The sequence below is a fragment of the Numenius arquata genome, chromosome 7 (assembly GCF_964106895.1).
Source record: "Numenius arquata chromosome 7, bNumArq3.hap1.1, whole genome shotgun sequence".
Taxonomy (NCBI): Eukaryota; Metazoa; Chordata; class Aves; order Charadriiformes; family Scolopacidae; genus Numenius; species Numenius arquata.
In genome coordinates this window covers 6118566-6372126 of record NC_133582.1, presented here as the reverse complement: position 1 = coordinate 6372126, position 253561 = coordinate 6118566, and the positions used below count along the sequence as shown (strand labels likewise).

The following is a 253561-nucleotide window of genomic DNA, read 5'->3' as shown; positions in this document are numbered from 1 at the left end:
CGGGGAACTTAAAAAAACCGTGCCAGATATTTTCATATACGTGTGATTTATGAGCACAAATTAATGACAATCAAAGTGAGTTTTACTCACTCGTTTCTCTCATCTACAATATCATTGTGATAGTAAAATCCTAACATTAAATCCCAAACTGCTTTAGTTCTGGACCTGAAGAATGAATGTACTGAGACACAAATGGGAATTAACTTGCCTGGGGAAGCTGAGAAGTCTCTGTCCTTGGAGGTTTCCAGGACTCAGCAAAAAGCCGAGCTCTGAACCAGTGCTGGTGATAATCCCACTTCAAACTGGAGCCCGGACCAGGTTTAGCCTAACAGAGATCCTCCAGAGAGCCCTCCCAGGCACCACTCCTATTATTCTATGAATGCTAACATGCATTAATAGTTAAACCAGGCCTAAGATTATAAAGACTACCATTAAATATTGTATTTGAAAAGCATTAACCCTCACAAAACCCTGCTGACTATGGCAGACTGAAATGGAAAGCTTAAAACGCCCTCACTCTTAAATAATCAGACCAAACTACGGGGAAAAAAATCAAACGTGCTCTTCAAATGAAGTCATGCAGCGTCCCAACACTCACCAAAGGACAAGAAAATTCAGGCACAATTAAATTGCTTTATTGGTATCAACTCATCTTTAATCAGTGCTTCAGTTTCATTTTAATTCCAGCAATGATTACACCAAAATTAAGACCTACTTTTAGCACAGAAATGTTTAATTAAATGATCCTGGACACGATGCAGCCAACAGCTCCGGACAGAGAGCACTGAGAAGGCTGTCACACACATCAGCTTGTAGAGAAGACACCACCACAGCGCAGATCACTGTCACGGGGATCCCAACATTCCATCTCAAAAACAGCAAAGCGGCAAGTTAAGCCCTTCATGCAGGAGGAAATAAAAACCCACATACGCTAAGGAATTTCATAAACTAGCTTGGTAACCCAGAAAGTAATGAATTATAATTGTGTCTGAGAACCAGCAAGGCAGAGTTTAAATTAAAAGGAGAAATTTCCTTTGACCAACTTTGGACCAAATTTCAGTTGGATTTGGTATCCAGCTCACTATCCTGGACACACCTACAGCTCAGAGTCCAACCCTCATCTGTTTCACACATTGGTCTGTCAGAACGCTCTGCTAACGAAAGCACAGACACTGCTGTCAGGATGGACCATCTCGTAACCTGGAATACTTACGGCTGTGGTCAACTCTTCCAACAACTGGCCTGTAATACAAATCACTATTTATAGAATCATAGAATCGTCTAGGTTGGAAGAGACCCTTGGGATCATTGAGTCCAACCATCTACCCTACTCTACAAAGTTCTCCCCTATATCATATCCCCCAACACCACATCTAAACGGCTCTTAAACACACCCAGGGATGGTGACGCAACCACCTCCCTGGGCAGCCTATTCCAATGCCCGACCACTCTTTCTGTGAAAAATTCTTTCCTAATGTTCAGTCTAAACCTACCCTGTTGGAGCTTGAAGCCATTCCCTCTCGTTCTGTCATTAGTTACCTGTGCGAAGAGACCAGGACCAACCTCTCTACAGTGTCCTTTCAAGTAGTTGTAGAGAGTGATGAGGTCTCCCCTCAGCCTCCTCTTCCTCATACTAAACAGTCCCAGCTCCTTCAACCGCTCTTCATATGATTTGTTTTCCAGGCCCTTCACCAGCTTCGTTGCCCTCCTCTGCACTCGCTCCAGCACCTCGATATCTCTCTTGTATTGAGGTGCCCAAAACTGGACACGATACTCGAGGTGTGGCCTCACCAGTGCTGAGTACAGGGGGACAATCACCTCCCTACTTCTGCTGGTCACGCTATTTCTAATACAAGCCAGGATGCCATTGGCTTTCTGGGCCACCTGGGCACACTGCCGGCTCATATTCAGCCGCTTGTCAATTAGAACCCCCAGGTCTCTTTCTTCCAGGCAGCTTTCCAGCCACACCTCCCCAAGCCTGTAGCCATGCACGGGGTTGTTGTGGCCCAAGTGCAGAACCTGGCACTTGCCCTTGTTGAAACTTATGCCTCTGGTTCTTACAGAAACAGATCTGCAGCTACTTCCTTTCTCCAAAGACACCGAGCATTTCATGTATTAACGGTCTGTGCCCTATTACTACAAGCACAGAGTATCTGAAGTAGCACCTGAAAGTCAAAGTAGGTTGTCTACAACGTCTACTTGAGATACAAGCCGGCCTGGTCGGACTTCTTCCCTTCTAAGGGAAAGTCTCAACAGAATTCTTCAATAGCAGCTGGAGGTCTGTGCAACAGAAACAGAAACACAGAGGGAGTGCACAGTTAAACCAAGATAAGGAATCCGTTTTTTCCAAAATTAGAAATTCAATATAGAAAGTAATAAAATATAAATTCCAATTAGAATTCTAGAGTTTACCATTTAGAGACTAGTGCTGTTAAAAACAAGGTTTCTGAAATCATTTTGCGTGTTCTGACTTCCTGGGGAATACAGTTTGCCTGACTTATTTTCAGAAGCTTCCTATAATACCTATGCTTAGGAAAATGTTAACCAGTGAGCTGCTTCTTCACCCAGCCTGTCCGTTGACTCAGCAATTTGTATCTGAACAAAAGATTAGTTCCTTCTCTAAACTGAAAAAAACCCCAAAACATTCCTAAGAGGTTTGGACACACAGAACACCACCTAGATAAAATTTGCAACATTAATGTCTCTGGGAAGCAAAATAACAAGGATTAAAGAGACTAACAACACAACGCACAGAAAGGACAACCTGCAAGACTTAACGGATCTGCTGCTTAGGATGTGGGAACAAAGAGGTTTGAGAAGACAACTACTGCACAAGCAACACTCAGGGCAGGCTTCTCAGAGCTTACGACAAGGGTTTGCATGCAACCAGCTTAAGGGTACCTTCATTTACGGCTTCGTGGTACCACGCTTGCATCTTCGTGAAAAAGATTTCTACTGGATTAGCTGAATTTATGCACACCCTTCAGACCAGTTCAGGCAGTGCAACACCTTGTGTGGACACCTGTACTGCCTTAGAGCAGAACTTAAAAAAGATGCACATGCATTTTCCTGCAGCAGTTTAAATGTGTTAAACAAATAAACATTTAGTCGCTTTCCAGTTTTTGGATCAACAACTTCTCCACAACACCTCCAAAATTTATTAGGAGGAAGATCAACACATTTCAGGAAAACCAACCTTTACAGATCACGCTTCCGTACAAACCATTCTCTTCCATTGCTAGAAGCTACTTTTGTCAAAACCAAGCACCCTTCCAAACACACACCCTTCTCTCCAGTGGAATCAGCTCAGGTTTTTAGCCTCTATCTTGTCCCAAGAACAAGTGACTGGCCAGAGAAAAATGTTTCACAGATCAGATTTGGCCTATGATCACCGAGTGAACAGTGCTAATTTTAGAACAAAATTTTCCATGTAAATGCCATATTTCCCCTATAAGGAAGATTACTTCAGCAACACAGAAAATCACTGACAAAGGATCTATCATTTATTCAACACTGCAACTTAAAGACAGCATATTTGAGATCTCTCTGAAATTCATCACCATATTGAATACACCAAACATTACAGCTAGGTGAAATTGCACATTTTTGGAAGCAATGATGCTATTTGTTTCTCCTAAAGTCCAAAAAAAAAAAAAAATCATCAACATTACTTCAGCTATGTGTTTATCCAGCCCCTTCTGGGATTTAAATACAGCATCTCCATTAAGTCAATCCTACTGAGAGGGGTTTAATCAAGTTTAGTGCGATGCGCACGCTCCTACGCCGATGCCAGATTCTTTGTTAGGTTCCACTGGATTTATTTGTCCCTCCTCTTTTAGCTTCACCTGTCTAAAGTCTTCCCTGACTTCTTCTAGCAGACTCGGCTTGAAAATGACATCCAGCGCTGTCATTGCCAAAGCTTTTGCTGTGCGCAAAGCATAGAACTGAGCACTCTGTGACCCTGCAGAAAAAAAAGACAAATTTCAGGTTAGATTACTAATACTGGATACAAACCACTAGCTTACCACATAAGGCATTTTCTATAAAATAAAAATCTTCAAGTTTCAATTGCAAGAACAGCTTCTTAAAAAAAAAAAATCAATTTGCATGAACACAGCATGTCTATTTTCTGATTCCTCAAAACAAAGTTTCACATGGAAGTACTTAACTATCTGCAACTGGGGTAAATGGGAAAATGAGTGTTCATATTTTTGTTTTTTGAAAATGCAGAGTTTTATACCGTTATTTCTATTACACTTCCAGAGTATTGTGCTTTAGGAGTAACAGTTACTTTTATCTTTTGGCTCGTGTTTAGAAACTCTTCTGAATATGTTGCTAGGGATAATCCTTCTCATTCCTTCCGACTAGACGGTACACTAAGTCAGGCTTTTAGTACGAGGAGTGGTCATTCTTCCCATATACATTTAACTTCAAACACAAAACCCGAAATTCTACATTTTCCCAGCTTTTTTCTGCAACTCTACAATTAACTAAGTAAATTGTTTCAGGATTCATATTCAGCTCACATCCCATCATGCTTGAAGACAGCAACTCCATTTCTATACAGGTATTCACATGCAGCCACTTTCAGATCTAGTACTTACACTTTTATACACCTACTACACAGAAACTTTGAGTACCACAGAAGCACGCGAAAGCTTAATCCTCTAATTTGAAATATTTATAATTTCTAGATTTGCTGTAGTGTAGGGCCAGGAACATGCATAATCGTTCCAAATATAAATCTCTAACTTTTCACTTCCACTCACCCGCAGCTTCTGTGTACTGCTCAGTATGATTCAATGCATCAGAGCCGATATAAAAATAAGGATGAAGCCCAGGGACTACAAACGTAACATTTCCAAAGTCCGTGGAACCTAGAAGCAGCACAGAAGTTTTCTTAATGAATAAACATTGAAGAGTTTTGAATGCTGTAAGAAAATGTATGATAGGTATCTCCAGCCCATATCTAAAACAGAATATCCTTTGCCCCAAATACTAAAATAAATACATTTCTACTGAGTCATTATCCATTCAAAAATCTCCCATCACCGAGATGTTTTCCCTAACTAGCCATCTTCAGATGCTGCTCTCCAGTGCGCTTAGAATCATAGAATAGTAGAATTGTCTAGGTTGGAAGGGACCTTTAAGATCATCTAGTCCAACCATCAACCTAACCCTGATAAAAACCATCACTAAACCATGTCACTAAGCACCATGTCAACCCGTCTTTTAAATACCTCCAGGGATGGTGCCTCAACCACTTCCCTGGGCAGCCCATTCCAAGGTTTGATAACCCTTTCTGTGAAGAAATATTTCCCAATACCCAATCTGAACCTCCCCTGGTGCAACTTGAGGCCATTTCCTCTTGTCCTGTCGCCTGTGACTTGGGAGAAGAGACCGACCCCCACCTCTTCCTTTCAGGGAGTTGTGGAGAGCGAGGTGGTCTCCCCTCAGCCTCCTTTTCTCCAGGCTGAACACCCTCAGCTCCCTCAGCCTCTCCTCATAAGACTTATAGTCTGATCAATGCTGATGCTTCTGATCAATAATCATTTACTGGACTGCAAGGAAGACGTATCAGCATGTTCCTATTCCATTTACCATTTATTTTTTATCAAGCATCTCCTGACAGTAAACTGTTAATTCAGAAACAGTGAAAGCTGCAAACCTCAGAGCTTTAGGCAGTCCAGCTATTTTCCTGCAACAGCCCTTAGAACCAGTCTCAACAGTTACCGCTTTCTACCAGCCTGCAAGTATTCAGCATTAGGTAGGGGACTCTGAAGTAGGAACAATCTATCTTCAAACAAAAACAGACTGAAGACAACTATTTTTTTCCTTTGTTTTTCGATTATTCTCAGTTATGGAAACCTTAACAGTACAAGCACCCTTGAAATAACAAGATCAGAACTAAACTTCAGATAAAACGCTAGTGCTCTGTAGACAAAAAATATTCTTGACAGCAATGCAGCAGATTTTGATGATGATTCTTTCATGCCTGACTAGCACTTTCAGTATGTTAGCTAGTGATGGGACCCATCTCCAAGTACTGCCTTATCTATTTAAGGATACCATCCAGAAGTTGTAGATCCTTCATAGTAAATCATCCAAGAGTCTGCAACTACTTCCAGAGTGCCTTTCCCCCCCAACCCCCAAACAAGCAATAAATTCAGTATTTGTTAAAGTGACATTTAGAAGCTGGAGAAATCGACATGCCAGTTATTGTGAAATTTGGATACCAGAGGAAGCATTGTTTCATAGCAGGGAAAAATAGGGATGACCAACTAAGACCTCAATTAACTTTTTTCCGGCCAGAGTTGTAAGAATTTTTTTTCTTTAACAATGGTATATAAAATGACTGTTCCAAACATTTAGCATTATTTGTTACACATTAGGTAGCCTCCATACCATGATACTTTATGTAAACAAGATATTGCTAATGCCTTAAGACTTAGTAATGAAGTGATTGAAGAATATAGATTATAGTTATTAAAAGGGAGTCCACAGAGCCTACATTATGCGATCAAAGAGGACAAGACTAGCTTGCTATTTGCTCTGCCTACAGACAAATGGAAGCTGCAGTGCTTGTCCCAAAAAAAACCCCAACTTTTCCTATAAATTCAGTATGCATTTGAAGAAACTCCAACACCTGGCAGAGCAATAAGTTATTTTTATTTTCAGTAGTCTACACTATTGATCCATTCTTTGGTTGGTCTGGAAAGACAAATCAAAAGTCTACAAGTTCTGCCTACTCCAGACTGAAAGCCAGAATTCTTAACTTGCTTTACTACGTCCTAATACATGAGCTCCTGGAAAGATTGTGTTGGCCTTTTCCCCTCCTCTCACCCAGCAAATGCAGCATTAGCAATTTCAGTGAATCCCAACTCTCAGTCATGTAATTCCACTTAAAATTACATATATATCCAATCTGCTACCGGTTTACAAGTTATTTTTGCTGAACGTAATGGATTTCAACTTGGCATTTTCTACTAAGGTAGAGAGCTTACCAAGCCAAAATCCAGGCAGCTTTTAATAAAAATATGACAGCCCAATCTTCCCCTAGTGGCACGTTTAAATATCAGGCATTCCAATAGTTCCCATACAAACATCTGGAACTATATGCTTGCTAGAGACATAGAGATCGAGTTTCCTTCTAGAAGCATAAAAAACTCCTCTCCTCTATCATACCTAGCAGAATGTTTAAAAGGCATGTTTAAAACATCAAGGGTTCTGATAGTTTCCATACAATGCTTGAGATGTATGGATCAGGTTTCCTTCTAGAACCATGAAGCACAGTTATCAATGCAATATACAGACTTGTGCACTGTCTTCAACAGAAAGGTAGTGGGAGCTCCAGCCTCTCAAAAAACTATCCTGAAGCCTCTTCAAGTCACTGAACACATAATGGAAGCCAGTATTACCACAAACATGGAGGGGAAAATGCAAAAGATTCCAGAAAGCATTTACATACACCCCCAAGCTTCAAAAGTGCTATTTTCAAAACATACTGGCTCCTTCTTATGATTATCTATATCAGTCTGGTGCGCAGGAAGCCAATAAACCCCATGAATGCTAAAAATATCACAGTAAGTTACCACAAGCGTGGGTGCCTCAACTAAGGCACACTAAACTAAGCCATCTGCTGTGGGAGGTGATGGACATCCTGTAGCAGAGGTACCCCACCAGCAGAAGGAGAAACAGGTCATGGTACCACAGTACCTGGTGAAAGCTAACTGGGATTCACGTTATTTCACACCATTCTAGCTGTGTGCCAAAGGAGTGGAGCGTGCACAAGGCACACACAAAATAGTGTGACTCGATGGACTAAAGGAATTCTTCGTAACGCTTAGCTGCCTAGAGCGATACCTGTAAGCAGACCGATACTAATACCCATGGTAGAGGTGGCAGCGAGTACGCTCATCTGTTAACGACTTTTCTGCTGCACAGACATGGAGAAGCAACTGAGCTATCTTCCTTCCCTTTCAACAGAAGAAACTGATATCCTAAAAGAAAACATTGAAAACCGTATGAAAACTAAACAGAAATAGAGGTCTTGAAAAAGACGAGACAAACCACTCCACCCGTCCCAAAAAGGGCAGCATACAAAATTCCACTATGTCTCTGGAGACTGGGCTTTGTCATCAACTCCTGAATCCCCACTGCAAAAAAATTCAGAGAAGCAGCTGTGGAAAGAAAATTCAGTAAGGCCTACTGCAGTGTGCAATGAAAACATGACTGCTCAAGCACATTTTGACATTCGATAGGCAATTTAAGGACAGGAGAGGCATATGGATAGTTTCAGTTTAAGCAAGAGTTAATTTTTAACATTTAGCATACCATGTAACTTGCATAGAAAGCACTATTAGAACTAGGTGTTTCTACTAAGTTAATTCAAAGTCCTCTGAACCAGCATGATGACCACTATTCATGATCTTCACACTTAATACAATGGTTTGCGGGAAGCAGCACCAAGCTCCAGGAAGTTTCACTGCAGTAAACATTCTAAAATGAGGTTCCTCAGCACCCTTCTTAGGCTAAATGAGCAATGTAGTAAGTCTTACTTGTACCACACTGAATAAAGAAAAAAGAAATCTGCCTTTAGCTATAATTTGTTTTTAAACCCAAGACAATGAATCAATTAGAGAAAAATATGCTACTGTTGCCTTAATTTGGAAGGGAAGTAAGAAATAAGAAAAAAACCAACCAGAATACCATTAGATATGCTGTCTCCCCCACGCAAATGAAATTTTGGAGAAATCTATCGCCAAATACTAAGATCTCAACTATTCAACGATAATCTGTATTTAATATAGAGATCAGTACTACAATCAAACTAATTGGAATAACATTTTTTTACTGAAAACAATCTTTCTTTCTCAACAAAGGGAAAAACCTTTCACAAGTGGAATAAAAATATTTATATATACAGTTATGATCAGTAGTGAAGGCTATGAAGTATCAGCAGCAATTATAAGACTTGAACAGAGCTCCTGTAGAAAGATTCGGGTGAAAAAAACCCCACCTGTTAAGGGTAATGAAAAACCCACCTGAGTATTCAAGAATTCACATTCCTATTAGTATAGCTCTGAGAGACAAGAAAGTGAAATAGTTTGAGACATAGTCAAGACCCAGAAGTGAACATCTACTGGAACGGCATCCTTTGGAAAACTAATCTGTTGAACTCGTGAACTAAAATTAGAGGCACAGTATTACCTGTTAATGGAAAGAGGTTTAAATTAAGGTTATGAGATGCTTAAACTTCCATTTAAAAATCTCTTCAAAAACTCCCTCTAGAATATTAGTTAGATGCTAGTACACTTGTTTCCATGCAAACTTGGAAAATATTGTTAAGCAAGGTTCCTAAAAAATAAATCTCATCTTCATTCATAGCATAAACCAGGATTCTGTAATTCAAAACAACAGAATGAGCCACAATTCATTCCACGTCTTCATGTTCTCAGCAAGACAATTCTTATCTTTCCATCCTTCCATCCTCCTCTCCAACCAAACTGTTTCCTACTTGAAATATTTTCAGAAATATTATCAGAAAACGATCAGTGCTTTTCATACCTGTTGGGAAAATTTCTCAGCTTCTACAACAAATACAGAAACACAGGCCAGAAGGACGACCCTTTTACAAAGCCTCAATTTTTCTAATTTGGCTTTTTTTCTTCTGACCAGACTATGTTTAACCTACCTCTATCCCATTATTTTACACACTTGATCAATCTAAGCTTAAGTCATAACGAAAAAAACACCACTGATCGAGTTACCTGACAAACCATTCAAGATAGCGTCTTCTGATATAAACTCTATTCCGAGCTTCTTCCCATTCTCCTGGTAAGCTTTCTGCAGGCTCTTATTTGGAAGCACATTGTAGTAATCATTTTCACCACCTTTTATTTCCACCTAGACAAAAACACCCAAATGATTAGAAATTTTTCACCAACCTAAGCCAGTTTAGCGTAAACAATTTAAAGCCCGGAAAAGTTAAATACACGTCCATACATCAACCCCGTGTCAAAACAGACATAATTGCTAAGTCTCTTTCAAAAACATAGCATTCTGCCAAATATTAGCCTTGATCAAAACACAGCTGGTGTTCTGTCAAGCTTGCGCTAGACAGGCAAATTCCAGACACGTGGATTTCACAGAGCACATCTCCAAAATAGTAAGCAAGCATTTCCAGTAACAGCTTCTAATGATTTCCACTGCAGGTACTATTAAACTATGTAGAAAACAATTCAGTCTTTCACCAAATTCTATTTTACTGGTTTTGTTCAGAACACTTCCAGTAACGACAGCCCCATTCATGAAATGGTTTCACACAGGCAATAAATTTGAAAACAAATGAAAAAACATACCAATGTCAAATTTCAAAAGAGATCTTAACTTTCATTCTGCATAAAGCACACTTTATGAAATCCTTTTCTAATTAGAGTGGAGGGGCCATACCAGAAAAACAGCACCTAATGCCTCAAATAGACCTTAAAACTCACTGGCTCACATTCATACACACTATACCTATCTGTTCTGATGAACATAGACATTCTTTTCACAGCTGTGCTAGCCTTTGACCTGTAACTACAGAGCAGGTAGAACCACTCAGTATCTTAGCAATACTTCGCAAGGTAATGACATTGCTGGAACCAGCTACAGGAGAGACACTGCCACTTACTGAAAGCAAAAAAAAAGTAAGAAGAACGCTAATCAAAAAAATCACTCGATTTTTCACATCTGGTTGCTGCCTGCTGTTTAATGGGACAAAGGAAGCACAGGGATGCTCCAGTTCACCAAAAAAAGAGCTAAAGGTCCCATCCATCTTGAAGGGCCAGGAGGAGGATCTTAGAAAGTACAGACTGTTCAGACCATCCCACCCTCAAGCTCCTGGGGAGATTATAGAGCAAATAAATCCTCCTAAGACCCACATCCAGGCACACAAATCACAAGGCAATTGTGACTATCCAGCATAGATTCGTGGAAGAGCAGATGGTGCATGACCAAGCTTAGCTTTTCATGATGACAGGTCTGGCTCAGTGAACACAGAAGACATTCCGGCTCAAAGCATTATGATCAGTGGCACAAAAATCCAAATTGCTGCCTGTTACTTGTAGCATCCATCTGCAATCAATACTGGTGCCTTTACTGCTTTAATATCTTTATTATTGATGTAGACAACTGCTGTGAGACTACATCTGGTGTACTGCGTCCCGAACTCAAGACTAGAGCAAGTCCAGGGGAAGGCCATCAAGATGATTAGGGTACTGGAAAACATGAGATACAAGGAAAGGCTGAAAAAACTTGGTTTGTTGAGCCTTCAGAGAAGAAGGTTAAGCTGTCTACAGCTGCCAGATGGGGAGGATGGAGAGAAGACAGAACCAGACTTCTCAGAGATGCCCAGTGCTATGATGAGAGGCAACAAAGTAAATTCCTATTAGATACAAAAGAATCACAGAAGTTGGTTGATGTCAGAAAGCATCTCTGGAGGTCGTCTTCTCCAACTCCCCTGCTCAAGCAGGATCACCTAGAGCTGGTTGCCCAGAACCACATCAAGGCAGCTTTTGAGTATCTCCAAGGATGGAAACACCACAATCTCTCCAGGCAATCTGTTCCAGTGCTCACTCATCACAGTATAACTATCAGGAAAACCCTTGTTCACCATGATGGGGGTAGAGCACTGCTGAGACAGGTTGCAGAATTTCATCCTTGGAGATACTCAGAAGTCCACATGGCACTGGGCAATCCCCTCTCACTGGTCCTGCTCTGAACAGAGGGTCAGAGTAGATGACCTCTGGAGGTCTCTTTCAGTCTGGGTTATTCTATGATTCTGTGGCATTCTATTTATAAAATAAAGCTTTCTTTCAGGACACAAAGCAATAGAATAGCAAACAGTATCACTGACATTTTGATTTCTTTCAGGTAAACACCATGCAGACAAATGCTGTAAGCCTGGATTTCCTATTCTGCCCTACTTTATCTCCAGTGTAATAGAAACACATGACCATGAATAGATTCTTACTTTGCATCCTGTGGCCAGCGCTGCAGATTTGAAGCAGTTCTCAACCTTCTCTGTCAGAACAGAAAGATCTCTCATTGAAGGGGCGCGCAAGTAAAACTCTAGTTCAGTGTAAGAAGGAATGATGTTAGGTTTCACACCACCATTTTTTATTACACCTGCAGAAAGGGAAAATCATGTTACCAATCTTAAAATATAAATACTTGGCATCTTCAGACCTGTCATGAAACTCCTTGCTCAAGAACCAAATACATAAACAAACCCCATCAAAACATCAGCTGAGCATGAAACATACAAAGAATGTCAAAAATACAGTACACGGACAAAGTTTCTTCATCACATAGATTAAGTGGAACATGTACATGGTTTTTTTAGCACAATTTCATTACATTCTTTTGCTATCTGTTATAAACCTAAAGACAAACCAAACTAGCATTTGGAACTAATCCCCTGAAATTCAATGCATCAGAGTCATAAAGCAATTTGGCTGCCATTGGAAAAGGAAAAAAAAAAATGTTATAAAGGCTATCTTGTAGCCCAACTTCTAAAGGTCCCCTCAACTAGAACGTTTCCCACTTGTTTTACCAGCTTGGAGAGAAATTGATTAAATTGCATTTCTCAGCAATACTGGAATAATGAGTGAGTTGTACGGAGAGTTCATTAGATTCATCATACTAATTCTTCAGACATATTGGGGTGTATACTATAGGTACAGTTTTATTCAAGAGTGAACTTTGAGTTGAAAAGGAAAAGTGCGACAACTTTTTCCCTTAAGGAAAAGTGTGACAACTAGGTAGTTTTCAACTATGGATCAGAGGCATTACCATAAAAAACCCTAACGTACATATTTCAACAAAAAAAACCCCATTGTAGACCTTAATTCTACATTAGATTTCAATGCATTAACAGCTCATTGCTTTCAACAGGCTGCTTGTTTCCCTGGCCTCCTATCCTCAATTTATGTATGTGGAATAAGAATTGTTTTCTGTAGAACCTGAGAAATTATCTACCTTAAGCGGAAATACTGCACAAAGTTACTGACTGAGGCCTGAAAAGACAGCACTATCAGGATGCAAACAGGCAATAAATCTTTACTTTTTGGTGCATATTAAGACTATGAACTCCCCTCTCAAGTAAAACCTTTCCAGTCTTGAATACAGTCGAAGTAAACAGAGTGCTGAATTAAACCACTATCAGTACTAGCCCATAACAAAAGGAACAGCTCAGATGAGAGGAACAGACATCACAGAAAAGAATCAAGTAAGTATTCTCAAAAGAAGCAGCTTAGTGAGCTCTCATTTGTCTTCCAACACATTTGTAAATGGCACTGGATAGAGTCTAAGAGTATGCCTACACTCAAATTTCAAAGCAACTGTAATATGGCCTGGACAGCAGATCTAGCTTAAAAGTAAGGCTGCCTGCACACTACCAATAGCACCCAGTTTGCCCTGCTTCTAGATGGAACTTTTTTTCACAGCCTGTTTAATACAATTTCTTGAACAGAAAAAAAATATCCACATTCCTATTTTTCAAGCAGGGAACATTTACTCCACTCATAAGCAGGGAAGAAACAAACTTATCAAATATTAGACAGACTCAAACCAACATTGTTCAAATACAAAAAAATATTGCTTAGAAATTCTAGACTTCAAGTAATGGAAACCATTTCAGTTCTTGTTAGTGGGTTAACATTAAGACTTTTAGGATGGTTAAGTCAGCCATAGCTGTCACTCCAAGCCTGTGACACAAGACCTCCAACACACTGTTGTAAAGAAAGCATTCCTAAAAGTGAATCTCATTCCGGCTGCTTATACTTTCCCAAAGGTATTTTAAATATTTCCAGTTTGAAAACCAGGTTTATGACAGCACTTGTATCAACAGAGTAATTTCAGTTTTGCTGTGGTTCGGGAAGTGTTACCTCTAGGAGGCCTGTTTAGATACTTAGGGGTTTTTTCTTACATTACCCATGTAGCCTTTAGAAACCACCAAAAAAGTAGTATTTAAGGATTTAGGCTTAGATCCAATAGGTGGCTTAGACACCTCCAGTCTTAAACCTGCAACACATGAGTTTTGGACACCAAAACTCATCAAGTGCCTTGCTTCCTACAGAGCAATAAGACAGAGAACTAAGGGTATGCCCGCTGTCTGAAATTCGTTTGGGTGTGCTGCGTAGCAGAACTGCAAACATCTTCATCTACAGGCAAAAGCGTTAGGGGTTCCAGACTCTATCCAGATATCCTGGAGAGAAATACACACATATATTATATAGCGCAAGCAGCCAAGACATATAATAATCATTAGCTCAGAACTTCTGGAAGTGTTTTAAGTTCTTAACAAGTTTTCCAAGTAAACAGTTCTATGTTCCTAAGTTCTGTAAAAACGGCAAAGTTTCTTAATTTCAACTTGGAAAAAGTTGTGTTGGGTGTAATATGGAAAACTTGGGTTTATAGCTAAAGGGCAGCTTCCATCTCAACTTCTAAAACTTTCTCACTGTACAAAAAAAGAAATAGATGATGTTGAAGGAGTACAAATCAAGCTTAATGGTTAACATGTCTTACTGCAAATTGACCTTTTCTATTTCAAGGTCTACTAGATATTAAATATTAGGATCCAATGCACATCTAGTTGATTGGGCTACTAACCAGAACTACAGGCTTCTCCCATCACTTTCTTTTTTGAAGTTCAGCAAATAAACTTCACTTTTGTTCTTTTTCCCTTTCTGAACTGTAACTTCAAGTGCAAAGACTTAAAATTTGCCCAGCCTCTACCGAGGTACTGGTGTCCTCTCTTGAATCTGACCCATAAGCCTATTTTCAGAAGTTAGTTCTGGACACTGACATGATTTTAAAGATTATACACAAACTATTTAAATGAAATGGTGCTATTTTATAATATTTGAAGTGACTATACTAATTTAGTGCAACAATGCAGTATTTTAAATTGTGGGATTTTTTAAGTTAGTATTTCAACAGCCTAAACTCTTACTCGCTGTACATTAAATTTAATGAAGATCTCACCATGAACTCTCCAGGTCGGTTTCATTTGCTGTCTTAAAACAGACAGATTGTTGTATGCAAGAACAGCAGCATCTAATGCATTAACTCCTTCCCAAGGATAAGCAGCAGCATGAGAAGCTTTTCCATAGTATTTCACAGTCACACTAGGAAATAAAAGGCATTGCTTATTTGTTTTTCATTCGCTGAAAAAACCTCTAAAATAAAAAGTTCCTTTTGTTCACACAAATGCTTGTTATTTTTGTGCAGAACACTAAACAATTTACCTGGCACTACACTGTTGCAAAGTTGAACTATCTCTGAGTGCAGGAAGGTGCTGAAAGATTTCTAGAAAACCAATGAAACAAAAAAATATCAAGACCGTCAGACAAAAGAGCTACCAGTAACATATCACTATACAGCCTTTTCCTGAGAAGTACAGGCTTCACATAGTAATTAAACGTCTCCAACACTTTTTTTATACCTCCTGACTGTTCTGAGACTTGACATTACTGGCATTCTTCTCAAATAGAGGATAACAAACCCTTTTCTCTGATTCAAAATTAGAGGTTGATTGTCCTAATTCTTGTCAAACTTCAATAAAATGTGTACAGTACGTAAGTCAGCAAAAGCACATTGCTAAGATCACATACAAGCCATGTCTAAATAACAAAAGTCAAGTTTTAGCAGTGCAGTAAAGGCATAGCCTAGTATAAAATACACATTACCATGCTACAGCAAGGATATTCTTTCCCTGTACACCTCAAAAATTCTGGTAGAAGGGCTTGCCACAAGGAAGGTTAGCCTCCAACACATCCAGTAAGAATCATGCTTGGCTTCATCTTATGAGAGCCCTTTATATTAGCCTTACAAAGTAATCTAGCATTTCAAATTATATGAAAACTCTTCACATGAGAAGTAAATATGAAATACTGATAACTATACAAGGTATTACTACTAATCAAATACACAAATATTAGGATTTTTACCAATACTAGAGATTTTAACTAGAGAGCTCCCGAGACACACAAGCTGTCTCTTACCCAGCTAGGACAAGCCTCACTTGCTTGTCCCTCTGTCTTGTACAGATGCCAACTTCACCACTTGTCCTAAACTGACCCCTCACACTCTGAACCACACCACAGCTGTAAGTTAACACCAGAATGTAAATACTGGACAGCAAAGAGGGACACAATGGAGTGTACTGTTGCAGCAGAAAATGCCTCCTGCTACTGCCTGCAATCCAAATTAATTGTGGCCTTTTCCATCCCCCAAGACAACCACACATCCCATTCTGTAAAGTATGAGTTTTATTTAAAATTTATTATCATTATGAAATCAAGATAAAAAAACCTTATCCATTAACATCCCAAGTATTAGATCAAAACCCCTCAAATCAACTCACAAAGAAGGCAGGACAGATCCCTGGATATTCTCAAAAAAATGGCGAGAAGGCAGCGTAAAGCAGAAAGTCATGTTGCAATCTTTTTTTCCCCCACAAGAAACATGTGCTTCTTGTTAAAAAAAAATGTTCTTTCTTGTATTGCTGTTGCTACATAAATGTCACATACTCTCAGAAAAAACTCAACAGACTTTGGTGAATAACGAAACCCTAAGCCAGTTTAAGAATATTAGCAGAAGAATGTGGATCCTATTTCACCAACAATAAATAGGCTGATTAGATGAAGGATAAGTGAGTAGGAATCAGCAAATTTTGGTATGTATTCACCAGTTATCCCGGTATGTTAATTTTCCTTCAAGCACAAGACAGCTCCAAAGTTCGCAGATACAGTAATACTAGCAATTTTGTGTTCTTGGAAACAACCAAAAGATCAATTACAAATCATCAAAACAGTCTGTGCCTTTGGAATCTCATAATTATATAAATCATGAGATAAACTGAATATTTGAAGCTTTTGGAAATAGTAAACTGCTTTGGCTTAGTACTTCAGTTCCATGCCTCCTCCATACTCAAGGTTTAAAGGCTATTGAGGACTTTATCCTACAGCAGACCATCATCTCTGAAGGGAGATTTCCAGATCTTACTGCATCCAACTCAAAAGGCTATCGCAAAAGTTGAAAACTGCGCCTTGAAGATTATGAATATAATCATAAGGTAGAGCAACCAAAAGCCAAGCTGAGATAAGTCTTGAAGGATATAACAATAACCAGTTAAGACTCTTCAGAAACACGACAAAATACAGCAGAGGGCCAGCCAGGCAAGGAAGACCAGGTGTTGCCAATGTTGTCAGTTTCTACTGTAAAATTCAGTAAAAGAGTTTGTAAAAGCAAAATTATCCACCAGGAACAGCACTGGCGAAAGCAAAATGGCCAATAAAATCAAGCACACAGGTGCTGGAAGGTAGCACAACCAAGATGAAAACAGCAATCAGTACAAGTCAGAAATGGCTGGAAAACCAGTTATTTAAGTACTATAAAATTTAGTCGGAGACAGCCAAACATAACAGTTGGAAAAAAAGTGTCACACTGGAGGGAGGTTACTAGTGGAGTCTCTACAAGGTAAGACCTTGGGATCAAGAATCACTACTAACCGTGGCATAAAATGTAAAAGCAAAACCCGCTGATAGACTACTGCTGGGACGTTATGAAAACAGAAGAGGTTTATACTATCAAAGGGAGAACAGCATGGCCTTGCAGATTGGCAGAGCAAGAATAGAATTAAACTCAAAAATATTTTAACAAATCATGTACTTACAGACTAAGCATCTGTCTAAGAGTTGATTGCTTGAAAGTGACTGAAGAGGAAGCCCCAAACAGGCCAGCTGTGTCCAAAATGACAGAAAGACACTATGGTCCCAGCGTCAGCTGAGTAAGGTCTAAGGAAATTCCACCTCATGTACCGTGTACAATTCTGGTTATGCACATCCAGGAAGCAGTACTTCAAGACAAGTTAAGTCACTTCAAGTACAAATGAACAAGTACTGACGCTGAACAGCAGGGCTAATCAAAAGAAGGTAAAGCATAATTTCTGAAGAGTTATATGGCTAGCTGGCAAAAAAAAAAAAAAAAAAAGAGCCAAGTGAGGGCATGACTGCTGTCCATACTTACATATAGTAAGTAAACATGAAGGAGAGCCAAGAACTACACTGAATCAAACAAAAAGTTCATGTGAAAGTTAATAGATATAAAATGGCCATGGTTAAATTTAGGCTGGAAGTTAACAGGGATCTAAATAGCGTTCTGGCTCAGCTGGCTGTCTCTTTCGAAAGTGGGACAGAAAATCTGAAACACTTCCAAAACTGATTAAAATGCATACAGAGGACTACATGATCTAGTGCTCAGGAAGGCAAGGAACTATGATCCATCAGACACCCTCCAGGCGCACATTCTAAAATTTAAAGGACAGGTGGTTTTTAAACAAAACATTTTTTTTTTTTAATCTATGAGATATTCACAATAAAAAGAAACACCTAAAAACATCAGAAGAAAGAATGGATTTGGGGGACACGTGCAAGATTATCTCAGAGTAGTCATGAATCCTGAATGCTGAACTTTGGAAGAACAGCTCAGAATACCCAGAACATTGACCTGGCTCCTTAGCTGACTGCATATACTTAGTCTGAAGGGCACCTGAAAAGTCCCTGGCCCTAAGTTCAGCCCCTTCCCAAGCAGCTCAACTCAGGGAGGGGGGAAAAGGAGAATAACAACAAGGCCAACCCTTTCCACTGCTCACTCACTCGTGCTCGGCCACATCGGGCAGGTAAGCCGCGTTTTCTTGCGAGGGGTGTGCCATAAAAACCACATCCAGGCCGTCAAACGCTCCAGCGTTGATAAGGTCTATTTTGCCCCCTCCTTGCTCCTCCGCCGGCGTCCCCAGCACCGTGATCTGCAGCGGGAACACAGAGAGTTCAGGGGCCGACCGGGGGACCCACGGGGGGCCGGGGCCACAGCCTCCGACCTCAGGAGGGCTCTCACCTGGACAGCGAGGGGGGCCGGCTGCGGCAGGCTCTCCAGGGCGGCCTTCAGCCCCAGCGCGGCGGCGGCTCCCACCTCGGCGATGAGGTTGTGCCCGCAAGCGTGGCCGATGCCGGGTAAAGCGTCGTACTCGCAGAGGAAGGCGACGCGGAGCGGGCCGGGACCCGGGCCCTGAGGGGCAGCCGTGCCCCACTCGGCGCGGAAGGCCGTGCCCAGCTTATAGCGGGGCTGCACGGCCCAGGCGGCGCCCGGCAGCTCCCCGCTGGAGAAGAAGCGGGTCATGGCGTCGTGCGCCTGGTGCTCCTCGTAGGCCAGCTCGGGCCGGCTCCAGATGTGGCGGCTCAGCGCGCCCAGCCGCTCCGCGTTAAGCTCCACGCTGTCGCACGCCCGCTGCTTCAGCGTCTCCAGCGCCGGCAGCGCGGCGGCCGGGCCGTCCTCAGGCGGGTCCTGCGGTCTCATGAGGGAGCAGCGCAGCGGGCCCAGAACCTACCGACCACCTGCACCTGCTCACCTGTGTGTGAGCCAGAAGCCGGCGCAGGCCCCTTTTATAACCTCCTTCGCGCCGCGGGGCACGCTGGGAAACGTAGTTCATCCCCCAATACACGGTCTACTGGCGGCGCCAGGACGGAACTACCCGCCCCAGCGCGCCCCGCGGGGCGGCCCTAGCCCTGCCGGCGCCGCCGGGATGTGAGGTGCGGGCGGCTTGGGAGCGCTCGCGCTCCCACCCTGTGGTAAGAGGGCGGGCGGCCTTCCCGCTGCCACTTCACACTTTTAGCCGCTGTATTTTGCCGCTGCCTTCAAACACGCCTTGCTCAGATGAGTATTTGCCATCAAAACAAGCTAATGTAGATCTTCAGCTGCCCTCTGTGCGCCACTTCTCAGAGATCGCGTTCAAGTGCAAGATCCCAGAGTCATAGAATGATTCGAGTTGGAAGGGACCTTAAGGATCATCCAGTTCCAACCCCCCTGCCATGGGCAGGGACACCTCCCACCAGACCAGGTTGCTCAAAGCCCCATCCAGCCTGGCCTTGAACACCTCCAGGGATGGGGCATCCACAGCTTCTCTGGGCAACCTGTTCCAGTGTCTCACCACCCTCACGGGAAAGAATTTCTTCCTGATATATAGATACCAGGCCTTATAGTGGCCCTCAGATACTTCCAGTCCACAGGAAGGACATGGATCTCATGGAGCAGGTTCAGAGAAGGGCCACGAAGATGCTCAGAGGGCTGGAGCCCCTCTGCTGTGAGGACAGGCTGAGAGAGTTGGGCTTGCTCAGCCTGGAGAAGAGAAGGCTCCAGGCAGACTTTATAGCCCCTTCCAGTACCTAAAGGGGCCTACGGGAAAGCTGGAGAGGGATTTTTTACAAGGGCATATAACAATAGGCCAAAGGGTAATGGTTTCAAACTGGAAGAGGGTAGATTTAGATTAGATATTAAGAAGAAATTTTCACTATGAGCGTGGTGAGACTCTGGAACAGGTTGCACAGGGAAGTTGTTGATGCCCCATCCTTGGAGGTGCTCAAGGTCAGGTTTGATGGGACTTCCTAGTCTTGTTCTAATTCTGTCTCATCCTCCATATGTGTTTACTGTTTGTATGGAAGAACTATTGGATATTTACCCCAGAGATGGGATGGTACCTCTCAAATCAAGCAACAATTTTCTTGCTCCTTGTTTTAGAAAGCTTCAGTTCACAGTTACTACACTGTCATGGTTTTTTCTCCTACTTTAGGGGAAGACACCAGTCTTTCAACATTTTATGCTAGTTTGAAAATTCACTGAATGTCACCAGTAGGATGAAAACATTCATATTCAGAATTTTCATTTTCTATAGGTTGTGCCTTGGGTTATGATTATGAGAATGTTGTATTATAGTCAATATAAATTAAAAGTCTACAAAATGCAAAACATATACCCAAAACATGTTTTTCTGGTCTACTAGACATAAGAAAGAAAAATAAAATAAATGCATTTTTTAAAAACAATGTCAAAAATACTATGCTAATAATTTGTGTTAAACAAATTACAATGCAGTTTAGACTGTTAAAAATAGTTACTACAGAGAGGAAAAGCAATCCAGACAACATCACCGTTCTTTGGGAAAAGCAAGAATTGTTCATATATTTATTTGTAAGTAAACAAAATCAAACTTCGCAGCTGCTAATTCAATTCATATTCCTGGAATCAAGTTGTAAACAGATGCTTGTATTTTTGTTTTAGAGGGTGGATGAGGTTCGGTAGCTTTCCATTGGTCTAAAAGCAGGAACATGTGTTGTGGCCATAAAAAACTTGATGATCGAGTTTGCCACATCCCACATGAGCAACGTCAGGCATTTAGGTTGAAATCCAGATCAGACTGAACTCGGTGAAAGTTTCACTGTTAAATTCAGGGTGGCCTGGATTTCAAGCCAAAATCCAAAGCTTTTAAAACAATAGCACAAGTGAATATTAAAAACAAAAGCAGGCTGTTGCTGTGTGTAGGAGCTATACGCGGACTTGCCTAAAATAACATTCCAGTCTGGTTTACAAACAGCTTTATATTAGGAAGTATGTATCCAGACATACAATGCTATGAAAGTCTATTGTATGTTTAAAAAGAAAGCATGATAAGGGCTTCTTTGCTCAGATCACAATATCAATATCACCATAGGGCAGAAGAATTTTAAAGACCTCAGGAAAAGAAATGGCTTAAGTCACTGAAGCATGTTGTCTTATTTAACTGTTAATGGATCAAGGATGCCATTACGTCTTACACATTTCTTATCAGGGGAAAAGAAATGCAAGGGAAGTGGATTCAGAAAAGCAAAGCCTTCTCCCTATAGACATATCATTCCCACCACTTAAGAGTTAATCCCAGTCTGGTCAAAATTTCGTTGTCCAGAGCACACCGAGTCAGAAAATATGAGTTTAATGTTCCCCTCAGATTTGGTTACGTGGTGTACAAAATTTGGGATTAAATCTGAAATTCCTCACGCAGTGTGTTTAGTCCTCGCAACCTTTCTCATCTCCCTTTCCCAGTCACCTGTGCTATTTGACTTAGTGGTTGAGTCCTCACCATTTGTCCAAATGCTGTGAACCTGTACCCAAAAGGGCAAGGTAGAAGCTGTGCTTAGAGCTCAGATACATGCACTGAGAAGGCGGCCGTGGCTATTTGAGACAGCACTGCCCCTGTCTCCTTGTACCTGCCAAAGATGCCTGCCCCAGCTCTGGTGGCAGAATGAGGCACAAGTGTCTCTGAGCTGTTTCAGTGCAAAGTCTAAGGGCTTAACTCAAGCTGCCCCCACCCTGCCTTGGCATTTTATGCTTTAAACACTGGACTTTATCCTGAAGCAGCTTAGAATTATCTGTGTTTTCAGTCTGCTGACTCCATTGTGTGGGTGGTATCCTCTGGGAGAGAGGCAGTAATGTTTTTAAACCAACACAGTTATTTTCCAAACAACAGCTTCCGTGCCCCATTAGCCACAGAGGCCGGTATAAGCTTTGCTGGCTTTAGGCTGGTTTAACAAAACAGTGCACTTTTATCTGCTGCAGATTTTCATTTGCACTCTGAGAGCTGCAAGTATGCAGCCACGGCTTTCTTGTATTCTGTATTTTTGCTGATCTGGGGCGCAATTTTTTAACAAGAAACGTTTGTTAACTTCAAGAAGAGTTCAGAAATTGCCTAAGTATTGCCAATTAGGGCAGGGAGCTGTTTAAAAGACAGGGTAGATAAACTTGTATTTCTTTCTTCGGTTTGGCTCTCTGAAGAGTTACATGAAACTTATCAGCTGTTATGGGGTTCCTTGAAGTTTGAACAGCAGAACGTAAACAGAGAATTAAATGTCTGGTGTTACTGATATCCAATACTCTTAACACACAGTGCTTACTCACTGCTTGCTCTCTCTTCTATATTCAAACTTCTTTAACTTTTTAACAGCAAGGAAAGTGTCGAATACGAGAGATCTAACCTTGGAGAAAAATGCCTTGAGCTCCTCCCACTCCTCCAATAAAAAAATCCTGTCTCAACTATGCCCGTTTATTTCTTACACTGTTAAATTCACACTTCTATTTTATCCATTTAATCATTTAACTATTTAATAATTTTTAATATGGTGAGGTATTTCACATGATACTATAGGTCAAATGTTACATTTGTATGATTTCTGTAGTAGCAGCCTTATAATGCTATCCCAGCTTCAAAAAATCTGTGATGGAAATGGCCTGATCCCATAGATGTCCCATCAAGACACTTGGTGCTAAACCAGCTCCATTACTGACCCTACGAGCCTTTATTTGTTCTATTAGGAGCTCTGTCATTTGATTGTGTCTTAGATGTTTAGTTCCTTTCTCCCTCTAAAAGGCAGATTTTGCTTATTTAAAGTTAGGTACATTCTGCTATTCATTTCATAGCGTGACTTACTGAGTGGGCAGAGGGGAAGGAAAAAAGTGATCACAGGATGTAAACCTTAAGTCTCGTTGCCAAATCCTGTGGGAACGAGCTACCTCACCCCCAGGAAGGACAGGAGCCGGCACATCAGCAGTCACTGCTGGCTTTCCTGCTGTACGTTTGCCAGGTGACTGACACACTGCTTGTGTTGCGGGCAGCACAGAAAACAAGCGCACAGAAAACAGGCAGGGGTATAATGGTCAGAAACTGCAGGCCCTTTGCTCATCATCAGCAACTCCCCCTACTATCTGCAAAAGAGACAATTAATTCATCTCTGTATTTGTGAGACCAGGTGTTCTCCCTGTTAAATCTTTATTCAGCTAAAGAGAAAGTAAATCGCTGTTACACGAACCTCCACACATTTAATTGCTGCTCTCCTCTGTCAATTTTAAAAACGGCTGGTAATACTTTTAATATTTATGACAGTGCAAATGTATGTAAAAAAATGAAAGCTAGCCTGTGCTAAGCTTTTTAAAGTAAGGAAAAAAGTCTCATCTTTCCTCATGTTAAAATGTCCCTTTACTAATGTATATATGCCACCAGTTATTTACAGTGACATCCTATGTTGTTAGAAATATAGTTTAATTCTGCTATTGATTCAAACAGAACCACAGTCAGACCCCAGCTCTTTTAGTCCCTTGGAGGAAAATAGTATTTTTCAGCTCTTACAGATATTTATTTTTAATCCGTTGACTTTTTAAAGCATCACAGCTGTTTGCTCATAGACAGTGTCTTTTTTGTGGCTTAAACAGACAGGAGATGGCTGCTCAAACAATTAAATATTCCATTTCCTATTTTATTTAATTCCAGTTTACATATAGATGGAGACTCTTGTCTCATAAAAATATGTGAAAGCCTCTAGTTTGTTTCATACGAGCATACTATTTTACAGATAGGCAACAAAATTGTGATATATTTACATTCCACAGAAATCTTAAATGGATTACTTTAAAGCATCACAAATTACTATTAAGTACTTCGTCGTGGATTTAGTGGCACTGAGGAGCTATTGAGACAGAAAACCAGCAGCTTACTGTGTCTAATTGCAAATCTCTTTATCCCCAAAGCTTTTTTGTTATTAATTTTTTAAATCTGAAGTATGATACATTGCATAATCATAAATACACTTGTATTAAGTGTTGACATTTTCCATAATACCTTAGGAAATCACATTAAAAAGAGTCATTATTTTTGCTCCTATTACTGAACAGATTTGTACCAATCATGCAAATACAAACACAAGAAGCCTTGTGGGTGTTCATTAATAACCCTTATTTGCTTAAGGTATTCATTTCAAAGTAAATATTTGCAAAAGGATACTTTATCTATTCACAGTGGGAGTATGCCAAGCAATAACATGCTGGCAATAGCTATTATAACACACAATGAATTTTTTTAGTCCGTATTTAATGTGTGTGATATCACAAACTTAAATAAACACTTATAGAATATGTTTGCACTCACCACATACACTCCCGGGCTTCCTGCTGACAAGAAGACAATTACAGATATAGCGGATTTTTAGATTTGTTCGAGTTTATATCAGTTTTCTGGAAAAAAAAAACCCAAGCAGATAAGTGAAAAAGGAAAAAAAATAAATTTGTCTACAGGGTTATTAAAAAGAATCATATTTCCAGTTTGCATTGCTATAAACTTTGCTGACCTTGTGCATATGAGTAACTCACAAGAGTGCCGTTGGATTTTTTCAGGTCAATGTCACACACGTGCAGAACTCTGCCAGAGTTTTTGTGCCATTTGCACATGTGCAGTCATATACATCACTGTGAGATGAAACAAGTGTGTTTTCGTATTTTTAAAATCTGAGGAAACTAGGACATCCAGTATATCCAGAGAGCTGTAAAAAAGCACTGGAAATTGCAAACAGTTGTGGTCAAATTGTATCCCTGAGCAAACTAGCCCAATCCATTTTGGTTTCAACTAACGGTTAAAATGATTTCGAGATGAAGTCACGCGTTGTCCAATGACATCTGGCAAACTTGGGTAATAATGTCTTCTAGTTGTTTCTAGTGCAAGAGAGGTTGATCTTTAGTTACCCCAGCCTGCTCATCGTTGCCTGGAGTTAGGCTATTTCTTTCCTTTTTAAGCACATCACGGAGAATCTCAGTTGCAGTTTATTCAGGTGCTTCCTAACCTTATTACCTTTTCATAGTTCATTATAAATCTCAGAACTGGTCTGTGCATTTACGCTTTATAGAGCCCTGACTCTCCTTCTACTGTCCCAAATCTTGTCATGAAACAGGAGACAGAGGTGGCTCACCCTTAGCAGGTGGAAGATGGCTATACCTCAAACAGCATCCAGTTAGTAGCAAGGTTAATTAAATAATTTAAAAGTTCATCTCCTACATTCTCATGCACAATGTTCAGGCACCAGCAGGTACATGTGTGCTCTGTAGTATGTTTTATGTATGTTTTGCGTCACATGCACGTGACCCCCCCTCCCTTATCGGTGCAGTTTACTGTACCACGTACCAAAGGCTCTTGTTAGGGCTGGTGTGTGGTGGCAGCCATGCATCCCCTATTCACCCATGTTGAGAGGCGCCTTTTCAGAAGTCTCTTCAGATGTCATCACTTCAAATCAAGAGCACTATTAAAAAAAATAAATAAATTGATCCTTGCAGTGTGTGGGTAATCCATCCCCAACAGGCATGCGGGAGGGTACAGTCTGGAATTTCATGTCCACACAACTGTGGACGTGAAATGCTCTATATTTCACATGCTCACCACCGGAAAACAAGAGAAGCAAATTTAACTGGACCCGCTATATACCCATCTGGGACTGACTGCTGCCCTAAGCTTTCAACAAGACGGCTGGAGAAGCAGAAAGTAGACAGACAGAGGCACCCCTTTGCTGAAAGCAGTGTTGCCCAGGATTCACCACCAGCAAAAAACAGAGGCCCTTCTTGTTGCATTCCCTTCTCACTCAGTTATACTCACCTCTGGTACTTAACTCCAAGACCTGCACTCAGTTGCCAAAAACATTATTTGATTGAATGAGCTCTTGCGATTAGCATTCTCGGTATATACAACAGCTAGGTAGAGAAAAAGGGTATTAAAAATATATGTTAAACTGCAGGATACCATAGGGAAACTGGAAACTTCTAAGTGTCAACAGATGGGACAGGGTGACATACTTTGGAATAAATAAATGAAAAAATAAAATAAAAAGAAAAAAAAAAAAAAAGAGAGGCTAAAGTTGCTCTGGCAAGGAGAGCCTGTGCTGGTTCTGGGAAGCCGCAGCGCCTGGGGAGCGCAGGGGACTGACAATGGGGTGTCCTGAGGCTGCCAGGGGACTTCGCAGCCCTGGCAGCATTAGTAGGTGTTGGCTGTTCTGTAGCCTACTCAGTATGTGCCGGTAATATTAATCTGGGCTCCCCAGCAGCAGGTGCCTCTAAGGCTCTCTAGCGTGATTCCCTGGCATTCTCAGGAGTATAGAACACAACAGATTATAAAGTTGTTCGAGACTTAATAACCTTATGATAACCCATTCGCTGTCGTGAAATGAACACAACGAAGAATCTCACTAATATTTGGTATTTCATTTGAAGGGGATGTCTGTCCCCTTCTCAGAACTGTAAATTTGGGCTTATGCTTAAGTCTTTCCACTGGCAGGAGAAAATTTGGCCTGACACAGTGATGCTACAAGAACTCCATTAAATCAGAACGACTGCTCATGTGAGGAAGCAGAGTATAAAGAAGACCCTAGTTCCCATTTTTCTGTGTCTAGGTGAGATTTAGAGTGCCTGTGACACTGAAGCAGTCACGAGTGCATCCGGAACAGAGCTGAAGCTAAACTGTCAAGTCTTGCAAAACCTGTCAAAAGCTTTGCCAATTCCAAACAAAAAAATAAAAATAGCTAACTCGGCAAAAGGCCAGGCCGAGTGAGTGTGAAACGTGATCCATGCTCTGAACTTCAATTAGCTCGTCCAGGTTAGACGAACAGCCAGGCTTGTTTCACAGCATATTAGTAAAAACCTTGCGTTAAGCGCAGTGAAAGGTGATGCAGAGGTAAAGCAAACACAGTATCCATCTGGCATCTTGTATAGAAACTCTTTAAATAAAGTCAAAATTAAGTAAAAAGTGTATTTATGCATATAAAGTCATATTTTGCTGTAATGAAACCTTGCGTGTGTCTGAACACATCCCTTTTACATATTGCTCAATGATGTCTTCTTCATATTATAACTGTATTGTGAAAGGCTGTTGCATTAGAAGGCAAACCTCTCTACACTGGGAAGGAATTTGTCCCAGAAACAGATTTTATATTTAACCTCACTTTGGTTTTGACCAACTGGACTTATTTTTTGGGGGGAAAATAAGGGATATTGGATTCTTCTTCAGTTAAAAGTATTCAGGACATTTTGATATGCTGGAATAATTTTTTTTTTAATTCTCTGTGAAGGAGGATTTTCAGGTGTGATGATGTATGGCTTTTAGCTGAAATGTATTGATGAGGTGGTGTTGGTTATACAGTACAGGCACAGTCCGAGAATACGGTATGATTAGTTCTAAATTCATATAGAGTGAGATGGTATGTTAAAAATAACAATTAGGATGCTTTTAATAGTAAAGGAACTTTGAAAGGACTCATTTTTTCTTAATATTTTTGCCAATCGAGACATGGCTTGCTTTATATAGGTTGCCTGTAAATTCATGTAGCAGCTAATCTTTTTTAAAACTCATTTGTTACTTAATGGTTATCTAGTCTATGGAACATACTACTGCAAAATATCATCAAAGCTAAAATGCAGCAGGACTGAAAAGTATCACAATTTTTTTTATATTTATGAATACCATAATTAACCAAATGTATTACAAATATTTTTTAAGAAAAGAAGAGTTTGAAGGAGAGATGGAAAAGGATCAGATTTTATACCACTCTCTCAGAGCGTAGAGATTTCTTTGGAGGTAGATGACCTGGTGCCTCTCTCCTCTGTGCTGTGACTAGGTTAGTACTGACAATGGCAGGTACCAGCCTAGATAAACTAGTGAAATTCTGAGAGACAGAATTATTTGTTATCTCCTCCAAATCTGTAACAATAATTGCTAGAAATGAACGTGCCCCTTTGTGTTTGCTGACTGTTAAGTTGGGGCTGAAGTTAGACAGAGGTGTTTAACTTTCAGACCCTTGGTTTATGGCATATTCTACACTGTGTATCCTATGATAAAAACACAGGATAGAGAGGAACAACATAGAGTTTTACTCCTAGTTATTGCAATTTCCTCCAAAGTTCATAAGTTCACAGCAGGAAATATGTTCTTCTATATTTTTAAAACCCCAGGGACACAGTAATTAATACGTCATAAGTTTTTGTTTTACAAAATACACTATCTGCCAGAAGCGCACTGGATGTTTTCTTTTGGAAATGAAGGCTTCTTGCCTAATCCATTTTGTCTTCATCTTCCAGCTGCCTTTTTAGTAAAACATGAGCTGAAGAAAACCAAAACATTAACTTGTTTTGTTTTCTTCTTTCTCGTTTGCTATCTTTTCAGTGTTCTAATGCAGCAGCACAACAATAATTCAACAATATTTTAACCTAATAAATTAATGCCTGATGTTCACTTAAAATAAATGTATTACACTGAGCCACAAATACAGATTTGTGATACACGGCTGACTGTTCTCCGTCTGCAGAGCCTTTCCCTAAAACTGCCTGACGACATCCCGTAGATTATTCTGACTCACGGGGGTCTCACAAAGCCTCTGCTTAAGGCAGGTATTAGCAGTGGGCACCAAGTCCATGAAGCACCAGAGTAAAGCAGATGATGGGGAATTATTAACGGTGGTTGCATCTGCCTGTGAACTAATGAAAAATAAATACCGGGAAGGATTGATTTAATCTGTTTATATAACTCACTTTAAATTAACTTGCAATTAGTCCCTCACCAGGAATTACTCCGTGATTACACCCTCCAGCTACCTAATACAAGCCTGGGCTCTGTGCAAGGCTGTAATGTAATAAGGAGTGATGGGCCGCAGCTCCCAAAATGGGTCCTTTTGGGGCCACCCCGGCGAAATGCCAAAGCAAGCCACTAGAGGGAACTCGGCCCGCTCCCTACCGGACCCTGGCACTGCATTTTCCCTACTACTGACTTACTTGGACCTTTAAGCTATATGCATATGCTTTGAAGACACCTGCCACGGTAACTCCATCCGTTAAAGCAAATGTACCAGAGTTCTCCTGTATCACACACACACACACACACACACACAACGTGTTTCATCTTTTCTATTAGTGTAATGCAGTTTTTTAACTTTTTCTCCCTTAATTCTTTTATTTCCTCATCGTTTCTTTGTCTGCGTGGTGTCAATGTTCTCTGGAAGTGAACCAAAAAGTGACTGAATGTGCTCCTGGTTACCAGTGGGTGTGTAAAATGTGTTCCTTGCATTTCTGGCAAGGAAGGGACTTGGGAGTAGGAAATTAAGGAAGGGTGGAAACTTGCTAGAGGTCCTTAAAAGGTGAGGTCGGGGGGGCTGGCTGTAACCGAGGAAGACAATATGGAGAAAGGTTTCTAAGCGGGCAAAGAACTTCTTCCTTTGGTCATCAAGTATCAGCTTTCTGCTCCTTCATCTTCTTCAGTATCTTACGTCTGCCCAGAGGGAAAGCACCGTCCTTAGGGCTCAGCCCACAGAACCATCTCAGTAATGTTGAAAGTAAGCAAAGCTGTTCCTAAGAAAATTGTGACTAAGCTGACATTTGGATCAAGACTGCAAGGCTGGATCAAGGTTACTCTGACCCTGGCCCCAACATCTTCACATTGTGTCTCTGCAGCATTTGAAAAGCAAGGCATGTTTGTGTTAGAAAGTGATATAAAAATGCAACAGTTTGGAAGACTGCAAGTAATCATGAATTAAAAAAGGAATATAAACCATAAGATCCTCTCAAAGGAGCGGTGTAAACTCTTACCTTAAATCATCTAGGTCACAGCCAGGTCGGGAATGACAGCTAACCCCTGAACCATCACCGAACACACAGAAGGGCTCCATCCTACAAGCAGGAGACTGAGGGGTTTTGGACACATGCAACGAGCAGGGGCTGTACGTGTGATAAGCTCTCGATCAGTAGACCCAGCCTGGCAAATGAGATAAAAAGCCTCAGTTCACGAGTCTCAGAGCTGCAGACTGCATTTTTGTCTTCCTGGCCTCTCCGCCTGCCAGCAACCAGCCCAGGTCAGACCTCTCAGACTTCCTGATCTCTGATGAAACAATCCTTAATCTCTAATTGTTTGGGGTTTTTGAGTTGTGTTTGGCAGATGAATTCCATGGTATCTGTGTGGACCAGCTTATCAGAGCTGTTTCTAGACCTCCAGGATATCAAGCAGGGTATGTTATGGTTATTGAGGCTGTGCTACATGCTTGCCAGGTCAATTCATACTGTGTTGATAAGAAAAATCTCATGAGAATTATTGCTTCTTGTAAAAATCTAGCTGTCCTTCAAAAAAAAACAAAACAAAACATTCTGTCTTGGAGGAAACATCCTCTGAACACAGCAGATAAATGTGGCATACTCAAATTGGTTTTTCAGGTGAAAAAAAATTACATGTATGAACATTTGCCGGGAAGTGAGGGAAACCGAGAATGACAACCTGTTTTTAGGGGAAAATACAAGAGAAGATAAACTTGCAGCTGCAGTGAAGACTAAAGAAAACAGATAGTTGGGGAAGGGGATGAGAAGGCTCGAGGTCTTAAGAAGGACTGGCTGGTGGTAGAGAGAGACTGGGTCACCCACAAACTTCACCTTGTCCTCCTGTGGGAAGATCCTCTCTCTTGGGAAAGACTGGGCCTCTTTCTGTCTTCCAGGATCTCATGAGAGCCTAAAGATAAAGCAAATGTAAACTTGAGAAACTGTGAGGAGACACGGGGACGCCCATGGCCCTCTTGAGCCAGCTGCTGGCTGCAGCGGGTTTACAGAGCAGCAGAGAGCAGAAGGCAACAAGCCGAAACTTTTGCCTTATCATCAGCCTTCTCCCTGCTGGCTGCGGGGAGAGGACAGAGAGGATGAGTCGAAAAGGACAGCGGTGCGTGGATAGATTATATATTGTATCGAAGGGTCAAAAGCAAGGAGGGAGAAAAGTAGAATAGTCAAACTTTCACGTGCAAATTCCTCAAGCTGTCATGTAATAAAACAGTACACAACACCTAAACGTAGTCCGATTTATCTCACCAGAACATTATATTAATTGCATTTTAACATACTAGGCAGCAGGAAGACTTGAAGACCACATCGCAACCATGTGTGCTAGCAAAGGAAAAGCCTGGCTGCAGCTCCAGGAGCTGTTGGTTCTCTTCCTGGGGTCAGTGAAGAGCCTGCTGAGTGATCCAAAGTGAGCTAGTTCCCTTCTGAACACCCGTTTTTCCAGCTGTAAGAAACGTGAAGGCTGCTATCATGCACCTACATACTTTACCTGGCCACTTCTAAGAACCTGTGGAAACCTGAGACGAGTGAGCACTTGTACAGCACTTGAGACATGGAAAGCAGTGGCAGCCATGAGGAATGCTGCGCCAAGGTGCAGTTTCTACTCATGAATAATAAGTACTGATCAGAGAGAAAAACTCAGTCACAAGACCTGCCAGCTCATATTGTCTTTCCCAGATGGTCCCGGTCAATAAATGGTAGCAAGTTGCATTTCATCTAGTCATTAAAATTCCCCAGATTTGCAGTAACATCAGATATTTTGAAAGAGAATTTTTTTCTTGCAGTATCTTTCCTTCCCACGTAATTCAATGGCGACATCTATGCTGCTTCTCTCTTATCTCTTAGTTGACCTTGTTTTTCGGGGTGTTTTTTTCTACCTGTTTCATCAATAATTTTTTCCTTATCACTCGTAGTAAAAAAATGTATCAGCACTTTCTTTGGTGCTCACATACAAAGAATGTCTACAAATCTGGACAAGGTCTATCAATTTACTACTGCATTAATTCCTACAATGACCTATCGATATTCTAAATATGACAACATGCTCTTTCTGAATATTCTGATGCTACGAATGCAACTTACAAAAGCTTCATGCTATATATATATACACATATAAACAAATTACATATCTCAAGCTATATATTATTTTAAGTAAGGGCACACTTTGTTCTTTCTCGTGCAGCTATGTCCCCGGGCAATAAAGAGACAAGATTCAGGTGATGAGAGACAAGAGAAAGGCCTGACTCTTTATATTAAGCCCTTCATTGAATGTAGCTCTAGGCCTTGTTTCAGGGAATAAAAACCAAAGTAAATTGTGTTTTGATGGCTGTTGCTGTCACCACTTACAAGGACATTCACAAATTAAGGCTCACGGACCCACCTGATGAAAGCACACCGCTTCATTACAGGAGCAAATGACATATTTCATAGAAATAGCATCTGCTCAAAACTTTATGCTCCGTGACCGTAGGAACGGCAAAATGGCAATGATGATGACACCACTTCTTGAAATACAGACGGCCGTATACTGAACTACAACAAAAGGAGAGTCCTATAAATACAAGAAGAGTCCTTGATCCCAAAATACTTCCCCTTTCTGGTATAAATTACAGAAATCACACCAATTCGCCCACCAGTGGCAACCTACAGCGTAAGTCCAATAACCAGTGTCATTCTCAAAGCAAAGGCAAGGGTTTATCAACCACTGGGACCAAATGAGCACGTCTGCCACACACAAACCTGAATATGTGTTACTTGTAGTAGTGTCACTAGACCAACCTTCAATGAAAATACCAAAGCAGTGCTTCCAGCAGAGTCAGGGCTTTGTAAAATCTAAAAGGCCTATTTTTTGGGAGTTGAGTAAGTGGTATTTTGTCACCTCTTGGGAAAAGAAGCTATTGAGAGGAATGCTGACTTCAGTACAGGGGAAGAAGTGACCTACCTCTGCCAGGACGAGTTCGCTGTGCAAATTAATTCCTGAGGATTATTTTCTTGAATTCAGCTGAATTCTTGACCTTCCTGCCGTAGCTCTGATAACATTCTTCTACATTTTCAGTGCAAAACAGTAAGTTCATAGCCCTCTGCGTTGCTGATAACGTTCTGCTGCTCTACTCCAGTAGTTATGTCCTTTTATTGGATGATGTATTTCTCCTTAATTGATGGATGTTCCCTTCATTAACCTTTTCTACGGAATCGGCAACTAAAGATTTCCTGCTATCAAAAATATTTAACACTGTGGTTCCTGTTCAACAAGGTAGCATCAATTTTTCATATTAAATGTTAACATTTTACAGCCTTTGTCTTTTACTTGCTTACCCCTCAGCCTCTTTAGGGCAAGGACCAGCCTATTTGTATACATAAAACCTTAGAAATTACAACAGAAAGTGATTCACCTTAAATAGTTCAGTCAGGCAGGCACATATTTTGAAAAAAAAATTAAAGAATGCATTGTGAAACCAAAATTCGAAGAGTACAAGGGGTTGTAGAAAAAAATAAGGAATGTGTTTAATTGCATGATGGAAGTATCAAGACTTTCTATGCAGAAATGAAGCTGAACTTAGTTCCAACATTACAGTGAAAACCAATCTATAATCTTCAGGCTTCATATAATCTATAGGCTTCGTGTTTGATCTCAAAACTGGGTAAAGCAGAAAAAAAATCCTGAAGTGTGGCAGGTATCAAATGCTTTATAATGCAAAAGCTAAAAAAATACCCAAGAACTGCTTAAAATGACACCACTTGGTGATCACCTGATATTAATCAGCTGAAATAAAATTCAATTTATGGAGAAGTTCCAGCCTCATGCAGAGGCTACTTAAGAATTTAACAGCATCTCTGAAGAGATACTGGCGTAAGAGGAGTTCAAATGCACACAGGATTTCTAGCTCCTGTTGCATTAGGATACAGAGGCATTTTAGCTTTAGCTGAGCACCAAGCCAGCCGTAATTAACGAAGCTGTCTAATGGACTGAGACTTAGCCACGCATGAAAACCCAACAACAGATCCTTCTGCGCTCCGTGAAAGCTAATTTTTCAGGACTATAGTCGTTAACTCACAGTTGATTCCCCTGCCATTCTGCAGAGCCTTGCACCGAGGACAGTATGCATGAAAGATTTTCATTACCTAACCAAAATGCAGCACCTTCAGTTTCCTTACTCTGACTGAACTCATTAACAGACGGTTTATTTAACTCCTGTAGAGCAGACACACGAGCATCTGATCATAAAACAGAATGATAAGGGGTTGGAAAGGACCTCTGGAGATCATCTAGTCCAACCCTCCCAAATATCCACGAAGTTTATTCATTTGCTTCCTTAAATGCTGTTCACTTCTAAAGACTTTAGACTGTATTATTGCAAAGAAGTCCTCCAAACATTAATGTTTTTCTTTCACTTACTGGCTTCAAACTCAAATAGTATGTTCATGTAATACAATGCCTCGCCTGCAGGGAACTGGGATGAGAATCTGTCAAAGTGAAGGAAACGAAAGTGAAAATCCTGTAGAAAAATAAAGGAAAAAAAAACACATTGGAAAGCAGCAAATTAAGTGCAGAACATAGTGCCAAGAGATAACGACGTCCTGATTTTTCAGACAATCTTGTTGAAGCGTGCACTGCACGTAGGCCTGGTTTTATAATCCAGACCATTGGCCAGGAAGGGACTCAACTCAAAGACCTTAAGATAGAAACATGGAAGTGCTCCAAGGCTTCTGCCAGATCACACCAGGACCAGCTGTACTGATGCACAAATAAGCTAAATAAGCTTTTTTTTCTTTGGCACTGTTTGGAAACACCAGACTGTAGGTTGTTATCTTACTCTGATAACCTTTATGGACCAACAAGGTATGGAAATTTTTTAGTTTTTCAAGACTTTCAGAAGTCTCATCCAACAGCCTTAAGAGAACGGGATGAGGAGCCAAGAACTATCAGCGCTTGCATTTAAATGAATTTTGTAATCCCCAGGGACGTGTCAGCAAATCGGGGTGAAACAAAGAGGTACGTTACGCTGGTAAATTTTGTGGAGAATCACTCATGATTCAAACCACCTCATTTGATGTCAGCTCCAAGGGGGCAGGGAAGAAAAGAGGCTGGTAAACAGAGATAATCATCAGAGGGGGGAAAAAAAAAAAAGGATACCTCTTTTTATGCGATGCCAACCTCCACGGCTGATGTAAACTCCCTCTGGTCAAGCTGGTTATCAAGGCGATCAAAAGGTCATCTGAAAAAATTAACTATTGTCTAAAGCTACAGGGAACTGTTAAAGGCATTTTCCTTCGTGCTTGATGATATTTAGGAAAAAAAGAGGAGAAAAAAAAAAAAAAGGTAAAAAACCCCACACACCAGCAGATCAATACAGCACATACTAAATAGAGTGAACTGGGGCTCACAGGCTGAGTCATCCGTAGTGAGATTCCACCAGAATTTTAATTTGCCCTAAAATCTAAACAAGAAGGATTTTTTTTTCATTTTCAGAAGACATGCTTAACTATAGAGTATTTAGATTAGGCAGCAAACGGGGCTGTTGAAGCCACACATTTCCCTTCAGCATGTACCACCTAATCAAGAAATAGAGGTGTATTTTGCAAGATACCTGGAGTCTTTAGAGTGGACCAAAAAATTCTGTATGCACTCTTACCTTAGAGCCTTTGTAGTTCAACAACCTAATAGCATTGTGATGAAAAATTCTGCAACTATAGAATTAATTTCTATAAACAAAGCAAATAAATTCTGTTTTTTGACCCGTCCCATTTCAGGGCTGTGTTAATGAATATGGTCAATCCACAGGCACAGAAGAAAGCGATGGCACAAGGATAAGGAACCTAAAATGACATAGGGACAAAGGAAATATTTTTAAAAAACACAAGCAATTCTTAGAGAGCTATCAAAACTCTTAATTATTTGGATAGTTAAAGGCTGAGAAGGACAAAATATTCCTACTGATGCACTAGAAAGCAAGCCAGTATTTTTAAGTTCATGTACTTAAATTTCAACAGACACATACACACAAAAGAAAAACAGAGACATGCTTAAGGGGAGGCCAAATTGTTTTATTTAATTTTTTAGTGACCAATTAAGATTGTTGGCAGAAAGCTCTGCTTTTTTTTTTTCCTTTTTTTTTTTCTTTAAAGAAATCAGCAGTGCTCAAATAGACGGGTTGGAATTTTTCTCAAATTCCGGTTAATTTTAAAAACAAACAGATGAACAGGAATTCCAGATATTGTTTCCAAAGCAGAGAGCAAAACTTCACATTTGTATGAAAAATTCCATGTTTATACTTGACTGGGACACAGAATGTAGAACTGTTGTCAGTAGTGCATGAGTAAAACATTCACATTTGATCTGGAACCTTAAAATCAGAAAGCTGTACTCTCCTTTCGAAGTTTTCATTACCTTGTGCAAATCAAGTCAAGTCTTCATGTGTCAAGCACACACTTAAAATTGTCCATATTTTATATACAAGACATCTACCATTCAGGCAGTGCAAAATACATCCTTTCATAACAAAACTAAAATGTACCTCTCAAAGTATGAACAAGAATATACACATAATACATGATGTACACTATTTACACAACCATAAAAAATATAATACAAGGATTATTTTTTTTTTTATGTGATTATAAGACTTGACAGTCTTTTGCAATTTTTGTTGCAACAAGGCATGTTTTTGAGTTTCCTGGATGGAGTTTTTGCCAATTACTCAAGAGATCTTGGAAACTACGCTTGAACTTTTAGGAGAGTTTTCAAATGGACTGCCATCAACTCCCTGTTTTGGTCAGAGGGTTCAGCTGTGCCACCCACCCAGTGGCTGGGAGGCTTTGGAAGGACACTAGGAGATGGTGGGTCACTAAATTTTGCCCCAGCGTAATTTTCTTTTTGGTTCGCTTCGGTTAGGGTGATAGGTTTCTTGGACTTGGCGTTTCTGAAGTTCTCTGTGTTTTTAAGTGGCTTTTTCTCCTGCTTCTGAATAATTTCCGGCGATACAGAATCTTGCCAAAAGTTCTCTATGTTTTTTGCCGAGGTGATCTTTGTCAGCGGCACGTTACATTTACTCTTCTGCCTGTTTATCTTTGGTTGTTCACACAGATGTAAACCGTGAACAGGCTGGCTGTAGGAGACGGCAGCCTTCTCAGTTTTTCCCATCTTGTTCTTTAAGAACTGCAGAGACAAAAGAATTCGCGTCAACACACCACCCCTCTCCTCAGGAGGTGCCTCCAGCAGCGCACAGGCAGGGGGTACCACTCCAATGGCTCGCCCGCCCGCCTCACCCCGGGGAAAGGCGGGGGTAATTACGGCCGGGAGGGTAATGAGCCGCCCGCCGCCCCCGTCCCAGCTATCCCACATCTTGTACACCCCCTGCGTTAGCGCCTACGGAGCCCTCTCCGCCGGCGGAGGGACGGGGGAAGGACCCGCTGCCTCCTCAGCCGCCCTCCCGCCACCGCCGCCATGGGGCGCTGCACCCCGCGCACGTCCCGCCTTGCGCGCGCAGTGGGGGGGGGAGAGCTAAAAGGAGGGGGGAACGGCTGGCGGGCGGCCAACAGGCTAAATCCGGCTGTTGCTGGGGGCATCGGCGGGCGTCGATTGGTGGAGCCCCGCAGCCAATCACCGCTTGTCGTTTCACTCTCCTCTCCCTCCCCCCGCCCCGTCCGAACGGGCGTAACGGAAACTACCGGCCCCCCTCCCCGGGCTCACGGGGGGGGGGGGGGGCGAGAGGAGGGGGCCGCCCCCCTCGGCGGGGAGGATGGCGGCCTCCCGCCTCCTAGAGTGCGGGAGATGGGGCGCGGGGAAGGGAGGGAGCGAGCAGAAGTAGCGGAGCCCCGTCTTTACCTCCTTCCTGAGGGGTTTGCTGGGCGCGGGTCTGGAGGGGGCTGGTGCGGGGGACTCCTCCGGCGGGGCCGCTACCAGGCCGGCGGCGGCTGAGACCGTTGGGGCTGGGCGAGGGAGAAGTTCGCCCGGGCCGTGCGTTCCCAGCGGGGTCCTTCTCCCCAGGCCGGCGCGGTGCTGTTGGTACTGTTGGTAGCGGCTGGGCAGGAGCCCCGCGGGGCTGGGCCGGATCTTTCCCTTCCTCCGCCGGACTCTCTTCAGCGCGGGCCGGGCGCTGCCCCCCGGGCCCGCCAGGCAGCAGCTGGGCTGGTTCTCACAGTTGCTGTCTCCTCGCCTGAGGCGCTGGAGGAGAGCGGAGGGCAGCCGCCGGGGGTCTTCGGTGCCTGCCGAGATCCGAGCCAGGAAGGGCGGCGGCGCTGTGGTGGTGACCATGGTGGGACGTGGGTACCCAGAGCTGTAGCGGGGAGAGGGGTCGAGCCCGGGCGGCGGGGACGAGCGGATCGGGTCGCTGGGGAGTGTCTTGCCCGGGCTTTGTGGGCTGAGATGGTGGCGCAATCGGATCCGCTGCTAGGAGAACATGGCGGGGGAGTGAAGGCAGCAGCCAGCAGCGCCCCGGTGTTGTTACCCGAGCGGCGCCCGCCCCCTTCCGCCCCCCAGCCAATAGCCGTGCGAGGACGGCGCGAGCGGCGCGCCTCTCCAGCGGGCTCCGCCAATCGCGGCGAAACACCGGCCTCCCTGGCCCCGCCTCGGCTAATCAGAAACGACACAAACACTCGGGGCCACGCCCGCTTCCGCAGGCCGCCCAATCCGGGCGGACACAAACAGCGGGCACGCCCCAGTCTCCGAGTCACGGGCCCGCAGTGCGAAGCCAGCAAAAGGGGAGGGGCGGGTCTCCTTGCGAGAGCTGCCGGCCAATCGGGCGGCACACAAACACCCGCGGTCACGCCCCCGCACCCCTCATAGCCAATCGAAGGGGAGGTAAACAGGCGGCGGCGCGCCCCCTGCTGGGCGGCGGCGCGCCGGCGGGCAGGCACGCGTCGCCCGCCATGGAGGTGCCGGGTCTGCGGCCCGCGGCGGCCGCCGGGCTCCCGGCGGCGGCGGCGGCGGAGGAGGAGGCACCCGGCCGTGAGGCGGCGGGGCGGCGGAGCCTGGAGGCGCTGAGCCTGGCCGCCGCCGGCAGCGGGGCGGCGGCGGGGCGGCAGGTGCCGGAGGGGCGGCGGGCGACGCTGGCGAGCGCCCTGGAGCTGGAGGGGACGGTGCTGCGCGAAGGGCCCCTCACCCAGTTCGTGGCCAACAACTTGGAGCGGCGGATCCGGTTGAGCGGCGCTCCGCGGGGAGAACCGGCGGCGGCGGGGGGCGGCGGCAGCAGCGGCGGCGGCGGCGGCAGCTCCATCCCCGCCATCGACCCCGGAGCGCTGCAGGAGGTGGTGGCCCTGGCTGGGCAAGTGGCGGCGCAGGTGGACGAGCTGCTGCGTAACGTGCACTGCGGGCTGCAGGCCCTGACGGCCCTCAGCGTGGGCTGCATCCAGACCTACCGCGACGGGGTGGAGAGCCTGGGCGAGGCGGCCGACCTCAGCATCCGCGCCATGTACGCGCTGGTGGCCCGCTGCGAGGAGCTGGACCGCGCCATGCAGCCCGTGCCCGCCCTGGCCAAGCGCATCCGCGACATGAAGGGCACCCTGGAACGGCTGGAGGGGCTCTGCAAGTAACGCCGCCCTTCTCGCTGCCGCCGGCGTGCCCAGCCGGTGCCACCGGGGCTGGAAAAGCCGGGCCCCGGCCCTCGTGCCGGCGAGGCGCCCGTTTGGGCCTTCGCCGGGCGATGGAGCGGGGCTCGGCCGGCCTCGGCTGCTACTCGCCCCGCCGGGCTCCCCCGGGGGCTGCTGCTCTCCCTCTCCGGTAGCCCCCGCTGCCGGACCCCACACGGCATCTTCAGCTCTTCACCTCACGCATCCTTCCTCTCTCTCCGGGCCCCGCTCCGTGACCAGCCAACACCTGTGGCCGGCCAGTTCGCTGGCATTAACCTGGAGGAAGGGGAATTCTCTGCAACCGATGAAGGAAAGAGATCCTTTGGAAGTTGAAATGGTGCAGACGGTGCTTTTTAGCTTCAGTTCCATTAAAGAATTTGGATTCCACATGCCTTACGCTTTCTATTTATTGAGGTCTAGGAAAAACTAACCGATCTAAATTAAAAGCAGCTGTTAATATATATATATTTTTTTTTTTTTTTCTTTTCTTTTTAACCGGATTTGAAATTGTTGTGAATACTTGCTCGATGCTTTTCCAGGCATACATGCTTATTTGTAGTTGACTCGGTGCCTGACGAGTAATTCTCACTTCTGCTGTTACAGCAAACAAACACGCAGAGAGCACTGCTGTCTCATGCAGGACAGAGATGTAAGAGAAGATAAGAGGAAATTTAATATATATATAGCAAAGACACACGCTTTCTGAGAAGAATATAAAATCCGTGGAATATAACTGGAGATTCAGATAAGAACGAATCTATTTGCAAAGTCCTAAATAAAAGCCTTCAGATAAAATATGCTTTGCCTCGATTAGTCTCTACAGTTTTCACAGTGTGGAAGTTTAAAACAGCAGCACTGTGAGACATCCTGTGATTTTGTTTGGGTTTTTTTTTTTAATTGGGAAAATACCTATTTAATTAGATGAGGCACATGAATATGTAATGGCATTACATGGGTGTATGACTGACATAAAATGGGCACTTTGGGAGAATGTATTTGTATAACTTGAAGCTTTTGTATATGCATCACTGTATGCAGAAGTGATTTTGCTGTATCAGTAAGTATTTCCTCTGAGGCCTGAGAGTAGCCGAATTCTCTGCTCGCTACGGTTCCTATGCAACTCGCCTCTTAGATGATGCTCTTAGCCATCCATTTAGGTCACAAATGTCCTGGTAACAAGATTTCAGCAGAGAAATGATCACTGTGATCTTATGTATGCGTAATGGTGCTTTCGGTGACCGGCGGCTCCTAAAACCCTTGGAGCAAAGGTAGCCAGAAATACTACGTGAGTCCTGTAACTTTCGCTTGGAGGGCAGATAGGTTTATGTTGGGTGCAGCTGCCACCCCACCACAATCTCATTAAAAACACCGAGGGAGGGGCAGACGCTGGGATAGACTGCGCTTCTGTCTGTAGACAATATTAAATTGTAATAAAATAATTTGTTTTTATGCCACCCTGCTTTGCATAATACCCGTCTCTGGCCGATTTTGGGCTTCTCAACGTGGCCACGTCTCTCCCTTGGCAGGGGGATGTATTTCGTGTGTGGCCTTCCAGCCCTAGCAATGGGAGAAGGCTGCAATCGGGTGGTGCCAAGGTCACGATCTTTGCGGTCAACAGCTCTGGTGGGTGGTGCTGTCTTCTGGGGAACGGCTGTGGCTCCAGAAAGGGACCAGAGGTCTAATAGAGGTTAGCGGAGGAAAAAGGAGAACTTAACTGCTCCTGCCCTTGGGCCTGGAAGAGACGAAAGATTTCGTAACATCACAAGGAACAGCTGAAATCTTAGTAGTTTTGGGGTGTCGTTCTTGGGGAAGTTTGAACTTGTCTATCGTGGAGATGCAGGACTTTCGCTACGTATGTTTTGTATATGTCAAGAGTGAAAACCGAAGTTTGATCTTGCTTAACTTGAGAGTATTGTTGAAATGCACAGGGAAGACCTGCGAGCGTGTTTGTACAGTGACATCTCTACAGCTGTGCTTTATTCATACGGGCTATGGTGAAGCCTTTAAAGCATACGCATTTCAGGACGTTATTGGTTTTCGATAGCGTTTTATTTGCAGTCACCTGCGTTCGATGCTAATCCCCTGCTAAAATTGTCAAATCCGTAGAATAAAACGATTCCTTCTGCGTTTTTAATTGTTAGTGATTAGTTGTTGTTGAAGCGTTTCACTTCTTAATTACAGCTTTTCTTATTTGGTAAAATAATTTGAAGGCTAATTTAAAAAAAACTCTGCTGCTGCTGCATCTGCACGGAGACCCATTAATGTGATTGCAGAGCCGGTTTCAGTCCAGGTCCTCGGGCAGCAATTTCTGACAGTGATGTCATTCATGTGATGAAAAAGGGACGACTGGTGAATTACAAGCATGAGGGAAGCGGTAATTACCTTGTTTGGGTTTGTTTTTTAATATCTGTCTGAAAGCTTCAGCTTGTTTGAAGGGGGAAGGCTTCTCTGAGCTCGGTGAAGCGGCTCCTTGTTCCCAGGTGCACGTTTGCCGTCCCTGGGGCAGGCACGGCCGATGTGATGCCGGCCTGTTCTGTGCCACCGCGGTGGAGACCGATACCATTGCGTTCCTGCTATGGTTTAGAATCATAGAATGGTTAGAGTTGGAAGTGACCTTGAAGATCATTGAGTTCCAACCCCCCTGCCATGGGCAGGGACACCTCCCACCAGACCAGGTTGCTCAAAGCCCCGTCCAGCCTGGTCTTGAACACCTCCAGGGATGGGGCATCCACAGCTTCTCTGGGTTTCCAGCCCCTTCCCCCATCCATGCCGACCTCCGTTGCTGCAGGAATGGTGACCTTTGCCAGGTCTGTGTCAGTGCAGCTCTGGTGCCACCCTGGCCCTCAAAGTCCCACGCGAACCCTTCGTGAGCTACGTGCACCTCAGTAGTCACCTGGTCCTTCTCCAGCCAGTGACTTCTGAACTGCCTTTTTGATCCCAGTCCAGGCTTTCTTGCGCATATTCTGTGCTAATTCTGCCACTTTCCAACTTTTGGATGTTGAACACGAAAGCTTTCGGGTTCTTTTAGCCTTTTTTTTTTTTGCTTAATCGGTCAGTGAGCAGAGTAAATCCATGTTTGGGTTTTCCAAGAGCTTCAAATGGCTTGGCCTGTATTTTCTAGCTTAGTCACTCAGCTTTACAATTGGTCTTGTTTTCCTTTCCTCATCAGCTGCCAAGTGAACCTTTCATTGTAACAACATGGGCAAGGTCAAAGAAGAAAACTAACAGATGACGTGCGGAGCACTAAGCAAAGCCAGATCCAGAATTAGCCATGCGCCAGGAATGACTTCCCTGCTCCGGTAACTGCCAGTGACTCTGTTAGGAATTAGGTTACTCTGTTAGAATTAGGTTAGTTTGATAATTCTTTTTCTTTTTTTTTTTTTTTTGTTTGTTTTTTTTTGTTTGTTTGTTTTTTTTGTTTTTTTTTTCTTCAGGGCGAGTGTCGGATCTGACTATGGAAATCCTTTTTCTGATGAAGGTGTGGCTGGTTCTACCGCATTCAGGGCTTTTTCTCCCTTCCCTCCTTCAGGAGGTTTTATATTCCCTGACTCTGAACTGATTCCATACCCATGCTATTTAAAGGAGCTTTACCAGATAAAACCTCGTTCCAGCTGAAACAAACATCAGTCCCCGACAGCAGGAGCGAACATCACTGACATTTCACCTTTAAGCCTTTTTTTTCAGTGCTACTTAATCGCATCAGGTATTCAGTAAGTAAATATGTCAACTTTTTGTGTGTCTTGCTGCCAGCCAGCCACTAAAATACCCAAGTCTTCTGGCTGGAATGTCCAGATTTAGGGTGGTACTTACTCCCATGAGTAAGGTCTGGACCAAGGCCAGGCTGGCTGGGGCTTTGAGCAACCTGGTCTAGTGGGAGGTGTCCCTGCCTAGGTCGGGGGGGTTGGAACGCGATGATCTTTGAGGTCCCTTCCAACCCAAACCGTTCTATGAATCTATGACTTGAGTTACCAGCACGAGGAACAGCATGTGAGGTGAATCTGAGAGCATGCTACTGCGTAGCATCAGAGATGCAGCTGTTTTGAAAGGGTTTCAGATAGCATGGCTGTACTAACAGAAGACAAAAAACTTAACTTTAAAGCTTGAAAATTAGCAGCAGCTTTCCAGAGGAGTCGGTAGATCAGCTCTTGCAGCAAACTGTTGTTAGCTGAAACTGAAACGCCGCTGAGACGGAGGCCTCTTGCAATGGGTGTCACCCAAGATAAGACGGGTTCTTGCTGTCAGGTGCCACTCCACCTCCTCCTGATCCACACTGGTGTCTATGCCTGGAAAAAAAAAAAAAAAGCCTTTAAAAGATCAGCAGACTGTGTTTATGTTGCTGTCACAGCTTGCTTTTATTGCTAGGAAATTTCTTTGAGAAAAGGACATTCCTGTAAAAATCACAGCGGGTCCAATTAGTACATTTTTTGTGGATATTGTCTCCGCCTGTGGCCCCATCCAGGAAACATATGCTGGATCCTCCTGCCGTGCGCGTAGGAGCACGCATGGAAGAGAGGGGGATTTCTCCTGTAGAAAACTTAATGCAGTTATTGCATCAGATGCAGGAACAGGAACTCGTCTGGGTTTCGCATTTACGGCTCCGGCTTGGTGCCTGGGGAAAGCTTTTGTCCTCATTATTCTCTGCTGCTCAAGGCTCCAGAAGTAGAGACGTGATGGATGGAGCTGGGTACTGGGCTTCCACCTTAGAAGTCAAGATCCTCCTGCCCCCTGCCTCGACAACAGTAGCACTATGCCCTTATCTCGTAGCGGGAAAAACGATAATCAAAATCTCAAACTTTCCTGCAGTTCTGGTTCCCTCCTACTATTTATACATATTAGGAACAACGCAAAAAACAAACCAAAATTAAAAAAAATGTAACACATCCCCGCACACACCCCGGAGTGCTAGTTGATCTTCTTCCCAAATCTAAAAGGATGTGAATAGATTGGCAGTTTCATAAATGATAATAGTTATTAGCTGTCAAGGATAACGTGCTTGAGACAGGTCTCGCAGTAGTGTTGTTGAATCCTGATGAGACCTAAGAGAACCTGAATTTAAAGACAATAAAATACTACATTTTAATTGTAATATTGATAGGGTTGGAGATGGGGCAGTCTACACAACACTTGCGAAACTGGCATCTGCTGTTTGCTACAGCAGGGCTGGACTGCCACGTGCATCGGTCGCAGGAACAGTCATTAACTGGGAGAGCGGAAAAGCAGAGTTAAATTATTTTCCATGGTTAAATTATTCTTCATTATTTTCCGAGATTACAGCTAGAAAGCGCTGTCACTGTAATTGGTTCCAGAATTTGAGTTAATGTTGCTGTGATTAATTACCGTGAAGTACATTTGTTGAAAGTTGGTTTATTTCAGAGAAGGGTAATAATTTATGTCAATATTTTTATTCTCATGAATGCTAGTTATAGAGGGAAGAACCCTAGAATTTTGTCCAAGACTGTATTTCTTGTCTCGGTGTGACCAACCATGGTTTTTCCTTGTTTTCTTTATGGACAGCACTGGAAAAATTCCCAGCATTGAACTTGCTTGTAAGACAAAGAGCCATGTGAGTTGTTAGGAAGTGCTTCGTTAAGCACAGCTTCCTTGTCTGGAAGGAAGTACATGTAAATGAAGGGGGAAAAAATTCCACAAACTTGCTAGACAATCATTTCTAATTTTAGAGTGATGCAATGATCCTGGGTATCTGGTTTGGCACTGGGATTGTCTGACTACACTCAGTAGCGGAAAATCCAAAAAAAATCCCGATTTGAAATCTTAGCTTTTTAATAACCGAGCTCGCTTTCTATGGCCTAATATCAGCAGAGACTTTAACCAGCTGTCTTCACTCTAATGAGGTTTTTCTTGTCTGAACTTGAACTGTTGCCATTCAAGGAAACGGCTAACCTGAAAATAAACTCCTTTAAAGTCGAAGTATCATTTGACTTTGTTCCTCTTTCTGTTTTGACTGCCTACGCAATTTGTTTACTCGGTGGATTTTTTTGCTTCTTTTTTTTTCAGGCCGGGACTTTCCAGTGACGTGTCCTCAGCTGGAAGGAGAGGGGAGTTTCTCACCGTTGAGCAACCCTGGGATTTTCCATTTTCCAGAACTCTTCCCGCGTGCCATTTCTAGTTGATGATACGGTCCAGTTTGGTTTTGTTTCCCTCTTTAAAGAAAAGGAGATGTGCAACTACAAGCCTTTCATCTTTCCTGCTCTGATGTCAGCGGCTTTCTTTTGTCTGCTGAGAGCAACTGGAAAGTGATAAGAATGTTGTCCGTCCCCCCCCCCGCCATCTCCCCGTTCGTCATTTTCCCCAGCCATAAGCTGTACCGCGTTTCCCCTGGCAAAACCTGGTTCTGGACCTCATCAGTGTTATCGTATCATCCCACTTATCTTCTGTCTTCAGTTGCATGACTTACTGCATCAGTGGTGTTACGGTACTGCCAGGGCCCCAGTCTTCTTATTTACCTCGGTTATGTCCTCTTTTGGTTGCCCTTGCTGTTTTTCCTTCGTATTCTACCTCAAATTCAGAATGTTTATCTGCAAGGCCTGGCTGCCTACCCGACCTGCTCTCTTTTGATGTCACCCATTCCTTTCTTCTTTAAAATCTCGTGGTAAATTACCTTATGCTTGCTTTCGCTGTGCCTTCCTTGCTGCTGCCTCCTACAGAGCTCCTTGTATCCAGAATACCCACTCGTGATTTTAAATCAGCCCTCGGGGGCTGGCAACTCAGAAACTACAGATTCTTCCTTATTACGCTAAGCAGAATGCATTACAGGAAAACTAAACACCTGTAACAGAAGAGAGCTAGGACTTACTACTTGGTCCTGATCTGCTTTAATAAGACGCCAACACATGCAAATAAAACTGAACAAACTACTTGCGAAATAATACTGGTATAACGGCGTGTGCTGCGATGTATCTGGTGAGAGACGGGAAAGTCAATCAGCTGCTGCTTACAGAGGCTCTTGAGGGATACAGGGATACAGAGTACCAAATACCACGGGACGGGGAGAGGTGATGCAATATTTATAAAATACGTGCAAGTCCCCAAAGCAAACTGTGTTGTTTTTCCTTTTAATCATAGAAAGTTTAAGTAAATACTGGCATAAGGCTACTGCTAAATGGACTTGTGGAAGGTCTCCCTGCCTTCCTTTCGGCGTGTACACACACAGGGCTCTCACTGACTTTACCAAGAGCTGAATGTATTTATGCGGAAGTTACAAAACTTAATAGGATATGTTATATTTATTACTTGCAGCAAACCTTGGAAAGGAACAGCGGTAAAGAAGGATGGGCTTGAATATTAGGAGTACAGGGTATGCCAAAGCAGATCCCCCCCATTTGTTCACCAAGATTCAAGTGTATATACTTTAGTATGGCAAATAAATTCCCTTTTAGCAAGGGAATGCACGGTCATTTCAGGGACCTTCCCTTACTTTCAGGGATGCACGGTCAGTGAACAAATGCAAGTCATAATCAAAGGACTAATTCTACCTAAGTGTTAAAATGTCATTTGAAAACAAAAAATAATATTGAGCTGTACTTAGTTGAATAGCTGTAAAAAGCCAAGCTTGAAAGCTGTTAAAATTCAAGTTTTAATAGTGGCCAACTAGGCAGTTCTTAATAAGTATGTATAATCTTTTTATTAAAATACCTATCGGCAAAGACTTCAGTCCGACCAAACGCCAGGGTCTGTTTCTTACACTTTAACCGAACCGTGAGTGAGTGAGGTAGCTGATTTGGACATTCAGTAAAGCAGGAGTCATGGAACGTGTTTCCCTTACGTGTTAATGTAAACCAGAAAAATTGTGTAACTTGTTGATGACTACTGGAAGTTATGTAGCGCTGTAGAAATTGTTGGTTGCGGTATTCATTCATCAGCATTTACGGTTGTGAAATCCCAGGCACATAAGCCTTTGCCCTTGATTATTTACGAGCTGCGCTTCGAGATAGGGATGAACGCTTTGTCTCAGAAATAGTTAGGTTTCGCTAAGAGGAAGAAACACAGAGTGGGACAAAACTTCGTTTGTTACTCTACAGATCTGTAAGTGAGAGTTTGATTTCAAGGCCTTGCTGGTAGCCATTTGCATAATTCTTTGGAAACAAAAGTTTCCTGGGTCGAAGGTAGGCAGTCGACTTCTCGTTACACAACGTACCTTCAGCAGCACGACTTTGCCACTGCTGCCTGCTAGATAGCGTATCTTTAATTGGTATTTCTTCTGTGAAAAAGCAGCTGGACGATGCAAACACAGGGGAGTCATATCCAAAGGTTTCTCTGTTACACCATTTTATTTATTAGGATTTTTTTCTTCTGATTCCTTTTCATTTCTTATTACTTCCCTCGGGGAATGCCACGACTGAGCCCTTTTTTTTTTTTTTTCCATTCCCCGCAGTCCTTGGTTAGTAGATCTTTTAGTAGCTCGTTTTTTCTAGGCAGCGCTGCTGTTTTAAACTCCCTCTAACAATGTAAATCAACAAATATCCTTTGTGCACACACCGTCTTGGCACAGCCAGCGTGCCAGTAGGCTGAAATACTTCTATTTTAGAAACCTCCTCGGTGCTAGGCATGGCGTAAAGTGAATTTTCACTGCAGAAGAAGAGCGGTTTTGTGAGTCACTGTAGAAGTGGCGTGCCCCTAGGGCAGAAAAGGATCAGGGATCCCACGGGGAGATCTACAAGCCTGGCTCCAGGTCGCTTCTCTAGAAGTAAGAGGAAAGGATAAATAGGCCAGGTGTTAGATTGCCTGAATTGCCACGCATCTGCCAGGCTGGCAAGTACTCGCTGCAGCCGCTATCTCCTTCAATGACAGAAATTACTTTATCTCTGAGGTGATTAATACTGTCGGAACTGGATAAGCGTTTATTTCTCATGCTTTTGGATGTCATGGTTCAGGTAGAAGGAAATAATAGTTAACGTTAAACAGATGACGAATGTCATCGAACCATCCTTTGTAGCCCACACCCCATAAAAAAGAGAAAGCAATTGCCAGCTTTTGTACGTTGTGATTTTGCCACCCGAAGGTAAAAAAACTTCTTTATGGCGACAGTGGGTGTCAATGACAGATGGAAAAGAATATAGCTAGATCAGAAACAACGGTGGATGTGACCATAATTTGCTGACTGTGGTTATCTGAGAGCTGTCCTGAGATTATCTTTTCCACATTGGAAATCTTAAAAGATACAGCAAGAAAATTCCCACACCTTTGTTTTTTTGTTTTTTTTTCTTTCTATTAAAGTATGAGTGAAATGTGTGTTTGAAGATCAGGATTAATCACGTCAGCTGTATACTTTTATTAGATCAGCTTCACACGTTAAGCTGACCTGAATTTCCTTCAGATCCTTGGCAGATCACATATCTAAGAGAAACTGAGACCAGCTCCTCTCCTGCCCCAGCCCTGCCCATTTGTTCCCGACCGTCCACCGCATTTCCCTCTGAGTTTATCCAAGTGCTGCTTCTGCAGCCACATAACGAACCTGGGCGAGGAACTGGACCCGGCTGAGCCCAGCAGAGAGGGACGGGGGAGGCTTGTTTGCTTTTCGACCCCATTGATTCCCTGCCTGGTTTTGCTGCTCAGCTCGAGGGAGGAATCGGCGCGGAGAAGAAAGGGTGTCCGAGCCCGATGCTCTCAGCCCAGATGAGGAGAGAGCTCAGGGAGGGTCTGCAGCTGCTGCTGCTCAACTCATGGTGACCTACAGCCTGCGGTGGTTGGGTTCCTCCCAGGAAAGAGGCCCGTAACTAGAAGCAGGGTTGCACTGGAAAGCAGTCATTAAACAATGCCTTAGATTTTAATTTTGTGCCGTAAGATATATCAAAACTCATTTCTGCGTGGCTGAAACTTCAGCTACCAAGTGGGTAAAGAAGATTACCTAGCAACAGCTCTACCCTTTTCAAAGCTGGTACAAACGGTAGGGTAGGAAAGAGCAAGTAATGAAGTGGGTTGTGTTTCAGGAACAAAATGCCCTGTCTTTTCATTCTACCTGTTCCCTCTGTGGTACTCAATCAAATTTTGCATCTAAGAGACAAGCAATCAGAACAGGCTCCCCATTTTAAACCAGCACACCCTTGCTTATAACCAGCGTTGTGTCCACAGTGTTTAGACTCATTTGTGACTCTCTCTCTCTGTGTCATCGTTCAATAATTTACATTTAATAAATCGCTTTAATTCTATTCGTGACTCTCTGCTGTTGTGCTGCTGGCTTGTTTTTCTAATTCTCCGTGTTAGAGAACATGTACAGGTAGGGCCTGAGTCAGTCTGCCAAGACTGATAAAAGTCTTTCTCTGAAGTTTAGAAAGCTTAGAATGCGTCACGCAGCAGGTCTCTGACAAAACATCCAATTATAGTAAAAAAAATACAATACTAAACTCATTTTAGCAGATCTGAGTCCCAGTACGTGGAAGGGTATGTGGAGATTTTTCTCCCCAAAGGGATTTTTGAAAAGCAGTTTCTGTAGAGCAGAGGTAGATACAGGAATTCACAAAGTGACTTTTCTGCAGAAGTGTTAACATTTTCCATTAACAGCCCTTTCAGTGCATAAAGATCGTTAGCCAAACCCCAAAACTCCAAACTACTCAGAGCTCTAGGAAATCCATTTCAGGCAAATACAGAGTCATCTTTGTACCTCCTTCCCTTTCTCAAGGACCTTAATCTCTCTGAGTAACTCCCTAAAAGCCCATCTGGACAAGGATGGTTTCATACCCATTCTGAGCAAAGCTTTGAGTACAAGGATAATAGCTTTTTTTTTGGCGTTAATCTCAACTTAGTTACAGTGGGTAAAAACAGCCGTGGAAAGAAGCGGCATGGACTTCAACTGTAGCTCTACGAACACCAATGGACCACAGGCACTACGTTCTCTGAGGCAAAGTCCATTCCATAATGTTCACTGTGAGTTGTCACTGTGCTATGAAGCCTACAGTGGTAAGAATGTGAAAAAGGGAATGACAAGCATTTCTAATGGAAAATAAAACCCCTTTTCCTTTCTCTAAGGAATACTTGGAAGGCATGAATTTACAACCTATACGACGACATTGTCTGAAATGACATTTGCCAACTGATTCTTCAGGTTCCCTAGATCAGAGATGCTGCAGATGTATGTGCTGGGGTATTCCTCTTGCTCTCTACTTCCTTCCGAGTGAGGCTTTTTCGGGAAAGAGTCGCAAGTCTTCTTGTAAATCTTGTTCCACAGCGCATACTGACAGAAAGCAAAACTACCCTCACAAGGGCAACGACTGAGCATCTGATTTTATATATACATTTGCATACGTATATTTTACCGTACCTTAGTTTGTATACAATATAAATATATATTCAGATCTGATTTTCAAAAAGCCTGTGTGCCTGCCAGGCTGCTCAATTTGCTTTATTCTGTATTACTTTCCTTTGCCTTTGGCCAGTTTCTTGGGGTATTTTCAGGACTGCAAACACCTCAAGAGAGAGACTCTGGTCTTCATTTACATTTGTACAGTATGTTACGCATATTTTGTATAATAAAGCCATATAAACAAAAACAGGTCTGTGTGTATTTTCTCAGGTACCGTATTATAGTTCATAAATGTATTATTCTTCACAGGCTTTATACTCGCATATATCCATAGTGTACACACCTATAGGCACAAACTTACGATGCAGAAGGTCTGAGAGAGTGCCTATGGGTAACAATCATTTCTTTGTGTGACTGATCACACGAGAAAGAGATTTCTGCCAGCAGAGCAACCCAAAACTTGATCGTCACGTACGCAGGTTGGTAGGCTGAGATACCGACCCTCTCTTGGCTATTTTGGGCTGTAGAGGAGCGATAACCCTCTCGCAGCTACTGCCTGCCCCAGTCTGCCTCCCGCGCTGACCGGGACCTCAGTTACCCCGTTAGCTTTAACCACAGCCTCCATTCAGGGCAAGATTTTTAGCAAGGTGCCCGTCTTCGGGCAGTAGAGAAACTAGAAAGTGTAGCAATAGAAGGCTGGTTTACTTTGTGGAATTCAGTCACTCCCCAGCCCAGCTCCAAAGACTGTGAGTCACGCTTTCCACTTGCGTAAATTAGATAAGTTTCTCGTGTATTATGTCATGCTTTTCCCTACTGCTAGTCATTTTCCATCGTGAAATTTTAGGTGGTTGATTACTTTATCCATACTGAAATACTACTAAAGCACACTACTACAATACGATTTCATCTTATGCAGTAGACCATATATTCTTAAATGTTACATCTGGGTATTTTTTAGTGTAGATTTCCATTGAAAAATCACCCTTCACAGCTGATGTGAGTAAGGCCTCGGGTGTCTAGGTCAAGTGGTAAGAACTCTAAGGAGGCCCAGCCTTAGTCTCCCAGGAATGGCAAATATCTTGCTTATAAGCTCGTTGTCCAGCTGCTTATCCCTGCTACATCAAGCACAGCATCATCTCGGCTGCAGAGGAACAAGAGGAAGGGCATCTTGTTTTCCAGGCCTACAAGTCAGTGCTTGAACTCACAGCTGTCGTCCCTCTTCAAGAACAGCAACCCTCTGGACAGACAAACACCTTCTTCCCTCTGCACGGACACACGTCTTTCCAGTTCCTTCCCAGACGGTGGATCTGCCAAGTAAATCTCCTGCTAAGTAAATCACCTGCCAGGTTTGCACGTCAGAGCTAGGGCTGTTAATGTCCCCTGTGGTGTGAGGTTTACACGTCACCGCGAGAGCACACGCGTGTCTGGTGGCGTAGTCTGGTACCTTATGGTGACTCCCCCAAACACAATACCCGCTTCAGGGACCTGGATTTAAAGCAGCTCCATCCCAAGCTCACTGTCTGCTCCATGCTCATACAGAGATTTACTCCACAGGTCGAACTAACGCTGTAACACCTTAGAGGCTTGAGTTCAAAATGTCGTTATTCCCAGAATCAAACCCTGAAGGAAAACTTGAGATTTAAATAAAGACCTGAAAGCAAGCTGCTGATATTGCATCCATTAGTCTTATGGATGTTAGCTTTATTACTCTTACAGAAAGGAGGGTGTAGTCTATATTCTACTAAATGTCTGCGTTATAGAATCATAGAATCATAGAATTATATAGAACAGATAATCTGAACAGTTATCTTCTGTTGGAAATTTTATTGAGAACTGTATCATAATCTCGCACTAGGGAATGACTCCAGGAGTTGATTTTGCTGTCTTGTGCTGTTTCCTGTTTACTTTGGACAGGAAAAGTAACTGTACTTTAACTTACATCATTTTAAGTCTGTGAAGTTGTGGTGCCCCCTAATGTCTTGAAGACTAAAGACTGATAATTTTGTTGCTGGCTTCCTCTCAAAGCTCTCTATAGGAAGAATACTGTAAATGACATTTTAGTTTCTAAAATACATTGCAGCACTCAAAACTTTGTTTCAAAATCCCTTTTGGTATTGTATTTACTTAAGGAATAAAATCACTTTCTTTTTGAATCTTATTTTCATTTTCAAACCTGGAAAAATAATTTGTCTCAGAAGTTAGTTTCCTAATTATTTGTTGACACCCCACAAGTAAGCATGAATCAAAAAAATGTTGAACTCCTAGCATTTTATTTTGATTTTTAAAAGAGTCAGTGCATACTCAGCATTTTTAAATGTAGAAGCCAACATATGTATTAGGGAACTTAACCATAAGAAACCATAATATTAACTTTCACTTAAATCTGAAAGTGTTTTCATTGTACTGTTTTTTAGTTGTTGGGAGTTTTTTTGCTTCTGATACTATTAGAAACTAAGTACTATTGGCATAAAATAAGACTACAGTAACAAAGAAGTTAAAATATTTATGCAGATTTAGACAGCAGTCACCCCTCCCTACAAAAGCTTCACACATACTGAAAATAAATCAGTCATAAAGGAACACCGTACTAGTTACACATTTTGTCCTAAGTCAGTTTGCCATGAACATTAAAACCAATAAGCAAGGAGTCAATTAATTGAATCAGTAAATAAGTTCCACATACGATAACTTACAAGTTTATGGCATCGAGTTTCTTTCCAGGTGAGCACCTATACCATGAAGTGGAAAAACAAAACTGTATGAATCATGTTTGGATACAGTTAGCTTCTTTCACAATTACTTTCACTTAAGTAAATCCTGTTGTAGTCTCAGTTTAGCAAATAATCTGTTTGATCTTTGTTTTTTTAAAGAAAATGTATTTACTAGATAGAGTCAGAAGTGTCTGTTTCGTTGAACACCCTGAGGGAAGTTTTTATTTTCTTATTACATTCATTATTACCTTATGAACACATGGAAAATAATGTTATACTGAAACAGAACAGTAATGGGGTTGTTGACCTCTATCAATACAGAAAAGGGCAACGCCATGTGTTCTTCCTTCAGGCAAAATACACAATTTATCCACTTTGCGTAGAACAAGTAACTTCCATTATCTAGCTACTTACAATATTAATATATGCCATTCAAAGATTATTCATCAGCAACAATGTCGGTAAATGTTCAGTTTGTAATTAAGAAAAAAAGAGTTAAAGTGTGCGGGGGGGGGGGGTTGGTGTGGGTTCTTTTTTTATGGTTTTCAATCAAGGTAGAACAAAAATGCAGCTCTCCACTACCCGAAACAATATGGCTGAGCTGAAACCAAAGAAGTCAACATGCGTGTGGCACAGAGGATGAACCGCATCCTGGGAAAATGACTTCTTGATCATAGTGTCTGCTCTGCCAGGAAAAGGATTTAAATTGGTGAGCAGAAACGCGAGTAAGGATACAGGCATCTGAATGCCTCCAGATAAGAGAATCGATAGGCAGAAAAGAGGGAACGTTGTATCACAGACTATTAAAACATTTGCAGTTGCTTTCTCAAAGCAATCCTTAAAACAACCACTAAGGCCACCGCTGCCTTCCTTGTTCAAAGACAACTATGTTGGCTTTCAAAGTCGCATGATGACCCGAGGAACTCGGTGCCCTCTGCTGGTACAGCAGGAAATGTCCGTTCCCCAAGACTGATGTCACATGCAAACATCATCCTATGCCAGCATAAATGGTTTCCCAGAGTCCAACGTGGCAAAGTCCAGTGTAAACTACACATGCAGAACACCATAACGTCAGCTGTGAATAACCAAGTTCTCCAGACCAGGAGAACACCTCACCAAGGCAGCACTAGCGCAAGCTAAGAGTAAACAGAGCCACTTGGAATCTGCGTTGTATCTGTGAGGGGCAATGCAGCAACATATTCTCAAACATGGGAATACTCTGTTACTCTGCTGGAGAATACTGGTATTTTTGGGTGATTCAATTTTCCCAACATAAAATTCCCTAAGGAATACACTGAACAATGATGACAGGATTATTCCCTGCTTCTATATTCCCCATCCTATATTCCGCCTCTTAATGTCGTATTTATAGCATATTCACTCTTAAATAGATGAAAACCACCAATCCCCAGTCACCATCAACTGATCTACAGGACACCACTCCTCTTGCTCAATAGCAGCTCCGACACTGTTTTGTTGGGGAAAAAAAAGAAAAAGGAACAACCTGTTTCCTCCTTTCTCATTCAACGAACGGCTTCAAACTGTCCTGATTTTTGGTACCTGATGTGGAGCAAGACGGTGTGTGGCAAACAGTCCTAAGTGTCCTGTCAGGAAAAACCCTCCAGGGTGGAGAAGGGGCTCTGCTGAACATTACCCTGCTTTGCCAGAGGGACTTCCCCAATTCCGCTCAGCCAAAGGGCTAAACTATGGACGACGCCTGGCTAAGCTCATTTTGGCTGTAGGCTTCATTTTAACTCCCTACCTTACATTTAAAATTTCAAACAGTTTATTGGCCTTGCGCACTGCTAAATAAAACCAGATGTACACACCAGATGTACACATCCTCCCAGTTTAACTATACATCTTTACATGCTATTTTTGCTCCGGAGCTGTTAAGTTTGTTTTAAAAACATATCAGAATTTTAAAGCTATATGACGAGAACAGAAATTATTGCTCATTCATTACATATTTTTGTATTATTCTTCACCTCTGCAAATGGTTTCGTTCCTAATTTTGGCATACTGCTGACGTTACTGTACATTGCTCCTAATTTACTGAAATCAGAAACTGAGTATCTTGCAGTTGTTTGCTCTTTCTGAACACTCCTTGCACTCGAATTTCACTTTCTTTTCTGGCTGGTCTTCAGCACCACCTGGTGTCTGACTGTTGCTTGTTCGTTCTGTAACGGAAAAATCAACATCTGATTTCAAACAGCATAGAGTAATGTTTTAATGGAAGTCTATTTAACCGTTAGGGAAAATAATATAAAAGTAGCAAGACTTTTAATTTTAGCTAGAATGAGAAGATTAATGTCTGACGATGACAAGAGCCTTACAGGACAAAAGTCAGAAACTTCTAATGTAGTATAAGAATCTAGTGACTCAGATACACAAACTACTTAACTGACTACCCCAATTACTACTAGAGGATAGAAACTATGTCCAATAAAGTTTAGAGTGATAAAATGCAGCAGGAAACCATGCTTATAGAAAACCATAAAGTCCAGACAGAACAGTACTGAAAAGTAACTGGAAAATAAGCTATGAAATAAACATAATCTGTTGCTGTTGTTTCCTAACGCTTCACTGAAACCACCGGTACTGGTTTTGGCTGGGATAGTTAATTTTCTTCACAGTAGCTCACAGTGTGTTGCATTTCAGATTTGTAACCAAATCAGTGCTGATAACACAGGGATGTTGTAGCTAATGCTGAACTGAGCTTGAACAGCATCAAAAACTTTTCTCCTTCCCACACTGTCCTGCCAGCGAGCAGCCTGGGTGCGCACAAGGATTTGAGAGGGGACACAGCTGACCCCAACTGACCAAAGGGATATCCCAGGCTGAATGATGTGCTCAGTAATAAAAACTAGGAGGAAGAGGAAAGCGGGGGGAACATTTGGAGTTACGCTGTTTTCTTCCCAAGTAACCATTGTGAGTGATGAAGCCCAGCTTTCCTGGAAATGGCTAAACACCTGCCTGACGATGGGAAGTAGTGAAAGAATTCCTTATTTTTTCTTATCTCAACACACAAGTTTTCTCACTTTTACCCTTCCGATTCTCTCCCTCATCCTGCTGCAGGGGGGGAGCAAGTGGCTGCATAAAGCTTAGCTGCCTACTGGAGTTAAACCACACCACCATCTTAAATATTCATGTAGGAAAACACTGCCAGGCTACAGTAGACTGCTTTAAGCCCATGGAAAATTTTCACTGGGATTCTGTACAGAAACACAGTTTTTGTTACGTGGACCTATCTGCAAGCCTAATCTTTCTGCCCTTTTACAAAAGAGAAGGCCTGGTACAGAGGCATCTCTGCTACACGAGCAAACCTATTACCTGCAGACTATAATGGTTGCACTATTAGCTGGAGCAGGGATCCATCTATTTGTTTCCACCTCCAGTCCCACCTGTAAGGGAACATTCAAGGAAAACTAGAAGCAGGGCGTGCATGTATGTCCAAGCTTCCAGTTATTTGTAGCTCGGGACGCTTCCCAAGCCTGACGCAGACTGCTACTTTAACAGCCTGCAATTACTTTCTCTTTCAAAAACCTGCCCATTTTCCCCAGAAGCGCATGTAAACGCCTCCTCACGTTCACCTCATCGAGTGAAAAAACCTCCCACCGGGAATCTTTTCCCCGCCCCAACGCTCCTTTTTCGGAGACGGGGGAAACACAGCTCAGCCAAGGCCTCAGGCTCCTGTAGCTGCACAGCCCAGCACCGGCCTAGCGCTTTATTTCGCTCTCCCCGCTACCCCCACAACGACTGACGGGCCTGCGGCTGGCCGCGGAGCCCTTTCCCCGCTACCCCCAGCCCCTCCATAAGGCCCCGGCCCGGTAGCTGCCCCGGGAGCGGCGGGGCCGGGCCTCCCACCTCCGGCCCACTGAGCCTCCGGTCCTCACCCGGAAGCGGAAGCGGCGGCCGCGGTGCAGTGTGGGATAGCGGCGGCTGAGGCGGAGCTGGGTCTGAATGAAGGCGCCGCGGGCGAGGGGCCGCTGAGCGCCCCGGGGCCGCGCCCGCCCCGCACCCCGCGCCCCCTCCCTCCCCTCACCCCCGCGGGCGGGCGGGGGCCGCCCGGGCCCCCGCCATGTCCTACAACAAGATCCCGCCGCGCTGGCTCCACTGCCCCAGGAGGGGGCAGCCCGTGGCAGGTGAGCGCCCGGCCCGGCCCGGTCCTGCCCTGCCCCGCGGTGGCTGTGTGGCGGCAGCGGGGACGGCCCCCTCCCCTTCGCTACGCTCCCCTGCCCGTCCGTCCCGGCCCCTCAGCCCCCCGCTCCTTCTCAGCGCCGCGGGGGCCTCCGTGGGGCCGCCGCGGCCCCTCGCCCTCCGGCCCGGCCGGGGCTCTTTGTCCCGGCGCCGGGTGGCCATTGCCCCCTGGGCTCCGTGGGCCGGTGTTGGTCTCAGAGCTGTCCCGGGGTACCAGCCCCCTCCTGCCCACGGGAGCATTAATGCTGGGTTCTCGCTTCGCACTGGTTAAGTTTAGGGCTAAAACTTTTCCCGACCGTCACGTCTGATGAGAGAGCAGCAGCGCACCTCAGCCCTGACGAGAGTCCCCCCCGAGCAGCCTCTTCCTTCTTTGGTTTTGGTTTTTGTTTTTGTTTTTTTTTTTCCCTGAAGGCTCTGATGTTTATCAGTGTTGATCAGTTACTGAGCCGACTGACAGTGACCTGTAAGTCACTGGTGTGTTCCTAAGCTGTTTAGCTGGAGGATGAGTTTAAGTGCTCCTAAAGTTTTGTGTGTGTGTGCGTGTTTCAGGTTTTGTCAGTAATTGCTGTCATCTTTGATATTCTTACCCGTAACATGCTGTCTGTCTCGATTGTTGCTAGGTATCTAGTCTTGCTGGCACCTGGTGGCAGTGAATTAAGTATCATGTAAACACACATTTTTTGATTGTGAGTTAACTACTGTAATGACTTCAGATGAATGTTTCCCTTGCTACCTAGTATGAGATAAAGTAAACAAACTTTGCTCTTTTTAGATTTCTCAAGTTCTTTCCTTTTAAGGCAAGCAATTCCAAACTCCAGATTTTTTTCCCCAATATCTTCTAGTTTTCACTCCTTTCGTCTTCCTATATGTGATAATTTAAAGGTCTTTTTTTTTTTTTTTTTTTTCAAAACACAGCAAATGCTACTCAGCGTGCTATTCTAGATGGCACTGTACCACAATTTGCTTAACAGTTACAATTCCTGCGTTTTCTATCCCACGTTTCTACATCGTCTTCTTATGCTTTTTTGATGGCAGTTTGTTGTGGAACTGAAGACACTGAGGACTGTTTACAGGTTTATTTAGAACCTGGTGAGACATCTCAATAGGCGTAATCTTCCCATCAATATGCATTCTTTGGCATTTATCAGTATTTAATTTCAGTTGCTCATTTTGTGGGTTACTGGTTTCCCTCAAATTTCTAATAAGAGATTTGATAGCCGAAGTTGTTAGCCTTTGGCCATGGCAAAGATAGACCAATGAATCTTTATTCTTTGCTTTTCTACTCAGCAAGTTCTTGATCTCTAGAAGTTGTTGGTTTTGCTTGTTTGTCTTTTTTTTTTTTAAGCCATGGCTTCTCAAATATAGTAGCACAGAGTAAGCAAGAATGCAGTTCATCAGCATGTCATCTGCTGTGCCATCACCGCTTGTGTGTTTGTTTATTCAGCAACTGCAAGGTAATTCTTTTCCATTCAGTCCGATCATTTTCATTCTTGTGCGAGCACAAGAAGCTACTGCATTAAAAATGAAGGAAAGGGCTTGGTTCATTTTGTTGGTTGCTTTATTGTAATGTATTCTTACATTAGTTCATGTGATTCTTAGGGGTTTTGTGTGTACAATTTGCCAAAAGTCAGCTCTCTCTCCTTTTTTCTGTTATACATTCAAAGGCATCTAACAGTTTTATTGAGACATAATTTTTAGAGTTTATTGATGTTGGTGCGGTCTCCCAGAGGTGTTATATTCTAGTTTAATTAGCATTTCAATTGAATTTCTAAGCATCTGTATATGACTTGATTCCCATCTGATAGTATAATAATAATAATGTTGCTGAGCAAGGTTTGTCTGGCTTCTGTGGACTAATGTTCATCGAGTGTTTGGTCATGACCCTCTTGTCTTATGTTTGTAGTATCTAGAATTTCTTGTTGACCAAATACAGGTTCTCATGAGGCCTGGAGCTCTTCTGTTGGGTTAACAGGACCCATCATTCTGAATGAGGTGAATTGATGTGTTTCCCATTACTTTCCAGTTGACTTCTTTAAACATTGGTGTTTTGCTGCCACTTACTGGTTTTATTGCACAGCAGTTCAGAATGGGACATTTTCATGTTTATTGCATTGGGGTAGCACCTTAATCACGTACTTTATGAAAAGAGCTTGCCCTGAACTCTTAGATCTAAAGTCGTCAGGCTGCTTCAGCCTTACTGCCTTGGCATCGCCATCTCTGCAGGTACCTGCTTTTTATAAGCACTTTTTGTAACCCAGTCCTCTTTGCTTTAGCCATGGAGAGTGCTAGCAAGCTATTGAAAAAAAGACATGAGAATTGTCTTGGCAGTGTCTCTCAGTCTCCTTCTATTGATTCACATTAGTTAATCCTGTTCTAGACGTACCTGCGGCATGCAGAATGGTGAAATACTATTAAAAACATCCATATTGCATATGATTATAGAGAGAACACCTTAAACAGAAGAGTAACTCCTCTGGGTCAGGAAGTTGCTGAGCTGTAGCTTGTTGCAGTTGGGGAGAATAATCTGATGATGGATTGTCATTGTCACGGTTTTATACTCTTTCCTAGGCATCTGTTATTGACCTGTTTTGGTGATGAGTTTCTAGATGAAACAGATGCTTTGACCCAGCATAGCAGTTCTTGAAACAAAAGGCTGTTACTTTTTAGGGTGTTATTTGTTTTTTTTTTTTTATAAATTGTGGATTTTACTACTTCATCTTATTGGAATTTCCCTTTCTTAACCTTGTACACTTCACACAGTCTAGCCTTCCTCACCAGTGCTCAATCTAAACATACTGTAGTCATAAATGATTAGTGGCTACTGTCATGTATGGAGTTGATAGCTTCATATCAAAGAAAATTAAGCTAAATTAAGGGTAGTTTCAACTGTTATCGATACCTTTCCTGCTATTATTTTTTATTGAAGGTGAACTCTAAGTCTGCTCAGCATGTTGGTTTGAAATCACTAAATTGTATGTGTACTTATACATGAGTATACATAAAATACTGCAAAATTTTATTATCTTTCACAGGGAAGTTTTTACCCTTGAAGACAATGTTAGGACCAAGATATGATGATCAGGTTGCTGAAGAAAATCGTTTTCACCCAAGTATGTTATCCAACTACTTAAAGAGTCTGAAGGTAAAGTTAAATTTTCTATTAATTGAAACATTACTTTCATTATTAATGTTATTCAAATGTTGCTTTTCAGATTTAAGAAAAAAGTGGTTGATGGCTTCCTTTGGGACACCTGTACAGAATTCTTTTTTTTTTTTTTTTTTACATTTTCAGTTTTTCTCTCCAACTGCTGAATTTCTAAAAGTACTTTCTTGTAGACAAGAACTGTGCAAAGTCCTCCAGCTCATTCACTGTATTAGCAGCAAGAATCTCACTCTTCTCTGTTATTACTGTTGCATCTTGAAGAGATGTCATTGTCAAAATTCAGACAGTCTGACTTTGTAGTTTTACAAATGACTCTTGCGTATGGATATGTTAAGTTGCAATTTTGCTTACGGGAGTGAAAGCATTTAAAAGCGACAGGAGAATTTTGTAGAATGATTCTGTAGTTTCAGTGCATAATTTTATCCTTTTGATACCATAAAACATTCAAGGTATCTAACCAGTCATATCCAAGGATGGAAGAAAACAACTTATGGATTTTATCCAGTAGCTTCTTAGTGGAAAAAAAAAATGCATAAATACAAAAAAAATTAGGAGCATGGATTGGGATCCAGGAAGGTGGGTGAATGCCTTTATCATTGGGTTAGAAAGTTCTGCTTCTGGCTTATTTCTTCATTCTCTGTTTAGCCCATTTCTGTTTGTCTACTTCAACTTGCATGTTGCTCTGCACCGTAGCACAACTTCAGCAATAAAGGTGGGAAACAGGACTTTTCCATCCTTTCACATAGTGTAGAGGTCTGTGGAATGTTGTGCCCGGTCCAGTGCATGTGGGAAATGGGATTTTGAACCTCCCAGGCAAAGGAGGACCTAAAACCTAATTCTTTTAATCTGTTTATTAAATTGTTATATAGAATTTTAGCACTATTTTTTTTTTTACTATGTGTTTTATAAAACTAATTGTTAGTGGCATTTTTTGTTTTCTTTTTTTTTTTTTACTCTTGATCTAATTTAAATTAATTCTGAGCTTTTTTAACTGTATCAGAGCTTAAACATCAGAATCATCAGGTGACTAAAATATGGGAATCTTCATTTTATGAATCTTATTTAGGTTTAGGTATGAAGTAGATGGTGAGCTACTCAGTGTAGCTGTGATAACCTGTAGGCTAATGTGATAAGAAAGTACTATCAGTGAAGCAGATGTGTCTGTTCCCAGGTGCTTGAACTGGTAGGATTTTTCTTGTTAGAATTCTTGGATCTATGCATTTAAATTCTGCTTGAGTCCCTCTTTTATGCATTATGTTGTTTTTGACTATGACCGGCTTTAATGGACCCTGTTAGAATTTTTCCAAAACCAATCTTAATCATGGTTAAAAGTAACTTAAAATTCTGCGTATATTTTGAAGTTATAGAGAACTTAAGAGGCTTACTCAGAATTTCTGACTATTTGCTTGTTAGTAATTTGTCACCAAAGAAGAACGGTGAGCCTTCATAGCCTTTCCAGTAGGCGCATCAGTTAGTTGCAATACTAGAAATTCGTGATGTCTTCGGTGCCATCAGATGATTAGAAACTGATAGTACAATTACTAGCATGAGGATTCCCACTTCTATTTTGGTAACTTTGGTTAACAAGGAGAACATACAATTTCTCTCAAACTCCCTGTTTTCATCAAATTATATTGTCTTGATCCCTGGTATTGTTGCTGAATGTTTGTTATTTGAAAACATGTTTTTTTATTTGCTGAGATATGCAGTGGGCTACTGGAGTGCTATATTTGTAGAACAGCAGTTTGCCAACAATCTGGGCATGAGGTGAATGTGCAGTTGAGGAGATCTTGACAAATGAATTTTCCCAAGGAAGAAATAGCTCACTGTGCATGGTTCTCACCATTTTACTGCTAATACTTTGCAGAATGAATCACTTCTGAAACCTGGTTATTACTTAAGTCCATATAATTTATCTCCCAAATAAGAGACTTCAGCAGAAACTTTTACATATGGCTTTTGGTAATAGTGAGATATTGCTGCTGCCACAGATTTTTGAGGGTACCAGTTCAGCATTTAAGGCAACATCTGTCTGTGAGGAACTTTCTCTAACAAGCTTCCCATGCGATTTCTTTTACTCATGGAACCGGTTGCCGAAAATCTGAGTGTTAGAAACCAATTTGATGAGGGACAGCAACCCTCTTTTTCTTCTGATTGTCAATATTGTCATAGTATCTTATCGGTGTCATAAAAAATTTGCAGGAACAATTGGCGACAATGAAAAATTTTCTTATTTCTCGAGTAGGTACGTTAGTACTGTTTATGCTTTATAAAAGGTAGTTTTATTTCTGTTTTGAAGAGCTAGGACAGTGGTTGACTCAAAAGAATGTTTAGGCAATTAGCGTGCTCAAGTTACAATATTCTTATAAGGAAAACTAATTATCAGTTTTCAGCCACATTATTGTTTTCACAGATAAATTCAGACACTGATTTAAACTATTTTCCTCAAGTAAGAAATGCAAGAAAAAAAATCCCAGGTCTGGAGAAAATTCAGAGTATTGTAGTATGCTCTTTCCCTCCTGGGGAGGATATTTTCAAGTTCCAACATCTAATGAGAAACTTCTGGGGTCATCCAAGGGGAACTTTGCTAAGCCAATTTAATTGCACAGCAGCAGCAAAGGCATGCATAAGGCATTAGTAGCTGGAGGTAGCTGGAATGTGAGAAAGTGAGGAGGAAGGCTTTCGTAACCATAAGAGGACGTGGAGAATCTGGCCAAAATAAGTATGAGCAGAATGGAGGTGGTACAAAGATCATAGATAATTGGAATTTTGCCCTTGGGATCTACAGAACAACACCTCCATGTGAAGCAGCTGTTTCTGAACTGTATTCCAATAATAATTAGAATTTATCTTTTCTGAATTGTCTGGAAGCAGTGTTTTAATTTGTGATTCTCCCAACTGCACTGCTAAATTATTTCCAGCCTGTTGACTGTAAGGTAAATAAAAGCTGATCAAAATCCTGTTCATGAGTATGTGCTGGAGTTTTAAATATATTGAAGATACAGTATTCTATGTTTTCGCGAGCGTAACATGCTTCAATGTTAATGTATTTTTAAGTGCACTATTGGTGTACTTTTAAAAAAGAAAAAGCTAAGGAACAAGGGTTTTGCTAAACTACCACTCTTAAAATACCTTTTAAAAAGACACCTGGTTTCATGGTGAGCATCCTACTTGAAAGCATGACATTCAGCATTTTGACCAAAAGCAATTACTTGCAATTATAAGGCAGGAAACCAGGAATACTTTGAGTACACGTGTGTCAGTGAGCTGGTTTTGAACGGTACTACTGGGAGGTGTAATGTTGGTGGAAATTTTCTTTGGATCAAGGATCAACAGGATGCGCTTCACTGATGTTCTCTGTGTGTTGGATGCCACCCAGTGGAATTTCGGCGTTCCATCTTGCTTTTTAAAAACAGTAGCTTCTGCAAGGCTACTTTAAAAGATGTATTTTACAGCTATAAAAAACAAGGACTAAAAAAGTAAGTTCACGCACAAGGGGACACATTAGGGCAGAATGGAAAGGGCAGCCTGGATTCAGGTACCTCCTAACATCTGGGTGGTTGAAACTGCCACCTTAATTACTGATAGAGTGTTTGAAGATTTCAAGTTCGTTTATGTTTAGCTTTGAATAAAATGTTTCTAAGAATTTAAGTGAATTTTTGTTTTAAACTTTAAAGTATGTTTGTTTGTATTGAACTCTAATTTAGTGGATGGGTAAATGAAGAGTTATTTCTGAGAGTATACTTGTATATGAGTCTCAGTAGTTAATTTTTCTTATGGTACTTCCACTGTGCCGGTGTTTGATAAATGAAAACATAAGAGCACATGATTCTACCTTATTTGTCTTTTAACATGCTAAAATTATTCTTTATCAGATACCTTCCTGCTGTTAGCAGATTTTTCTTATTTAGAAACGTTGGTGTGAACAAACTGAAATTTTTGAATTGATGGCTAGCACTAATTCAGACACCAGCTTTCACAAAGAGACACAGATGACTGTGATGGGGGTAAAATCAAATTTATATAGATTTTATGAACTAATGCAATATTTGAGGACTATTAAACTTGCAACTGTAGCCTACTATTGTTTTTAATATGCACTGATATTTGAACCACATAAGTAAGTTTACTTGAATTTTTTTTTGTTTGGTGTTTTTTTTTTTTTTTTTTAGGTTAAAATGGGTTTACTGGTAGACTTGACCAACACCACTAGATTCTATGACAGGAATGATATAGAGAAGGAAGGGATTAAATATATAAAGCTCCAGTGTAAGGGGTAAGTTGTCCGCACTTTGTTAATATTTAGCTTTTAATTTGAAACATCACACTGAAATAATTAATCTTTTTTTTCTTCCCTTTCACGCAGTTGTCTCCTAACCTGTGTGTTCCTGTGTTTTTTCAGGCATGGTGAGTGCCCTACACCAGAGAATACAGAGACATTTATCCGTGTATGTGAACACTTCAGCGATAAGAATCCCTCAGAGCTTATAGGTATGTCTTCTTATATCCATCTTACATCCATCATTAATTTTTACTGTTAATTTCTTTCATATTTACTCATAACTGCAGTCAAGTTGCAGAAGGCAAAGGCAGGGACTGGGAGATTCTTCCCTATGAATTCCTAAGAATTCTATGATTCTTCTCAAAAAAGTTATACAAGTATGTGATGTAAAAAGTGATGAACTGCTCGATGAGCGTGAGTGGTGTCAGTCGTCAACAATATTTCAGCACTTGCACCAGAACTTGAAATATTGTTGATGACCGATCTCACTCTCATCGAGCAGTTCCTCATTTTTCACTCTCATTTAGCAGTTTCTCCACTTGGTCCTCCAACAATAATTCAGAACTTGAAATATTGTTATGGCCAGCAATTTATATGGAACATGGATAGCATGGTGATATCCTATAAATAGCAGACCCATTTAACTGCTACTTTAACTTTTAAAATGCCTTTTTTAGTATTGAGTCACTAACTTTTTGACTTCAATTAATTTTTGGAATGTTCTTCCATTATTTACATTGTTACACCTCTATGGAAAAAAAGTCAGAGTCAAGAAGAAAAGAATGTGTTGAATAAGCTTTTAAATAACCAGTGATTTAGGCTTTCATAGTAAAAGAGAAATTTTGGGATTTTTCATTTCCCTTCCATGATTTACTGAAAAGTTGTTTCTGGTTCTGGACATTTGTTTCCTCTGAGAGAGCATCAGACAAACTGGTGTGGAGGATATTTTTATCAAAAGCAGCCTGAGGCGGTGATAGTGCTGCACTCCATGCGATCTTTCCCTTCCGAGCTGTTGGGTTCATTGCTGAGATGGTTCTTATCTTTGTCATGTGTATAAAATTATTGACTTGACCTTCTAGCAGTAGCAGTGACAGCCTCAGGACTTAGTGTTATCAATTGAGTGGAATTTCATTTCCATTAGACATGATAGGGGAGCGTATAAAAGAAAAGATAGATATTCATCAAAAGATAGACATTTTGTCTGAATAAGCATCAAGTGAATTGTTGCTAAACTTACTTTCTAACTGTGGTAGAAAAATAAGGAAATTAATAAAAGATTAAGCAACTTGCTTCATGGTCACAACTGAAAAATATATTAATATTAAGAATACCTATGTTTGGAGTTAATGGAAACTTTAATAATCTGATAGTTATAATTTAAAATGCAGTATGAGGAAGAGGCAACATCCGGCCTGAATCCTTTACAACATTTGTAACACCACAAATTTTCAGCCTGGTTTGTTTATCACTAGATGGTGCTGTTGCCTTGAGGGGAAAAAAAAAGTTCTAATGCATTTGACTCTTCCCCTCCTTCCACTGGGGGATGAATTCAGTAAAATAGAGGCTGAAGATTTAATTCTTTTTTTCTTAGACTGAAAAGATAAGTAATTCAGGGTGATTATACTGTCGTATAGTTTTCTTTTTGTAGGCTTTTTTTTTTTTTCCGAATTAATAAGAGGTCTTAGCATGGTAATAGCAAATTTGAAATAGAATTGTGGTTTATTGACACCTCTTTCAAGTTTAGGTAGCGTAATCTGGCTATGGGTTTTTTTATGCCTGATGATGTGACATGAATGTAAGGCTTGTTGAATCCACTAAAAACACAATTATTGGATTTGATTGTATTGTCTCTGATAAGCATTTGAGCAGTCAATAAAAAATACTTTGAATCTTATCTGTATTAGCCATATTTCAGTTGCATTAAAGTTAGTGCTCTTGAGCTGGGATAAACTGAAGTATCCTATACTCTTGTTGCTAATAATTTGCAGAAAGTATATAATAATTTGCTTTTTGGGCTTATGTGCCTTACGGGATGGGAAGGGAGATAACTCTTTAAAGTTACTGATGAAAGTAGAAGGATTCAAAAACACACTTGTGAAACTAAAGCATGTTTGCTAAAACTACATGCAAATGATTATGCACTTTTCTTGTCTTGTTTAGGTGTCCATTGCACACATGGTTTCAACAGAACTGGATTTCTGATCTGTGCCTTTTTGGTTGAGAAGTTGGACTGGAGGTAACTTTGCATGTTAATTCCTAGGGTTTTGTGGGGAGTGACCGAAGGATCTTCTTCAGTATATTTCACTCATTGTCCTGACAGCCATTCTAATGTATTCACTGTTTAAAACTGCCTACTGATCTTAAGCAAAGGACCTGTACTAACATTATTCATATCCCTTGGTAGTTTAGCCTGTCTCTGTCGAGCTTTCCAGGTCCCGTAGGTCAAAATTCAGCTGTACCTGCTGTGTTGGGGCTTTTCTTGTATTGTGTCTCTTCCCTGTGACATGTCCCACAGTTTGAGTAAGACTATAGAGTTTGGAGATGCCTGAAAGATTATTTCTCTTACCTTTTTTCATGTAGGTTTGCATGTAAGCTCTTTTGGTTTCTTGAGTTCTAGAGAGATCAGCCAGAGCAACAGCAGAGTGAGCACCTTGCTTCTGAAGGGTCAGGGAGAGACAGAGTCCTTGTTTCCAGCTTGTTGTTTGACTAAAGTCTACATCATGCTTCTACACACACTCACCTGTTGGTTTTATGACTTAAAAATGTTCTTCGTAAAGAGTAGTGGTCTTTTTCAAATAGCATTAGTGTAAAAAAGAGAAAAATTGCCTGTACCATGCCGGTGGGCATGCCTTTTTTGTGTTTGGTAGTATTCACAAAACACTATTTCCTGCCTGACAGGGTCCCATGCAAGACTCGTTTCTTAACGAGCCCCTTAAGTCTTCTGGTGATATTTCTTGTGTGGTCCTTTAAGTAAAGAAAATCCTACACCTGTTGCTGCATTTTCTTATGACTGGAGATGCAGTTTATGTGGCGCTTAGCATGCCTGTGTGAGCTGTTTGCGAATAACTAGGTCGTTGCTGTCTGTTAGTAAACTTGGAGTAAAGGCATTGGAGTGATGGCGATAGAGCACTGTTAGAAGCAGGTGGCTGAATCTTAACAGAATCTTAGCTGAGTATAAGAAGTAGACACAGATACAAGTATCTTTACGGTATGATTCTAGTTGTTCCTATGAATTAGCAAATTTGTATGCTTTTTATCTAACAACTTAAAAGCAGGATGCAATATTAGAATCAGAATCAGTCCTTTGTTCTGAAGAGGAAATGCACTTGAATCTATTTGAAACTCCAGCTTCTATGTAGCCTCTCTTTATTTTCAAACCTCTGTGGGAAAAGCCGTAAAACTTAACAACCATATCTTTTTTTTTCTTTTTTTTTTTTTCTTCATTCAGCTAGTTAATTGTATTAATTCTGTTCATCTCTATCCGATTATTTTAACAGAACACCCAGCTATCACTTGGTAGGGAAAAATGTCCACAGCAAAAGAATGGGTTTTGGCAAGGTGGTAGTTAATGCTGAGCATTGTATCAAGATAAATCCAATTTGCTGTATCATTCTTTAAAATAAGGCACTATTACTTGCTGATGAGGAAATAAGATTTTCCTGATGGAAAAATCCATCTATATTCATTCCTTAAGCATATGATATAGGAGTGCTGCTGATGTATTGTGAATACTGAGATATATTTTGCAGTTAGTTTAAAGAAGGCTCTCCAGCTAGTGATCAAAAACCTTACTTGATTCTCTTTTTCACAACTCATTTTTACCAAAGACTGTTACGTTTCTAGAACTTGCAAAATATGTTTTCTTTCAATTAGGTTTTTGTGCTTGAAATCTGTGCTGCCTCTTTTGGCTTTCGTTGCCATCTATTTCAGAGCGGTATAGATGACTTCTAATGTTATCTAGGACAAATCTGAGTGTCTTTCAGGGCCCATCCATTGTGCTTTGTTTTGGCCTTTCAATGGCATTGATAACAGAAGATGTGAAACAATTTAAGAAAGATACCAAAATAAAAAACGTCTGGTGAGAATGAAATTAAGAGTCTTAGAAAACAGAATGAGGAAGGAAGATCCTTCTAAATAACTCAGTTTCTTAAACTGTTTTTTCTGAGATCTGATGACTGACCACCTGATAATCTCACTCCTGAAAATGTTTTGTTTTCTACTCTTACCAAAGATCAGAAAACAGAATCAAACTTACTGGTTCTGAGGAAGTGGTTCTTTGCCTCATAAAGTTCTCAGGCTCCTTCCTATACTGTACAAATAAGACAAAAAATGCATTTTGTATTTAAATTCTTTTTTCCGTTGTAGGCATATGTTTCCCTTGTTCCAGTAGCAGGCTATTTTCTTATCTGAAAAAAAGTTTTTTACTGCATGTCATATGTGCTTTTGTTCCAGCTTTAAGATATGTGCTTGTCAAGGAGCTTTATGGGGGCATGTACCTTTTGTGATTTCTCATCTCTTTTTATTTAGCAAGATTTCTAAACATTGGTCTACGGAGCATTACTAAATTGAAGACAGAATTATGTCCAGTGCTTTCTGTTCAACATTTTCATAGGATCTATGAAAATAGCCACAATAAAACCCTTGTGCTGTGCTCGCTGTTGTATAGTTCGCAGTGCTTTCCAGTTGGTTAGTAAAGGTGCATGACTGTTAGTTTTGGTTTCTTTTTTTTTTTGTTATCCAGCCTCCAGTTTATTAAAGCTCTTAAGATTAAGCGTTAGCTGCATAGTAAAAAGGCTTCTGAATTACAGGTTTTTATGAGAAACTTCCAGAAGGAGAAGTAATTTCAAAAGATTAGGATGCTTTTTCCCAATGTGACGCCAAAACCTCTAGTGAAAGGAAAGATAATTCATAGGGGGGAAAATGTAGCCGTATTTGAATTTCAACACTTCAATTTTTCTTCATTGAGTTTGTTCATCTTGTTCTTTGGTCTCTTTTGTCTTCGTTCAGTCCTTAAGTACTTACCTATGTGTCACCCATTCCTTTTCTGTAGCAATAATAAAAGTTTTACCTGGGTGACCAGCAGACCATGTTAGCTACGATAAAGAGATGAAGCAGTGCAAGCTACAGTTGCTTCTGAGAACATACGCGGCGCCTGCATAATTAGGCAGACTCTTGTGCAAGAGTAACTGTTGCCAGGCATGATATTTCAAATATAAGGAATGTTTTAGCAATTACCAGTTTGGAATTTTTTTTTAAATTCTTAGTCCAAATAAATCTTGTTTGTTAAGGCATAACATAACTAAAACATGTAAATTAATCATCCAGAGTAATTTTCAATTTTTTTTTGACAGTATTGAGGCTGCTGTGGCTACTTTTGCTCAGGCTAGACCACCAGGTATTTATAAAGGTGACTATTTGAAGGAATTATTTCGTCGTTATGGAGATGAAGATGATGCACCGTCACCACCTGAGCTACCAGAATGGTGCTTTGATGAAGATGAAGAGGAGGAGGATGATAATGGCAAAACAGGAGGCCCAGAATCAGAACCTGGATCATCAAGCTCTTCCTTTGGCAAGAGGAGAAAAGAACGTCTAAAACTGGTATTTTTGATTAAGAACTTTAGATTCTAATTTTAAACTTAATTTCATAAACTCATAGTCATCGGTTACTACATAATACATACGACACGAGTGTCAGTGATTTTGCAAATGAGGACTGGTGGTATTATCTTGAACAGGTAAAAACCAGATAGATTCGTTGTAAACTCTTGTGTTTCCTATATGAACCTTGAACTTAATATTCCACACCTCAACTATTCCAGTTGTAGCGATGACTTAATGGTTTTCTAATATAACATTTTATTTATTTTTTTTTTTAAGCTTGAGTTGAGATAATAAAGTGCTTTTTAATTTTTCACTGTCTTTAGAGGTGAAATGTTATGGAAGAGGTGTGTAAACAGTTTTTATTTATTTTTGTAGCCATGTGGATGAAACTCAACATTCTTTCAATTCAGTGCTCATTTTGGTGAATATTCTTACTTTTGAAAATTTTGAAAGATTGAGAATTAGATTAGCAAAAAGCAAGCTGAGCTTAAAAACCCCAAGGCAGGTGTGAAATTATATTTTGTTCAAAGCTGTTTAAACTGTTTAATGATAAGAGATAAGACTTATCACTTACTCTGATTTGTTTTGACATAAATTCACATAATTCTGGTGAAATAAGTTACTGTAGTTACTATAGTGTGGAACTAATACTCACATACAAAGAATATACTTGAATTGTCTGAAGAGTAGTGCTTGAATTGTCTGAAGCTCAGTTTTTTCCAAATTCCTAACTTTTTTTTTTATTTGCAGATAAAGTAGGGGAGAATATTGCTGAGTGCAAAAATAGATTCAGTTCCTGCATAATACTGAATTATTTTCCTTGTGTGCTGAGGTGTGTTTGTTTGCAAACACTTGGAAATCCTCATATGAAATATGCTGTGAAAATGCATTTTGTTGTTACTGCAGCTGTTCAACATCGTTTACAGATGGAGTATGGAAGAAATTAGCCTGAAAGGAATGTGAAATCTCATCTGAAGAAGCAAGATGAACTTTGAAAACTTTAAAATAAGCCATCAGCTGAAATAAAAAAGTTGCTTACACTGTAAAAAATCTGTAGTAGAAATATATTCAGGATATGGCAGCCACCTCCGTTAGCCTTGCAGTAAAACATTGATATCTAAAAAAATTTCTTTGGGATGATACCTCAAAACTATTTGTTTTGACTTGCCTTTTGATGTATTAGCGAATGAGGTGTGATGGTGAGGTCCAATGTTGGCCTTTTTTCAGCAAGTATAAAACTAAACTGGTCTGTTTAACAGGAATCACGATACTGGCTTCCCAGTCTTTTTCTTATCTGCCCACATAGTTTTTTGAAAGCTGGAAGCTAAATTATACGAATAAGCATATTAATAACTAAAAGTTAGTTATGAGTTAGATAATTTTTGAAAGAAATAATCATCTAGTTAATATGCATATTCGTATAATTCAGTTTTGCAGCTCTGGAGGAACATTCTTTGACACGAAGAGGAGGAACGGGGAGAATTCTTTACCATGGTTGTTGGCTGGCAGATTGGACTGCTTCTTAACTGAGTAGAGATGGATACAATCTGTTTGTGATTCCTTGTAAATATGCGATCTACAGGGGGAATGATTATCAGGTAAATACCTCTTGCTTAGATTTTCTTAATTTACTGTCTGATGGGCTAAATTTTCAGCGTTACAGCTGATTTCCTGTGGCAGATGTTTTCAGCATTCAAATACAACTCATCCTCTAAACACCTAGGGGTAGACAGTGCCAAACTAGAGGTGGTTGTTGTGATAGAGATGTTCTGAAATGTTTTCATTTTGATCCAAATCTTTGTGCAGATAAAAGAAAAACTTAGGGGTAGAGGAGGAAGCCTCTCCCAGGCATCTCTCTGGGATAATGAATAGTCAGAAGCAACTGCTGAGCTGGCCTGCAAAGTGCAGTTAGCAATCTGTCCTGGATGTGAGAAACTTTACTGCAGCGTCTTTCTCTAAAACTTCCATATTTTTATGTCAAAAAGTCTTGACAGTCTTTTTTTAATACGCTACAGAAACTGTGGGAACAGTTAGAACATAATACCATCACAGTTTCCTTTGTCATTGTGTGAGTGTAGTTGACAGCAGCAGTAGTTGCTACGAGGGTGGTGAGACCCTGGGGCAGGTTGCCCAGAGAAGCTGTGGATGCCCCATCCCTGGAGGTGTTCAAGACCAGGCTGGATGGGGCTTTGAGCAACCTGGTCTGGTGGGAGGTGTCCCTGCCCATGGCAGGGGGGTTGGAACCGGATGATCTTTAAGGTCCCTTCCAACCCAAACCATTCCATGATTCTGTAGTCTTGGATGCTACACAGGAAATCCAAACACGTTTTGACTTTGTCAGTGTGTGCTATAATGATTGTAGCATCAAAGCAACATTGTAAGTGGACACTTAAAACCTCACTTTAGGGAAAAAAACTCTTCAGGAAAAAAATACTTGATTTTGCAAATAGGATAAAAAGTTATAATTCTGAGCCAGAACCTTCAAACTTTTGGGTCAACCGGATCTTTTACTATTTATTAAGGAATGCCATCTGTTCTAGTCCGATGTAAGCTGCGTATTTCACAGGAAGTACAGGGTGTAATATGTAGTGCTTCTAAAATGGGTGGTTACATCTCAAACAATCTGGAAGAGATTGTAGCTGTTAATGATTTTTCTTCATGACTTTGAGTGCATGTGTCTTGCGGTCATCTGCAAGACAGAGAGAAACCACTAAACCTCATGGCTGACAGCGAGGAAAGTTATTATTTAACTATCGAAGTACTTTGATTCTAACTATTAGTAACTTTGTTTTTCTCTGTGTAATGTACTTCTTTTCCCCAGAGTTTAACCCCTGTACTTATTATTCTGCCCATGGGCATCTCTTGATGGATCTGATTTTGCAGCAGCATTTTTTCTACTTGAATACTGGTGTCATTTACTTTCAGCCTTTTCTTTTTCTACGTTATATGCCAATTTGTTCACTTTTTCCCTATAGTCCATATTTTTTATACTTCTGACCATTCTTGTAATTCTCTTCATTCTCTCACGTTGACCCACGTTTTTCTGAGACTGCAGTGTCCATAATTGAACTCCATCCTCTAGTTGAAGCCATCCTAGTGGCTAATAGGGAGGAATTAATTTCAGATATCTTCAGGCTAATACTTCTGTTTATGTATCTCAATATAATTGCCTTTTACAAGACACAATAATACTAATTCAGCTTTTGGTCTCTTGCTGCCTCCCTATTTTTTTTCTCTAATTATCTATCAGTGTGTGCTTGTATAATTGCTTATTCCTTATTAAGAGTAAGTAGAACTTTGTTTATACTGAATGCACAGTGTTTTTTTCCAGCCCATTCTTAAGGATAACACTGAATTCTGAAGCTACCATCACAGTCTGTATCCCTGATACTAAATTCATAGATGTAACAACAAAAAAAAAATGCTATGAGGAAATTTAGGGAAAATAAATTAATTCTCTTACACCTAAACCAGACCCTGCAGATCCTCCTCAATATATTCTTCCATTTTGTTAGTGAAACATAAACTCCTCTGAAACCTGGTTTTGAAGCAGGATGCTCTTCTTTTATAGAAGTTACATCTACCCCATGGTTTTTTTTGTTCTTCTATGAGAACAAGACAAGCAAACAAAAGACAAGCCAGGCTAAAAGCCAGCCTCAAAAGATTAGGTATTTCCTGCTTCTCCCAATGCTGTGAAGCCTGTTTCACCCCCAAACCCAAACGATAAGTTGAACACCGTTGCTACCGAGTGTCAGTCAGTATGATTTGCTGCATCTCTCTTGCTTGTAAATGCCTAGAGGCGGTTCTTGTGATGATCCTGTATTTCTAGGTATTGATCTGAGCTGATCAGTGTAACTCCCTGGCTCTCCCTCCCTCTTTTAGAAGATGCAGACTCTCTCTCTACCTGATACATTTTTAGGATGTTTCTTGCCCTCTGGAAGGCAGTCTCTGAGCATATTGGCACTCGATCAGGTCTGAGTGGTTGAAGGTGGCTATCGCCCAGGCCTGGTGGTAGCCACTAGGGTCAGAGAGGTGCGTGGCTGAGGTTGTTTCCACCCACCCACTCCTCCAGATGGTGTTTAGGGTCTGAACCAACACAAGATGATACACGTTGCCGCTTTTCCTTCAGGTGAAGTGATGGGTGGAGGGATATGGTGGCAAGTGAGGAGAGCTTGATTAGTACAGGTGGTGTGAAGGTTGTGCAGAGCATAGATCTATGGGCTTATAACTCCTGGCTTGGTAGCAGTGCTGAGGACCTGGGATAACCTACTTTTCACCCTGTGTCCTCAGCACTTCGCTCTGTTCCTGGCTCTCCCTTGTCCTCTACTTCTTTCAACCTGACAGGCTTACAGAGAGGGGTTACAAGGTACCTAATCAGGGGAATGAAGAAGCCTGTATGAAAACACAAAAGCTTGGCTTGTTTGTCAAATTATAAGCTGTACTTGTTTCCTTAATTCTTTCAAAATTACCCCCTTCATCCCCCCTGTAACCATATATATGTATGTATGTAATTATATACATCAAGTGCATATTGCCTGTGCAAGAGAATGTGTTGTGTTTGGTCAGGTGTTTAAAATCAATAAACAATTAAAAGCTGTTACAAGAAACCAGCAAACAAAGCGAAGTTACTAGAACTAAATGAGGATGTATAATGTCTATGTTATGAGAAGCTGATGTTTTGTAATTTTGAATAATTTATTCTAACTTTTTACCTTCCTTACCATATGGAGAATTTTCTAAATTGCTTAAAATTGTATGAAGCGTGAAAGCAGCACGTGGATGATTTTGGTTTGTAGGGAAACTTGACTGTACTACGCACCCTGACATTAGTGGCACCAAAACCAGAAAATCTGCAAGAGACCCTTTCAAATGGCAGGCACCAGTTTGGTGTATAGGACTTTTTCTTTTCTGGAAAGGCTTTCCTGTTGCCTGTCACAGAATCAGGATGGTAGGGGTTGGAAGGGACCTTCAGTGATCATCGAGTCCAACCCCGCTGCCAAAGCAGGGTCACCCAGAGCAGGTTGGACAGGAATGCATCCAGGCAGGTTTGGAATATCTCCAGAGGAGACTCCACAGCCTCTTTGGGCAGCCTGTTCCAGGGCTCTGTCACGCTCAAAGTAAAGAAGTTTTTCCTTATGTTCAGACGGAATTTCCCGTGCTCCAGCTTGTGCCTGTTGCCCATTGTCCTGTCACTGGGCACCACTGAGAAGAGTCTGGCCCCATCCTCTTGACACCCACCCTTTAGATATTAGTCAACATTGATGAGATCCCCTCTCAGTCTTCTCTTCTCCAGGCTAAACAGTCCCTGGTCTCTCAACCTTTCCTCATAGGAGAGATGCTTCATTCCCTTAATCATCTTTGTAGCCTTCGCTGCACTCTCTCCAGTAGTTCCCTGTCCTTGAACTGGACCCAGTATTCCAGTACTGTCTTTTGCTTTAATCTTCGCAGTTGTGCTGCCGTCACACTCTGCCGTTATTCTGAGAAGCAGAGCACAACCATCTTCCTTGATTTTTGTGGTGCTTTTAAGCACTGACTCAGAATTCAGACCCTGTTCTGGCCAGTCGTGTGTAGCTGCCTGCCTTCCTCGCCCCGTCTCCTGGGTGCTCTTGTACCTGCTGGTGCCCACATACGTAATATGGGATAAGTGAAAGTCTGTGGAGCTTAAGGTAATTAAAGTTATGATGTAGCTGATTTCCTTAGGATGTTCTGTTCTCAGAATACGATTTGGTGATGCAGCTGAGCCAATCTTAACCAAATGCATGCTGTGCTGAAAACTACAGTCCTGCTTTCCCTGCACTCCTTGTGTTCCTTCTGCTTCCCTTGTGCTGGTGCTACTGCTGACTCATGGCCAGCTAGTTTAGGATAGTAATTTGGCAGAAAATTACTAATTTATGATGTTATTTTTGTTAGCTTAGTTCCTAGACTCCTGACAGGTAGAACAGATGAGCGCCACGGCATGTGGAAAGGGAAGGGAGCAAAAAGGCTCCTCTCATCAGTAGCATGCAGCTAGATTTGTTAAGGCAAGCTTCAAGCATTTTTACAGAACAGATACGAAATACTTGTATCTCCATTTGCAGGATTCATAGTCCAACAGGTGGAAACTTCATACTTTGATCTCTTTAGTGTGCATTGAGAATTTATTTGAGGTGCTGTTGAAATATTTGGTCTATTTGGGATCCCTATTGCAGTTTTCAGCTTTGTAGACCTGGTGGCTTTATTGGGTTCCGTTGTGCAGAATTTGTTTTTATTCCACTTGGCGTCAAACTTTTTCTGGAATCCACAAGTTGTTTTAAAGTTCTTTTTAAAGTATTCTTTTATTGATCTCTCCTTAGGCTTTTCACTGGCATCCAGGATAGCACCTCCACTTTAGTAACCGGGTTTAGATTGAGAATAAAATTATGCAAGTATATTTTTACACAAATATTTTGTTACAAACAAGCTGTTGATGTTTTCTCTTTTGTTAAGAAGTTTGTCCTAGATCAACTGAGAACCCTTTAAGTTCGCTGCTGCATAAGTGCCTTCATTCTTTCAGTTGTTTTCCCTGCAGTGTAAGTTTAACCTTTGAGGCATATAACATGGTAGATCCATGTGATTGAACTTCTTGTACTGGAATTACCATCTAGGTCTGATAAAGTTAACATTTAATTGAAAACATGCATCTCAAAAGCTTGAAGGGAGAAAAATAAAACTTAATGTCTTCATCTGCTGAGATTTTTGTTTTAAAAAAACCAAAAACCAACAAAAATCTTGTGTCTAAAGATGTTTTCCAGTGACTTGAGTTCATTAGTTACCAAGCTACATATATTTTTCTCACGTTAGATCTCTACTCTTAGTGAGCAGCTCTCATTTCCATGAATCAAGGAAAGCATGGAATTGTTGGTCTAGAAATGCTGTTTACGTATTTAAAAAAATAATTTAACATTTCATAGGTTAATTTTGTCCTTAGTTTCCAGTTTACTTATTTTTAAGGCCATACTTTTTGACACGCTTAAAAGTGATGTCACAAAGGCTTCTGCCGGACAGTGTTTTGGGACCTTTAATGTACAGTGATTTGCTCCAGGCTTACAATACTGTTTAGGTTCAGGTTCTCATCCACAAATGGATCCTTATACTACCTTATTATTATATAATATTGTGTGTACTAAGGATGATTAATTTGATCCCTGCAAATTCCATATGTGACCAATTCACTGTTAAATACTTGATACTAGCCTAATTTGTTTTAAATAAAAACATTTTGGCTACAAATGAAAAATAGTGAGTCAGACTGATGCTGTAGCTTGACGTGGGAACTTTTCTTGAGAGTATTAGCTAAACGGTACCTATCCCTTACTATTTACCTCCTTTAATTTTTCTTTTTAATTTTTTTTTTTTCAGTTCCTGGGTTGATAATAAGGCTTACCAGTGAGTTTACTGGCAAAGCTCAGTAGATATATCTTAGTATTTGCGGGAGAATCTTTAAGGAATATTAAAGCTCGTGAAGGTCAAGTGTTGTAAAACCAGCTTTAATCTTGTATTGACATGTTCTGATCTGATTTTTGAGGGCTTAAACGCTAATTTTTAATTTTTTTTTTTTTTTTTATTTAGGGTGCAATTTTCTTGGAAGGAATAACAGTTAAATGCGTGACCCAGGTGACAACGCAACCAAAGTTAGGAGGAGTACAGCAAAAATGTCAGCAGTTCTGTGGATGGGAAGGGTATGTGAACATTTAGAATTTGTTTATTTATACTGTCTAGAAATAAGTGTTACATTTCTAGTTTTGCAGAAGGAAACAGCACGTTGTAAAAACAAAAAAAGGTGAGTAGTTTTGGATGGATTGTTTAGAACAAAAAGCAAGCCTCAAAAGCACTCAACAGTGAAACAGATGAGTCTTGCGTTGTACTATGTAATGGAATGATCAACTGCTGATACTAAGAAACAAGGTTCTAGAACTGCTTTTCCATTGAGGTGACAAGATGTTTTCAGGTTAATTATTGCCGTGCAAATACCAGACATAGTCTAGGCCAGGTATTTGTGTAAAATTTAGTGCTTGCTCAAGCAGTAGACTTATTTATACAGCTGCTGTTACCCTTGAGGTATAATACTCATTTTTATAGCCAACTTGGGATTTCTGTCCAATGCTAATGAGAACGTTGGTTTTAGTGTCTCAGATTTTGAAGTCCTCCTTTCCAAAGCTGACGGTCCAGTTGCTCACGGTGCTTCCTAACTTGCTGATGCTTATAGTTCTTCTAGTGGTTGTAATTTTGCTTTCAAATATCTCTTCCTCCAGACTTAAAACATAATTTAGTGTTTTGTCATGAACAAATATCCTTGTTCTTGCTAGACAGGCATTTGGTTCTTCTTACAAAATACCTTATTGGAGAAGATGTTCTAACTCTAAAGTTAACCTTGTAGCAAGTCTGCTACAAGGTGTGACTTAATGTTTGTGACTGTTTATTGCAGAACATTAATGACCATCATTTTTTTGGTGTTTTTTTTTTTTAAGGTCTGGATTCCCTGGAGCACAGCCTGTTTCCATGGACAAGCAAAATATTAAATTTTTGGAGCAGAAGCCATACAAAGTTAGCTGGAAAGCAGACGGCACTCGGTAAGTTCATTTTAAATGAAAAAGGAACACTGGGTAAATTGGGTAAACCGCTTGTATTCTCTGAGGAAAGTGAATTTGCTTGTACAAAGGACAAAGCAATTCTAACAACAAAACTGAACTGACTCCAGAGATTAACTTTTTTGCTATCGTGGTACCCAACATTTGCTGAAGTTTGTGGCCAAGTTTCTTTGTTGCAGCTGTTTGTTGGCTTGACTCTTAAATGTACAAACTTTTATTCTTTTCCATGAGCCTTGCCTGTCAGCCAAGACCTGCCACCGAGGTCTTAGAATAATCTTAGATAACAGTAAGAGTTTGTTAAGCTAAAGAATTTGTTTATAAAAGCTAAATTAAAACTTCTAGTTGATCCCTCAGAAGCTGACTAGAAATTTCATAGGTTTTTTGATTTATTTGTACTGTGATCCTTTGCTCAAACTTGTAGTTCTGGTCAGCCAGAGAGTCAATGGTTTCATCTTCCCCAGCCACTTCTCTTACATTCTTTGTAGGGGTGACTTTTTTTTTTTAATAACAGACTATAACCCGATGGGATTGGTGTGTTGAACCTCTTCAGTGTTGTTCTTTCCGATTTGAAATGCAACCTTGTATTTAATTTCTCCAGTATTTTCATGTTAGCATTTCAAAGTGGGAGAAATGCTGTACGTCATCAAATACAGAATGACAAAACACTTTTTTCTCTGATTGTGACTGGTTATAGATTAGTCTCAACTGCATGAAACTCAGTTGTTGAAATGTGCATCTAGTATCATCAGGTATCCTTTGGTTACTTTGTCTTGTATGAAAAAGCCATGTCACACCGGGTCTTTTGCCTCTACACCCAGCAGCTTGGATTGAGGTATAGAAAGTATTTGCTATTCACATTGAAATAAAACCCCAAGTGCCCAGTTTCCTTGTACTCTTGCAAAGAGGTACTGTGGCTCTTCATACAAACACATCATTCTTAAGTAAAATTCCAGACCTCTGAAATCGTGCTTATTTTCATAGGATTGAATATTTTTAGGTTTTATTTAGGCTGTTACATTTGTGACATTACAAGCATTTTCTTGAGGTTTTGAAATCATCATCAGTGGGGATTGATACTCTAACCTGCTGTTTTTCTTCAGTATTTCTGGTTTCAAAACTAAAATCAAGAATCCCAGATACTAACGGAACCGGTTTTAACTTACCCTACTCATAGCATTCAGATTGCAATCTTCCTTTTGTTGTGGGCATTATCTTAGGTAATTAATAATGTAATTTCTTACATCATAGTCAATAGTGTCTCAGTAACAGGAAGAATTTAAATTGTGTGACAGATCTCATTAATTTCAAGAAATTTCTAAATTTTATTTCTAAATAAATTTTATATTTTAAATATTTTAAATTTTATTTCTAAAAGATGTTCTTTGCATACACTAGTATTTAAGCAATTGAAATCTGCGCTAAGTGCAATGACTTTAGGTTTTATTCGCTCGGAGCAAATTAATAAATTTTAACCTGCTTTGACTTGATCAGAAAAAGCACAATTACCATGAATGTACACACGGCAAGAGGAGGACTGTTATGCTCATTTGTGCATAGTGCTTTAGACTAACAAGAGAGTTCAGTGTCCTACACTGTCAGTTAGAAGGCATCAGTTGTGTGGATGAGAAGTGTGCTTTCAAAAGGAGGAGGTAAGAATTGTTTTCAGACTGGTGAAGTTAAAATACCGGTTTTGTGTACAGACGGGGGCAGAAGCAGCATTCTCCCTTCCATATGCAGAGAGAACAAAGTAAAGTTTTGATACTGTCAACAAATGGTGTAGGCTGTCGTGTTCAGTTTTTCCTGCGTTCTTTGTTTTGTTAGGCTTGCTATCTTTAGTAATAAAATGGAATAGCCTAGGTAATGAAAAGCCTGGAAACTGGGGAACTGGATCTCTTAGGAGAATTGCCAAGTGGCTCCACATGGAGTCAGTCAGGATTCAGCACAATCCAGCAAGACTAAGCTGTCTCCTATAAAAAAGGTGTCTCTCATCTGTGGAGTTTGTGCTTCAAGGGTTTCTCAGCTTGGGCATGGTGCAAAAATACAAAGGAAGGCTTGCACTCAGTGTGGCATCCAAGCATTAAGAAATGGGTGGGAATATTTGGCTTATTAACACTGTCTGCCCGTATGCACAGGCACTCGAGTGATGCGCTGCGGGTGTTCTCAGGATGTGAGGTTACAGAAACACGGTGTCGGGAGATCCAGGCTTATTCTCAGAGCAGTGCAGCGTGTTCAAAAGCTGCTGAGCCTACGCAGGTAACCTTAGCCAACTTAAACTGACCATCCGAAGAACCAGATGGGAGTCTTTGCATTCATTATACTTTTAATCCACAGTCTAGATGTACTGCCCTTGGACTTGACTTGTAAAACTGTGAAAAGATGTTTACAAAGTATTAATGTCCTGTGCAGTGCAGATATTGGTCATCCTTGCCTTTTTTTCACAGCTTAGTCCTTCGGGAAGCCTTTGTTTTAGGGATTGGTTTACTCTGGTATTTCAGTATGTATTAAAGACGGTTTATGGAAATGTTTTTGTATCATTTAAGCCTATTGCTTCAAGAAATAGTAATAGCAGAAAATAATTCTGTTTTTAAGATAATTCTTTAGAGAAGGCCATTTGATATTAAAGGAAGAAAATTGCTTCATCTACAGTGTCTGTATTGTGTGTTGCCACTGAAGAATAATCTGTTCAAAACTGGGTCGTTCACTAATATGGACTGATATGTCTTAGAACAAATGCTAAGATGCTGTAAAATTACAATTAGTGCTATTCTATAGGGTTGTGAGCTGTGTTTCTGCATTTCTTTTTCTCTTTGTATTTTCAATATGAAGAGTCTATCTTTGTTGTATTATGTTGTTCATTAGGAAAATTGAAATCTTATAGAATATTCTTATTTTCTTGCTCAAATACACAGGATGTATATATTTTGAATGCTACTGAGTAGTAGTGCACCTGGAAGACTGCCTTTTGTGCAAGAAATAAAAGTGCACATGTAGTTTTTTTTATAGGAACCTTCAGTATTTTGGACATTCTATCCTGTGCTTTTTAGAGTTTTAGAATGGTGACAAAACAGGATGGATGAAGAATAAAACCGACGGAACTAAATAGCTCTTTTAAATATTCTCAAAACATAATAACTTGCAGTTGATTGTGGAGATACACAGACTGATAGGTATATTCAGAGAAGAAAATGGTGCTACAAAGATGCAGTGTTAATGAAATTCAGCTGAAGGAATGTTGCGGAAGAGAGATTAAAGATGAAAACCCGAGCTATTATTTGGACATTTAGGGGCTGTGCATGATAGCTGCCCTAATCAACAATGAAAAATGACTATGGCAGTTTCTACATTGGACATGCTTCTAATTATTTTGTTGTTCTCCAACGATCCGGACTCCATATGCAATTAAACAGATTTTCATTAATTATTCTGAATGCTGGTGTTGACAGGCGTGACCTTACTGAATTTAATATTAAGACATCAGTTAGCGCAGATCCATTTATGGATCCCTTGCTTACTTTATCCGGAGATGAAACCGCTGTCATCAAGTATCTCTGAAGCTATTCTGTTAAGTGTGATTTAGATGCAGCAGTCTAGGATTTGCCTATTACATTATTATTTGGCCGGAATACCTTTTGTTTTGTTTTGTTCTCTCTCTGCTTAAAAAGGCTCTGCTGTTTCATCAACCTGATTGGACTTAGAGAAAAGCAGATGCTCAGCTCATAACTTTATATTATACTTTCTCACTTAAATAAAACACTCTCATCTTGGTTAATAGCAATATTTGCTCAACTGAGCCAAACTTCTTAAATTTCACCCTTGTTAAATATCTGCATTTTATTTCTGCAGTAGTAGTTTTCTCTAGAGGTTTCATGACTGAAGCCTTTATTTGTAGATTGTCTTAACTGACGTGTAGTGCCAGTAATTTCATTGAGGTCTTTTACTTTTCTCCAAAGGCATTTGCTATTCCTGTATTTCAGCTGGAGCTGAACTTTCACCCTCCTGCTTTAACAGCTGGGTCGTTGGTGGGGTTTTTGGTGGTTTGTTTTTTGCTGGTAGAACAGTGCATGTTTTCTTGCTCTCTTAGTGTTGTTGTATTTTTCTGTCCACAATTTAAAAAAAAAAAGAAAGTATTTCCCTAAATGAAAGTGTTACTTACTATCTTGCATTGACTAAATAATATGAAATTGATCAGTTAAATTATTTGACAGTGATTCTATGAAATATTTTGAGGAAACTTACTGCAGCAGCGTCTTACACACTTTTGTAAATGTGTGGGTTCTGAGTCTGGTTTGGGTCAAAACTCATCCTTCTCCACTCTCCCAGAGCCCCGAGTTCAAAATCTTTTGACTATACAAAATACTACTTCAAACAAACACTGCTTCCCTCCTGTTTGTGTCCTGCCTATGTGTAAAGATTTGTACCTTTGCATCTCAGGTCTAGACAAATGGACTTTAAATTAAATGAGCTTTGAAGCTCACTTACCATTGGCTCTCTTTGGAAAAGTATTTCCTTTGTGCCAGCTGTTTGTGCGTATGTAAAAAAATTACATGCCACTCATTCTGTTTTGGGGGAAAAAACACCTCTACAATCGTACTGCTTTAAGTTATTATTATGAAAAATTAAATCACTCAAGTCTGCAGCTATTCTGACTGGTTTGGTGTGAATTCTGTCCTGTATATTTATTGGAACAGTTGTCAAACCTCTGGTGTTTTAAAAATAATTTTAATGCTAATCTATTCATAAGGCACAGAAATCTAAAGAGCAAATTTCCCACTTCTAAAATCATGCCTTTTGGCTTTGTTGAGACAAAATATGCGTTGTGTGTTAACCGTAGCTAGGAGGAATGTATGGCTTTACAATTGTATCCAGCTGTGTAGTGCTGTGTTTCCCAAATAGTCCTTGCTCTCTGAATAAGGTACTTGTGTCAGTGTGACCAGCACATACTGTATGACTCTGTATCATCAACTTGGTGCTGTAAAGTGATTAACCCAGGTGGTGAGCGGCTTGCTCTATCCCTTGATATGTATCTCATTAATAGTGTTTGTAGCAGATGTTTGTTCTAATGAGTGGAGCTGAATGTTCGTGCAGGAGTAGGGTTGGTAAAGTAATGAGGCACCAGTTTTTAAAAAAAGGCTGTTACCACTTAGAATAATAAAAAAGCTTTACAATGTCTGTGGAATAATTCAAATTAATACAATCAAACGGGACTAGGTTTTATAATGGTAAAATGTGACCTGAACTAAATGCAAGCTATTAAGGGGTGTAAGTTATTTTCCTACATTTGCATGAGTACCTTTTTATTTTTCACATCTGTACGCATGCAGGGTTAGTAAAAAATGATAAATACGATCATAATACTATGGCTATGCCAATTATGGTAAGGCAGCTATTTAAAAAAATGCAGAACAGTTAGTTCTTGCCAAAGGCTATTATGTTTGAAAAATATTCATGCAAATTTGATGGCTTGCAGATACCTAAATGCGAACAAGTAGATACAGAATGTAAAGCGGCTTTTTGAAAATTGCTGCTAATTGTCTAAAAGGTGTTTGTATCAAAATAGTTAGGAACATCTCTGAAGTTAGTTATTTTTTTTATGATTAGCAAATTACATTTTAGAAAGAAGGCCTGTTGCCTAAATAATTCTCATCTTCTTGGTATCATAATGCAAAATTAAAATAGTAAAGCTACACGTAATTTTGTGATAAAACTGCTGGCCAAATTTTTGGATTGTGTTTATTAATCAAATAATTAATTTACCCAAGAGCATAAGTCACTATATTATAAAACTTGTGATAGCTTCCTAGGTTTCTTTAGTTTAGCTTTTTGTACAAATTGAAGATAATTTCTATTTTTGTTAAGAACTTCAAAATTATTGGCAGTTGCAGCCACCTCAGAAACATATTTGTGACCATTACTTGAAGGAATTTCTACTGGGTGTGTTTTTAACTTTTCATGCATATTTTTAAAATGCAATGAAGATGAGGTGAAAGTTTCTCCCTGAATTTGCATGACTAAATACTTTTTTCTTTCCCAATTCTTTGATCCTTTACACGATGAGATGAAGCATATCCCTAATATGACAGGCTGTCCAAAAGTCCTTTGTGGCAAGAGTAACTTGTGAAAAAGTGATCATTGCTACAGAGCAGCTCTAAAAAAAAAAATGGAGAAAACTGGGAAACAGATTTTATTGTTTTAGAAATTAAGAGGTAAAAAAGACTAGCACAAAATTAGGTGGCAAAGAAGAAAAATTGTAGTCTGTCTGCAAAGGATTAAAGAAGAGAGAGTTGAATGGGTTCACGGAAAAACTGTGATCCCTGAGAAAAAGGGGGAGATTAGAGAGAAAGTTGGTACAACAACGAGAACAAAGGAGGACAGAGAAGATTGGAGAGTTGTACTACTCCAATTAAAAAACAAATCTATGCATTTGAGAACTCATTATTAAGAACAAGAAACCAGATCTAGAGAACAGAGAGGTTGTCTCTTGGGAGCAAATATATTAGTGTGGAGTTGAACTTGAAGGAGGCTGTTGGGAATGAGAAAGAGGACATAGATTAATTTTCAGATTGGTACAAATGACAGGACCAAATTCTTGTGAATGTGGAATTTTATGCCCAGTAGTGGAAAATGCCCAAAGTGGAGGTTTACACAATTTTTACTGGATTATTTCCTAATTTAGAGCAGGGGGACAAAAATGTAGGATGTTCAGATTTGACAGATGGCTTTGGAAGAGGTGCTAACAGGAAGGTTTAGGGCCATTCATTACTGCAAGGCATTTGTGGGTAAAGAGATTTTCTCAAGGTATGAGTATCAACTTTCTGGGCACCTTACTTTCTGACCCTAGATAGTAGGTAAATGAATTCTTATATATAGTGTTTTGAGTGTCTTGTCATTTAGTCATGTTTAGGATTATACATGTTTATGGTCTTGGAGTCAGGAAGGAGCATTTGCCTCCTCATGATAGGGTGGGATGAAGAACGCACACGAGAATCATTTGGGTGCTTTTAAATCACACGTTCCTTTCCTTTCCCTTCCTTCTCTCCCCACTTATCTTAAATACTTAAATCTTTATCAGTTCTGCAGCATTGGTTGGTAACGCTGTGTATCGCCTTCCTCTGTGGTTGGGGCACTTTTCTGTGGTCTGACACTTTAAAGGACACAAATGTTCAAGGGTTTGGACATCTACCCATCAGATTTTTCAGGACCAAATGGATTTTTTTATAGGAGTGTCAGGTTTTGTGAACAACAGAGCTTAACTCAAGTGTTTTGATTCCAAGTTAAATGAGTTTTATTCAAAGCATGTACTTATGGAACTATCAGCAATGGGCAAAGCCTCAACTGTTGAGTGCTAATTATACATCCTTCATGTGTGTAGGACAGCTACTCTTCAGACATTTGTTATTATCTCAAAGTAATAGTTGTAAGGGTTTTTCTATTATTTTCATGAAACTGTCAAAATGGGATGGTATTTAAAGAGAAGACTTGGAAAAAAACCCTTAATTTAAAGGGTGAAGTGGCTGTTGCTAATTCCCCTCTCCCTAATTCCGCAATGTTTTGTTTCACGCTATAATTTTACAGCATTTGGAAGGGAAATGCAGTTTTTGTTTACACGGCACAGTCCCTGGTGTTCCTTCTTTATAATTATTTTAACTAGTTCTTTAAAAGAAAACAAGCTGCCCGTATTTAAACTAGTTCTGTAGTTCTACTTTTACAGCAGGAAGAGCCTTGGTTTAGTACGAGTCTGGAATCCACATGGGATTTATTTCACTGACTTCATTTTGAATAACGTACTTAATTGGAGATGGCATTTATTTTGGCTGGAAACTGGAGTTGTGAAAGTTATTGAAACGGTTGTAATAAAGCATTTTTCCCCCATCCAGTCGAGGTTAAAAGCTATAAATACTTATTATAGACTACAGTACTAACCAGCTGTTAGGACCCTGCAGTTTAGTTTGAAGTGTACAATGATAAAGTTAATGTCAAGCTTCTGCAAAAGTATATAAAGGCCATATATATGATTCTGGGTTATAATGTATATGCTGCCTTTCTAATGATTGCTGAAAAGAGCAATTAATAGATGCTAAGCACTCTGAACAGCATTCCTCTTAATTTCCTGAAAAAAGCAGATGCCTAATTCATGGCTTTATTTTGTGTGTTTAGGTAGGAGAGGAAGAGAAGATGGGAGGGGGGACAGGAGTTACGTGTTTTGGGACTAGAAAATCGGGGGTTTAATAGCTGTGATGTGAGTCTTTGCTCACTCTGCATCTTAATAATTATCCCTTATAGTTGTGGTGGGCAATCAATTTAGGATTACAAGACTGATACCAGCCTGTTTCCCACGGCTTTAAAACCCATGAATATTGTATGCTTACTTGAGTTTTTGCTTGAGAGTGAATTGAAGTAAGATTAAGGGCACTTCCAGCACATTTAGCATGTCCTCTATCTCAGGGTAAAGACATTATAGCTCAGGGTGAAGAAGCTCTAGCACAAGGTGGCCTCATCATTTCTACCTGTTGACGTGTTGTCAAAGGGCTTGTTGTCCTTTTCTCCTTTTTTACCTATTGTACAGGGGATGAGACCATGCCTAGGCTTTCTGGTGGTCTCATAGCAGAAGAAAAGGAGTTGTCAGATTTTGGTAGCCAGACACATGGGCATCACCAGATAATTTATTGGTCCCGTTTAACTGTATTGACTGTGAATCAGGAGAGGTCTCTCTTGACCGAGAGGCTGTAGGTGAAACGAGACAGCACAGTGTCACAAGATGTTAGATTAATATCTAGAATTATTTGGTATAAATATTGTTACTCCTAAGAGGTTCCTCCAAGGCTGTATTATTTCAAGTAGAGATGTTGTCGTGGTTTCGGCCGAATCTACCAAAACCGAACTGACAGATGGCCCTTCCCTCTCCCTTCTCCCCCCCCCAAAAGAGGACAGAGGAGGAGAAAGAGAGAAGGAGATTCAGAAGTTTAGAATGAACTAAACTACTTTAATGAAGAATTAATATTAAAATAAAGAAGAAAATAATGAAATAGATACAATATACACAAAACCGTATCAAGCTCCCAGGATGACAGTCACGTCACCGGCAGGCACTGGGGAAGTTCCAGACTGGACTCAGTGACGGATGGGAACTGGATTCCAGCTCTGGAGTCAGGAACACACGGATCGGGATCAAAGACAGATGAACAGACAGAGTCCTCTCTGGATGTCGGCCATCGCAGGAAGGGGGCTGACCCTTTGATCCCTCAGCTTTTATACTGAGCATGGGGCAGATGGGATGGAATACCCCAGTTGGTCAGGTTTGGGTCACCTCTCCTGTCCCCTCCTCCCCACCGATGTGACCCCTCTACGTTTCTTCCATTTCTGACCCCCTAAGGGGGCAAATAACGAAATTGGCTGCCCTTGGTTGTTATGGCAATAAGGATAAGCAAGGGCCTCCCTGCACACCATCCCTTGGCATGGAGCACAGACATTGGTCTTATCATTCTGAGAACGAGCAGTTTTCTCCACAATATGCCGTTAATTTCAGAGAGTTAGAGGAGGCCTAGCTAGGATGGAAAGTTACAGAACAGAAAATTGGTTCGGTTTTACTTCAAACCGGGACATATGTATATTATAGACAAGGTCTGTTAGTTTCACAGCTGTTGGGCTAGGTTGAAATTTGTTTTTTATCTTAATACTGTGTTTGGAGCAGGTGGTTTGGGGGGGTGTTTTTATTTGGGAAGGTGGTGGTGGTGTATTTATTTATTTATTACTAAGGCACATCCGTATCACTTTGCTGCTTCTCCATCACCTGAAGTCTGTTTTTAAGATCATTGGATCAATGTAGAGGAATGTGTAAATAGGTGTGATAGAACACGCCATCCCCAGTCTGGATCCAAATGGACTCGAATGGCCAAAGGCGGCATTCTTACTCTGGGCTGCGGTTTCTCCTTTAGATGTGCTTGCAACAGCATCAAGACTCTGAAAAGAAGCGGTAGAAGGAAGCTGTTGTTTTTGTGTCCCTTTCCTAAGTGGTTAAGGAGCACTCCTGATGTGATGCCGTACGGAAGGGATATGTTGCGGAGCAGCAGGCTTGATGCTTCACAGTTCTGAAGCCTGTTGGCAGCTCACAAAGTTTTATGTTCACAATTCTGAGCTTTTTGAAAAGTACTACTTAACTGATAATTCATATATAACTGTTTGAATATTTGCACAGATTGTCTTCTAAGCAAGCTCTTTTGTTTATTTATAAATAGTTAATGCATTAAAATGCTTATTTTGTACCTTGTGCTGTGAATACTAATTTTAGAGTATTCAACTGTAGTCCTAAAATGTTCTAATTAGAACAAGATAAATGGTGTGCCTGTGTGTGTACCTGATGTTCAAGCGACAAGTATCGGTGATTACTGGTTTATTTATTTATTTTCCTTTCTCCCAGACCACTTCTGACAGTGGAACAGAGCGTCCTGTGCTGCCGGTTGTCTTGTGGGGATTACAGGCACATCCATGAAGTGTAATGGCTTAAACTTATTCTGGGAAGAATGACATTCAGTTTGCAAAGTCTAACTATACAAATATCTAAGGCAGCTCTTTCCCGTGGAGCTGATGATCTAATCTGTGAGCACAAATGGCAGTTGTGCTCTTCTGTGGCTTGTGCCTGTGACGTGGGCAGAATTGACCCAGCGTATGTTCTGGCATAAATCAGTTCAAAGTTAACTCCTTTTTTAAAGCTGTGATACTCTTTTTTTTTTTGACTGCTACGTTATGGGTCTCTGTGAGAGATGTGATGGTTCTCTTGCTTGGGGAAAGAAGGAGTGGAACTACTTGTCATCTCACACTAAATTAATTTGGTTTTCTTTCTCATACTGTTGTGTGACTGCTGCTTTGTGTATTTTTTTTTGACCCCATTGGTTCAGGCACGAATTTCCCTCTAAATTTCTAAGATATTTTCAGACTAAGATTTGTGGAGGGTTGATGGAGTCAAACAAGTTCAAGGAAGCTTGAAGCTCAATATTTGTGATAAATGATAATAATAAATTATAAGACAATTCTGTAGTTGAGTCAAGCTTGAGATACAATTTGTTCCATTAATCTTACAGTTTTTAAAAAAAGTAATCAGAACAATAGACTGCACAGTTGTTTTCCAATAGTATTCCTCCCTCAAATGTAGAAATGTACTTTAATTATGTACTTGACCACTTATCATCATTAAAAATTGGGTGAAACAAAAGGAATCTAGTATTTAAAATGTCTGTTAGTATACAGATCCTTTACTGAGTCACATCTTCTCTAGCTAGTTAACAATTCTTTTTTTGTTTTACACCAGATATATCATAATACACTGTAAGTACTCTTCAATATATAGTAGTTGTAGATTAAGTTACCCTTTGTTATAGGTCAAATAATGGTAACAAGACAACTTCCAATTTAACCCATAAGGTTTAATATCCTTTTAGAGCTAAAGAAGCAAAACCCCCACAGCACTCTAACTTAATTAAAACCCTGGAAAACAGTCAAGAAAAACACTGTAACTGGATAGTCTTTTTTAACCTTGCTAAATTCTTGGGTTTACCAGCTCTGCTGCAGAGTTTCAGATTCTAATAATACTTGGGATAGAAAAATGTAGTCTTACATTGGTTTTGAATTTGCCATCTGTTAAATTAATTAAAGGCATCTTTGTCCTTGATTTATAAAACAGGAAAAACTAAAGTTTGAGCTCAGCCTAAACTGTGTTACTTTAGCAGGAGAAATGATACCAATTTTCACACTTAGGCATTTTTCCATGCCCTACAGTATTACAGTTACCTCCTTTATTCAAAACTGACTTCCCTATTAATTCTCACAGGATCTGAGGTGAGGGGGCACCAGTAAGTTGTATAATGATGCAATGTTATTTCTGTACTATATACCATCCTATTGGTTATGTGACCTAATGATTTGGTTGCTGTTGTTTTTGACTGCAGGTGCATTTCTGTGCTCTCGCTGACCTCTAAAAAGTAGCTGCTGTATCAGCTTTCTCAGCTGACAGTTAATTTAGAACCTTGTACGATGGAGAAGTGTGGTCATATCTCTTTCTTCCTGCCTGTGTCTTGGTACCTTTTGGATATCGAAACTTGCATTGTTTGTTACTGTATTTTGGGCATTCTGAAGATTTCTGTAGTAAATGTTGTCATCTGCAGATTTGTTGCCTCACTTATGATGATTTTTCAGGGTCATAAAAGACACAAAAAAACCTTCTCTGGACCTTTGGTTGTCAAGGGGAGCAAATGAAAAGAGAAACCTGCATTCAGAGTTTAAAGGAGAGTAGTGGCAGGCAGGAATAAGAAAAAGAATTTGCTGTTGAGGGAGGTAATGGTGGAGGAGACTGGCGAGTAGTAAAGAATCGAAGACTGAATACCTCTCTAAGCTGTGGGGTATCTGTTACCCTACAGTGGTCACTTGCACAAAGTGTATGTATGTGGGGATTACCACCTTAATGAATTTTGTGGAAATGAAGTTCTGTGGTCTCATGAGCAGGATCACAGAATCAGAGAATGATATGGGGTTGGAAGGAACCTCTGGAGATCATCTAGTCCAACCTCCCTGCCAAAGCAGGTCCGCCTAGAGCAGGTTGCATAGGAACATGTCCAGGCGGGTTTGGAATGTCTCCAGAGACGGAGACTCCACCACCTCTCTGGGCAGCCTCTTCCAGTGCTCTGCCACCCTCAAAGTGAAGAAGTTTCTCCTCATGTTTAGATGGAACTTCTTATGTTCAAGTTTGTGCCCGTTTCCTCTGTAACTTTAACATCTCTGTCACTTTAACATCTAATGCAAGTTGAGTGTTTAGATCTGCATTGATGTAATAAGAGTTTAGGCAGCACAGTCACTGAAGCCTGGGGAACTATTTCTTTCACCCTAAAGTGGACACCTTACAATTATGGACTTTATCAGAAGCTGAATTCTGTCCTCTTTCAGGGGTGGAGAACTGGTGGAGAATTTTGACCAGTGACAAATCCAGGTGCTTCTGAATTTAATAAGAGGTACTTAGTAAACAGCAGCCTAATTACACAGTATTTTAATATTGAGAAAAAAATCTTCACTGTAGAAGATAAGTTTGGGTCACTGATGAAGAAGGCTTTGCTTTACGTTTAGAACGTTATAATTGTAATGAGAGGTAAAAATAGATCAATAATGTAGATTCTGTCTTTCTAAAATGACAGATTTGCATAAATTAAGGGAAGTCGTTAATGGAATTAGAAGGACTGAGGAACAGAGTCTTCAGTTTAGATGAAGAATGACATTTCTTCTGAGTTGAACTATTTTGGTAAGAACTTGTGTGCATGTAAAGGGAAAATAGTCTTTCGGACACAGTAATAGTGGTGGATTTCATGCTTCCAGACTTGACAAAATTTGGATTTATTATAAAGACTGAGGCTAATGAAGATTGCTCAAATTGTAAGACAGGCAAAGAATGGATTGAAAGAAAATGGCAGTGGATGGTTTTGGAAGATAATGTATGGAAAGCCACAAGCGGAGATCCTGAATATTAATTTTATATTGTCATTAAGAATTTTGAAACAGAAACCAAGTCTGTTCTGGCAAACAAATGAATTCACTGAGGAGCAGAATAATAAAACTGGAAGGATATTTAGTTGTAGAAAATGCAAGGTCATGAATAAGAAATATTGGAGCTGGAGGCTGTTAATTGGAAATGAACGTCAGTCAGAATCTAAGGGTTTGTTTTTTCTTGGTTTAAAATACTGGGGAGACTGTTGGTGGCAGAATTTAACCTAGAAGTATGTGAGAGAAGTATAAAGTGTTGGTATATTCAGAGCAGGCCAAGGGCCTGTGTGTGTTGGTTTTAAAAAATTTTGTTTAGAATTTGGATTATCAAGTCAAATACATAATTGTACAGCTGCTTATGTGTAGCAGTGTCTCTTGCTGGCTGATACGCTGTGTACTTGTGCAAATGAAAACACGTGTACAAGTTTGAAAATGGTATTTGCGACGGAGCTGACAGTGTGCTGATTAAAAAGACATCGTTTTCCTTTTGTTTGCACACTGAAAATAATATTATGAGTCTTCACATAACTTCCTGTGATAGTATCCCTGTATCCAGGCTTTGTCATCTTTCACGAGACATAGTTTGAAGCGACGAGCATTGCCAGCAGCAATTAATACAGGAGAAGAAAGCAAGCTGAGCCTCCCCCATTTATGGGGACGTTGGGGTGTATTGCTCCATCTGCCACAGGCCAACTTCAAACTCCGTCTCATTTAAACTGTTACTCCAGATCCGGCGCAGCCTGGATTGAGGCCAGGACATGGAACTGCTTAGTGACACAGATAGATGATCTCCTACTGTCAGTGGATAGAGGGCAGTCATTAATTTTCATTCTCCTGGCCCTTTCAGCAGCGTTTGGTGCGTCTGGCCAGAAGTTGCTGCTCTTGTGCCAGGTGGGAATTGGCACGGTCCAAAGTAAAGTGGCTTGGCCTCGTCCCAGGTGACCGACCTATGTAGCGGCGACGTGCTCGTGATGGGGAAGCGTTGCCAATCGTAAAAGGAAATTAAGAAATGGAAAGCGATATCTGCAGCAGGATTTCGTTGCTGCCTCTGCGTCAGCAAACTATTAGTGATGCTAATTGCTACTCTGAGTTGGGTAATGCTTATTTGTGTGGGAGGGCAGCGCTTTCCCAAGACTGAGTTCTCGGCTGTGTAATGAACTCCCCTGGGAACAGAGAGCTGCCGTGTATTTTTGCGCTAAGAGTTGATGATGGAATTTCATACATTTTGCATTCTTTCATGTAGTAATATAGACATACACATATTTTAAAAAGAACTTAAAAAAAAAACAAAGGGATGACAATGATACTGTGTCGAAATAAATAATCTTCTTTGATATAGCCCATCTAAAGAAATACTGTGGGGCAAAGAAAGCTCCGGCAGGAGCCGAATTTTTAAGCTTCCTTTAAAAAACATGCTAATCCATATGCTACTTGTAGCTTTTTTTCAGAAAATTAATTTTGTGTTGAACTCAAACTCAGAAGATGAGGTCTCAAAGTTTGAGGAAGCTATACTTAAGGTTTTAAAACTCCTATAAAGTGCAAAGTTAGCGTATGTAACTTTATTGCTAGGAAGGTTGCTGGGATTTTGGCTGAGGGAAATAAATTAAACGTAGGTAAGACACGTCATAAAATTGAAGTCAGTGGCAAACACCTGTGAACTTCTAGGAGATCAGTTTTACCGTAAATGTAAAGCGAACGCTATGCTGCATGTGAGTGTATGTATTGAGGAGTATTTTCAAAGCTGGCTTTATGAGCCCTAATGAACTGGGGAAGAGGACAGAGGCTGCGTGTGCTGGTGGGTGCAGGATTGGAGCTTGGGAGACACAGGTCTGTTCTTGTTCCTGACTCTGTAGGTTGAGGGAGACCAAATAACTTGCCTTAAATAATATTTTCCTGAAATGTACTATCAGATTTAATGGTGAAAAATACTAAACATCTGCATAAAGGAGAAACCTCAGTTTTTAATTTTCAATGTAGCTCAAGTAAGCTTCAGAATTATGTAAAAACAAAACAAACCCCCACCAAACAAAACAACAAAAAAACCCCCTAACTAACCAAAAAAAAACCCAACAAAAAAACTAAAAACTAAATAAAAAACCCAACCCAACAAAAAAACTCCTCAAAACACCGAAAAAACCCACAACCCAACAAAAAAACCCTCAAAAACCCCAAACCACCCTGCTCAAGAACCTCCCCCCCAGACTAAACTGAAAAAGGAAGTTTGATAAAATCATTCCTCTAACATGTATTTTGGGGCCAACTGATGTGGACTGCAGGAAGAAGATATACGTGGAGACAAACGAGCCTTTGAAACAGCTGCCTTTATTTGGGTATGCTAAAAAGAATTGATTTCTGAAGATAAAACTTTTCAAGATTATATTGGGTGGTTGACATTTTTTTGAAGTTTAAGGATTAAAGTTATTAACACTCTGGTAGGTGATTTGGAGATCTGCTTGTCTGATGCCAAGAGCCGTAACTCTTTGCTAATGAAATTTTCATCCTATTTCCTGAATTATCGTGTTAATACTAATGTCCGATTAGAATTAATAACAGACCTTGCCTCAGGACCAGAAGTGAATGAAAAATAGCTTCTAACGAAACCTTAGATTTTACCATTTCTATGACTTTAGATATTTTATCTGCTTGTGAGATTAATCTGTGCGGACACCGTGACCCTTTTTTCTTTACCTCGCTTGCCAGAACTTTTGTTGCACTGGAAGCTGGCTGGTTTGCAGTGGTTGGATTGGAGTTTGAAGAGATGATGTTTGCTGTTCAAACAGGATTCTCTGCTTTCCTGTGTAGTTATCGAAGGTGAACGAGCAGTTTTGTTACTGCTCTCATTGCTACTCTGCTCTTGCTCTTTTATTCACTTGTCTCATTTTAAATTCAGGCTGAGCCATCTGATACAGGACCATGTCACCTTGTGTACTTGCACGGACTCTAATATAATGGGGCCTGGTTACTAATTGGAGCTTTTGGGTGCTCACACAATAGAGATAATTAGTAATAAACGTACAGCTGTAACAGCAAGTAGTGTTCACAGTGTGCAATACAATGCGTGACAGTTAAGCTCCTGTGTGCTGGTTTAGTTCCTATTGAATGTGTTTGAGAAATCATCTTTCTTCTTTCTTGGCTACGTAGCGTTGCCCAGTGGTGCGCTCTCTATTCCACTGTAAGTGCTTACGCTGCTAATATCTTAATTAACTTCTTCAGCTATATCTGGTCAGGGCATATCCAAATAATATTCAGAAATGTACTCATCAGCAGTCTACGGGATTTCTCCAAGAAGTGTCATCTGGAGAAAACTTAAAGCCTGATGTTAAGCATGTGAACTTATGCTTTTTGAGCTAAAGAAGCAAACAAACAAAACCAACCTACCAACCAAACCCTCTCATTAATTAATAAATGCAGTTTCACCAAAATCTTGCCGTTGTTGCATACCTCTTTTGCTTCTTGCACATTTTCAGTTATCAGCCACTCATAGAGCATTTCTGGTTGTCAGTCCATCCTCGACCAAATTTCTTCTGTCTTATGTTGGTAAATAGAATTTTGACAAATTCAGAATTTTTTTTCAATAGTTTATTAAATTCTGGGGTGTAGGTGTTTTGAGTCTTTCAGCTTGAAAAAAAAAAAGAAAAAAACTAACCCCTTTCACAATAGACGTATCTGGGTCAGTCTAATGTCCTCCTGCAGACAACTCGTTCAGTTTCTATGTTTTCTATGTTAGGGAAATATATTATTGTGAGACCCATGACAAATCACAGAATCAGAGAATGATATGGGTTTGGAAGGGACCTCTGGAGATCATCTAGTCCAACTTCCCTGCCAAAGCAGGTCACCCAGAGCAGGTTGCACAGGAATGTGTCCAGGTGGGTTTGGAATGTCTCCAGAGATGGAGACTCCACCACCTCTCTGGGCAACCTGTTCCAGTGCTCTGCCACCCTCAAAGGGAAGAAGTTCCTCCTCATGTTTAGATGGAATTTCTTATGTTCAAGTTTGTGCCCATTCCCTCTTGTCCTGTCACTGGGCACCACTGAAAAAAGACTGGCCCCATCCTCCTGACACCCACCCTTTAAGTATTTATAGGCGTTGATCAGATCTCCCCTCAGTCTTCTTTTCTCCAGACTAAACAGACCCAAGTCCCTCAGCCTTTCCTCATCAGAGAGACGTTCCAGGCCCCTAATCATCTTTGTAGCCCTAATGGGCTATGTTAAGGTAATTTATTGTCCTGAGACCAAATTATTATTATTTTTCTTCAACTTAAGCCCATGCTGTTTCTCAGTAGTTCTCTTGAAGCAGGATATAATTGTGATTCCTGGTGATCTTTGATTGGAAATCTTTTGCAAGCAGTTTTAAGACTTACCATGGTCCCTGTCATTTAGAATTTATGGAATAAAGAGCTAACCGTGACAGATCTTAAAAAGGAAAGAGAGAAATCATGGGAGAAGAGATGTAACTTTAGTGCTGGGATTTGAAAAAGAGGGAGTAATAGTGGAGTTAAAAGAGGGAGTAATAAGCACTAGTGGTTGATGGGCTATCCAGCAACCAACTGATACTGATTTGAGTAGAAGATCTAGAGAAAGCACTGGTGTGTTAGTCTTAGTTTTGATGTTCGAGTAATAGATTTTCATGAAATCTTCTGTACGTTGCCTGAACCTGTAGATGTTTTAGGTGGCTGAAAACAAAGCTTTTAACTGTGTTGGGTTTTTTTTGATTCAAAGAAGTTGCAAGATCTCTTATTGTACCACATTGGTAGTGATGATGCAAGTATGGGGTTTTTTAAGTGCTAGGTCACTTGAAGCATTAGATGATGCTTTGTCATTGAAGCAAGTTACAATGAAAGCATGTACTTAAAACAGCAGTGAATATGGGAGTGCAGAGCAACCCAATTAAACTTATTTGTAAAAAAAATATGCACACTGCTTTACTTTTGTTAGTTACACACCTCTTCTTCCCTCCCCATGGTTTCTTTAATTTTTGAGAAAAACACAACATGCTCTTTTTACTTAGTTTTACTTTTGAATAAATTTACATGGCTTGAAAATGAACATTGTAGATTATTCTTGCTTCTAAAGCACTGGCGCCAAGTTATCTAGTTGAATGTATATTGAATTATATTTTTTTTTCCATAAAGCATCTCACATGCAGCTTTCAGTTCTCTTAATGTTGCATTGATTTAATTCTCTGTCCCGACTTTTTTCTGCTTATATTGAGTTTTGGGTGGTTTTTTTTTTTTTTTTTAACTGATTTGTAACATCTAGAAATACTCATCTTGCATGTGGAGAAATGCTAGTTGAGCTGATCTATAGTGAATTATGATTATGGTCATAATATTGGAGGAAAGTATTTATTTAAGCTGTAGGGACGGTGCTGTGCTCCCGTAGTCAGATCTACTGGTTTCTGGAGGCAGGATCTGTGCAGACAACAGCTACCTCTGCTGCCCCTGCGGAGCATTTGCCTGCGGGGTTTCTGGGGGATGCTTGCTGCTGGGTTTTGACAGCAGAGATCCGGTGGGCATTACTTGTAAAAGCCATGGTGATTTTTAGAAAAGACTACTCATAGCTTGTTATTTCTTCACAACTAAGACTTTCCAAGGAGAAATGGATGAATTATGAAAAGTACTGTTTCCCACCCTCCATCCCCCATATATCCAAAAACTTATACAAGCATGAGAAGTTCTTTGCCGAATGAATCTTCAAAATACGCTTGCTTTCTTTCAAAATATTCTGGTGTGGATGGTCAAACTCCTATAATCTTTTAATTTTAATCAAGTGTTTCCCTATTCTGTGTTGTCAAAGAAGCTGTGCTGCCATCCAAATGGGTAGTTGCTCTGGGAAGATTTGTGTCCCTTCGCTATTTATATCAGAGGCTATTCAAGAACATTAAACCTTGTGAACTTTTAGAACCGTTGAACTATCTTGACAGTTGGTGGTGCTCCTGTTTTCTTCTCTTCTGGGGTTTCTGTGATTTCGACTTTTCTCAGTCGAACTGTAATAACAATTGTTCTTCTGGCGCGTGTGTGCAAAGTGAAATGAAAGGATCAACGAAATAAAGCTCAGCTTAGAGTCATGCTCTCAGTTTTTGGGGCAGACCACCAACACGGTTAGTTATGGCATGATCAGGCATAAGTTCAATTACGGCAGCTCAAGTAGTAATTAGTAAAGCTGACATAACTCAGGTTTGACTGAGACAGCGAACTTGGACTTACTTCTGAGTCTTCATGTTATCTTTGTCTCTCGTACGCTTATTTTTTGCGCTGCTGCTACGCCATGGTGTTCCCTGTCTGATCATTCAGTCACATCTTGGTAACTATATTGTCCTCTTCACTGGCCTTACTAAGTACAGTCACATCTTGAAGGTTGCAAAAAGGCACTTTTGTGATCTTTCTTGCTTTGCCAGCCTTCTGCATCCCACAATTTCTATCTTCCTTTACCATACCAGAGTCGAAGATCTTTTAGCTGAATCTAACTGAATTAGCCTCATGTATTTCTTACAGCATTAAAACCTCTGTTATTTTTAATAGATTTTCAGGCGTTATTTTATCTGGACACAGCAATATACTTATATATTTTCTGAACTTGTATTTTTGAAGTATTTTCTTTGTGATAATTGCATTGAACTAAATTGTCTGTTTTCCTGAAGAAATAGGTTTAAACTTTTAACTGTAAAAAAATCCTTCTAACGTGCTTTTTTTTATAACATCTGTCATGATTGCTTTTTTTAGCACTTAATATAAATCAAAACAGTAGAGATTTAGAGGATATACCTCTAAGAATAACATCTTAACATTGCCTTTGCAGGTACATGATGCTGATTGATGGCAAGAATGAAGTTTATATGATTGATAGAGACAATTCGATTTTTCACGTATCTAATCTGGAATTTCCGTTTCGTAAAGATCTTCGCACACATCTAACAAACACTCTTCTGGATGGGGTAAGGACCATGCTGTGTAATTATTGTAACAATTTCAGTGCCGTTTTGCTTTCGTTCAGAAACGGGGCCAAGATTTTAGGCCTGGATCACTGAATCATGGGATTTCAGGTGTAATATAGATGCAGTCACTGGCTGAATGTGGGAATCTCACTTCATAAGTCATTTCTTATCTACAGAATAGCAATGATGACTACTCTGGGGGGAGCTGTTTGTCTTTGAAATAAATCAAGGTATTGAGATGACATTCTCTGAATATGAGAAAATGCTTGAAGAGAATCTAAAGAAATAAATGCAGAACCTCATCTCTTGCAGCTTTATATTTTGATACAATAAACGTGGTCAATTTAATCCAGCTAATGTAAATATTCCTAAAAACGAATAAAATTTCCATCATATTTTGATAGTCTTTTGTGAATTGATGTCTTTGTGTCTGTCACCTTTATTTTCAGCTCATCTGAATTATTGACTGTGATTTAGAGATGGTTTAGTTACGTTTGTTTAAGACTAAAACATTTCTAAGTCATCATGCTAATTTAAGTTATGTAAACTTGCTAACGAACTTTGTAAGCTAGTTGTGACACAAGCTGTAAAACATCTGTATTTGTTGTTTGAAGACTGGCCTGGAGTATTCTTGGTAAACATTTCAGAATGGTAGCCTCAAGAAGAGATTACTCCTTTCTTTGATCTCCCTGTTTTAGATGAGCAAAGGAACTTCATTAGCTCTTATCCTATATACCTGTCAATGTAGATGAACGCAGTTGCCTGTCACGTTGCATGGAGGATCACGACATTGCTGTCACTCTTCCTCGCTGAAGTGCTGGATATCTGAGATGATCTTCCATGTTGGTCTTCTGAAGCCTGATGCACCTTTCAGATACGGGAGATCATATTGTCATTGTTAACTTTCTTTCCTTTCTCAGGCCTTTGTTGTCAATATCCCTCTTGAAGTGTCACTTCTGTGAACAATCTGTCTTACTGAACACAAATTTACATGTGAAGCATGTATAAATCGAATCCGTGAGGATAATTATTGCACAGAACAATGTACTGTCTCAGGGACAGGGGAGGAGATAATGGAATATTTTCCACCACCTCTACTTCACTGAAAAATTGAGAGTGTAATGCAAGAAATGCCGTGCTGTCAGCTCAAAAGTCGTTGCGCAAGCTGTCATGTCTGGTAGGAGCCTCTTCAGCCAGGCAGCTTCCTAATGACATACATAATAGTATTCTTAATGATGTACATTAAGTTCCATACTGTTGAGATTAAAAGCCTGGTACTATTTTTTTTTTTTTTCCCCCCTGCTCTTTCTGAGGTTCTTGAGAAAGTAATGGTCCGTATGGTGCAATCCTAGGTGTTCTTCAAGCAAACTGCTGCTCTTTTTTTTTGAGGGTCAAAGCAGATGATTTAGTCAGGGTGGCTAACGTGTACCTGGTGGAAGACAGGGACGCCCATACATTGAGACATGTGCATAAGTGTGGCTGTGGGGCGTGGGAGAGGGGCTCTGAGCTGGTGCGTTGTGTTTCCCAGATTTATAGATTAGTTTCTTAAGAATAAATGAAGTTCTCTCAGTTACCCAGGACATGAACTATAACTTCACTTTAATTTGTTGTTTTGTAAAAGCTTGACTGTTACAGTGGATTTCAGTATTTCACCATATTGGCATAAATTAGTCTTATTGTGATTCCCCTACCCCTAGTTTTTCATGAAGTAGAAAGCAAAATGACATTAAATGAACAAGTATTGGTCGAATGAAGTACCTTGAGATTAAAAAAAAAACCTTTCAATGGATAAATACTTTCCATAGTACAGATTTCTAAATTTATTTAAGTATGGTCACTTAAAAAAAAAAAAAAAAGGCAAGCTGTTGATGGAATATTTTTCTTTTCAATTGAAGTTCCTTTCAACAGGTTTGAGAATGAAATTTGCCTATTATTTGAAGCATCAGAACAGCTTAACTTTGCAATTGAATATTTGTTTAATGTTGGTGCCAAGTGATAATTTCCATGACTGTTCCTTTACTCTGGATATAAGCGTGATTCCTTTCTTTTTTTTTTAATCCCTAGGAAGAAAAATTTGGCTTTTTTGTATTAACATATTTTGCTAATTAGTGCTGAAGGGCTGTTGAAGGTAATTCCTTAATTACAGGTTGAAGTAGTTCATACTTTCTACCCTTGAAGTAGCTTTCTCTCTCTGAGAATTAACGTATAGAACGAGGTGGCTCAATTTGCATTGCTTTACAGTAATCTTAAAAACTATGAGAAAGAAGGAAAGACAAAACAGAGATATCTGATACCGTGCAGCAAAACAACTTCTTGGGTTAAGAATACAAAAGATTAGGTAATTTCCCCTAACTTTATTTAGAATGACAGCATATATAAAACTTTCATAAAGGCAATTTCCATTCATTCAGTGATCTATTAACTTGCTGTAAGGCTTCTGGTGTAAGCCTTTCATGTGGTTGTCTTTGAGAATTTCATATGCATTTAGGGTTCACTTCCGGCTGAAATTACTTGCCAACAGTTCTTCCTGTGACCAGCTGGGTCATGAAAGATCTCCTGCAATAATACCCTTGTGCTCATCTCCAGCTCTTCAGTTGTGGTTGTTCTCCTGGCATGGAAGGAAGTTTTCTGCAAAGCTCATTACAGCCAATTTGAATATTACCTACAGGTGACAAGTATAATATGAAGTATTCCTTTAAGAAGCCAAATGTACTGCTATCTGAATGAATGCATAGGTTTTTGTTCAAGTGTTTGGGCTGTTGTGCAAGAAAACTTATTAGTTATTTTCAGGAACTTTCTTGGCATTCTGCTTAGTTTTGGAACAGCTGAGCAGATAGTGCAGAGGCATTCTTAGGCTTGGAATACTTCTTACAATTTTAATACAATTTTATATATATTTTATTTATATATAAAATATTGGTCACACTTGAAGACTTAGGATGGCCAAGGACTCCAAAAGTGACGAGCGAGATTGAGATTGATTTATAGTTTTGTATCAGTACAGACCTCACTTATTTGTGAGCTCTCTCAGAAATGGCATAACTTTTTTGAGTTTGCAAAGGCTGACACTTGGTGCAAAATCGATCTAAAAAAACCCAATAACTCTTTTTCATTCCTGAAAGATAGCAGTGGCTAGAATTGTGTTGAAGGTAAACGGACAAGGGAAAGGCAAGGCACGGCACGGGAGGAATAGGAACAAATAGATGTGTGATTAGGTCTGATTCCATACTTTGTCTCAGCAAAAAATACATTCTGCAAGTGGCTGGTAAAATGAGATCCTTTGCTTTGTAATTAAATTTTGGATTATTTTAAGTCCAAGTTGCTTGCTAGATACATGATTTAAGGAAAGAAAAAGTCCATGAGCGCTGTTCTTTTGGTATTTGTCCAGTTAAAAGCTCCTAGCGCAGTTGCTGTTTCTAATATGCTGTAAGACTGGTGCTCTGCAGCACCAGAAGATTAAGAAAAGGAGATTAATATCAGCACAGTTTTGCCAGATTACATCGAAGAAACTGGCCACTGGACCTTGTTCTGCAAGCCCACAGGCTAAGATAATACCTAAACTAGCAGCTAATGGACCAGTGGTAAAGATCATACTTACTAGCAGCGGTAATTTTAAAACACACTGTGGTGGCTGTAAATCTACATGGGGTCTATAAAGGGAAAGCAAAGGTGCAGGTGCATCTTGAGGATACTTTTGTGTTCTATTATCATGTCATGAGAGTGGGTTTGGGTTTAAGTTTTTAGTTATCTAAAAACTGGCTTAAATGCAGCCTTATAGTATCAGCTTATTACTCAGATGGGAATGAGTGAGTTCGGATGTGACCAGTTTCTCAAATACTACCTTTTCCCCCCAGTCTATGAACTTGCCTTTGAGGTTTACTCCCTGAGTCATTTTTCAATTCTCATAATTTCAAGGAAGATTCTGAAATCAGGCCGTTAAATAATGATGTGTTAGAGTATTTCTAATCCGAATCATTCGTATGATCACTTTACAGCTTTTGCCTTGTGACAGTTCTATTGGCGTAACTAATGGAGCAGTGAATGTTGTTGTCATGATGGAGATGAGCAGCGCAGGAATTTGTCATCTCTGCTGCTAAGGCATATTGTGCCATTGTTTATTTGCTCCGGTGGCTGAGATTTCAGTCAGGATGTGAAAAGGGAACAAGAGGCTGGGGAGGAAGAAAAGAAGCGAGGATGTGAGGAAAGATTTTATCAGTAATGGACTCAAAAAGGTTTATACATGTCTGAAGTACAGAAAAAGTTTCATTATAAAATTCATATTGTGTTAAAACTGAGCATTCTAGAGAAGGTTTAAAAAAAATCATTCTTGGTCCTCTTGGCTGTATTTTATAATTCTTCTTAAACTGAATATCCAGAGATTCGGATTTTGAAAATTAGGTGTAAAATCTTGTAATACCAGCCCTGAAATGTTTTCAGGGGTTTGCATTCAAATGCTCCCTTTGCATCAAAGCTGAGGCTCTGAATATGCATGCTGAGGAAATGAGTCCTTAAACCTTAAATATATGTTCAGTTAAATTAATTTTAAAAAATTGTTTCACCTGCTAATGTTGTTGAAACTGTAAAGAAATATGGTAGCATTCTTTTGTTTCAGTTTTACTTTGTTATTCAATTCACCTGATTCCTATCAGGAATTCTGGGTGGGGTTTTTTGCCCTTTTCTTTTTTCTTTCTTTTTTTTTTTTTTCTTTGCATTATATCTTTACACAGTCTTCCAAGTTTGAACATCATGCCTTCTGCCTTCTTTCTCTCTTACCTACTCCATCTGTTCTGGCAGTTAGTTATAAAATTTATCGTCAAAGAAGGCATTGCAGCGTTGCATCTGCTGTTCCTTTGATAGCTCACCCGTGTCTTACCTAAATTATGGAGAGGAACAGAACACCATCTTGTTACATCACTTATATGTCGACTTTTTGCAAATGTTTTTTGACAGTACCTGTAACTAAATGATTTTTTTAGAGTTAGGAATAAGAAATTGTAATGTTACAAAAGAATATTTTTTCACTCATGGAATTGATTTTTTAATTATTTTTTTTTAATGGTGTGGCAAGATGTGTAAGGTCACTTCAGGAAGTCATTCACACCACCTGCGAATGCTGCCTTTCGCTGTGAAAGCCCAGTCTCCATCTCAGTGTTGTGTTCTCAAGAGATGAGATTCCAAAATATTACAGAATCACAGAATCCTCATGGTTGGAAGGGACCTTTGAGATCGAGTCCAACCATACACACACACACACATACACACACACACAAACGAACAAAAAACGCCCCCAACAAACACCAAAAAAACCACAAAACAAAACACCCAACCCAACAATCTCGGGCACTAGAGCATGCCCTGAAGTGCCACGTCTACACGTTTCTGAAATACCTCCAGGGATGGCGACTCCACCACCTCCCTGGGCAGGCTGTTCCAGTGCCTGACCACTCTCTCAGTAAAGTCATTCTTCCTAATATCTAATCTAATCCTCCCCTGCCGCAACTTCAGACCATTTCCTCTGGTCCTGTCATTATTCCCTTGGGAGAAGAGGCCAACACCCACCTCTCTACACCCTCCTTTCAGGTAGTTGTAGAGGGCAATGAGGTCTCCCCTCAGCCTCCTCTTCTCCAAACTAAACATGCCCAGTTCCCTCAGCCTCTCCTCATATGACTTGTTCTCTAGACCCTGATTAAGTGGGCAACTTACAGTTCCCGATGGCTTTTGAGAACAACAGGTTCACGTCTTCTAGTTTAGTTTTAAATGCTTCAAGCTTTTTGTTTGCTTTTAAAGAATCCTGTGTTTTTACAACTGCTTGCTTATTTTTCAAAGCCCAATGTGGTTAAATACTCGGTAAGATTCAAGAAGCTTGGTATGTGCACAGACGGAAAATCAATCTTACATTGAGACTCTTGTTTGGGTTTACTTTGTAGAAGTTATGGATTCTAAGAGAAGTTAAAAAGTTGTAAAACGTAAAAATGCTACTGACCTGGCAAGAAACAAACTAAACAAAATAATTTAAGTTGACGTAAGGTTCTCTTTTGGAATAATTCTTGAGCTCACAATTCTGTTTTCGTAATGTTATAGGGAAATATTTTTACCATTTCCAATTGTTTTATCTTGTATGGGTGAATTTGGAATTTCAATTTGATACTGGCAGCAAAAAATCCTTAGCTGACACAACTAACTTTTAGCTTTAACTTCTTTTAGGGAGAAGATTGATTGCATTTAGAGAAGTGAATATTTCAAAGCTGTCTCTGAAAAAGATCTAGCGATTGGCTATTGTTACAATTTTCAGTCATGAATAATTTATATGAAACTAAATATTTTTAATTATTTTATCAAACTAATAGACTATGTCTAATTCATATCATAGGAAACCCGAGTTACAGATATAAGTACCCGCATGTTTTATATATATATGTGTGTATATATATATATATATATATATATATTTCTGTATGTAACACTAAGTTCAGGAAACACTTTAGTGTTTGGATGTTGATTGTTAATAGTCTTTCTTCTAGCTGGCAAGATGATTTTTAAGATGATTTACCAGTTTATATATTGAAAGTTGACTGATTTCATGTGATACAGATAGCATCTGTGGTATTTCCATTTGAGGAAACCCTACTGTTTAGTCACAATGCAACGTTCAAGCAAATTGCAGTTGTCAGTGCTGCCTCCTAGGACGCTGTTAACATGAAAAGATTCAACCTGAGCATAGAAAATGGATGTTAATGCTTGTTCTTTACTTCCTTGCTGTTGTAATTCTTATTGTAGGCAAGATTTCCAAAAGTGCTTGGTTGACTTAGGATCGCAGTTCTTACTACGGTTTCTAAAAGCTCATTATTCACTCAAGAAACGTAGTGATTTTGAAAGCTGCGGGGAAACTGATGTATAAATGTTGCAGATCAGAATGTGGAGCCTTAGTACAGCTTCCTGGCTTCTTACTGAATGCTTCAGGAGAGATTTAAGACCATAATAATAATTTTATAATCTTGTCCTATTGTAAAATCTTTCTGATAATAAAGATGTGGCCAGTGTTTGATTGCATCCCGCTTGCAGGTACATGCACTAAATATAAAAGTGTTGACATTCTTCTGTATTCGTGAAATAAATCTAAATGTTATCTCTTTTCTTTTAAGGAGATGATCATCGACAAGGTTAATGGACAGGTTGTCCCTCGGTACTTGATATATGACATTATTAAGTTTAATGTAAGTACTTCCGGATTTATTGCTTTTATCATTAGTTATTGATTCTCATTTCTATTTTAATCTTATTTGTCTAAGTAAGAGCTTCAGAGTAAATTTGAACACCAAAAGTGTGTGGGTATTTTGTAGCTTGATAACAAGCAATGCATCAGAATTAAGATTGAAAACGGCCTTATAATAGATGTGGATTTATTTCTACCTGCTCAAGAAAAGATGGCGGTTTGAAACAGTCTGGTAAACACTGTTGGAAGATTTCCCATTTCTAGAGCATGTTTGAACTATTTAGGCAGTGAAATCAAGAGGGGACGGAGAAGTTGGCCTGTAAGTCGTGTCTTTGTTACCAGAGCCATCCCAGTGCTCCTTGTTAGGCTGCTCCATTACCTCCTTCTCAAATTTCTCTTTGAAACCAGGCAACTGGTCCTCCGTAAAGTCCTCAACAGCAAGCTCTCCTCTTTTCACTGACTGTAGGCCAAATATGTAATAAAGAAATATATCGTAGCAGTCGTGGAAAAGGAGAAGGCTTTGTTGACAACCACAGTTAAAGTCTTCGTGGTCACAAGAAAAAGAGAAACTTTTTTTCTTGAAAGCAGCTCTCAAATATGGTAAAGGTTTGAACGTCACCATGTTATATATGTATGTTATCTTCTATAGATTTTATTTTTTATTTCTTGGGTTTTCCTCCAAAAGGTCGTGATATATGTGGAATTTGAAGTTAGCCAGGGGTCTTACGGCAGGGTGTCCTACTGGAGCTTATTTGAAGAACTAACCTTGACAACATGTTCTACTTGTTAACTCTTATGATGAAATAAATTTTCTAATGATTTCTCTGTTATGTCTAAGGAAGAGAAAATGTCCTTCAGGAAGGATCATTTTAACCTTGTATGTCTTTTTAAAACAATTCTTAAAATAATTTTGTGAAAACAAAAAGCATGTACTGGTTTTGGTTGGGACAGAGTGATCTTGATGATCTTTTCTTTAACCTTTTCTGAAGAGCAGGTGTTAGTTTCCTGGATCCCTCCTGTGGTTAGGACTTTTCAGTAAGCAAAAATTCCTTATAGACTTCTGAAAAATAGTCTTCTAAAACCACACCTGGGTTCTCATTTTTCCTTTACATTTTCTTACTTGTTCCTCCACCTGCGATTCAACGTTTGTTTACCTTCATGTCTTTCCTTATCTCTTCTCTCATTTTGTGTCTAACCTGCCATTCAAGTGTACAGTCTCTTTTTTCCCCCCAGTTTGGGATATTCATATGCTGTGTTAGTAAAATAACGCTTTCCAAAAGTTATAATTATTTTGATGAAAAATTTTTTTGGGGTGGAAGGGGTAGAAACTCATTGTACCAAATACTTAACATGAAGAACCCCATTTGGCAAACAAGAAAATTCATAAAAGGATTTCCAGAGGATTGTTAAAGTTTGGGAAGAGTCTGCTTTTGAACAGGGCTGTAAATGCATTAGAGCTTGTTTGGGGTTTGGTTTTTTTTTTGTTTGTTTATGTTTTAAATGCACTGGGAATGAGAGAGAGGAGTTAGTTACTACGTAATACTATTTTAATGTCAAGGACAAATTAAGATAATGTTATCAGTATGAGTACATGCAGGGCTTCAGCTGCAAGAAGTCATTAGCAACAGTCCTACTGCAAAGATTAAAAATCACAGTGGTTTTTAGGTTAATTTTAGAAGCTTAATTACAAAAATGGGCACCCGAGGATGTTTGGCTTGGCAAGAAGTGATCAACAGAATTTTATCACCAAGAGAGGTAAATGTATTGAAAACTTGTGTAACTGGCAAGAAAGGATAAGCTGCTTTTTAGTTGCATAAGTTAGATTTGTGTAAATTTTCCTTGCAGAGCTTCAAATCAAATAATTACACAAACCATCAGTCCTGTTGAAAAACAGAACATTCTCCCATCCCCCCAAAACAAATAATCCCCCCACTCCCAAAAAATACCCCAAACAACTTGACAGACAGCTACGGGAGGTGCTCTGGAATTCAACATCGCCCCTGTTGATCTTGAAAGTAGTTGTGTCTTCTGAAGGTGAAGGGTGGAGTTACTGTACTCACTGTCCATCGGGTGAGTTACAACATTTCCAGCATGTCCCTTGTCCCCTGTCTCGCCCTCCACAGTGGCTCAGTGTGCTCTGCTGTTAGAGACGTGACATTGCAGCTGGGGACATGCGGATACAAAGCCCGTATATGAACACCTGTGCCCAGGCAAACCTCATTTTTTAGTCAGGTCTAGGGAACTAGAGATATTTTCAGCTGACTTCATTCTCAAATGCTCAACCTGCTTTGCTTGTGCAGCGTCCATCCCATTCTAACTGAACATTACAAAGTTTTCTGACTTTGTTGGAATATTCCTTCTGAAATAGTGATAAGATGAGGGACAATGGCTTTAAGCTGAAAGAGAGAAGATTTACGTTAGATATCAGGAAGAAATTCTTTACTGTGGGGGTGGTGAGACACTGGAACAGGTTGCCCAGAGAAGCTGTGGATGCCCCATCCCTGGAAGTGTTCAAGACCAGGCTGGATGGGGCTTTGAGCAACCTGCTCTAGTGGGAGATGTCCTTGCCCATGGCAGGGGGGTTGGAACTAGATCGTCTTTAAGGTCCCTTCCAACTCGAACCGTTCTATGATTCTATGAAATACTGCATTCACAAATTCCCCATTGAGTCCCAAAGACTTATGTGCACTGTTAATACTGCTGAGAATTTGTGTGTTAGGATGACCAGCACTAACGCAAAAATACAGAAGCTAGTACTAAAATAAGGTAATATATACTTTTTCAGAACACACCATGTATTTATAGTAAGATATATGTCAACTTGTGCCTCTCACGATGACTGTAAATAGTACGGTGAAAGCTGTTAACATATATACAGAAAAATCATGGAATTTAATTTTAAATCACAGCAAAGTAATGTCATAATAATTAAAAATGTCCATATGTCATTTACCACAATATCACTTTGAACTATTCTCAGTGTATTTCTGAGAATTCATAATTCATAAATTCTGAGAATTTCATAACTCATTCTGTGATTTGGCCAGCATTATTGTCGTGCTTCAAAACTGCAGTGTACTCCATTCTTGTATTTATTTATAGTTCTTCATTATCTTGGTTTTAGGGGGTTAAAATTTGTGTTTGGAAGTGTAGCAATTGAGACAGGGTGACCTTATGTCTGTTCTATGCCATATTTCTCTGGCTTTTAACAAGGGGACATGCAGGACTGAAGACGGATACCTAAATGAAGCCCAAAAAGCTTATCCTGGCTTCTCTGTGTCTAGGTTAACTAAATCCCATGACTGTTGCCTTTTATGAGCAGAAATTGTGAGAGCACGTTTACTCTTAAAGCTGTATGCTTAAATTTTCAGCCTAAAAACCAAAAGATCCCAAACTATAAATAGTTGTGTTCAATTTGTCCCTGGCATCTCTGGCATTTAAAAAGTTAAGTGTTTTAGAGACCAATGTCAATTTGAGATTTAAGAGGAGCAGCAGTCTGCTTGTAACACATCAGCTGGGAGTAAAAGTAACGGTTTTCATTTTATGTACAATGCTATGATTTTGGGAGAACATCATGGAATCATGGAGCTGAGTGTCTCAGCACATCATGGGTTCTTTCTTCAGACTTAGTCAGGATTTCACCTGAACATGAACCAGGGGAGGTAAGGAAGTCTCCTTAAACAAGGGTGATGTGTTCATCAGGAGAGAATGGTAACACAAACTTGACAGTAAGTAGAGGCTATAGAAACAAATGAAAGAATCATAGAATGGTTAGAGTTGGAAGCGACCTTAAAGATCATCAAGTTCCAACCCCCTGCCATGGACAGGGACACCTCCCACCAGACCAGGTTGCTCAAAGCCCCATTCAGCCTGGTCCCGAACACCTCCAGGGATGGGGCAGCCACAGCTGCTGTGGGCAAAATAATAAGAAAATAATAAGGGAGAAAAATGAGAGAAAGTGAGTGGGCAAAGACCTGCCTTTTACAAATTTTGATCCGCATTGTTATCAGTGAGGCTTATTGTTACTTAGCTTTTCAATTTTGCTGTGCTATATCAGGAATAAACTACAACAGCCTTCTCAAAAGAACCAAAGGAAACTTAGAGAATAGACTGATTGAAATATGTAGTGTGTATTTGGCTCTAGATGTCTACACTGCAAAAGTCTTAGGAGGAATGGAAAATAAAAATTGAGTTTCAGTGATTTGGGAGAGACTGGAGTTCTTAGGGAAAGCATGGAAATAACCTATCTTGGCTCTCTCTTTCCATGATAAATTTTGTATTGAATTCTGATGCTTATTCCTTATAACTGCTGCAAAAGTCAGTCTTCAGGGTTGTTGATGGAACCCTTTGACTTTATTTCTTTTTTAATCACTGTTTCTGTGACAGCTCGTTTCTAGAAGCTGGTGGTAACACATCCCATTGTGTTACAAGAGCTGCCTGTGTCAGGAAAAACAAATGATTCTTTGGGAGATTAAGAAAGATCATTTTTGTTGTCATCTTCAGACTGAATCATGATGCTGGTTATTACTAATAGCAACTCAAAATCTGACATAGCTGTGTCACTGCTTTCATCCCACATGCTAAAATCAAATGCATAGAAGGGAAGTTATATGCTAGAGAAATAAGCCCGCCTTTCAACCTCAACTCTTTGAGGAATCCCAGAGCAATCCCTGCTTTTTCTTTTCTGCTTTGCTTGGTTCTTTCTATAACGAGCAACTCAGAGTATGTAAAATCAACTCTCAAAGCCCGTCTGAGAGACTGCAAACACCTATTCTAATAAATAAAACTTTGCAAGGTGTGGGGTCCTGCTGCTAAAACTTTGTCCTCTTTTTAAGTGGTTAAAATGGTCCCTGGCACAGTTTTGGCCCTGGCTGGCTACAGTGCTCTTGAGCAATTCTCAAGAACAGTTTGACATTGCTCAGGGACCATTTTCAGCAGGCGTTCTGAGATGTCGTCATCCTCCTTTGGAGAACAAGAGTGTGAATGTGGTCACACAGCTGGTGGCCTCAGGGGTAGAGATGAGGCCTTTGCTGTGTTGGTTGACGAGTGTAGATGTACCCAGAGCGTCTTGTAGTTCACGGACTTGGGGCTCTCCTCTCTGAAGTTCAGAAAGTGCTGTTCTGTGAATTGCCAGGTATTCTGATATTAATATGCCTTTAGGGTCTTAGGGCAGAAGAAAAGAAGGCTCCTTATATTGAAAAGAAGAGAGGAAATAAGGTGGAATAAAAAATAGTAATATATCATGACATACAGAAGAATTCTGTTACAGGGAGTAAAGGAAGATCCAAGAAGTGTCAAAACCAGTATGCCACTTCTGCTTATCTATGGAGATGGCGTCACCAATATGGGACAGATGTCATTATCCTGTCAAGTTGTGTTTGGCATGTGAAATGTCTCTAGAAGTAGAAATCAATTGTAACACAGTTTTTCTTTTCTTACAAACTAAATGGGTGGGTTTTTTTCTAAGAAGAATCTTTTTCTCATTGAAAAATGAGAAATTATTCACTTGCTTCCATTATTTCAACATATCTGTATTTATTTCATAGAATCGTGGAATCATAGAGTATCAGGTTGGAAGGGACCTCAAGGATCATCTAGTCCAACCTTTCTTGGTGAAAGCACAGTCTAGACAAGATAGCCCAGAATTGATGTCTGCCGGGTCTCTTAATGCCCTCGGATGGATATTTTCAAGGCCCATTGATTTGTAGGGGTCAAGCTCCTGTAATAGTTGGCTTTTAAAATTCTATCTGAGGGTTTTTTTTGTCCACATTTATGTCACTGGTTGCATGTGTGCTCTGCACACGAGATCTGGATTTTTCATATTCCTCTGAACATAAAAGGCTAATTCTTTACAGAGTTTAGTCTTAATGAGTACAGAGCTAAATCCCTGCGATGCCTGTTACTTTGTGGCTTCCTGATTTGTGTCTGTGTGTAGCTGAGTTCATTATTATAATAACTGTAACAGTATGGCATTACCTCTTTTACCTGAATAGTGAATAAAAGGTTCAAATTTGGTGGGTAATTCTAGTCTAACAGAGGAAGCTGTCAATAGGATAATTAGCAGTCCCAGAAGCAAATACAAGTAAATCCAAATCCTTGTTCATCAGACACAATCCACAAAAACATGTCTTCATTTTCCAATCATGTTTGAGACAGCTCTTCCTGAGAAACCTTGTTTTGAGAAGCTTTCTCTTAGATTCATTAGCTGCATGTAGATGTGCAGACACTAAATTTAAGCAACTATTCTTTTCCATAGTTAAGTAATAAAAAGCAACACTGGCATAATGTAGGGTCTAATTAATGCATTCTTAGCAAAGATGCTGAAATGAATAGTGCTTTCCTTTTCCTTTCTAACCCCAGCCTTTAAATTTTTAAACTCTAGCCAAGTTTTCATGAGACCAGATTGCAATGGTAAGAATAGAAGAGAGAGAATTTTGATTAAATTTCCTAATACTCTGTGCATTAAATTAAGTCAAGATCAAGATTTCTTTGGTTGTCATTATGCGTAACAATGCTGTAGCTATTAGATAAAATTTGTCATGGTAAACAGATCTGCTGGTCATAAATCCTGCCCACAGCCAATGTGCTCATTGAATTCATGCATGAAATTTTTTTGTTTTAAATCCCTGTAAAATATTACCGCGTCTGACTTTCCCATTACAAACCACATTTTAAAGTGATGTAAAGCTCACAGTACATGCTGTCTCTCATTTATTAGCCTGTTAACCTTATCTTAAAAATGTACCGTGAAAATTTCGAGGGCACAATCCAGAGATTGCAAGCGTTTAATTGCATCTTTTCTGTTTACAAACGCCTCTGGCTGCCAGTGACCCTTCCACTCTTAATTCTGAGATTTCTCAAAAGGTAGCACCTCAAAATACAGATTTAAATGCTTTTGTTACTAATTGGGGAATGTAGCGATGGGATGAGGTGTAACAGATTTAAACTGAAAGAGGGGAGGTTTAGATTAGATATTAGGAAGAAATTCTTTCCTGTGAGGGTGGTGAGACACTGGAACAGGTTGCCCAGAGAAGCTGTGGATGCCCCATCCCTGGAGGTGTCCAAGGCCAGGCTGGATGGGGCTTTGAGCAACCCGGTCTGGTGGGAGGTGTCCCTGCCCATGGCAGGAGGGTTGGAACTAGATCATCTTTAAGGTCCCTTCCAACCTGAACCATTCTATGATTCTAATAGTGCCCAGGGAAATGAGGATGTGGTGCATGTATTTACTCTTACATCCTTTCTATTCCTCCTTGATGAGACATAGCTAATAAGCGCCCAAATGTTTGTAACAGTGCTCTTACTGTGTGTTATGTTCTCAAAATCTGTATATATAACTTCATTCTATCATGGTTAAGAGGTGTCGAGTACATGAAATACAGAACATCTACTCACTTGTTTCTGGCTTTGCTTTCTGGTGTTGCACTGGGAGAGATGCATTGAGATTGCTTGTAGCTGTGCTGCTCTGACACCTTAATTCCAGAGCCTCTCCGCTGTTCCCACGTCTCTTGTTTGAGTTTGTGGGGTTACACAGCTGATAGAGTTGCTGCTTCCTCCTCCTCCTCCCATTTATATAATGCAGGTTACTGAGAGCAGGAACAACTTGGCCCGGTAGTATGTGTTGGTGTTCTTCAGGCTGTATGAATAGAGTAGCATTACAGATTTGGGAGGGAACAAATGGTGGGCAGGAGAGCTTAGGGAGTGGTGTGGCGGAAGCTTTTGGGTCTGCGGAGATGGATGGACAGAAACGCATCTTAGACTTTGAAAAAGACAACTGGCTTTCCTGCCTTATTTCCTTTCCCTCTTGATCATCTTTTATTCAGCATTGAAAACCTGACGTATATCTGAGCAGCAAAATTTGCAAATCTCCTTACCTATTTTGTAAAATTCCAAGGAGATAATTTGTGTTTTCTTCTCTGTTGCTCCTTGTGCTTGAGTAAAGGGCATATGCAACTGAAAAGTAGCTTTCTTCTGCATTTTTGCATCTCTCTTTTCAAAACTCTCTTTTGCTGTGATGCCTACAAAAAGTAAATTATTGCTGAAGAGTGATAACTAGTACATACTGACCAGGATATCATATTTCATGTTCTTAATTTTATGGGGTTTTTTACCTAATAAGCAGCTTGTTGTTGGGGAGCATTCTTTTGCATTGTAGTTAGTTTGAAGGTTGACTGTTTTACTTGCCGGTTGTGAAAAATACATCTGATTTCTTCCTTTCCCTTGCATCTTTCAGTTAGATCCTCCTTTCCCCAGCCCAGGGGGCACTGTGGATCGTAGTGAAGGTCGTTTGTTTTCCACGTTTGCCAAAATAAAGAATCCTTAATGGAATATTATATAAATGCGAAGGCAGTGTATTAACTTTTGTCGTGTCTTGTTTTATTCCCCATAGGTAAGTGTTTCCATACCTTGACGTGAAGCATGTCTCACAAGAACCTTTTTGAATGGCAGATTATCGCTAGTGTAATTGTCAGGGGAAGAGGCACAAAGTATTGCTCCTGGGAGAGAGATACGGGGACGAGTAGTTCTCCAAGAGCAGCTTTAGAAGTTGCCATGATAATAAATCATTTTTTTTGTTCTTAGAAGGTCTTTTTAAAAAGTTTTTCTCAGTATTTTTATTAAACAGTTTTCCACCTCTCACATTTTTAGCCTTAAAAAACATCACTTTTTATTTGCAATATTTGTTTATCTTCTTGTTGTGCTAGGAGCTGTAACATATAATTAAATAGAAAAACTGTATCCCTCAGTTTTTAACAGTCATTCTCATAGGAACTGCCAAGTGAAGTTAAACCCAACTTCTGTCTCAGGCAAGTACTCAGCTCTGGCAGTGATCACAACTGAAGTGGAAGGTGTGAAAAACTTTACAGTGGGGCAGGTTTTCCAGTTGCGTTATCATGTCGAGTTTCCTAAGTATTGGGAATGAAGTCTGACACAGGGCTTTTTTTGTCCAGTATATTTCAAAATAGGAAAAACTATAGGCAAAATAGAGGATGGTTGGAGGGATATCATATGGAAGCAGTGGGAGTGTGTTCAAATGTTCTCATGTCTTATTTTCCTAAATTAGTTTTAATTCCTTCTTTTCTAGAATTAATCTAGCCGTTTCATAAAATTTCATATTTTCAGCTTTCTCTGTCTCTTGCCTTCCCATCTTTTTCCTGTTTCTAGGGAAAAAGAACTAAAGGAAAAAAATAATCATTGTAATCAGAAGGAGGTACCAAATCTAAAATAACTATATAATTCAGGATGTGTTTTATGAAGGTGAAAGCAGGACCTCTGTAATATTTTCATTTCCATGGCATGTCTTGGTCCAGGAGAGAATGTGAAGGCCATATTGTTATCCTTTAGAGAATATTTCTCTTACTTAAAAGAAATATGAAGAGAAATGCCACTTTTCTTTTGAAATGAGTATAATAGTAGTTTATCAGTATTTTTTCACTCATAAGCTAAGCATGCATATGATGAACTAGATATGTTAAAGACAGATTGTGTACTGAAGTTATAGATCTTTTGTAAGTCTTTAGGAATATAAAATCTGTTACAAGCAGATCCTAAACTTTAGGAAAGGTTCTATCATGGTTTAGGTAGGGGGTTCCTTTTCTAAGATAGTATTTGTGAATCAGTGCTGATTATTGCTACTTTTTTTTTTTCCTCTTTTCTACTTTGTAGGAGACTTTATAATTACTGTAATAGGCAGTCTTATTTTAAATACTATGAAGTGATTTATATACTAAAAAAATCAGTGCCACAGTCTTTTCAAGTATGAAATGCCTTGAATAATGTCTTTAAGATGTAGAAATTTTCCCACGGTTCTTTAATTCTCTGGAGTGATAATTCTTTATCGTAAAGACAGCCCTGTAAAAACCCGGCACTGACTACTCGTACGAAGAGTCACGGTCAATGGCTGGTAGAAAGGAAGAGAGTGTGAGGAGAGTAGAAGCAGAAGGTGAAAATATTGGCTGGACCATCCAGTATTTTGCTATTAAGGTGGTAATGCCTCCGTAAGATGCACAACAACAGCACTAGGAAAAATAATTGGAGAAAAACAGAAGCAGTAAAACCCTGTGTTCGATCTTTTACTTTGCAAAAAACCTAAATTTACTGCAAAATAAAGTATTTAAATTTCTATTCCCCCGTGAGAACCAAATGCAATCTTTTTGTGTGTAAATATCCAATGATGATGATGGCAAATCTGTTTTATAGTCGTGAGTTATTAGAATTATGACTTTTACTTCTGTAATTAAAAATGGGAAGTTCACCTATTCCTCAGATTACTTGAGGGGAGGCAGCCAGTCTAGACGGAACATAATTCCTTTTGGTTTTAATCATTTCGATGCAGTAAAATCCCCTTATTGAGTTCTGTTTTTGAAGGCTCAGGAGGATTTATAAGGATTATAAAGATCCTAAATGAAGCCACTGTACATGCAATCAAACAATGAATTGGACTGAGTTGTCTGTGCTCCCAAAATAGCAACTACTAAGCGTTTGGTGCCTGACGGGAGCTTTGTTTTCAAAAGAGAGGACTTAGGTGTTTGTCCGTGGTAGATCCCTGTTTCCATAAATCTGCCTCTTTATCGCACAACGTAGATGGTGAGAACTGTAATTCAGTCATTTCAACTGATCGTTAATATTCTGCCTTATATATGTTACCTTTACACTGGTGAAGCAAACTTACCATCCGCTTGTCGTTGTAAGCTTTTGTGGCTTTTATCTTGAATTTGTACTATTTGTACTCTGTTTTGAGCAATCCAAGGAGGAGAAGAGTGAGGAAGGGAGCAATGTTTGTAGTACAATCTACTTTTCCTGTTTTGATCTTAGATATCTGTTTAGTCACAGTTTTGACAGTCCTGCTGTTTCGTTCAAGTTATGTTTGCTAATAAAATAAAAGTGTGGAGCTATATTTGTATGTTCTGTTAGGCCTTGATGTTTATGCATGGGCTACAGACTTCTTTCCTTTGTTGATTCATGCATATTTGAATTTGTTTTCAGTGATTTCTTTTAAAGGAAATACAAATAATTTAAGACGTGTCTTAAGCAATCTTTTTAATAGGTCTGGTTTCCCAAACCATTTTCTTTCTGTGATAAATCAAAGCAATGCTCTATTGTATAAGTTGACAACATATAAATAGTAATTATGTTCCTGCAGCACGTTGGTTGAATTGTTACAATTGAAACAGTATTTCACATGCTGTACCTCATTGGTAGCAAGATAAATTTTAGAAACTATTTTGAAACTGCTAAATTCCCTGCCGTTACTATATCCGTTTTGAATATTTGTGTGATAAAAGTTAGAAAAAAAATTTATAATGTATTTTCAGATTATAATATTTGTCTTGCCTTTTAGAAATGAAAAACTTAGTTGTAATTCTAGAAATTTGTTCATTTCTCTAATACTTTACTTTTAATCCTGTTTTAAAAAGAAAGCTTCATCAGCAGTTAAAATACCTTCAGTGATTGAATATAATAGTAATCTTATTTGCAGAATGAAACGGCACCTTCAGATTGGTTTTATATAAAAGCTATGTCTATCAAAAAGATAGCAGCATCTATAAAACCGCAGTGAGAAGAAATATGTGCCAGACCATTAATATAAAATGCAAAATATTAGACTGCATGGTCTTCAGAAGATGGGAGAACTAATAATGGGCTTTCGTTGGAGATGCAGATGTCAGCTGCGGGTGCCTTGAATTGTCACTAATAATGTTAACCACAGGGTAGAATATCAGCCTGAGCTTATTTTTTATTCTTCTCTCAAAATCATTAAAGCTAAGACAGTTGTGACATGTGTTCCGCTATGGCTCAATAAGTGAAGACGTGCGTGGAACGTATCTGCGTGTATGTGCTGAATTATTCATGTCTACGTTACTGCTCTGGGGAAGCAAATGGAGCGCGCTTTGCTGGCAGGTAGACTTCAAACCATATCTCACGGAGGGAGAGAATAAATATTCTCAGTTTATCCTGGCCCGAGCCAGTTATCAGCTGTATACACAGGCCCAGGCATTAGTTTTCTTTTTACTGTAGCTGCATTGGGAAAAAGCCAGATAAGCATCAAATTCTAAGAGAAAGTACTTTTCTGGGATTTAGCACCTACGTACCCCTTTTTGTTATTTGTGCTGCATCCATCTAGGTAAAGGACTTTCCATGTAAGTCTCACCGAATTTCCTGAGCTGTAGCCACAAGGTCAACCTTGGCGACAGGGGAAAGAAGGCTTAAACCCGGAGGGTGATGGCGGCTCTCCAGGGGTACCTTTCTTCTTGCGGAGAAAGAGGGGACTGAGACGAGACCAGGCTGGATGAGGCTTTGAGCAACCTGGTCTAGTGGGAGGTGTCCCTGCCCAGGGCAGGGGGTTGGAACTTGATGATCTTTAAGGTCCCTTCCAACCAAAACCATTCTATGATTCTGTGACTGGGTGTGCAGCAGAAATCCCATTACCCTCTTGGAAATCCTGTTACCCTCTTACACCCGTCTCAGCTATTCCTGCTGTCTTCCTGTATTTAATGACCTGGGATTTGAGTTACCAGCCCTTGTAGCCGTATCAGCATGGGGTTGTGACTTCAACACAGAGGTCTCTGTGAACTGAGTGTGGGCAGGAGCTACAGGAGGGGAATGGCCTGAGGATTGACCAAATCCAGTCTGTCAGCACCCATCTGGAGGAATGTTCTTGGGACTGTGGAGGTTTTTTTTTGTTCTTTTATATTTTTTTTAGCTCCTTACAGCAAATTAATTGCCTTCCAATTATGGAATATTGGAAGCTAATATACAATGGATATTAAACAAGCTGCAGACCCTGTTTTTCAGTATTTTTAAACATGTATTTCTTTTGTGGAACGCTGGGTTCTGTGATTTAATTGTGTATGGCTTCTATTGGGAAGTTGACTTGAAATACTGTAAGTTTAAATTTAGAAATGTTCAATCCTGGGTGGATTTCAAAGTTCTGTAGAGATCTCATTTTACGTTTGAGGATTGTGTTTAAAATCAAAACAATATTTTAAAATGTCACATCTGTTCTAAGCCCACTTCATGCTGTGACCTCTTGGTGCAACGCACAGTTTCAACAGGTGAAGGGGATTCAGCTGCCCAAGGAAGAGCTGTTGATCCAACGGATGGCTCCTCTCTTGAGGCTTGCCTAAACAAAATTTTGCTTACTTTTAATAACTGTGAGGAGGAAGTGTAACTTTCTAGCATGGATAGGAAACACATGGTACTTTTGGTTTATCCTTTGCTGACGAATTTATTTTAGGTTAAAAATGTCTAGAACAGAAATTATTTTCTAATGCGCTCCAGTAACTGCTGTTAGGCAGTGGTGGCCTTCATCCTTCTCAGACAAGTAAAAACTTGCGTATCGAAATAAAATCTCAAACATCTGAATGCTTAAATTAAAAAACCATCTCTGTTGCCTAAAAACATACTAGTATTTGTTGCCTGGGTTTAGATTATACACGCATCAATGTCTTGGTTTTGGACAACTTCTAAATGTGTGGTTTATATACTAAATAATCTCTTCCTGTTTTTGTCAAGGTCTGTGAATTATTTATTGCAGCCGACGTTACCCTCCTACTTATTTGCTAAAAGCTTGGATTTTACCGCTTGAAGGTTTTGGATCTGTCTGGGATAAATATGTTGTGTATTAGCAACACTTTTCTAGGATAAATACGTTGTATATTAGCAACATTTTTTGTAATTATAGCAAGTGTCTAATAACAAAAACTCCTCTTCCTTCAATATTGCTTTTATTCAGTATGTCCTGGATATAAATTCAATGTTATGTTAATTTTCTTATTGATAATGTCCTGTGCTTTGGGGAGGATGAAAAATTCCTTGACTTCTGAGTTTACTTGACTGATGAAGAAGTTGCTCGGCAGCATTATCTGTGTTTTCCCATCTCATATAATTTTATGTCAGCCCAGCTCTGACCTTTAGATGATGGAACCTAGTGGTAATATACCCTTCTGCTTAACAAGCTTTGAAATAAAAATATATGATTGGCAGAGCTGCAGGAAATAATTAGTTCCGAGTAGATGTGAGAAGTGAAAGGATTATGTAAAGGGAAAGAAAGTGATTCAGCTGGTTTATGGTGCATATGAAGTCGTCAGATTTTAATTTAACTATTAAGGGATTGAAATAAATTTAAGTCACTATGCGAAAGCATTTTTTTAATGAAGCGTTGTAAAGAAGGTCTCTAAATAACTTTACTGCTTATTGGAAGCTCAAATATTTGAAACATTAATTAGTTCATTTGCTCTTTCAGACCTACTCATAAAACGTGGCTGAGTGGAAAAGCTACTGTAGGGAGGAGAGAGCTTGTGCACCAGATCTTGCTGAAACTTACCTAGAGAACAGTTTATGGTGTTCATTGAAATAATAAACAATGTGTATACACATTTCCTAGGAAAGAATTCTTCCATCGGTTCTTCAGCCACTTGTTACAGAGGTCAAGATGTGTTTTTTGTGTTTTGATTCGATATAAAAAACAGGACAAGCTCAATCACTGTCTAGATGAGTTCTTGAGTATGGTGTACACAGGGAAGAAAGAAAGAAAGAACGATTTTGCAGAATTTTGATGTATGGCCCTTAAAAAAATCTGTGCATCGTGCAGCCGTGTTCTGCAATGAATGAATAAAGAGCGAGCTGCTTTCTTGCCTCTCGGATTTTCCCATGCTCTAGTTTTCCATTCATTTGAATGGCTCTTTACTATATGAAAGTAAAGCAGTGGTGAAGGCAAAGTTAACAGCCAGCTTTCTTCTTCACAATCGTGGATCAAAGAGCAGAGATGAGGAGACGTTTCACCCATGTTTCACTGGCTTTGTGCAAAATGTCCTTCGCCCCCAGGTGATGGTGGCTGTGCTGCCTCTCCTAGAGATTGAAGCTGAGTCCTGTAAGAAGGTGGTTGTGAATTACATGTGGTGTGGGGGCGATGCATAGTTCTTAAAGTTGTTGCAAGGAGCAATTGAGGACTTTTGATAGAGATGTAGCAAGGATCTAATGCTAGGAAAGAAATGTAAGAGAAACTTAATGAGCGTGAAATACAGAAGTTTCTGGTGAAAGACCAGGATGAGTTTGGGAGGAACTTGATTAAACTCATGTTGGTCTAAAAATGGCATTCCATTTTTCTCCTAATTAAGGTATCTATTCAGATACTACTCATTCTATCTCTTACTGTTGTATACATCATCAAGATGTCATTGATTTCCTTTGCATTCTTTCAGATTGACCACTTCTGATTCTCTTTGCACGTTAGAGCCGGGCTTTTTTTCCTTTTAGATTCTCTTTCCATTTCTCTTCTAGCTGTGTTTAGTACAGGAAATATCTGGTTGCTGGTTCTCCTGCTCCTCCGTACTGCTGCCGTTGATGATTAGAGTCCCATGTCTTCCCAGTGTCCTGTGCTCATTGCTTTCAACTTTTGAAAAATTCTAGTTTGGAAGCCAAAGCTCTGGGAGCTTATTCTCTGTGGACTGTGAAAGGGATGGTTTTTGAAAATTATTTTTTTGTGTGTGAATGGGGTGGCAAAATGAGGGATGATCTCATGTAAATAAGTTCCAGTGCTGTATTATGCTTGTATGCAAATCTAGGTGTTTTGTGCTTTATTGCTATGAAAGTAGCGTGTCTGATTGAAACTAACTTTAGAATTCATAAGTTGCCAGTTGCTTATTTTCTCTTAGAGGTATCTGCGGTATGTTCTCCTCACTATCTAATCCTCAAAATATAATAAATTCCATTATGGGCATTTATTAATCTGACAAATGCGCATTTTGAATGCTCATACTGATCTGATGCAACGCACCAAATGTATAAAGAGCAAGGTAAAGCTGCTGTTTTATTTCAGGTCTTGAAAGGTGAGAGTACACTACTGAGATCTAGAGAAGGGCTTTTACTACCTTTTTGGGACCAAGCCATCACGTATCTTGCAGGTTTTTGCAGCCACTGTTTATTGGCACATTTTCCAACTGCAGCTGTATTTTTCTCTTTTCTGTGACAGAAAGTGAACATTTATGTAATTAATGCTTCTTTCAAGGCATTAATATAGTACATTTAAAGCAGTGAGTTTGCTTAACTGTGTAAATCACATTGTTGCATTGTCATTTAAAGTATTATGAACAAAATGGGCTAAATGATTTCCGAGGAAAACTATGTGGAAAAGTATGTAGCTGCTATATCCAAAGCTATAATTTGGGAATATTTAAATTATTTTGCTTACTTTTAAAGGTATTTAGATATTTAACTCGTATATGTTTGAATATCTATGGTAGGTTTTTATCTTTCTATGAACTTTGATTTGATTAAACCTCTTGCAGCCCAAGACAAATGCTTGAAAACCAAGTATTTGGCAAAAACATGTAGTTATTTGATAATATTTTTATGTATCTGTATGATTCTAAATATCGTGTAAGGAAAAATTAGACTGTTAAATAATTTGGTGTTTGATTTTAATACCGATTTTTGTAACTTGGCAGGGACAGCCTGTTGGAGACTGTGATTTTAACGTTCGACTTGCATGTATAGAGAAAGAGATTATATTTCCACGACATGAAAAGATGAAAAATGGTCTCATCGACAAAGCACAGGAACCATTCAGTGTTCGAAACAAACCATTTTTCGACATCTATGCTTCAAGAAAGGTAAACTTGATTTCAGTTGTTTATGTTGTGGCACTGAAGGCAGCAAAGCAGTGTTGGGTATAGGTTTTTCCCTCAGCTTTTTTAGATTCCAGTGAGTTTCTTTGCTGGAACTGAGCATTCAGCACTGCTTGGGGGTTGATTGGTAGTGTGGGATACTCTGAAAATTGATTTTAGGCTACCTATTTCTTCTGAATTACCTCTTTCCCATATTTAAAACCTTTTTTTTTTTTTCAAAACCTAATTCTTTAGTTTTGTAATTTTGAATGATGATATGGAAGTTCATGGCTTTAGGTCTGAAATGTCTCTGTTCTGAAGGGAGTGTCTGAGAGCTATGGTATTTATACTGTCCTCCTTCATAGGTAAGAATATAATGTTCTTTTTACTTCTGGTCCCCATTTGGCCATAGTATAAGAATCACGAGCTGTGCTTGAACTCCCACATCATGTTCAGAAGTGATTACTAAGAGCCCATTCTAGTTAAAGTTTCCACATTTTAATTATTAAAATACTGCCCTGGGTCTTCTGAAGTAATGCATATGACTTGCAAATATGTATATGAGTTCCTGTCTTTCATTGTGCACTCTTTTCTTCACTATAGATGTATCCTAACATTCTGTAAAATACTTTCATTCTCTTCTGTGAATTAAGTGGCTCCTGGATAATACTTTCTTGTAGAGGAACCCATCGTTCCTCAGCACTGCAGTTAGAAGTAGTCCCGTGTCTCATCAACACAGAGCAACGAACATCAAATTGTTGGCTTCCATTTGCTTTTGTCATTTCCTTGACCCTGCAGCAGGTAACGAATCTCCCCCCAGGAGGAGCAGTTAATGGTATTTTGGCTAACCGAGAGCGACTGAAAAATAAATAAAGAGATAAGGCATAAGTTGGACTTCAAAAAAAACTGCCTGGCAGAGAGTAGCTGTCTTTGGAAAGCTGAAGTCACGAACAATTCTATGAGAAGTTTGTGTGGATAAAGCACTATAAATGTTTTGATCACTTGTCTGTATTTGTGTTGTTGCATTTTTGGGTTGTCTATTTAAGATCAACATTGTGAATTTGAAATAAATTATTCATGGTGCTAAAAAGGCCGTTTGTCCAGGGCACGTAATTTTGAGCTTGCAATTACAAGAAACTAGACCAAAAGGAACACCTCTTAAAATGATTTCTTACATAAATCAATAGTTTCTTGAAGTGTTCTGGAGTTCCAAGTTTTTTAACCTCATTTAAAAATCAGAGGAAGAACATGGTTGGAAGCATTCCTAGAAAAATTTCTAGGTAAAACACATCTGTATACAAACCTCATGCTAGTTCAATCTAATTGCCAGCATGACATGACTATTGAAATGGTCCTCTGCTTCCCCAAACCTGGGAAGTCAAAATTATGCTCAACGTCTTTCTCTTTCCTTTCTAAAGGAGATTTCGGAATTGTCCACGTGCATTCCAGTGTATTGGATTTTAACATTTCTGGTTGCGGCGCTTCTTAGTCAGCAATGAAATGATGCTATTTACTGGTCTTTCTTTGACTTTCTCAGAACTCTGAGCATAAACTCTTTAAGACATTGACTCTCTTATTACCCAGCAGTAAAGCATCAAATATGTTGGCAAGGAAAAAAAATTACACATGGCTGGAATTTGTTTCATAATAGACTTATAATTGCTTTTGACACTAATGCTTGGACAATAGTCCTTTATTTTGTCTTTGCCTTTGCCACCAGGTTTGATTAACTTGTGAATTATGGAATGAAGCAGTTATCTGGCCAATTTTCTTCGCTTTTGTGAAGGATATTCCTGTATGCAGCAGTAGGAGATGCACACAGAGAGCAGGAGAGGGTTAGAGTGGCTGGCAGCGCAGAGCGAATAGCCAGTGATATTTTTCTCTTATTTTAACCATTTCAAATCTTTATGAGTTATCTACTCAGTGTGTGTATTAGATCAAATTGGTAGGAAAACGAATCGATGAAGAGTAATATCCTGAGTTTTATCAAACTGTATGTTTTGAAAGATTATTTCTTTAACTAGGCCTCTTTTTGTCAGTTAACTTTCCCTCCAAGTTAGAGTGAGTAAAAGTCAACGGCCGGTTTGCACGACAGTTATATAGCACATTTTCTTTCTCTGAGGGTTCCTTTTCCTCAGAGAGTTTTCCTGCTTTTTTACGTGCGATGAATATACCATTGGAGTTGGAGAGAGCAGGGCATCTGAAAGTATGAAGCATGGCTATCTCTTTGTTTTTTCTTACTTACCTCAACCTTTTAAAATCAATATTTGAAGATGTCAGTAAGTCTGCAGTACCAGGTAAAACTTTAGGACATTGCAACCTGCATTTGAGGTTATTATGTTGCAAATGCAGTTCAGTGAACTAATTCTCACTCTAATGTGTTATCACTACCTTAAAAACATCTTTAAGATAAAAGTATCTATATGTTTTTAATTTATTGGAGTATTTGGGTTTGGTGTGGGATTTTTGGTGGATTTTTGTTCTTGGGGTTTCTTTTGGTGTGTGTTTGGTTTTGGGGTAGTTGTTTTAAGTGGTACTCAGGGCAGACTCTCTCAAGCTTTCTACATTTTGGGTTTGGAATAACCACAGCTTTTAAACTTTTCTTTTTGAACAGTGTATGTTATAGGTTTTAAACAATCCTTGTCCTCATTTAAAGTCACTGTTATCTAGTGATACATGTTCATTATACCACTGGTAAAACAAAACTTTTAATAGGCTCTAAATCTGATTATCGTTTTCAATAAGTAAGAAGTTTTATGTCAGTATTTAAGAATTGTTTGTATGCCCTATGGTAACTGTAAGGAGTTTTAGGTAATACTACCAGTATTGATGTAGAGTTTTATCTAAGGCAATATTGGTAAATGTTTAAGGGAAATCATTATGGATTCAAAATATATTTCAAATCTTTATCTGCTGAAAAGAATAGCATTCATAAAAATATATTCTGAATAATATGTAGACTACGAATTATTGTTGCTCTTACTTACCTCAAAAATACATGTTTTGATTCATTACTTCTGTGAGCTTGATGAGTGTGATTTCCTGTAACACTTCCTTAGGATAATGAAACAGGCATTACATCTTCATGTCCATCACAACTTCATGAACATAATTTTTCATTATATATGGTCAGAATAGACTATTGTTTTGAAGCATTTCCCTATTCTGAAAGAGGAGTATTTAAAAATAGTATTGCTTTGCCCAAAAGATTTTTTTCCTATGTTAATTCAGTCATCTCTGCAGCTATAGCAACACATGTACTCGTGACGACTAACACCTCATTAGTGTAGCTGAAAGAGCGAGCTGGGTTTCTCTTGCATCAATGACAAATGTCACGACAGGGTTTACCAGCTCCATGTGCAGCACAGCAAGGTCTGCAGGGAGACAAGGAATTCCATCCAGCTTCTAAGTCTGCTCCTGTTCAGATTGACTCAGCGTATCAGTCAGTCAGTCTCCAGAGATGGCGGCAGCTGAATGGATGCTAAAGGGCTGACAAATGGGACCTACTTAGGTAGATCCTTTCCTTATGTTTAATTAGCCATTTTTCTTCTTCTTCTCTAAGAACAGCAGGATCTTTCATCTTTAAAAAGGATCCTCTCTTTCTTGACTAGAGGTCCTTAAAGATTTACACCCTTAAGTGGTCTCAGAAAAGCTGTGTGTTTTCTTAAGCTTGGGTTTCTTCCCTACCTTGAGTTCTTGTGTTTCACAGACAGAAGATGTAGCTTCTCAGCTCACCCCCGAGGCTAGTTATATTCAAAGAAAGATCAATGGACATGAAACTCTTCGGTCACAGATAAGGCGGATCTCTGATTGCACCAGCATGTTCCAGACTGAAAAAGTGGAAAACCCATTGTGTTGGTCAGAATGGGTTTCATCAGAATTCTTTGGATAAGTCTTGAATTTTGGTTTTTTTTTTGAAGTGTAGCTGGGTTTTGCTTAGGGTCAAGAAAAGAATCAAGTGTCCTTCTGAATAACTGCAGCTGGAACAACACATCACATCTTACTTAAGTTTTGAGAAACTTCAGTTTTTGAAAAATGTTCCCAGGGCGCAGTTTGAACCTCGCAAAAGTGAATGTTGTAGACCCCTCCCTCCATCAGTCCTTTCTAGGACCCGAGTTAAGACATAGTGCTCCAAATCGAAAGCCCTTGTTGGCCATTCTTCTTATTAACAATAGCCCGTGTCAGTAAGTGTGTGATAGCTTGGGTGGATTGTAGGAAGATTACTCAAAAAGCCCAGGAGTCTCAGCGCTATATTTAATAGCAGAATAAATGGCTAAAACTTTTAATTATACCTGGAAAAAATGAAGGTTGTCCACACAGCTTTAGTTATTTTCAGTGAAAATGTGGAAGTAATTACTTGAAACAGCAGTAAACTTTGTACTGTGTTATATAATATGTCAAATAATGAAATTGTTCTTAGAGTTATGGATTTGGGACTTTAATACCAGAGTTAGAGTACTGGCTGGTTTTGGGTTTTGGTTTTAGTTTGTTTTTTTTCTAATCTCAAAATCAATTTGTGAAGTGAAATGCACTTTAAAAGTGCAATTATAAAGTATAGCAGCAATTATAGTTGTGCCTTGACATTGGTTGTTGGTACAAGATTTTGGAAATAACGGCTGTATCTTTACAATGTTTTATCTTTATAATGTTGTCTTGAATGTTATTTTAAGACGTTTTGGTGGGCTTTTCTTTGTTTTTTGTAAAACTGAGTTTTGGTGGTGAGAGGAAGAACAGAAAGGGACAGTCCCCTGGGGACACGTTGTATATTCTGGGAATCTATAAAAATGTTACCTTGTTGAACTTTGGTATTGATGGAGACAGCAGCATCCCTAACTTTGTCTGCCTCTATAATCAAAGAATCATTAAACACAGTTTACTCTTTTAGTGTCAGCTGGGAACACGTACTCTGTGAGCGATTTTGCTTTTTAATGTAATTTCCGGATTCTTTTAGAAAGGTATTTTTGAGGAATGCTGACTCTTTGCTGTTTGTCATGAACACTTGTATGATTGGTCACTTCTGTTGCATAGCTTGCTTTGTTTTCATTTATTAGCGTGCGTCAGAATTCAAGGAGATGACATGGTGAGATCTGCCAGCGCTCCCACCCATCACCTAAGGGTAGCGGCAGTCTGTGGAAGAAGTGGAGTTTTAGGCTTCCTTAATGCTAAAGTAGTAAAGACCAGTGAGGTTAATGCTTTATATGCTGCATATTCTTAGCCTTGGAGCCTTAGTTTTTAATTTATACAAATATTTTAGGATTTTCAACAAGGTCGTTATCTTCATTATATTGAACAGGAACATGGAAATAAATCAATACGGGTACATAGAAATAATCAAACTCTTGGAAATGATGCAAGCCTTGGCTTTCGTTGCCTAAACCAACTCCCAGTTCTTTTACAAGGCTTTTTTTGTGTGGATGGTTTGAGCTCAGATGTCATCTCTAAAGCCTATTGTCTAGTGAAAATGCTGTCTAGCAGGAGCAGAAAAGGAGTTCCTTTCTCTGCGGTCCATGGTCCCGTGGAGAATTGTGCCCATCACTCTCAGTGGAACAATCGGGCTAAAGGTTAAACAATGATACAGGTCAAATGAACAGCCTTTTTCAAATGTTAGCACACTGTACGTCAGTGACTTGTCAGTTTTTGACTATCACGTGATTTTAAAATGACAGCTTGTCCTAGAGGGATTAGAATGAAGGTGAGTAATCTCTGCTAGAAGATTACATGGTCTTAGGATCATCTTGAAACATTTCAGTCAAATCTATGAACTGACAGATGACTTACTTTGTTCTCCTAGTTTGACATTTGAATATTATTTTTTTAAAACTGCTTTTATTGTAGTTAGGAGAGGTGGAATGTTTAAAAGTTTATACCAATAAATGTATAGCTACTGTTGAGGGGGTTTGCTTTGGAAAATTAAGTGGCTGTGGACCTCTGAGGAAGGAGGAGATTGTGTAAGTACACAACTTGCTGATGGTGGTGTGAAGTGTTTTGCAGCTGAGGCAACTGGAAGCTGGTATAGAATCATAGAATCATCCAGGTTGGAAGAGACCCTTGGGATCATCGAGTCCAACCATCTACCCTACACTACAAAGTTCTCCCCTATATCATATCCCCCAACACCACATCTAAACGGCTCTTAAACACATCCAGGGATGGTGACGCAACCACCTCCCTGGGCAGCCTATTCCAATGCCCGACCACTTTTTCTGTGAAAAATTCTTTCCTAATGTTCAGTCTAAACCTACCCTGTTGGAGCTTGAAGCCATTCCCTCTCGTTCTGTCATTAATTACCTGTGTGAAGAGACCAGCACCAACCTCTCTACAGTGTCCTTTCAAGTAGTTGTAGGGAGTGATGAGGTCTCCCCTCAGCCTCCTCTTCCTCATACTAAACAGTCCCAAAACAGTCCCAAAAAACAGTATTTGCATGGCCTGAAAAAATGAACCCAGAAAAAAGGCAGTATATGTGGAATATAGCTCATCCACGTCTGCCGAGAGAGCTGTTAACCCAGAACTGACTGCAAATGACCACAAAGCCCTGTTCTTATGTTGCCAAGTAGCCCAGAGACAAAAATGTGGGGAAGATTTGCAGTCATGGGACAGGAAATGAAAGAACTCAATAGCAGCAATGGCAGCAGCAGAAGCGTCAAATAATATGTCTATTTATTGGAGATTTTGAATTCCGCATCTCCGTGGAGGGGGGAATGTTACCATCTGGAGGGTTTTTAATGCCAAAAAGACTTGTTTCCCCTGTTTTTATTTTTGTTTTTATTTTCTGTGCCTTAAGGAGTAGCTTGTTCGGCTCACCTTTCAGTCCTGCGCTTCCTGACCCAGAGTTGGCAGTCGCTCTTCGGTGTCTGGCCTACACCAATAGTCCTCGCTCCATCTGTTCTGTTCCAGGTTTTTGGCCTGTTTATCATCTCCTCTCCTTTTAATTATCTTCTAACCCATCTCCTCTCTACCATTTTGTTTCTGTTTGCTTTTATTTCTTTACTTTGTATATTTCTTCCTCACCAGAAATGAGAAGTCAAATGTTGTAAAAGCAACTCTGCCTTATTCCACCCTTAGATGCTTTTGTGCTGGTGGTTATCTTCACAAAAATTTTGTTTTTGAAGTGCTTTTCTTCCCGTAAATGCAAATAATGGTTGACCTGAGGAACCTAGTAAACAAGCAGTGAATAAGAAGCTGGAAAGATGTTACCTTATGCGTATATTAGAATTTGAAATCTTCACTTGGCAGCTTTCCTGTATCCCAGCATGTGGTATTTCAGCCTATTTTTCAAAATGGTTTTACCATGTGAATTTTAAAGGTAAGGACAGTCGGCCAGACCAAATGGAAGCTCTGTAAATTGTAATACGAAACAGAAGACCAAACTGTGGCTCTTGACCTGAATGTAGGTAACTACCACTTAGGATTTGGTGCTTGAACTGGAGCTATTTCGTGCAACCAGCTACAGCACTGGCTGGATACTGTTCGTTGAATGTAATTTCTGGCAGTGGGATGATGAGGGTAAGGACTTTGTAGGTCAGGGCTGGTGGGGTGTCCAGCTGCCTCTGGGCGTTCGTTTGCTTTCTGTGGGGCAGGGAGGCTGCAGTTACTTGGTTAGATTTGGTTTACACCAAAACGTTTTCCCTCCTGCTAGGGGGAGGAAAATGACTCAGCTGCGGCTGACTTTTCAGCCCCTTTGCTCTGATGGAGTCACTTGAGGAGACCCGTTCCTGAACAAGAATCTGTGTTCATTTCCTAGATTTAACAAAAGAACATTAGGCTATTTGGTTAGGGAAAGAGGGAAATAGTTTTTTGCTTTTGGTTTAAGAAATTACTCACAGATTAGTTACATTCCACATTTTTTTGAAAATTATATACTGAAGTTAAAACAGTCTTGAACATTCCCATGAAAGATTGTTTTCGTAACTAGTGGGCCATGTTGGATATTGCTAGTGGTACGAATTAAATTAATGTAGAAAAATTCAGATGTGGAATATGTAAGTGGAATACATAATTGAATTCTGACTTGCCAAACTGCAGTGTGGGAAAGAAAACAATGAAACTCGTGGAAAAATAAAAGCATTTGGATGAAGCATTATACTTGGTGCACATTGTAAGTTTAAATATCAGAACAGTAGATGTTCAATTTAGCTTTTAACATTAACTTTGAAAATGCTAACATTTTTGTAAATGATTTCTTTTGTATTTTGTTCAATGGAAATAATATTCCTTTCTAAGTAGGAAAAATGTCTTAACAGTGATTTCCCTTTTCAGTTTTGTGGTGTATTACCAAAACAGAGAAAATGAAAATCTGTTTGGACCTAATTACCAGTTGGTATCCCATTATGGGCAATTGAATTGGTGTATTTGATATCTTTGGAATTAGTTGGAGGACTCAGCTGTGGTGACTAAGTAGGTCACTCCACTCATTAATTGAGGGGCAACTGTTTAATATTGTCCGTTGTGCCACTTCACAGCCTGTCACTTCCCAAACTGCCTCCTGGCAATACAGCTCTGCAGGGAAGCCATCAGCCTCCTCGTGTTGGAATGATGTTCAAGAGACATGCGCTTCATTTGGATAAGATGAATAAGAGCACAAAGAAAATTGTAAAGATGGGGGTGAAATTTAAAGCAACTTATTATGATACAAGATTATAGGACATCCCTGCTCTCTCTTTCTTTTCTTGTGATATGCCCAATTTTGCAAAAAAATGCTGTGCAAAATTATCCTTTTTCTTTAAAATCAAGAAATAATAAAATCTTAGGATTTTACTGTTATGGCCTTGCAGTGGCAAGTTTTAATTTCAACTTTGTAGCAAATAAAGCTCTCAAGTGCCATTGCATAGCGGAAGAATCAGATGTTTTTAAACATTCAGAATATAATGTTAAATCTTTAATTTTTGTGTTAAAATTCCTGCATCAGTGCCCAGTAGAATACATTAGCCCAGTTTGAATCAGACATTGTAACAGTAAATGAAGGAAGATTTTATATTCCTGGATATCTGTTTTATGTCTAATTGAATTATTGTATATACAGATTTGTCTTTGTTGATGAGTCTTAGTGGAAATGCTTAATAAACATGATCCTTAATTATCTGATTTAATTAAAACAGGCCTGTACAAGTTCCTGACAACCAGAGACTGGATTATGTTGTAGCCATTTACACAGGGGCTGGATAGCAGATAAACCCTATCAAGTTTGTAACATTGGAAAATCATTTAGAGAACAAATTAAAATGTACTCAGCCCATTGCACTCAACTCAACGTCAGTTTTTCCTTTCACAGCAGAAGAACTTTTGAATGTTGTATTTGATGAAACCCAGAATATTAGGGAGATTCTAACCATTAGTGGGAGAACCTTGCTCAGTGGAGGAGATGGGTAACAGACTTTACTGAGTGTTTGCCGTCCATTCAGGAATATCACAGATTGTAGATCATTTGTAAATAGGTCAAAGAATTTGCTAGTGGCACCAACTAAACCTCCTCCAGCTCCAGCAGGATTCTAGTCTCAGGCAGGTCTGTTCTGGGGAAAGTGATGTGGACAAAATGCCAATCCCTAAAAGAAAAAACTGAAGGTACCTTGCAGGTTGAAATAGAGAACTGGCAAGAGCACAGTAAATTAAATGGCCAAGCTATGAAATATATTGCTCTGTTTCTTCATCAGGTAAAATAAATATGCTGTTTGGCAGTGGCGTTCCCTCAGAGCCTCGAGGAATCCATGTTTCTCCCATTTTGAAGCTATCACAGAAGTCAATTAAAGTTTCTTGAAGCAGCCTATTTCTCTTATTTGAAAGAAGCATTTGAAAACATCGTAGTTAATTGCTGTCAATTTCTCAATTGTGTTTTTGAGAAGAGATTGACAGGGAGAAATGCCTAATGCTTATTTTGAATTCAGGAATGCAGATGTGCTGTCAAATTAAGCATTAACACACATAGCGCTCCTGTTATTCTTGGGTATTGTTTTGCATATATTAGGTACATGACCTTTGGAGTTGTTCGCTCAGAACCAGCAAGCTGGTGATAGCTCAGTGGGACTCTTACTGCGGCGTGATCTACATTTTTCTAAAATGTCTCTATCCAAATAATTAAGGAACGTGGCATATAGCTAGCCTTAGTAGCATCTTTAAAGAGTGCAGTTAATGAATTAGCTGCAAAAGATTAAAAATAAAATAGAAACATTAATAGAACCATTTATTCCCTGCTACCACTGTTAATATATCTTATTGCTGTTCACTACAGCATTTTTTTCCCTTGTGACTGGGTGATGAAATCAAGCCAGTGCTGTTCTTCCACCTTCTCAGTATCGGAGGTTGCATCCCATCACAGACTGCAGTAACTTCCAGCTAATCATTCATCTGGAAATGGCTTTTCTTTAAATTGTTTAGGGGGGTAGTAGAAAAGATTTAAGAAGCAGGTTTCAAAAGATGATACATATGATTTCTCTTGCTTTAAGTTCCTCCTTGTGAAAGTGGCAGCGGTTCCAGTAGGGGCTGGGAAAGCTCTGAGAGTCCAGTGCGTGGAATAACTTGTTTTTTTGCAGAGGTGCCTCGATCGTGATACTAATCGGGTTGCAGATAGAAGGGAGAGTCTCTGGCTTTCTTGCTTGGAGATGTTGCTCGTTCCCCATCACATGAGTATAAACAGGAATTTCTATTGCCTTCCTGTTCTGGAAAGAATACATAGACCCTGGTAAGGACTTTTCTGCAAAATTGCTCTTCTGAAAGGCAATTGATGAAAAGTGGTTTCGTTAGTTAGAATGCTAATGCCTAGGCACTAGTAGTTCAGGTCCTTGTCAGTCATTGGCTCTGAAATTGTATGGGTTGAGGATGATATTGTAGAGTAATTATGGTTCTTTGGATTATGATGTTATTTATCATCTATAGCCTACTAGCATCAAGTCTTCAGAATACTTGGCTTTTCCATTAAGGCATTGAGGAGTCTGGGAGCCCTGCACATCATGCTCTTAGCCAGAAAACCGAACACTTGGAGCTGAAGTAGAGATCGCAAATTATGCTGGTGGCAGCCTGAATCCACAGCCTTTCGGCTTCATCCACTTAGAATGCAAGAGAGCCATTAAATGAGAATGTATTTATAATACATCTGAGAGGGCTGTTGTAGCTGTGATAGCTGCGAGATAAATAAATGTTTCTTTCAGTGCTCCTGCTGAGTTTCTAACTAGTTTTAGACCGGAGGAGAGTATGTAGGTGCCAGAGCAAACCCAGGTAGAATTAGATCACCTTCCTTTGTCTGTTGCCTCTTGAGGTTATTTCAGCCTTGCTGCTCCTACTGTTATTAGTGCAGAGCTCGTCAAGGGTCAGTGGAGGTGCCCAGGTGAGCTCCGCTGGTACCAGCTGAGTTCCCGTCCTGCTGCAGGAGCTGTGAACGGGCTCTACATGGGAGAGGTGACCCCTGGTAAAGCTACATGAGCTACTGGCTAGGGCCATATGTACTTGAATACTACGAGTGATGCTTTCAAGGATAAAGCAGAGTATTCTGTACAGGAATGCTTGCTGAAGATGATGAAGGAGTGTGGAAGGGAAGCTACACGTGCTCCTCTTGCAAAAGAATTTTTGTGACTAGAGGCTGGTCAATCTGTGAAGCTGAATTCAGTTGCACTAAACATGCCTTTGGTCAAGCTTGAAAATGAGAAAAGCCCACCTTTTTTTGGCTTTTTTGGCTTTTTTTGGCTACAAATTTCCTATCTTTAGCAGATCTTTTTGCGCTGGGTTCTGGTCTGGTGTGTTTAAAATTATTAGGGTAGCTCCCTTATGGAATTCTTAAAACGTTCTTCAGTGACCGGTTGTATCCACTATGCTTTTGTTGTGGCTGTTGGCTATTCCCACACCTAACAGATGGCACTCGCTTCGACTGACAAGCTGTGGGATAGCCAAGCATTACTAATAAAACCTATCACATGTTAAACTTGACCTGACATTAATCAAGTTTTGAATGCTACAAATGATTCATGGATAATAATTAGTCTCTTGATCATATTAGTGAACATCAGTCTCACATTGCTGCCATTATCTGCTTTCATTCTTATAGGGAACAAATCCATTGCAGTAATTAGGTGTTTTTAATGTCTTTTGAGCCAAAATGTTCTGTATGATTAACTTGGCAAAGAGGTTATTTTTAGCCTTTCAGTATGATTGGTTTCAGAGCTTCTAGTAAATTAACAAACTGAAAGGCTTCCCATAAAATACTATTTTTTAAAAAGTATGTACTTTTTAATTTTATCAACTGAGAAAATTCCCATGTGTCTTTCTGCAGTCATTTGATATAATTTTCATCACAATGTGATTCAGCTGTTGCCACAAATTACACAGTTCAAAATAGTGGTGATTTTGTTAAACAGATGAACCTTCGGAGTTTACTTTTACTCTTCTTGTTTAGTACTGAATTATTGGCTAACGTCAAGTGCTTTTAAAACGTAGGTACTCATAGAGACAAAATAACATTTATGGCTTTTCTCTGTTTTTATCTTGACTTAGAATCTTGAGTGGATGCCTGCATGAAAGCTAGGATTTTGAGCTTTAAGCATAAATTTTTTTAAAGGCTTTTCATGCAATTTGAATTATACACTGATTTTACAACCCAAGAGCATGAAATTTATTTTTAAGTAATGAGCAAGTGAGAAGTTTATACTTTGTGTTCCTTATGCAGTTAGGGCAAAGTAGATCATTCCACTGTTTTACTGAAAATGTAGCTGTTATTCTTCAATATGTGTTGGTTCTTAATGAGCACATAAATCTTCTTTAAATAATTACTTCTTAAGGAGTTAAGTTTTTAATTTATTTTCTACAGTTTTTGATCCTGCTCTTCCTTTATGCATATTTAAGGCTGTTAGCATGGGCCAGGAAATATTTTGTAACTTCATGATTTTTTTAGTATACTTAGCTTAATACTTTTAGTATTTTTAGCTTAAAAATATTTAGTATAAGCTGTGGTTTTCTGACTGTGCTCTCCGTTATCCTGCTGCATTTCCTTTTTTGCCTCTTTGTTGCTGGTTTCCCGGCAAACAAAAATTGAAAATCTTTACGATAAATATAGCCAAATACAATGAATAATTGAGGATACATTATAGAATTGGACCTGCTGTATTATAGAATTTACCCTGCTGTAAAGATGCACTTTAATTAATATGTTAAATAATGGTTTTTACCTCATTTATTTGATATTAGGTATCATATCGTATTTTTATTAGGAAATGAGAGTAGTGCAGAGGAAACTGGGTCATGTTACATTGATTAAAGATCTGCTCTTCAACACTTTTATAGGTGATTTGGGGGAAAACATGAAATCATAGAAATGAGGGATGGATACTGATGTTTGCATGAGGGAAGTAAATGGTGATGCTGAAATACTACTTAGAGCTTTTGGAATCACGAGGTGCAAGCAGAAACATTTACTTGTATGGCCATGGGCTGTCACGCTCATGGTGTCACCGGCCCTGCTTTCAGGACCTTCATGGTGACTTGGAAGGAGCCGCTTTGAGTCAAGGAGCCACTTGTAACGAGGCATCGGCTGCTGAAATTCTTCTTTGGCAAGTGCTCGTGTATCCAGAGATCTCCTTGAAAAGGAGACTTGTGCAGAGGAGAACAGGGAGTGCATTTTTTTCTTGCTGTCCTGGAATATGCTGTCAAGTCTGGCTGGGATGGTTTCAGCTGATGAACAAAATGATAACTCTGAGTTTAGAAGAGACTTTATTGAAATACTGAAAAGTTATAGCCGTTTCCTCCTGAAATGTTTGAAATGTGGAGCTGGTTTATTTGCCCCAAAAAAATCTCTCAGAGCTGAACTTGATTAGTGCCTATTAAATAGATGAATAAAGAAGAGAAGTTGAAGGAAGAAAGAAAACTGCTGAGAAATAGGCATTAATTTTTTAATTGCGAATGACATAGTTCACTGGAGCAACTTAACGAAGATGCTCCATCACAGCATGCCCTAACTTGAGACTGCACAATTTTCCGAAAAATTACTTGGCACTTGAGCGTATCACTTGAAGAGGAACTTAAATATGCATGAGAGGAGAGGGTTTCATCTCATCCCCGTAGCTGTCTGAAAGTCAGTGTGAGCTGCTGATCTGGCTGTGTCTGGGGTTGGGCAGGGAGGGAAGGAAGCACTGGAACTGCCAGAAGCCTTTGATCCTTTCCCATCTTGCCCCCAAATGTTAATTTACACTGGATTTGTTTAGGTCAGCTGTCTTACTTCAACTGCTAATGCTAGATGAGGTGAGCAATATCCCGAGTATGAAAAAGATAAAAGGCTTCAGTTTGAGGTGTGGGGGTTTTTTTTGTTTTTTTTTTCCATTTCTCAGATGGTTTGCTCCCTTTAATTCCCAAAGCCGTGCATTCCCCAGAGTCACTAAAGACTACTTTGAAAGTTTTCCCATATATTTGTAATAATTCCAGGCAACGAACCAAAATCAAATCTTCTCTTAAGGGTTTATTTATTTTGGGCTCTATTTCTCTTAAAATGTGAATTACCCAACTTTTACTTGTTGGAAGGTTGAGGGGAAGGTTGAGATTTTTAGTTTTATTTTTAAATAATACATGAAACTCCACCCTCCTCCCCATCCCCACTATAGAGTTACTCACTTGCTCTTTGATACTTTTTTGCTTTGAGACTGAAAGCAGCTGTTGATTTCTTGATACCTTCTCTGCGGAAGAAGAATAGTCCATCTCTTTTAGAGAAGTGAAAGGAAAGAGCCAGAATAATTGTTTCCTTTTAAAAAAGGTGGTTATTGGTGCTGGTAACTTCGGAATCTTTTTCTGAAGGCTATATGTTAAGTTTAAAGAATCTGCAGTATCCGCACAGAGATTTATGAGCCGATGTCTGTAAAACCTGACGGATGTCAGGATGTGAGAATTACTGCGGAGTGTGATGGTGAGGGCTGAAATCAGGGGAGGGGATTGTCCTGTGAGTTGAGCTGAAGTCTAAGCCAGTGAAGATGCTGCTCTCTGAGGCTGTGAATTACAGTGTGCTCAAGTTTGTGCCCGTTCCCTCTTGTCCTGTCACTGGGCACCACTGAAAAAAACTCAACCCATCCCCTTGACACCCACCCTTTAAGTATTTATAGGAGTTGATCACATCCCCCCTCAGTCTTCTCTTCTCCAGACTAAAAAGACCCAAGTCATAGAATCATAGAATGGTTAGAGTTGGAAGGGACCTTAAAGATCATCGAGTTCCAACCCCCCTGCCATGGGCAGGGACACCTCCACTAGACCAGGTTGCTCAAAGCCCCATCCAGCCTGGCCTTGAACCCCTCCAGGGATGGGGCATCCACAGCTTCTCTGGGCAACCTGTTCCAGTGCTTCACCACCCTCACAGTAAAGAATTTCCTCCTAATATCTAATCTAAAGTCCCTCAGCCTCTTCTCGTAAGAGAGATGTTCCCCTCATCATCTTTGTAGCCCTCTGCTGTACCCTCTCCAGCAGTTCCCTGTCCTTCTTGAACTGGGGAGCCCAGAACTGGACACAGTGCTCCAGATGGGGCCTCACCAGGGCAGCACAGAGCAGAGGGGCAAGATGACCTCCCTCAGCCTGCTGGTCACGCTCTTCCTGATGTACCCAGGATGCCATTGGCCTTCTTGGCCACAAGGGCCCGTTGCTGGCTCATGGGCATGCTGTTGTCCACCAAGACAACAAGTCGTGACACAGCAGATTGATAATAGTTGTGTGCAAGAACCTTGGCCACATTATTTTGTAGAAAGTCAATATGACTTTGCAGAAACATTATTATGTTTAGGAATCCACATTGCTCTCGCAGCATGTTCTGTTGCATGAGTTTTTTGGGGTTTTTTTTTGCAAGGGAAAGGAAAAGGCACAGTAGTACCTACTGGATGTATTTATTTTATGAATAAAGTAACATCTGAAAACTCATCAGAATCATGCCTCAGGATTACAGAAACATTAATAAAAACCTACCGGTGTTGTATGGAATATGCATGCACCGAAATTTTCTCCTATTCCTGCTGGAGGAGCCAAGTGATTTGTTTATTGATAAGTATAGAGGGATCTACAAAGCGTGATTTTTCATTTATCCACTCAAGAACTGCTGACTGGTTCCGTGTTTTAGCAAAATCAGCTTCAGCAGGTTATTAATCCTGCTTTTGGTGACCTACTGCTCCTCAGCTCATCCCGTTACTCATCACACAGCCCCGCTCGTTCCATGTGATTACACCATTCTTTTCATTAGAGGACTATTATTAGATGTAGCAATAATTTTTAATTTGATTTAATTACAAAGTAAAAAAGGAAAAGTTTTGAATAATAAGCTGCAGTATGAGCGTGTGGTTTATTGCGGCGTGGGGAAGGAAGAAGCTGCGAGAAGTGAACAAAGGGGTTCACAGGTGGAAATGGATGCCACGAGGCTACAAGGAATAGCAGGCCGGCAGAATTGGCTGGCATGCATCATTTACCCATCTTTTATAAAATGTCATTGAGATGCATTGCATTTTATCTGATCTCTGGCAGTCGTCCCAGCCAAGCAGGTGTGCCATTTATCATGGTGCCGATTAAAAAAAAAAAAAAAAAAAAAGAAAAAAAAAAAAAAAGACCGTACTGTTCAAGTTAATTAGAAATTTTAATATGTGTGGAAAATTGAACATCGTTTTTTTAAAAGATGAGCCGTGATATCTGCATTTTAAGTTCATAAACCTAAAAACTTTCTAACAGCTATATTTTTAGCGTCAAAAATATTTGCTTATGTCAAATGTTTCTTTTCTGCTCATTCTCCTGTCGTTCCAAACTTTCTGCAATATTCAATGGGTGTAGATTCTGCAGTATTCACAGACATCCTCTGAATAGTTTAACTTGCACAAAAGTAAGTATGGGAGGAAGCTCAGAGAAAAATTCCATTCCCTCCTTCCCGCTTCACTCCCCCTCTCCCAAATTGTTCATCTTTTCTAGTAAAAATTCTTTTCCAGAATGTTGTCATTGAGATTCTTGTAATGGACCTAATGAGAGTGAAAGCAGAATAACTGAGAATGAAGGCAGAATAACTGCACAAAGAGGTTTAGTTAGCTGTTGAGTCTTGTTCTGCTTTTAAAATCCTTTTATCTTTGGTATCTAATTGACATTCGGGAGGAGATACCTTAATATGGATGCTCTGGACCTCCAAAATGAGAACAAGTTCAAGTCTGAAACTGGGTATCAGGTTGCTCAGAGGGATTCCCTTGCGTTTTATAAGTGTGGTGGAGTAGTGGGGAAAAAAAAAAAAAAAAGAATACCAGAATGTTTGGGGTTTTTTTGAAACAGTAAATTTTGAATTTGCATTTTCCACGATTTATGAAGTTGTAGTAGTGCTTTAATGAAGTTGAACTGCCTGTAGACCAGAGTGGAGAGAGCTACAGGTAAAACAGTGCATGCTAATAATTTTATGCTTTGCCTGGGTGAGTCCCACACTCCAAATTAAAAGACTGTTTCTATATTCTTAAGTTTTATTTTGGGAAAGAGTAAATAACGCAGTTTATGTAAGTTCCAACATTGAATTAGCTATGTCAAATGCCTTTAAGAACTTAAAATAAGCAGAAACAGAGATGGTTGGTTTCTGTTTGCCAGTTTGGTTAGTGCCTTTTAACAGGATAGCTAGACATGTATAAAAAGTATAGTCTCGGCTAATTTAAAGTTTGTCTTTTATTTTTAAAGGTGGAGGTTTTTGTATTTGAAGAAAGTATTTTGTAGTACTTGAATTTAATGAAATCTTTTCTGTGTATTTTTGTAAATATCAAGTGTATTCTTATTATGGATTTCTCACTGGCCTGTCAGGTTTGGAGCTGTGCAGTGACTTTGCAAGGGATCTACAGAAGGCTTAGCTTATGTAGAAATTAAAGAAAAAAAATTTAAAAGCCCAAACTTTTAAACATTTGTTTAAATATTTTCCAATGTACTCATTTCTCTGCTGAAGCAAAGATTACCAATGAACTTTTAAAAGAATTGAAGATTATTTTTTCTTTTTTTTTTGTATAGATAGTTGGTAAAGGATTGTGAGCCTCAGCTGTAAATTCCAAAAGGGTAATAGGGAAATGGAAGCTACAGCTTCACATTCCAAGTATGGGCTTTCTGTACTGAAATACAGTGTTTTGCTGGGTGATTTTTTTCTCAGAATCAAATATTCTTGAGGTATTTTACCACTTGAGATTACTCTCATAGAGTGTGTTTTTCAATTAATTTGTGTCTAAAAGTTGAACAGTGGAAGCTGTATTTGTAGATGCAGTTATAAGCACAAATATGCTAATGAATATGTGGTTAAGGAAAAAACTAGGGTTTTTTAATAGCAAAATGAGTATTTATTCTGTGCAAACATCTACAGGTTTCAGCGAAATACCATGTTATATTATTATTGTTTAAAATATTTGGCCATCGGGCTTTTGATCCATTTTAAGTGCCTTGCTTTGAGTTGTACAGCCTATAGGATGATACAAATGTTAATTCTCAACTCTTTTTGTACTTCTGCCATGTACTGAGGGCAGAGTTTGATACTTGATTTGAATAATTTAGTCACTGGGTCATTGAGTTAACTTGGGCTATACAAAGGAAATGGCACAAAATTAACAATCTAGGCCAAAATATTGCTTTTAAAACTGACTGTGATTTACCGAGTTCTGTATTTGCTATTTTATGACCACGTTGTTGGTTACACATCAAAATTTTTCAACTGTTACTAAAAGCACCTACGTCAGGATAAATTCTTCATCTCTAGAGTAAAACATAAATTGAAATTAATAAAGAGGCATTTTGGTAATTCTCCTAGTTTTTGTTATTACTTCACAGTTGTAGTTCTCACTGGGTATTTGCTTTTCCTTAGGCGAGTCATAATTTAACACGGAAGCGTATCATCAATTCTTGTAACTGTCGACTGGCTGGTTTCATTAGTTTTAGTTAGATGGTTTTTCTCTGGCAAATACCATCTTGACGGGTGTATCCACCTCCATATGGAATTCACAACCTTTGGAAATGGGAAACAGAATATTCAAGATCCAAATGGATTCAGGCAGCTGTTTGGCAGTAGCGGAGCTGTGTTACTGGGTTATGCCCTAGTTATGGAGTCTGCCAAACATCAATTTTGAATGATGCCCTGAAATATTTTTTCAGTGCATATTTTCAATCTAAAGTAAGTGCTACTTGCGTGTTAAAGTGGCAAATGTGTTCTTTAATTAGTCCACAAATGACTGTGGTGTCCTGTATTGGAACTGATTTTTTCTTTTTTTTATTTTTTCTTTTTTTTTTCATTTTTTTACTGTATTGAATCATCTTGGTTTCTCAATACTTTTCGGACAAAGGCTTTTTCCTTGAATGACACTGTAACGGTTAGCCTCCCCGAATCTTGTTTTAAACTTAAATGTTTTTTGTAAAACCTGTTAATTTGTTGAAGCTTTCTGTGTTGACGTTTCCCAAGCTCTAACATTAAACCATAAATAAGCAGTTTACCAGCCAATGATTGCAGCAGTAGCGTATCATCTGCTTTGATGTGCAGTCTTCTAAGTGAAATATTTCCCTATGGAAAAAAGATTTATTTTCCTTTTGTTCTACAGCTCCTGGAAGGAAGCTTTGCTAGAGAAGTCAGCCACGAAGTGGATGGACTGATATTTCAGCCTACAGGAGTAAGTAGCATAAAACCGGATTTTTCTCCCTTCACCCTCAAATGAAATTCTCACCCTCCCTCCCCACTCATCCTCCCATCTCCTACCTAATCTTTGTTTCGGTAAGGATTACTTGGCAATGTTGTTTCTGTGATTTTTCCAGTTCCTCAGACTACTTAAATTCAGTTAGTTGCAATATACTTCGTAGTAAGTGTGACTTTGGATTCATCCATGGGGGTAGTTTTCAGGAATCAGCTCATGTTTTTCACGTGTGTGTACTATGACATGCTAAGTAAGGAGGGATATTTTTCCGATTGCATGAGTTCCGTGAATCTTTCAGCTATTGATTTGAACTCTGGGATTATTTTTCTTTTGCAAGGATGTAAACACGTTAAAACTTTAGTAAAATTTGTGACTTGTGTTGTTTTAGTGAAATTCAAGCATGATATATTCTCAAACTCTCTCTGGTATATGACTGGGATGGGGAGAAGTCATCAGAAGAACTGTGTACAAGCAGAAAACATAATATAAATGTTTCTCAAGCAGGAAGGGTGGCTTTAAAGGAGGTTAGTAGCGCGGCCTCATCCATCCTACTGCTGCTCCTGTTGACTCTGATACAATGCATACACTGCAATGTATATCGTATATTTGCACAGATAGTGACTGTAACATCATCCATGTTGACTTTTTCCTTATCTTGTAAAACAAGGAACTGTTTTTTATTATTTCAAATTTCAATAAATATTGAAATATTTCAATATTCCTACCCTTATAGTTGCTCACGGAAAACATTTGTATTTAGTTTTCCAGCTAAAACAATTTTTTCTAGTTTACTTCCTTTATTGTAGTTTTTAACAAGGGTGATGACACTCCCATCTGGAAATAAGATTAACCTCTGGTCTATGTTGCAAGTTCTACATCTGCTGACCACAAAAGAACTGAGCAATTAGACTACATGCTTCTTTTTTAAAAAATTATTTTATATAGATAGCTATTTCAAATTCAAAGCAAAGCTATTAGGGTAAAGAAAATTCATACTTTCATAAGAAGTGCTGATGATGTCTTAGCATATTCTTAAAATCTAAAGCAACTGTAAAGGTTTCTCAGAACTACTTTCTGGAATATTAGAGTTTAAGTTACGTGGAGTTACTACAGCTAAATTTGAAATGACCTTTTCTAGTTTAAATGAAATAACTGAAGAATGTGTCTCTGTGCTGTCGTTACAAGAAATTAATATCTGATGTTTTGTGTTTCTAGAACTTGTGATTTCTGATTTAGCATACTGAGAAGTTTATAACCCAATAAAATACTCATTTTCTTACAAAATGTTTACGAAGGTTTTACATCTTTAAAATATGGGATATACTTGTTTAGTCTAATGTTCAAATTTCCTTATTATTTCAGGTTTTATGGAATATAAATTTGTTGCATCTGTTATTAAATTGATATTCCTAGATTAAGCAACGTGCAGTTTTCTCAATGGCTTTTGTAGTTGAGAAAAAAAATATAAAGAATATATTTTGAGCAAAAGACATTAGTGTAGACCTATTAATTGGGAAATAAGTGTTAAAGCTGATTAACGGGAAGGGGTGAAGCTGATATAGATAGCTGATACTGCTTTTTTAGTTTATGTGGTACAGAGGGCATAAATTAATTGGCAACGATACAAGGGCAACAGAGTATAACAAGGCATAAATGATACCTTGAGAATACTAACTGATACCTTGAGACTGAAATCATGTTTCTTTTTGTATTGTAGTTGTATTTATATGTGTGACGTACTACAGCTTTTCACAGAGAAAGATGCGTATTGTTCATTAGGGTAGAGGCCTGAATTTTGGTCATCGTGAGACTTAAAGATTTCTATAAAACCAGTTTGTCTCGACTGAAGAAACCATGGCATACCCAGAAGAAAACAATTCTTAGCAGCTATTTTCATTGACATATTTGATCTTGCAGAAAAAGAGACAGACAGAAATGATGCTGGGCTGTAGAAGGCCAGGGAAATTTAAGAACGTCTTTTGGGAGCTCCTGAAGTCTCATGTGCGTTTTGAGGAGAAGAAAACAAAAGCAGGCAGGAATTGGAGCAAAATCCCAAAGAAGGATGAAGTGGCAGCAGAGGAGGATGAACGGAATGTGACCATGTACAGACAGGAGAATTTTTGGCGAAGCATACGCACACTTCCCATACTTTTAATAGTTAAAGCAGAAGTTAGCTAATTATTTAACATAAAGAATGTTGACCTTATTAGTTCAGTCTGTTTGAAACTCTTTTCTGTGGGTTTTGGTGGTTTGTTTGGTTTTTTCCCCATTTACTCAGAGATGTTCCTTTTGAGCTCTGGTCTTAGACACAGGCATCTGGACCTGAGTATATTCATATATTTCCCACTAGCTCCAGGCAACACTGGTACTGGGAGTCGACACGGATGAAGAAAGAATATTTTGTTGTTTTGAAGTTTGGTTTAGTTCTGACTTATAATAAAAATCAAAATGCCCGAAATTATTTGTGAATAGGAATTATACTTTTAGCCTCTAAGAGCTCTGGCTTTTCTCACTTTTCTCTCCGGTTTAAAGAGATTTGGCACCAAGTGCCTGTGAATTAGTTCAGTTTTGAGAAATTGGCGCGCTTTAATGAAAAGGGATTTGTGAAAAAGTTTTACTAGCGAATCTAGGGTTTCGGTTAGATAAAACAGGGTTTATTTTCTTCTGTTAGTCTTCCTATCCAAGCTCATATCATGAATAGCGAGGTTCTTGTATCAAAGCAGAACTCGTTTTGCACTGTGGCTAGTGATGGTAGAAGCAAGGAATAGGGAGATTGTTTTCTGCCTGTGAAGGTTAGCTTATTTTGCAAGGTCACGCTAACTGAATATTATTATTCCTAACTAATTCACCAGTTACTTGACTTACTTTTACTGGTTATTGCTAAGGGTATACAAATGCTTTAATTTCACAATGACAGTTGAAAGGCAATGACTGAGGCCTCCATCCTTCTTCACCCTTCCTCCCTTCCCAGAGACTGCAAGCTTTCACAGATCATGAGAAGAGTGATGGAAGTGATGGCAGGTTTTGCCTCGTTTATAATTGAAGAATGCTTTGTAGGTGATTTGATGTGATGTGTGCTTCCTAGTGCCCCCCTTTGCATCCCCTGCATTAACCTACCATTCTCTAACAACTCCATGGTGAGAGACAAATATAAGACAATGTTTTCTTACTATTGTTTCTCTTCTTCCCTTTGTACTCTTTTCCTATCCTCTTTTCCTTTTCATGCCTCCTCTATCCAATAGCCCGTTTCCCACGTTCCTTTTGATTTCCCTTTTATGTCGCTTCTCCCTAACTCTTCTTTTCCCTGCATCATTTTCTATCCATTTAAGATTCAGCCGATATAAATCCCATGTGGCTAAGTCAGCTCCATTCCATCTGATCAGCTTTCTGATCCCTCTACGTGTAACAGGTTGGCAGAGCAGGGACCGAAGCTAAGTGCTAATTAGGAGGAATGAAACAGGCCAGAAGGAAACTTCATGGACAGGTATGTCACCCTGTGATCATGCCCCAGACAATGAGTGAATTAGTTTGCAGGTAAAAACCAAACACCTTATCCGCAGATTCTGAATGCTTGTGTAAAGACTGAAAGCTTTCAGTCCTGTTTTCTAAAAGGTTACTTCAAAACAGGGAACAGCTTCTTACACTTGTTTTAGAACACTTGCAGTTTGCCAACCTGTGTGTTTTTAATGGAAATCTCAAAAAGTGGCCTCTTATCTTCTGATGGCAGAATCGCCTCTCTGACCTATGCCCACTCATCAGTGAAATTACTTTTGTTATCTGCCTTGTAAATCATACCTTTGCTAGATATCTCAGACTGCCTAATTGTTATGCTGGCAATCTCTTAATAACTGACTTTCTTGCTGCCTAGAACTATTATTTTCCCTTGCTGGGGAAAAGGGTGTAGGAATTATTTTCTTACTTTAGCCACCAAAAAGAAGGCTCACTGGCCATTAGTTAGGAAGGCCTAAGGACAGTTTTTAAGCGTCTGTTGATAGCTTGTATCAAAATTTATTCTGTTCTATTCCATCTTCTTGCCTCCTGAGCTCTGTGATGTGTTTTCGTTGGCTCAGGCTGATTTCTGTTTGATATTCTCTGTGCTCTTATTTTGGATGAGGAATAAAGTCCAGTTGTGTGGGTTTGAGATTTTTCCGGGAAAGGGAGAAGAGCAGTTGCCGAGCTCTGTTTTTCTAAGATAAATGTTATTTTAAAGAATGGCTGAATTATTTAACACATAACTCTCCATACTGAATACTAACAAAAAGCTTAGCCTTTAAAATGAGAGGAGAATAATGAACAGGTTTTTATTACCACCTAACATTGCATGAGTTTTTAATATACCTTCCTTCCTCTCCCTTGGCAGTCTTAGTAATGATCTGAAATGCTTGGTTGCCTGTTAATTATTTGTGCTATTCCCTTTGTAGAATAGACTGTGTTATTTTCTGTCATTGTGAAAGTTCATTCGAAATCACTGAAGTTAACAAGGAATGAAATATCTCCAAAAAATACCACCAAATAGAATTTCTCTAAAAGGCCATGTTTTGTTTCATTAAGAAGTGCCACTATCTCCAAAATAATCCTATATAATTTTAAAGCCTTTTGTTCCACCGTATACGTTTTATTGAATCCTCTGTGAATTTTTAAACATAGGCCAGGTCAGTTGGTGGCATATTGCTGAAACTCAGCCCTCGTGTTTACCAGTGATGGGACATCAGTTATTGTTAAATATTTCTATTGCAGTAGCAAGTAATGGCTTCAGGTAAGCTCCGATATAATCTTAATACCAAAGCTCATATATAAAGGATTAGGAAGAATCATACAATAACATAAACTTTTGCTTCTAAGAAATATACAGGTTTCTGGATTTAGCTTTCTGATTTTGTTGTGATTCATATAAGATTTGGAGGCAATGGAATAGAATAGAATATTTCAATTAGAAGGGACCTACAACGGTCATCTATCTAGTCCAACTGCCTGAGCAATTTGGGGCTGACCAAAAGTTAAAGCATGTTATTAAAGGCATTGTCCAAATGCCTCGTAAACACTGCCAGGCTTGGGGCATGGAGCACCTCTCTAGGAAGCCTGTTCCAGTCTTTGATCACCCTCTTGGTAAAAAAATGATTCCTAATGTCAAGTCTAAACTTCCCCTGGCACAACTTTGAGCCATTCCCATACCCCCTATCATTGGATACCTGGGAGAAGAGCTCAGTGCCCCGATTCCTTAAAGTAGATGCTAAGATTGCCTGATTTTTTTTTTTCCTGTCTAGAATTTGCAGCAGAAAGGAAGAGAATCTGGAGAGAATAATTTTCATCACTTTGTGTTGCCCCACACTAATAAACCTTTCATGTATCTTTAGAATATCTCATTGCTACATGTGATTTCCTCTGCAAGAAGAATGTTGAAGACGGAATCTGTTACTAGTCAGGGGATGCTGTTGTCATGTCAGCCTGCACTTTTTGTGCCGTTGTAGGTTTTCCTTTAACAGAGAACTTGCTGTCAATCTCCTGAAATGCCACGGAGCTTTACAACTCTTTTCTGCCTATGAATAGTTGTTATATTCAATTTCCATGGCAATGTTCTTCGCAGTTCGTCTCTTAAATAGCTAGCCATATCTCAAATATACCATTCTATCATATGCTTTATGAGCATACTCAAATTTATTAACGGTGCACAGTATTTCTTTGAGAGTTTTTCTGTGACTATACAAGTAAAATTTTTATACCAATTCAAGTTTGCCTTTGCTGTCTTGAGCCGATTTGTTTTCTCTTTCTTTGGAAAATGAGAAAACTAGAAAATAAAGAAAAAAATAACAACAGAAATGCTAGCTTTCACACCAATAAGTAAAGTCTAATTAAATTAATTGGAGCTTATTTAATTAAATTGTTAGACTCATAGGTAAAAGTGCCATGTTTTTTGAGCATAGTAGATTTTTATGATTTCCACTTACTTTCCTGATATAATTCACAACCCAGGAAATTTTAACATTTCTTACAGGTACAAACTCCTGGCGTTCACACATAGAATCATAGAATCATCCAGGTTGGAAGAGACCCTTGGGATCATCGAGTCCAGCCATCTACCCTACTCTACAAAGTTCTCCCCTATACCATATCCCCCAACACCACATCTAAACGGCTCTTAAACGCATCCAGGGATGGTGACTCAACCACCTCCCTGGGCAGCCTATTCCAATGCCCGACCACTTTTTCTGTGAAACATTCTTTCCTAATGTTCAGTCTAAACCTACCCTGTTGGAGCTTGAAGCCATTCCCTCTCGTTCTGTCATTAATTACCTGTGCGAAGAGACCAGGACCAACCTCTCTACAGTGTCCTTTCAAGTAGTTGTAGAGAGTGATGAGGTCTCCCCTCAGCCTCCTCTTCCTCATACTAAACAGTCCCAGCTCCTTCAACCGCTCTTCATATGATTTGTTTTCCAGGCCCTTCACCAGCTTCGTTGCCCTCCTCTGCACTCGCTCCAGCACCTCGATATCTCTCTTGGATTGAGGTGCCCAAAACTGGACACGATACTCGAGGTGTGGCCTCACCAGTGCTGAGTACAGGGGGACAATCACCTCCCTACTTCTGCTGGTCACGCTATTTCTAATACAAGCCAGGATGCCATTGGCTTTCTTGGCCACCTGGGCACACATGACCAACAATGGCCAAAAAGGGGGCGGGGGGGGAAGCTAATAGTCATTTTTGGCTCTGAATATACTAAGTTACTGGTGTAGCAAAAGTTTTCCTTGTTTAACTTTCTGCTGCTGGTCCTCTAGTACATTTAGAGATGCAAATGTATATTTGCCAAAATTGTTTTACCTGACTTCCCTTTTATGTCTGCCTGAAGAGATGGCAGTGCCTTGAGTCTGGGTACCGAGGGAAGTGCTAGTTCTAAGTGGTGTGTCGTCTCATTTGTTTGCTCATGACCTATAGAATCTGATGCTCTCTGATTTCTCAGGCAACACGTCGCATTTATGGGAGCTGTCTAAATAGGTTCTTGAACTTCTGTTGTGCAGTTTAATCATCCTGCCTGCCAGTGGCATTAGGCAGGAAAGATCTTTGTTCCATTTTACATTCCGGGTGCTAGTCATCCTCAGGATTGTCAGTTGACATTAAGATGGTGGTGTCTGTGTATGTGGTGTTTAGGAGAGAGAAAAAAAAATACGCTTTTTTCTGGATGCTGCTGTTCTAAATGTTGGGAAAATAAAGATGTATTTTGTATTAGGATAGGCAGAATTATCATTCATAAAGGCTTTCAAATATGATTTTTGCATAGCCGCTTTGTTTCAAAGCTGGATGCCAAGGAGCTTGTGTGTGCTTGCTATCGTGCTTCCAGCTATGTCAGATTGCCCATACTTTCTAGCTAAAAGAAACAAATAAATATTGGGAATATATACTGTAAAAGTGATATTCAGGTGAGAATACCAAAGCAATCGCTCAGCTTCTGCAACACATACCAGCTTTTAAGAGACTAAGTCAGTATTCCACAAATTAAGTTAATTTATATGTGTGGTGGATCAGATTTGGGGAAAAAAAAAAGTCTTTATTGGCTGGATAGGGAAATCTAGGAGAGATTCTGCTTCGAATCAGTGAAACTCTTTATTGAATCATCTGAGCAGTTGATTGAGCTCTTTATCTTTACATAGGCTGCCATTAATGAAGTAGTCAGTTGTCTCCATGGCAGTGTTCTTGCTCATCCTGAATTTTACATCCAGCTTTCCAGGATTGAGAAGTTGGTAGATCAGGAAAGACTCGGAAACCGGAAGATAGAGTAGGAATTATTTTACTAACACTCCTAGGTATCCCAGAATAGTTATCAACAAACAGAATGCCTCATGTATGATTCGTCTATATTCTTTCTATCAAACTGAAAAGATTTAGGAAATTATCTGTAAGAACTACCTTGTTATGGTTGTTTTCTCCCAGTTCTTTCTCCTCTGTGTGCCAGAACAAGACAGCCAACAGACCTCTTAAGTTTCCGTGAAGATCCTTTATGAAATATTCTTATTTTTTCTTAGTCAGGACCGTAGCAGTAAAGCAAAAATAGTGATTTGTATGAGGATAAGTCAGAACATTTAGGTAGATCTTCATCCTGCTGTTTTAGTGTAAGTAGTAACCCCGCGTTTCAGGAAGACGACACATATACCTAAGATTTGTGGAAACAGGGTTGCTTTCAGTGGAGTATCGACACTTGCGTTGTGGTATTTGGATGGCCAAACCAGTTAATGTTAAATCACTTACTTTCTTTAAAAAGTAGAATGGTTTATTTTTACATTACTCTGTTGTTCATAGTTTGAAATGTTTACTGGGTCACTGTTGTTATGAATAGTACATTTGAAAATGGAGGATCAATATCACAGTTGGGTAACTGACTTTGTAATTAGCAAAATAAGTCTTTTAGTTGCTATTTGGTATTATCAGCTAAATCTTTGAAGGTAACTGTGTATATTTGGTGACAACACAAAGTAATCGCGTGGATTGTACTGTGCAGAACACGGTGTGCTCTGCAGGGCTCAGAGGTGCCTCCAGAAGAGTATTGTGTATTGAGGGGGTAGAATAGAACACGGTTGTGGTAATTTGACCTCATTTTGGCTGCCTGTAACTTGAGTTTCAGTTGTTATTGTACTCCCTCTTCCATTCCTCAGCTCTCCTCGTTATCGACATTCCCAAAATGGGGAACCAAGTCCATTAATGTATGATTAAAAATGGAAGCCTTGAGCTAGATATGAAAGCTATAGATGGCTTTTAAGAAAATTCCATTGTCTTTCACTGACGTGCATGCTGAATAATTCAGATGTGATTGTATCGTACAGGTTATTCTCTTCTAGAGTACAGTTAGAAGAGCAGTGCCCGACTTCATTGCACAACTGTAAAAGTCAGAGATAAGAAACAAATGAAAACTGCTTCTGTAATTACTGCAGATATCCCTAAAGCAAAAGGTTCTCTTCTCATAATGCTGGTTGTTGTATTTCTGAAATGAAATTCTCTTCTTCTCCATGTTACCCTAGAAGCTTTCCACCGAGATAGAGGAACGTACAACTGCAACGTACCTGCTGGTTTGTTCTGAAAGGGGAAAATGAGTAGAAGTCTTAGCTGGAAATATCCTAGACTCCCAAAATGCAGATGTTATGGGCACTTTGAATTGTTCATTAAAGAAACAATTAGTATGCTTGTTAAATGCTATCAGAAAGTTTTGACAAGTTTGAACTGACAAACAGTAGGTTGCTTGTTTCCAAACAGCGATCAGTGGAAATCCCAAGAAGATCTTGTATCTGTATATTCATCCAACCACTGAAACAAAACATGTGTTTTATGTAGCACAGGGTTCTCTAGGGAGAGCTATTAACTTATGAGAGCAATTAAAACTTGTGTCTTTGGGACTTGTCAGATTGAGAATTGATGTTGCCATTGTTAAGGGAAAATATGGCTTGTTCTGCTGGTAATGAGGAAAGTGAACAACAGAAGAGTAAAAGATAATTCTAAGTAGTTCTGGAAACACTCCACTATTTAGCAAATATAAGTTGATCCCAGGATCCAGTGATCATAAGGTGAGCTCAAAACAGGTGAAAAAAAAGTTTGCTACATGGTTAACAAGAGTTTCAATGCTGTTCTTTTTGTCTTGGTGTATAAAATGTAAAGTTCCTTTTTTTTTCTTTACCTAAATCTGTTCCACAAGATGTCTGATGCGTACTGGGGTGAGCAAGGTGAGGGAAAAAATGAAAGTTTAGTTGGAGAAAAGAATGGCAGAGGTCAATTTTTGCTAATTTTTAGGCAACATATTCCTTTGCACCAGTCTTAGCATCAGCTCAAGTCAAGCAAAGCAAATTCAGATTTTTCTGGCTTTTGGGGGTTGGTTTTTTTTAACTTACATATCTGGCTCCAAAGCCAAATATGAAAGAAGAGTAGACACAAGTATTATTGTTTTGTGTGTTATTTACAGAATATTTTTTAAAAAGTATTAGTTTTAGATAACACAGATTTTTCTGTTAGACAAATAAACATGTATATAGTGGACCGTATCAGGTATATTGTGTTTCTGAAACCTTCAAGGCTTTTTTTCCAGCACACTAACATGGTTTGGGGAGAATGTGTTTGATTTTTTTTTTGAGAGGAGAATCAACAACACTCCCTAAAATATAGAGTACGGTCCTATTTCCATGTACTAAGACCGTAGAAAAGATACATCTCCCATCTATTGATTAGATACGTGAACAAAACTGAAGACTGTATGTAATTTTTCAGATGAGGGATATCAGTATAGGGTTTTTTTGCATTTTCAGAGGGCTGAAGAAATACAGTCATGATGCTTTCATCGTTATTAGAGGATTTGGTTTAAACTTTACATTTCATTAAAATATTTGAACCAGGAGAGAACACGACTGTACTTTTCATAATTTGCATATGAACCAGAACAACCAGGTAGATTATTTTTATGAATATTTGTTCACATTTTAAAAGACTTCTGCAGGATAAGCTCCATTTTCTATGCTTGATGTACATGTTTATGCAAGACCTGGTATTTTAATTGCTAAAATATTATGGGAAACGTGTTTTTTTACACGTTTGGACTGCTGACCCTTTTCAGTTTCTGGACTGAATGGGCATAGAGCCCTGTGTGCCTTGTATCCACTAACAGTCAGCTAAATTAAGCTTAGCATTGATGATTAGATCAGAAAATAGGCTCTCAAGCATCCTTATAGAAGAAATTTAAATAGTAGTTTTTGCTAGAGCCATGAGCTGCATACAGATAGTTCACAAACAGGACCTAATTTGTCAAATAAATAGGTCATTGAAAATCATTCCCGTGGCTGTGATTGCTCTGCACTGAGCTGGTCTGTCTCTGTGGAGAGCAGCTACAGGGCTCATAGGAGTCCTCAGCTGCTTTTGAGAAGGTTGGTTGATAAAAAATGTAAAATTCTGTATAACAGCAGGTAACAAGGATTGCTTACCTGCAATTATGAACTGTGCCTTTTTGTTGTATAGTTCCGTCTGTGTGTTTTGTGCAAGACACTGTCACACATCCTACAGTTATTGCGCCGAGTCAAATAGTGTAATGGGAACCAGCTGGAATATAATTATTCTTTATGGTGTCATCAGTCTCTTGGGTTTTCTTCCCAAAGCCAGTGTTACTCAGAATTGCTTTATCACAGTTCATCAGTTTGCCCTTATACTTACGTTCATCCTTGGCTTTGAAACTGCGTGCTTGTGAACTAGTAATGTTTTTAATAAATCTTTACAGCTGCTAGATACATGGAATGTTTTGGAACAAATACCAAACGAAAACGAGTTAAGCTGATACCATGTCTTGGAGGATGTTAGAAATGAGAGTGGTTGGCTACCACACCCGGGATGGTGTTACCATGGAGAGAGCTTCTGTTTCCATGACATTTGCTTGTATGTTTTGCTAGGGCTTCAAAAGAAGTAGAATTTTTGTCCTCTATCACATTTGGTAGGTGTTACTCCATTACTTCTGAAACTCTGCAGTGTCTCACTGCAAACATATATTAATTAATTTCTTTGGAATATTAATGGTGACTGGACTGGTCAGGAAAAAAAGTGGAAGAAAAAAGTTATTAAAACTTATAGCATCCAGAAAGCAAATGCTTTTTATAATATTTTTGTCTAGATTACGTATTCCGGCTTGATTTTAACTGAATATATACTACTGCGACTGTATTATGTTTTGGTTAATTAAAAAAACCCACAGCTAGTAAAGAAGAACAGTTTTACTGGTTTAAAGAATTAGATGTCTTTAGATGTATAGCTAATGGCTTTATGCTGTGAGATCTGCCTTGTACTGGAGTGGAATTTTGGATTGCAGTGAATTTTTAAATCAAGTCATGATGTAGCTCACTATTTAAGAATCAGCTATTGGCCTAAGGGTAAATTACAAAAGCCATTTTTTCTTGGGATGAAAGAAGTGCTTTGGGATGTGAAATACTTGGTAGCTCTCTATAAAGGGGAGTTTCTTTAGTAACTGTTACGGCAACATCATGGTAACCTACAGGGAGCTCTTGCATTTCTCCTGCACTAAAAATTTCTGATTGTGGTCACATATAGTCACAGTTCTTTTCTGCACAAATGCAGATATAAATACAGGAGGGTATGATCCCCAGGTGCTTGGATATAGGAGTTAGGGACCAATACTGGTTGTTGAGCACTGCTGTGTGTCCTGTTCTCTCCTGTACAGAGGGTGCTGAGGAGGAGGGATGCAGTGAGTTAAACACCGTTCAATATTCTTATGCCACCCCTAAGACAAAATTTTTGAAGGATTCTATTAAAGTTTTTTCACAAATAGGATGGTACTTCACAGAAATCTAGTTTATTGGGTCAGAGTTTATTCAGAAATCTGGCTGCATAGTTTATTGGCTTCATACTAGCGTGCTCATTATTATCTCTTCGCCTAATATTTACAGTAACTGGAGTTGTTTGACTTTTTAAAAATACAACCTACACTTCTTTTCCATTTACTTGCAGTGCTCAGGAAATAGCTGCCCTATTCAACTTAACCTCTTCTTACCCAGAGCCACTGGGTAAGCGTGTTCCTAAGTCAGAACTACAAGGATTAATTTCTCACAAAGGGTGGGCAGGACCCTTTCATTTTCTCCGTTCTCCGTAGAGGAGGAGTTTTCCCTTCCCGTTATCCAAATTACTCTCCTGAAAATGCAGTTTTAAATTGTATTAGTCTTGTAGCAGGCTTGAAAGAGAAAATACATACTGATTTATTCAATGTACGTTTTGTTTTCTGCTTTTCATCTCCAAACGTATCAGCTGGCTACTTGCAAAGGAAAAGCACTGGGAAGCGCACGCTGAGTTCTACTGGGTGGATTTACTCTCACGTTGTGTGAATGTTTTCTTGTGAAACCAAGGATGTAAAAGATGGGGTTTGCTATTTTACTCTACACAGATAATGACGAATTTAATAAGATTAAAGCTCATCATTTTATAATGTATATATTAGAATGGATAGTTGAAAAGGCTAGTTTCTGTTGTTTCTTATAAAATACCGCAGGATTCAATATTCTAAGCAAGACTCATAAATATTTAATTCAAGGAGATTTGTAGCCCTGTAAAAAAGTAATAAGCTAGCCCTTAATGACAATTTTGTGTAACGTACATTTGGCAACATGTAGAAAAAATCCTGCTGGCAATTCTGTGCATCATCTTTCATGCATATCTGTTCAGCTCGAGGGGCTTTTTAGCTCTGGAATTAAAAAGAGAAATTAGACTGTGTCTGAGAACAGCGTGCTGCAATTTCTTAGTTTGTACTTGTGCGTTTCTCCTTATGTACAGATTAGCTCAAAGCTATAGCCCACTGTTTGCCTCTTGATGTGAGGCTTCTTTGTTCTTTTCAAGATCGGCATTCCTTAAGAAGTATTTTGGAATATACTTTTGCATCTCTATATCTTGGGGTTGGTAGTTTTCATTAATCTTAATGAGCTCTAAGGTGATTTGCTGAAATATTATTCTTGGGGTACTGACTATCATCGTAGCTTAAGAAAAACATCAACAAAGCCAATGTTATGATGAAGCCTCAAATTTACGGGTTGTAGCTCCTGCAAATGTGGTCTCTAATACTGATAAATTACCCAACTTCCAAATCAGGTTATTGTAGTGAGTCAGCCAAGAGCCAACTGCTGCTCGGTTCATGGAGGTTCTTTTGTTACACCGGGGATGCTTCTGCTCTCAGACTTCAAGCACCAAATGCTTCCTGCTGATCCAACCCAACTTTTGTGAGATTTCTAGGAGCTTTTGATCTCCAACTAACCATCCACAAAGAAATAAGTCCTCTGAGAGTCTGACTTCCCTCTCTGTCTGGTGTAAATTCAAGTGACTGCACTTAAGCTTGAGTTGGGACAGAGGTAGTAAAAATGACAGAACAGGAGGTGAAGAGACATTTGGACTTTGAGAAACGAGAGAAGGTTTAGGCTGATTTGTACAAAGATTTAAACTTGTAAAGAGACATGAACAGTAAGGTTCATAAAACAAGCGATGCAGTGAAGCAACTGCACTTAGCACTTTATGCAATGAAAATTAATGTTTTCTCCAACATCACTGGCTTCATGCAATGAAGGTGTTTTTCACAGTAAAAGTGTGAAGGAAGATTAAGAAGGAAGATGATCCCCCTCGGGCTTTTTCAGAGATTTGTTGTGTCCCTAGGGGAGAGGAGAAGAATGATAACCATTACTTTAGGAGACTGAAAGTGTGGGGTGGGGGGAAAGCAAAGGAGTGGGGCCAGGAGTGTGTCTGTATTACCTTGGTTGGCCCAACAGCTTACTTCAGACTCATCTCTTCATCTTTTGTCAGTAACTTCTGTATTTGTGAAATAAGAGGTAATGTCTTAAACAGCCCCCAGGAGGTGAATTTGGATAGAGTCATGTTAAACATACAATGGAAAGAGAATAAAACGTTAAAACGTGAAGTGTTACCAACTATAGGGTAGTTTGTTAAAGTTTATTGAGGAAAAAAATATGTAGATTTAATCTTTTTCCTTATACTAATTTCTGTTTAATGCTGCTGGTGAGTTGTGGAGCTTAGTTTGAAAGAAAATTCCATCTGGGGAAGTAACTACAATAGTATTCTGTAGTCATGTTGGTGTCCTGGTGACAGATTAACAATGAGGCCATCTCAGTTCAACTTAGTGATCCAAAGTGAAATAAAGAGAATGAAATAAAGCAACAGAAGGCAAATTGAAGTATCTTGATTGTTTTTATTATTGAGTTAATTTTCCTGAGGACTTACTCGGCACATATTTAAATGAGCTTATAAATACGAGATGGTGAAAAATAAGAAAATTACAAAATAATCAATAGCAATATAAGACTACATTAAGTAGCAACTGTGGACCATGACCAGTTCCTTTGACCGAGGGGACTATAGCTCTGTTGTTAGGACATTTATTTTGTCACAAAGGTAAGACTATGTAGCTTTTCAACAGATACCTTAATTTGCCAAAAGTAGAATTTAGAATCAAAGGCAAACACCCCTTTGTGGACCATTGTGGACCATTTGTGGTCCATTGTGGACCATTTATATATATTTGCCAACTCTTTGAAGCCATTTATTTTTTCCTTTTTGCTTCAGTCCAAATGTTGGAGTTTCTAGTCCCAGGTCATAATATTAAATGAAAGGACCAATAGAAACAGAAGTGATGGAGAATAGGTTTCTGGCACTTACAGTAATGTTCTGGGGGAAATGGGGAGCAGGAAAAGAGCAATGAGTAATTTTGTGGCTGCTACATTCTGATTGCTATAAACACGGATTTTTGGCTGTGAACTGAACTTTATTTATCAAATATTAATAGGATTAATATGTAAATGACATTAGTTATGAATAAAATTTCCTCATATTTTTCTCCTCGCTTAATGGAATACTGAGAAAAGCTATTAGTGTAGTTGTGAAACAAGATGTTTAATGAAGCTGGAGGTATGAAGCTAAATTAAAGCGCAAGAGTGAAAGACATTTAGCTCAATAATTACCAAAGTAGTCCAATATAAATATTGCATTAACTTGAAGTCCATAGGCACCTTTGGAAAAGGCAATTGAAAAATATCTGTTAAAATAGTAACAGATTAATTTCTGCATACAGGTTAACCTTCTAAACCTGATTTGCATTCAAATGCTAAAATCCTTAGTATGAAACATAATCTAACACTATTTAAAGCAGTGCATATTAGTAGCGTGTTTTGCTTTTCAGTCTGCTATGGAAGTTAAGCTTAATCTTTCAGAAGTCATTTTGATTATGACCATTTTCTTTCTACTTCATATAGCTTCAAGTCACATTTTCATAAGAGACAAAGTGCGGTACAATAACATTTTCACAATAAAAACTGCTGCTTCTGGCTCACCAGTACTAATTTATTTAAAAGTATCATTCCTACTTAGTATTTTAACTCTCTAAAGGAAAAAAAGTCAAGAATACACCGAAGTTATTGTGTTTCAGAACACGTTAATTTTAATTTTTCTTTATTTTGCTTTTTAAAATGTAGGAATAGAGGAATAGACACAAATGTGCTTGAGTAGACTAGACTAGACAAGAATATGGAAGGGACCTCCAGTGATCATCTACTTCCAACTGTGTGACCGCTTCAGGGCTGACCAAAAATTAAAGCAGGTTATTAAGGGCATTGTCCAAATGCTGCTTAAACACTGCCAGACTTGGGGCATGGAGCTCAGCACCTCCCTCTCCATGTCCCCTCTTCAGGAAGCTGTAGAGACCCATGAGGTCACCCCTCAGCCTCCTTTTCTCCAAGCTAGACCAGCCCAAAGTCCTTAGCTGCTCCTCATAGGACATGCCTTCCAGGCCTTTCATCATCTTTGTTGCCTTCCTCTGGACGCATCCAAAGACCTTCATATCCTTCTCAAACTATGGGGCCCAGAACTGCACCCAGTACTCAAGGACTCCATGGAGCTGAAGCAGCATGGTGTGGTGACTTCACTGTCAAGTAATGCGTTATTTAAAACTTTGTTACTGGGAGTTCTCTCTATCATCTTTTTGGCTTAGTTGTGGACACTACATGATTTAAGCTTAGCCAAGGAACTTGTCTTTCCCCGTCTTATATGAGCTTTAAAAGTTATTGTTTACAATTTTTTTTTCTATGGTGTCACAGCAGTACAATGTATCATGTTTGGGATTCATTAATGACCTTATTTTCAAGCTGATCAAATATTTATTGAGCATCAGGATGTCTCTATATTCTGATCAAATTACTGAACCCAGCAAAAAGGTTGACGTTTGGTGAGGACCGCAGCTCTTTGATTGTTCAGGTGGTTTGAATCAGTAATTAGAACACTAAGCATTAAAAGCAGCACTTATTATTTTCTTTTATTTTTAGTTAAAAGAGGTTTTTTTGAAAGGAAGGCATTTGCTTTTTTGGTCGTTTTTGGTCGTCATCTTTTAAAGACACAGGGTGTAATGGGCTTCTGTCTGTAGTTGGACACAGGTTGTGCCGGGTGAAGGACTTGATACAAGGTGTGTGAAGTGTTTGGATCATGTTTTGGGGTGATACAAATTTTGCAGCCATTTTGAGTTCTTGCATATTTTCCATTCAGTGTTTAGATTCTTCTGTTTTCTCTCAACCATGAAAAGGCCTTTCAAAAATGACAGGTGTTTGGAAAGTGCTGGTGTTTATCTGGGAGTTTCTCTTAGCCTGATGGCTTTTAGGAGTACTTACAAATCACATCTCCCTCTCTTTCCTTTATAAATATAGGGACAGTTGACTCCTATTTATAAAAAACCCGCCTGCTTTAAAATTTCAAGAGTTTTATACAAAAATTGTCAAACATCTACAAGAAAGAGTACTGGGTACATTGGATTTGTTTTTCTAAAGAATAAAGGAATTCTAATCATCTTTGAGACACTGAGTGCTGTTGAAGAGATTTCATTAAAGCACCTTTTCTTAGTGGAATCTCTACAGTCAAGTTAAATGCAAAACATCTTTCCCTTGTTGACCTGCATTTATCAAAGTTCCATCTGTTGCATTCGTTGATAGAAACTTCTAAGATGCTTCCGAATTCTTCATACTTTCCAAACTTGATCAGCCAATATTGTTTATGCTTCAGCTTTAGCATCTCATCGTTTCTCAACCTTCAGAAATAATGAGCACTTAAACATTCAATTCAATGGCTTAATACAGTTTCATGACCAGTTGAAAGACCTGCGTATAAATAATTTTTCCTATGCGGTCAAAAACATAAGTTGCTTTTTTTTTTTTTTTTTTGTAAACGACATTCTAGAAATCCAAATTAATTGTCTCAACTCTCTCTCTCTTCCAGTTCTCAGTGTCCTCTTCAATATACAACAAGAACAAGCATTAATCATATTTACCCATCAATGACCAAGACAATTCTGGTGCCACATTCCGTTTTGTCTGGCTTTTTACCAGGCAAAGAAAATAGAATACCTGGGGAATAACAGGGGGTATTGCAGTGAATGGTCTGTGGGGAATATGGGGAGAATGTAAGTTGTTTGTGTGGGCGCTTTTGAGAAAAGGGAAGGTAGAAGGGACAGAAAACAGAATACTTTAAGTAGCTAAGAGTTACAGATTAACTGCTGGTGAGATAACTCACTTCCTCAACTAGAATATAATGTCTTGTGCTTGGGTATTTTTTCTTCTTTTTCTTGTGACAGATAAGTATGTAAGTATGTTACAATGAAAAGTTTTAATGATAGGGTTTGGAATTTTTTTTTTATGTGTCTGTGTTTATGGTCATGTTGTTATTATTTCTAACTTTTTCAGCAAACTCCTCTATTTTCCCAAAAGATCAGTCATGTAGGCTAACCTTGATCATTTGGTTTTGTGATGGTGCTTGAATATGGCCAAATGTGGGCTGTATATCCAGGAGCAAGCGTATAAAGTCCCAGATAAAGGTGTGAAAGAATTATTTCAGCTAGTTATCAACACCTTTCAATGCAATGCAAAAAAATACAAAGTACGTGTACACTTTCTTTTGTGTACCGCTGTATAAATAAGCATTGAAAAGATTATTGGAATAGTAGGTTCAGTTCTGTTGCCTACTCTTCTAAAGGCTTTTGTGAAATTACACTATGAAGATGTGTACATTAGCCAACTGGAAAATTACCCATGCAGTGAGACTCAGTCATTTTATCTTAAAAAAGGGAAGTAATTACATGGAGAGCTGGTCTTCAGTCTGAACTAAGGCATTAGCAAGATTTAGTGTAGAAATAAGCATACATTTTTAAGCACAAGTGTAATAAATGGCCACGGTAACGTCCCTGGATATATGTTGTGATTTCTTTCATCGTTTGATATCTTCATAAAGTTATGCTGTAATTTGAATAGGAATTATAAGCTTGATATAAACATTCTTTGTCAAGTTTCTCTGTCCTATATGCAACAGAGCTGACTCAATGAGCCCAGTAATAGTTTCCAGTTTTAAATATCTATGAATATACAATTGAGTCAATGGTTGCCTTTCATCTTGGTGTTACTTGGTCCGTTAATGTGACTTATTCACATCACCTGTCAACAACGTTAGCAACTTCTGTTTCTTCGGCTCATCTCTCTATAAGCTCTAGCCTGAAATGATTTATTATAATTGATCCTTTTTGGTTCTTTAGAATGATCCAGGGTCTGTAGTGCAAGAAAATAAAAACACGTTTTGGGTAATCATTCTGTCTTTATGTTTACACAGCTGAATGCAAACTATTAAATTGGGTAGGGCAGCAGCTGCCCTATGGATATTAAGAGGCCTTAGAATTAAGTAGAGCTCTTCAGAGAAAGCATTTAACCATTGTTTGGAGTGGGAAAGAGGAGCAGATTTGTTGTTATTATAGATTTGCAGTAGTTAACTTTCTCCTTTCAAATGAAAGCATCATCTTGCGTGCAAAGTTGCTTGCAAGCAATTTAATTAAAACACGGAAGAATATTGGTAATGGAAATGCATGGATTTTACAACAGAACAAATATTTCTTACTGTTTGTGAACCTGAAGCATTCTAGGATGTCTTTTTAAATGCTTTTAGTGTCTTCATCCTGCTAAATTAGTCTAACTACATATCAGGGTATCTTTTATGTAATGACAGAAATTTCTTCTTGGTGTTAAAATATGAAATAGCAAGGTAACTTCTTTGTAATTTAAAATTATTAGAGATGTAAAGATTTATATTTAATATTTATATTTCATGTTCAAGCATACTTAATTGCAATATATAGTGGTTAAATGCTAATGTAAATTACAATACGGCAAATTTGATTTAAAAGAACTCCAGTAGATTCCCAGTAGCTGTCTTGGTTAACCCCATTCCTTCTACCCCACTGCCCTCGCTCCTCAGTGGTACCTCACCTGCCAGACCTCTTGGGCCAGCATGGTTACTCACACAAATCTTCCCGGAACCTTCTGTGCCCTTTTTTTTTTCCAGCCTTCTTTCTGAATTGGTGTGTGCCTGCGGCCACCAGCTTAGCAGCCCTCTGCTTACCTTGCAGGGCTAGATCTGACCAGTTTTTACTGATGGGAAATTATAGCAGACAAGTAGCAGCACTGTGTTGTTCGCGAGTAAGGAAAGAGCTGGGTTATTTGCTGGCTTCCTGTCATTTGGCGGTGGAAGGAGAGAGGGAAGAGGTGGAGGAAGGGAAATGGAAGGTGGCCTGTGTTCGCTGCTGCTGCACTTCAGGAGGATGGTATTTAATAAGGGTTAGGGAGGTAGAGCTGGCTGGTGAGGCTTTCTAGGATGGTAAAGCATCCTTGTCAAAGAAACTTTCTCTTCCTCCTCTTGATGAGGCATGAACTTCTTTCTTGGTCATCCCACCACCTCTTACTTTTCAGTCGCTAGGAGAAACGAACCATTTGTTTTGTCTAGACATCGGGCTGAAGTTACTCAGTCTTTCAGGTGGGTGTCTTCATGGTGAGTCAACACCACCCCACAGCCCAGACTGCCTGCCCAGAATGCAGTCCCAGAAACTAACCCCACTCTTCCTCCTACAAAATAGTAAGCAGCAAAGTCTATCCTATGTGAAAGCAGCTGTTTGGAGTGAAATTTCATCCTCATTATGGGCCACTACCATCCCCGTTGCCCAGGCTTTCAGCTTTCTGCTGAACCACCCATTGAATGCAGATGCTGAGAAGACACACGGCTTTAGGCAAACCCAAAACTTGTGTGTGAGGAGTATCCACACCTAACAAGAAATGTGTCAGCAAAAGTTGAGAGAAGAACTTTGTTCTCTGAGGGCCAGCCTTTCTGTTGACCTGAAGGGAGAGGAACAAAGAGTTGCCCCCTTTATGGGCAACTATGGTGGAAGAGGACAACTAGATTTAGCACTTTTGGGACAGGGCAGGGGGTCAGGTTCAACATGACCAGCAACCCATCCGTTTGCCCCGCAGTCTAAAATGGCCCACCAGGATCTAACAAAACCCCCCACCCTTGAGTGGACCCACGTGAATATGAGGTTAGGAATTGATATGATTCAGCATCCTAAGACAGATGCTAAAGTATGTGCTTTCTGTTGGCCTGTGATGATTCTGCATCCCAGCGTGTTGGATGTGCACCTGAGTTTTAGGTTCATTATTGTGCTCTGGCCTGAAGTTCAAGATCTCCATAACAGGGGTACATTTGCCATGCTACTTCTGACATATCTGTTGTCCCTGGCCTTCATCCTTCATCCTCTTGAGCTAGGGTGATACTGGTTGATACTGCTCTTGTAAACTGCAGCACTCCTGGGGTTAGTAACTTCTTGATTCTGCCAGTTATTCTGCTGTTGGAGGAGTTCTTGGTCCGCTAGCACAAGCTGACAAGTACCAACTGGCCAAGCTCAGTCTTCTGAGAGACTGAGGTGGTTGACACTGCTATTGGGAGAAGGCCTGACTGGAATGGAACGTTGTGAAAAAGAAAGGAATGATGGAAAAAAAAGGGGCTGGGGTTCTGCCAGAAGACAATGACCACAAGAAGTAGGATGTTTTCAATGATAATAGTAATACAACAAAGATAGAAGAAATATTGGGTAGATGCTGAGTGAGTAGCAGAGTTGTAAAGCCTCGAGGGCTGGAGGTTCATAGGTGAAAGCGCTGACACCATTGTTTTTCTAAACTGGCATTTCAGGATGTTGTAGGATATCTTCACAGCTCGGATTCATCTGTGCTAGGTAGGTACGAGGGAGCGTTGCAGTGGTACAGCCTTTGCCTCGGACTCCAGTGTCCGTACTGGGGGGAGACCTGCATCAGGTGTGTCCCTGAAGTGAAACGTCCAGTTTGGTTTTATGTAAATGGAGTCCAATTTGCGTGCACCAGATCTGAGCAGCTATCTCAGCTAACACGTACTAAGTAGGAACAACTGGGCGATTTGCTTTTAAAGTACATTACTTCTGCAAACAGAAATGCTAGTGTAAGTGCACCCAGTACGGCTGCTAAAAGACCAAGCACCCAAAGAGAGATTACAATTTTATAGAATAATTCAGGTTGGAATGGACTTTGGGAGGTCATCTTAGTCCAATCCTTTAAACCTACTTGAGATAGTTTCTGATTTGTCAATATATATTTTTGGTGTGGAGTTCTAATTACTGCGGTTAGACCAGGTTGAAAGATTTCAGGCTGAAGCATGAACTTTGTATTTTAGACGATACGGGGCCTGATATGATTTAGCGGTAGTCATGTACATCCATATTTGTCGGGAGGTGGTGGGGAGGATATCATTGCTATGAATGCTATATTTAAAATGCCAGGGAGTAGTTTGATCTCAGACAGATTGCTTCACATTTTGTTTTGGAATTAGAATGTAGAATAACTTCAGACAGAACAGGTCTGCAGTATGCAATGATTCATCTAAGGTGAAGTTTTCACATACTTAACAAGCAGAATTCTTGTTTGGCTCCAGCTCATATTTAAAGAAATTGATTTAGCACTTAACATTCAAACTCAAGAACTTACTACTGCTGTATCGTGCGTATGGGCTCACCCGTTACAAAAATGAGTCTCCTTGGGGATTATTAACATGGCCTTGGGTTGAATTCTCACTGGAAGCTAAATTCTTGTGAATTTCTGGCTTTTGTGGTAACAGGAGAAGTCTGGGGGCTGTATAACTTGTTGTGGTAGGAGCTTTGAAGTCTGATTGCTTATCTAAGCCTTTCTAACTGTTTAAGAAAAATACAGGTAAATTACCCGTTACCTTTTACCAGGTGCTCGGTGTTAACAACTCTGTTGTGAAGTGGGAATGTCGTTATTTGACAATGGTCAAAACCAAGTGTATTTTAACTAAGTGTTAAAAGTGTATTTTTATTGCCATTGCTTTCTAGGCAAATTCTCTTTGGCTGACTTGAAGTGTGGTAGAGAGAATTTTTCCTCAGTTTTTATTAATGGGACGAAAAGTTTAACTGAGGTTTGTTTCACACTGTGCTGGTTCTAGAGGTAAAGGCAAGAGAGATAACTCCATTGTAAAGAGCAAATCCTCCCCCATTCCCCTTCAAGCAAGCCAGCCAATTAATTTTATAATTAAGCTTGAGTCAAAATTGTGGATCCAGCAGTGCAATTACAGGTATGCAGATATATCCTGTCAAAACATTGCTTTTCATTACTGATCTCGGAATAGTTGTTCCTGTCTGTTGTGAAGGTGGTTTCTTACTGACTTTTAGGAGGATGTAACTTGTCAGTCTTGGAAAAAAGAGTTTGAAAAAAATCCTGTAGTAGATCCTACGTGGAATATATACATTGGTGCCTACGCGTGTGAGGGTAGAAAATGCAATGCCATTTAAAAATACTGAGGGTGTGGGCAGGTGTTGTGGAAGATCAGGGAAGAAGTGAGGCCTGTGGACTTGATGTCTGTACTGGACAAAGGAGTAGAGACTGTAATAAGGAATATAGTAATTGATATTGGGGTAAACATTATATCGCTGTGGAAAATTACACAAAATTGCCTTTTGAAAGGAAGGTTGTGCCTCTTTAGCTAAGAGATCAGAATCATTTGAGTGAGGGTATTCCCCCCTAAGGCTTCCAGAAAGCCTCTGTCAAAGTCTTTTTCTAACAAAAAGCTCTTGAAGTAACTAAAGCAGATGTGAGACTTAAAAGAATAGGTTCTTGCACAGATAAGTAGTTGGTTAAAAAGTAGGAGTGAGGGGATGGGACACTGGTAGGTCCTCACCAGGGAGGAGAGTCACCTGTACTGCCTATAAGCAAGTTGAAAAACGGGATGAACCATAAAGTGACATTTTCTTGCTGGATGAACAAGGGCTGGTGCTAAATGTGGAGAATTATAGTAAGCACTTACAAGGATTAAGTGGCTGAAGGATAAAACAGCACATACACGTCTGTGTAGATAAATGTAGAGTAATGTATGTGAAGAAAAAATTTGTACATGTAAATTGATAGCGTCTGAGTTGAGCGTATTTCCACGTGTACGGAAGCGTTTGAAGTTATGAGTGGCATGGAAGCAATGGGGTTTGATTGTTCAGCATCTCTCCTAATATGAGCCCTCGGGAGAGCAAGTCTTTGGAACCAACAGAAGCTGGTTCAAGATAAACAAAAGGTGATGTTTTTTCTTGCTGTGTAGTTGGGCTGTGTGTGAAACGCTGCTGGGGGCTGGTACAGCCGGTGGAGGTTTACTGGGTCTTACTGGGGAAGTAGGTGAGCTCGTGCAGAGAATCACTAAATATGTAGGAATCACATTTGAATCACATCCACATCTGGAAGTCTCTGAGCTTGGAAATGGATAGTCTCTGAGAGAGCAGTGGTAGAAAATATCATATATGATTGCCCTGTTTTTCACCTTCCCTGAACACATGCTTTTGGCCGTTGTCAGAGCCAGGACGCGAGAGCTCTTGGGAGGCCATTCTTAGGTTGTTCTGTAGATCAGATACAGCTCTTCCTCTGAATTTCAGTGCCGTGACTCAGAGAGGTTGATCCATTCTTTTCATGTCAATAAGAATTCATTTCCTAAAGGAGCGTCTAGCATTTTCAAGGTTTATGTTCCAGGCAAAAGTAAATAGAAATAGGACAGAGTCTGCAATCCTGAAAAGAAGCCTTTGGTCCTCCCTTAAAGGCCTTTGAATTTTCTCACATTGGATTTTCCCAGAAATCTTGTTCTTTAGTTTTCAAGATCGGGTATGTTTCAATCCTGTTATCGTTTGCCCAGAAAGGAAGGCTCCTGTTTGTGGTTGGGAGGAAATATTTAGTACTCATGAATGCAGAAGCAGTCCAAATTTACCTCTTAGACACAAAATACGGGATGTTTTTGACTGAGACTGGTATTTCTGTACAAAAGAGACAATATCCTCTGTCTTGAGGACTATTAGCCTCTCTTTATCTTCTCTTTAAAGGAATAATATGTAAAAGTATTGTTTGGAGCCATATATTAAAGAAGCTGAGATTCTTTTCTAAAGTCAGTTAGACTGAGTCTGGTCATAATAGCTCATAAGGTCTTAAAATATGACCTACTGCTGAAAAAGAAATTGATTACTTGAGTACACATTCATAAATCCATCATTGTAAACACTCCAGTAATCTTGCTCAGAAGATTATTGCAAGTCAATAAATTAGAAGCCACGCTAAACAGAGGCTCAATGCAAGATTTTAAGGTTTATGTGTGATTGACAAATGTCACTTTTATGGAATGGTTTTTAGTCATGCTAAAAGACCAAAGAGCAACTGGTAAGATGAATCTTCTGTTCCATACAGCAAAATCCATACCTGTTCCAACAAATTCAGCTACTCAGCTCTACCATGTGTTCCTTCATACCTGTAGCAGTTGTTTCATAAATTAAATTCTCTCTGGAGAAATTTGTCACAAAGGGAAGTGTTCGCCATAGCTCTTATTTGACCTAAGTAATAAATACCCAGTAGTATAATTGTCTTTGGCCAAATTAGAAACTTCAGATGAGTCAGAGCAACAAATAATGTCTTTGCAAACACTGCATTTGGTCCTGTTATTCCTGGGACATATTTTATTAATAAAAGTTATGTAGAATTGAATTCCATGTTCTCTCGATATGACATATAAGTACAAGAAAATGGCAGGCAAAGTTAACTGAAAAAGAGATTTCAGTGCCATCTGCCTTTATTGTAATTCTCATGCTCGATGCACACAACCGATTAAATATATATTAAATATATAAATATTATATCATCTATATGTATTAAAATAATAAACACTTTCTGTAAGATTGAATGTAAATACTTCAAAATACATTTAAATACATAATCCATATATTAAAAAAGTATAAATAAAAATGATCTGGAAAGCTTAAATGCTTTACTGAGCATCATATTTTTTATATTCTGTTCTATCTATTTAATATCAGTTAGTATGTATGGAATCCTTAAATGTTTTTAACACCATACTGCGTGATAGCAGATTTTTAGTTTGGGAAAGTAGAGGAAAAAAGTAAGGAGCAAGATAAATTTAATTGCTGTAAGAATCTAAAGATGAGATCGTTGGAATTTTAAGATATTTCTGGCGAATGGAAAAGAGCGAGAGGAAGGAGGGAAGGAAGAGCAGGATGGTGGCAACTAAAGGAATATTTCTTTACTGCTGAAACATTTTCTGGTTTTCGTAAATTGCTTAAACAATACCTTTTCATCAAGAAATGATAAGCAACATATGCTGCATTTATTTTGGAAAGAATGACTTTCCATTCTTAGATCAGAAAACAAAGTTCTTCATCTGCTTTTGTCACTTTGTATCTAGAACTGTTAGGTTTATCATGACTAAATTTTGCATTTTGCAAATATTTAACACAGCACGGGGGCAATGTGATGCTGGTGATCGCTGTGTTACGAGAAACACTGGTCATTCTTGGTGGTTTTTTAGGTAGAATTGCATAAATTTTCTCATTGTGGATTAATAAGTATCTAACAACTAAAAATTCTCATTTTGTGCATCTGCAAATTATTCTTTTGGTTTCGTTCTATTCATGTTAATTCTGATTTTCTCCATTGCCATGAAAGACGCTCTAGTAAGGAAGGGGTTAGCAGGGCGGCCCTCGCTATTAGCTGAGGATGAACCAATTGATAGCTGAGTAAAGCAAAGCGGACGATAGAGGAGACCACGAGAAACCAAAGCTCTAATTTAAGAGAAAATTGCTCTTTGCAACTTTTGGTTCAAGTGTGTACCCTTTCTCTTAAGCAACAGATGTTCCCTTCTTGATGTTCCTGTATGTCATGATGTACTTTAATCTTTACGTAACTTAAATTCCATTGGTACTAAAGAACATGTTTCTGATGGGCCTTTCTGGTAGTCGGCAGTATGGCGACTGCTGGCTTTTTCATGTGGTGTCAGCCAACAGCATGGGTAACAAAAATAGCGTTCATAAAATTGTTAAAAAATGTTGAGATTATCCTAAACGTAGCTTTTATGTACGTCCTGTCAGTGTTTTCATTTGTTACTGTGCTGTCTTATTTTCTCTCTTGAAATTTTCCTTCAGCTAGAGAGAGATAATGAAGTATGCTAATTTTTATTTCCATTCTCAGCTTTTTATTATATGCAATGGCTTGGCTCCGGTGCTGAGCGGTTTTAAAAGGGAGCAGCAAATAAAGTAGTGAAGCGCAACTACCTCCCTGGTAATGGAATTCATTGTTTCAGTCACTAAGTATTGTAATTCATTAGAGACAGCTAATATAGTCTGAAATGCTGAATTCTTACTTTTAAAACCAGTGAAAACCAATAAGCATAATTAAACTGCTTTTTAATTTTCTTCAGAAATACAAGCCTGGTCGATGTGATGATATTTTGAAATGGAAGCCACCCAGCCTGAACTCTGTTGATTTTCGTCTAAAGATAACAAGAATTGGTGGAGAGGGGTATGTAATTTCTTCCCTTTTTAAATGTGAATGTCCCTGAGCTGTTAATCTCTCCTCTGATATTTCTTGACATTTTCTGGGGCTAAGTCTTTCTATATTCTGTAGAATTTGTTCATTAAAAACAACAACTGTTGTAATCAGTGTTGTACTGAAGACAATGGCAGATATTTGTAATGTAAATTTGCTTATTCTTAAACTGAGTTTCATAAAATTTCTTTAAAAAGTCCTGTTTGGATTTGGCACTACCCTTTATGTTTGTAGAAAGTAGGCAGGCTGTATTAGCTTAAGTTCTTTTATAAAACAACTATTTTTCACTGGTTTTATGCAAAATAATAACAACTCAAGCTTTCTTCCATTTTAGAATTCTGCACAATGAGAAATGGCACTTGTTTTCTTAAAGCAAAATGTAACTTGACATTTTTACTTGATAGATATTGTTTTATTTTGTCTTTAAAACCATTAAAATCTTAATCAAAACCAGCAAGTTCTGATGGCAGAAGACACGAATCTTTACATCAGTTCTACATACTATTTGCTGAGTTCAGTCTCTGCACATATTAAATAGGGGCGATTTCCATGTTGAATTGTGCCAGGGAGGGCAAGGGGAAGATTGAGTCACTAGATTAAAGCTTGCCTTGGAAAAGATTTTGTTTAAAACGCAGTTAATTGATTTTTAGGTTGCTTAATGTTTTAACATCTGGGACTTATTTCAACTGACAGTTTGAAATACTGACATTTAGCTTTTCTTTTTCTCGGTGCCACGGGCAACTCAGTATGATTAAACAATTAATTCATATATTGCTTACGAATTTCAGACTGCTAATAATGGCCCGTCAAACTTTTAAACATTTGCATGTCATGTTAATGAATATATTTACTGAACAGAGAGTGTCTTAAGGATACGGGGTTTATTCTGCAAAATATACTCATCTGCTAACTTCTGAGCATTTCATGAGGTCAGAATTATCTGTTCAGATTTTTCTGTTTGAAAATGCAGTATTAAGTCCTGAGTAACAACATAGTTATTTCAGGGAATATACAGGAGTATATTAAGTTTGACTTCAGCGAATCAGCTCATTACAAACATTTTATGTTTGTTTGGCTTTTATTTAAGTCACAGAACAGTGTAATAAAAAAGATTTCTGTAAATAAAAAATAATTTTATAATTACCCATTATTTGATAGGAAGGTTATTTGTATTACGATATTCTTATGACTTCTGCTGAAGTTTATAAATATACGGTAGTAGCCTGTGATTCAGAAGCAAAACACAACAGATTTCATTTCATATTAAAAAAGGAGTTTTTGCTTGATTAGTTATCACCGATTTCAAATACAAAACTGCCAGTGCTATTGTGTTATGTTTAATATATTACATCATGGATTGTGTGATTGGAACATGAAAAGGTTATAAAATAGGAGGCAGCAAAAAACGATTTCTAAAAAGTTGGGCAGTTAGTAGCAAGTTATTAAAGAGTGGCTGATCCGTTGTAGAATTGGAAACACTTTCTAACATTTAGAAAAGTTCTAGCATATTCCAGCTGTGTGAAAACAAGTGCGTTGCTCATATTGTGGAAATAATTAACTGTATTAGCCTGTAAATGCTGCAATACTTAAATATGTTAATTTTTATGTTCCTCTCATGCATAAGAAAAAAGTAATCCTAGAAATCTGACATTTGATAAACAAAGTGCAATTCTTCCAGATACATTTTGCTTCGTCCCACGTGAGAGTTGAGTGCTGTTAGGAACATAAGTGCATTCATCCAACAAAAAGAAAAGTTAATGAAGTACTGGGTGAAAAATAATAATTTGCCATTGTTGGGAGAGAGGTATTTATGTTAAGTAATGACCTATGAAACAGTAGCTTCTGCCCAGTTAATCACAAACAATGAATGAAATACTCCAAGTTTAACCGCTTCAGTTGTTAATTTGAGTATCCAATTTATCGCTTGGTAAAGTCTGAACTCATTGGAGAAAACATCGGAATTCTACTGATTTTGAAGTTGTTGACCAGGGTTTTAAAAGAAGCAACTTTAATTTTGGACTGTAAAAAGGCAGTTCCTGAGTTCTAAGCACTACCGTGATAAAATGGTTGATTTCTGGTATAACTAAACATTCTGTGGTGATGAACTGCATGTCTTGCTACTGGCAATTCTAACGGGACAACCTTGGGTTTCCTGCCTCCCCCACCTCACTGAGATGAAAAGCAAACGTTGATAGTCGTTTCAACCTTTTAGGTAAAAAAAGTTTTCTTCTTTTTAGTAGAAATCCAGCATGCATTTGGCAGCAGAGCAATACAGGTGTGGTTGAAATACTGTTATAGAATTTGTGTGTTGTTTTGGCACAGTTAAGCAATAATATTTATGGAAATAGAAGGTGTGCCTTTGTATTGATCTGTTACTGACAAATGAGATGCCAAAGTCAAAGTATTGATCTCAAATACTTGACAGCTTGAAACAATGAGAACGGGGACTGTCTCTAATTTCCAAGTCCTCTGTTCCGATCTACGGGCTCATCTTTACATCCTGAAATACAGGCGTTATCTAAACCTGTGCTACAAGTGTGTGTGATCTTATGGCAGTTTCCAGCCTAGCCTGAAGTGACGCAGGCTGAGCCTGTATCACAAAGCTCCAGCCATGCAGCCCTTGTATTTATAGTTCCTTGTTCACTTAAATAGTGAAGAAAAAAAAAAAAAACATATAGGAGCATTATTTATTCAGTAGCATGAGATTAGAGCACTGTCAGCTGTTGGACATATCTTTTGGATGGCATACGTAATTGAGATCCTGAACAATTGTAAACAATCTTGTGCATTTTTCGTATGAATAACGGTGTTACCTCCAGGGAGTTTGCCAGATTTTAGTCGGTATGATTATTCTCCATCTACCTAAAATTCCCCTGTGCTTTCAGTTGTACGTTTCCATCCGTTGATCAGTCTGCAATAGTAATGTTAACTGCAAAATAGCTGCTGTGTTCCACCCCAGATGCAGTTCAGTTACGGCTGAACGACCAATTGCTTTTATCTAGGGTTCAGTTATTTCACTGTTGATATCGGAGGGAGTTTTGCCATTGAATTAGAAAGAAGGATTTGGCTTACGATCTATGAAGTGCTTTTAGAATACGCTTCCCTATAAAGATGAAGACTGCATAACAAAGAATAAACATAAAGAAAATAGATACTAGCGCATCCCCAAGAAAGGCAGGGTGTCTGTAACCTCAGTGACCTAATCCTGACACTCCTGTTCAGTGCACATATTTGAAAGAAATTGCATTATTGCACCTTAGTGAATTACATCTTATCAGCTGAGCCATGGTAATTGTCCCCTGTGTATTGTCATAGTCCAGCCTGTCCAAGCATCAGGATGATGCTTAGATTAACTCCTTTTCTGTTGTGTTTGCAAGGATTCCAGTTTATGCTCTCTCAATCTCTTCTCATCCCATCAATATAGTTTTATTAACAAAGAACAGTGCTCAAACACAAACAAACAAAACAACAACCAACACTTTATTAAATCAGCTAAACAAGAAAGTGCTTCGTTGTTTGTCTCTGGTGAAATGCAGCACCATCTAAAAAACTCTTTCATTTTGTGTGATTAAAAAAGGTAAACCCGTGTGCCAGCGCTTCTCTGTCATTTCAGGTTTACTAAAATAATGGTCTCACATCAGCAATGTGAAGTGGAGCCCTTTGGTCATATAACAGTAACTTGTACTTTTCCTAAATTATGGTGATAGACATGAACTCTTTGCTAGTAGCAATTCTATGTTATGGTTTTTTTTTTATTATATCCATGATTAAGTAGACCACATAGAGAAAACAAACAAACTGTTCAGGAAAAATTCTGTTTAACTCGGGTATGGTCAAGTAATAAAAACTGGGAGATAAAGATTAATTATATTGACAATAGATATGATTCCAAATGACCTGCAAGTTAGATGACCTTATCAGAAGAGAATGTGGAGGATATTTAATTGCTGTGTGCAGTATCTCGGTTATATTAGGGAGAAGGCTGTTTTTAAACGGTAGAGATGCTTTTTCACAAAATGGCTGACTCTAGGAATATTTCTTTAAACAAAAAATATCCAAAAACCCTAAACCAACTCTGAGCCTTATTTAAATGTCACAAGTATCAACTGGAAACGTCCACATAGTGCCAGCTTTGTGGTAGCTTCCAAACTCAGAGTTTCTTAAATGTCCATGCTTCCTTTTACAGTTTTTTAATTAGCCTGTGCAAGTCCCTTAATTTTATCTGAATCAGACATGCTAAAATCAAATTACAAGCAAGGCTGGGGTTTTATTTACTTTGTATTAATGTCTTACTGCGTCAATTCAATACCATTTCAAATCATGGTAGAATATAAATTTTATATAGAACCTTGAAGTATTGGAAAGAATCAAAAATTTTACTCATTTTCTAAGAGAGAAATAGTAATAAAGGCCTGTTTCTTTAAAAAAAAAAAAGGTAATCTGGAGTAGACATGAACTCTTTGTTAGTAGCAAGTCTATATTTTTTTTTTATTATATCCATGATTAAGTAGATCACATTAAGGAAAAAAAGAAACAAACAGTGTTGAGGCAAAGTTCTGTTTAGCTTGGGCATTGTCAAGGCATGAAAAATGGGAGATAAAGTACAATACATTCAAGGACAGTGGGGCTTCAAATCTTGACGGCAGGGTCTTAAAAAGTTGGATACACTGGTAATTACAAATCAACAACCAGATACAGATATCATGACTACAGGCAAGCGAATGTTTTCCTTTTGTTAGATGTGATGTTGTCCTTTTTCTTCTGTAAATTAGAAAGAGCTTCAGGCGAAGAAGCTGCAACTGGTTCAAAATAACCGTGGTGTTCCTGGATTTGCTCTCGTGTAGCTGTGGTGCCTGTCATAGGGTGGGGTGGTTTATCTGCTTTATAAGCTAGTCTTCCTCACTCTTCTGCTTTGAAAAATAATTAGTAACTGGCTGAAGAATCATGGAAGTCACTTGAATCAGCCAAGATGTGCAGAACTGACACGACAGTTTGTTTAGCCCGTGTTTTGTTGCTCCCTCCTCTCTTTCCATTCCCCCTTTTATGTGACCCATAAATTGTCGGTCTGGGCTGTGAGCTCTTTGCCTTCTCACCCGTTTGCAGAATGCCCCTGATCAAAGAGCACAAACCTGTTGTTATGTGTGCCGTCCATCACAGAATGGGACCTTTACAAATAGTACCCTGGTGATAAAAACAATAATCCCATATTCCTCCAGCCTCCAAAGATGACAAGTCAAGGTTGGGGGGTGCCTTTCTGTTGAGCACAGTGGAGTTATGAGGCAGAACGCAGACGATGTCGCACAGCAATTAGGGAACAAATAAGGACAAGATGTTGCAAATAGATGCAAGGGTGCAGAGTGTTGGGATGGCAGCAGGAGGAGTGCAGGTTTGAATATATTAACTGCATTTATGGCTGTACTGTTGTTAAAAGAAGCGTGTGCTTCGAAGTTGCTTACTTTGTATGGAATGTGAGAGTTGCAAATGGAAGTAAAGGAATAATTTGTTTAGCTGTTACCTTCAGGCAGTCAACTGTTTTCACAGTAGGTCTTACTAGTTCTGAAGAAATGCAGGGGGCAGGGTTGTGCAAACTGATGGAGAGAGGGTGGTACGTTTAGGAAGAACAGCGTGGTGGCACGGGGAGGGGAAGCACAAATATTGCCATGGTAGAACATGGTGCAACTGCCACCATTTGACATTGTGATGGAAACTAGTAGATGGAGGTGGTGGAGTCTCCATCTCTGGAGACATTCAAAACCCGCCTGGACATGTTCCTGTGCAACCTGCTCTGGGTGGACCTGCTTTGGCAGGGAGGATGGACTAGATGATTTCCAGAGGTCCCTTCCAACCCCTTATCATTCTGCGACAGTTTACCTAGGTAGTGTGCTGTAAGTATTTATGCGATAGTGCTTACGTGAGGATATTTATAATCTTTTCATAACACTTCAGTTTTTAAAAACTATTTTCAAAGTAAGGCTTTGAATCTAACCTCTGTTTATACTCTGGTACACTGAACATAATGTTGTACCTTCCACAACTAATACTCAGGATGCTCTTGGAATTTCTAATGTTGGATTTCAAAAACGAGCTCAGCCTCATCTTTTTCTACGTTCAAGTGGCAGCCTTGGGCAATCTCCATCTGTCAGATAATTATTCTTCTTTAGCTACTCATTTCTCCAGATTTTTAAAAGCTTTGCCTCATATCATCCTAAAATTATCTATATGCTTGCAAAATGGAATGTAAATGCAGCCTTGTATGTTTTATAGACCCTATTCCTTTTTCTTGAACTAGGTGCTGCCTTAAAGCAGTCTTTGCAGTTGCTCATGTCAGCTATCATAACGATTATCCACTCTGGTAAAGATCCATTTCTATCTGTAAGTGAGATCAAGAAAAGCTCCCAAAGACCATATGCTTCTCAAATTTTCTTATCTCCTGTGCACTTCTCTGCCCTATTTTACATTTGGATAGATATTTTATTCCTGTTGGGCTATGTTGCTTAGATTTCTTGCTACTTGTGAATATGGAAATTGAGGGCTGATGCTATCCCCAGCTAAACACCTGTAAGGTTCTTAGAATCCAAGAGGAGTGAGCGAGAGAAGCAGCCTGTGGAAAAGTCATCTCAGGCTTCAGGAGAGCTGGCTTTGTCTTCTTCAAGGAACAGGTAGGTATTATCTCATGATAGATGAGTCATGAGTCACAAAGTGCAGAGAGGCCCAGGAGAGCTGGTTGATCTTTGAGGACATCCTCCTCAAAATGGACAAGGACATGCACTTTTCCAGTGTGCAGGAAGACAAGCAGATATGGCAGGCAGCTGGTTTGCTTCAGTGGGGAATTCCTGAGTCAACTCACACGAACAATGAAGTGTACGGAAGATGTAAACAGGGACAGGCCTTTGTGGAGAGCATGAAAACAGTGTTTGGGTGTAGAGGGAAGGAATTAGGAAAACCAAAACTTGGCTGGAGCTGAAGATAAATGAAGGACTTCTATAGGTACCTTTGTAACGAAAGGAAGACTAAAGAAAATGGAGTGCTGCTGATGCAGCAGGAGGTGTCCTGAGAAAAGATACAAGAAGGGCTGAGGTACACAGTGCCACCTCTGCTTTGGTCTTGACTGGCAAGGTCTGCTCTCTAGCCTCTGAGATCCCTGAACCTCATGGTAGAGAGCAGGGAAATGAATTACTACCATCAGGTCAGGAAATTCAAGTTAGAAACTACTTAAGCAAACTGGACCTCAGAGTACTGGAGGGCAAAGCTTTGAAACTGGGGCAGCAGTTAGCCCTTGTGGCAAAGACGGCCAGCTGATAACTGGAATAACTGGACTGCAGGTGGAGGGGATGATTCTTCACTTCGACTTGGCATCTGGAGTGCTGTGTCTAGTTTTGGGCTCCCTGGGATGAGAAAGACATTGATGCACTGGAGAAAGTCCAGAGGAGGGCCACCAAGACAGTGAGGGGATTGGAGAACTACTTCTTAATGGCAAGTCATAGAGAAGATGGAGCCAGGCCCCTCAGAGATGCCTGTTGAAAGAATGAAAAGCAAAGGACCCAAACTGTAGAAGGACAGGAGGAGAAATTGTGTGAAAAGGTCAAATGCTGTAGTAGGCCAGCAAGTTGTAGAGTCTCCATCTGTGGAGATACTCAGAAGTTGACCAAATATGGCTGTGACCAATCTGGTAGAACTTGGAAGCTGACCCTGTCTTGAGCATCAGGCAGGTGTGCTCTGAAGGTCCTTTCCAATCAAAGTTAATCTATGCTTACTTGTAGGTCAAATTTTAAATATTTTGCAAATAATATGGAACTGTTAAACGTTTTAATTACTAAATCTTTTAAAATATGTTTGTATTTCTTCATGCTTTCTTTATGTAGAGATTTTTCAGAATACTTACTGTACCTACATTTATTTTACAAATTGTGGGATTGTCCTTTTAGAGAAGCTTTTTGAATTGTGAAGTAAAATAATATGATTTTTTTATAAAGAGGAATTTGACATTCTTCTTTGTTACGTGCTGTAAAGGTTTGCCAGTTGCATAATTTAAAAACTGTCTAATTTAAATAGGGAAAATGTTCATCTTCCTTTTGCTATAGCTTGAACAATAGCTATGCTGCTCTCAGACTTACTGAAATTCAGTCGAGAACATACTTTTCTTTTGCACCAATATAAATTAACTTTTTAAATTATAGGAGTTATTAGGGAGTATTCTTGAACATCCTGTTCAAAGTGGTTTTAATGGATTTTATAAATTGATACGAGCTTCTTTGAAGTGCATTTTTGCATGTAGTAACTATTTGGTCTCCTTCAGAAGAGGGAGTTTTTGCTATATTTTGTGAGTATGCTATGAATGATAACTTAATTCAGAATATTTTTTCCTGCATTAATTGCCTACAGTGTGAATTAATATCCAGTTGTTGTTTTTTAGTTTGTTGCTTAATGAGTTTTTCTTGTCTGTTTTCTTGAGTTTTCAGATTGGTGCACTTAAAACCATGTTTGGAAAAGAGCGTTGGTATAGAATTATTAGAGATCTGAATGCTGAGTATTTTTCCATCATGTTTGGAATTAAACAAACATGTATTTAAGGGGAAAAAAACCCCTCAGCTCAGATGAATTCCTTGCATGCTGTGCTGTATTTCAAAGAAGAATAAAGCAAACTAAGAAGGGGAAAAATTATCACCATGGTAGAGTAGAACAGGCCAGACAGCCAGAGATACTGGATGTGCTTTGTACTCTTCATGGCTCTCACTCTGAACATTTCATTATTTAATTTTCTGGTAATAACAAGCTCACAAATCATAAAAGAACAGATATAAGTGCTAGATAATGAATATATTAAAGATAAAAAATAATTCATGACAGTCGTAACTCCATGAGTACCATTCAGTTTGCTTTGATACCATCAGAATGTTTTGAAATGGGTTCAGGAATTAGAAGCCTGGCTTTTTGCGTCTTCCTGAATTCACAATTACTTTGGAATCGGCAAAACCTGTCAACAAAATAAATGACCCTGATGCAGGTTGTTTGCATTTCTGCCGCGCCGGTGTTATCAATACGGCACGCATACAACTGTGGGCTTCTAAAACACTGGGAGATTATCAGCAGTTTCACCTTTCCTGTTGATAGCCGAGAGAAACTCTTGGTACACGCGCTTATCTTACAACCTCAGAGACATGAGAAAAAAAACCTACATAATTATTTTTTAGAATAATTATCCAGCATCTGTGGTTTAATAGGGATTCAAGTTGTGATGATTGATTTAAAAAAATATATATATGTGATGAGGTTTTTAAAAATTAGCATTTTAAGGGACATTTGCATTCTGAGGAAATAAATTGGATTTTTTAGTATCTGTTACTTTAATGACTTAGGATCTCCCATAGGCTCGGTAATTCCCACGTGCCATCTTTTTACCTAACACCCAGCTTGTAGGTTTTTTTTCTCGGAAAAGATGCTTATCCTATTGTAGGAACTCATTAAAATCAGCGAGGCTATAGGTGCATTTATGTCTGTGAGATACCAATTTGCATAATCAAGGCCTGATGAGTCAATGGTAATGAGGAACCCATGTTGTTACTTACCTAGGAGATCGGGAAAAGAACAGTAACTACTGGGTATGGATCATGTGCACTTTGACAGGGAATATCTACTGCTTTGTAAAAAGCCTTTAATAGTTTTCAATAGAGATTTGGTTCCATCTGACAACAGATGTAAGCTTGTCATCCTACTAGAGGATCTTAAGGCCAGAACTACTTATTTTCGTACACTTTTTATGCTTTCTTGCTTTTTGCAAAGCAGTCTTATGACAGTGAGTGTGAAGTACAAGCAAGGTTTTGTACTGAATTATATTCTGAAATCAACTTCAAGGCTTTTATCTTAAACACATGGAAGATGTGTTCATTCACAGGACCTACTTCATTTTTAGCATCATTGTATATGTGAGAAATAAGCTTTTATTTTAACTTTGAAACTTGGATTTCCAAGGTAGTAAGCTGTTTCAGCTTCATATTAAATGAACCAGACTTTTTTATTTATAAATATATATACCTATATGCATATGTTTGTGTGTAGACACACACAGGTGACAGCTGTTGCTTTATGTTGTAAAATTAAAAACACAAACACAAATGTAAAAGAATTCCCTTGGCTGCTATGAATGAAAACAAAACTCCTCTTTTCCTCCTCATGTTTACACGTGGGAACCGTATCCTTCTTTTGTCATACTTCTTAATTTTGAAGGTTATCCATTTTATTAAATCTGACCATGCTACTTCCAATTCCCAGCTCTTTTCACGTAAGTATATTTCTTAACTGGACATTCTTGACTTGTCCTTTTTGTTGTAGCAATATGATTTTCAATGCCTTGGTTTCATGGGTTTAAGACAGGTAATTAATTGGTTCTGTATCTGTGCTCTACCAAGCAATGCTCCATCCATTATGAATGCTAGAAAAGTTGTATATGACTAATAGAGAAAGAAACGCCAGTGTCTTGCTCTGCTTTATATGTATAAGCTGAATAATTTTTTTTTTTAGTTACCTAACTGCAAAATGTCTATATGTGGAGATACAAAAGCAAGTGAAATATTGGGAGGTTTAGAGACAATTCTAATGTTCTTGAAAAATTAAAAGCATCCTTATTCAAACGCTAGTTGTCCTATCTATTGTCAGACCTCCCGATCTCTGAGAGGTATGACAGTTTTAATAAAGTTTTAACGAGGCTGTTATCACATACTCCCCAAAAGCAATGCATACTTTTGTATCAGTTTGCAAGATGGGAAAAATGAAGTCTGAAGTGAAGAGAAGACTTGCTCAGGGCAGTGTGGTGTGTCAGTAAGAGAAGGACAGTCCTCAGCTGTACCCAGCAGATGGCATTTTTTCCCCTTAGAACAAGTAAATGTTTTCAAAGCTGTAATCTTTGACTAGTCTTATACTCTAAAATAAAGGGTTTTTTTCACAAAGTATTAAAAGATTGCACTGTGAGCAAATATTTATCCATGGATTATAAATGAAATGGAAAGCGTGTACCTCTAATTACAGGATAGCAAAGATTGGAATGAGGAGAATGAAACAGTATAGTTAACTTGATCGTCGTCCCCCCCCCGCCTCAGGTCTGCATATCAAGCCCATCATCTCTCATAGATGTTTACAAAAGCACTTCACTTAACTCTTTTGCTGAATGTTAAAGCATTAAATCTCAAATTGTCAAGTTTTTAACCTTTTTACTCAGAAGTATAAAATTTTGCTTTAAAGTGGGTATTCAGTGATAGGAGATCACTGGTTTTGGGGAGTAGAGCAGGGTGGAGGGACCCAAATATGGATTGGATACCTCTGAACTATTCTCTCCCCTCCAAAAGGGAAAATTTGCTATAGGCATGGTTAACCCTTCTCAACTAATATATTAATAGCATTTTTGACTTTGTAATTTGTGATTATAATGATCTGTACCCAGGTCTGATTCGGGACTCGCTCTTGTTCGTTCTCCTCTCATGCAAGAAGAGAAGCAGAAATGACTCTCAGGCCTCACTGAGCAAGATGTTTGTGCTCAGTTTCTGCACAATATTCGCTTTGATAAAAATCTTCACACATTACTTACGTGTTGAGAAAATTGTGTTTCAAAAGATGAATTGCATATCATAATAAACTAGATTAATTTTTTGGTTTTAGAAGAGGCAGTGGTATGGCATGCAGATGCTTCCTTCCAGCTGAGATAGGTCATAAATACAGCTTGTTTTAGCAGCAGAAGCATTAAGCTTCAGTTATTTGAATTATGTCATTAAAACCAGATAATCAAAACTGGTCATTTTCCTCTTTTGCTCTGCCTTATAATAGGATACGATGCATGAGTTTTGCACAAACAGTGATGATTTCTCTGTTTTTTACCTTAGTTTCTTGTTTACATTAAAAATAAGAGGATGCTATTACACAACGTAGAATTTTTTACATGTATGGTATGCCAGTTGTTTCTCTCTGTAACATGCAGAGACATGCACTATGGAGGAATTTTCCAGGTGTCTTCTGAAGGTGATGTCCTGCCTTTTTCAGAGATAAAATTAAGTTTCTCTGATATTGTTTGGCAGGTGAATTGTTATGGTTTGATAGAGCCTGCATTTGCAAGAGGCACACCTGTATCCTGTCTGCTTCCCCCTTGTAAAACACTTTGAGTTGAATAAAAATAAATTAGCACAGGCTATGCCATGCTGGAAGGATGTGGGACAAATTATTTAAAATCTTACATTGTTGAGAAGCTTACTGGACAAGCCAAAGGAAGAAGAATGAACCCGAACTAGTGCAGAAAAGCCTTTCTTTTAAAGAACTAATATTGAAATTCTACAGCATGGTCTGTTCTGTTGCTTTCTGTTGTATCGACTGAGGATCATTCATTTCCCAAAGGATTTTATATAGCATTTGGTCCAAACGTTTATGTTCATTGGTGAAAGCTCTGTTACGAAACTGATGATCCTTTTTAAATGAAAGTTGCATCCAGAAAAGTTTTTAAGCAATCCAGAAATCCACAGAATAAAGATACTATTGATATAGACTTTGCAGAGTCACTTCTGTCTTTTATTTTTTACCAAGTCAACATTTAAACAGTGCAATCTAGTTATGTACTCTTGTTTAATGAAGAAGATACATTTCTATTCTTGCTCAACCTAAATTATTCCTTTGATTCACTAAAGTTGCAAGACAGAAAGTGCATAGAAGGTTTTTCAGACAGAAAGCCAGAAATTGATATGACAAAAGGGCAAGAATGTGGTGATAATTTTAAATTAATGCTTCTGATGTAATTGCTCCAGGATCACAAATAGTGTTTTCAACTTCAAATGAGGGAAAGGGAAAATAACTTCATACGGATTTAGTTTTGTTGGGTTTGTTTTTTTTTCCGAAATTGCACAGTTCTCTGAAGCTCTAAAACAGCAAGTGTGTCCACAAGAGAAGCTGGCAGTTTGGGGGTTTTTTGGACCTCATCCTGAAGTTTAATTACTAAGGGGACCTGCAAAGATAGAAACACAGAAGTTAGGGAAGCAGTGAGAAAGGATGAGTTGGGGGAAGAAGTGGGGTGGGGGAAACCTTAATTCTAGAGAGCTTCTTTCTCTACTGTCGTTTTAGATAATCTGTTATTTATTTACTGATAGCTACAACACATTTCTACTCAAGTTTGCTGTTCTTAAAAAAAACCAGATCATCATCAAAAAGCCCTACAAACTCTGAGGTTCTGTAGGTACCTACTGGCCTCCTATATAAGGAAAGACCATCGATGAGCTTGTATGAAGGTGGGTTTTAAATAAAAACTGTTGAATGGAGAAAGAAGAACGTACAGTGAGGAGAATAACCAGTGTTTCGACTGCAGTGAGAACAGACCAGCTTAGCTCTACAGAACTGGCTGGGATAGTGGGACAGTTGCAGAGAGTCTGTTTGTGCCATGTGTGCAAGCTTGAGAAAGTTGGGTAAGAAATAATTTTGCAACTCTCACAAGCTCTCAAGTACGAGGTTGCACCCTCTTTCCTCACTCCGACGTCTTTAGCCTGGCTGTCTTCATAACAACTTAATGAACAAGAATTCTTCAGCTTGTCTAAAAACCCTTCTTCCTGCATTCTGCCCCTAAGGAAAACAGCTCTCTTTTCCTTATTTTTAGTTTTCAGATGTTAAATACAATAATTACGTTCTATCTTAGCTTTGAGTGATTTATACCTGAATGAAGTGCCTGTTTGCTGTCTGATAATAGATTTTCTCTGCCGTAATAACAAGGTGGTGTTGAAAGTAGCTTCAAAGAAAGGAATGGCCTATTTAATTTTTAACCAGATAAAGGATATCTCTGAAGGAACAATTAAAGCTTGATTTTGCAGCAGTTGTAGTACTTGTTGTCTGGTAGATGTTCTTTGACTGGTTGAAGAAAATAAGTGTGTGCTTATGAAGTAAACCTAGAGTTAATTCTTTTTCTGTGCATTTTAAATCGATTGTGGATAAGTCTTCTTCCAGTGTAAATGCTGGATGTGAAAAAGTAGAGCAATATTCTGTGTTTGAAATGAAATATATGAGACAAAAAATGTGGAATTGTAGGAACTGTCAAAATAGTCCCACTGTCAGTAGTCTGTGCATGTAAAATGTAGCTGAGGAATGTTAAGGTTACAGCCTGGCATCCAAAAGAAATTGAATTCCTCCAAAAAGAGTCGACCCCAGGGGCTGTGCATTACTCGTGCTGGGACAGGTAGATCCAGAGCACAGATGTGTAGTACCTGGGTAAATGGAATAACTTCTGCCACTCCTAAATTGAACTTCTGTTAAGAAACCAGGCTGTAAAAGAAGATATGTGATGCTTTGTTGTTGGGTTTCCCAGCTGGCGTAAATCTTCAAGCAGGGATGTGTTAAATTGTAGGTTTCCCATCATCTGTTACGGGAAATATGTGCTCTGTGAGTTTGCCCTTTTCTCTCTTTGCTTCTGTGATACTGTTCCCAGATAAACTTAATTTTGTCTTCCTGCTAAAGTTTTATTCTTTTTCCTTTCCTTCTCTCACTCATATTTGCATGTGAGTCTTCAGGGTTGGTTTCCCAGTAAAGGTGGTTATTTTTTATTTGCTGTCAGTTGCTGCTCCAGAGTGATTAAAGTCCTGGTTAAAATGCATAGGATTTCCATGAAGTGACTGAAATTGCATTCCTGTATGCCCATTGATAAGTTTCTCTCTCTGATGGTCTTAAGATGTAGGTAAGACTGGCTATAAAGGAAAATGCAATAGCTTATTTTGTTATGCTTATCATATATATTTTAAAAATAGCCAAATTTTGAGACATCAAAGTCTTTCTTCAAACTCGAGGTTAACTTGCATGTTCCAGTCCTTGTTCTTCCCAGCTACATCACTTACTCTAAGAAAACATACTACCCTCTCCTAGAGACTTTGTCTTACATTAAATTAGACCTGAATTAAGTTCATAGTGTTTATAATCAACAATGTGATTTTTTTTTTTTATTTTTTTCTGCAATACCTGTAATTAATTGATGTTAACTGTATTCCCTGAACAGGCTTATTATCTGTGCGGGTAGCTTGTAATACTGCCATGAGGATCTTCTGCTTGGAAAATCAAAATATACTGAACCATGTTGCACTAATTCTTTAGCAGGCTTTTTTTGGCAAGGGTAAAATATAGTCCAAAAGGACATGCAAAATTGCTTGCAGTAAAAAATTATGTCTTGGAGGCATATTGCAAAAAGGAAAAAAAAAAATCTCACCCTGCTTTACTGTACATTTGTTAATTAATAACTTAATAATTTATGTTACATAAATCTTCTCAGAAGTAGATGAAAGAAAAGACAGAGCAGGTCATCCTGATACCAGTTAAATCAGTAGTTATCAGCCAGGGACTGGAAGTAACTAATTTTTTTGTCCTATGCAGTTAGCATTTGATCATAATTGCTCTTTCACTTGTGCCCTACATAATAAAAATTCATAATTCAGGACTGAAAAGATGATCTCTTTCTGTAATAATAATACAGCAATTTTTATGAAGAATTCAATTATTTTTTTCCCACCATTTATAGGAAAGATATATTTTTGCAAGTTGCTCATCACCCAGGCCTCAGCTTCTTTGACTTTATATAGAGTGTGTCACGAAGTAGCTTAATCATTTCAAGTAAAGTCTAAAAAGCTTGGAAAAGAGAAGAGACTGGGAATACTGATAGAGTATGAAGAGCTTGCAAAATGGTTATACTGACCCAGAATTCTGCAGAAGCAGCTCCCTAAGATGACGATGTTTCCTGGTCCTCTTCCTCAGCCCGTGGGCAGGCAAGCAGGGGGGTCTGGCTGCGTGGGAATTCTTGGGGTGTTTGTGAGCTCAGGTGTGACCGTACCCCAAGTACCTGAGAAGAAGGGAGCCTGGGTACTGCCCCGTGTGGTTTTTAGTAGCTGCGTTGGGTTTGTATGGCTGTGGAGATCATGGCTGCTCGGGAGAAGCTGGAACAGTAGTTCTTGGCCTGGGAGCTGCTGCTGTGACTTGAATGCTGTGTGTGGAGCAGAGGCATCCCAGAATTTATTTTTGTTCCTCATCTGTGTGCTGGCTGCCCTCTGCTTCATAGCATCGTTCAGGCTGCCATCATCCCGGTGCATTTTCAACAAGGGCAAGTGTAGGGTGCTGTACCTGGGGAGGAATAACCCTCTGCCACCAATGTTTAAAGGGTGGGTGTCAGGAGGATGGGGCCAGTCTTTTCTCAGTGGTGCACGGTGACAGGACAAGAGGAAACGGGCACAAACTTGAACATAAGAAGTTCCACCTAAATATGAGGAGGAACTTCTTTACTTTGAGAGTAGTAGAGCCCTGGAACAGGTTGCCCAGAGAGGTGGTGGAGTCTCCATCACTGGAGACATTCCAAACCCACCTGGACACGTTCCTGTGCAGCCTGCTTTGCAGGGATGTTGGACTGCAAACCCTGCTTTGGCAGGGATGTTGGACTAGATGATCTCTAGAGATCCCTTCCAACCCCATATCATTCTGTGATTCCCACTCCCCTCCTGGCGGCTCCAAGAAAGTATGGTTTCCCCTCTCTAAATTTGGGAATTGGGATAAATGGTGCTTAAGTTTGGAGAAGGAAGAACAGGGAAGGGGGGGGAATGTATTGGAGGGAGCCAGTCATTTTACAAAGCCTGTACAAAACCAAACCAAGGGGCAGCTGAGTGTTAAAGTCAGAAGTAAAGGAAAGAGAGAGGAATGGAGAAAGGGGTTACTGGAGGAGATGTGGCACTTCTGAAATGAGGCAGAGCACCCTGAGAGCAGAGCAGTGATTTCCCTGACAGAGAAAGGAGCCTTACGGGTGAGGATGCTGATTTTTTTTTTTTTGAGCAGAGTAATACACCAGAAAGACAGGGCAGCTTTACTGCAAGTGCCTTCTAGATTACAGACGCAATAATCGGTATCACAGTGTTGGTAGCTGGTATTAAAAGGTAATAGTCCTTTCTTTTGTCACACCCAGGAAAGTACTTCAGCTCTATTTCTTAATACTTCAAAATGCAGAATACTTCATTCTGCGTTTATTACTACCTTAAGAATTTCTGTAAAAGAAGTTTCATTAAAAAGCTCATACAATGAATATGCCGAGGGACTCAATTTTATCATGAACAGAGGAGCTAAATCTTGCACCACCCGTGCGGATTTCAGAAATGAGAGCGAAGCATTCAGAAGAGCTCATGAGGTCTCTGATATTTTTCCCTACCTTATTTTGGGTGGCGGATGTATTCGTAACGGGTGGATGTTCATGCGCTCTGCTGGTGGCACTTGTGCCTGGGTAGATGGCAGCTGGGTGCGCATCACTCCCAGCCCTGGACAAAGACTTGGTAGCTCATTACGTGCTTCATTCATGAACCCGTGCCTAAATGGTTTGTAGACTGTAATGCGATCATTTCTGTGGTTGTACATGATTAATTAATAAAGTATTTATTTTGAATAAATCATTAAGGTGATGTGGTGAAAGAGGAAGAAACAGAATCAGTGGGAGTGGGCTGGCAGTGCACGTGCATATGGCTAAGGGTGCTCTTTCATGATGCCTTCCCAGCGAGGATCTTTAATAAGAAGGTGGGAATTTTAATACTGATTATATCTCTGATCCGTCAAAAGGATACCGGTGCCAACTGGTTTACTCAGGATGCCTTACGCTGTGCTTCAGAGTGGTTTACAATATTTTCTCTGAAATAGGGAATTTCTCTGAGTAGGGAAGTGATGGTGCCTCTGTACTCGGCGCTGGTGAGGTCTCGCCTCAAGTGCTGTGTTCAGTTCTGGGCCCCTCACTACAGGAAGGACATTGAGCTGCTGGAGCGTGTCCAGAGGAGAGCCACCGAGCTGGTGAGGGGTCTAGAGAACAAGTCATACGAGGAGAGGCTGAGGGAACTGGGCATGTTTAGTTTGGAGAAGAAGAGGCTGAGGGGGGACCTCATTGCCCTCTACAACTCCCTGAAAGGAGGTTGTAGAGAGGTGGGTGTTGGCCTCTTCTCCCAAGGGAATAACAACAGGAGCAGAGGAAATGGTCTGAAGTTGCGGCAGGGGAGGATTAGATTAGATATTAGGAAGAATGACTTTACTGAGAGGGTGGTCAGGCACTGGAACAGCCTGCCCAGGGAGGTGGTGGAGTCGCCATCCCTGGAGGTATTTAAGGAATGTGTAGACGTGGCACTTCAGGGCATGCTCTAGTGCCCGAGATTGTTGGTTTGTGTCTGTTGGTGGGTGGGTGTGGTGTGTGGTTGTGGGCATTTGGTTTGGTTTGGTTTTGGTGTTTGGTGTTCTGGGATTTTGGGATGTGGGGTTTTTTGTTGGTTTTGGTGGGTTGTTTTTTTTTTTTTTTTTTTTTTTTTTTTTTTTTTTTGTTGTTGGTTGGACTCGATGATCTCAAAGGTTCCATCCAACCAAAAATATTCTGTGATAACCATCTGTGATAATCCATAATTCATCAGATTTTTGATATATGATAGTCAAGTCCATGGGATACAGAAGTGTCTTGACCTTACTGCAGAGGAATTCTCTCTAAATTTGGACGACCTACAGAGTGGCCTGTTTTCTTTTGCTTGGAAGTGTAAGCTGCCAAGTCTGGGGATGCCCTGAGGTCTTGCCACCACCTCGGTGGCAGCGTGCAGGGCGCTGGGAAAACCAGAGAAGTGCTGGAGCAGCTGCGCTGAGAAATGAAGGGCAGAATGGGGGAGGTTATAGCCAGATGAGACCACCCCGTGGTAGCTTTCCTGCCAGTTCTTTGTCCTGGTTTTTCAGCAGTAACAACCTGTGTTAAAATTGCTGAATATTTCAATTTCGAACTCTGCTCTGATGATTTACAATAGTTATGCAGAACAGAGGTTTGGTTGTTTGGTTTTTTTTATTTTAAAAATGGAAAGACCAAGGACAAAGGAAGGACAAAACCTCACGTGGAAAGAAAGTTCAATGAGCTTCAAAGTCAAGCCTTTGAATGTCAGGAAACAGTAGATTTCCAGTTGCCAGGTTCATACACATTATGATACATTCCTTAATTAAATGGGTTAAATTAAACCTTTCCCTAATTCATACACACAGGAGCACAGATCTTTCACCTCAGAGGAAAGTGATGCTAAAGTTGTAAGGGTGATTGTAAATATGGCATCAGCTTCCTTTCAAAGTGATGAACTTTGTAATCTAGCTAAACTTGCCAGCCTTTGCTTCATAACTTGCTTCATCAGCAAACTTTCTCTGTTCATGACTTTTTCAGATTACTAATAAATATATTAAACAACCTGTTTCATAAATTGAATAGTCACTTGGCCTTTGCCAAGATGAAAACTGACCATTTATTCTGCCTGCCCAGTCTCTTAATCAGGGTTCGATCCATAACAGTAAGTAGCCTCTTCCATATGAAAGTACTTGCTGCCTAGTTTTATTTTTTAAAAAATAAATTACCGTGGGAGAGTGTAACAGAAGCCTTTTGGCAGTCTGAATCGATTATGTCAGTGTGGTGCCTCTCCTGTCCCCCACTCCTTTTTAAGCACTCTTTCATTAAAATGATCAAAAGAGAAGGCAGATGCAGCCCCAGTGTGAATGCAGGGGATGTGTAACCTCCTGAGCAGCATCGCCGTGCGTGGCCAAGGTGGGCATGCTGACCAGTGCTCTGCTAAAGGACGGGACTCAGAGAAGCTTGCAAAAATTACCCTATTTAGATGTTAAAGATTGACTTGGGTTTTTTTAATAGCAGTTCAGACCCCCCGTGTTAAGGAACGTCAGAAATCTTGGATATGTTGCATCAGGGTTTGGTGATATATTTCACCTTAATTATCAGTATATCCTCAGACCTTTTCTTTTAGTACCTCCATTTCTGTAGGGATTTCACTCCGGTAACTAAAAAAAAAAAAAAGGTGTTTGTGACTAGATGCCTTTATTTTTTCAGTGGGAAAAAACAAATCCACTAACTTTTCAGCAGTCTTCCTTCATTGCTCCTTGCATTTCCACATGATCAAGTGAATCTACTGAATTTTTTTAACCAGTTCTGTACATTGATATACTTAAGATATTTTTGCCATTTTCTCATTTATTTCTTCTATATCTTATTTGCTGTTAGAAATCCATTTTTCTTAAGTAGCTCCCGAGACACTAAAAATGTCTTTGTTTTGACTTTAAAATATCTGTAATTAGACTTCTTGTTTTACTGAAGTCTCCTGGCATAAAGCTTCACGTTGTGGTGTCAATTCTTCATTTAATTCTGGATGCTGAATTTGCTAGTATTGTGGGCTCTGTTATATTTTTTTAAAAATGGCTGAGGTGAAAGGACCCAATGGGGTCCTAGACTAGAAGGTGGATTTACAGCGTTCCAGTGAGTCCGCTGCGGGGTTTTGTGATCCGTGGATAAATCTGGGGAGAGTTGCAGCACCGCCTGTGTCAGGCAGGTCTTTCAGCAAATTGGGAATAATTCCTAGCTCCTGTCCTATATTTCAGTGAGATGAAAGGGATGATATTCAGAAAGAAAAATTGACGTTTACTACCAGAAATAGATTCTAATAGTGAAATCTCTCAGACTACGTAATAATCTCCCAAAGGAAATGGCAAGCAGCCTCATTTTTCAGATAATTTATGGCCAGCCTGGCCAAATTGCTCGTTATACTACAGGGAATAATATTCCATTGGTGAAGGAATGGGCATGATTGTTTAATGGGTACTTTTTGTTTCTACTTACGTTTCCTTTCTACTTTTTATGGATAAGTTATATGTAAATGTAGTCAAAATGCTTCTTTATGTGATTTGCCTGTAAGGCAAAGCCTGGACAAACATTAAAATATTATCAGTGCTAGACATAAACGCAGCAAACAAAAGGAAGTGCTTTTGGAAACATCTAATGTTGTGGTTTTTTAAGCGCAAGAATGTTTCTTGAAAAATCTCCCCATCTCTAGGAAAGCGTTCTTGTACAAACATCCCCCCCAAGAAAAAACTACAACCAAACACTTGTTCAAAAATAATGCAAATTAAACCCTCCTAACTCAAAGTAAACCTTGATATTGGTCACTTTATTCTTTTTGACCATGATCTAGAATCACCTGCAGACTATTACCTCAAATATGAGGTCGCTTCGTTTTGCAGTTTTGAGCACTCTGAATGTAATTTTTATTGGGGTTGGTATATAGCAGTGGAGCCGTTATTCCGTGGAAGTATGTCTTTCAGGGATCAGTTCCTTCCTAGATTCCTGTTATCGATAGTCAATGACAGACAGTGATTTACTGTAGGACTTGAGGTAGTTCCGTGAAGCCTTTCAGGTATTATGCATTAGGAGCTTTTCCTGTGAAGGGCAGTTAGCACATAACATTGATATTTTTGCCTGAGTTGCATGCGTTTCAGAAAGCTGCATGCTTAGTAATATGTGGGAAGGCTGAGGGTGTTAAATTCGAGTCTGTAGTTTGTGCCATCCACTGCATTTTTCCCCATGAATATCACTTAGAATACAGTTTTATGTTAATTGTCATCACCATTAGCTTGGCTTGGGATATTCTGCAAATTGAGAATTCACTGAATGAAAAGGTTTTGCTTACATTTTTTTGTGGTTTTTATTATTGCAGAGATGAATTTTGCATTTTAAAATTGCTTACCGTCTCTTTTTTAACACTTGATTGTATCCTTTCCCAACTTTTTCTCCCTCTTGAGTTCAAACCCAAGGGTTTTTTTGCATTTTTACTGTGTAACCTGTAGCTGTGCATAGTATCTTTTCCTGTTTCCTCGTAGCTTTTTTTTTCAGTCTGTGCTCTAATTTGAGGAAGAATGTCCTAAATGAGACATACAGTTTCTTTGTCTACTCTTTACTGGAATGGCTTATACTGAAAAGTTTTCTTGCATGACTGTTCTTGTGGAAATTTAAGGAAGAAGTTAAGTGTTCTGTTTCATAGAGGTAGCCAAGGGCTGAAGCGTTGCTGTAGGCAGCTCTGCAGCCCTACCACCGCCCATTTCATGGAAGCTTCCATCCTGAAAAACCAGACAGCTCAAGCCCATACACCTCTCCATTGTGCATCATTTTCCATCAGCTCATTCCACCTTTCCAGTACCCATTACTTCTCAGCCCTTCTGCTGCACACGTCATGTTTTTCACTCCATACTCCCTTCTTTCCAAGCCTCTGTGTTGTCACCTAGAGCGGCGAGTCTCAGTCCGTGTTCCCGTGCCATGTGCCACCGGTCTTGCGAGAGAGCAAGCGCGGGAGCTGCTGCCTCGCACAGGAGCAAGTTACCGCGTCCCGCTCATCTGCAGTAACTTGCTCCTGTGAGAGGCGGCGGCTCCTGGCTCCATCCTGCTCCTTTATTTCTGGAAACCTCCTTCCGTAGTTTGCACGGCAGCACTAGGATCCAGATAGCCCAGAAAGAAACTCCCAGCAGGTTGGTGTATGACAGGTCAGGAGTTACGCTTGCAGCTCCGCAGTTTGCGTGGTGCAAACCTTCGAGGTGACCTTCAAGGCCACCCTTGGGGTCTGAAGGGGTCAGCATTTGGGGTTCAGGTAAACCTGAAGTGGCATCCTCGAGGCACACCTGCCACAAGACACGGAGGAACTATTTGACGCCTACTTTCTGCCTTCACAAAGTACTACTTAACGGCTGGAGCACTGGTGTGTCGGTGGGCTGTGCCTGAATCTTTGACGAGAATATCTTGAAATACCCACCTTCATATCATAAAACTGCTCTTCGTGAGTTACCGGGACCAGGCCACGTGTGGAGAAGATGAAGTGATCAGGCTTCTTTGAATTGTGCTGCCCTCGTGAAGTCCATATCTAAAGGTCACTCTACTTCCCGTGGCCAAAGGCGGTAGGAAGGGGGGTGATGGTAGTGGGACTGTGACCTCTGTGATAAATAGGTCCTCGCTGCTCCCGTAGCCCTAATCCACCAGTCTTCTCCAGCCCAGAGCTCTGCTCCAAAGCTTTCCAACCCAGAGGGCTGCTTTGTCACACCTTTATACCTCTCATCCCTTTTGTGTCCCACATTCCCCACTGTCTCACTCTGCCTTATTCCAAGTTTCCTTTCACCCAAGCCCTTTATCCTCCCCTATATTTATTTGCATTTACCCCCCTCGCATCACTGTTGCCTCTACTTTTTCTTGGATTTAAGGTCCCTCCCAGCCCAAACCATTCTGTGATTCTGTGTCCATGCCCAGTCCCGCAGTCAGCTTCCCCCACAGGCAGGCAGTGCCTGGCTCCTGCAGCTTGGATTTTGGAAACACGGGTGTGTTTTGCATCCCAGAAGATACCAAATCTAGGATTCTGGAGGCAGAAAATAGAGCATTTGGTGGTAACGATATGGTAGCGTTTTCTTGGTACTGGCAAGGCTTTTAAGACCTTGGCGTTTTATTGGCAAAAGTCAGAAATGGTTCGTCCTGATACTTTTTGGGTTTTTATACTTTTTGCGTGGAACATAATGATACAGCCCAAAATAGGCACATAGGGCTAGAAGCCTCCTCTCTTGGGTATATGGGACAGGAGTAGGGGGAGTGAGATTTTCCATATGGACAGCACATATTAAAGAACCACTGCTTCTTGGAGTGACCTTTATTTCCTTCTGCTTACAGAAAACAATGGGAATAGTGTTGATGATGTGTTGAATGGAAGAGACACAAATAACATACACGTCAATCTATAAGCTAGTATGATCAGTTGGGGCAACTTTGTATAACGCTACATGTTTTCCAGTAAAATTAAAATACATGTACTGAAGTGCCAGCGGGTATTTGCATTTTTGACAATTGTTTCTCATAATTTTAAGGTAATTACTTGAACGTGAAATTCAAAGGTGGTCATTGTGCTGTGAAACTGTCACCACCGTTTCATAGGCTGGTATTGATTTTGGCCAATTACAGGCGATGTCCAGCTGTTAGTGGGGTTAGGTGTCGAGTACTACTGAGGGAGTTTAGAAAGCAGAACTGTGCAACTGTGAAATTAGGTAAGAAATAGGAGATTGACGTTTTAAAAGAGGACATTGGAATAAGGAGACATATAAGAGCTTAAAACCAAACCTGCTTAGCATTGGAAAGTCTTCAAAGGCAAAGGGGAGAGCATTAGGAGAGAATGTCTGTATCAATTTAGACAGACATGCTGAAGTCTATGGTATAAAGTTAATTTTAGGTATTTAAAAATAATGCAGCCTGCTGTTGTGGTGAAGGAGAACTATAAAAATGACTAGGTATAATTTGAACTTCCTGAAAGTTGAGGAGTACATCTTAATGGTAATTGAGAGATCAGTCACGCCGAGTTCACTGTTCTGCAGTAGCGTGGCCTGTCCAGAGCCTCGGCAGTGACTCTTGCCGCAATCTACTTATCTCTGCAGACTCTTCCATGTGAGCTTGGTCTCTGAAATACAGAGATTATGCTGATATCATAGAATGGGTTGGGTTGGGAGGGACCTTAAAGATCATCTAGTTCCAACCCCTGTGCCATGGGCAGGGACACCTTCGATCAGGTTGTTCCAACACCTCATCCAACTTGGCCAATGAAAGGTGAATAAATAACGATAAGCTTCTTCTTCTGTGTCAGAATCAGTCTTATTAAGGAAGGCAATTCCTGGAGTACGTTTGCAGGTTTTGGGTGCACATCCGTGATAGCAAGTTAACCAGTGTAAACTGCTGTGTGGTCTTCTGGAAAGATAAATCTTAAGGTTCCTTAGATGTTTGTTACTTCAGATTTTTAATGGTCCTACATTTCTATCCGGTAAAGAAAACAGTGTGAAGAATAACCACGTGGGAATAATCACACTGTATGTCTTTTCTCTTTTTAGGTCCCTTACTAGAAATACAGCTAGTGGATTTTTAGGTTTTTTTTCTTTTCTGCCTTACAAAAATGATGTGCAGTTCTTTTTAAAAATATATATTTTTTTTTCACTTTAAAGTGCCCGTCTCTCAAATCTGGTGACATACCCTGAATCCTTTTTACAGATTTCTCTTTTAACCTTTTCTGCTAATTACTTCCCATATGTTTCTTTTCATTTAGAAAACCCTTAAATATTTTCCGAGTTTGCTTTACAGTCCTAGGAGAAGATTTCATCAATATGCTGGCTTTTTCAGATTAGAAGACCTGCATTCTGAATTAATTTGACTTATTGTGACTGAGAGTGAGTTTGATGTGCTCATCCTGACTTCCATATGTCAGTACTGGTCTTCCCGACGGATTCAGGCACACTGATGGGCGAAGGGAGGAAGCCAGTTGCCTGTCTGTACCGTGACTGATCTGCCCTGATCCTTACTGGGTCTTACTGGTCTTTCCTTCCTTTGGGTATTTCTGTCAACGCCCAGAAAATTTTTGTATAAGGTATTAATTACAAAAGGATTTTTGAAGGTGATACACAGTTCAACACCACTTCTTCCTTTTGTTTTATGTACGTGAATGTTTCAACTTGGCCATTTTGTCAAGTTAGGCCAGTTCCCACTCTTGGGGAGCCAGTTTAAGGTCATATATGCCATATTGTTGTCAGAACTGGGAAGAATCAAAATCATACCAAGATGTGTACCTTGCGTGAACTGAAGGGCAAAGCAATGATTTACTGCTATTTAAGCTTCAGGGATTTTTTTGATTATGAAAATAGGCCTGGAGATGATGAGATATTAGTTAGAAAATGAAAACCAGTTTATATATATATTAAAAAAATATAACTCGCTATGAATTAAAAGTATATAAAGAAAGAGACGTCTCAGTGTCAGACTTGAGCAGAATGGTGCCTACAGTTCTACTTATTTTCTGGTTATTTCTAGTTAGGGGGAAATTTCATCCATATGCGAGGCCTTATTGCTAATGGGAACGGGATATAAAATTGAAGGAAAATATAAAATAGCAAACGCTTTATGAAAACTTGGAGCTACTGAAGAGTATGATTGGGTTTGAATGTCACTGTTAGTCAAAACAGAAGCTCTTTCGATGGTCTGTCATTGATGACTTCTCCTCATGGGGTGCCCGTACTTCATTGCAAGGTGTTTGGAGCTGCTGAAGTTGGGGGGATGACCACCGTGCCTTTGCTTAGCGAAGAGGAACATCATGGTTGTCCAGTTTGAACAGCACGATGCTCTCCTAACCTTTGCACCGGCCGGTGGTGTTCTCGTCTGCTTGTTGATAGCAGGGGCACCCTAATGCTCCTCCGGGATTTGGAGTTTGTCTGGTAATAACATGGACGTGCAAGGTTTCTGCAGAAATCCAACTAACTCTTTCTCAGAAGTACCAACAGTCATTTGAGTCGACTCATCCCACTGTCCCTCTGGATCTTGGTGGTGTATGCGATGAGAACAGCAGGCACAAACTGCATCTGGGGCTCTTTTTATTTAGGAAGCCATTAGACAATACGGCAGAGATTCTTTATTATTTGTCTTCTTGTAATGATGTCATTTTTGTGTTACTGTGCCTATTTTTATTTGCTCTAATCTGTTTTAACTCTTAGGCCTGTTGCTCTGAATGTGTGTTTACAAGTCTTTTCTCTTGTCCATTGGTTTCTAATGTTCTCTAATAAATAGAAAAGACACATACCTGCCGTTCTTCCATATTACTGAGTGACATCCATCACAAAGAATCCTGTGAAATAATTTTGGTGAAGAGCTGCTTGCGCCATAAACGCAAATTCCCGATGTGCATCCATCTTTAAGGCGTGTCTTTCCTTTTTTTGTAGCCGTTCAAATAGAATTGTGTAATCAGCTTTGCTGAAGGTAGCTCTTGCTGTCGAAATGAAGCTTGTTACCCTCCCGGGGTTCAGTAACAGCTATTGGAGATGCAGAAAAAAACCACCTTATGGATGTAAAGTGATATCTTAAAAGATTTTTTTTCATTTTTTTAGGCTGCTCACCCAGAATGTTGGTCTTCTTTATGTTGGAAACTTTGACAGACCTTTTGCACAAATTAAGGTATGATTAATAAGCTGGGAGGGGAGGGGAGGCGGCTATTTAAATTATTTAACTTCTGTATGATTTAAGTCTTGATTTAGAGAACTTCAAGGTAGCGATACAACTTCAGGAAAAGTAATGGGAAATAGTGCTGCTTTGGTGATGTTTACCATATTCTGGGTTCGCTTCCAGTTATGTCTCTGTACTTAACTTGTGAAAGAAGTTAGTTTTTCCTATCGTCTTTTGATTAATTTTGACTTTGGTTTATCAGAAGGAAAACGTTACTTTTTATTATTTATTTTTTTTCAACCTTAGGTTACCTTGCCAATAACATTTTAAAACAAAGCACTTCTGGAATTTGGTAATTCTTTAAGTGATCCTTGACAGAGAAGATACACCAGTAAAAAGCACAGATTGTTTTCCCAGTATTATTAGATTTATTATGAAAGACTCATACAATTGCTGGAAAAGCATTTGTCTTTTATGACTTACTGTTTCTTTTCCTTCAGTTGAACTATAATAGTTTCGCATTTCTAATTGCCAGTTGCTAATTAGTTATTGTCATGTCACTTGCAAACAAAAATGTTTTACAAGGATGTATGGACTGATTTTGATGAGTTTCATTGGCATTTTTCTGAGGAAAAAGAGAGAGAAGGATTAGCATGTCAACCATTACACTGGATGTGCAAATGCGGTATCTGTTTTAGAATGCTGCAATGTTTCCATGTCCCAGATGATACCTGTAATTACTATATGTTCTACACTCTTGGCAGCATTGCTCCCTCCATTGTGTGCACACGCTTGTGCCCCTCAGAATTTTAAAAGCTTTGGTTTTGCTTTACACCTAAATGAAACTTGATTTCTAAATCTCAGATGTGTTCCTTTGCCATCCCTAATTACATTACCAAAGAACAGTATTCCCAATTGTATCTAGCTAATGCTTGTTTTTTCTAACTTAAACCTTAGTACTGTTTTAAAATTACTTTGAAAGAACAGATGCATGCTTTTCATCTTCCCTGTTCCTTTTCTCCCGTCTCCCCAGTTCCTACATGTATAACATTCACTTTGGCTCATAATCAAACAATTTAGATGTTTCTTGCTTGAAACGTTGTGTTGCAAGAAGCTTCATCACAATCAATCTTGTATATTTTCGGTGCTAGCCCTTCAGAATAGTGCTTGTTTACATGCTTTATAAAACTTTTCTCACACTGTTCTCCCCTTCCAAATGATGCCCCATTCCCGCCCTCGCCTGCCCCATCCATTTCTAATAGTAGGCGGCGAAATGGGGAAGTTTCCCCCTGGCTGGGAAGACTTTCTAAGTTCACTGGGTGAATTTTTGAGAGAAGAGGCGTACACTGCACTCGTTTTCACCCATTGGCAGTCAGCAGTGGTACTCCTCCCATCACTCGCCTTTTTTAAGGTAGAGAATGGCACAATATTCCAGATACAGGCACAATAGTGTTTTCTGTTCTGTTGGCTGTTCTTACCGTTGTATGGTACAATGCCTGATAAATATCTGTCATACATTTAATTTGAGTAGGTTAATATTAGACTTTCTGGCAGTACATCACTGGTGTAGTCTCATCCTAAATGTTGTGTTTGCCCCAGAATAGATATTATAGATATTCAAAATAACCTTCAGTTACTATCTAGGAATAACAAAGCTCGTTATGCACTAAATTACTGTAGATTACATAGGCATGTTTGAATAAGCTAATTCGACAATCTGTACTCTGTAAGAGATAATTTTTCTTTTTGGAGCTATAGGCATATCTATGGGCGTGTATTTGCACAGCGTTGCTTTGCTTTGTTTCTGATGCTAAAGGTAAACCTGGTGGTAAGTGGTAAATGAATGTCTCTCAGGGTCATCTCTTCTGTGGCTTCTGTTATTTGCTGCAACTGGGAAATGGCGTACAGTTAACAAAAACAATAAGCTTTTTTAATTGAGGCTCCTATCTGATTGCTTGGAGATCCTAGAAGGATGTTGGCTGCATGACAGCAGGAGGAACTGGTGCGGAGTGATGGGGTCGCAACTTTATAGACATCTTCAGCACCAAAAATGGGGAGTAATAATTCACATTGGGAGTTGATGCTGTGAAGAGACATTTCTGTACTCTGGAGATACACCATGGTCTCTGTAACTGTTGACATGGCTTTCTTTCATTCTTCCCCCAGCATTTCTCCAGGTCTTTCATACCTGGTTGCTAGTGATTCCACCAGTTGAGACCTGTGAACCACATTTGGTCCTGGAGCACATATAAGGCAGAGTCTTTGTAACCTGTTTAGTTCAGATACGCTTTTGCTCGCTGTGTGATGGATTGCTCTCTCTCCTTATATAAATGACCCACTCATGTTCATTTGCAAACATCCCAAGTGTTAAGGTATTCTATTAAGATATGGCATTTCTTGCCAAACGTGTGCATTAAGAAATGCCCGAAACCACTGCAGTCCTCTGCCGGTGTAGATTTATTACTCAAAGGGAGCCATTATTATACAGCAGTACATTTTAGTGCACTTTCGGTTGGACAAATAGGAATGTTACCAGGCCTTTGAAATATTCACAGTAAACATATAAACTGCCATGCTGGTACTCACAAATTCATGTTTGAATTTATGTGCCTTTAGAAAACCGCAGAGAGAGAGATTCCTTATCAAAGTATCCCTTCCCAAAAGCAAACAAGTTTGATTTTCCAGAATTGTGCAGCAGATAATTGCACCAGTGTCTTTGATGACGAAGACCGTAGATGGCAAGTCTGGGAAAAAGATTTTGAAATACTAACATCTCTTCTAGGATGATTTTTCTATGACTTTCTTTCTCATATGCAAAAATTCATTAATATTTATATATATTGATATTTAGAATGTTTCCGAGACATAGATGAACTGGTAAGATTAACCGGAATTACTTGATTGTCTTCCTCCTGCCTGGCTTTCGGTGGTATCGGTGCCAGTGCTTGACAGATGTTTGATCTCTGTACTTCGTTATACAAAAGAAAAGAAATGTGAAGCATTCACTCCTCAAGCTTTTGAATCCTGTATCTGGTAGCAGGTAGATTAGAAGAAATGGAGGGGGAAAAAAAAAAAAAAAAAGAGTGTTTTCCTGGCTAGAAGGATCTGCCTGGAACTTTCCTTTCCAATAGTGTGCCGGTTCCATAGATATTGCAATATTTTGTATGTTGCTGCTTTGAGCAGAGTTCATGATACACAACTTTTAAGTTACTGCATAGTGTTTGTGATTGCTCTTGTTCTAGGGTAATATTCAGTGAGTTTCAGTAAGTTTGGTGGCTTATAAAAATGATAGCTGTTTCAGTTAGCTGCTGAAAGTACTAAATTAATTAATGATTTGAAAGTCAAATTTGCTGTGGCAATGAATTCTTCTTTTATTTTCAGGGGACTGTTCTTTAAGGTTATATTGAAGGAATCGATTTTATAGAGGGTAGTTCCTCTTAAAATTGTTTCTAAATGAAATTATTCTAAAATATTGTTTAATTCTAGTGTCTGATCAAAGGTGGTGTAGAACAGTTTCGCCATAAATGTTTACTTTTTATGTCTTTTTCCATTTAAGTAGCTGTGTTCATGGTAGTAGTTACTGTCAGGTACTTCTGCATTCATTCAAAGAACTTGGGAGCAATTCAGTGATTTGCTTCTTTCTTTGGATCTTAAGTGGTTGCGTTTATTAAATATCTCTCGGAAACCGGATGAAGCAAAAAAGGTTTGTGTAAGTGACAGTCTTGATCAGCGAGATAAAGAATTGCCGTCAGCTGGAATTAACTGGCAAACTTTCTTAAATCTCTTTATGTTAAATATTGTTACTGTTCTTTTACTAACAATGAAACTCTTAAAGCAAAAATTTTATCACAGAAATGTTGCGTGTATTAGAAGTAACTACATCCCTTGTCCCAGCGTACGTAGTAGTCACCCGAGGGAAGGGTATGTTACAGGGGGTTTAACCTGTTTACAGAACAAAAAGTCTTCGTTAACGTATATGACACATTTCTAAAATAGAGATTTGATCAGTGTAGACCAGAATGAAAACTTTGCTGTGCTATCTCCAGTAATAACAACTATAAAGAAAATGATGTTGCTTAATCAGTTTATTAGGATTGAAAGTTTTTGCAGTTCAGTTCCTAGTTGCTTGTGGGATTAGGGGAAACTGTTCAGTACACTGTGTTCTCCATTATTAATCAGTAATGAAGCTTCTGGCAGTCTTTACTATTGAGCTAATGACTAGCTTCGTTTTGGGCTCTTAACACATTAAATTACCATTTAAATAAAGATTAATTACTGCTGTTTTATTTTTAGTATTTTAAGAGTAGTTATTAAAAAGTTTCATTATAAATACTGCTTTGTTCAAAATAGAATTGTTTGATTTAATAGAATATGAGGACAGTTAACGGTGAAAAGAATATTTTGGAAATAGTGATGTGTTCTTAGTGTTTTGTTTCTATGGTAGGAGCCCGGTGGAAAGATTCTGAAAGTTTTAAATTTGCTTCTGGGGAATTTGCTGCTGTGGTACCCGCAGTCTGGCTGTCAGGGACAGGCAAGGAATCGAGCTCTCTGCTCTCACCTGCAGCTCGGTAGCCGTTACCTGTGGTTTTATTAAACCTGAGAACAGTATTGCTGATTGCTGAGACAGCTAAACCCACCGCCCACACCCCGAGAATGCACTTTGCTTCTAAGATATTATTTGTACAACTGCCTCATTTTCCCTCGGCAAATACACTTTTAATTTAAAACATGACAAAGCATAGTAAAGTTCTGCCAGAGAAAGGCCTTGCAACGGGTAATCGCCCCAGAATAAGTTCCCTGATCACAGCACATCAAAACCAGTAGACCCTCCAGATGGAAATCCATCCACCTTTACTTCAAGATCCACAGGCAGCTTATCAGTGCCTCAGAGAATTTACTGTGATGTTCCCAAGGGCTGAAACGTCTTCAACGCGGCTGCTTTGCCTTCGTCCAGACCCAGAGGCTGAACTGATGTCTGAGAATCAGGCTAGACCTCATCCGCGGCTCCTTCAGCGGCATCAAACATCTGGAGATGATTACTGAAGTGGTTGGCCACAATTTACCAAATCATCTTGTCCTGAAAGAAGAGGGCGCAGGCATGAATCGATGAACTTGCTGCTTTCAAGAGCTTGTATCTTCAGCTAGGGTTAGGTGCTGATTTCCTGACTGAAGCCGGCAGGTGTTGCTGCCCTGAGCGACAGTGACTTCTACTCCCAATTAGTGATCCCGCAGCTGGGTGGACTGCCCCTGTATTGTCACAGAGGACAGGTATGGAGCACCTTGTTGGGGTACAGCTCTTCAGACCGCTCCACATTCGGGAGGAGAATTAGTCCAACTTTCCTCTCGCTTTCCCCCTCAGTTGCTGTCCTGACAGAGCTCCACAGCTGTGTGCTCTGCACAGTCTTTTACATGTGAAAGTTTTCCCTCTGTGCCTCTTGACAGCCAGTAGGAGTACGTTGGTGCCCTAATTATTCAATGCTTTGCTTATTGGACTTTCCAACATATTTCCAGAAGTTTTTGCTTTCACTGCCACAGCAGGAAAGGATTTCTATCGCGAAGTCATAATCTGAATTTTGTTTCTATTGCCTATCTCCCCTTCGTATTATTTTGTGCTGTTAGTGTATTGTGTGTGATACAAAATGCCATAGAATAGAACATAAGGATAACATGCCTTCGGATTGAATAAATATTCAGCCCTAGAACCTCTGGAGCGAGACATCCCTGAGAAAAAGGACATACGGGTTTATCTGCAGGTGTTTGATTCTGGTTACACACCTTGAAGACAAATGATTTCAAACTGGAAGAGACACCGCTGGGATGAACAGAGGCCTGTCAAATTAAAGAAAAATAGCGGTAACGTGTTTGGGCAGCTGAGCAAGACACTGTCAGAGAAGGATTATTTCATCTTTACATTAGCCGAGTTAACACGGGCAGTGAAGGGAAGAAGCAGCAGAGAAGATTGTTTTAAACTAGGAAAGGAGCGATGGGAGAACAAATGGATGATGCTGGACAGAAATAATCTTATTCTGAAAGCTGAAGAATGCTTTTGAGAGCTACAGATCTGGGTCCAACTTCCACTGGGAAAAAACACCTTTACAGTGTTGAGAAGGAACGTGGTAATTATATGATTTGACGACTGTGAAGGAAGAAGATAAACTCAGATAATCTAAGTCCCTACGTTTCATTAAACACAGTCACTCTGAATTAAAGCACACGAACAGAGGATAGAGCTGTATAATATTCTACCTCTTCTGAAGATTAAACTGTATCTTTAGGATAAAGTAATCAACATTAATAATATGTATTTGTTCTTGTGAACAGTCTCCAAACAGAACTAGTGGGTGGCTTTAACATTTTATAGAGTGTTGTGGGATTTACAGCAGGATTTTCTAGATGTGGAATCTGCACTGGGCATCGTTGGAATTGCTCGTGTTGGGCTGTTGAGAAGCTGCAGAAGGAAATCCTTCTCCTCCTTTTTCTTATTCTGATTGTCTTTGCTGGGAACCACCTTTATTTTGCGTGGCATGCAGAAATCAACACACGGAAACAGTTTTAGCTCCAACATTTAAAAAGTGGGGCTGATTGCTAGCTAATCCTTCAAAATAAATATCTCAATGGAGTGGGAATTTAAGCTTTGTTCCCGTTGTATATTGTTACAAGATGACGGTTTACAGTCTTCTTGTGGGAAGTCATACAATGCTGAGCTAATGCCTTCTGGTGCCTGAACCTGACCTCCTTTTCCAATCTTTCCTTTCTCCTGAACTTCACATAAAGGACCGAGCCAAACTCAATATCTTAGTTTTTATCTTCAGGGTGCTCGTGTGGTCTGGGATATATGAAAAGTTACCTGGCATAGGCTGTGGTTGCCTTCCTCAGCAATGCGGAAGGGTTTTACATTAAAAATAAAGTTAAATTTCAGCAGAGAGAGGGTTTTCGGGAGGGCAGCCCAGGACTTGAAGTGAACCTGACTGCACCTGGAGCGGCCACACATCTCGCAGTCTTCTCTCCCAAGTTCAAGGTGACTTTCTTTGATGTTTTGTCCTAAACAATAATCTGAACATGTTAAAAAACAAAATTCTGAATTTGTGACAGCAGTAACAGAAACTCTGAGAGGTAAAAAACTGCCCAGCCCACACAGTTTATATCTTGTAAAGAAGATGAGGGAGGTGCTGGAGAGAACTTACTGAACAAACTGCAAGTTAGAAAATGTTGTAAGGTGCCAGCAAGAATTCACCCGCTGCTCGTTCCTAATTACACGTTTGTTAAAGGTAGCAAATGTAACTCATTTGGAAAACAGGATACTTTTGAACCATTACTTTAAGAATTATTTTGGAAAGAAAAAAAGCATACGGCTTAATTCTTTACCCCTTGACTTCCTTTCCTTTTTCTACATCTTGACAGTCTTTGTGGCAGCTTTTCTGAAAGGCAATTGCTAAATCTTAAGGGCAAGGGGTCCTGACTCCTTGTGTGATTGTGCAGTCCCTGGAGTTCTAGAGCCCTCAGTCCTGCCTGCCAATGTTAGACACCAATAGTATAAATGAATAGTAATATATTTTATGTGTGCATTTACATTACAGCACATGCCAGCATACGGTGGGCATGGTTACTCTCTATAGACACATTGAGGGGGGGAAAAAAATACTAGAAAAAAAATAAAAATAATCCAGCCTTGGTACTGGTGGTGTAAACAGAAAAAGAATAACAACGAGAAAATCTGCATGAGCACTGCAAAAACTGAAGCAGAGATTTTGTATTCTCTCACAATTGCTGCCCCAAAGAACAAAATGTTAATGAGCTATAATTTATAAATCCGCTCTGTTCTGATGGATCAGATAGTCCCCATTTTGCTTTTTGTCATGATTATGCCTATGAATTCAGTTTAAAAATTTGTTCTTTGTAAAGCATGTGGTGTTCCAAAGAAGTCCACAGAATTAGGAAGATTACCTCTGCGGTTTTCTGTTGTTGCTGCCAATAATATAGAATAATTGGTGCTTAGTTTTGGACTATGCTTTTCTTTTTTTCTTCTTTTTTTTTTTTTTTTTGGCCAGCTTTTGTTATTTCAGCTCCTAGTAGGTTTTTTTGAAAATCAATCCGTAGTTTTTTTTGAAAAGCAATCCAAGTTTGTTCTTTCTAAGCATAGGGTAGATTAAGCCTTCTGGAAAGGTTAAAATAATAGCTAATTGATTGTAGATCTTAATTTATTAGGTTTTTTTTTAGTTTTCTATTTACTTCTGTATTAACTGTTTAAGAAAAAAAATCTTCAAATGCTTTTAATGAGTATTGTAAAAACGAACAGATTGCAGTTTTTTAAGCCTTCCATTTCCTGGGCTTCGGAATACAAATACATCCTAGCAATAGAAAAATCAGTATGATAATATCTCATTTCTCAACAAAAAAGCCTAGAAAAACAAGCGCTGACAAAGGAACCTCATGAAGTCCAAGAGAAGCAAACGCGGGGCTGTGCATCGGGGACAGAGCAAGCAGCAGCGTCACTGGCTGTGCCGCAGATCTGCAGAAAAGCACCTCGGGGACAGAAAAGGACCTTCAAGTCCCGGTGGCAACCAGTTTGAACGTGAGCCAGCCACGTGCCCTTGCACTGGTGAAAGCCAACCCTGCCCTGGGCTGTGTTTGCTCGAGCGTAGCCAGCAGGTCAAGGAAAGTCACCGTTCTCTGCTCGAGCCTTTGTGAGACACATCCGGAGTAACCACGCGCTGTTTGGAGCTCACCAGCGCAAGAGGAGTCATCCCGCTGGAGCAATTCCTGCGGGGGTCAGGATGAAGGGTAGAGCATGTGGCCTGTGAGGAGAGGTTAAAGAAATGGGGTCTGTTTAGAAGAGAAGGGAAGAGGGGCGACTAATTGTAATCTTCCATCACCTAAAGTAAGATTGCAGAAAAAAAAAAAAAAAAGAGCCAGATGCTTCTCAGAGATGCTTGGGGAGGGAGAAGAGGGAAAATTCCAGTTGGATGTAAGGAAAAAATTTTTACGGTGAGGTAGCGTATTGCCTGGAGAGGCTGTAAAATCTCTGTCCGTGGGGATTCTCGAAGTTTAACTGGAAAAGACCCTGAGCATCCTGACTCATCCTTGAAGTTAAGCCAGCCTAGAGCAGGAGGCTGGATTTGGGTGATGGTGGGAGGTCCCTTCTAACCTGAGTTTTTCAGGTTCTGTGACATTCTAGAGTATAAGCAGTCACCACTGTGAAATATAACCAGTTCTAAAGGATATAGAAAGCTGCATCGTTTATCGTGTTTATTGGGAAATTGTACAGTTGGATGTTTCTGAGCCTCTGCTGTTACTGATTGAATAGAGCTTAATTTCAGTCCATAATATTAACACACAGAATACCAGTCAGTTCTTCCTCCTTATCTTTTCTTATGGCTGCAGCCATAACTTGCATTATACAAGGTTTTCAATACTTCCATTCTTAGGATTTCATTTTTTTCTTGTTAAATGTTTACCTTTGTAAGTGGCTGGTTTTCTCATAATATCAATCATATGAAAAGATGCATCTTTTTTCCATTAAGAGGTAGAATTGTGTTACCTTCCAGAGATCCTATGGTCTTCTTTCAAAGAACATGCTGTGTGTTCTTCACTAAAATGTTTATTTAAAAGAAGAAAGGGGTTTGGGGTTTTTTTGTTGCTTTGAAGTCGTTCTACGGCTGTTTTCACGTAATGAGACAGTATGGATTTTTAAGGGAGCGTGTGGTGTATGTTGAGAATAAAGAGTCTTTGGCTTTATTCTGTGGGCATAACTGAAAGCGAGAGAAACTGGGGTCCTTAGGAATGTCTCTAAAACTTAAGAGGTTTATAGATTATTTAGAGCTATATATTTAATTTTAAAAGAATGATAGTAAAGAAGAAAAGAAATTGGACGCGGCAGCACTGGTTAGATTAGTAGGAAGGCTCGAGAGTAACAGGCTGGAAGAAGAGCAGCCGGTGGGTAGCTCCTGGATGGAAACTCGCCGAGGAGACTTTGCGGGAAACGGGGTGTAACTGTTGTGCACGAAGGGTATTAGTAAGGGAAGACGAACGTGTAAGAGTGTAACACGGGACACCAGAGTACTGCAGAAACAATACTTGCTGGGAAGACGTGGTCATGCTGTCGAACATCGATACCTTCCCTTCCCCTCCAGTCTTCTCTGCAGCCCCTCTTCCAGCGGCGACGCTGACCTGCTCTTAGGGAAAGCCTCCAAAATTAATCCCTAAAGCCATTCATATCTTATTCTTCAGTTCTTTTGGTTGGAGTACTTTTGTCATAATACCTATAAGATTATGCCAACCAGCAATTTTTTATCACATTAGTGATGGTTGATTTGGAGTTTCCTGTTTCGTTTCATTTGATAAATAACGAGATTTGAAGGCAGCAGTAGCTGATATATGTGTCATCAGACTTTAGGTTTCCATTATTTTCTTTTTTTGCCTCAGCATTCCTTCTTCTTGAATTCATTTGCTTTCTTACCTTCCTGGTAATCTTCCAAATATTTGCTGATGACCCCATACAGATGCTATTCTGAGGAGGATAGTCATACAGAAAAACTGGATTTTCCAGGTGATAAACAGATTGTGCTTCCAGTAGCTTTCCTATGCCCAGTGGTATGAAAACATACCATGATAAATGCGAGCGTTAGGACATGCAGATTTTGTCTCATTAAAATAACACATTAATAGGCAGATAGGGGGGTTTTTTCCATATTGAAGAGAAGGCAAAGCAAAAGGATTAAGCTGTGTCTCTCTGAACCATAAAGTTATTGCTCACCGCCAACTAAAAATCACTGAGAAAGATACTGGGAACGAGAGGTTTGGTTTAGCAATAAACGAGCATAGATATTGCAGATATTTCTCATCTGCATTGCATTGAGCCCTCATACTTGTCACAGTGGAATAACTGATCAGGTCATTGTAAAACTGCCAGATTTATCCTGCTGTCGTGCAAGTTGTGCTTTGCTATTGTCCCTCGTCCTCTTTGTCACATTGTTCTTTCCCAGGCTCCAGTGTTTGAGAGCGTTCTGGCTCCCGTACGTGGGTGATTTGAGGCTGGCACCATCTTTTGTTTTGCTTTCTTATGTTTTACAGAAATCATTTTAGGGAAGAGGATGATTTGTCCGTGATGATTTTAAGCTCTTGAACATGGTAATTTGTTGCTGCAGCTGTTCCTGTGTTGTATCTGCATTGTAAAACCTGGTTTGGGTGTGCCTCTGCACCCGGGGAGTGTAATTTGCTGTGAGTAATTGAGGATACCTTGATGACAACAGCTGTTTATGGGGCCAGGTCCTGTGCTCGACTGAGTTGCAGCAGGGACTGGTTTTTTTCCTTTGATGTAGACGTCCCTACGCTTAGTTTCCATAAATGTAATTGCATTTGCATTTTCTTTTGACTAGAACACAATACTCAAACAGCATAGCAGCTTCTCAGAGTTTTAGGCAATTTAGGAAACTGGTTGTAGATAATTGTCTTCTCAGGGAAAGCGGTGCCTTAAATTTGGGTATCTGTCTTGTTTCCTTCAGATATTATTCTTTTCATTTCCTATTTGTTATAATAATTGTTCTTTATTAATCTGTTCTGCTTTTTTTAAATCAGTCTTCATCTTTTCTTTCTGTATTAGACCTTTCTGCATTAGAGGCTTCTGTTGGTACTGTAGGCACGTGAAATAAAGGCAGCAGAATCGATAGCAGTCAAAGAGAAAGAATAGATACAAAACCCAGTTTCTAAATACAATTATAAAAATCAGACCCTATGAGAAATTTATTCTAATCGAATAAAACAGTAGAAGGTACTTGGGTAAAGTGGTTTAGGTCTGTTTTTTAACCATAATTGTTTATTGTTTTAAAGTATCATGAGAACATCAGCCAAGATCAGGTGTGAGGGGGGAAGAGAAAAAGCAAATTGTTGTTGGAAACAATTTATAGGCAGAGAATAGCTAAATTTGTTAAGCTTTTTAGGGGTGAGTTATTTTGAGTCTAAACTGAACAAATGAGGTTGAACTTGATAAATGAGGTTGAACTTGTAGTACCTTTGCGAAATGCAGATGATACTGTCTTTAAAATAAATTACTCATGAATAAATCAAGATGTTGAAGTTGTAAAGGGTGAGAGATGGTATAACGGGGAAATTCTTCGACTAGGAAATTGTTTCTGGGACCTTTCTTTATAGTATATATAAAATGCATAGTGAACTTCATGAATGAGAAATATTTTAAATGTCAGATACTGATAAGATTGGAGAAAAACATTTGACGGCAAAAAGGATCGTATTGAGAGGTACTGTGCTGTTTTAGGGCTGGTAAAAGGCAAATGCAGATTAAATTTAGATAAATGGAAAAGAATAGGCCTGCAAACAATAACGCAGAAGGTAGAAGAAATATCAAATGAGATAATTATACAGGATATCAGCTTACAAAGGAAAAGGGGTTGTGGATAATATCCTGTCTAATTATAATATCTATAAAGGAGGATAGCCACATGAATTGGTTTCAGCCACCGTATACCCCACAGGCTCCCTGTATAGACAGTGGAAAACAGTTGAATCCAAGGGTCAGCCTGGGAACCTCTAAGAAAAGCACCTGAGAGTTGCCTGGCTGGGTCTTTTCAGTTGCTTTCTGGAGGTGACGGTGTCTCTCGGTGGATTACAAACCGAAACTTTAAGCAATTTTAAGCACCTAAAGTAATGGTGCAAAGACTCCTCTTGCCTGTCTCTCTGGACTTTTCCAATTATGAGATTAAAGGCTGGAGTAAAACCAAATTCTTGTTGTATAGCTGTTTTAACTGGAAGTGAGCATTTCCAGTGTAGTATTCCCCACAGACCAGCATTGTGGCTTAAATGTCACTTCAGCTACTACTAATAGATTTCCAGAGATCCATTTTTTCCACCATTTCTACCCTCAAATATAATCTGTAAAACCAGATAAGTCCTGCAAGTTTAGGCTCTCTTAGACCTCTGATGAGAAAGTTGGTGGCTTTTACAGAAGGTCAGCAAATAAGGACGAAGGTGGAATTAAACTAGATATTGCCCACGAAAGGCTGGCCTGTAGGCAAAGAGGTGAGATTTCATTGTACTAAAAGTAGGCGGACGCTTATCTCCTACAGAAGGAAACGATAAATAGCACCTGTACAATTCAAAGAACACCTTTGGTAGCCAGAAAGCAGTAATCCTGGGGGAAAATGAAGTTGTATGTAGACAGTAAAGGTGAGATTATTTCTTTTTTGCATTCTTAATTCTTTCCTCTATTTCTATGACGTACAGTGAAATACTTACTTCAGTGATTAATTTTTTTTATTTTATTTTTTTTTTCAACAAATTGGCTTTCGCAATTTTCATTGCAAGGGTCACGTATACCTCTGCTCGGCACTATTCCAGAATGATTATAGTATTTGTAAAATTTCACATCTGAGAGGGCAGTGCGTACGGACGCTCAGTTGAATAACAGCGATGCGGTATCTTCGCTATGTAATAGTCAACAAAGCCATTATTTATTTGCTTTTTGTTTGACAGTAGTAAAACCACTGCGTTTTTATCTTTCTAACGTAAAGTGAGAATAAAAGTGAAGAACAACAGAGCTCGGTGGTGCTATTCTATTTCAGCAAATTGAAGTTTTCAAAATGCCACTTCTGCTTCTCTCCAAAGGAACAAAAAAAAAAAAAAAAGTTGATTGCAGAGAAAATAGCATGTTATATCTTTGGGAAAAATAGTGTAGAAAGATTTGAGGAAGAAAGATCATATATGTGGCAGCTTTGTTAGAGCCATTGTGCAGATACTTTATTTGTATTGCTGAGAACTGTAGATGTTTTCATTTACCAGGGAGGAAACTGTAAATATGCAATATTGCTTTTTATGTTACTAACTTCAGTGAGTTACTGCTTAATTGGTACACAGAAAAATTTCTGCCAGTGACTTTATAACCGAATGCTATAATGAAATGTCACTTCTTTTCAGAAAAAATGTTACTTTCTCTTGATTAGCTGAAGTATTAAACCCGTTTCGGTAAATGAATCTATTGATTTTAGCTTAATGTGTTGTAATAAAAAATATTTGAGTATGTTCTCAGCTGGTGGATTCATGAGATGCCGGGCTGGATCCTGTACCGGCATCGATGTGAGGATCTTATCTATTTTTCATGCATGAAGCAGGGAAGTCAGCGTTGGTACAGAAGGGAAGAAAAGACCTGGGTTCTGCTGGGTGACGGTTCTCTCAGTTAAGCTCTGCAGAAGTCATCCACGGGCTTTCTTTCCTTGGGTCAGCCAAGACCTTGGAGCGCTCTAAGTGGGAGGGAATGAGGCTATAGCAAAATAGTGCTGTAGAGCCTCTTGATCCAGCTGCTCAATCTGCCAGGACTCAGGTGGTCTTCCAGAGGTGGTTGACATCCATCATGGTCTTCGCTGCCTCAGGGAGCTGTTCATTGCCTGCGTATTGATGTTGCACCACACAAGAAATAAAATGCCCAATCAGTGTCATATGTTTCACTTACCCATTTGTAATTTAATAGGAATACAGACAAGCGCAAACTCAGCTTCTGCTTCATTTCATTAGTGGGTCATGGTTAGCCACGCTTGGTTGCTGGCCATTGCAGGAGCAGGTTAACTAAGTGTTGGAGCATTTCTTTTATACAAACACAGAATCACAGAATGGTAGGGGTTGTTGGAAGGGACCTCTAGAGATCAAGTCCAGCCCCCCTGCTAACGCAGGTTCACCACGCATCCAGGTGGGTTTTGAATATCTCCAGAGAAGGAGACTCCACCACCTCTCTGGGCAGCCTGTGCCAGTGCTCCATTGCCCTCAAAGTAAAGAAGTTTTTCCTTATGTTGAGATGGAATTTCCCGTGTTCCAGTTTGTGCCGGTTGCCCCATGTCCTGTCACTGGGCACCACTGAGAAGAGTCTGGCCCCATCTTCTTGACACCCGCCCTTTAGATATTTATAAGCATTGATGAGATCCCCTCCCAGTCTTCTCCACTCCAGGCTAAACACATCCAGGTCTCTCAGCCTTTCCTCGTAAAAGAGGAGTTCCAGACCCTTTATCATCTTTGTAGCCTCTGCTGGACTCTCTCCAGTAGTTCCCTGTCCTTAAACTGGGGTCCCAGACCTGCACCGTACTCCAGATGTGGCCTCACCAGGGCAGAGCAGAGGAGGAGGATGACCTCCCTCAACCTGCTGGCCACGCTGTTTTTAATGCAGCCCCGGAGACCATTGGCCTTCTTGGCCACAAGGACAAATTGCTCCTGATGGTCAGTTTGTCCACCAGGACTCCCAGGTCTCTCTCCGCAGAGCTGCTTTCCAGCAGGTCAACCCCTGACTTGTACCAGTGTATGGGGTTATTCGTCCCCAGGTGCAGGACCTTACACTTGCCCTTGTTGAACTTCATTAGGTTCCTCTCCACCCAGCTCTCCAGACTGTCCAGGTCTCGCTATATGGCAGCACAGCCTTCTGGTGTGTCAGCCACCCCTCCCAGTTTTGTGCCATCAGCAGAACCTCTGAAGAAACCTGTGGAAGAAGCAGCGTAACAGAACACGCAAAAGCAGAATTAGAGGCAAGAATGGTTTTGTTCTTTTACACAATAATTCAAGGTACAATTACTGTATTTTCCTACATCTTTACATTCTCTTTCCACCTGTTAGACTTGGGATGCCGTTATTGCAGAGAAAGAGGTTTCAGAGCAACTTAACTTCAACAGAAGGAAAACAAAGGACATCTCTGAATAATTTAGAAGGACATTTATAGATCAGTGAGTCAGAGGTTTTGGACTTACAATACTGAAGCTAACACTAAAGCAAACAGACTCTGAATTACTTAATTACTAGCTTGTTAATATTTCATTCAGAACTTTAAGGAAAAAAATCTGTAATTAGTGCTAATAGTTATAGCAGGAAACTACAAATCAAGGCTTTCCGTTTCAGTTCATGGATTTCCCCACCGTGGGCACTCTTGCCTGACAAAGCATCTCCCTTTTACCTTGGGCTTTTCACCTGTAGAATTATGTACCTAAAACTCTTTTATCTAAAGCAAACTAATGAAGTTGTTTTGATGTATAAAACCGCACTTTGGGATTATCAGGCAGCAGGTTACAGAGTTGCCATTGCCATTACCGGCTTTTTCTTTCTCTTTTCTCTTTCCGGCGCTGCCTGTTCTTCTAGAGAAGAGCCTTTTAGAATTTATTTATTTTTTCCTGGCTAGAATTGTTAGTGACATTGGCTGGCTCTGGAATGAGTTTATGGTGTTACTTGTAATGCTGTTACATCACAGGAAAAGCAAAACAAATGTTTTCAGCTGTATTTGTTAGAGAACTAAGCTGATTTCAGTCCTGGGCCTCGGGCAGGGGAGGACGGCAGCTCAAACACAACTGTAGCACTTGAGCAGAGTGGTCAAATTAGGCTCTGAAACCTGGAGAATTTAAGAATCGGCTCATGCAGAGGTCTTTGCAGGCCACAGCTTTGTGACGAGGTTCTTTTTGGAGAGGTCACCTGGTTAGAAAGCTCAAGAGGCTTTTCTTGGCTTTGCTTGCCTTAGCTCTTGCAGACTACCTGGGTGAAGTCATTTCGCAAAATAAGAATGAAGACTAAATATTGCTGCTCACTTATTTTGTTATTGATCTACCATACAATAATAAAGGGTATGAGCAAAGCCATGAAAAGAGTGCTCGTGTACAGCGGGATTTCCCAGATTTCCTGTCTTCCAGGGCTTTTGCGGGACCAACTATCAAACCATTAATTATCTCCTGTTGTCAGCACTCATCATTCAAAGTTGTAATCCTGTTTAGTTGAGAGTAAAAGAGAAACTCGGGTAAATCCTTATTGATTTGTCTGGGAACACTGCTGCCCAGACAGACCAAGAAGTTCATAGGTTTGTCAGACCACACCTGGCAAAACCCATAAAATCCTCGGAAGCCAGTTGTGACTCTTCCAAGTCCACAAATATTGTCCATTCCTCTGCCTCGTGATTACTGCAGTCTCTCCCCCTACCCCACTTCCATTACCGTGGTGTCCTGGGAAATCTGGCTTCTTAACTCGGCAGATTCATTAATAACGAGGAATGGAAAGGAAGGAGGGATTTGCACTGAAAAGCAAAGCAGTAAGAACCCCTCTATAGCCTCATTTACCGACAAATTTGTGCCAATGATAGATTAGCCCTCGCTTGCCTTTCTTTTAGAGGACTGACCTCATCAGCTGGCAGGCACCGTAAACCCATTTGCAGTGTCTGAGCCACAATTAACTTCCCTATCTGGCCCCTTCCATTCTGTAACCCCACAACGATCAAGAAGACCTGCGTGCTTAGCTTTTAGATTATAGGTCAGATTATACTGAACGTCTTTAATTGCTTTTGAAGAGGGAGGAAAAAAAAAGCTTTCCGTGATTTAAGCCTCCAAGCCAGGTAGGCTTTGAAGTTTAAGGCAAACTGTTCAAGAAAGGGAGGGAGTTCAAGCCCGTTCAAGGCCATAAAGGCAGTTGAGAAGTGAGTTAGGGCAGTTGACTTTCACTACAGCAGTTGCTTTGATCAAAGCTAATTTTTGCAAGTCCGCGTTAAGTCAGCAGCCATTAATCTTCTTCTTGCGATGTATTCTCGGCAATGGAAAAAAAAAAAAAAAAAAGATTATTTTCCTTCTAATTGAAATCTTAGAAGGATGAAAAGTACAATGAAAAATCCCTGACGTGGCTTTCGCAGCTTTTTCCCCCCAACGCATCTTTGCTTTATTATTTGGATTTTATAGCACTGCTGAGCAGATTTTTGTGGTGGTTGTTTGGCTCTTCCTGCCTTTTTGTTTTACGTTATTGCAGTGTTTCATCAGGGCATTTATCAGCTCCCTCACTTAAGTGGTTCTGGCAGACACCTGAAACTCATCCTGTGTCATTAGCTACAAAAGCGAAGGTTGAGTCAGCAGGGTTGTGAACTCCAATCTCAGCCATCAGGTGTAAGGATGCTCCCTCAAAACGCCGAGGGTTTAAAAAAACACTGTGGTTTGACTGGTTTTGGTCATTCTGCATGTGAAAATGCAAGGTTCCCGGTTTTTTATATAATGCAAATACAAAACCTGAAAGTTTTCTTTAAAAAATAAGATGTTCTGCTGTGAGAAACTTGTGTGATTTCAAGATCTGTCACTTTTAAAAATACGAACTATTACCCAGACCATATAAAAGCTACAATGAGCAAGACTGAGATCTCCTCTCTGGCTCGACCCTTTGGTTCATAGGAGACTTGGTTGATGACAAATCATTCAGGCTAGTGAGGTGCTTGGCGTTTGTTTGAATTTTTATTTCCTACAAGTCCCGTAAGCCTCTGCATCTTCTAGTACCAGATTGCTGAGGAACTAGGAATTGCCTCTGAAATGTGAGAAAAAAGAAAAAAAAAATCACTACTTTTTGTAAATATGTCCTAGGCAAAAACTGAAACACACGTTCCATATAGGAGATTAAAAGGAAGTTTGCTTAGTTCCAGTCTTAGTTTATGCACATGTTCTCTCTGTACGATCTCAGTGTTTTCAAGTATTAATAGGATTTCTAGATGTTGAAAACATTTATAAATTTATAATCTTGCTCCCTGCCCCCTACCTTTCTAATAATGCTGGCATAGCATGTTTAATAATTTACATATCGCTTAGATACCAGTATTTGATAAGTCAGTACGTCAAATGCAGCTTCCAATGTTACATATTTCTTTGTTTGCCTACTGTAGTGAAGAATACAAAGTAAAATTTTGATTATATCTTTCTTAATGTTGTTATTCAGCAACGTTCTGAGGCAAAGAAATTTGAAGCACGGGGAAAGCAGAGCTTCTGACAAACCAGTTTTGGGCTTTGTTAAGCAGAGGAGTAGACATATGAATATATTACATATGATTATCATACAATTATGGCCTGGAAATTGAACAGTCATGCTGCTGCATTTTAGACAGTACATTTATAATAAGCTGCAATAAAGTAAACATTTTGAATGGATATAAGAAGAGGCATTACTTGCGATCACCAATGTTCGTTCAATTCATGCTTTTGAAGCTCAATTTAACAAAGCAAACAAATTTCCTTGAAGCGTTAACGCAGTTGTTCTCAGCGGTGAATTTCGATTTACGGGGGGAAAAAAAAAAACTTTAAGTGTATAAAACCGGCTGTTTGGGATCTAAATGGAAGAAAAGAATATGATTCATAATGGCTGTAATTTGAAAGCTGCGTGCTGTTACAAGTAAAAGTGGGTTTAAAAGACTCGCTTGCAATTACTTGCTACTTTGGGTTCTAGTTTAAATTTCTTTTGGTTTATTCTGGTATCATTTGGCGTTTTTTCTGGAGGAGTATAAAAATCACGATTTCTAAGAACGTTTCAGAAGCTGGATAAGCAATGAGTAGAATTAGGTTTAGGGCTTGATCCTGACAACTAATTGCTCTTCTGAAGCTGCTCAGAGGTGTATAACTTACAAGGATGAGAGTTTGTGGTGCTGGGACCCACATGGGTAGCGATCTGATACTAAATGGCTTGGAAAAGTAGTTTTCCTCAGACGGGACAGAAAGGCTGCTGGGAAGCTCCTGATAGCCCAGCCCCAGGGAGTCCCCCGTAACCCATCCCCAGCAGAGTGACAGCAAGTGACAGAACCCCTTGTAGGGTGTAAGTACAGAGAAAATGAGATTAATTGAAACACCTGCAGTAGCAATAGCTCGGTTACAGAGAAAAGATGAAAAACAGTCATATGGGAAAGGACACTGTAAAACCTGTGTGATAAACATCTGTCAAGAGAGACACCACTACAGAGGTGAAGTCCAACATGTGAATGGCAGAAAATGTCAGAAAAACTCTTCATCCTGTTCTGACACAGTCGTCTGGGTCATCTTTCAGTTATTTTGAGGTATAGAAATAGCATTGCCAAAGGTTGTAGAATAGTGATAGTGTTGCTCTGTCTCTGGAAGATTTGTTTGGGTTTCTGCTGATAAATTATTAAAGAGATCTCAGCTGCCCTGTGTCACAGGATTTCTTGGTAGCAGAAGTGTAAGTACCTGAGGGGTAATTAAGATCGGGTTTAGAGAACCTAATGGGGGGTAAATGCTTTCCCTGTTGTGTGACCACAAACCATCTCTCCCTGTTTCCCCATTTGCAAACTGCGAATAATAAGCCATATGAAATTCATAATTTATGAATGAGCTAAGTGGTGTTTTCAGAGTGTGTTCTTTAGTATTGATGCATAACCTGTCTCTGCATCTTTGTGTCTTGGCGTTCAGCGCTCTCAGTTTGGGGCTGGCTCCCTTTTGCAAAAGCATTTCTGAGCGACTAAAGCACAGATGAGGGTTAGGACTGGCTTTCACGAGGCAGCTCACGTCAAGCAGAAACAGAGTCCTCAAAATATATCAGGCTTTGGGTGAAATGTTTCCTCCCAGAATCATTTCTACGTTACGATTACAGCTTTTCCTATCAACTCGCACTGTGTATCCTTGCTCCATCTTCCCCTCCGGTACAGTTGCTTACCCCTCCTGCTGGGGGGTGGCATTTTTCAGAAACCTCCAGTGGATTCCTTGTCCTTCACTGAAAGGATTAATTTTTTTTTTTGCTTATTTATTTTTGCATGACGTGCTGAACAGTTCTGTGCTTCGCTGTGGCATTTGATTCCTTTGCTTGCATCTGCTTGGCTTTCTTTGGCACTTTGACAAAAACCCTCAAGTCAGTTCTGACCCCAAGGGTTGTTAGTAGCACAATTAATTGTGGTGTGCCAAGTCTATGGTGGCTGTCTCTGGCCTCTGCAAATTTACCCCAGGTGCTTGTGGTGAAGCATCATTCTCACCTCGTCCTACCAATTCATGAGCTGTGGAGCGGGTGAAGCTCTGTTCCCACCAAACGCACATCCTCTCGACAGTAAGTTCTCCCCGACGCTTGCTGTGGGAGCTCTGTCACTGCTCTCTTACTGCTGGAGTGTTTACTGCGGTTCTCCCACCCCCTGGAATTTCTTCCTCTTTAATCTGCACACGCTGAGAGTCAGAATTATTTGAGCTGCTTTTTTAATACGACTTTATTTAAGAACTCATCGCAGCAGAGGTATGCCAGGTTCCTGACACCTCAGCACAGAATTCTTCCATTTCTCAGTTTTTACAGAAGATGTACAGAGAGACCTTTTTTCTTTAATCCATCGACCTGTGATGATCAGAGTGCCTGGGCAAGGGATATCGACCTAGGAAGACAATCGTTTATCACTTTGTTTCGTTTAACTGCTTAAGACATGTATGGACCCTCGGATCTCTGTTTCCCGTTCTTGACGATGATTAAAAGAAACTAGGTTTCTGAAGAGCTTTAAAGTTCCCTCAGGAGTTAGGTGGAGATGGCAAAGTCTAACAGGAAGGTCAACTGCTCTTTGAGTACTGCGGATGCCTGAGTTATAATCCCCAAAAGTGTTCAAAGAGTTTGTTGGTTGGCTGTGGCTGAGCAGGTTTTCCTATCGAGTGAAAGAAGTGTAGAAAAAGAATATCTCGAAGAGTGTGCATCATCCAGCAAAGCGTTTGTGCAAGCACAGATACATTTCCACACTGTGGTCTTTAGTGGTTACCAGTTATCTTCTTTGTTGTAGATACCCGTGTTCCTCCGAGAGTCCCAAACAAAGCTCAGAAAAACATCGGTTTCTTACAGATAGTTCAGGTGGTGTTGCAAGGTCAGGTGTACAGGAGACCTTCCAGGATACGTCAAGAAATCTGTTTCCAGCTGGAACCGAAAGTCATTAAACTTGTAAAAAAGCCTTCCTCTTATCAGTGATATATTTCTGATGTTTCCATCAGTCAGTTGTCAGGAAAACCCCAGGACTCCAACCCATTCTGTGTATCAGAAAAGAGTATCCATATTTGAAATTGCAACATGTAAGAATGAGAGATTCTTTGAGAAAATATTATGTATTAAAAAGAAAGAATAAATCATGAACTGTGAGTGCTAGATACTGGAAGTCAAAAACACCAAAAAAAAAATCCGGTTTAAAAAAACCTCGCTCTTGTGATTTTGAAACTTTATTTTTCTTTTTGGCTTTTCCCGTGATTTTCCAGTGCTCGGTGTTACCATTGTGGTTTAATTTGGTGTGAACACATTAACATTAACATTTTTATATTCCTTAATGTTCCTTTCCAGGAATGAGATCTCAAAATTGGAGCATTTCCATTTCCTCTGTACACAAGAAGCAGCGTAGTTACACTTAGAAGGCTTCTTTAATGTTAAATAAACACATCAAGTGCATTGTGTTTGCTCAAGCTGATAACCATTTGTTGGGTAACATATTACTTAAAAGGAAACACAACCAGCGCGTTTAATTTAGGAACAGAATTGGTTACCAGTGCTCTTGTTTTACTTTTGACAAATCTATGTTTTTGATAAAATAATCTCTTGAATCATATTTAAAAGATGGATATGAAGCTACATGACAAAGTCTGTCTTGGCTTGAACAGAAACGGATTATTTAACTGATTAACTTTTGCTGGTTGACAGTGTTACTGTTCGTGGTCCTGCTGTTTGTAGTCCATAGCACTCATGCTATGAACAGGCATTTAATAACCATCTCTTAAATTTTTATAGTTCTTGGAGAAGTTTTAACGGTGGAAAACATGAGATACTTTACGTGAGTGGGGAAAAAAGTTCCTTAAAATCATCTGAACGAGCTGACGGAGAATTAGGAAGAAGCACTGAAGGAACAACTTGGGATCTGTATGAGGTGCTGCATTGTGCCCTTTAAGTGTTGGGGGCTCTAATAACTACATGGCTGCTGACTCTCTAGATGTTCTTAATCAAATCATTGGAATTCCTTATATACATGTCCTCATCTGTAATCACATGTAAGAGCGCTTTCCCAGGATAGTCTGGGCCCATACGCACGTTCCTCTGGGAAGCTGGGCATGCGCTAAAATTGTGCATTTTGAAGCTTTGCTTTAGGTGTATTCTCAAAATAAACGGGAGCCCTGTTTCTCACACCTCGTTTCCTCTCAATTGCTGTGGTTTGACATGAAGGTCCTTGGAGCTTTCTTGTCACCTTTAAGTCTTCAGACTTCAAAAAGACCTCATTTTGAGTTTGACTTATCTTTATACCTTCAGAAGTTGGTATTTTGTTACTGCTGCTTCTTTATTTTTTCTGTCTCCATCCTGTTCTTTCAGGAGGTCTTGACTCCTCTTCGTATCCTCAAATTCCCATGTAATTGTTCTTTTTTTGTTCCCTGACTGTCATTGTTACTTCTCCCTGGTCCTCAGATGGTGCCCTTACTGCTATGGAATCGTAGTACCAATGGGCAGGTTAGTTCTCTCTGTTGTCTAGGACATTCCACATTGCTTGAGAAGTTCAGAAGTAAAGTCCATAGTACTTCGCAGTTGTGGGCAGTCGCAGCACTGGGGAGTAACGCAGAAACCGGGATTTGAGATGTGCTATTGTGCTAGAGAGGTTTTATTTCCTAAACTGTCATTTGTGGCTGAACGTATCCCAATAGCCTCCGGACAAGGAGCTTGCAAATGTAATGTTTTTTGGACACTTCTTATAAAAATGTGGTATAATTTTTGCAGGATGGCTGGCTACAGAAGGTGTGGGCTCCAGTTCTCCTGCAGTAGGAGACTGGGAGGCAACCAGAAATTTTATCCCTCATAAACACACAGCTGATCATTTAATTTGGGTTGAGCTGCTTTCACTTGTTTGTTTGCTTTGGCTGTGGGAATAGATCCTCATGGAGAAAAGTTAGTTCTGATATCAGAGACAGGAAGAATTACTTTCCAGGCTTTATATGGCAGCTTTAAACTTTTCTCCCCTCCAGGCATTGGAACTTGTGCTTAAAAAAAGGAAACAAACAGTTTGTGTACTTGAGCGTATCAAAAAGGAATGCCTTCATTGCACATGCCAGCTATAAAAAGGCAGATTCTTCTTAGAAAATAGAAAGCCATTACATTTAGAATCTATCTTGCCTGCGTGTTACGTTTCCTTTTTTTAATTCTGTATTTAGAAATAAAGATCTTTTTAATTTCATAAGATTCCAACTGCTGCTTTTGCTCATTTGTTCTCTCATGGAAGTTAACATTTTCTGCCTCTACTGGTAAAGTCATTTCTTCTGGGATCATAAAAATAGGCTGATGATGAGGGACGTGGAACAAGCGGTAGAAATAGGTGAATTGAAGAATGATTTTCCTTCTGTAAATGTTTGGTAATAGAGGGGAAAGTGCAACAAAAAGGCATTTAAAGAGAGAAAGGATTTGAAATAGAATGTGTTAAGATATTGCTTACAAACATCACTTTCTTTAAAGGGGATTATTTACTGAGCTAAAAAAATTTCAATCGCTTTGAAAAAAATATGCATATGGAAATATAGGGCTTCTTTCAGTCAAGTCTCCATTTATCTAAAAGCTTAGCTCCTTTTTCCTTTCTAAAGAACTTGAATGTGGGGAAGGTAGATACATTTGTAAATTGTGCATTGTAGACATGCTTTCCAAAATACTAACTTAATTACCTTAAAATCTGAATTCTCATTCTTAACGCCTCTTACGTAAAGTAGCAGCTTGCCCAGGAACTTCATTCTCCTTTGGGTTTAAGGGTGATGAGACTAATGTTTGAGTGAAGTCTTCACAGAAAATATGTATCCTTCAAGTAAATGAAAGAGTGACTCAACGGGTGGAATGATGGACCAGTCCGATGATCAGGTGCACGGTGGAGATACACAGAAAAGCCTTGGCCAGTGGTAATCACCAGAGATGGTGCGGGCATGTTCACAGGGCTGGAGCTAACCACATTCAATGTAAATGGTTTCTCCTCTTATTCAGCTGGATTTATTGTTTTTTTCACATTTTGCTCTAAATTAACATAAAATGTGGCTGCACATAAACACACTGTTGTGATTCATCTCAAAATGGCTCCATTTTTCTGCCAGGCGAGATAATTTGAGATGGGTTAGATATTTCACTTTTTAAAATATATCTTGAATTTCTTTCAGAACATAAGGGATGGAAGGAGACTGGAAAATGGGAGGTTTCCTAAACCTTAACTGTCATCATTCTTAGAAAAAGGAATAAGCTCACTCCGCCAAAGTTTTTCCTAGTGAATAGCTCAGTTGATGATGGCAGTGGGAAGCCTTCTTCAGCAGAGAGAGGAAGACAACTGTCATCTTCATGTTTTTGGCAATGGTCTTGTATTACATCCAGTCTGATGTGATGGTGCGCTATTGCTGAAATGGGGGTGCAGCTCTTGCCCACTCTTTCCCAGTCACATCTTGCAATCTAGCAGTGATGTAGCGGATCAGCTTCCAAGAGAGAGCTCATCTATATTTTTGGGAAGTGATTTCCTTTGGCAAGTAGGCTGGTTCCTGATAACTATGGAGTCAGGAACAGCGAGTGTTCCTGCTGAGGAACGATTTCCTTCCTCTTGAAAGGAAAGTAGTGGAGAGGTTGGTGTTCATCCTTGTCCAGGACACAGTTGTGGCCCAGACCAGAGATAGTGTTCTGATGCGCGCCATCTCTGACAGCCCCATATCCAAGATGTGATCCTCAGGGCTTCTAATTCCAACTGGCTGTCTGAAAATAGGCTAGGGAATAAATACTTCATTAAGGGAGGCTCCATGGAGTCCTTAGCGTGGTGGGAGTTTCTGTCTTGAAATTGCTGAATGCTGGTTAAAGACGTTGGATCAACAGTGCGGCAGAAGCATTGGCACTGGACCAAAGGAATTGCTGCTGATGAGGATAAGCATTTCGACTGGGAACTGCCATCATTCCTAAGATACTTCTCCTGTTTCTGAGAAGCGCTAGCTGGAAGAAAGACCTCTCAGGAAGAGGAATGATGGTGCATTATTCAGATATTCCTATGGACTGTAATACTTAAGGGAGCTAAGGAGGGATGAACCCCATACTGCAAAGGCAGAATCGAGAAGACACTGCTCTGAGCAGCTCAGAATGAATTCCCAAAGGGAAGGAAACTCAAGGCAGTTAAACTTGACAGTTTCCCTGTCCCACTTTGAAGCTGAAATACCAGAAAGTAGCATGGAAGTGATAGGTAGATGCAAGTTGTGAATTACAGATACAAGGATCGCTGTGGGCTTGTTCAATGCTGTGCATAAACAAAGTCTACTGAGATGCAATAATAGAAGAGTATTTTTAATGCTGAAAAGTGTGTTTTCCTCAGAGTACTTGTAGTCTTGATCAAAAGCCCAGCAGTTCCTAAAATTTCATTAGTGTTACAATAAGTGCATTTAGAAGACTGAGGTCGTTTAACAAAGTACAGGGAAGAGTAGTTGCTGTATTTTTTCCTTTGTAAAATAATTGCTACAACTTGCAATTGTTAAAGACTATGATCACCATTTTTCTAACGGGAAAATTCATTTATGTCAGTGCTTTGGCAGGTGTTCATATTTTGTGGAAAGATCTGTCTTCCAGATTGCTAATGAATGGCCAAGCAAGTATCTAGATAGTTAATAATACTGCTTAATTGCCACAGTCAGATAAAGCTGCCATCTAATTTATTGCTATTCTGAGCCTCTGTACACTAGAAGAATGATAAACCATGAGAAAGCCGTACGAGATGGTCGGTTGGTTAGTTGAAGTCACTGCTGGCAGTTTTATACATTTCTCTCTCTAGCAGGTGATCCTTCTAACGTTTCCCTGCTTTGCTGGAGAATCAGACACACGGTCGTACCCCCCGCTGCCCCCGCTTCCGCTAGGCAGCTGTTTTCAAAGGAATACACCTTCCCACGGCACTGCGCGGCCAAGAGTTTCTTCCCGGGTTTATGTATCCCCAGTGCGCTAGAAAAGGCTGTTGTGTTTCCCTGCACACACCTAACGGAACATAAATACATCCGCAAATGTGTGTCAGTCAAACATCTGGGCTGTATGTAGCTTTTCCATGCGGATGGGGAGAAGTGATGTGCTGTGCAGAAAAGATTGCTGATCTGGGCAATCGGCTGATTTCATCCAAGTGATGAGCAGCAGACACAAACTTCACTGAAGGATTAAATGATTTTAGGAAAAAAGCTCTTTGCGGGTGATGGAATGGGTGAAGGAATAATGTATGACACAGGAACCTGACTTTGGCTCTGTCAGACCTCGGGTGTGAGCGGATTTAACAAAATTGTCTCATAGTGCCATGTCCATTTGACAAGTAAAATCCCAGGGCTCCCTACCCGGGAACGAGCACAAGTACTCAGCGTAAATACTAGAAAAATGTTAGGATTATGCTTATCAAATTGAGGATAAATCCCATACCATGCAGTATAGGAGGGCTCGGTCTACGCTCGGGACCTTTTCATGAATTAATTGTCTTTAGCTGGGAATTAATGGAAAAGAGGTTCACGGGCTTTTCCACTGTATGTGCTATTAAGCTGTCTGGAGACAGTTATGGCCTTTTTCAAATCGGCGTCCTTCTGACAGTAGTAAATTCCCGTGTCACCGCTCAGGAGCAAGTAGACAACAGAGGTGAAAAGTTATGCTAATGAACTGCAATAACCAGTCCCTTTTTATGAGAGCGTTTATGCATAAAATCCTGAATCCAAAGCGTTCTATTACCTTGTACAGCTTTTTGTTGGTCAACTGTAGCACGCTACAGGCAGCTAGCGGTTAAATGCAGCTTTAAGACTTCCGAAGAGGCCCTTTGGAACAAAGTGAAGTATATGGGTAAAATTGTTAAAGCCTTAGATAAGGTTCTCGGGTTACCATGGTTACTTGAAAATTTTGCATTGTATCATAGATTAGGATGCATAGGATGAAGTAGCCAAAACAACTAGGAAGTCCAATGCATATAAACTACGGTTCCAAACCACGCAGCGTTGCCAAACAGAAAGACAAATCGCTCAGGATATTGGCTGCGGACAAATCTATGAATCAATAAAGAGAGGCCTGAAGGAAATTTAGAACATATGTGATTTGAAATCCCACATTATTTTGGAGTTACAATCTTAATTTTTAAAGACAAATGAATAAAAAAAAAAAAAGAAAGAAAGAAAAGAAAAATACTCGGTGATGTAAAGAGCGGGATGATTTTCCATGAGCTCTTTTCTGGTATTGAAATCTGACATTTGGCTTTGAGACCTTCAACAAAGACGGTTGATGAAACCTGGGTAATACATTTCGTGCACTTAGGCTGGCGGTAGCGCTTACACTGGAAGCGGTTTATTCCCATGGAAACCTATTTGCATTTGGGCCAGAAGTGACTTTTTTTCCCCCCTCTGTTAGAGCTGCTGATGTTTTAGCATAATATAATTGCTGTATATTGACAGCAGATTTGAAAAGTATTTTTAAAATGTTGAGTAGCTGAGCATATGTATAATGGAGATGTAGCCTGGGCAGCTTTTTTTTGTGTAGGATGGAGGCATGTGGCTGAAAAACGCAGGGCAGCTTTTGATCTTCTGTTATTTATCCCTAAAAGAAAGGAAAAAATGTGAATTAAAATATGTTTATCTCAAACAATCTTTTTTTTTTTTTAAAACAGGTGACAAAAGAACTGAAACAGTATGACAATAAAATCATAGAGTGCAAGTTTGAGAACAACAGCTGGGTCTTCATGAGACAGAGAATAGACAAAAGCTTCCCAAATGCCTACAGCACTGCCATGGGTGAGTAGAATAATTTGCCTTAAAAGTTTTTCAGGCTCAAATTTTAAATTTTTAACTCTGTTCTAGTTTAAGGAGGAAAGGCACTCAGTGTTCTCATTTCTACTTTGAGTCCTGGCTTCTCTAACTTATTATAGCAATACTTTATCTTGCAGATGCTTGTGTCATGTTTAGCTTTTATATAGCATGAATCCTTTGGTTTCAGGCTTATTTGATGAAGTCAGTTAAACAAATATTCTGAAGCAGCGTTTAACAGGTAATGCAGAAACAAGTGCCTGAGTCTTTGTAGAACTGCAAACACTTGCTCAAAGAGACTTGAAATGGCAGGACATGCCTTTTAAGTGAGACCCGTGTTTATTTACAGTAGCATTGCAACAGCAGTTAACTACCTACCATCACGTTGTGTTGGCTTGTCGGGCTGTAATGCACGCTGGCACACTGTGAGTTGAATTTGTTGAACAAAAAAATCGCAGAATCACAGAATGCTATGGGGTTGGAAGGGACCTCTGGAGATCATCTACTCCAACCCCCTTGCCAGAGCAGGATCACCCAGAGCAGGTTGCACAGGAAGACATCCAGGCAGGTTTTGAATGTCTCCAGAGACTCCACCACCTCTCTGGGCAGCCTCTTCCAGGGCTCTGCCACCCTCACAGGAAAGAAGTTCCTCCTCATGTTTAGATGGAACTTCTTATGTTCAAGTTTTTGCCCGTTCCCTCTTGTCCTGTTACTGGGCACCACTGAAAAAAAACTGGCCCCATCCTCCTGACACCCAATCCATTATAATTTCACCTCTCTTCAAAACACCAAAACCATTATTGGAACAGGCTGCCCAGGGAGGTTCTGGAGTCCCCTTCTTTGGAGATTTTCAAGACCCGCCTGGATGCAGTCCTGAGTAACATGCTCTGACATGCTCTGGGCAATCCTGCTTCAGCAGGGGAGTTGGACTGGATGATCTTTATGGTCCCTTCCAACTCTAAAAATTCAGTGAAATTCAGTGAAAATTATTTGGGAGATGAGCTAGAAAATCAATAGGAGAAAATGTCATTTTAAGTTTCTACAATAGTTGTACAAACAAGGAAGAGGGAAACAAATGAAAGGTGGGGTATATCCCTGCAGAATTGTGAGACTTTTATGTTCTTCTACCAAAAAACCTTTTGCCAAGTGTTGTAAATTAAATGATACTTTTTACTTTCAGGTGAAGTATAGGAGTTTGAATAGAAGTGTGCAAGGCTGAATAACAATAGTCATGTTGATACTGACTTTTGTTAAGTGCCAAAATAAAGTTTAATCGTATTTAAGATCATGCTATTTACTAGGGCATGCATAGATGATGTAGGATTTTCTCTGAACCCTTCTACTTGTGTTTCTGCCTGAGCAGTGAGTAGATTTTCTTGAATAAACAAAATATGGTCATTTTGCCGGGAGATAATAAATCTCTTGTCCCCTTAGGGAGCCAGCACAGAATGCAGCTGAAATTCTTGCTGAGCAGTCCTGTCAGGAAAGAGGAATGGGCCACAAAAGTCATACAAGTGTGACATCTCTTTGTCACCATGGGTTAAATTTCTCTTCTCTGTTTCACCTTATTGTTTCAGTAGTTTTCCTTGGACTTTTCTCTTCTTTGAGTAGCATATTCTTCTCTCCTTTGCTCTTAAGAGCATATGCAGCTGCCCTTTCTCCCTTCTCATCTTCTCAATTTGTAGAGCAGTTATGTTAGTCCTTTTTTTTTTCTGCCAAAAACCTAATGAACTTCCTAAAAATAAAAAGAAAATTAAATGCTATGGGAAGAACTGTTTTGTAAGAAATATTTCAATTTTTCTATGAAAATTTTCAGAACAGAAAGTTTTCTTTTAGCTTTAATGTTCACTTTTGACCGCTTTTCAAAATCTCCAAAAGTTGCATTTTCTCATTTGAGACTTCCGTCGTCCCCTTCTCTAGATCCTTTCTCCTCTATTTGTTTTCTCTTGATGAAAAATGCTATTTATTTTTCCCCGTGTTGAAATAGCAACAAAATAAGTACCTGTCTCTACCTTGCTTTTGGACTTTGGTACCTTTCAAATTGAAAAGAGAAGGGCTTTTTGTGTGATTAAGCCAGGACAGCCCTTAAAAGTTGCTGTAGAGTTACACCAGCTGCCTTGTGCCACAGATGCTGTTCCTAAACTACTGATACTAATTTGAAAGCGCCTTTTCACCAAAAATAAATGAGATGATTAAAAAATAATTCTAGGAAGGTGTCTTATTAATTGTAAAGTAATGTCTTGGATGGTCCTGGAGTTCTGCAGGAAAAAAAGGAGTGTTTTTAAGAGTCATTGTTATTTGTAACAATGCTATTTTGCAAATACATTTTAAAGGCGTCTTAATGTTGTCTAGTACTCTAGGGGGTCAATAGATTGTTTTGCATGGAAATTGCATCCATACTGTGGCCAATCCTTACATGCTATAAATTATCCTCTAATCATTTTGCACTTTCTTCCAAGATAATTGTGGGACTCCTACTTAATTTCTTGCTTTTTAATTTTCCCTCCTCCCTAAGCCTCTTGGGAGGATTAATTAGAGAAGTATAAATTTACATACAAAAAGTATTAAAAATATTTCATTTGTTTGAAGGGAAGTAAGCCTTTTTATTTGTTCCATAAAATCCTGTGGGCCACTACTTACAAGCTATGACCCAGGGAGTCACGTTGAGTAATCCAGATGTGCTTGTACACGCCTGCCGTGGCCACCACACAGCACTGTGGCCTTTCCTCCATCGTACGGTCTGGTGTGCTAGACGCAAAGCTTCCTTGGTGTTAAGTCTTTCTGCCACATGAAGGTATATGGGTTAAAATGGTACATGGGTTAAAATAAGTGTGCCATGCGTTGTGGGCTTATGGTATTTATAGTACGTAGTGGTGAGGAAAAAAAAACGTTACCTTATTTCAGAGGTTTTCAATATTAGGCCAGTCTTGTTTCTAGCGATTTGGGTTTGATGAGTCTTTTGAAGCCGTGTCTCACAAGGCCTTCGGTGCTGTTGCTCGCCTCAGTGGGATGTCAGTTCTTGGTGTTTTTATAGTTGCCCATGAAGCCTACACACACATGGCTTTTGTTAGTTTTAAAAAGAGATTCCCATGAGGTAGGGATCCACTACGCTGCTTTGCTCTGAGATACTTGACTCCTGACACAACCCTCTTGTGAAAGTCCACATTTAAAGCTGAATATTTGAGCCAAATCATGTTATTTCACTTTGCGAAGAGGGGATGAAATGATGGAAGTGCCGAATACAACAAATGGGTTTATTAACTTGAAGATAACGTTCTTTGTTCCCAGCTGTATGCAACAGCATCCAGAATCCAGTCACGAAGGAGATGCTGTTTGAGTTCATTGACAGATGTACAGCAGCTGCTCAAGGACAGACGCGGAAACACCACCTCGATCCCGACACTGAACTCATGCCACCCCCACCACCCAAAAGGCCGCGCACCATAACATAAGGCCTTGGTCCCGGCAGACGAGCGTGTTTACAGCCCTGCGGAAGGGGAAACGCAAGCGTGAAGGCTGGGAAACAACAAAAAAAAAGAAATCTGAATTGCTGTAAATACTTGGGTGTGGTTTTTTGAGTTTTTGGGTTTGTTTTTTTTCTTTTTTTTCAAATTCCACATGCGAACGGACGTTGTTTTGTAACTGATAAATTCAACCTTACCGTATGGTATTTGAAGATGAAATTCCCAAAGGTTTAGACAAGAACAGTACAATGAAGTCAATGGAAAGCTGCCTTGTTTATATACGGATCTCTTTTCACCTTTTATTTATAATGTCAGCAATCTGGAACTGAGAAAACATTGGGATGCTGTACTTTTTAGAGGCTATGTTTAAAAAAAAGCAGAAGTGTTTTTTTTATTATTGTTGTTCAACTGGTTGCGATTTGTCACCCATAGTATAACCGCTCATAGTTTCCCTGCCTTTCTGAGACCTGTGTTTAACGGCAAACAGCAATGTTGTTTGTGCTCCGTGTTGGTTAAAAACTAAGCCGCCTTAGATTTCACAAATTTCAAAATCAGCTTGATTTTTGTTGCTGAAATGCTCAAAAATCAAATCCTTCTTGTAAATAGCATCCCTTTGAAAGGAAACGTGCTGGGTGTTTATTTTCTCCCCCTGTTCGAACTTAACACACCAAATGTATAGTGTGCTGATTTTAGCTTTGCCTTTTTAAGTTTATCTGTAGATAAGGAATACACCAAATCCTTAGTATTAAGGTCTCTGTTAAGAGACTGTTTCTAGTACAGGGCTTAGTTCTCCACAGTGATACCATTGTAAATATAGCTAAAAAGTACACATCACTGTGATATGCAAGAGTAATAAGCAGCGCTAATCATGACGTCTTAGATCCAGGCACAAAATGGCAAAAGAAATGCCAGGCAACTCCTGTGTCAAAGGGAAGGTAGTTTCAGTGGAAGAGCCACACCAGACAGAGAGTCTCCCAGTTTAAGTAATTGCAGGGCAAAAAAAAAGTCGTTTAAGGGGCTGGATGAGTGTCCCAGGGAACAGGACGTTCGTTTTCCAAGGTGGGGTTGGCTGTCCTGTGGCACCGTGCACATCCCCTGGATGAATCTCTTTGGTACCCAATGGAGGAGCACACGAACGCCCTGACAGCCCACATTGCAGCGCGCTGGCAGATGGTCCTGATACTCCTGAGAAGCCGCATTCTGGTTGTCTGGGGGAGGAGTTGTCCTGAGCTGGGATTAATTGGAAACCAAATGCAGATTTTAAACTTGCTGTACATTCATCGAGCAGGGATCGAACTGGCTCTTTCTATAGTTTACTTAGTGTGTGAGTCATCCATTCATTCAGCAACCTGATTAGTCAAGCTCATTAATTTCTTATAACTAAAATGCATTTCTGTTTGAGTGAGTTTTAATGTTCGTAAGCAAAATTAACTCCTGCTTTTCTTTTTTTTTTTTTTTTTTTTAATCTATTTGGAAACTTCACACCTATGCTTTGCGGTGGCTTCTCTAGTTGTTTCAACCTGTTGTATAAATGCACACGGCATCATTTAGATGGCGTTCCTAGTGTCTCTTTCTGGGATATTCCGTGTGTTTTAGAGAACTGAAGGAGTTATATAAGTTACTTTTTATACTATGGTAAAACTTGAGGGGAAAAAAAAAAAATGAGTTCATCAAAGTTCTTATTTTCAACTGTACATAGTTTCTGGGTATTATCTATAGAAAAGATATAATATCACCTATGCAAGGTTGCAAAATTATCTCCTAAAAAGAGCCTTATGAATTTGATGTGAAAACCTATGCAGCCTCTGTGCATCTTGCATTGAAACACACAGTAAATTATTTCCTCGCTCAGTAGAAATAATTTCCCCCGGATTATACTTGTCATTGAGATTGTCGTAACATACACTTTGTCGCTGATCTCCATGGTTCTGTGGCAATTGCAGTGTCTGTGATGATTACAGCCTTTTCCACGAGGTTAGGACGTTTCATTCTTGCACGGATGTGGCCAGGTTATTTCCATCTTTCTCCTTCTCAGCCCTCGCTTCTGGTTTACCTTTAACTTCAGAGTTGCAGGCTGTCGTCTGCGTCCGTTCCACCAAGTCCATGAATGAGTTGTGGCCCTTATATTTTGACAGTGTGCTTTTTTTTCCACACTCAGCATGAAATGGCTACTGTGAAAGAGTCATGACTCTGAGAAGGTTTAGACCCCTACGTTCACGTTTGGTTGCCGAACTCTTCTTGCACTATGACCTGTAGCTTTTTAGAGAGGTCAATCGCCTTTGCTTTTCTGGAAGAGGGAGGTTACCGGGGAAGGGTTGAAGGAAGAACCTGATGAAAACAAATGGAATTTCACTTGGACCAGATAGGTTTAATGCTGTGAGAAATGCAAACCCCCATTCTCCGCTACTAGATATTTAAGAGATTGAAGCTAAGAAGCAAAGAAGAGTCTGTGCCAGGAAAATAGTGATGATAAAAAAAAAAAACCCTGACTTGCCTATTCTTTGGTGTACAGCATGAATTCATCCACTGTTTTGTCATTTGTTAAATATATAATTAAAATTTGGTTTCAGTGGAGTTTCCGGAAAATGTAAGTACATTCCTCTACAAACTGTGTATTAAGTATTTTAATAAAGTCAATGGTTTAAAATACTTTTCCTAAGGATGTGTTTACTTTGGCGCCTGTGCTTTCCTGGTACCAGTGCAAGCACGAGGATACTGTGGTGTTCTTGCTGTTCAGCCCTCCAAGAAAATGATCCGCATTTTTCAGAGGTTAGTGGCTTTTCTCTCAGGTAGGAGTCCCCCAGCCCAGTGGTGGCTGTGAGCCATTTTGCCATTTTTAAGCACATTTTTCTCTTTCTATGACTAGAACCAGAAGGAAGCCAAATGCATGAAAAGTCGTGCAAGAGGTCTGCATGGGTCTTCCCTGCCAGTTTATCGCCCAGCATGACCCTAAAGCTGGTAGCCCACCTACTTGGACCAACTCCTGGGCTTGTATCGTAATAGGGCAGTTTCCTTTTTCAGGTTGCAGCTGCAGAGGGTGCATCTTTCGGGAACTAAAAAGCCCATCTTGATTTTTGAAATTTCCTTGTAATTCAGAATCCTGCCTCCGCTGCTGGTATGTTCTTGTTATGTGTGCAGTTCTTGTGGTGCTTCTCTCAGCCATGTCTGATGTGCTGTCATTTGAGTGTGATCCTTCAGGATCCCCACTCCTCAGAGTAGCAGCTCCTCAGGGTTCTGCCTAAGAGGTGTGTACTGCATAATTGTATCTTACCAGCTCAGACTATTCACAAAGGTGTTAGCACAGGAAGCTAATTTCCTAGGATTTACCTGTGGTCAACAGAGAGAGAATGAGAGCAGAAGTCCTGATTGTTCCTCCTGCGCCTCTCCTGCAGATGTCTGAGTCTTTGGTGTTTCTTCTCTATATGACGTGTATCATTTTATGTTACTCCTCTGTGTAATGAGGATTTTGTGAGCGTGGTATTAAACATTTTTATTGAGGGTAAATTTTGTAGCATCAAAATTCTTGCCGTGGTCAATCAAATTTATAATCTCATTAGAAGTATCCAATCAGTTGCTCAAGAGCTGTTTGTTTTCCACAGATTATATTGCTTTTCTTTGGACCTCCCTAATCAAATCCTAAATCCAAGCAATTCCGTTAACTGGCATGGGAGTGATATTTGGCTGAGACGCCTTAAGTAGTCCCATCACTTCTGTCCTCCTTCGCAGTGGCACAGGGTTTGCTCTCGCCTTGCCTGGGGACCGCTGCATCTTCCAAGGCTCACAAACCCTACAGGGTTTAGATTTCACCTGTATCCCTTTGTTTTCCAGTGTCAAATTTCTACGATCTATGCACAGGGAAATCAAAGCAGCATCCGCCAGCCGTGATGGGATCCATCACAGGAGCAAGGAGCCTTTCCCCCTTCCCTTCCTCATGACCCCGTCTCCCTGTTTCATGTATAAAGGTAAGTCATACTCTTTGCGATGACATCTGGATCAATTAGTTAAGGTTTGCAGTGGGAATACAGGTGAGCTCTCTTTCTGCTTCCTTGGTGAGAGTCTGCTGAGCTTCCCAACAAGCCCAAAGCTCTGCAGGGATCTGTAAGGGCTGAGGCAGGAGGTAGATTGAGACCTTTACAGAACAGGTTTCCCTCAGTCGGGGCTCATTTTAATCTGGTTTATTTCAATCCATGGTCAGTAGTAAGTGGGGCACATGAGCATGTTGTGACCAGCACTAGTGTGAGAACCTTCCAGTGATGTTGGTGCATCCAGAAGTGTGAAAACGTGGAAGACACTCAGTGAACTTGGTGAAGGAACAATAATCTTTTTTTCCAGTGTCGCAAAAAACCCCAAAATAAAAATCTAAGTGCAACCCATTTCCACTTGTCTTAGAAAACACTGGATAATAAACGTTTTTAAATAAAATCAAATTATAGTCAAATCAACTCCCAGGATAGGAATTTATTTAATCAGAAATGCTGTTCATGTCCCCTTTCTCCCTCCTCCTCCCTTAGTATCTTTGTGTCTATTTGACTAGCAGAAAGCACACAAATTGGGTTCAGGAGCATTCATCTATGATACTTCGAGAAAATTAAATTTTGATTAACTCTTCTACTCAGAACTTCCTCTAATGTGAGGAGGCGATAAGGTTATCATATTAAATAGGTCTGTATAAACACTGAGTATGTAACGTTGGAGGAACAGAATTTTGTTATTATCAAAACATACTTCAAAGACTTTCTGAACTAATTTGATCATCAAGGGGATGGGAAGCTTTCATCCAAAGGGTGAAAAATTCCATTCAAAAAGGTAGGATGGTTCAATAGAAAAAAGGTGAAGAAGAAGAGTATGGACTTCCACGGGCAGATTGTGCCAGGGGTGTGGGAGGGGACGCTCAGTGTTTCCGTCACCTGCAAATCAGTGGTTAGTTACAATGAGGGCAACTGGAGACCAGGCAACAGTACAGAGGACACCAAACAAATGCTACGAGTTTGGTCTTGTAGAAGAAAGGGCGTGAAAGGCAGCCAGAACTGGTATCATCTTGTGTGCCACAGTGGAAGGGAAGAGGTATAACGATGGTGAGGTGGCTCTCAGAACAGGGGACTCCAGTGGGAAGGTGAGAGGAGAGCAGACATCAGTGGCAGTGGGTTTTTATGTAGAAAAAGATTATAGTGACCAAAGGAGACAGAGCGAGTGAAGGCTGGCATGAGGGGTGAGGACCTACCCTTCAGCCAGAAGACTCAGAGGGGCTGCCTCTCGGGGCAGTAGCAATGAGGTACGACAAACAGCCACAGTGGGGTGAGGTCCTGAAAGAGCAGAGTAGCAGGTCAGCCATTTCTCCTCGCCCAGCGGTTATGCGATTCCTGAACTCTGAAAGCTCTGGTGGACAATTCTACACTCTGCAACATGTATGCTCCCTGGGAGCTACTGGGAGTAGCGGGTGTGAGACACTGGGGAACAGGGACACTTTTGAGCTCTTTTTAGGTAAATCAGTGCTGAATAAACCCATGCACACTGCTGGAATACCAAGAGAGCTCCTGGTTACTGATTGGGGAGGGACTCTTTATCAGGGAGTGTAGAGATAGGACGAGGAGTAATGGTTTTAAACTGAAAGAGGGGAGATTTAGATTAGATATTAGGAAGAAATTCTTTCCTGTGAGGGTGGTGAGACACTGGCACAGGTTGCCCAGAGAAGCTGTGGCTGCCCCATCCCTGGAGGTGTTCAAGGCCAGGCTGGATGGGGCTTTGAGCAACCTGGTCTAGTGGGAGGTGTCCCTGCCCATGTTGGAACTAGATGATCTTTAAGATCCCTTCCAACCCGAACCATTCTATGATTCTATGATTTTACCATTGCAACAGCCCTTGGCCTTCCTGCCACCTGCCCTGTCAGCAAGCTGCGTGAGCAGGGCAAATAGGGCTCCAAATTAGGGTGCTATGTGGGACCAGGGCATTACACACTCCACTTTCCTCTTGCCTCATATCCTGCCAGTAGAAATTCACACATTTTGCCAGTGTACATGTTAATTTAAGCTGAAGGACTGAGCAGACTCCAGGACCAGGGAGGGGAAAGAGTAAATTCCAGGCAGCTGCCTCTGCCAAAGTTCTGATGAACTCCTGAGTAAGAAGCCCCAGAAACAGGCCATGGACGTGGCGATGCAATATTTCCATGCAAGTGGACCGTGAGAGAAGTGAGTCTGCTGACAGCCTCAGCAGTACAGGGACACGGGGACAGATTCGGAGTGGCACAGCAGGCCTGCAAAAAACTAGAAACATGTCTCTCTCCAGAGTAAACAAAAACTCTGACTTGTAATGAGGCAAGATAAGAATAGAAAAACAATCTTAGTTTGAATTCCCCCTGTCAGTTTGCTTGGCAGTCAGTGCTATTTCACTGTGTATTTTAGTAGCTATTATCTCCTTCTTTGGTTCAGTTTGTAGATCATGTTATGTAAGATCTTTTTAATGAAGAATTCCAGTTTGACAATATGGAGGTTTGAGACCCATAAAACAACTCATCAGAAAGCACTAAGGAGCGAAAAAGTCCCTTTTCTCCATCAGGTAGTGCAAAACACAAATCTCTGAAAGGTTTTCTGGTCTTTAAAACAGTGGGCTCCCAGAATGATTTACTTTCTCCTGCCATGGCAGTTTGTTCTTTTAAAAGAAAAGATTTAGTATGTTACTGTTGGACTGAGAAATCAATCATATGAAATCAATGATAATTCTGCTGCCAGGTAATACTTGGTGGTGTGAGTGCGACCCGCTGGTATTCTGCAAAAATAATCTGTGGCAGGCAAATGCTGAAGTTTGAAGCAGTCGTGTTTGGCTTTGCGCTTTTCACCATTTGCTGCTTGCATCAAAGCTGTGTGTTTTATCCCCGAAACCGAGAGGAGCCTGTGCCAGCCAGTTTGACTAGCGGCTGGCCATTCGCTTTCTCTTACAAATGTCAGAAAAAAGCAGAGAAACACAACCTCCTTTGGTTCTGGTATCATAGCTGAGTCATTTTTTCAGAAGTGCATGTAGTTCAACGAGGACAGTGATTTCCAGTCGCTGAGCCCGGTGCACCCCTTAGAAGCGGCGCTGGACTCTCCCCCTGCGTGGGGCGAGCCACGTGGTGCAGCCTCCCGGGCACAGTGAGGGGCTGTGTTAGGGGAAAAGGCTGGTGTTGCACCCTCCTTTCCTCAAATATCTGAAACGAGCCTTTTGACATCATTATCCAGCCCGATCTCCTCCAGCATTAGTAGCAGAAAAAGTAAAAAACGGCTCGAAACTGTTATCGACCCTCCCGTTGTGTGGCTAGCTCTGTACCGCTGGCTCTGCAGAAAAGGTGTTGCTCTGTGTTCCCTAAATCCCTGGCCCCAGCAGGGAGGATGGAGAAGGCGAGTGCTGCTGCTCCTGCGGCACTGTGGCTGCGCGTGGGCAGGCCCACCACCTCCCTGTTCCCAAGAGCCTTCCAGTTTAACCACGTAATCATGCTAGGGATGATAATGAACTCAGGGCAGTGCAAGGGCTGGAGAGCCTGGATATGGCCTTGTCCCCTCCCTAAGCTTGGCCATTTCCAGCATTGGAAAAGAGCGTTGCCCCCCATGCTCTTCACCCCCCAGGGCAGGGCTGAAGGCTTTACAGAAGTGAGACATAGGTGTCTGAAGGGGGTGCTTTGGTCTGACGGGGTGACCAGACACCCCTTTTTCTCTCCCCCAAGGGCACCACTTTATCAGCAGGGAAGGCAGGTTGGTCTCAGGGCAGGCAGGGAGGGGTGTTTAGCTCCAGTGAGAGGCAAAGGGCACGACTGAGCCATCCTGACCAGTGGGAATGGGCCAGCAGTCCATCAGTACAAACATGCAGGCAGACGGGTCTGAAGCAAAAAGAGGTCACTATTAGCTATAGCTTTGTAGTCGTTGACTCCTGCATCCCTTGTATCTCTCCAGTTTACAGGAGCCACAAAACCCTTGGCACAGAGAAGATGCATAAGTACCAAAGCCTTGTGTATTTGTGTATAATAACTGTTGTCCTTTTAGAGTCCGGCTGCGCCACTGAGGCTTCCTGACGCTTTACAGAAAATTATAGCCAGACGCATTAAGGCTTGGAGGAGGAACGGGGAGTGATGATGAGGCTTGCAAAAACGGAACAAGAACAGCAGCCTGCAACACCGGGACGTGTAGATGGAGAAAAGAGTTCAGCCTGTAGGCCCGTGTCTCTGCTGAGGACTGTGCGGCAGATATCAAAAGCCTGGAACATTTGCTAATGATGGCTTCAAAGAGGAAAAAACGAATGGCTCTCACCAAGTATAAAATGCAAGATTCACATAGCAGCTCCCGATAAATTGGTAGGCAAAATATTTTCTGAGTTAGGGAAGATTTGAGAAAAATACTCGTTCCCTAAAGCCAGTTGCGAGCGCAAAACATCTCTGCTTTCACACACAGTTTCGGGAGGGAAAAGAGAACAATTCCTGTATAGGCAGCTGGGTTATGAAAACTGACAGAGCATCGCCTGTGTCGAGAGAGTTTAAATGATGCACGAGGGACTGGTTAGTGTGTGATATGCAAATGCAAATCTATCCATGAGGCATTACAGCTACAAAATGTCTCACAATTATGCTCATTTCTCGAAAAGTCATTTCGTACTACGGATTCCTCCCCCTCAAAGCAGCAGGGCTTCATTCCCTGGCTGAGCTGGTGCTAGTCCTTTAACCCCTCTCCAGCAGGCTCTTTTGTTAAAGCCAATGGACTGACAGCGGAAGAGATTGTCACCTCTCGTGATGCACCTTGGAATCACAGAATCATGAAATTGTTCAGGTTGGTAAAGACCTTTAAGATCATCGAGTCTGACTGTTAACTTAACACTGCCAAATTACCACTAAACCATGTCTCTCAACACCACATCTACCTGTCTTTTAAATACTTTCAGGGATGGTAACTCCACCACTTCCCTGGGCAGCCTGTTCCAATGCTTGACAACCCTTTCGGTGAGGAAACTTTTCCTAATATCCAATCTAAACCTCCCCTGCTGCAGGGGGCCATTTCCTCTTGTCCTATTGCCTGTTACTTGGGAGAAGAGACCCTCCTTTCAGGCAGTTGTAGAGAGCGAGAAGGTCTCCCCTCAGCCTCCTTTTCTCTAGACTGAACACCCCCAGCTCCCTCGGCCTCTCCTCATAAGATTTCTTCTCCAGACCCCTCACCAGCTTCGTTGCCCTTCTCTGGACACGCTCCAGCACCTCAAAGTCTTTTTAGTATTGAGGGGCCCAAAACTGGACACAGCGCTTGAGGTGGGGCTTCACCAGTGCCGAGTACAGGTGGATAATCACGGGGCAAAGCTCCCGATGAAGTGAGTGCTGTGGCCATGGGTGGGTAGAGCCATGCATCTAAACAGCTCTTTCCAGGTTCCCTGATTTGAAAAGAACTAGTAACTTAACTTTCTGTATTGCCTGACGTGGTCATGGAACAGTTTTCCTTGCAAAACCCAGGTCCTTTGTGCTGCAAAAAGCATGTGAGGACTGTTTGCTAATAAAATGCTGACCGGGTAGTCTGGGGGGTAAATGGTGGTTGGTAATGGCAATGCAATGTCAACATTATCCACAAACACCATCTTCTCTTCATTGGCAACAGTCAGCTACCTCATAGCAGGTAGAATCCAGAAAACTTTTCCTGCACTTTTCATAAGTTATATTTTTTCAGCTTTGGTACATGTGCCTTGAAAATGGCTTGCAATATTCCGTGTAAATTACTTCAGCGCAGATACTAGAAGTGTTAAGACTCTCGTTTTCAAGTTCCTGGACAGATTCTAAGTGACAATGGAACTCAATTCACATCCAAAGAGTGCCTGTTGTTCGTTAAAAGAAATGGTATCAGACATGTCACATCACCTCCCTGCTACCCGGCTGCAAGTCGTTTAGTGGAAAGATTCGTTCTGACATTCAGGCAAGTGATCAGTGCTACGACCCTGGCTAAAGGTGGCTTATAACACAGGCTTGCACGTATTCTATTAAGTTATGGGATGCCGGCCAAGACGTTTCGAATCAGACACCGGCGATTTTGTTTAACAGATATAATGGAAGGTTTTGTTGGGACTTGTTATTCAGAAGAAAATGAACTCCGTGAAACACAGATGATTGTGTTGACATAAAGTTACAGCATAGCAAAAGCTTCGTAAAAAACAACCAAGGTAACTTCCAATAAAAGGCCAGGCTGGATGGGGCTTTGAGAAACCTGGTCTAGTGGGAGGTGTCCCTGTCCATGGCAGGGGGTTGGAACTCAATCTTTAAAGGTCGCTTCCAACTCTAACCATTCTATGATTCTAAACTGCAGTGCGGTGTGTCACAGACTGGTCTTCTCTCACCTAAGTGGTCCTCATGAAACAGCAGGGAAGAGCAAGGTATGTTTTTGTTTGGTTGTTTTGAGCAGGATGTCCTGCATCAGCTATGACGGCTGAAACACCAAACCTAGACTTACAGATGTGAACCACAACCTGTACCACCACCACTGTGGTGGCCAGGGATACTGGCCCAAGGGCTCGAGAGGACAGGCAGCCACAGGTGCACACACGAAGATGCACATCCCTAATCCCAAGCCTCCTGCACTTTTGGATGGTAGCGTGGAATTTTCTTTCAGTCCGTTACAGAGGAGCACATTCAATGTGCTGCTGTTGAGGAAGGCTCAGAAAGACTGGGGACCAGCTGAAATGTAGCCAGATCGCGGGTTTTGACACCTGCTTTTCAGGAGAAATTTTAACATGTTACATGGAACAAGCATCTGTCTGAATAAGTGAGCCTCTCAGTGAGCCTCTGACATTCACATTTTGTAATGAAGTGAAGGCATTTCTGCTGCAGTGTGAGACAAAAGCAACTCACTACAGTCTTGTTTGCGTTACTGGCCGTGTGGGTGACTCAGCTGGCTGTTCATGCACAGGTGATAATACACCACCACCACCCCCAGTGCTGTTTAAAGACTCCAGGATATTTTCAGAGACACAGAAGAGCTGAGGTTGGAAGAGACCTCCAGAGATTATCTAGTCCAACCCCTTTTGAAGGTGGCATTTGTCATTTTTTAATTGCATATTAAAAATGAAAAAAATGGCAGAAGAGGAATGTTAAAGAGTTCTGTTCCTCATTAAAACAGGACAGCTAATGTATATACAGTGTGTTCAGTGACAGCCATTAACCAGTCAACAAATCATCATCCAGAATACCACAATTACTTTCTAACACAAATGAAGGGCTGTTGTGCAGTGTCAGGGACAGCAGAACATACAGCAGCACACGCCACGTGCACATACAGCACATACAAATTAAATCTGAAAGAGAGCATCTATACAAGCTCATTGTGAATGTCCATCACAGCTCAAAGTACTCCAAGCTGATGATCTTTTAGAGATTTTTTTAATTGGTGTCACAAATGCATTCATTGGCAATAATACCTAAATTAAAATTCTGTCCTTCTGGAGTAACCCCCCCATCCTGGGGTCACAAAGGTACTCACAGCCGCTGGCATTGGATTGTGCTCCCACGAGATGGTTCTTGTCCTGTTTTGCAAATGGGGATAAAAGGCCAGAGGAGTTACTATACGTAATGCCATTCCCGTGGCAAAACCCATAGCTCCTCTCTGCTGAACCGTGCTCCTGTGACACAGGACAAGATTACCCTCCCTGACAACCCAAAATCTTCTCCTGCATTTTCGCAAGGACACAAGGACTGAACGACACATAAATGCACAGAGCCTGGAGTAATTAGAAGATGATTATACTAAAAATATCTCCATTCTCAGCCTTATATTTAAAATACTGTGATTTTCCAAATAGGAAACCAGCCTCATTCCTTCATATTTGTCATGCCTAGGTCATTGGAAGGCTGTCACAAACAAGGTGACTGTGAAGGGTCTTGTTGAAAGGAAGATCATTCAACTAAGTTCTAACTGTGATATTTTCCAAACAGGATTAGAGGCACCTCACAGACATCTGGTTGAGTTGGTCTAGCTTTGCTTGGTTCCTCCTCTACTCCTGTGGATAAACAGGAATTCAGCTTCCTGACATTCAGGTGATTGGTTATGAGGGCTAGTCTTTTCTACTGCTGTAACATTCTCAGCGCATAGATCTTTGCTCCAAAATGCTGGTGAGTAGGTAGATTAGTGTGTAAACTGGGATCCAGTGAATGAGTCTTCACGCTATAACTAGGAGGACTGCAGTCCCATTTATCTGAATAAATGTTTGCCAATACCATTGTTAATTCCCTAAACTTGCTGAAAATGAAAGAGAATACCAGCCCAGGCAAAATGTGATTGAAGTTAACTGCTTTGATGTTTCTTAAACAAATCTTCGGGTAATTTCTCCACCACATCTGTGCATACTGTAGAATTTAATATTTTTGACAACTTTACCGAGTTACAAATTTCTGTGACACTTGGGTTATAAATTTCACTGGCATGGTTTTGTCACTCTTTAAAACCAGAGCATAATTAAACTCCCTTTCAACATATTCCATGTGCTTGGTTTTACCTCCATTTTGCAAGTGAATCCTATTTACATTCTGTTCTCTGATGTACTTGGGCACCTAATCATTCAAATAGCAGTCCTTTCTCCTTCAAAAGATTAATAATAGAAAAAAAGATTCTTGCTGTCAAGAGATTTAGTGTGAGTTGGTAACTTCAGCTATTGCAGATTGCGACAGGAAGCTGATCTCCGGGTAAGGAAGTTTTTTGCTTGGCACTCTGTGCTGTAAACAGAGCTGGTAATAAGTCACACCTATGAAGTGGATCAAATTTTGTTATATCAGAAGAAGCTGTCAGAAACTGATAGGAGTAAGTCTTAAACTGACTGAAGATCTGAGCAGACCGTTTCCTCCCTCCCGCTCTCCCTCACAAGTATTGCATGTGAGAAGAGGCTGTTTTGATGTCCCTGAACCCTCTCGCAAAGCCTTTGATTTGCTCAGTTTCTCACTGTTCTTCCTTTTCATTTGATAACCACGCAAGAGGTTAAACTAGGACATTTGGTTGCCTCTGTGTAGCAGTCTGCATTTCAAAGATAGATGGAAATAGACATTAGAAGGTTTTACTTACCCGAGCTGTATCTTAATCATCTTAATAGCTCATTTTTCTTTCAAAGTGATCACTAACAAGAGGAGACTTTATTGTTCTAGACGTGAGTGTTCGTTAGAGATGAGGGGGGGCGAATGGCCGGACCCAGAGTTCCCTGCGTAAGCTGCTCTGCAGATCTCTAGTAAGACATCTAACACCTCCTCTGCTGTGATACAACTGTCGCTGGGTAGGGACGGTTTGAACAGCAACTTGCTGAGAGGCCAGGCCATTGTGCCTCAGACAGTGAGCTGGATGGATTTTTCACAAATGAGGAATAGAAGGACTTAATAAAGAGTTTGATATATTAATTTCCCCCCCCCCCAGGCTGTGTAATATCCTACTCTGCAGCTTCCTGTGATAAAAGGAGGTTTGGATGGAATCTAAATCCTTTTCTGACTCTGTATGGTCTCTAATTAAATGATTCATTTGGACTCTTTGGCCTCAACTGACTTGGCTTTTCCAGAAAATATAAGTCATCTCCCTTCACCTCCCCTCTGTAGGACTTCAGCCATCCAGAACCTCTAGAAAACTCAGCTTGATCAGTGTTTGTATGGCCATAAAGGTTTAACAACTTTTTCACATTGACCAAGGATAGCGCCGCGTTGTTAAAACCATCTTTCCTTGTTGTCTTGCCACAGGATTCACTTTCTGGAAATTACATTGTTGGCACCTGGACAATGGGACTTTGGAAAAGTCATTAGCACAGCCTGCCCTTCCTGAACAAGTATCCCCTTGCAAGCCATCTGCTCATCTTGGAAAAGCTTTGCTCTTCTCATAGGTCATATGAGGATTTGGGAGGAAAGAACAAGATCAAAAATCACCCAGGCACGGCACTTTGTGCAAGGCTAACAACCAGCCCAGACCTGCCATCAGAGATGCAGGAACAGGGACCTTTCAGAATTGGAGTCAAACTGAGTGGGATGGAAATAATGTCTGCTGCATACACAGATGTCATAGGGAGGATCAATTGTCCACTCACTTCACAGGAAGGCACCAGCCCCTCAGAGAAGAAGAGCCAGACCCTGCAAGAGGCAGATACATTAAGGCACGATAAGAAGCAGAGAAAAATGTTTTCAGTTTTTTAAGATATGAAAGTTGGGTTTGAGACTGGGATTAAAAATAATTGTTTCAGTTGTGCTCTTGCAAATAAAGGATCATTTCTCCACAGATATTCAGTGGTGCAGCTCGGAGAGGTGATGTTGAGTGTTCAGGAAGCTGAGAGCACAGCTAGTGCTGCTGTTCATGAATACTGAGGGCTCAGCCCTCGATGGGGCTCATTTATCCTCTTGCACAGAATGGTGAGATTCCTCATTAGCTGGGTCATTTCTGCTTGACCTTGTCCTATCCCTCCCCAACTCCTAAAACATTCATTGCCCTGCTTCTCATCCTAAATATGGACCCGACTGGAACATAGACCTTTTTTGAACTCTTCCTTTCTGAGAGCAATGCAATGTATTCCAACTCCTTTATCATTGTCTGCTTTTTGAGGAGCAATGAACTTGTTCCCACCTTGTCTGATATTTGAGCTTAGCTTGTGCTGCTGGTTAGTAATTCCAGACATTGCAGGAAGAAATGCTCAGCCGTAGACGTATGCCTCAGTCTGAAATTAAAGCTCAATTTAGTTTAATTGTCCTTGATTTTATCAAGCATACAAAATGGCTGATTCCATATGCAGAAAATAAATACATAGACAGCAGCTCAGAAATGTCTTCCTCCTTATGGTAGTGATTTTATACGGTTTTCTGGCCTGCCAAATGATCTTTCATTTGTTCTGAACCTGGTTAAATCTCTTTAAAAAAGACTATTTTGGTAGTGTAAGAAGCTAGCATAATTAGTACAAAGGCATGGAATGGTTTCCCAGCACCGGATGAACATGGCTTAGGGTGATGATAGTTTTTATATTAGTTTGATATTATTTCAGTGTTCCCAGAAGAGGCAGGAGATTTGGAGAACTGTGCAGCTCAGACTGGGTTAATGGATCCAGCCCAGCAATTGATCTTAGCCTTGGAGTGAAGGTGACATCCTGCCACTATCTCCAAAATGATGTGGCCACTTCAAGCTGTTCTGGCAAGATTTTCCAGAGATAACCTGAACTTCACAGTGTTACTCTGTTCACTCTAATTCTGCTGCTGTTGTTACTGCTGCAGAACCCAAGAGTGAGGGGGATGAGAAAGCAAAAAGCTGGAGGAGTTAATTGAAAGAACTTTTATTGTTTTTTTTTATTATTTTATCCATTTCTGATCTTGTATCTAGGAGCCCCCATCGTGACCCAGGACCCATGGACAGAAGCCATGCTGCGAAGAGCTCTCAGTCTGCTCTGAGAAGGGAAGGGGGCTAGGTAAAAACCACTGGTGCCATTGAAATGACATTACCTGACTCTTGAGCAGTTTTTCTTATCTTCTATCACTCTTTGTCAAGAGAAATGAGTGGATTTTCCCTGACTTGGGAGACTGCCGGTCCTGTCTCATGTACCACTGCAACTGTGGGAGTGCCAGCAGTCTACTATTCTTTGGATGGATGTGGCTCCCTGCTGGAGCCTCCAGCCTCCTGTGGGTGCTCTGAAGCTGTCTGTAATGTCAGTGGGAGGTATGTGTCCTACAGGATCCTAATTTATGCACTACAAACCCTCTCTGGACCACAACTCATCCTTTTGGTGTATCAGCATCTAAGGTAATTTATCTGAATATGGCTCCAAAGCTACTGGAAGCTTTTCAGCCTGCTTAAAGATTTTTAGGTCTTTTATCCTCCCTGTGTCCTACCTAGCCCAGTCTCACACTCAGTTGTGTGGTGTCTGACTGTCCTGACTGGGCAGACCCCAAGCATCTTTTCAGCGTCAAGGAAATGCAGGGAGCATTTCCTGCCCCACTGTGTGATACATGTTGAGCCCATGCAGATGGTATGTGCAGGCAGAGTGTGTTGTACTTCCCAGGCTCACTGTACTTTTGCAGAGCAAAGTCTGGTGTACAGCCCATGCTCTGGTAGGATCGGAGGACCCTGTCAAAAATGGAGGGAGAAAGCAGGCTCCTGGCACCTAAGAACTTCATGCAGCCCAGTTCTGGACACCGTCCTTCCCCCAAGCTCCTCAGACCTGAGGAGGGAGCGGTGTAATAAGTATCTGTGGTGGCAGCAGACTGCCATCTGGGAACTCTCCTTCTCCAGGCCCTCCTGGTCAGTTGCCCAGATCTAGGCCATGACGCAATGGCAGAGGTGGCCAAGGGGACAGATGGCGGCTGCTGCCAGCCGAACCACTCATCTGACCCACACCCTGCTCCGCTGGGGCTTGGGAAAAGGGCCAGGAGTCACCGCACTTCTCCTGCCAGGCAGCAAATGGCAGCGGCCTTGCACTGAGGATCAACTGATCTCCTTTACAGAGCACTGGAAGTATTTTATTAGCTGTCTCCGGAGAAGCTTCCTCTCCCAAATAGTTTCAGACAGGATGCTTTTTCACTTACTAAAGATCTGAGGATCATGTCCTCCATTGTTGGAAACTGTCCTAGTTCCTTTGAAGCCTGAGGAGCTGTAACAGACTACACCAGGAGAGGATGTGTCTCCCTAGTTTCTTCTTAATGGTAGGAAAGAGGTGAAATTACCTTGCTAGGAATTGATACTTTTTTGGTTTCTTTTGCGTAAAGAGAAGGAAATAATTTAATACAAGATTTAAAAAAAAAGTTTGGAATACAAGAATTACCTCTTTTACCTTCCTTGTTTTTTATAGCTTTGACATAAGACATATGATTCAGTTTGGATTAAAACAGAAATAAGCTTGTTTTGCTCCTACACATTTCTTTAAAAGCCTGCACATTCTGCTTTTGATATTTTCCTACCAGATGATTTCTGAAGGGAATATGGCTGCCTCTGACTTGTAAAAAGTGTAGCTGCTGTTGTCAAATGCTTCAGAACAAATCTAATCCATTTTACGTCTGCATATGTGTGTGCATGCAGACAAGCATGTATTCATATATAAAAAGCAAAATGGAATGCCTATATGCCAGTATATCTGTAAGAAGTCAGTTGTTCCATATTTCCTCTTTCCACTTGCATTTTGTGGACTATTTTCAGCCTCTTCTTATCCGAAACTTCTGGAAAGCATTACAAACAAAAGTTTCTTGAGGTTTCTTCCATTCAGGGGGTCAGTGAGTAAAACAGGCAACAGTCACAATTCTTACAGAGTAGCTTTCTACAGATCATAGAATCATGGAATCATAGAATCATAGAATGGTTAGAGTTGGAAGGGATCTTAAAGATCATCGAATTCCAACCCCCCTGTCATGGGCAGGGACACCTCCCACCAGACCAGGTTGCTCAAAGCCCCATCCAGCCTGGTCTTCAACACTTCCAGGGATGGGGCAGCCACAGCTTCTCTGGGCAACCTGTGCCAGTGTCTTGCCACCCTCACAGTAAATAATTTCTTCCTAGTATCTAATCTAAATCTCTCCTCTTTCAGTTTAAAACCATTACCCCTCATCCTATCACTACATTCCCTCATAAAAAGTCCCTCCCCATCTCTCCTGTAGCTCCCTTCAGGTACTGGAAGGCTGTTATAAAGTCTCCCCGGAGCCTTCTCTTCTCCAGGATTTGTGCACACACCAGAAATACCCCCTGGTATGCTTTGTAGTACGTGTCATGCTTTGGACATCTCTAATTTGATATTCCAATTTGGGTATTTCTAATTTGAAAAAGAAACCCAAGCTGATTCCCCAATCCATGCAAAGAGCAGCCATGCAGAATTCAGTGACAGCCCAGCCTGGGGGAATTCACCTTGCAGCTCATCCTTCAGCCGTTCCCCACCTTTATGCTCACCTTTTCCTCTGTAGTCTCTCCCTGTCCCAGGCGAAGGAACAACCATGTAATCTTGGTTTGGGAATTGTGAGCAAACACCCCAGCAGCTCCGTGTGTCATCAGAGATTAAAAGCAAGCAAAATCGGGCAGCACAAGTGGTCTTTTGAGGCAAAGTGGGCTGCCCACGTAACTCTATGGTGCTTGCCAGCTGCGGATGGAGGCATGAGAGGGCAAGGAGGGGACCCTGGGGCTTCCTGGCCCCGCACTGGCTCCAGGCCCCTGCACCGTTGGGGGACATAGGCAACTGCCTTGACACTGGTCTGTTGCTCTTGTATCTCACCAAATAAGCGATTATTTCCATTGATCATGCCTCAAGGTCTTCTGGCAAAGAGGGATGCTATTGCTGCTCACCTTCGAAGTGAATTCAGTTCTCCCCAGCACACGTGCGAGGAAGCCCATAATGGAACGCCAGCCTCCTTCAGGCCTGCCACCAGCCATGGGCGCAAAGGTGAAAGGCGGCTACAGCACTAAGTCTGAGGTAAGATCGCTGCTGCTGTGAATGCTGGAGGTGCCCATAAGTAGCCACGAGGCTTTTCTCCAAGGCCACACAGGCGTGACTGAGCATTTCCCTGAAAATAAATCAGCCTTGCTCATGGCAGAGCAGAGCGATGCACAGGCACCACCAGCACACCTCCATGTTTCCCTCAGTGTGACTCTCCTCATCTGCCAGGGGATCAAAGGCACCCGGTTTGCCTGAGAGCATCTCAAGGTGAAATCTAGCTCTTGCTGCCAGGCCAAAAACTGCCCAGTGAAGCAGGAAGGACACATGATCCCCTCAGTGCCAGCAGTGGCCGCCCTGGGGCCATGCCCTGTCGCCATCAGTCCGCCGTGAGGTGAGTTTCTGGAAGCTTCCACTCACACCTGCTGCACCCTAGGGCCTCTGGGGAGGCTGGCTTTTTGCAAAAAGTTGTGTGGGCTTCCTCAGGCAAGGAAACAGAAATGTTAGAAACAGAAAACGCCTTCCCTCCCCTTGCTATCCCTGGCTGGCATTGCAGGCATCTTCTGACATGGCGGCTCTCTCTGAAGGGGGGCAGCGAAACCAAGCTGGTGGCAGCAGTGGGGCACAGCAGAGCCAAAAACATTTGTGTGGCTTTCCTCGTGTTCAAATGGCTTAGAAAATGTGCCATTAGGGAGAAATTACTTTCCTGTTGCCTCTTCCCACTAGCCCCCCATGCATTTGATGCAGAGTTTCTCATGGTCGTTGCGTGCTTAAAGCGAGACCCCGGGGCTCCCACTCAGGAACACCTTCCCCGAGCCGCGGCCGCCTGCGCTAATGCAATGCCGAAGAGCAATGAAGCTCTTGTCTGTCAGCCCGAGGTACGAATTTAAATTAAACCTCATTTAGCTGGTCGCTCCCTTTTGATTTATTGGCAGATGCTTCTCACTGTTTGAGCCTCGTTAAATTTGTAGCAAACACTTCACTGACCAGCTGTTCCTATTAAGCCGAAGGAGTGCTGCAGAGTGGGTCATTGCTGCCTCATTTTTGGCGGCTCTCGTACGTGGTCCCCGCAGAGCTCTCCCAGGGAGGGAATTATACCCATCGTGCAGCAAGATGCCTGGCTAATGCCAGTGAAGCATTTTAGGTTTTGCGCCTCTGTCTTCCCCCCAAATTCTTACATTTCCTGTGCTATGAATCAACAAAACACCTCGTAAGCTTCCTGTCAACTGATGGGGTGAAGGATTGCTTTCCAATTCAGGCGTTTCTTCTCAATATTAAATACTGTTTACTATGAGCCAGTCAGTCGTTTTCAGGTGGGTGCGGAATGAACTTCTCAGGCCCACAGCGCAGTCGCACGCATTACTCATTTGGAAGTCAGACTTTGTCCCTGTACTTCCAGATCTCAGCGAAGAAACTACGAGGTACTGGTGTTTTACATGCAAAAGATGATAGCTTTTAGCATCCAAGCACGTCTCATACATACAGTAAAGGTGCCAGAGTTTTGAATTCTCCTTATTTATCACAGTCACGCTATTTTACATTTAGATTGTGTCTCCCTGCTGAAGGGTAGCAGGGTAGCTCACAAACAACATATGCACTTTAATAATACATCATGGAAACACAGCTTCCTCTGGGATGGAGAGCAAAACCAAGGGAAGCGCAATGCATAGCATGGTGGGGGCATGGAAAGAAACTTGGCTCAAAGCAGCGAGAGAAATCACGACGCTTATACAACACCATCAGAACTATACTGCTGTGGAGAGCAAAAAGACCCCTGATTTTTAAAGTTTTCATCAGAAAACCAATACATGATGAGCTCGGTAGAACTGAATTTATTGAGCTCACAGGATCACGAGTGAGGTCAGCCTTGCCAGGAATTGATGCAGTTTGTAAGTAATCCAAACTTGAGGTGTCAGAGCACTGTTATATTCCTCTGATCTCTTGCCTTGCTTTATTGTTTATTCATACGGCACTATACAGCTGTGCCTGGGGCAGGAAAGACACTGCTTCTACCCCCAAAAGTAACAGTTTGATGTAAAACTGAGAAGGCTTAAGGGCCTCTGAGGACCTTGCTTCACACTCTAGGTGTGGAGTTAGCAAATAAAGCTACCTGTTTGTCTAAAAGTGTGTTGTATTGGTGTTAGGAAGGAGCTTCACCCTTCCTTCCCTGCTGAATTGAGTGTGTCATGCAGGTAATGCTCCAGCATCGACTCTGGGCCAGGACTTTTGGGAAGCCAAGTGGACAACTGCCATTCAGTGCTGAGAACAACGGAAAAGCTGTTCCTGACTCACACTTGGAAATGGTCCTTCCACCAGGGGAGGTGAGAATGTTCTGCTCTTCATTCAACGAACTCCTCTTACCAATTTGTCTTGAGTGAGATGTTGGAAGATTTTGATGAGTCCACATCAAAACCAGGGTTTTTCCTAGAACACACTTTCTGCTGTTACAAATGCTAGATGTGTTGAAAGAGTAGCTGGGGATACTTTGTCTTTCCTTTTTTGAAAAATTAACTGGGATGAATTTTTGCGACTCAGTCCCAGAAATCTGTATGCAAACATTAAAATGGCCGACAGTAATACATTATTTAAAATTTAGACTCAAAAGATTTAAAAGCATGGCAGAAAACCCTGTGTGAGGTACGGAAGATGTCATCCCCCTCTGCCCTGTCAGCCACAGTTAAAGTTTGCTAGCTCCCATTTAAACTCTTTGCAGATCGGGACTTGTCATCCTATTTTTAATTCTAGGCAAGTAGCAAATTGGCTTAAAAATGTAAAAGCTGTCCTGATGTGTATGCATGCTTGCTCCTGCCTTCAGCTTTCAAGCATCTGAAGGCATCCATTAGATTAGTTATCGTGTTAATAAGGAGATTTAAGAAATGCAGCATGTTTCTCAGCTCTCACTTGGACAAAAACTCAAGTGATTACAGGCTACTGTCTAGATATATCAGGGAAGTGACCTCCACCCCTGAAAGTGTAACTTTGAGCTCATTTTATCTGCCACAGAGATAGAGAGGAATCTTAGTGCCCTAGTAGCAAGCAGATTGAAAGGTACTTGAGAGATTAGAGATGGCTCTGTTTGATACTGAATTCCCATGCCTGATGAAGAAAGGTGAGGGTGTTTATCAGAGAAGCTGCATTTTTCTGGGGAAAAAAAAAAAAAAAAGGAAACGGTCTTTCTGGATCCTTCTCAAGGTAGCAAAGGATTCCTGTCATTGTTATTTCATACCCTCATCCCATGTTATGAGCAAGGTCAGCCATGCACTATGTGGAACCGAAGCGGACTGTCCATCAGGCAAGTATGAAGGGGGTCCTTTGTGATGGTAAGGGGAGACCTAGTTAAAAAAATCAGCCATCAAACTGAAGCAATAGCAATTTCCCTGCTTCGGTGTGGAGCCAGCCCCTCTTTGCATCCTGTTAAATCTCCTCTGCCAGAGATGACTCATCCCTGAGGTTCATAAAAATACTTCTGAAGAGCTGATTTTTTTTTTCCTTTTCCTCCTTTCTTTTTTTTTTTTCTTTTTTACCTTTGAAGTGGACTCATAGCACTGCATACATATTTACAAAATAATTCCCTAAGGAGATTCCAGAATCCTGCTCTTTAATTCCATCAGACTTCTAGCACAAATATAAGTATCCCTGTTACACAGGGCACACCATGTCAGGAATGCAGGGAAAGAACACACTTGCAAAACCCGGAATCATGTTCCTTATTTCTGGAAAAAAAGAGAGGGATGCCATTTTCTGCTGTGATGTCTTGGTTAGACATTGGCTTATCTAGGACATTTGCTTATTGCCGAAGAGAGATCTGAGAGAAAGGTCTGAGAACTGATCAGTTAACCACTATCTCATGCACATTTTAATATTAAACCATGCAAAGAGAAGTCTGCAGTGTCACCTGATGTTTCAGTTCTGGCATCCTTACTGGCTTAAGCAAGGAGAAGATGATTTATATAAAAGCAATACCAGTTTTTCCTCATATGTAGAAATAAACTTGAAAGCTATTTTTAAAAAGAAGTTTTTAATACCAAGAGGTTTATGAGACATACATAAAAGACACAGAAGGTACAACATGTAACATCCTAGCAAAAATTGCTGCATATTTTATAGTGCCTGACTTTAGCAGTCACATTGTAGTGTGTTAGCAGGATACTGTAGACTTTTAGACCTTTTTTGGTGAAATATGAAAGAAATAAGAGTAGAGACATTGACAGGTACTGATGCCATTTCCTAGACCCTGTGACACATCCAGCCTGCTGGGCTGCCCTCATGTTCTGCAAGCATGAGGATAAGGTTGCCACATGGCTGCTTTCCTAAGCAAGGCTGTGCTGTTCGGGAGATGTACCGAGGCATCAGCTTCCTGCCAGGCCATGGCAAGAGAGAAAGCAGGCTCTTCCTTTGTCAGCTTTCCCCTCTGCTCCTAAATTTTCAGCTGGGATTGAGCAATTTTATTTTTTTTTCTCTATGGGGAAGGGAAGGGAAGGGAAGGGAAGGGAAGGGAAGGGAAGGGAAGGGAAGGGAAGGGAAGGGAAGGGAAGGGAAGGGAAGGGAAGGGAAGGGAAGGGAAGGGAAGGGAAGGGAAGGGAAGGGAAAAAGGGGAGAGGAGGAGGGGGGGGGAAGTTTGTCTAATTTGACAAGCATTTGGTTTTGTTCTTTTTTCTTTTTTTTTTTTTTTTCCAAAGGAAACCAACCAGAATTTTATATGATGCTGTCACTTCAGTGGAAAAAAAGGAAAAGTGAACAGATAAAAGGAACAGAGGGAAGACACTTTGCCATTTCGTAGTGCAATCTGATGCATGCAGCTATTCAGTGCTCTGCAGAGGAAGCAGAGTACCCCGCTGACCAGGGTAGGTAGACACACCTCCCAGGTGCTGCCTTCTTGGGCATCTGTAGCAGTTCAAAGCACTGTTGCCTGTCACATGGGCAGGCAGGGCAGAAGTCAGGAGAGGGGCCACTGCTTAGGTGTGGGGTCCTAAGATACAGCGGCTAGGTAGGGAGCATCTTCCCTTTGAGCATGGGGTCTTACTAAGAGGACTATCTCCTGGCTGCAGCCCAGCATGGTGAGCCCTCCCCCTGTGCACTGGGATAGTCAGTGCTCTGAGGTGTTTATGTCATGGCTACACCAGGGAGTGGGAGACATTTGCTCCCCAAGTATTTTCTGTATGACATTATCCAGCAGGGCTGTGGTAGGGGAGCTGACTGTGAGTTTTGTGTGCAGGATTAGTCACAGCAGACTCAGCTTGCTGCAGACGGGGGTACTCAAGGAGTCCCTTAGGGTCCAGGGCTATACCTGACAGCACAGGCGATGACCTTAACTGTTTTCTTCCCTCTGGAAGTGAACAGCAACCAGTCAAGTGGCATCTTAGAAATGAGTCATCTCTGTACTGAGCAGCATCGTTACTTTGGGAGTTAACCAACGGAGCACGTGTCTGTATTTTAAAGGGCACAACAATAAAACCTACACCAAAGAGTTTCTTACACACCATTATAACCACACTGCACAGAGCTTGGCAGAGGCCAGGCAAACTGGGAAGTTTCTATTTGCAGATGCCTTATTGATGTTGTTCCAGTGCTACTACCATTATATCTTGCACACTCTCTATCCTTTCTAGCCACACATTTAGAAAGTAAATAAGCTCATC

At 40.2% G+C, this 253561-nt stretch overlaps 4 protein-coding genes across 6 annotated transcripts; 2 read left to right on the top strand and 2 right to left on the bottom strand.

Annotated features, from left to right (window-relative positions):
- Window positions 1-3139: 3139 nt before the first annotated feature.
- On the bottom strand, window positions 3140-19462 carry PM20D2 (peptidase M20 domain containing 2). Of its 2 annotated transcripts, XR_012463317.1 has the most exons (8): window positions 18943-19461; window positions 18705-18853; window positions 15031-15173; window positions 12017-12171; window positions 9771-9906; window positions 7864-8000; window positions 4770-4877; window positions 3483-3961 (listed from the first exon to the last, which is right to left on the bottom strand). XR_012463317.1 is itself a non-coding variant. In XM_074151083.1 (7 exons), exons 1-7 carry the CDS (start codon window positions 19399-19401, stop codon window positions 3759-3761), a joined length of 1353 nt encoding a protein of 450 aa, XP_074007184.1. In that variant the 5' UTR covers window positions 19402-19462; the 3' UTR covers window positions 3140-3758. The 2 variants fall into 2 exon arrangements, 1 of the variants encoding a protein (XP_074007184.1); XM_074151083.1 differs by lacking the exon at window positions 7864-8000 and having other exon boundaries at window positions 3140-3961; window positions 18943-19462.
- A 16864-nt stretch (window positions 19463-36326) lies between these two features.
- Window positions 36327-38728, bottom strand: PNRC1 (proline rich nuclear receptor coactivator 1). Its single transcript, XM_074150339.1, has 2 exons — window positions 38126-38728; window positions 36327-37456 (listed from the first exon to the last, which is right to left on the bottom strand). Exons 1-2 carry the CDS (start codon window positions 38552-38554, stop codon window positions 37016-37018), a joined length of 870 nt encoding a protein of 289 aa, XP_074006440.1. The 5' UTR covers window positions 38555-38728; the 3' UTR covers window positions 36327-37015.
- Window positions 38666-39831, top strand: BORCS6 (BLOC-1 related complex subunit 6). The gene is given in 3 exon segments (XM_074150337.1): window positions 38666-38734; window positions 38736-38990; window positions 38992-39831. Coding segments are annotated over 3 exon segments (1164 nt in total).
- An 18085-nt stretch (window positions 39832-57916) lies between these two features.
- Window positions 57917-232232, top strand: RNGTT (RNA guanylyltransferase and 5'-phosphatase). Of its 2 annotated transcripts, XM_074150422.1 has the most exons (16): window positions 57917-57980; window positions 61068-61177; window positions 65371-65474; window positions 65601-65689; window positions 67641-67716; window positions 70832-71081; window positions 78672-78781; window positions 79571-79672; window positions 100009-100144; window positions 107287-107358; window positions 123800-123964; window positions 143476-143544; window positions 170699-170799; window positions 197572-197638; window positions 225990-226113; window positions 229414-232232. In XM_074150422.1, exons 1-16 carry the CDS (start codon window positions 57917-57919, stop codon window positions 229575-229577), a joined length of 1803 nt encoding a protein of 600 aa, XP_074006523.1. In that variant the 3' UTR covers window positions 229578-232232. The 2 variants fall into 2 exon arrangements, with proteins under 2 accessions (XP_074006523.1, XP_074006524.1); XM_074150423.1 differs by lacking the exon at window positions 143476-143544 and having other exon boundaries at window positions 229414-231226.
- The last annotated feature ends 21329 nt before the right edge of the window (window positions 232233-253561 follow it).

Bases quoted from the DNA above. Each gene is read 5' to 3' on its own strand.
- PNRC1 (XM_074150339.1), bottom strand. From the start codon at position 38,554: ATGGTCACCACCACAGCGCCGCCGCCCTTCCTGGCTCGGATCTCGGCA. The intron at 37,457-38,125 runs GTAAAGACGGGG...TTGTCTCTGCAG, and splicing joins GCAAACCCCTCAGGAAGGAG to TTCTTAAAGAACAAGATGGG.
- PM20D2 (XM_074151083.1), bottom strand. From the start codon at position 19,401: ATGAGACCGCAGGACCCGCCTGAGGACGGCCCGGCCGCCGCGCTGCCG. The intron at 18,854-18,942 runs GTGAGAGCCCTC...TTCCCGCTGCAG, and splicing joins CGGCCCCCCTCGCTGTCCAG to ATCACGGTGCTGGGGACGCC. The intron at 4,878-9,770 runs GTAACTCGATCA...TGCTGCTTCTAG, and splicing joins TATCTTGAATGGTTTGTCAG to GTTCCACGGACTTTGGAAAT.
- RNGTT (XM_074150422.1), top strand. From the start codon at position 57,917: ATGTCCTACAACAAGATCCCGCCGCGCTGGCTCCACTGCCCCAGGAGG. The intron at 65,690-67,640 runs GTATGTCTTCTT...TGTCTTGTTTAG, and splicing joins GAATCCCTCAGAGCTTATAG to GTGTCCATTGCACACATGGT. The intron at 79,673-100,008 runs GTAAGTTCATTT...TTGCCTTTGCAG, and splicing joins TGGAAAGCAGACGGCACTCG to GTACATGATGCTGATTGATG.